The sequence below is a fragment of the Muscardinus avellanarius genome, assembly GCF_963383645.1.
Source record: "Muscardinus avellanarius genome assembly, chromosome: 7".
NCBI classification, from domain to species: Eukaryota; Metazoa; Chordata; class Mammalia; order Rodentia; family Gliridae; genus Muscardinus; species Muscardinus avellanarius.
Window position 1 is genome coordinate 66,138,173 of NC_137793.1, and position 288,358 is coordinate 66,426,530.

Below are 288,358 nucleotides of genomic sequence, written 5' to 3' on the forward strand. Positions count from 1 at the left end.
CAACTAAGATCTGTCTTTATATAGAGACAGGCCTAGTTCTCCCCTCCTATTGACTGGTTAATTGCTTTGAGCTAGGTTAATTTACATTGGAATAGCTGCCTGTTTTAGGCAGAAATCAAGTCCTTTCTTTACCCATGTCTGCCGCCATTTTGACACAACTATTTTGAAATATACCAATTATTTTCTTTTGAAATATATTAATAATCAGAGCTTTCCCAAATCTTCCTAGGCCATCCCAATACTGGTACATTTATTATTAATTTATTTATTTTTGCGGTACTGGGGATGGGACCCAGGGACATTCTACCTCTGAACTACACTCTCAGCCCGATTTTTTATTTTTTACTTTGAAACAGGGCCTCACTGAGTTGTAGAGGGCCACCCTAAGTAGCTGAGGCTGTCTACAAACTGTGATCCTCCTGTCTCAGCCTCCCAAAAACTGGAATTACAAGCATGCGCCACCACATCCTGCTCAAATGTGTGCTTTTCAAGTTCTTGGAGAAATGAACTATATCTTGATAAGGTGCTTTCAGGCACCTCCCTGTAATAGGTCTGGAGGAAGGAAAACCTTTTAGTGTCCTCCAGAGGCTCACTTACCTACTAAGATTTAGGGCTGATAAAATGAGGCAGGCTTCAAAGGTGAGGGGTCAGCTGGGCGTGGTGGTGCAGGCTTGTAATCCCTGTGCTTGGGAGGTGGAGGCAGGAGGATCGCGCAGGTTCAAAGCCAGCTATGCTGGTTTAGGAGACCTTGTTTCCAAATTAAAAAGTATAAAAACAGGTCTGGGAGTGTTGCCCAGAGGTAAAAGGGGTTCCAGGAAACCCAGTACCACAAAAAAAAAAAAAAAAAAAAAAAAAGGTGAGGGCCATAATTTCATATACACAAAAAGAACAGAGTTCAAAAAGGAATTTTTAGGACTTCCTTGATTTCTTCTTTTAACCTGTAAGAAATTAAACAGTGGCTTCATTTCAGAGTCTTCCATTGGTCTTCTCTGAAAAGTAATGTACTATAGGGGTTGGACACCTGGCTATGAAGCCTGGGCATATAATTCTGCCACAAACCAGCTGTGTGACCTTAAATTTTCTGTGCTTTGGTTTATCACCTGTAAAGTGGGGCTAATAATAGTTCAGACTTCATAAGGTAGAAAAGTTAAAATATTACAATATGGGTAAAGCCTTTATAGCACTGCTTGGCGTATAGTAACTGTTAGCTCTTAATATTCTCCATGATTATGGAAGCCCTGCTGCAGACATCTGTCATTACAGGAAAGAAAGGATAAGAATGGGATGAGTGAGCTAGGCATGGTGGCACATGCTGGTAATCCTAGAACTTAGGAGGCTGAGAAGAAACTTACTGAGGCTCTCAGCAACTTAGCAAGAGAGAGACCTGTTTCCAAATAAGGAGAAAAAAAAAAAGGGCTGGAGGTGTAGCTCAGAGGTAGAAGAGCCCTGGATTCAATCTCTGTGTGTGTGTGTGTGTGTGTGTGTGTGTGTGTGTGTGTCTTTGCACACACACACACACACACACACACACACACACACTGGAATGAGTGATGAATGGCCATTCAGAAATAAAACAAGAATACTGTTGAAACTTTGTGGCTAGACCTATGAACACATCTATTTCTATGCCACAGGACTTGATAATTTGAGATAGAGAAAATAATATCTTGGGATAAGGGGCCAAAAGTGTAATAGGAAAATGGGCATCTTTAGCTGGGCGCGGTGGCACACATTTGTAAACCCAGTATTTGGGAGACTGAGACAGGAGGATCATGGTTCACAGATAGCCTCAGCTACTTAGAGGCCCTTTGCAACTCAGTGAGACCCTATTTCAAAAGAAAGAATAAAAATAGGGCTGGAGATGTAGTTTGGAAGAAGAATACCCCTGGGTTCAATCCCCAATACTACAAAAAAAAAAAAAAGGCACCTTTGTCTTTTTTATTTTTGGTGGTACTGGGGTTTCTGGAAGCCCTTCTACCTCTGGGCTACACTCCCAGATCTACTTATTTTATACTTTTTATTTTTGGAAACAGAGTCTCTTAAGCCACAGCGGCTGGCTTCGAACCTGTGCCATCCTCCTGTCTCCGCCTCCCAAGCAAAGGGATTACAATCCTGCGCCACCACATCCGGCAGCATCTTTGTCTTTTAAAACAGATAAAGCTTGCTCTCATGTGTGAAGAAGCAAAATGCATTAGTGTTAAGGCAGAATCAGCAAGTCTCTAAAATTCCATCAGTTTGATTTAGCCAAGCACTGTCCACTAGACTCAAGAAGCACAGAACTATTGTTTTACTCTTTTGTTGTTAATACTGACATTCACAGCCTTTCATTCAACATTTAAAAAAAAAGCCTAGGCTATTTATTATATTTCACTATATACTGAGTAATACTTAAAAGAACAACAATTTACTTTTTTAGGTTTTGGGGATTAAACTCAGGGCCTCATAAATGCTAACCATGTGTTCTACCACTGAAGTACAACTCCAACAATTTTAAAATAAAAATAATTGAAGAAATCCAGGTATCTTTTCAATAAATTTTTATTTTTATTGTGTGTGTGTGTGTGTGTGTGTGTGTGTGTGGTATACTGGGGATTGAACTAAGGATCATTCTACCTCTGAGCTATACCTCCAGCCCTTTTTATTTTATTTATTTGAAAACAGGTCTCACTAAGTTACTGACAGCCTCACTAAGTTACTGACAGCCTCACTAGGTTACTGAGGCTGGCTTCCAACCTGTGATCTTCCTGTCTCAGCCACTCAAGTACTGGGATTACAAGCATATGCCACCACGCCTAGCTTCAATTTTTTTTCAGTACTGGGTATTGAACCCAGGGACGTTCTACCTCTGAGTTATACACCTGACCTATTTTTATTCTTTATCTTAAAACAGTCTCACTAAGTTGCAGAGGGGCTAAGTAGCTGAGGTGGGTTGTGAACCTGCAATCCTCCAGTCTCAGCCTCCCAAGTACTGGGATTATAAGCAGGTGCTACAATGCCTTGTGACTTCAATACATTTGACCTTCAAGCTACACCTTCTGCCCTATTTTTATTCTTTTTGTTTGAAACAGGGTCTCACTAAGTTGTGGATGGCCTCACTAAGTAGCTGAGGCTGTCTGTGAACCAAGATCCTCCTGTCTCAGCCTCCCAAATGCTGGGATTACAAGCATGCACCAGCATGCCCGGTCTTCAATAAGTTTTTAAACCTTATAAATAACTACCTACTACAGTTTTTAAATTTTTTCAGTATGAAATGTCAAATCATTGGTCTGTCAATCTCTTTGAGCTCTGTATGCATATTTTCTTTTTCTTTCTCTCTCTCTCTTTTTTTTTTTTTTTTGGTGGTATTGGGGTTCCTGGAAGCCCTTCTACCCTCAGGCTACACTCCCAGACTTATTTTATATTTTTTATTTGGAAACAGGGTCTCTTAAGCCAGCGAAGCTGGCTCCGAACCAGTGCGATCCTCCTGTCTTCGACTCGCAAGTGTGGGGATTACAAGGATGTGCCACCACGCCCCGCAAATATTTTTTCTTTTCTTTTCTTTTCTTTTTTTTGCGGTACTGTGGTTGGAACTCAACGGCATTCTACTTCAGAGCTACACCCCCTGCCCTATTTTTCATTCTTTATTTTGAAACCGGGTCTCACTGAGTTGCATAGGGCCTCACTAAGTACCTGGGACTGTCCGTGAACCATCATCCTCAGGTCTCAGCCTCCTGAATGCTGCGATTACAAGCGTGCGCCACCCCGCCCGGCTACATATTTTCTCATATGAATCAAAATTTGCTGCTAAAGCCATGTGGGGTGGCAAACGCTTGTAATCCCAGAATTTGGTAGGCTGAGACAGGAGGATCTGGGTTTGCGGACAGCCTCAGCTACTGAGACCTTCTGCAACTCAGTGAGACTCTGTTTCAAAATAAAGAATAAAAAACAGGGCTGGGGTTTAGCTCAAAGACAGAATGGCCTTGGGTTTCATCCCCATTACTGCAAAAAAAAAAAAAAATTGCTGTTAACAAACATAATTTTTTTTGTTGTTGTTGTTGTTGTTTGTTTGGTGGTACTGGGGTTCCTAGAAACCCTTCTACCTCCCGGCTACACTCCCAGACCTATTCTATATATAATTTTGGAAACAGGGTCTCTTAAGCCAGCGCAATCCTCCTGTCTCCACCTCCCAAGCACAGGGATTACAAGCTTGAACACCAGGCCCAGCCAGTCATAATTGTTTTCTTACCATTGATTATTATTTATGATTGTCATAATGCCAGAGGTATAAACAGTACATCTGAAGCTGAAAATAAAAGAGACTGCCCAAAGGGCCTGTTGTCCAGAGTCTATGCAGGGACTCCTGGGGCTATTAATTATTTATCTACTTTTCAAAGTTAATAAGAACGTCATGCTGGGCGTGGTATTGCACTCTGTAATCAAGCATTTGGGAGGCTTAGACAGGAGGATCGCAGTTTGCGGACAGTCTCAGCTACTTAGTAACGCCCTTTGCAACTCAGTAAGACCCTGTTTCAAAATAAAGGATAAAAAAAATAGGGTTGAGGATGTCGCCCAGAGGTAGAATGCCCCTGAGTTCCATCCCCAGTACTACGAAAGAAAGAAAAGAAAGAAAGAAAGAAGGAAGGAAGGAAGGAAGGAAGGAAAGAAAGAAAGAAAGAAAGAAAGAAAGAAAGAAAGAAAAAGAAAATAGGGCTAGAGGTGTAGCTTGGAGGTAGAATGCCCCTTGGTTCCATCCTCAGTACCACAATAAATAAATTAAAGAATTTTTTTGCCCTTTACTCCCCAGATGAATTTAACCAGATGAGAGATTGGAGGAGGTGGTGTCTGTATAAAGATAGCAGTCTGAGAATATGTATAAGCGGTACCAGAAAAGGAAATTTTTTTTTTTTTTTTTGCGGGTTGGGGATGGAACCCAGGGGCATTTGACCTCTGAGCTACACCCCCTGCCCTATTTTTTATTCTTTATTTTGAAACCGAGTCTCACTGAGTTGCAGAGGGCCTCACTAAGTAGCTGAGGCTGTCTGCGAACCGTGATCCTCCAGGTCTCAGCCTCCCGAATGCTGGGATTACAAGCGTGTGTGCCACCACGCCCAGCTCGGAAATTTTCTTTTTGTACTGGAGATTGAACCCAGGCATTCTACCTCCAGGATACAATCCCAGCTCCCCCCCTACCCTTTTTAAAAAAATTTGCAACAAGGTCTCACTAAATTGTTGAGGCTGACCTGGAACCTGTGATCTTGAGATTTTGTGTGTGGCACTGGGGATTGAACCCAGAGGCATTCTATCTCCAAGCTACAACCCCATCCCTATTTTATTTTTATTTGGAAACAATCTTGTTAGGTTGATGAGTCTCACTACTTGCTGAAGCTGTTCTCAAACCTGTCTCAGCCTCTCAAGTACTGGATTACAAGCATGAGCCATCACACCTGGCTTGAAAAAGACTTTTTTTTTTTTTTGGAATGAGGATGGAATCCAGGGGCAATTCTACCTCTGAGCTACATCCGGGTTTTTTTTGGGGGGAGCACGGGGGGGGGGGTAGGTCTGGGGATAGAGCCCAGTGGCATTCTATCTCCAAGCTACATTCCCCTCCCCTATTTTTCATTCTTTATTTTGAAACAGGGTCTCATTGAGTTTTAAAGGACCTAAATTGTTGAGGCTGTCCACTAACCATGATCCTCCGGTCTCAGCCTCCTGAATGCTGGGATTATAAACATGAGCCACCACGCCCGGCTCCTGATTTATTTTCTTTCTTTCTTTCATTTCTTTTCTTTTCTTTTTCTTTTTCTTTTCTTTTCTTTTCTTTCTTTTTTTTTTTTTTGTAGTACTGGGGTTCCTGGAAGCCCTTCTACCTCCGGGCTACACTCCCAGACCTATTTTTTTAAAATATATTTTATTTGGAAACAGGGTCTCTTAAGCCAGCGGGGCTGGCTTCGAACCTGCGCGATCCTCCTGTCTCCGCCTCCCAAGTGTGGGGATTACAAGTGTGTGCCACCACTCCCGGCTTATTCTTTATTTTGAAACATGGTCTCACTGAGTTGCAAAGGGTCTAAGTAGCTAAAGCTGTCTGTTAACCAGGATCCTCCTGTTTCAGCCTCCCAAATCCTGGGATTGCAAGGCTGTGCTACCCAGCCCAGTAAAAATTTTTTAATTTGGAAACAGGGTCTCTTAAGCCAGCGAGGCTGGCTCCGAACCTGCGTGATCCTCCTGTCTCCACCTCCCAAGCGCGGGGATTACAAGCGTGCGCAACCACGCCTGGCTGAAACAGATTAAAAAAAAAAACAAATGTACTCAGTGTCTAGGAAACATGCACAACATTGCTTTACTTGGCACGTTTTTACTAAGTTCTCATGAATATTTTTATGGTTTTTGAGCATTCTTTTAAAAAGTTGAGTGCTGGAAAGCATAACATTAATATAGAAAAGAAAGCAAAATTACTTATAATTTTCAAACACAAACTCTGTTGGCACCTTTTCAAAATATTTAAATGTAGTAGAAATACAAATATTGAGCAAAAGTATAAAATGAAGAAAATAACAAACTTTGCTATCCCAGTCTCTCCACCCAAAGATGTTTATGCTTTTCTGTCCTACCATAAATAAATATTGTAGGCACATATCCATTCATTTACTAAAATGAATCATATTATACATGATGTTTGTAATGTAACATTTTTCACTTAACATAGCTGGCCACTATGTACTTATCTGCACATGGTGATTACCACTTTCTTTTTATTCTTATGAACAATGCTTCAGTGAGTATCTTTGCACCCTTAGGTTAGTGTTACATGAGGGTTTTTTTTTTTAATGTGACCCTACCACAAAGTTCGTGCAGCAATTACAAACTACTCTGAGCAGTCTATCCCAGCTATGTAGTACGAAAAGAATAATCTTATTTCTGAGGTTCATTTCAGTTCCTTCAGAAAATTTCCTCAGACATTTTATTTATACCAACTGGGTTTCAGGAACAGCCTGAGATAGCTACCGAGAAAAGGACCATTTCAGCCGAGAGAGGCAAATACCTGTTCACTTCTGTATGGAGCAGTAGTCCTGTCTTTGCACTGAGATGCACCCTAGCTCCTGTTTACAGAAGGAGTATTGAATGTTTAGGTATACACAGGATGTTTACAGATGGAGATGGAGGGGTTAGAAAGTGCTGGAGAATGGGGTATGTGTGAAACAGTGGGTACAATTACCAGGTTACTGTGCCCTTCACTCCACTTGTGAAACACCAATATGAAGCCTAAGATTCAGAGCTGTCTGCCTAGAGTTACACAGGAACACAGCTCTATGGCAGAGTTGGGTAGCAAAGTGACTAGAGTCTAAAGCTCAGAAATAACAGTAATAAAACCATCTTATATCTTTGCATTTACCTCTCAAATCACTTTTACATGATAGAGGAGTTAAATTTACTTGAAACTTTTTTTTTTTTTTTTTTTTGGTGTTGCTGGAGATGAACCCAGGGGCATGTCTACCTCCGTGCTTCACCTCCAGCCCTATTTTTTATTATTTTGAAACCGGGTCTCACTGAGTTGCAAAAGGCCTCACTAAGTAGCTGAGGCTGTCCTTGAACCATGATTCTCCAGTCTCAGCCTCCCAAATGCTGGGATTACAAGTGTGCACCACCATGCCTGGCTCAATTATTTTTTTTAGAATGATCTGCAGTAGAATATTTTACCTTCCAAAGCATATATTCATAGAATGTATCTGTCCTTGAAACAAGTTTTCCAAAACCAATAGTCACCTCTCCTATGGGTGATTTTCTTGGCTAGAATATTTTCTATGCTTTTGTACTTTTCCACTTATTTTTCAAAAGCTAATTATGGCCCATAAATTGATTTAATGGCTCACAAATAGGTCTGAAGGACACTAGCTTAGATGAGTACACAGATCCTGCACTCAGGGAATTTATACACTACTCGGGAATTTCATACATACATAGTTCACAGGTATTTCTAAGAACTGGAAAGTCCTGAGTGGTTAATTGGTTCAACAACCTATACAAAACTGATTCTATAGCATCCCTGACAAAGTAACAAGGGATCCCTGGCACCGTACAGCCTTTGCTTAAATATTCCTAGCATAAGAAGTTCCTCTTATTTAGAACCTAGCACAGAGCTGATCAAATAGACCAAATATCTAACTATATCCTAAATTTTTCTAAAAAAAAAACTTGGACTTTTATTTCTAAACTCATCTTTATCTTTTCTAGGATAGTGAAAAGAGGAAATAAGACAGGGGGGACAGAAGTCTCCAAAGGCTTTTCTCTGATGGCTTGAAGGAGTCTGAGCAAGTTATAAGCAGTCTTCCTGATTGAGGGTTCTAATAGATAGTACTTACAGTAAGAGATGAGAATCTGGAAGTTAGGAAAAGCTCCCCCAAGGTTAAAAAATGAGATGATTTTTTTTTCCTTGGCGGTACTAGAGATTGAATCCAGAGACATTCTACCTCTGAGCCACACCACCTGCCCTATTTTTTATTCTTTATTTTGAAACAGGGTCTCACTAAGTAGCCAAGGCTGGCCATAAACCTGAATCCTCTGGTTATTAGCTTCCTAAGTATTGGGATTACAAGTACGTGCCACTACACCTGGTTTGAGACAAGATTTAAAAGATTAACTGAAATAAAACTAGTGGAGCGGGGCGTGGTGGCGCATACTTGTAATCCCCGCGCTTGGGAGGCAGAGACAGGAGGATCGCGCAGGTTCGAAGCCAGCTGTGTGCGCTGGCTTAGGAGACTCTGTTTCCAAATAAAAATGTAAAAATAGGTCTGGGAGTGTAGCCCGGAGGTAGAAGGCTTCCAGGAACCCCAGTAACCCCCCCCTACACACACACAATAAATAAAATAAGAAAAATAAAACTCATGGAAACAAGATGAGAAAGTGTGGTTAAAGACTCAGAAGAAACAAATACAGCACATTTGGCACACATTAGGGAAGGTTCATAAAGAGGACCATAAGAGATAGAGCCTCTTTATGAATATGTACAGTTATTAGGAGTTAATGAAAAGAAAAAGTAACAAAAACAACAACAGCAAAACCTTAAAGAGAGAAAGCCAAAGCTGGGCAGAGTGGCACACATTTGTAATCCCAGCATTTGGGAAGCTGAGATGGGAGGATCGTGGTTCAAAGACAGCCTCAGCTACTTAGTGAGGCCCATTGCAATTCAGTGAGACCCTGTTTCAAAATAAAGAATAAGCCGGGCGTGGTGGCGCACGCTTGTAATCCCTGCGCTTGGGAGGCGGAGACAGGAGGATCGCGCAGGTTCAAAGCCAGCCGCGAGCGCAGGCTTAGGAGACCCTGTTTCCACATAAAAATGTAAAAATAGGTCTGGGAGTGTAGCCCGGAGGTAGAAGGGCTCCCAGGAACCCCAGTACCACCAAAAAATAAAGAAAGAAAGAATAAAAAATAGGGCAGAGGGTGTAACTCAGAGGTTGAATGCCCCTGGGTGGGTTCTGTCCCCAGTAACAAAAAAAAAAAAAAAAGAAAAGAAAGAGAGAGAGAGAGAAAGAGAGAGAGAGAGAAAGAGAGAAAGAGGGGGGGGGGAGGAACCAAAAAGATGACTGAGACCAACCTATGGAGAGCAAGACAGAATTTGAATTTTATCCTGCAGGTGATTCAGTGTTACTCAAGGTTTCTGAATTTGTAGAATGGAATTTCAAAATTATCCACCTGGAAATGGACTTGAAAACTGGCTTTAAATAGATCCAGAGTTCAAACAAGTTGTCAATCTGTGTTTTAGTTATAGAGAAAAATGTGTACTCTCATGGACTTCAGAAATTCAGAATTCTAATAAAAGTAGTACTACCTAAAAGGTTGAAAATCTGGGATATAAATACTGAGTTTAGAAAGCAGTGGAATCCAATTTTCTCCTTTCATCCTTCTTCTTTGTTAATGAAATATGAGCCTGCTCTGTTGCTAAGTGATTATTTCCTTTATAAAAGCTATGGACTTTATTCAAAATAAATCTACAAACTTTATTCATACTCAATGTTTAGAGGCCTAATAAATTACTATAAACCATTTGGCAAAAAGTAAATTCTGCCAGAACAATAACAACCATTTTAATAATAAGGTTTCTAAGGTTAATGTACAGAGATCTCTGAAGGTGTTAACTATCTAGTAATTCTGGCTCTGCTGGATACAGTGACTGCTCTATGAACCTCAGCTACAACACAGGTCTGTCTCAGGTGAATACAAACATTGTATGTGAGTCACCTTGCAATTTTAGTTGCCACCTGGAAGCATATTTAAGAGATGAGAAGTACAAAGCTAATCTCTGTGAGATCCTGCCTTGGTCTTCCTCTGCCTTCTTCCAATGTAAGGATCAGTAGAACTCAGGATTCTTTTTTTTTTTTTTTTTTTTTTTGGTGATTCTGGGGGTGGAACCCAGGGGCCCTTCTATCTCCGGGCTACACTCCCAGACCTATTTTATTTAATTTTATTTATTTATTTTTTGCGGTACTGGGGATCGAACCCAAGGACATTCTACCTCTGAGCTAACTCCCAGCCCTATTTTTTAATTCTTTATTTTGAAACAAGGTATCACTGAGTTGCAGAGGGCCTCACTAAGTAGCTGAGGCTGTCCATGAATCAGGATCCTTCTGTCTCAGCTTCCCAAATGCTGGGATTACAAGCGTGTGCCACCCCACCTGGCTTCCAAGACCTATTTTATACTTTGTTTGGAAACAGGGTCTCACTAAGTTGCTGAGAGCCTCACAAAATAGCTGAGGCTGGCTTTGAACTTCCTTCTCAGCCTCCCCAGCAGTGGGATTACAAGGGTGAGCCACCACGCTTGGCTTCTATTATACTTCTAAATGTAATAGGAACGTCTCCCAAGGCCTCAAAATTACTTTTGAGTTATTTAATAATTGTACACTTTAAAGATGTAGGATGCACTACTTGAGACTATGTTTTTTTCCACATGGAAATTAAGCAATATTTTTTAAACTTCTGAGAAAATGTTGTACATATCATATATATATATATATATATATATATATATATATATATACACTATCAACGAAACATGTAAATAATTGGGAATAATGTAGACCATTCACCAATGATTCAAACCCAGTTCTTTGTGGCTGAATTTGTACATTCACAGAAGTCAAGGGTCAGAGAAGCCTCATAGTTCACTTGAAAATTCAAGGCCGGATCTGAAATGGAATCGGAATTCTCCCCTAGGAAGCATATTTTGGAGGTATCTGCTACGTCTATGTTGCTGCTTCATAAACTGAACAAGGGGCTCAACGGATCGTTGGAAGGGAGGAGGAGGTGCTGGGGCAGATGCTGAAAAGAGCCGGGTCCCCAGCGAAGTCCCTGCCCTACTGAGCAGGCCCCGGGCCCTTTAGTGACTTGTGACTTTTTATCCCCTGCGTTTCGCTCTTCCAGAAGATTTCACCTTCCCGGGGGGCGGGGAGGAGGCACAGTCTCAAACCTGCTGGGATGGCCCGGGGTGCAGCAGCTGCGCGGGGCAGCCCTCGGCGGTGGCAGTTCCAGCGTCTCCGTCCTAAGAGGAGGAGGCGGCGGCTCGTCCCGGCCCCGGCCCCGGCCCCGCGGCCTCCGCCCGCGCCGGGCACCTGCAGTCCCTCCGCACACCTTCCGTTTCTAGGTCACACTGGGGCTCACACGCAGGCGCGCGCACGGCTCCCGCGCGCCGGGCTCGGGGGCGCCGCGACCGCTGCGGGCCGGCCGGGCCGGGGTCGGGGCCGGGGGCGCGGACCGCTCGCCTCCCGCGGGCCGCCCGGCCGCACACGTGCCGGGTGACAGGCCCCCTATAGGTTCCATACCTGCCACCGGAAGTGAGTGAGGAGGGCAGTATAGGCATTTCCTGTGACGCGAGCGCCTGGACTCCATTAGGCAGCAGCTGGGGGAAGAATCAACACACCAGGGAGCGAGCGCAGCGCAGCCGAGGACAGAGGCGGCAGCCTCCTCCTCCTCCGCCGCCGCCGCCGCCGCCGCCGCCGCCGCCGCCACCCGGGCGCAGCCCCGCGGCGGCCCCAGCCCGCGGGCCCGGCGCGACCCCCGGGCCGCCAGCGAGCCGCCCCGGGAGGGGGGGGGGAAAGGGCCCGGATCCTCCTTCTCCCCCTCCTCCTCGCCGCCCGCCGCCGCCGGCGACCCCCGGCCGCGCCCGCCCGCCCGGCCTCCCACCACGGCCTCTCTCGGCGAGGAAACTCTGGCCTCCGCTTCCTCCTCCTCCGACTCGGACGCCGGCGGAGCCTCCCCGCCCCCGCGGAAGAAACCCCGAGCCTCGGCGGCGGAGGGAGCAGGAGAGCCCGGGGCTTCGGCCGGCCGAGCAGGCCTCTCCCCTCCGTCCGCGTCGTCCTCCTCCTCCTCCTCCTCCTCCTCCGTGGTGGTGGTGGTGGGACTCCCCCCGGCTGCCGCCCCTCCCGCCGCCGCCGCCCCCCACCGAAGTAGCTGCCACAGCCTGGTCAGCGGCAGCATCATGCAGGCCAACGGGGCAGGAGGAGGAGGAGGCGGCGGCGGCGGCGGGGGCGGCGGGGGCCAGGGACAGACCCAGGAACTCGCCTGCTTGTCGGCCCAGAACGGGGAGTCGTCGCCCTCGTCGTCGTCGTCCGCGGGGGACCTGGCGCACGCCAACGGGCTCCTGCCGGCCGCCCCCTCCGCCGCCAGCAACAATAGCAACAGCCTGAATGTCAATAACGGGGTTCCCGGCGGGGCGGCCGCCGCAGCCTCCGCCGCCGCCACCGCCGCCGCCGCCGCGTCCCTGGCCGCCCCAGACCTGGGCAGCAGCCTCAAGAAGAAGAAGCGGCTCTCCCAGTCCGACGAGGATGTCATTAGGCTCATAGGACAGCACTTGAATGGCTTAGGGCTCAAGTAAGTATCCCTCGCCCGCAGCTGGCGGGCCGAGCGGGGGCCAGGCCGCCGCGGACAGACAGGGGGAGACGGGGGCTGCGAGGAGCCGGCCCGGGATGGCGGCGGGACGCGCGGCCCCCCGGGAGGAGCGCGACCCCCGAGGGAGTCGGGGAGATCGGGACCGTCGTACACCTGGAGGCCGGCCCGCCGACTGGGGAAAGGTGGGGGGGGTCCCAGAAACCAAAAGAATGAGCCCTCCCCGCGCACCTTCAGAGCTTAATTGTCTGTCAATAAGGACAGATGCGGGAGGGTGTCTCTGTTGGGGGAGGGGTGGACGGGAGCTGGTGGAAATAATGAACCTTGGAGGATTTGTTTTTCAAGTGTATCTCAGAGGCATCTTTGTGGGACACCTCCCCACCCCCAACCCTGACAGACAACAACCCAGGCAAACCACCAATCAGGAAAGACAATCACCTACAAGTGTTTATGGGAACTGAGGGGCCGGAATAATTTGGAAAGAGGTTGACTAAATCTGATGGGAATAACGAAGTGAGATACCCTGTTGATGTCATTTGAAGGCCCACATGTGTACAAGAGGCCTGGCACTAACTTGTCTGAAATTTCAGTCTAAACCAAGATGATTGCCTCAGAAAAAAGGACGTCTGATCTGGTGAATCATTTGTTTCCAAGTACAATTTTTTTTTTTTTTAAAGTGGCCTTGTGTATCTGACATCGGGTGAAGGTAGACAACGGCCTTGGCCAAAGACCGCCGTTCTGTATATACACAAAGAAAAATTAAGGGGGTGGAAGGTAGGATTTGTGGGAGTGCCCAGGAGGCCAATGGAGGAGCCAGAAACAGAATGAGATGAAGGGGGAAACGCGCAACAGTTTCCTAGCTCCCAAGCATAGATTAAAATAAACTCAGGCTGGCCAATATGTAGTTTGTATTTATGGATTTGTTGGGGAGCCAGGAGGACAGCATTTTCTAAAAGTGACAAATACTTTGATTCTCTGGCAGATCGTTGCAGTGTTTAGCGGAAAAATAAGTAGAGCTGAAGAAAATGTTGCATTGAAACGAATACAAATATAAACCTGATAAATGAAGGTTCTTAGATATCAAAATAGCTGGTGGAGGAGACTATATTTGACGAACCTTTTCAAACGCTCTCAAAGAGAAACATAGGTTTCACCCTGTTTTCTAAGAAAGAGGATTAATATAAAAAAGGTTTTATAAACGCTAACAACATATTACTGAGTCAAGAAGCAAGCTGACAGCAGCAGGAGGAAATAACTCGTGACTGTTTGGAACCTACACCATAGTAAATTTGCTATTTTTAGTATAGAGGGAAAGGGAATGGTTTTTGATACTGGATTTATTTTAATTTTAAGGAATGACATAGTAGAATTTCTTTGTGAGCATAATAGATAGATGGAAGGCTCTACTTCACACAGGTCATCTGTTACCTTGTGTGGAGTTAAAGATTTTATCTTTCAAAATGTTATGCCATGGGTAGTATTTAGATCCTGGGGGCTTTTTTCTTTTTTCTTTTTTTTCTTTCATTTATTTGACCAGTCAGAACACATTTTTAGAAACTTTGTAGTTGATTAAACGTCTGAAACATTAAATAGCAAAAGTAGGAAGAACCTGATTCCGGTTTCATTAAAGTAAACTTGACTAGGTGGCGTTTAAAATTAAGTTTGTTCAACCAACCACATCAAAGTTATTTGTGTTTTTTTTTTTTTTCATGAGGTTAGATTAAAAACTTTGCAACTGTTTTCATAGACATTAGTTATTTGGAAGAGTAAAACCCTAAAGTTGGTCAGGTCTTTTTTACACTGTATCTCTCCTGCAGCCAGACTGTTGATCTCCTCATGCAAGAGTCAGGATGTCGTTTAGAACATCCTTCTGCTACCAAATTCCGAAATCATGTCATGGAAGGAGACTGGGATAAGGTAAAGTAGGGCATATAGAACTGTGTGACTGCTGCTAAAATTATATATTTGGTGTGCATTTTGTGACATTTCTTTTTTTTTTTTTATACCAATTTTTGCAGGCAGAAAATGACCTGAATGAACTAAAGCCTTTAGTGCATTCTCCTCATGCTATTGTGGTAAGAGGCGCACTTGAAATCTCTCAAACGTTGTTGGGAATAATTGTGGTAAATACACTTTTGTTCTTAGTTTCACATTTATACTTATTTTAGTAGGCTATTGATAATTCTAGGCATCTGCCTTTTATAAAAGACAAGACTTGAAAGTAAATTTTATATAACTAAATCTATATAGGAAGAGTTGTTTATGGTGTTTTAAAGTATGAATTATATTTTTAAATCATATTTAGTAAATGCGATTTTAGCTTTGTTTATAAGTGCTACAAAAATTACATTGAAAGATCCTTCTGCTTTCATACTATTAATAGAAGTTCTGTGTATATAGACTCAAGGATAAATTATGTTTTATATTACTCAAAATGCTGAATGTGCTGGCTAAACAGAAAATGTGTTTGGGTATGTGTACATCCTTAACAGCCTTATGCTGATACATTAATATATCCTTCTTTAATCTTTGGGAATTATAATTCAAACCAACACCCTTGGTGGGCTCTCCATTTTCCACTCTCATATTGTCAAAGTTTATATAATATGTATCACTGTGGGAGAGGGTTTACATGCAGATTTGACCATTGGGCCTGACAAGATCAGTTTATTAGTTTAACCTGTGAGCCTCTTTCATAAGCCTTAAGGAATCTTTTATACTGATGGGCTTTAATTCTTCGGTAGTTATTGTTTAGGGAGAGGTGGGAGAAGTTTTTTTCTAAGTGCTGGTGATTAGAAACCGTGAAGAATCAGCTGCTGGCTGCTGGCTGCTGGCTTTTTAACTTCTAGCTGATTCATTTGTTGTCAAAAGCAGTTTCCTGTCTGGTGGGGGAGGGAACAAAAGTGAATAGGAAGTGAAGTAGGGAAACCAGCTGTTTGTTAAATATTAGTAAGTGACCGTTAACATTTTTTTTTAATTGGGTCAAACATTAATCTTTTCTACCTTTGTAAACTTCATAGAGCCTTGTGGTTCATTTCTTTAAAAAAAATTTTTTTTTTTTTTTACAGAAGAGTTTTCAAATTTTCAGTGTACTTTTATATAATATCTTAGAAAATGGACTTTAGGTTAATTAAAGATGTAAACAAATATAAACAAATGTATTCATTTAAATTCATGATCAAGTACATTAGTTCTATACAGTTATTAAATACTTGAAATATTTAAAAAATTAAACCATTGTCAAGTCAGATGATTGATAATAAAACTAATTTATAGATCAATTACATAGTAAAATATAAAAATGAAAACAAGTTCAAATGGTTCAATATCTATTTTCAAGGGGATTACAAGTTTTTAGTAACTGAACTAATTTTTCCAATTAGTGTATTTGGAGTTTACAGCCTGATATTTTAACTGAGCAGTTTTTCATAAATTTTTTGGCCATTGCCTGAATTATTTAAAATAAAAACAATAAAATGTCCAAAATAAGAAATGGGGTTCCTTTCCCATTGGACACATTAGCAGTGTTTATATAGCGCCCATAAAGAGCTTGGCTGTGGAATAACTATGTGATTTCTTAGAGGTTGTTTTTCTTTTTTAAGCTTCATCCAAATTATATTTGTAATTTAGTAGTAAAAATTTGAATGGGCTCACTTCCTGTTTTTTTAATTTGTCTATAGTAATTTGAGACTTCTGTATTAGATTTAGATTATGACTCATTAGAAGCCTTCATTAAAAGCAGCATGTAAACTGAGGAAAGGTAGTAGTAGATAATAAGGAGGCGTCCTTTCTTTTTACAGCCTGTTCAGTCTGTAGAACATTCTAGGATCTAATAAAAGATGAAGATTAAATCTCTGGCTGAGCCTCACACCATCAAACTGTTTAGGTATTTATACAAAGAAAGGGGTTCCAACTTTTATCTCACTTTAAGCATTGATGAACCAATTACTTTTAAAAATTTAGTTCAGCATTTTTTGAAATTGCTCTTCACCTTTCTAATTGTCTTTACATTTACTCCTCTCTCCTACCTCATCTCCAGAAAAAGATAATCTAATGTAAGTGTAGAAGGCAACTATTTGGGTATTTAAAATCATAATTATTTTAATTGTATACCCAGACACATTTGATGACTTAGTCTAGACTAAGCTTGTACTTTACTTTTATAAACCTAAATGTTCTTATTGACCCAGTTTGCTCCCCTCATCGTGTTCCCCCCACCCCCATTTTAAAATGGTTTCCAGTCAGATGATAGCAGGAATAGCAGAAGTTATACTCTGAATGTTCTGGAAGCTAAAATAATCAAGTATTTAGTTTGGGTTCAGAAATGCCTAGCCATGTCTGAAGAATTGGGTCAGGTTTTTGAGACCAGTAACATAGAAAACTTCTATATGTTTGAATATAATAGAAATATGCTTAACAAAAACATTCAAATAGTGACTTGACATAGAATTAGCCAATATATTTTAAAGTCAAATAAGGAGGAGTTTTGAGAGCCATGGCCTAAATGTTTATTTCCACTTTCTTCCGAGTCATGATTTAATTGATATAATTTGCTTATAACCTTATTCCAAAGTTGGAACTACTAAAAAGTGAGTTAAGCTGCTCTCAGTAACTTGACTCTCTGTGTATCATAGTTTCTGAGTTTTTCTTCCACAGTAAAATTCAATCTGATAATATAAGATAAAAAAATAAAGCAACCAAATATTATGTGAAGTGGGGGAACAACAGCAGAGTTTGCAGTGTGAAGCTGTTGTTCATTATATTTTAGTCATTTATCAATTTCAGACTTTTTATTAGATGTTAAGAGAGAAGGAAATATTGTTGGGCCCCCCAAGTCATCAGAGAACAGCATCTTTTGAGAGAAATAACCTTTTTCTGATTGAGGGTTGGAAAAGATGTGAAGACTTTTTTCCCCCCTGGTTACTGGAAATTAAACCTAAGCTGAAGCCCCAGCCCTATTTCAATTTTTTATTTTGAAACAGTCTCTCTTGAGTTGCCAAGGCTGGCCTCAAACCTGATATCCTCCTATCTCAGCCTCCCAAGTACTGGGATTACAGGTGTGCAATGCCACACCTGGCTAAGAGTTTTTTCCTCGCCTTCCTTTTCTCTTTTGTTGATTCATCCGTCTTTCATTAAGAACATCATGATCTTTAAAAAAAAAAAAAACCGGGGGGTGGGTGGTGGAACCCTTTCTCCATCTAAGGAAGCTTCAATTTTGCCTGATTTTCAAAACTTTCAGTAAGTAATTAACAATCTATTAAATTAGTAGATTATGTTAATTCTTTACTGAAAAGGTCTTCGTTTTCTTGAAATTATATCTACATTTTTATGCTTTAAATTTTGGGAGATAAAAGACAGCTTTATTCCCTATTCATATCCTGTTGTCAAATACTTGAGTTGAACTGATTTAGGAAAAAACTATTCTCTCTCTTGACCAACTCTCTTACTGCATTTGGCTAGCAGCACTTTAGTTACACAGTACCGAGATTTGATATCTATTTGAGGATATTCTTTGTCTTACTCTGGATAAATGACTCAGAAATACTCTTGCATTTCTGCTTTTATAGCATTTCCTGTATATATAGAAATGTGTTAATACTGGCTTCTCTCAAAGTTTTAGTCTGCCTTTCTCTTCTCTCCTGCCCAGCCTGTGCCCCAAAGAGTAAAAATAACATTGTCAAGATGTATGTGGGAAGCCGGGCGTGGTGGCGCACGTTTGTAATCCCCATGCTTGGGAGGCTGAGACAGGAGGATCGCACAGGTTCGAAGCCAGCCTCAGCTACTTAGTGAGGCTCTCAGCAACTTAGTGAGACCCTGTTTCCAAATAAAATATAAAATGGGTCTGGGAGTATAGCCCGGAGGTAGGAAGCATCTGGGTTCCACCCTCAGTACCACCAAAAAAAAAAAAAAAAAAAAAAAGATGTTTGTTGGGAAATATCACTTAGGATGCTGTTCACATACTGGAATGGGGGACATGTATGACCTTATGATTGATAAATAAGTTAATAAAAGACTTGTCTCAAAATTTTTTGCAGGATCGAGGATTAGACTCAGCACTACTTCTGCTACTAAGCTATATCCCTAATCCTTCTGTCTTTTATTTTGAGAAAAGGTCTTGCTAAATTGTCAAAGCTATTCTCAAACTTAATGTCCTCCTACTTCAGTCTCCCAAGTAGCTGGAATTACAGATGTGCACGCCAACCAACTAAATTAAACTTTTGGCAGTGTATTGACAAATGTAAATAAATGAGTTTTTCATTTTACAACAACAATGAATTTAAAAAATTTTTTTGTGTGTGGTGGCGCACACTTGTAATCCCAGCATTTGGGAGGCTGAGACAGGAGGATCATGGTTCACAGACAGCCTCAGCTACTTAGGCCCTTTTCAACTCAGTGAGACTCTGTTTCAAAATAGTTTAAAAATAGGGCTGGAGGTATAACTTGGAGGTAGTATGCCCCTGGGTTCCATCCCGGGACTGCAAAAAAAAAAAGTTTTTTTTTTTTTTTTTTTTCACAGTAAGACATGGTGGTACATGTATGTAATCCCAGTACTTGGGATGCTGAGACAGGAGAATTGTAGATTTGAGACCCTCAGCAACTTAGGGAGACTGTGTTTCAAAATAAAAAGGGCTGGAGATATAGCTCAGAGGTAGAATGCCCCTGAGTTCAATCTTTACTACCACCAAAAAAAAAAATGTATTGGTGTATTATAATTGTACATAAAATACTGACAGTGATATATTCATATGTGCACATCACATACAAATTTTTTTAGATGACAAAATGGTGGAAATATATAGAATAACTTAAAATCCTTTAATTTTTTTTTTTAGACTTTTTGTTTTGTTTAGTTTTTAGCTTTTGTTACCTGATGAACTTCAAGGTATTTTCTGTTTGGCCTAGTGTGGTGGTACTTAGGAGGCTGAGATAGGAAGATCACAGATTCGATACCAGCCTCAGCAGCTAAGCAAGGCCCTCAGTAATTTAGACCCTATTTCAAAATAAAATAGAAAATAGGGCTTGGTATGTAGCTCAGAGGTAGATCCTAGCTGGGTTTAATCCCCAGTATTGGGGAGAGGAATACACACACACACACACACACACACACACACACACACACACACACACCTGTGTATGTGTATTACATTTTTTTTCTATTTAACATAGAAAGGTTAACTTCAGGGTTCGGCATATACATCGTCATACTTTTGAAGGCATCTCAGTAATTAGCCTATTTCTGAAATAGTCATTAATGTAGTTTTATGTGTAAAATTTGCTAAGTGTAATTTTCCTAGAGTTATAAGAACTTATCTCAGTTTGAATTTTTGTCTTAGCTGTAGAGTGAAGATTAGATCATTATCATAACCTAAGCAACGTGTTATAAAGGATGTATTTAAATGTTTGACTAACTTACAAAGGAGGATTCATTTTTGTTTATTTTCTCTAGAAACGATTTGTATATGCTTTTAGCTTATGCCTTTCTAATATTATAAATACTCTAATAGAAAATCTTGTAGAGCAGTTCATTATTATACTCAATTTTGTAATATATAGTAATTTTTCTAAACCACTTGTGACAGCATATTTTTTAATGGTTTTAAAGTAAGCATCTTGAGAAAAGGCTGTAATTTAGGTTTTTAAATGGATTTGAGATATTCACCACCATATCCCTTGGAGTCTCCAGATGTTATGCTCTTTACCTATTAAGTTTCCTACCTAGCCGGGCGTGGTAGTGCCCGCTTGTAATCCCCAAGTTTGGGAGGCTGAGAGAGGAGGATTGCACGGGTTCGAAGCCAGCCTCAGCTACTTAGTGAGGCTCTCAGCAACTTAGTGAGATCCTGTTTCCAAATAAAATATAAAAAAAGGTCTGGGAGTATAACCCAGAGGTAGAAAGCCTCTGGAATCCACCCCCAGTACCACCAAAAAAAAAAAAAAAAAAGGCTTGCTTAAGCACCACAAGTAGCAAGTGAAAGGGTCGTGGTCCTTAATTAGGTTTAAAGTTTAAAAGAAAGTCTAGATATGTTGTTAAAATATGTTGCTTTAGTAAAAAGGTTGTAATGATGATCACAAGTTAAAAGTTAAATAATAAAGTAACATTAAAATAGTAAAAACAAGTTGGGCGTGGTGGCACACATTTGTGATCCCAGTATTTGGGAGGTTGAGACAGAAGAATCACAGTTCACGGTCAGTCTCAGCTACTCAGTGTGAGGCCCTTTGCAACTCAGTGAGACTGTTTCAAAATAAAGAATAAAAAGTAGGGCTGGGGTGTAGCTTGGAGATAGAATGCCTCTGGGTTCCATCACCAGTACTGGGAAGAAAAAAGTAGTAAAACAAAAAATAGAGATGAGACTAGTTCTAAGGGAAAGGGGAAAAAAAGTATTAAAACTAAACACAGTTAAAAAAAAAAAAAGAAATGTGAAAATGCTTCATAATAAGCTGAAAGTTAGCTTATCCTTTTGGAGGCAAAGAGCTGATAATATTTGAGCTTCAAAGTTAAATATACCAGAGATCAGATTTTTGCAAATACACAAGTATCACAAATATTTAAGCAATCTTTAAGTTCAGCCCTGTAATGTAGATGTCCCTTTCTAGCCACCCAGAAGAGAGCAACCTTTTATGCTGCCCATGTTAGTCATTGGAAACCCAGTACTTTGCACACCAAACCTGTAGTCCATTTTTTAGACAGCTTTTCTTTTCTTTTCTTTTTTTTTTTTTTTTTTTTTTAATATTGGGGATAGAACCCAGGGGTATTCTACCTCTGAGATATACCTCCAGCTCTATTTTTTATTCTTTGTTTTGAAACAGGGTCTCACTAATTAGCCGAGGCTGGCTGCGGACCACGATCCTCTTGTCTCAGCCTGCAGAATGCTGGGATTACAAGCATGTGCTACCATGCCCAGCTAGACAGCTATTCTTAATTTTTATCTTATTTTATTTTTGCAGTACTGGGGGTAGAACCCAGGGGCATTGAACCTCTGAGCTATCCTCCAGCCCTATTTTTTATTCTTTAGTTTGAAACAGGTCTCGCTAGGTTGCAGAGGGCCTCACTAAGTAACTGGTTCTCACCAAGAAACATTATCCTCCTGTCTCAGACTCCTAAGTACTGGGATTATAAGAGTGTGCGACAAGGCCTGGCTAGCTATTCTAGATTTTTTTTTTTTTTTTTTTTTTTTTTTTTTTTTGGTGGTACTGGGGTTTCTGGAAGCCCTTCTACCTCTGGGCTACACTCCCAGACCTATTTTTACATTTTTATTTGGAAACAGGGTCTCCTAAGCCAGTGCACACAGCTGGCTTCGAACCTGCGCGATCCTCCTGTCTCTACCTCCCAAGCGCGGGGATTACAAGCGCGCTCCACCACGCCCGGCGTTATTCTTAATTTTGATAAACCAAAATCTGATATGTTGTGTTTCTACCCAGTGGCTCTTCTTCTATTTTATAGTCTATTTAGTTCCTCTAAATAGACTAAAAAAATGTGGTTTTTTTGTTTTGTTTGGTGGTTTTGTTTTTTTTTGTGTGTGTGATGCTGGGGATCAGACTCAGGGCCTCCAGCCATGCTATGCAAGTGCTCTACCACTAAGCTACATCCCTTGCCACATCATGGCTTTTAAATAATTCTTCCTTTAACTGTTTTAGTAGTTGTGGGCATTGTACCTCTGAGCTACACCCCTACCCTATTTTATTTATTTTGAAACAGGATCTCACTATCCTAATATGTATAGAGGTTGTAGAGGGCCTCATTTAGTTGCTGAAGCTGTCTGTGAACCTGCAATTCTCCTGTCTCAAGCTCCCAAGTACTGGGATTATGGGAGTGTACCACCACGCCCAGCTCTCTCCAGTCTTTTAAAACGTTATCGCATAAAAACATTTGATGCCCTAATGTAAAAGACTTTTTTTCTTTTTCTTTTGTGGTGTTGGGATTGAACCCAGGGGCATTCTACCTCTTAGCTATACTTCCAGGACTGTTTGTTTGTTTTTTTGTTTATTTATTTATTTATTTATTTTGGTGGTACTGGGGTTCCTGGAAACCCTTCTACCTCTGGGCTACACTCTCAGACCTATTTTATATATATAAGTATTTATATATATGCTTATTTGGAAACAGGGTCTCTTAAACCAGCGAGGCTGGCTTTGAACCTGCGCGATCCTCTTGTCTCCGCCTCCCAAGCGCGGGGATTACAAGCATGTGCCACCACGCCCGGCCCAGCCCTATTTTTTATTCTTTATTTTGAAGCAGGATCTCACTAAATTGTGGAGGGCCTCACTAAAGAGCTGAGGATGGCTGTGAACCTGTGATCCTCCTGTTTCAGCCTCCCAAGTACTGGGATTACAAGTGTGTGCCACTTTGTGCAGCTCAAAGCATACTTGGAATACTTGTAATAGTTCTAAATTTTCATACAAGAAGTAAAATTCCAGAGAAATGTGTTAAGATAATTCACTTTTTTTATGTTGATGATGCCTCTGCTGCTAATGGTCCTGTCTTGATATTATTCAAAGTTGAGTTTTAATAAGATGTAGAATTGTGCAAAGTCACATTTAATCTCTTATGGCTCTATTAAACCAAAATATTTTGAGTCATCTTGAAACTCCTAACTTTCAAAGGACATAGTAGAATGGTTTCTACTGTTCTGTTTAGGCACAAACATTTTCTGAAACTTCCATCAACTTTTTTCCCCTGACTGCTGCTTTCTGTCATGTCAGAGGATGAAGTTTTTGCTGCTGCAGCAGAAGTACCTGGAATACCTGGAGGATGGCAAGGTCCTGGAGGCACTTCAAGTTCTGCGCTGTGAATTGACGCCACTGAAATACAATACTGAGCGCATTCATGTACTTAGTGGGTAAGAAAGCGGATTCTTAGACACTCAGTTGATAAAAGAGCTGTTATTTTTACAAAGGTTGACACTGGCCGAAGTTACGTTTTCTGAGATATGAATACCTGGGTATTGCTGAATTGTTAGATAATACTGGTTGGGTAAATTTACTGTATTTGAAAAACTTTTTTTGCCATCCTAGGAAACTATCCATATTAGGATAGGAAGATATTTAAGTGGGTGAAAGGGAGAAGAAATATGTATTGCTATTTCAACATCTTTTAAAACCCTGTGACTTGGGTTGCAGTGAGCAGTGAAATGCATAATTTTTCTTTAATGAATGAACACAATGACTACATTTTGCTAGGCATTTCACCTATACAGTCTCATTTTATTCTTAGAACACTCATTAAATGGTAGAGTATCAAGCTGGGTGTGGTGGCACACATTTGTAATCCCAGCATTGCTTGTAATCCCAGCATTTGGGAGGCTGAGACGGGAGGATCGCGGTATATGGGCGACCTCAGCTACTTAGTGAGGCCCTCTGTAACTTAGTGAGACCCTGTTTCCAAATAAAGAATAAAAAATAGGGCAGAGTTGTAGCTTGGAGTTAGAATGTTGTGGGTTCCATCCCCAAGCCTGCTCCCCCCAAAAAAAATTGGTAGAGTATCTAAAGGCTTGTTCCTGAGCCCCTCTGATCTATATTTCTTAAGTAATCTTCTTTTATACCATGCTTTCACCTACTGTCTATATGCCAGTGGCTTTTATAATAACCCTCTCCTCTGAACTCTTAACAGCCTACTTGATAATCTCCACTTGATTTTCTAATATGTGTCTATAAAGTTGTATGTTCAAATAAAAAATTTTAATTGCATTTGTATCTGCCCCCACTTTCCTACAGACCTGGGCTACCTTTAGTAAATGGCAAGACCTTCTACACAGTTGCTCAAACAGAAACCTTAAGCCTCATCCTTGCTTTTTCCTCGTCTTTGAACTTTGATATATATGGCCTAATTCCAAATTTGTTCATTTCGCTCTACTTTCACAATTTCTATCCTGGTTAATCCATAGACTCTTTCCTAGAATATTATAGTAACTTCTTACCTTGTTGCACTTCGTTTACTTTTGTTCCTTAACAATGCATTTTTCACACAACAGCCAGAAAAATACGTAATAAAGTGTAAGTTAAGTCATTTTGTTCCTTCAAAATTTCCCACTGACTTTCTAGTACACTTAAAAGCCAAAACCTAGCCAGGTGTGGTGGTGCACGCTTGTAATCCCAGCATTCGGGAGGCTGGGATGGGAGGATCTGGGTTCGCAGACAGTGTCAGCTACTTATTGAGGCCCTTTGGAACCCAGTGAGACCCTGTTTCAAAAAAAGAATAAAAAATAGGGCTGGGGGTATAGCTTGGAGGTAGAATGCCCCTGGGTTCCATCCCCAGTATTGCAAAACAAAAAACAAAAACCCAAAACCTCCACTCAAGCCCTCAAGATCCCCAATCCTTTCCTGTTGTCTTTCCTTTAGTCATTACTCTCTAGTGACACTAATTATTTTTATTCCCTAACTTGCCAAGTCTTAAGGCATTTGGAGGCCTTGTTCCTCTATCTTAAAGGGGTTCCCCCCACTCTTTGGCTATTGGTTGCTCAGGTCCCAGCCCAAATGTCCTTTCTTGAAACTATCTACTAGGAATTCTCCATCATATCACTGTTTTTTCCCCTCCTCCTCTTCCTTCTTTCTTTGGTTCTGGTGATTAAGCTACCAGTGAGCTACGCTCCTGGCTCTAAGACCATAATAAATTGCTGAGGCTGGCCTCTAACCTGTGATTCTCCTGCCTCTGCCTGTCAAGTAGCTGGGATTATAGGTGTATACTATACCAAATTTTTGCTTCATAGCATTTTTCTCTATATGATATGGCACCAACATCTAGAACAATCTAACACATAATGAGTTTTCAGATACAAAATGATGGCAAAAGAATGGGCCAAAGAGGTGAAGGGTTCAATTTTCAAATAAAGGAAGCTGAGCCTTAAGTAACCAGCCCAAGATAAAGGTAAAATCAGAGGGCCTGGTTTGACTGATTCCAAAGTCACAGGTCTCTCTCTCTCTCTCTCTCCCTCTCCCTCTCCCTCTCCCTCCCCCCCTCTCCTCTCCTTTCTCTCTCTCTCTCTCCTCTCTCTCTCCTCTCTCTCTCTCTCTCTTTTTGTGTGTGTGGGTGTGTGTGTTACTGGGGGTTCAACTGCTATACCCCCAGCCCTGTTTTATACTTTATAAATAAAACAGGGTCTCATTAAGTTGCAGAAGACCACACAAGATGCTGAGGTTGGCTGTGAACCTGCAATCCTCCCATTCAGCCTCCCAAATACTGGGATAACAAGTATGTGTCAACACACCCGGCTAGTCATAGGTCTTTAAAACAGTAAATTCTACTAGCTGACAAATTACTTTGTTCTAATACATTTTTCAGAAGGCATCTGATTTCCTATCACTTAAATAATCATTACCATGAAAAAGTTTTTTTTCTGTTCTGGTAACAGAAAATGTACTTAATAGTTTGTATTTTGAAGTGAATTTCAGTGTATTCCTTAAATTTTTCACAGAAGGAAATGACCTAGAGGTGACAAGATGTGTAGAGCTGGAGCCAGGCATGGTGGCACATGCCTGTATCTTAGTACATGAGAGGCTCAGGCTGGAGGATCACAGGTTCAGGGTCAGCCTCAGCAATGTAGCAAGACTGTTAGCAACCTAGCAAGACCCTGTTTAAAAACGTATAACAGCACTAGCGTGGCTGGGGATATAGCTCAGAGGTAGAATGCTCCAGTATTTAATCCCCAGCGGCCCCCAACCCCACTACACACACACAAAATGATGGGGAGCAGTCATCAGAACCCATGGTGTCCGTCCCCCTCAGTACTGGGGATAGAACCCAGGAACATTGTACCTCTAAGCTACACCCCCAGTCCTACTTTTTTTTTTTTTCCCAGAGAAAAGACAGGTTTTATTTAGGAAAGTGAGGGGTTCAAGGACATAGGCAGGCCATCTTAAAAGGTAGAGAATGTCAGAGGAAGCCCCAGCACTACTTGTTATTCTTTATTTTGAAACAGGGACTCACTGAGATGCAAAGGGCCTCACTACATAGCTGCAATTATACTGTGTGACTTTACATAAACAGGCATTCATTTCAAACCTAAAGCTTAATGCGTGTTTTCCAAAGGGCACAGAAGCAACCCTATGTCACTTTTGCAAAATTTAAAAACTGAGTATTTCTTCCTGTACAATTGATGTTGAATTCTCCTAGAAAGTTACTTGAGAAAAAGTTTTGCACAATTTTCAACTTCCATTATGACTTATTTATTTATTTATTTATTTATTTATTTTTGCGGGTCTGGGGATGGAACCCCAGGGACATTCAACCTCCGAGCTACACCCCCTGACCTATTTTTTTATTCTTTATTTTGAAACAGGGTCTCACTAAGTTGCAGAGGGCCTCACTAAGTAGCTGAGGCTGTCCACAAACCACGATCCTCTGGTCTCAGCCTCCCAAATGCTGGGATTACAAGCGTGCGCCACCATGCCAGGCAGGACTTTTAATTATAACTATTTACACTTTCATTGGGAGATTAGGAAACTAGGGATTGAACTCGGGAGCATTCTACCTTCAACCTACATCCCCAGCTTTATTTATTTTTTCTTATTTTGAAACAAGACCTTACTACGTACCTGAGGCTGGCTGTGAACCTGCGATTTTCCTATCCCAAGTACTGGGATTACAGGCGTGCATTGCTGTGCCTAGTGTGTGTGTGTGTGTGTGTGTGTGTGTGTGTGTGTGTGTTAGTTACTGGGGATTGAACCCAGGGGTATTCTTCCTCTGACCTACACTCTGAGCCAATTCTATTTTTATTTTATATCCAAACAGGGTCTCGCTAAGCGCTAAGGGTGGCCTGAAACCTGCAGACCTTATGTCTCAGCCTCCCAAGTACTGGGGTTACAGATGTGGGCCACCCTGGTTTTTTTTTTTTTTTCCAAGTATTTTCATCAACTAAAGCAACAACTTTACTAAGCATCAACTTATACTAAGTAGCAAGTGAACAAAGAGAAGAGGCTATCATATCATTGGACTCTAAATGAAAATGCTTTTGCAGTTAAGGCAAAGAAGGTGCAAGCCCGATGTGGTAGCTCATGTCTGTCATCCCAGCAACTCAGAAGACTGAAGCAAGGTGTAGTGGTAGAGCACTTGCCTAGCATGTGTGAGGCCTTCAGTTAGATTCCCCAGTACAGCAAAAATATGAAAAATAAAGAAGGCTATGTTGTACAAGCCTGTAATCCTATCACATGGGAGACTGAGAGAAGAGGAACCCAGGGGTATTCTACCACAGGATCAAGGCTAGCTTTGGCAACTAACAAAACAGATGGTGTCAAAATAAAAAGGGTTGGGGTGTAGCTCAGAGGTAGAGTGCTCCTGGGTTCAGTCACTAGTACTAAAAAACAAAAAGGCCAGGTGTGCTGGTACATGCTTGAGGATAATAGGTTTGCTGCCAGCCTCAGCAACTTAGGCCTGTTTCAAAATAAAAAATAAAATAGGACTAGGGGTGTAGCTCGGAAGTAGAGTGCTCCTGGGTTCAATCCCCAGCTCTACCCAAAAATAATAAGTAATAAATTTAAAAGGCTGAGAATATCTGGGCATGGTGGCACATGATTTTGATCCTAGTACGTGGGAGATTAAAAGAGGAGGATCACAGGTTCACAGCCAGCCTTATCGAGGTCCTCCTCAACTTAGTGAGACCATGCTTCAAATAAATAAAGTCTAGGTTGGGTGGTTCAATCCCCAGTAGCACACACACACAAAGAAGGCTGAGGATGTAGGTCAGTGTTAGAGCACTTTTGGGTTCAACTCTTAGTATGGGGAGAGGTAGGGAGAAAAGGGACCAATTTTCTTATCAACTGAGAGGTTTCTGGTACTTGTTCATTTGCTGAGCTTTACCCGTATGGTAGGTAATAGAGCAAGTACACATATACTTCATCTCATTTAACCTCATTATCCTGTTGAATATCTTTTTTATTTTTGTGGTACTGAGGGTTGAACCCAGGGGCTTTTCTACCTCTGGGCTATACTCCCAGACCTATTTTATGTTTTATTTGGAAACAGGGTCTCACTAAGTTGTTGAGAGCCTCACTAAGTAGCTGAGTCTAACTTAGAACCTGTGCGATCCTCCTGTCTTAGCCTCCCAAGCGCTGGGATTACAAGCGTGCGCCACCACACCTGGCTCTATTTAATATCTTTTTTATAAGTCAGAGGGACAAAATTGTTTGGCACAAGACAGCAGGGGAATTACTTGCCAGGTCTAATCTCCTGAATCAAATGGCTTTACTGCTTTTACTCTTTATTCCTATTCTTCTGAGAAGAGCTAGAACTCCGTTAGAGTCAAACATCAGGGGCCCTTATTTGTTCTCCAGAACCCATGAACATTAGTGTTTATGCCACCTTCTGTACACACAGTAAATAAGAAAACAGTTTTGAAGCTGGGTGAGATGGTTTTCACCTGTAATCTCAGTGCTTAGGAGGCTGAGACAGGAGGATAACAGATTCAGAGCCAGCCTCAGCAACCTAGTGAGTCCCTCTACAACTTAAACCCTGTTACAAAATAAAAAGAATGAAATAGGGCTGAGGGTATATCTTGGAGGTAGAATGCCCATGGGTTCCATCCTTGGTACCATGAAAAAATTAAAGCAGTTTTCAGAATTTATGTTCTGAGATCATATTACCTCTCACAGGATGACACAAGGATATTGTCTGTTTGTATCATTTTTTATTTTCATTTATTTATTTATTTATTTATTTATTTATTTATTTATTTATTTATGTGTCTGTGATACAGGGGATTAAACCCAGGAGCATTTCACCAGGGGCACCTACCACCAAGCTACAACCCCAAGCCAATTTTTATTTATTTGGAGACAGGATCTTGATAAGTTTCTGAGAGCCTCACTGAGTTGTTGAGGCTGGCTTTGAATCTATGATCCTCCTGTTTCAGCCTCCTAAATATTGGGATTATAGGTGTGTGCCACTGTGCCCAACCGTTTATACCATTTCTTAAATGATGTTTGTGATATACCCTTTTGTGTGTGTGTGTGTGTGTGTGTGTGTGTGTGTGTGTGTGTGTGTGTGTGGTACTGGGGATTGAACCCAGGGGCATTCTACCATTGAGCTACATCCCCAGTCCCATTTTTTTTATATATACTTTTTTTTTTTTTGGTGGTATTGGGGGTGGAACCCAGAGGCTTTCTACCTCCAGGCTATACTCCCAGACCTTTTTTATATTTTATTGGAAACAGGATCTCACTAAGTTGCTGAAATCCTCACTAAGTAGCTAAGGCTGGCTTTGAACCCGTGCAATCCTCCTGTTTCAGCCTCCCAAGCATGGGGATTACAAGCATGCGCCACCACGCCCGGCTTTTTTATACTTTATTTGGAAACAGGGTCTCACTAAGTTGCAGAGGGCCTCACTCTGCGAACCTACGATCTTCCAGTCTCAGCCTCCCAAGTACTGGGATTACAAGCATGCACCACTATACGTGTGTGTGTGTGTGTGTGTGTGTGTGTGTGTGTGTGTGTGTGTGTGTGTAACTGAGGGTAGGGCTTTCTACCCCCGGGCTATACTCCCAGACCTATTTTTTTATATTTTATTTGGAAACAGGTCTCACTAAGTTGCTGAGAGCCTCATTAAGTAGCTGAGGTTTGCCTCCCAAGTGCAGGGATTCCAAGTGTGCGCCACCATGCCTGGCATTGTAATACACTCTTAAAAGATGTGTTTTAAGCTGGGTGTGGTGGCACACACTTGTAATCCTCCCAGTATTGGGGAGGCTGAGACTGGAGGATCGTGGTTCACAGACAGCCTCAGTTACTTAGCGAGGCACTCATACCTCAGTGGGACCCTGTTTCAAAATAAAGAATAAAAAGTAGGGCAGGGCTGAGGATGGTGGCGCATGCTTGTAATTTCTGCATTTGGAGGCTGAGACAGTAGGATCGCACAGGTTCAAAGTCAGCCTCAACTACTTAGGCTCTCAGCAACTTAGTGAGACCCTGTTTCCAAATAAAGTATAATATAGGTCTGGGAGTATAGCCCAGAGGTAGAAAGCCCCTGGGTTCTACCCCCAGTACCACCCCCCCAAAAAAAAAGGGTAGGGGGTGTAGCTAGGAGGTTGAATGCCCCTGGGTTTCATCCTCAGACCCGTAAAAAAACCCCCAAAAAACAAAAAAAGAAATGTGTTGTTTTTGCTTAATTAACTTAGTATAGATATCTTTTTAAAGTTTTTTATTTTTGTTTTTAGTTTGATTTATTTTTCAGAAACCATGAAGTTACCACAGTAGTTAAGAGCAAGGTCTGTAGCTAGAATGTCTTGAGTTTTTAATATTCCTATTTTTCCTCTTTACTCACTACACCTTGGCTAGTTACATAGGATTTTTGGTGCCCGGATTTCCTCATTTATAGAAAGAATAATATTAGTGCTTTTTTTCGTACATGATTGTTAGGAACATTCTGTGAAGTAATGTTGAGGACTTAGAACGAGCTACATATATATCATATGGCAATATAAGAATATATCCTACAAGAGGTAATTGTTCTGATTGTTCTTATATTTTAATGATAATCTTGCAGGTACCAAGTATCAGTGATTTGGGTCCACTGTAGAAATATCTTCTTGATGTGTATAATAAGAACTAGATGGCCAAAATAAAGCCATTATTTTTCAGTTATATTCCAAAAAAGGGGGTTGATATTTTGTTGCTCTCTTTTGTATTTTTAGGTATCTGATGTGTAGCCATGCAGAAGACCTACGAGCAAAAGCAGAATGGGAAGGCAAAGGGACAGCTTCCCGGTCCAAACTATTAGACAAACTTCAGAGTAAGAGTCTTAGTTTTTGTTGTTTCTTTGTTTTCTTAAGATTAAAAATAGATATAATAGCTCAGTTAGGAAGACTCATATCTAGACATACTTTTTACTGAGTAGTTATGGAAGAGTAGAATCCATTAAATAAAGCCCTTTAAAGATTTCCAAACTCTGCTGTGACCAATCTCAGGAGTCAGTGAGAGGGCATTGGCCCCAGAGCACTTGTCCTTTATTTTGTATTGTATAGTAATGCTCTCTCAAGATTTTCTTTGAAGGAAAAGTACTGTATTTAGAGAAAAAAGAATGTAAGCCACAAGCATTTTACAGATTTTGTTGACTTCAATAGTAAGGCTAGGTTTCTTTGGGTAAATTGTTTTACTTGTCACCCCACTGTTTTATATAACTTCCAAATTATCGTAAGGATTTCATTTTTGCCATATCTTTATGTAAATCTTAAATCACATTATTATAGCCGGGCGTGGTGGCGTACGCTTGTAATCCCGACGCTTGGGAGGCTGAGACAGGAGGATCGCACAGGTTTGAAGCCAGCCTCAGCTACTTAGTGAGGCTCTCAGCAACTCAGTGAGACCCTGTTTCCAAATAAAATATAAAATGGGTCTGAGAGTATAGCCCGGAGGTAGAAAGGTTATGGGTTCCACCCCCAGTACCAAAAAAAAAAAATTAATTAAATCACATTATTATATAATTTTCATATTGAAGAAAGAGTCAAAATTCTTGCCAGGCGAGGTGGATCACACTTGTAATCTCAGTACTTGAGAGGCTGAGACGGGAGAATTGTAGGTTTTCAGCAACCTTAGCAACACAAGGCCCTCTGCAACTTAGTGAGACCCAGTTTCAAAAATAATAAAATAGGATTAATAAAATAATAAAAAAGCACTAATAAAATAGCCCAGAGGTAGAGTGCCCTATCCCTAGTACCACCAAAAAAAAAAAAAAAAAAAAAAAAAAAAATCATAATCCTAAGAATGAGAAATTCTGATGTCAGAGAGGTGTATGGTACTGAGGGATTGGAATATGTAGGTGTTTGTAACAAAATAACAGTTACTTAAATTGGGCGTGGTGACACACCCTTGTAATCCCAGCATTTGGGAGGTTGAGACCAGAGGATTGCAGTTCAAGGACAGCCTCAGCTACTTAGTGAGGCCCTTTGTAACACAGTGAGACCCTGTTTCGAAATAAAGAATAAAAAATAGGGCTGAAAGTGTAGCTCAGAGGTAGAATGCCCCTGGGTTTTGCCCCTAGTACTGGGAAAAAAAAAAAAAAATATATATATATATATATATATATATATATATATAGCAGTTATTTAGCTGGGCACAGGGACACTTTAAACAGAGTGCCTCAGAATGCTAAGGCAAGAGGAACACAAGTTTGAGGCCAGTTTAGGCAACTTCGTGAGACCTTGTCTCAAAAAGGGCTGGAGATGTAGCTTACTGATAAAGCACTCCTATGGAACCCCCCATCCCACCCCCACACAGAAGTCTACCAGTTATTCTCTGCACTTCCACAGTATCCTTAGCATTAGAACCCACATGATGGGAACTACATGACCTGTTACAGCTTGCTCTTCATTTTGTAGACCTTTTTTATATCTGATCTCCCACTGATAAAGAGTCATCATTTGATTTCCTTTTTGGGGGGGGTGCGCACACTTCTGTGATTTTTACTCGGGATTGGGACCCAGTGGCATTCTACTTCCAAGTTATACCCCCAGGCTATTTTATTTTATTGAAATAGGAACTCGCTAGCCGGTTGTGGTGGCTCACGCTTGTAATCCCAGCACTTGGGAGGCTGAGACAGGAGGATCACACAGATTCAAAGCCAGCCTCAGCTACATAGTGAGGCTCTCGGCAACTTAGTGAGACCCTGTTTCCAAATAAAGTATAAAATAGGTCTGAGAGTATAGCCTGGTAGAAAAGTCCTTGGGTTCCAACCCCAGTACCACCAAAAGAAAAAAGAAATAGGGACTCGCTTAGTTGCTGAGGTTGATCTTCCTGTCTTGGCTTCCCAATTACTGACATTTCAAATGTGTACCACCAGCTATTTTTTCTTCTTTTTGTTTTGATTTTTTTCGAGTTTGCTTTAATTTTTCCAGAAAATCCACCTACAAATTACCCACCTACCAAAGTATACCCCTTTCTAATGGCAACATTACTGTAACTTATGGCAAATATTCACAGGACATCCCTCAGAGTTTATTTATTTAAGGGACACATCTTTGAGATAAGTACAAGTACAGCAGAAGATGAGCAAATGTCTGAAATAAAAGTTTACAGTTTATTATTTTTTATTTCTCTTTTTTAAAATATCTTTTATTAAAGCCTATTTACCACCATCAGTGATGCTTCCCCCACGGCGTTTACAGACTCTCCTGCGACAGGCGGTGGAACTACAAAGGGATCGGTGCCTATATCACAATACAAAACTTGATAATAATCTAGATTCTGTGTCTCTACTTATAGATCATGTTTGTAGTAGGTAAGAGGAAAACTTCTTATATTCTGAAAAATGCTAACATTTTACAGATACAATTATAAGCTTTATTAGAATGTTTTCTTAAGAGTTTTATTATGTAGCTGTATAATAACTCATGTACGATTTATCATTGGTTCTCACAAGTAAAGCTGGAACTTCTAGAGTTAAAAATGAAGAGAAATTGTATGTGTGTATATGTAAGCCATCCTCAAGAACGGTAGCTAGAAGGCCAGTTTTTCCTTTTCTTGTTTATGGAGTTTGGCTAGTCATTTTCTGTGTCTGACAGTTTAAGTATGGCTCCTATTTTCTGCCCATAAAGATCATAGAAACAATTTTTAATTTTTTTTTCTCTTAATGAAAGTTAAAAATTTTAATAGAAGCGGGACTAAGTAAAATTGGTTAGAATAATAGGTATTAGCTTTCAACTTGAGTTGGGCGTGGTGACCCATGCTTATAATCCCAGCGCTTGGGAGGCTGAGGCAGGAGGATTGCACAGGTTCGAAGACAGCCTCAGCTACTTAGTGAGGCTCTCAGCAACTTAGTGAGACCCTGTTTCCAAATAAAGTATAAAATAGGTCTGGGAATATAGCCTGGAGGTAGAAAAGCCCCTGGGTTCCACCCTCAGTACCACCAAAAAAAAAAAAAAAAAAAAAGAAAAGAAAAGAAAAAAGAAATACTAACCTTCAGCTTGTTGTATATGGGTATTATATCTTTATCCACTCATACATAATTTGAACTGGGAAGAATTCAGGCTTGTCTTTGGATGTGGTATTTTGAGTAAAAGTCTCCCTTCTACTTAATAATGATTTCCAAAATTAATACATGAAAAGCAAATTTGAAGTCTTTCAAACTCCAGGAAGAAAATGATCCATTTCTGGTGAAGCAGATACAAAGAGGCACAGTTGCAGTGCATGTGTTCCATTACTTTTGCTAAAACTCACTGGAGTACTATAGATAAAAAGTAAAAAGGTGTGTGTGTGCTGGTGTGTGCTGTACACGTTACTCCAGCTATTCAGGGGGCTGAAGCAGGAAGATTGAAAGTTTGTGGCCAGCCTCTGCAACCTAGTTAGATCCTGTTTCAAAATAAAAAATGAGCCAGGCATGGTGGCGCACACTTGTAATCTCAGAGCTTGAGAGGCTGAGATAGGAGGATCACACAGGTTCGAGGCCAGCCTAACCCTGTTTCCAAATAAAGTATAAAATCAGTCTGGGAGTATAGCTGGGAAATAGAAAAAAATCCCTGGGTTCCATACTCAGTAACACACACACACACACACACACACACACACACACACTAAAAATAAAAATGAAAAGGGCTGGAGATGTGGCTTCTGGAGGAGAGTCTCTGAATCCCCAGTACTGCCTCCCCCCCCCCCCAAAAAAAAAAGACAGCTTTGGATAAACAAGGGACTTCTGAATAACCATAAAAATTAGGTGTATTTGCCAGGCGTGGTGGCGCACACTTGTAATCCCCACGCTTCGGAGGCTGAGACAGGAGGATCGCACAGTTTTCGAAGCCAACCTCAGCTACTTAGTGAGGCTCTTTGCAACTTAGTGAGACCCTGTTTCCCAAATAAAATTATAAAGTAGGTCTGGGAGTATAGCACGGAGATAGAAAGCCCATGGGCTCCACCCCAGTACCACACAAAAAAAATTAAAAATAAAATGAAAAATTATGTATATTTATATATACATACTTTGATTTAAAATAATTTTTCTGGGCATGGTGGCACATGCTTGTAATCCTAGTACTTGGGAGGCTGAGACAGGAAGATTGCGTAGGTTCAAAGCCAGCCTCGGCTACTTAGTGTGAGACTCTAAGCAACTTAGTGAGACTGTTTCCAAATAAAATATAAATTTGGTCTGGGAGTTTAGCCCAGACGTAGAAAGCACCTGGGTTTCATGCCCAGTACCACTAACATAATAATTTTTAGGTGTGCATAAATCACTTTTGGGGGGAGATGTGATAGAGGGAGAACTCCAGGGCTTCATGAATGCTAGGCAAGAATGTTCCCACTGAATTACACCCCGCCACATACACTACTTTTTTTAAGGGGGGGTCCTGGGGATGGAACCCAGGGGCATTCAGCCTCTGAGCGTGTACACCCCTTGCTCTGTTTTTTATTCTTTATTTTGAAACAGGGTCTAAGTTGCAGAGGGCCTGACTAAGTCTCTGAGGCTGTCCGCGAACCATGATCCTCTGGTCCTGAATGCTGGGATTATAAGTGTGCTCCACCACACCCAGCTCATAAATTACTTTTATATGTTGTTTTCGCCTCACTGTGTCCCCACACATGGAATGAAAAAGTAATTATTTGAACTATTGGCCTTAAACAACTTAAAAGTGATACTCATTTTAAAATGTATTATTACCTGGTACATGTCTAAACTGTTGTACTAGAAAGTGATTAGAGGTCCTTTAATCCCTTTTCATTCTTTTTCGTTGGTGCTAGGGATTGAACGCAGGGACATTTTACCTCTGAGTTACATCTTAAGCCCCATTTTATTTTATCTTTTTCCCCATTTTATTTTTTATTTTGAAATAGGGTCTCACTAGGTTGCCGATAGTCTCACTGAGTTGCTGAGACTGGTTTCGAACCTGTGATCCTTCTGTCTTAGCCTCCCAAGTACTGGAATTACAGGCTTGTTGTCACCATGCCCAGCTTCTTTTTATTCTTTGGCACTATTTTTTGACATGTTTCTAAGAATTTTTAAATCTTTAAATTGATAAGAGGCGATGATTAATTTAAAGGTTACTTGATTTTATGTGTTAGAGCTCCTTTAGGGGATTAGAGAACAAAATAAAATTGAGGCAGTGTGAACCCAGGTTTTTTTTTTGGCTCATAAATTTACTGCTTTTGGAATACTCTGGAAGGCCATGACTAGACTTTACAGTTCAAGGGATATAAGAAATTAAGAGCTCGATGTCGGGTGTGGTGGCGCACGCTTGTATCCAGCATTCGGGAGGCTGAGACGGAGGATAGTGGTTTACAGATAATCTCAGCCACTTAGGCCCTCTGCAACTCAGCAAAACCCTGTTTCAAAATAAAAAATAGGCCAGGGGATGGCTCGGAGGTTGAATGCCCTGGGTTCCATCCCTAGACCCACAAATAAAGAAAGAAGGAAGGAAGGAAGGAAGGAAGGAAGGAAGGAAGGAAGGAAAGAAGCTGGGCGTGGTGGCGCATGCTTATAATCCCCGCACTTGGGAGGGGGAGACAGGAGGATTGCGGAGGTTCGAAGCCAGCCATGCTGGCTTAAGAGACCCTGTTTGCAAATTAAAAAAAAAAAAAAGTATAGAAATAGGTCTGGGAGTATAGCCCGGAGGTAGAAGGGTTTCCAGGAACCCCAGTACCACAAAAAAAAAAAAAAAAAGAAGAAGAAGAAGAAGAAGAAGAAGAGCTTGTCTTCCTGTCTGGAAACTGATATCTGTGAGAAAGCACCCTCAGTGCTTTAACTTCTCTGAATCTCTTAACCTTCTGTGAAGCAAGATGATGGCAAATGTTCAGTCTAACTTTTTCCATCCTTCAGATCAGGGGCCAGGCTCTCTCAAAAATTATTTTGGAAAACTTATGAGGTTTTACATAGGTCTGAAAGACTTCTTATTTTGAAGCAACCATTGATTGGAAGGTTTTCTTTGTAAACTTAAAAAACAAAACAACAAAAAAACCTTGTGTTCCTTCACACCCCCATTAGATCTAGTTTCTTCTTTTTTTTTTAGATACTGGGGGTGGAACCCAGGGGCATTCTACCTTCGAGCTACACCTCCAGCCCTATTTTTTTATTCTTTATTTTGAAACAGGGTCTCACTGAGTTGCAGAGGGCCTCACTGAGTAGCTGGGGTTTTCATTGAACCGCGATCCTTAGGTCTCAGCCTCCCAAATGCTGGGATTACAAGCATGTGCCACCACGCTCAGCAGCTAGTTTCTTGGAGCCAATGTCTATCATACATTAACAGGGTCTGCATGCTTGATTTTCCTTCAGTTTGCAAATCTCTGTAGTATTAGGACCTGTGCAGCTAACAAAGCATCAGAGCAGTTGTGATGTTGGTAAGTAAGAAACAACCTACTCATCAAATTCAGTAGATTCTTTCCATCTGTGTCTTGAGCTTTCTCTAGGATTTGTCCACTCTGCTTTGAAACTTTAACTTTGACCAAAAAAAAAACCACTTTGTCTCTTGGTTGTATTCTTGGCTCCTTCTTAGACTCCTCCTCTTCACCTGTCTTTTTAGGAAGTCTGTGCTCCAGAATTGTTTATTTCCTCATCTTTCCTATATAGGTTATGTCTGTGGATCTAATGACCTACAGAAATAGGCTAGAGCTACATGAATATATCTCCTGAGCCTTAGACCTCAAAATTGGGGTGTTTCTCAGGTACCTTAAACACAGCATGTCAAAAATAGAACTTTCTCACTTATCCCTGCAATGTCTGTTTTCCACTTGAACTCTGTCTCAGTGAGGATCTACCTAGTTTCTTCAAACCAGAAAACCAGGAGTTGGCCTCAACTATGTACTCTCAAGTCAGATTTTAAAGGCCTATGGGGAGCCCAGGCATGGTGGTGTAATCCCAGTACCTGGGAGGTTGAGATAAGGGGATCCAGGTTCGTGGTCAGCCTCAGCTACTTAGGCCCTCTGCAACTCAGTGAGACCTTGTTTCAAAATAAAGAATAAAAAATAGGGCAGGGGTGTAGCTTGGAGGTAGAACACCGCTGGGTTTCATCCCCAGTACATTAAAAAAATACAATATCTTTATAGTTGGAAAAATCGAGATTGAGTGACTAAATATCTCCTATGTGCAGCTAATAACTAGCTGAACCTTGAACCTAAATCTGTTACTCTGTACTTAACCCCCGTCTTAAGGCTTTACTCTAGTCTATATAGCAGCCTTTACATATATTGCATTTTCCTATGCTCTCCCCTCAATGAAATAACATTAATCACATTTGCATATGCATTGTATTCTAGGAATTACAGATGCTTCTCTAATCCTTGCAAGAATCCAAAGAACCTTGTTAAAACCGGGTGTGGTGGCGCATGCTTGTAATCCCAGCATTCTGGAGGCTGAGACCTGGAGGATCGCGGTTCGCAGACAGCCTCAGCTACTTAGTGAGGCCCTCTGCAACTCAGTGAGACCCGGTTTCAAAATAAAGAATAAAAAATAGGGAAGGGGGTGTAGCTCAGAGGTCAAATGCCCCTGGGTTCCATCCCCAGACCCGCAAAAAAACAAACAAACAAACAAAAAAAACAAAGAACCTTGTTAGATATTAATCTCCTTTTACAGATGAGGGAACTGAGACCCAGGAAAGGAGTTAAATGATTTGCCAAAGACATAAAAGCTTGTGACTAATAAAGGACCCAAATTCGTTGTTAGACTACAATACCTGTTCTTTTTATTAAACCAAGTTTTTGTAATAAAAATTAACTAGAACCTGACATGGTAGTGCATGCCTATAATCACAGTACTTGAGAAGCTAAAGCAAAAAGATTGCAGGTTCGAGGACAGCGACAGCCTTAGTAAATTGTGAGACTCTCATTAACCTACTGAGACCCTGTTTCAAAACAAAAATAAAATAGGGTTGGGGGTATAGCTTGAAGGTAGTAGAATGCTCCTGGGTCTAATCCCCAGTGGTATGCGCTCGTGTGTGTATACACACGTGTTAACCATATTCTATATGATTGAAAATGTGTTTTTATTCTTTTGAGAACAACCAGCTAGTGCATTCCAACTTATAAGTAAAGATAAATATCCCTGACTATTTATTCATATTAAATAATTTAATCAGACAGAATAATCTTCAGGAAGGGGGAAAAGTAAATTTTAAGTTGAAGCAGATTTTAGGTTACTGGCTTCTAATGTTGCAATCACTTAAAAGTATCTAATGTTACGTACGGTGTTTTATTTTTCAGCATACCAATATAAACTTGATTCTCAAGATTAGAAATGCATTTATATTTTATTTTTAAAGTTTGTGATGTGATCTAAGAAATTTTATCAGTTGCTGAACTTTTTTTGTTAGGCCTCTAATCTGTTTTGAAAGAATAATTATATGTGGACTCTTTTGTTTTAGGAGGCAGTTCCCCTGTTATACTCAGCAGATACTTACGGAGCATTGTAATGAAGTATGGTTCTGTAAATTTTCTAATGATGGCACTAAACTAGCAACAGGATCAAAAGACACAACGGTGATCATATGGCAAGTTGATCCGGTATGTATTCCAATGTGAATGTTTATATTGCAAAAGAAGATAGTTTTGAATCTAACTCATTGATTATTCATTTAAAAAGTATACATGAGCTAGGCTTTTGGCGCAAGCTTGTAATATCAGCATTTGGAAGGCTGAGACAGGAGGATTGTGGTTTGCGGACAGCCTTACCAACTTAGTGAGACTCTGTTTCAAAATAAAGACTTAAAAAATAGGGCAGGGGGTAGCCGGGCGTGGTGGCGCACACTTGTAATTACAGCATTTGAGAGGCTGAGATAGGAGGGCCTTAACTACTTAGTGAGGTCCTTTGCAACTCAGTGAGACACTGTTTCAAAATAAAGAATAAAATAGGGCTGGGGGTGTAGCTTAGAGGTAGAATGTCCCTGGGTTCCATCCCAGTACTATAAAAAAAAAATTGTTAGTTTGACTCAACCAAAAGGATATTTTGATTCTGAAACCACTGCTATTTTATGAGGGATTAGAAGAACTAGGAATTGAAACCTGAGGCATTCTACCTCTGAGCTACATCCCCAGACTGATTTTATTTCTTATTTGGAAACAGGATCTCAGTGAGAACCTCATTAAATTTCCTAGGCTATCCTTGAACCTGCAATCCTCCCAGGTCAGCCTCCCAAGTACTAGGATTACAAATGTATGCCACCACGGCCTGGTTGAAACTGCTGCTGTTAACATCTCTGCCAGTTTGTATGTTTGAGTACTTAATTTGCAGGTTAATAGTGTCCATTCTGTCATAATCTAGAAGAGATCTATTACCATTTTTCTTTTTTTTTTTGTGGTACATTACACCTCTGGTCCCAGTACCACTTATTTTTTGTTTTGAAATAAGGTCTCATTAAGTTGCCGAGTCTCCCTATGTTGCTGAGGCTGTCCTCAAACCTGTGCTTCTCCTACCTTAGCCTCCACTGGGATTACAATATGCACCACAACATCCAGTTAACACTTTACTTTTTACGTGTATGTGTGGTACTGGGGGTAGAACCCAGGGGCCATCTACCTCTGGAATGTACCCCCAAGCCCTATTTTATTTCTTATTTGGAAAGAGAGTCGCTAAATTACTGAGACTGACTTTATTTTTTTGTTTTCTGTTTTGTTTTTTTGTGGTACTGGGGGTGGAACCCAGGGGTTTTTCTATCTCTGGCCTGTACTCCCAGATCTATTTTATACTTTACTTGGAAACAGGGTCTCACTAAGTTGATGAGAGCCTCACTAAGTATCTGAGGCTGGCTTTGAACCTGTGCGATCCTCCTGTCTCAGCCTCCCAAGTACTGGGATTACAAGCGTGCGCCACCACGCCCAGTCTGAGACCAACTTTAAACCTGTGTGGTCTTCCTGTGTAAACTTCTTGTGTACTGGGATTATAAGCCTGCGCCACCACCTCTGACTTCTGTTTGCTATTTGAAATCTTTAACATGCATAATTTGTAGATTTTATTGTAGAAAACCTTCCTCCATTTTTCTCAGTGACATATGTGAAAATAATGCATTCTGAATTTATAATTCTTAGTTCTTTCTACAATCAGATTTATCTTTATTACCAGATCACCAACCCATAGATTTGTAGAAATAAGTATTTTTATTTAGTTCAACCAATTGAGCATTTATAAAGTAGTCAGAAGTACATGGCTGCAGAAAGATTGAGGAGCTATACGTGGTTTAGGAGCCATAAACCTACAGGCATGAAGTAAATAAAGTTTAAAATTAAAAAATAACATTAGGTTAGGCTAAAGTTTTGAATTCTCATGGCAAAAAATATAAAGAACATCATAGAAATAATTTTAAAAAGAAACAAATTTGAAAACATACAGTTTCTACAATATTTATACCTACAGTATAATCTGAATGCCTATAATAAGCTATGAATGGTGAGAAATAAATATGATAGTTTTTGCTGTAAAGTAGCCCACCTCATTTGGAACAGCTTTATTAACACATTATTAAATAAGATCTAATAACAGCCGGGCGTGGTGGCGCACGCTTGTAATACCCGTGCTTGGGAGGCAGAGACAGGAGGACCGTGTAGGTTTGAAGCCAGCCGCGCTGGTTTAAGAGACCCTGTTTCCAAAAATAAAAAAGCATAAAAGAGGTCTGGGAGTGTAGCCCAGAGGTAGAAGGGCTTCCAGGAACCCCAGTACCACCAAAAAAAAAAAAAAAAAAAAAGTCTAATAACTGACAAAATTTTGAGTTAGTGTTATATATAAATAATGTAAGGTATCTGTAACAAATATATGACAGTTTTTGAATTTTTGATTATTATTGAGTCCTGTTGTACATCTAATTAACTTTTTTATTAACTAATATGTTACCTAATACTACCTCTGCTACCTAATATAAATATACTAAATTTTTTTTTTTTTTTTTTTATGGTACCAGGGATGGAACCAAGGGGCATTCTATTGCTAGCTTTTTTTTTTTTTTTTTTTTTTTTTTTTGTGATACTAGGGATGGAAACCAGGGGCATTCTATCTCTGAGCTGCACCCCACCCCTCTTTTTATTCTTTATTCTGAAACAGGGTCTCACCAAGTTGCAAAGGACCTCACTAAGTAGCTGAGACTGTCTACAAACCACAATCCTCCTGTCTCAGCCTACCAAATGCTGGGATTACAAGTGTGTGTCACCACGCCTGGCTCTATAATATACTAAGATACCTAATATTACCTTGTTAATTGCCTGTATTCAACACAGAAGGAAATAAACCAGGTGATGCCACAGCTCATGCCTGTAATCCCGGTATTTGGGATGATTGCAGATTTGAAGTCAGCATCCACAGTTTAGCAAGAACTTGTTTTAGAATAATAAAAGAGTGTTGGGGTATATCTTGGAGTGAAGATATACGTAGATTTAATCCCCAGGTTCAAAAAGAGAGAGAACCCATATTAAAGAATGATAACAGTTTTAAAAACTGAAATAAAAATAGTTGAGCATGGTGGTACATGTTTGTAATTTCAGTACTTGGGAGGCTTAGACAGGAGGATCACAGGTTTGTGGACAGCCTCAGCTACTTAGTGAGGCCTTCTGAAACTTAGGGAGACCTTGTTTTAAAATAAAGAATAAAAGGGGTGGGGTGTAGCTCAGTGGTAGAGTGCCCCTGGGTTCAATCCTCAGTACCACAAGAAAAAATATTTTAATAAGGAAAGGGGATAACTGGGCATGGTGGTGCACTCTTGTAATCTCTGCTCTTGGGAGGCTGAGACAGGAGGATTGCACAGGTTTGAAGCCAGCCTCAGCTACATAGTGAGGATCTCAGCAACTTAGTGAGACCCTGTTTCCAAATAAAATAGAAAATAGGTCTGGGAATATAGCCCGGAGATAGAAGTCTCTGGGTTCCACCCACAGTACCACCACCACCCACCCCCCAAAGAAAAAGGGGGGGGGGAAGGGGATAAAATTCATCATACTATGTTCATAGAATGTATTACGAAAGCACAAAGGAACTTCACAGGGGAGCATCTCATTAGAGCTCTACAACTGTCACACAGGAGAAGACAGGGAAGGCATTCTGAGAGGAGACATCTCTTATAAGAATAAGAGAATAGGGTTGGGTGTGTGGCACACACTTGGAATCCTAGTACTTGGGAGGCTGAGACAGGAGGATCGCAGGTTCATAGTCAGCCTCAACTGGCTTAGTGAGGCCCTCCACAATGTAGTGAGACCCTGTTTCAAAATATCAAAATAAAGAATAAAAAATAGGGCTGGGTATTGCTTGGAAGTATACAGGCCCTGAGTTCAATCCCTCATAGTGTAAAAAAAAAAAAAAATAGGTAATGGGAAATAAGACTAGAAAAGAATTTGGGATCAAATCATGGCCTTTGAATTCTATGCCAGTAATGCCCATCGTTTTTGTCAGAATACTGGTATTCACAATATAATAATGGCTATTAAAGTACTTTTGTGGCCATGTTATCTTGAGAAAGGCAAAGTTAATGCTCACATTTCAGTCTGAAATATAGAAGGTTTTAGACATAATTTTTAGATTGGTGTACTACAGTAGGTCTTTTAAGACTAGTTAACATTTTTGGTATGATATTTTTATTAAACTAAACACAATTTGGAAATTTTGAATGTTCATTTTGGATATGTATTTTGTGTTCATGATTAATTAATTTATTTATTTATTGGGGTACTAGAGATGGAACCCAGGGGCATTTTACCTCTGAATTTTTCCCCCCAGTACTTTTTTTTTTCCCCCCTTTGATGATACTGGATATTGAACCCAGGGCATTTTACCTCAGCCCTATTTTTTTACTCTTTATTTTTAAACAGGGTCTCACTAAGTTGGAAAGGGCCTCAGTAGCTGAGGCTCGCCGCAAATCCAGAATCCTCCAGTCTCAGCCTCCCAAGTACTGGAATTACAAGTGTGTGCCACCACACCCAGCTTCCAGCCCTATTTTTTATTCTTTATTTTTTGAAACAGGGTCTCACTAAGTTGCAGGGCCTCACTAATAACTGAGGCTGGTTGCAAACCTGTAATCCTCTTGTCCCAGCCTCCCTCGTGTGTGTGTGTGTGTGTGTGTGTGTGTGTGTGTGTGTGTGTGTGTGTGTGTCTGTGTCTGTGTTTGTTTGTTTTGTGGTACTGGGGATGGAACCCAGGGGCATTCTACCTCTGAGCTACACCCCCAGCCCTATTTTTTATTATTTATTTTGAAACAAGGTCTCACTGAGTTACCAAGGGCCTCACTAAGTAGCTGAGGCTGTCTGTGAACTGCTATTCTCCTGTCTCAGACTCCTACATGCTGGGATTACTGGAGACCCTGTTTCCCAATAAAATATAAATAGGTCTGGGAGTATAGCCCAGAGTTAGAAAGCCTCTGGGTTCCACCCCCAGTACCACACACACACACAGACAAAAAAATAATAATAATTTTCTCTATTAATCCCTCAAATCTAAGCAAAGTCATATGGACTTCATTTGGATTGGTACAAAGGTACTATACTTCTGATGATATGATATTAATTTTCTTTTTTATTTTCAACTTCATTTGTAGGATTTTTTTTTTTTTTTTTTTTTTTTTTTTTTTTTTACTAAGGTACCTAAAAATTAGCTTTGGGTGAAATATTTCTAAAGGAGTTTGTTGACTTAGGCCTCAGATTCCTAGGGTTGGAGATGCTGCTCCCCAGGGGTGGGAGGGACTCTGGAGGGGTGAGTAGCCTTGGATGCAATTGGAAAGGTATCAAATAAAGTTAAGGGGCTGTGGAAGCACAAGAGAGAGGTCCAGTGAATGTGGGAATCTATGCCCTACACTAGTAGTACTATGACTAAAGGAGATGATAATGAAAGATTTGTTTTTATTTTTGTTTTGTATTTGTAGTACTAAGGATTGAACCAGGGACATTCCACCTCTGAATTACAACCCAGCCCTATTTTATTTATCTTTTTATTTTCAAACAGAATCTCACTATCTCACTGAGTGCCTCACTGTGTGCTGAAACTGGCCTAAACCTCTGATCCTACGGGTGTGCGCCATCACACCTAGCTTCCCCGAAGATGTTACACTAGTTAGAAAGATTGACTTGCAACCTGGGCGTCGTGATGCACTCTTATAATCCCAGCATTAAGGAGGCTGAGACCCGAGGATCACAGTTCGCTGACAGCCTCACTTAGTGAGGCCCTCTGCAACTTAATGAGACCCTTTTCAAAATAAAAATACAAATAGGGCAAGGGGGCTAGCTTGCAGGTCAAATCCCCCTGGGTTTCATCTCCAGACGCACCAAAAAAAAAAAAAAGGAAAGATTGACTTGCTCAGTAAATTATACAAACCCCTTTACAAATTCTGCAGATCGAATACAAATTAATAAAATACCTCATGCATGTTACCTCCTTCACAAAAAAGAATCAAAAGTAGTTGCATTGGCCAGGCATGGTGGCATATGCTAATAGTCCCTATAGTTTGGAAGGCCGAGGCAAGAGGATTACAGGTTCACAGCTAGCCTCAGCAACTTAGTGAGATGCTGTTTCAAAATAAAAGGATAAAATGGGGTTGGGGTGTAGCTTGGAGCTAGAAAGCCCCCAGGTTATACGCGCTCATGCATGTGCTCACACACACGTGCACACACACTAATAGTAGTTGTATTGTTAACAATTTGAATTTGTCAAAACAATCTAGATTGGGGCTGGATAATTGTATGAATGGTAAACTGGTCAAATGAAGAAACTGCTTATTTTTCTCTTTTTGCATATAGTACTGGAGATTGAACCAAGGATTCTCTGAGCTACACCCCCAGCCCAGTTTTGTTTATTCATTTATTCATTCATTTATTTATTATGGTACTGAGAAATTAACCCAGGGGCATTCTAACTCCAAGCTACACCCCCCAGCTGTATTTTATTTATTTATTTATTTATTTATTTATTTATTTATTTATTTATTGCAGGTCTGGGGATGGAACCCAGGGGCATTCGACCTCTGAGCTACACCCCCTGCCCTATTTTTTATTCTTTATTTTGAAACAGGGTCTTGCTACTTGCTGTCCACGAACCACAATCCTCCAGTCTCAGCCTCCCTAATGCTGGGATTACAATCGTACGCCACCACGCCCGGCTTTATTCTTTATTTTGAAACAGGGCCTCACTAAGTACTTAAGGCTGGCCTCGAACCTGGATCTTTCCATTTCAGCCTCCCAAGTACTGGGATTACAAGCATGCACTAACACACTTGGCTTATTTTTTATTTTGGAAACAGCATTTTGCTAAGTTGATGAGGCCTCACTAAATTGCTGAAGCAGTTCTCGAACCTGCAATCCTCCTGTCTTAGTCTCCCAAGTTGAGATTACAAGTGTGCACCACCATGCCTCAGTGCCATGTCTGAGGTCAATGACCCAAACCTACTTTTATCACAGTAATTCCAAACCCATTTCTAACTGCTTGTTGTTTACTGCTATCATGCACTCTTCCTTGCCCCCAGCCTCATTAAGTCTATTGACGAAGTCTAGAACAAGACTATTTGTTTTTTCCCACCTTTAGTATCCTCTCTTCCTGTCCACATCCATCTACATCCCCTTAATCAGACATTAGCAGATCATTTTTGAACTTTCTAGTTATATTCTGTAGTGCTATTTTTATCACCAAAGTATCTTCATCTGACTTCTTGTAGTCCTGTTCATTTTAGTTTATAGTCTTATTTTTTATGGACTATGACTATAGAATTAGCTTGTTCCTGGTTTTTTATCTTATGCCTCCCTCCTGATTCATCTTTTGCATTGTCCCAGTCCTTTCCCTGAAGCCCAATATATATCTTATTTGTTTGAAATGAGGATTAAACTCAGGTGTGTTCTATCTCCAAGCTATACATTCATTCTATCTTATTTATTTAGTGGTACAGGGGATAGAACCCAGGGACTTTCTACCTCTGGGCTATACTTCCAGATTTATTTTATATTTTATTTGGAAACAGGGTTTCACTAAGTTGCTAAGAGTCTCAATAAGTTGCTGAGGCTGGCATCGAACCTGTATGATCCTCCTGTTTCAGCCTCCCAGGTGCTGGGATTACAAGTGTGTACTACCACGCCCAGCTTTTTCTTACTTTAAAACAAGGTCTTGTTAAATTGCTGAAGGTCTTGCTAAATTGGTGGAGCTGATCTTGAACCTTCGATCCTCCTATTTCAGCCTCCCAAGTACTGGTATTATACAGGTGTGCACCACTGTTCCTGGCCCAATAACCTTTTTTTTTTTTTTTTTTGCGGTACTGGGGATGGAACCCAGGAGCATTGTACCTCTGAGCCACACCCCCAGCCCTATTTTGTAGTCCTTATTTTATTTTTGAAACAGGGTCTCACTGTTTTGCCAGGGGACTCACTAAGTTGCTGATACTGACCTCAAACCTGTGATCCTCCCGTCTCAGCCTCTTAAGAACTAGGATTACAGGCATGTACCAACATGCTGGGCATTGCTTGACATTTTTAAGTGGCTTTTTACATGCTGATTAAAATTGAACTCCTTATTAAAATAAACATACCAACTAGATGTAGGATTCTCCTGCCATGTATTTAGTCAAAAGAAATTTTTAAAAATCCAGACAAAACTCATACATATTTATACTTGGATTATGTATAATGGTTAAAAGTAGAAACTGAATGTTCAACAACTGATGAATCCATAAAATTGGATATATATATATATAAAATGGAATGTTATTCAGCAGTCAATATGATATTCTCCAACATGGATGAAACCTCAAAACAAAACATAATAGTGAAAGAAGCCAAGAGACTGTGTTATAATTGCATACCTATTAAGTGTCCAGAAATAGCTAGTAATGATTTCCAGGAGCTTTAGAGACGGAAATGAGTGATTTGCTAATGGGTATGGGATTTCTCTTTGGCTGGATTAAAATTTATAAAGTTAGATAGTAGGGATGATTGCACATTTCTGAATATATTCAGACCACTTTATTATTGTATGTTTCAAATAGATTAATTTTGTTGTGTATAGTGATACACGTCTGTAATCCCAGTACTTGGGAGGCTAAAGTGGGAGGATCCCAACTTTGTGGCCAGCCTGAACTGAACAACTGAACAACTTAGCCATACCCTCTATCTTTCTTTCTTTCTTTCTTTCTTTCTTTCTTTCTTTCTTTCTTTCTTTCTTTCTTTCTTCTCTTTTCTTTCTTTCTTTCTTTCTTTCTTTCTTTCTTTTTTTTTTTTTTTTTTGTGGCACTGAGGGTGGAAACCAGGGACCTTCTATCTCTGGGATATCTCCAGCCATTAGAAATATATCTTACTAAGTTGCTCATGCTGACTTCAAACCTGCAGTCTTCCTGTCTCAGCCTCAAAAGTACTGGGATTATAGACATGCGCCACCACATCTTGCCAGACCCTGTTTCTAAATAAAAATATAACAAATATATAATATAGAAGGCCGGGTATGGTGGCACACGCTTATAATCCCCGCGCTTGGGAGGCAGAGACAGGAGGATCGTGCAGGTTCGAAGCCAGCCGCGTGTGCTGGTTTAGGAGACCCTGTTTCCAAATAAAATGTAAAAATAGGTCTGGGAGTGTAGCCCGGAGGTAGAAGGGCTTCCAGGAGCCCCAGTACCACCAAAAATAAATAAATAAATATGTAGATATCTATTTATACATATAGATATATATAGATATATATAACAAATATATAATAAAGATATAACAGTGATAGAGCACCCCTGGGTTTAATTCTCAGAACCATAAATAAATATAACTAAATAAATATGACTAATTTTATGCTGTTATATCTCAGTGAAGCTATTAAAAATAAGAGGTATGCATGTGTGAATGTATCACTTTCAATCTTACTATGATATAAAATTAAACCAATAAAATTATTAAAAGTAGCCATGCATGGTGGCACATCCTTGTAATCCTAACATTTGTGGGAGGTGGAGACAGGAGGATCGCAGTTTGCGGACAGCCTCAGCTACTTAGGCCATATGCAACTCAGTGAGATCTGTTTCAAAATAAAGAATAAAAAAACAGGGCTGGGGCCTGGCGCGGTAGCACATGTTTGTAATCCCAGCATTTGGGAGGCTGAGACAGGAGGACTTCAGTTCTCAAACAGCCTCGGCTACTAAGTAGTGAACTCTCCTTGCAACTCAGTGAGACCCTGTTTTCAAAATAAAGAATAAAAAATAGGGCTAGGAGTATAGCTCGAAAGTAGAATGCCCCTGGGTTCCATCCCCAGTACCGGGAAGAAGAAAAAAAAAAAAGGAAAAAAAACCAGGGCTGGGGGGTGTAACTCAGAGGTAGAAAATGCCCCTGAGTTCCATCCCCAGTACCGCAAAATAAATAAATAAATAAATAGCCGGGTGTGGTGGCGCACACTTGTAATCCCCGCGCTTGGGAGGCAGAGACAGGAGGATCATGCAGGTTCGAAGCCAGCCGCGTGCGCTGGCTTAGGAGACCCTGTTTCCAAATAAAAATGTAAAAATAGGTCTGGGAGTGTAGCCTGGAGGTAGAAGGGCTTCCAGGAACCCCAGTACCACCACCATCAAAAAAAAAGCTAATAAATAAATAAATAAATGGAAATAGGGCTGAGGGTATAGCTCGGAGGTAGAAATCCCCTGTGTATCACCCCCAGTACCACAAAAAAAAAGTATTAAAAATAAAAGGTAGCTCCTGTTGTTTTCAGTTCCTCTGAAAGTTCCCTAAGGACAGATTCTGAGTGGTTTTTTTCCCCTCAGTACTGGGGGTGGAACCCAGAGACATTTGACCTCCGAAGTACACCCCCTGCACTATTTTTTATTCTTTATTTTGGAACAGGGTCTCACGTAGTTACAGAAGGCTTCACTAAGTAGCTGAAGCTGTCCTCAATCGGCAATCCTCTGGTTTCAGCCTCCCGAATGCTGGGATTACAAGCATATGCCACCACGCCTGGCTCTGTGTCATCTTTATATGACCATCTACATACAATGTAGATATAGTATATAGTTAAGAGATATGAAAATATGAATGAGTCTTGAGGAAGCAAGATTTTTAAACTTTAGTCTGGGTTCATGGTTACAGTCAAAACTTCTCAAATCAAATTATATTATCAAAGTTTATCTTTATTGGTGTTTAAGTTCATATACTAGAAAACAATGACTCTTAGACATGGGAGTTAATTGAATTGTCTCTTTGCCTTTTTAGGATACACACCTGCTAAAACTGCTTAAGACATTAGAAGGACATGCTTATGGTGTTTCTTACATTGCGTGGAGTCCAGATGACAACTATCTTGTTGCCTGTGGCCCAGATGACTGCTCTGAGCTTTGGCTTTGGAATGTACAAGTGAGCAAGCTCGATCCTTGGTTTATTTAGTATAGCATACTCATGCACATAGGCATTATAATGTTACTTTTTGATTTATAGAACACAGCCATTCAACCTAAATTAATATAAAGTATTTCTTACAAAGGGTAGTTCTTTAACAAATTTATATATTATGCTGAATATAGAGTTTTTGAAAATCATCAGTAAGTATTTTCAGGATATTTTGCTTTGTCCAGTAGAAGCTATACTATCTACTGTGGTACCTCAGGAAAAGATTTTATGGTTGTTTCATAGTATGACAGTTATACAAACTTAACTTTCAAGTATAAAATATCACCATTAAATAATTTTTTTATTCTAATGGCAGTTACACCATCTTCTTACCTATATTTAATATTCTGAGTAAGCCGGGCGTGGTGGCGCACGCTTGTAATCCCCGCGCTTGGGAGGCTGAGACAGGAGGATCGCACAGGTTTGAAGCCAGCCTCAGCTACTTAGTGAGGCTCTCAGCAACTTAGTGAGACCCTGTTTCCAAATAAAATAGAAAATAGGTCTGGGAGTATAGCCTGGAGGTAGAAAGCCTCTGGGTTCCACCCCTGGTACCACCAAAAAAAAAAAATAATAATAATAATAATAATATTCTGAGTAGTGGGGATGGTGAGGCACACCTGTTTTGGGGAGGCTGAGACAGGAGAATCACAGGTTCAAAGCTAGCTTCAGGAACATAACAAGGCCCCTCTGCAACTTAATGAAATTCTGTTTCAAAATAAAAAATAATAGCCAGGCATGGTGGTACACGCTTGTAATCCTTGCGCTTGGGAGGCTGAGACAGGAGGATCGCGCAGGTTCGAAGCCAGCCTCAGCTACTTAGTGAGGCTCTCAGCAACTTAGTGAGACCCTGTTTCCAAATAAAGTATAAAATAGGGCTGGGAGTATATCCTGGAGGTAGAAAGCCTCTGGGTTCCACCCCCAGTACCACCAAAAAAAAAAAAATAATAATAATAATAATAATATAGGGCTGGGAGCATAGGTAGATTCCCATTACCATTCAAAAAAAAAAATCTGAGATAGTTTAGTGAATCTAAATGATGTTTTCAGTGCCTATTTGTGATATGGAGGATTAAACTCAGAGGTATTCTAAGTTGCATTCCAAAGCCCCTATTTTATTTCTTCATTCTTTTTTTTTTTTTTTTTTTTTTGCAGCACTGGGGATTGAACTCAGGGGCTTTCTACCTCTGAGCTACACCCCCAACCCTATTTTTTTTTTCTTTATTCAGGCTGGCTGCGAACCATAGTACTACTCAGACTCCATGCCACCATGCCTGGCAAATTTAAGGTTTTTTTTGTTTGTTTGTTTGGTTGGTTTTTGTGGTACTGGAGTTCCTGGAAGCCCTTCTACCTCCGGGCTACACTCCCAGACCTATTTTATATTTTTTTATTAGGAAACAGGGCCTCTTAAGACAGCGAGGCTGGCTCCGAACCAGGGCGATTCTCCTTTCTCCGCCTCCCAGGTGCGGGGATTACAAGCGTGCGCCACCAAGCCTGCTTATTCTTTATTTTGAAACAGGGTCTCACTGAGTTGCAAAGGGCCTCACTAAGTAGTAGCTGAGGCTGACAAGTGTGTGCCACCATGGCCGGCCTTTTTTTTTTTTTTTTAATTCTTTGTCTTATCTGATGCATTTTTTAGCAAAGGAATGCTCCAGACTGTGGTTTTAGTATAAACATATAACTTGATGGGATAGGATTTTGAGTTCAGAGCTTTTAATAGAGTGAAAATAAAACTCCCCAGAGATGACTCAAATAACAAAGGTGAAATAGAGAACAGAATGAACAATAAGGTACACCTGCAGATGAAATGATATAATTCTTATTATAGGATTATAATAGTAAGATATATATAATACCAGTACTTGGGAGGCGAGACAGGAGGATCTGGGTTTGAGACCAGCCTTAGCTACTTAGTGAGGTCCTCCACAACTTAGTGAGACCCTGTTTCAAAATAAAGAATGAAAAGGCTGGGGATATAGCTCAGAGGTAGACTGCCCATGGGTTCAATTCCCAGCACCACAAAACAAATAATAATAATAAATATAGTAAGACTTAGCTGGGTGTGGTGGTGCACGCTTGTAATCCCAGCATTTGGCAGCTGAGGCAAAGGGCCTCAGCTACCTAGTGAGGCCCTTTGCAACTCAGTAAGACCTGGTTTCAAAATAAAGAATAAAAAATAGGGCAGGGGGTGTAGCTCGGAGATTGAATGCCCCTGGCTTCCATCCCCAGACCCCGCAAAAAAAAAAAAAAAAAAAAAAAAATTTCAAATATCAGAAAAGTGAAAGAATAGTATTATGATAGCCTGTATGTCCACCACCCTAGATTTGATGGTTGCTATTAATTTTTTATGATTGTATATGTATGTGTGCACACACATACAATTATGTATTTGTTTACATAAATATTCATATCTAAAATATTTGAAAATAACATAGGTATATTTTACCCTAAATAGTGAAGCATGTGTACCTTCTAAAAACATTATATTAGAGCTGGTCGTGGTGACGCACACTTGTAATCCCAGCATTTGGGAGGCTGAGACAGGAGGATCATGGTTTGCAGACCGCCTCAGCCACTTAGTGAGGCCCTTTGAAACTCAGTGAGACCCTGTTTCAAAATACAGAATAAAAAATAGGGCTGGGGATGTTGCTCGGAAGTAGAATGCCCCTGGGTTCCATCCCCAGTACTGTAAAAAATAATAATAATAATAATTCTACACAACAGAATACTCATATCTAAGAACATTAATAACTATAATGCTTTAATATCCAATGTTCATTCAAAATTCCTAAATGTTCCTTAAATGTCTTATGGTAGCTAGCAGTTAATCAGTGTTGAATTCCCAGTCAGGTTCAGGGAGGTGACAAAACATGGGATTAAAATAGATGGTTTTCAGCTGGGTCTGGTGCACACTTGTAATCCATTTACTTGAAGGCCTTGAGACAGGAGGATTGCAGATTCAAAACCACCCTCAGCAATTTAGCAAGCCTCTATGCAGCCTAGCAAAACTCCGTTTCCAAATAAGAAATAAGCCAGGTGTGGTAGCCTTCGCTTGTAATCCCAGCAGCCTCAGCTATTTAGTGAGGTCCTCTGTAACCTAGTGAGACCCTGTTTCAAAATAAAGAATAAATCGGGCATGGTGGCACGCACTTATAATCCCCGCACTTGGGAGGCTGAGACAGGAGGATCGCACAGGCTCAAAGCCAGCCTCGGCTACTTGGTGAGGCTCTTGGCAACTTAGTGAGACCCGGTTTCCAAATAAAATAGAAAATAGGTCTAGGAGTATATCCTGGACCACCTCCAGTACCATAAAAAACAAAGAAAAGAAAGAGAGGGAGAAAAAAAAAAAATAGTGCTGGGAGTGTAGCTGGGAGGTAGAATGCTCCTGGGTTCTGTCCCCAGTACTGGGGGGGGTGGGAAGATGAATAAGAAATAAAATCAGGCTGGGGTAGTAGCTTGGAGGTCAAGTACCTCTTGGTTCAATCTAGTACCATAAGGGGAAAAAAAGATAGTTTTCACAATATAACGTAAAAGACAAATCAATTTATTTTCATTAAAGCTTTTTATTTTCTCATCCTCTTCAAAGGGAGATAGTATATAGACTTAATCCTTTAATTGGGTCATATATACCACCTCTGTATAGTCTTCCTTTGAAGTGATTTTGAATTTTCAGACAATTTAACAATGTTATAGCATAATTTATACTCTACTGTATTTATATATTTAGATGTTTTCAAAAAGGGTGATTTTTTAATAAAAGTTTTTCAGTTCCTTTAATTATTTTAGGTAAGCTTCTGTAAATATATTAACCCTAAATACAGTTTTGAATGTAATAGAAGAAGAAAACATTTTTGTCCTCAGAATTTAGTGTGTTAATGTGCTTATAAATGAAAAATTGGAAGGATTTATCTGTTGGTTGCATATTTGTGTTTCTAAACTTTTATTTTAATTGTTTATATCAAATAACCAAACAAAGTGATTAGTTAACAGTTGGGGGGAGGATTTTAAATTGCCAAACTTTTTTTTTTCTCCAGTGTAAGGGAGGCATCTGGTTTTCTGTTTTGCGCCCTCTGTGCCTTTATTACTTGGCCCCAGTTTCTAATCTTACTATTTGTTTTCACTCTTTTATTTTTACTTTTGATTACCCATTTCTCACAGGAAAATTATGCCCATGTACTTTTTATTATACCAAGGGCAGCTATTATCTCTCAGATCCTGTTTCTAATCTCTGAACAAAATGGAACCAAGACTAGATTAAATGGTATGTGTATACCTCCTAAGTAATTTAGAAAATGTAACAGGAAGATATCTGAGGTTGTAACAGTAAAAATGCTTGCTTAATGGGAACCTTGTGTAGCATGATGATGCCAGAGTCCAGAGATTTAGCCTGGAGTGGTCTCACGGATTGTCATCCCAGTACTTGGGCTGAGACAGCAGGATGGCAGCTTTGAACATAACCTCAGCAATGTAGGAAGACTGTAGGCAACTTAGTGAGACCCTGTTTCAAAAACAAAAGACTAGGGGACAGCTGGGCGTGGTGACCCACACTTGTAATCCCAGCATTTGGGAGGCTGAGACAGGAGGATCACAGTTCTCAGAGAGCCTCAGCTACTTAGTGAGGCCCTTTGCAACTCAGTGAGACCCTGTTTCAAAATAAAGAAAACAATAGGACTGGGAATGTAGCTTGGAGGTAGAATGCTCTGGGTTTAACACCCAGCACCACAATTACTTCTTTATTTTTTTATTTTTGGTGGTACTGGGGTTCCTGGAAGCCCTTCTACCTTAGGGCTACACTCCCAGACCTATTTTATATTTTTATTTGGAAACAGGGTCTCTTAAAGCCAGCGTGGCTGGCTTCGAACCTGCGCGATCCTCCTTTCTCCGCCTCCCAAGCACGGGGATTATAAGCGTGCGCCACCACGCCTGGCCCAGCACCACAATTAATTAAATAAGTAACTAACTAAATAAATAAAAAGACTAGGAGTGTAGCTCAAAGGTAGTATTCCCCTGGATTTGGAATGCAGAGATTTCTCTGCTATTTTTATTTGAAAGTAGTTTACATATCAGAAAAACAGTTGTCAATTTTCTCTTTTCATCTTGCCTAATACATTGTAAACATTTAAATATGAGCTATAGCTGAGCTTGGTGGCTCACGCTTGTAATTCCAGTACTTGGGAGGCTGAGACAGGAAGATCCCAGGTTCCAGGCCAGCTTCAGCCACCCCTGCCTTCTACAACTTAATGAGACCATTTCAAAAGTAAAGAATAGCCGGACGTGGTGGCACAAGCTTGTTATCCCAGCATTTGGGAGGCTGAGACAGGAGGGAGGGAGGGAGAAAGGGAGGAAACTAGGGCTAAGTCTGGGCAGGGTGGTGCATGCTTGTAATTCCAGCACCAGAGAGGCTGAGACAGGAAGTTTGCTGGTTCCCAGACAGCCTCAGCTACTTAGTGAGGCCCTCCACAACTTTTTTTTGTGAGTGTGTGGGTCTGGGGATGGAACCCAGGGGCATTTGACCTCTGAGCTATACCCCCTGCCCAATTTTTTATTCTTTATTTTGAAACTGGGCCTCACTGAGTTGCGGGGGACCTCACTAAGTAGCTGGGGCTCTCTGAGAACTATGATCCTCCTGTCTCAGCCTCCCAAGTACTGGAATTACAAGCGTGCACCACCACTCCAGGCCCTCCGCAACTTAATGAAACTCTGTTTCAAAATAAAGAATAGCTGGGCATGGTGGCACACGCTTGTAATTCCAGCATTTGGGAAGCTGAGACAGGAGGATCGCGGTTTCGCGGACAGCCTCAGCTACTTAGTGGTTCGCGGACAGCCTCAGCTACTTAGTGAGGCCCTTTGCAACTTAGTGAGACCCTGTTTCAAAATAAAGAATAAAAAAATAGGGCAGGGGGTATAGCTTGGAGGTTGAATGCCTCTAGGTTTCATCCCCATACCTGTAATAAATAAATAAAATATAGGACTAGGAGTGGCATTTGGAGGTAGAATGTTCTTGGGTTCATTCTCCAGTACTGGGGGGTTGGGGAGAACAAGGGTTAGGGGTGTAGCTCAGGTAGAATACCCCTTGGTTTAATCCCCAGTAGTGCCAAAAATAAATATGAAGTATAGCATAATTTAGACTGCCCTTGGCTTAGTTTAAGGGCATAGTTTTACTACCCATGAAACATATTCTTAAGGAATTGCTAATTGCATTAAGTGCAATTTTAGAATAAAACTCATCATAAATTTTGAATGGAAGCTCAGAAGAATTAGGTATGTAGCTTTGAGCTTTTATTATCTTGCTTGGAAAAATATTACATGTTATTTTTTAGTTTATGAATATGATTTAAGCTAAGAAATTAATTGAAGTCTATTTCATCATATCTATTTCACCATATCTACCCTTAATTTCTCTTCTGATTGCTATAGTCTTGTGTGTGTGTGTGTGTGTGTGTGTGTGTGTGTGTGTGTGTGTATGTGTGTGTGTGAAACCAGTTAATTTCTCTGGTAAGGAATACCAAACTAACCAGGTAGTATGTTAGTTACTATTCTTTTTTGTTGTTGTTTGCCTCTTTTAACATATTATTTTTCTCCCTTTACATATTCCCTTCACAGGGTTATCTCAAAAGTCTTACCCACAGTTTTATTTTCTTGTAGACGGGAGAACTAAGGACAAAAATGAGCCAGTCTCATGAAGACAGTTTAACAAGTGTGGCTTGGAATCCAGATGGAAAACGCTTTGTGACAGGAGGTCAGCGTGGGCAGTTCTACCAGTGTGTGAGTACCCAGTTCTCATTCCCAGCATCTACTTGCTTACAGGCAAATTTAGCTCTGTTAAAATAATTTACCTGACCCAGTGTCTTTGATGAAATATACCAAATGAAGGTATAGTTTGCCATCCTCTTAAGTAATATAGAATTTTGTTGTTTTCTTTCATTTTTTATTGTTTAAATCATTTCAAGTATGTTACTAATTTATAAGAATAAAAATTAGTATTTAATATTTTTGAGGGTTTTAGTTCTTCAGATTTTTGTAACAAAAAATGCTGAATTTCATGAGAAGACTTGTGTTAGCCAACTTTTTTTTTTTTTTTTTTTCTGGGACAAACAACCTAAGAGAAACTACTTAAGGGCCTTTGACCTCCGAGCTACACCCCCCTGCCCTATTATTTATTTATTTATTTATTTATTTATTTATTTTTAATTTATTTGGTGGTATTGGAGATGGAATCCTTCTACCTCCGGGCTACACTCCCAGACCCATTTTATATTTTTTATTTGGAAAAAGGGTCTCGAGCGAGCCTCCTGTCTCTGCCTCCCAAGCGCAGGGATTACAAGTGTGCACCACAACACCCAGCTAAATGTATTTTTTATTCTTTTTAATTTGAAACAAGGTCTCACCAAGGGCTTTTTTTTCCCTTTTGTGTGTGTGTTTGTGTGTGTGTTACTGGGGATTGGACCCAGCGGCATTCTACCTTCCGGCTACACATTGAGCCGGATTGTATTTATTTGGAAACAGGACCTCACTAGATTGATGCAAGTCTCACTACTTGCTGAGGCTTTCCTTAAACCTGGGTCCTCCTGTCTCAGCCTTCCAAGTACAGGTATTATAGATGTGTGCTGCTGCACCCAGCCCTGGGTTAGTTTAATCCCTGGGTGCAGAACCTACGGACCGGGAAAACTGACTTATGTAGTGAATGTTAAAGAAATGTTTAAATTCTTTTCTAAAATAAAATTGAGACTACATTGAACTCTTAGACATTGTTTCTTTGTTCATTTTTTATTTTCTTTGTGAATATTTTTTGGGGATGGAATCCAGGGGGCATTCTACCTCTGACCTATATCCCCAGCCCAATTTTTTATTATTTATTTTGAAACAGGGTCTCACTAGGTTGCTGAGGGCCTCACTAAGTAGCTGAAGCTGGCTGTGAACCTGCGATCCGCTTGTCTCAGCCTCTCAAGTGCTCGAATTACAAGCGTGCGCTACCACGCCCAGCCCCACCCAATTTATTTTTTATTTTGAAACAGGGTCTCACTAAGTTGCAGAGGCTTTACTAAGTAGCTGAGGCTGGCTGGAAACCTGGGATTCTCCTGTCTCAGCCTCCCAAGAATTGGGATTACAAGTATGAGCCACTATGCCCAGCAAGCAAGCCTATTTCTAAGAGATGCTGCCAGGAGATTCTTTGGGATCTGAGTGCTCTTCAGGCATGGAACTCACCCTGGTTTTCTCCTGTTCAGGACTTGGATGGTAATCTCCTTGACTCCTGGGAAGGGGTGAGAGTGCAATGCCTTTGGTGCTTGAGTGACGGGAAGACTGTTCTGGCATCAGATACGCACCAGCGAATTCGGGGATATAACTTCGAGGATCTTACAGATAGGAACATGTAACTATTTTTTATTTTCATTAACAAATAAGCTAGAACATATTATATTCTGAAAACTTGAATATCTGGACTGTTAATTTGTTGCTTCTGACAAATTATTTTCTGATTACAGAGTACAAGAGGATCATCCTATTATGTCTTTTACTATTTCAAAAAATGGCCGATTAGCTTTGTTAAATGTAGCAACTCAGGTATGTTTATTGAAATTTTCTGAACAAACTAGCTTAGTGTAAATTTTAATTATGGTTTTTAGTATATATGTTAACAAATATTTCAACTTATCCTTAGGTTTTATTGCATGTTTGATTTTGTGTGTGTGTGTGTGTGTGTGTGTGTGTGTGTGTGTGTGTGTGTGTGTGTTACTGGGGATGGAACCTTGGGCATTCTACCTCTGAGCTACACTCCTATTCCTATTTTTTAGTCTTTTCATTTTTTGAAACAAGGTCTTACAAAGTTGTGAAGGGCCTCCCTAAAGTAGCTGAGGCTGTCCACAAACCATGATCCTCCGGTCTCAGCCTCCAGAATGCTGGGATTACAAGCAAATGCTGGGATTAGAAGCGTACGCCACCACACCTACCTCTTTTTATATTTTGAAACAGGGTCTCACTGAATTGCAAAGGGCCTTGCTAAGTAGCTGAGGCTGCCCACAAATTGTGATCCTCTGGTCTCCACCTCCCGAATGCTGGGATTACAAGCGTGTGCCACCATGCACAGCTTGTTTTATCCTTAAGTGTATAGACTTAACCATAAATTTATCAGAATGTTGGCATTCTACATATGTAGAAAATGAAAGTGTTCAATAAGCAAAAAATAACTTTTAAAAATATTTTTGACCTGAAGTCGAATAAATTTTCTTTTGCCTACAGGGAGTTCATTTATGGGACTTGCAAGACAGAGTTTTAGTAAGAAAATATCAAGGTGTTACACAAGGGTTTTATACAATTCACTCATGTTTCGGAGGCCATAATGAAGACTTCATAGCTAGTGGCAGTGAGGGTAAGTTCTTTGCATCACTATTCGTTTGCCTATATCGATGAATCTAGCATTCTGTGATTCTCTTACCTTTGATGATAGTCATGTTTTAAAGCAAATTTAGGATATTTATCCCCCCCCTTTTATTAAAAGACTTGAGCCCGTGTGTGTGTGTGTGTGTGTGTAGTGCTAGCACATATTAAGTGCTATGCCACTAGGGTTTATCCATAGGTCAGAAGTGTTATATACAGTCAATCATTTTTAAGATTTTAACATCAAGTATATGAATTTAACTCTTCTTTCCCCCAAAAAGAAAAATAGTGTCAGATAAGATTGGTTTTTTAGGTAACAATTTTGATTTTTTTTTTTTGTGTGTGTGTGGTGCTAAGGATTGAACCCAGAGGAATTCTACCTCTGAGCTACACCCCTGGCCCCATTTTCCTTTTTTTTTTTTTTTTTTTTTTGCGGGTCTGGGGATGGAACCTGGGGGGCATTCGACCTCTGAGCTACACCTTCTCTGCCCTATTTTTTATTCTTTATTTTGAAACGGGGTCTCACTAAGTTGCTGAGGGCCTCTCTAAGTAGCTGAGGCTCTCTGCAAACCTCGATCCTCCCGTCTCAGCCTCCCAAATGCTGGGATTACAAGCATGTGCCACCAAGCCCAGCTTCGTTTTCTTTATTTTGAAACAGTCTCATTAAGTATCTGAGGCTGACTGAGAACCTGTGATCCTCCTGTCTTAGGCTCTTAAGTATTAGGATTACAAGCATGTTCCACCAGCCCAAATTAACTTCTAAGTCTAATTTTTTCTTATCTGTTGTTATGGTCTTCCAGACATACACACACACCTACCTCTCTCTCTCTCTCTCCCCCCCCCCTCTGTGTATGTATGTATGTGTGTGTGTATATATATATATATATAATGTTTCGTTTACCACCAAGCTTCACCCTAGCTCTTTTAAATTTTATTTTGAAACACAATCTAGATTGCTAAGTCTCACTAAGTTGCTGAGGCTGATCTTAAACCCACAATCCTCCTGTCTCAGCCTCCCAAGTACTGGGATTACAGTCATGGCCTGTGGCACCATACATGACTGCAGGGAGTTCATTTATGGGACCTGAAAGACAGTTTTAGTAAGCAAATATCAAGATGTTAACCGGGCGTGGTGGCGCATGCTTGTAATCTCAGTGCTTGGGAGGCTGAGACAGGAGATTGCACAAGTTCAAAGCCAGCCTCAGCTACTTAGTGAGGCTCTCAGCAACTTAGTGAGACCCTGTTTCCAAATAAAATATAAAAAATAGGTCTGGGAGTATAGCCTGGAGGTAGAAAGCCTCTGGGTTCCACCTGTAGTACCCCCAAAAAACCAAAAATACAAAAATATCAAGATGTTACACAAGGGGTTTCATACAGGTTTTTTTTTTTTCTTTTCTTTTTTTTCTTTTTTTTTTTGCGGGTCTGGGGATGGAACCCAGGGGGCATTCGACCTCTGAGCTACACCCCCTGCTCTATTTTTTATTCTTTATTTTGAAATCGCGTCTCACTCAGTTGCAGAGAGCCTCACTAAGTAGCTGAGGCTGTCCCCGAACCGCAATCCTCCGGTCTCAGCCTCCTGAATGCTGGTATTACAAGCGTGCGCCACCACGCCCAGCTATAGAGTTTATTTTTTAAGTCCAAGATAAGAACTAAGCCTGATGAATATATATTTAAACCACAGTACATTCTCTTTAGTGCTAAAAATGAGACAACTGAAGTAAAGACTAATTTTCTTATTACTCAAGTGATGGAGGAGGTTCTAAAAATGTTTTGAACACCATTTGAATATAGTGAGTATAGTATTTCTTATGATAACCACAGTAAATCATTTGCCATTTAGTTGCTAGGAATATATTTCAGAGAACCACGAAATCCCCAAATAATGTACATATAAGTATAAAATAGAGCAATTAGCTTATAATTGCATCTATTCAGGAGCCTGAGGCAGGAGGACTGCAAATTGAAGACTAACAAGGGCAATTTTGTGATGTTCTGCATCAAAGGATAAAAAGGGTGGAAGTGTATATCAGTTAGCTCCCCTGGATTCTATCCTTGTACTGCAAAATAAGATAAAAATAACTCAGGAAACCCTTTTTCCCAAAAGTTTAAATTTTTTTTGAAACAATCACTAGCAATATATAGAAAAACTAGACTGATTTTTTAAAATCTTTGCATAGCATTAGATTTATTATTTTTTATTTTTTTTATTGTACTAAGGATGGAACCCAGAGGCATTCTATCATCGAGCTACACAATCAGCCCTAATTTCTATTCTTTAGTTTGAAACTGGTCTCCCTGAATTGCAAAGGGCCTCACTAAGTAGCCCAGACCGCCAACCTCAATCCTCCTATCTGATCCTCCTATCTCAGCCTCCCAATACTGGAATTACAAGTGTGCATCACCATGCCCGGCAGCAATAGTTTTATTTCTGACCTTTACTACTTCCTGTTTTTGCTGATGCTTGAACAAATTTCCTTCTTGTATATGTGTTCACAAAAGCATTTTCATCCACGTCTAGGAATATTTCACTTGCGTTCATACTTTCCAAGCCTATACTCACCTTATTTTGTAGGCTTTTTTAGTTCAGGAAAAAACAGCCAACTTTTTTTTTTTTCTTCCCCTTGGTTCTAATTTCATTTCACACAGAATACTATTTTCAAAAAGTACTGAAACTGGGCCTGGTGCCACATGCCTATAAGCCCAGTACTTGGGAGGCTGAGACAGGAGGATCACAGACTAGAGACCAGCCTCAGCTACTTAGCTGAGTAGTAGTATCCTGCAATATCCTGTTCCAAAACAAAAAATAAGCTGAGTGTGGTGTCTCGTGCCTGTGATCCTACTACTTGGGAGGCTGAGTTAAGAGGATATCACAAAGGGACAGCCTTATCAAGTAGCAAGACTCTCATCAATCTAGTGATACCCTATCAAGATAGTGCTGGGCATATAGTTTGGAGGTATGGTGCCCCTAAGTTCAATTCCCAGTACCATTAAAGAAATCAAATAGGATTGGGAGTGTAACTCAGGGGAAAAATGCCCCTGGGTCCAATCTCTAGTACCACCAAAAAAAAAAAAAAAACAACCGGAAAAAAGAGTATTGAACAACACATTTATTTTAAGGAAAATAAATTTAATTCTTTAATTAGTACCTTTTAGCTTTTGCTTTGCAAAAAAAAAAAAAAAAAAAAAAGATAAGGAACAGTGTAAAATGCTGGCTTCTTTTTTTTTTTTTTTTTTTTTTTGTGGTACTGGGGTTCCTGGAAGCCCTTCTACCTCCGGGCTACACTCCCAGACCTATTTTTACATTTTTATTTGGAAACAGGGTCTCCTAAGCCAGCGCGCGCGGCTGGCTTCGAACCTGCGCGATCCTCCTGTCTCTGCCTCCCAAGTGCGGGGATTACAAGCATGCACCACCACACCCGGCTACCGGGCCCTACTTTTTATTTATTATTTTGAAACAGGCTCACTGAGTTGTGAAGGGCCTCACTAAGTAGCTGAGGCTGACTGCGATCCTTCTGTCTCAGTCTCCTGAATGCTGGGATTACAAGTGTACACCACTATGCCCAGCTACTGGCTTCTTATCTTTACGTCAGAAGTAGATTTTTTTTTATACTGACCCCAGAGGTTTTTCAGTTCTGAGCTATATCCACTTTTTTATGTATGGTTGTGATGTGGTTCTACTTCCATATTACACTAGACTTTTAAAACATTTTTTATTTGAAGCCAGGTGTGGTGGCACATGCTTATATTCCCAGTACTTGAGACACTGAGACAAGAGGATTGTACAGGTTCAAAACCAGCGTCAGCTATTTAGGCTTTCAGCAACTTAGTGTGAGACCTTTTTTCCAAATAAAGTATAAAATAGGTCTGGGATTGTAGCCCAAAGATAGTAGGCCCTTGGGTTCCATACTCCATACCACAAAATTAAAAAAAAATTCTTTGGAAACAGGGTCTCACTGAGTTCCTGACGCTGGCCTCAAACCTGCAATCCTCCTGTCTCAGCCTCCGAAGCACTGGGATTATAAGCATGTGCCACCAAACATAGTGTGTCAGAAGTTTTGAAACCAAGGTACATTCTCCTAGTGTTCTCAGTTGTCAGCAGGCCCACTGGGAATTTCCACATAGTTGACCAATATATTATCAAGTTAAACATCTTTCTCATTTACCCTGGGATTCTGCTTTCTGTTTCAAACCATCACCTAAGCCAGGAGTGGTGGCACATGTTTGTAATTTTAGTACTTGGGAAGCTGAGACAGGAGGTTAGCAGTTTCAAGGACAGCTTCAGAAACTTAGACCCAGTTTCCAAATAAAAAAATAGATCTGAGGGTGTGGCCTGAGGTAGAAGGCCTTTAGGTTTCATACACATACACACACACACAAATACATTGTGGTTTTTTTGTCACCTCACATTTTCATATAATTTATCATCTCTATACTAGACTTGTTTATGTTCAAAAACATTCGTTGTAATTATTCGTTAATCATGTATTGACAAGATATTGCAAACTGGGCAGTACTGGGGATGGAACTCAGGGACTCTGAGCTACACCTCAGCCCTATATTTTATTCTTCATTTTGAAACCACGTCTCACTGAGTGGCAAAGGGCCTCAGTAAGTAGTAGCTGAGGCTGTCTGTGAACCATGATCCTCCTGTCTCAGCCTCCCAAATGCTGGGATAACAAGCATGTGCCACCACACCAGGTTCAGCCCTATTTTTTTATTCCTTTTTATTTTGAAACAAGGTCTCACTAAGTTGCAGAGGGTCTCAGTAAGTAGCTGAGGCTGGCTGCAAACCACAATCCTCTTGTCTCAGCCTCCCAAGTACTGGGATTACGAGCCTCTGCCACCACACACAGTGCAGATTTTTTTCACTTGGCTTTTCATAAGGTGATTTGTTAAACAATTCATATTATATTTGTTCTCCCTTTTAAATTCTAACAATGAGGTCAGGCATGGTGGTGCAAGCTTGTAATCCCAGCATTTGGAAGGTTGAGACAGGAGGATCCAGACTCGCGACGGTCTCAGCTACTTAGTGAGGCCCTTTGCAACTCAGTGAGACCCTGTTTCAAAATAAAGAATAAAAAAGATAGGGCTAGGGGTATAGCTCAGAGGTAGAATGCTTCTGAGTTCCTTCCCCTAACACTGTAAAAATAAATAAATAAATTCTAGCAATGAAAATTTATGTTCTATTAGTTGAGTAATTAAAGATCAGTGGTTTTATTAATATAAAACAACTCCCTGACTTTTCTTTGAATTGCTGTACATGCAGATCACAAGGTTTACATCTGGCACAAACGTAGTGAACTGCCAATTGCGGAGCTGACAGGGCACACGCGAACAGTGAACTGTGTGAGCTGGAACCCACAGATCCCATCCATGATGGCCAGCGCCTCAGATGATGGCACTGTTAGAATATGGGGACCAGCACCTTTTATAGACCACCAGAATATTGAAGGTAATGCCATTGTACAATGTTTCTATCTTTTCTCCAAAGAAATGCTATTCTGCTTAACTGTGAAGATGCAGCACTTTTAAGCAGTAATTTACTTTTAATAGTGGAATATAATTTCTGTCTATGTGTGATGCTCTGGGTTCAATCCTCGATACTACAAACTGTGCCAACATGCCCGGCTAATCCCTAGTGTGTATATGTATATATACATACATATATATATTAGTAATTTTTTTTTTTTTTTTTTTTTTTTTTTTTTTTTTTTTTGGTGGTACTGGGGATGGAACCCAGAGGCCTTCTACCTCTGGGCTACACTGCCAGACCTATTTTTTATATTTTATTTGGAAACAGGGTCTCTTAAACCAGCTGAGGGTGGCTTCAAACCTGCACGATCCTCCTGTCTCAGCTTCCCAAGCATGGGGATTACAAGTGTGTACCACTACACCTAGCTTCCCTAGTTCTTAAAAAAAAAAAAAAAAAAAAAAAAAAAAAAGCTGGGCGTGGAGGTGTGGTGCCACTCTTGTAATCCCAGTACTTGGGAGGCTGAGACAGGAGGATCACACAGGTTAAAAGCCAGCCTCAGCTACTTAGGCTCTCATCAACTTAGTGAGACTCTGTTTCCAAGAAATATATAAAATAAGTCTGGGAGTGTAGCCCAGAGGTAGAAAGTCCCTGGGTTCCATCCCCAGTACTACACACACAAAGCAAAAAACTTTATTGAACAGCCGGGCATGGTGGTGCATGCTTGTAATCCCAGCATTCGAGAAGCTGAGACAGAAGGATCTAGTTTTGAGGACAGCCTCAGGTATTTACTGAGCCTCTCTGCAACTCAGACCCTGTTTCAAAATAAAAAATTAAAAATAGGGATAGGGGGTATAACTCGGAGATCACATGCCTCTGGGTTCCATCCCTAGTATCCCCCCCCAAAAAACGCACTTTATCGATAGTCTTGCTTCATTATACTATCTAAATATAATGTTGCACGAAGCATTTTTTTTTAATTGGTGCACTGTATTCATACATCATAATGGGATTAAAAAAAAAAAACTTTTGTAGACATACATGCACACATTGCCCAGTTAGCCCCTACCCGATCCACACTCCATTCCCTCCCCATCCCTCCTTCCCATGCTTGGCTTAGTGGTTGACATCTAGTATTATAGCAACTTATCCAAAATTAACAATGATAATCTCATATAACAGTTTCATTTGTCTGATACCAAGCTTTTGATGATTTAAAGATAACATTTCAATATTTCTTTTTGCTTTCTTTCTTACCAGAGGATATATTTTTCTTTTTTTAAGGTGAAACTATCATACATTTATTTATTTTTCAGAAAAAATCTATCCTAATATGGAATATGGACTCTAGATACCCAAAGTGATCTCAAAAAAGAACAAAGCTAGAAGATGTATATATTTTCTGATTTCAAACCTTATAAAGCTACAATAATTGAAACAGTGTAGTACTGTTCTAAAGGCAGATATATAAACCATTGGAGTTAAATAAAAGCCTAGAGATAAATTCTTCCATATATTGTCAAGTTATTTTTGACAAGGTTTCCACGAACATTTGGTGAAGGAAATAATAATCCTTTAACTAAATATTGTTGAAAAATAATAATTACATGAAAAAGAATAAAATTGGACCCTTACCTAACACCATATACAAATATGAACTCAAAATAGATAAAAGACCTAAATATAAATCTTAAGACTATAAACTTTTAGAAGAAAATATGGGTCATAAAACCTCACAACATTGAAATTGGTAGTAATTTCTTGGATATGATTTCAATGGCACAGGCAACAGAAGGGTAAACAAACTCCCTAAAAAATAAAAAATATTGTATATCCAAAGACATTGTAAACAGAGTTAAAGGTTACTGATAGAATGGGATAAAATATTTCCAAATGCTATATCTGAAAGTACATTAATATTCCAACTAGAAATCCTAAAAATTAGCAACAATAAAAACAGACATTATAATTTAGAAATAGGTAAAAGACTAACATAAATAATGAATCTCCAAAGATAACCAATCTTAGTTGTCTGTTGGCTGGAAAATCTTGTTTCTCTGGTTCTGGTGTGTGTTACCTATTTCTTCTTTGTAGTTAATCTCTTTGAGTATTTTCTCTGGCACTGGTTTTTAAGACATAAATTCCTTCAGTTTCTGTTTGTCATGGAAGCTTCTTATTTCCCCATCTAATTTGATAGAAAGTTTTGCTGGGTAGGAAATTTTTGGCTGGAAGTTGTTTACTTTCAGAGCTACTGCTGCGTCCTCGGCCATGAGGCCAGCGTATCTCCTCTCTGGTTCTGAGCTCCATTCTGAGTCCCCTTCCTCTCTGGGGCCTGGTGCTGCAAGGGAAAAGGGTGCCTGCGCCGCGGCTCCGGCCGCAGCACTACGGTCTGGTTTCTTTCTGGTGTCTCGTTTTTCCAGCCCTCTTTTTCTCTGTCCCTTGTATTTACATTTTTTGTTTCTCTGCTGATGGTGTTTTCTGGCTATGAAAGGCGCTGATTTTGTGGTAAAAGAGATTGGTTGTTAGCGTGGCTCGTAAGTGCCGCTTTTCTCCGTCGCCATCTTGCCATCTTCTGCAGAAAGCATTTTAATTTTTTTTTTTTTTTGATGGTACTGGGGTTGGAACCCAGAGGCTTTCTACCTCCAGGCTATACTCCCAGACCCATTTTATATTTTATTTGGAAACAGGGTCTCACTAAGTTGCTGAGAGCCTCACTAAGTAGCTGAGGCTGGCTTTGAGCCTGTGCAATCCTCCTGTCTCAGCCTCCCAAGCGCAGGGATTACAAGCATGCGCCACCACACCTGGCTTGCACAAAGTATTGTATACATTCAATAACTAGTCAGTATAAAACTTGAAAAATTTTAAATGGTTTTAATGATCTTGATTATGGATTTTACTAGTAAAAACAAACAGGTTAGGAGGCTGAACAGGAGATTGCAGATTTGTGGCAGGCCTCATCTACTTATTAAGACCCTCCACAATTTAGTGTGAGACCCTGTTTCAAATTAAAGAATAAAAAATAGGGCTGAGGGTGTAGCTGGGACTTTTAAGTTTTTTTTGGAGGGGTGCTACTGGAGATTGAACCTAGGAGTACTCATGAGCTACATCCCAGCCCTAGAGTGTGTGTGTGTGTGTGTTTTGCTGGGACAAGACGACTTAGAAATTTTGAAAATACAGATTAGGCTGAAGATGACATTCAGAAAACATAGCACATTAGGATATCTTAAGCTATATAAATATTCACTTGAGAATCCTATTTCAAAAGGGAATTGGCTGCCAGGCGTGGTGACGCACGCTTGTAATCCCTGTGCTTTGGGAGGTACAGGATGATCGCGCAGGTTTGAAACCAGCCTTCCTGGCTTAAGAGACCCTGTGGGGGTTTTTTTTGTGTGTGTGTGTTACTGGTGGAACCCAGGAGCTTTCTACCTCCGGGCTATAATCCCAGACCTATTTTCTATTTTATTTGGAAACAGGGTCTCTCTAAGTTGCCCAGAGCCTCACTAAGTAGCTGAGTCTGGCTTTGAAACTGCGTGATCCTCCTGTCTCAGCCTCCCAAGCACAGGGATTACAAGCGTGCGCCACTATACCCGGCTGACCCTATTTCCAAATAAAATATAAAATAGGTCTGAGAGTGGAGCCCAGGGCCCAGAGGTAGAAGGGTTCTATCCCGAGTACCACCAAGAAAAGGGAGGGGGGTGGCTTTTTATAACAAGAAAGTGACAAGACTCTATGATTTGGTTTGTATATTGAAGAATGTATAAAATGGAGTAGCACACACCTGCAGTCCCAGTACTTGGGAGGCTGAAACCTAAGGATCACCGGTTTGAGGACAATCTCAAATAATGTGGCTCTCATCAACCTAGCAAGACTCTGTTTTAGAATAAAAATAAAATAAGTCTGGGGTATAGCTCAGAGGTAGCCCCTGGGTATTTTATACTTTTTTATTTTTGGAAACAGGGTCTCTTAAGCCAGTGTGACTGACTTTGAATCTGCGCAATCTTCCTGTCTCCACCTCCCAAGCGCGGGAATTACAAGCATGTGCCACCACGCCTGGCCAATTCCCAGTTTAAAAAAAAAAAAAATCGCCGGACTGGTTAGCGCAAGCTATTTTTGGGGGTGGGGGTCTGGAGATGGAACCCAGGGGCATTCGACCTCCGAGCGATACCCCCTTCCCTATTTTTTATTTATTTTGAAACAGAGTCTCACTAAGTTATGGAAGGCCTCACTAAATAGCTGAGACTGGTTTCAGTCTCTGGAATGCTAGGATTACAAGCATGCACCACCACGCCTGGCTTTGGCGCAAGCTTTTAATCTGAGCATTTGGGAAGCTGAGACAGGAGGATTGTGGTTCCTGGACATCCTCAGCTACTTATTGAGGTCTCTGTGCAACTCAGTGAGACCCTGTTTCAAAATAAAGAATAAAAAATAGGGCTGGGGGTGCAGCTTGGAGGTAGAGTGCTTCTGGGTTCAATTCCCAGTAACACACACATACACACATACAGAAAGAAACCACTTATCTACTTTTTGTCCGTGGGCTGGCCTATAGACGTGTGTGTGTGTGTGTGTGTGTTTCTAAGGATTGAACCCATGGGCTTTTGTGTGTGTGTGTGTGTTACTACTTATGGAACCCCAGGGGAATTCTACCTCTGAGCTACACCCCCAGCCCTATTTCTTTTTTTTTTTTTTTTTTTTTTTTTATTCTTTATTTTGAAACAGTATCTCACTAAGTAGATGAGGCTAGCCAAGAGTAGGTTCTCCTGTCTCCCAAGTACTACAAATGTACACCACCACACCCAGCTTCCCATGGGCATTCTGTTTTGTTTTGAAACAGGATTTTGCTAGACTGTTGAATGGCTCACTGAGTTGTCGAGGCTGTCCTCCAACCTACAATCCTGTTGCAGCCTCCCTAGGATTGGGAGTATAGGCATGGGCCACCACACCCATCTAGATTACTGGTTTCTTAGGACTAAAGCAGGGATCTGTGTAACTGCTGAGTGGTGATGAAAATATTCTAATGTTGTGTTGATAGTTGTACATCCTTTTAATATACTAAAAACCATTGAATTCTACACTTTAAATATATGTCTACATTGTATGGTATGTGAACTAAATCTAAATAAAGCTGATACACACATATCTTCAAAACTGGAGTGAAGTGATATGCAGAATTTCACACTAAGCAACAGAAAGAAGCATTACTCTGTATAACTACTTGAAGGTTAATTTTAAAAGAATGAAATTCTGGCATAGTTATTCATTCAAATGTCTTAAAATAATGAGTTAACTCTATAGCATAAGAACTGAGGCAGATCTCTTGTTTTAATGATTATAATCACAAAGTTATCAGGGATTTTTTTATTATTACTATATTTTTAATGTCATATGCTAATACTTGAAACTTTCTAACCAGTAACTTTTTTTCTCTCTCTCCCTTCTTGTCCCCGCCCTTTGTACATTTCATCTTGTCTTCATTCAGAGGAATGCAGTAGCATGGATAGTTGATGGCGAATTGAAGCAGACGACTTCTGTTTAACTTAAAATTAGTCGTATTTTAATGGCTTGGGATTTGGTGCAAACAAACATGATTGATAGCTGGACAGACATGCTCGTCATGAAAAAAGAACCATTTCTGAAGCCCGATTGGGGCCAAACATTTACACCTTGCTTCATAGTAACCAGTTGAGATGAAGCACGTCGTTAGAACGTTGTTGGACACCATGTTGAATTATCCCCCCATCGGTCGTGAAGAACTGTGCTACATTCAGGCTTACCCATTGAACTCAGTATATATATTTTTTTCCCTCCTGCCTTTTGTCTGGCAGGATACCATTCTTGTTGCTCTTCTGTGTAATGAAGTTTAAATGCTTGTTTGGAAAACTTTATTTAACAGTTTAGAAGGCTTGATAGAAAGAGTGCATTAGTCTGAAGAGTATACATTGGATAGGAAAGAATTTCCTTCTTTTGTTTCTCCAAATCTTTCCGCCTTATTTAGCTTGAGATCTTTGCAGCTTGGTTCATGGATTCTAGCCTTGCCCATTGCGCAGTATATACTGATCCAGATGATAAACCAGTGAACTATGTCAAAAGCACTCTCAATATTACATTTGACAAAAAGTTTTGTACTTTTCACATAGCTTGTTGCCCCGTAAAAGGGTTAACAGCACAATTTTTTAAAAATAAATTAAGAAGTATTTATAGGATTAAAGTGACTTCATTTGTATACATTTGGAATCTAAACCAGCTTAAACACAGTTTCCTCTATGACTTAGCTACACAGTATAACTGATGCTCTTCTGGGGTGCCACATGAGACATGGTCAGAAGCAGTGCTTGGAAGGACATTACACAGGAAATTCAGAGTAATTTTTAAAGGTCCCCTCTTTTGTTTTATTCCTGAAAAAACATCAGTACCTAATGTTGGAGAAATTCAAGATTCAAAAAGAAGTTTAAATGTAACAACATGAGATCAGTAGTCTGGCTAGGCTTTCAACAAAGCATGTTCCAAGTTGTCCTCAATTTGGAAAGTCATTTTGGTGTGATCTAACCAGGAGCCTAGATATGAGCAAATAAAACCACTTTGGAAGTTTATAGGGTAATTGTTAAGTGAGACTGTTAGAAGAATTCAGCAGGTTACAGACATGCTTAAACTGGGATTAAAACCTCATAGTTGTTTCCCTTATCTCCCTTAATATTTTGACCTATAGGAGTACGTAAATTTAAAGAATATTCCTTCACAATTTTTCAGATATTGCCATACCGAACCTCATTCTAAACTGGTGCTGTGGATAGTCTTTCCCTTTCCCTCCCCTTTTAGTTTAAGGAATGATTTCCTTCATGGAAAAGGACTTTTGATTTTGAGCTTTTATGTTTAAAATAAGCCAAAAGCCTGATGTTCACATTGTGTTTTTAAAACCCATAACAGCTGAATACAACACAGTCTCCCTTAAACTTCCCTCTGTTTTTCACTGGAGGATAAAGAGGGTGACATGCTGTTATGCTGTGAAGAGAAGTGGGGATAGTCCCAAAATAAGATTCTGGTGAAGAAAAAAGCTTGTACCAAGTTCCTCTTCAGTCCTAGCCAAGTCTCTAAGATATTACCATGACTGTACTCCTTCAGGACCCACAAAGAAGAGAAAGGCTTGGATTCAGGACTTCTTCCATTGTGGGGTGGCAGGGAGGGGATGGCAGCAGGGAAAAGGGGAAAGTCAGGGAAAGGGAGAAGAAGGAAAAACACATTTGGCCTTAAAATAGCATGCTTTCTCCCAAAAGCCCATAGTAAGAGGAAATGACAGATCGTGGTCAATAGATTATTTTATCAAATTGGTATATAAAAGATTTCTTTAAGCTCCATTTTGCAGCAACCACCACTTAGAAATTATCAAAGAATTCCTGTTTTGATACTTCTAAGTTAAAATAACTATATGTTACCGTCTATCTGGTACTTCATTTTTCTTGACTAAAATTACTTTTTACTTTAAGCTTGAATAAAAATCTTCATTGGTAACTGTATATAATTAAGTGGTAACTTCTCTTTACCTCAGTACAGTTAAGACCATTCACATTTAAGTGATTCTTGTATACCCTGAAGCCGTTAATATACCCCAGTCTCTACAGTAACATCACTAAAAATGTGAGCATAGAAACTCCACAGCTGTTTACAAGTTTGGTTACAGTGTGCTGTGGCACATCTGTAACGGTCGACTGGATTTTTGCCCATTCAGGGGCAATTTGGCACTCAGATTCTACAACCACACCCAGCCACCCCTAGATCTGAGTTTTCCAAGTGCTTCTGAAGTGCTTAAAAACACATTTAAAAAGTGGAGTAAAAGTGAGGCACATTTTACAAGAACATAACTCCTATTAAAATGGAGTAACAACTATGCAAAGGTTTCTCTAGCAGCTAGGTGAGCTTGTTTTCCAGGTCTGTCTTAATTGGCAGCTTCCTATATGTACTGGTACTTTGTTGTGCCAATTGGCTGTGAACACGTTTCATACATTTGCCATGCAGTGACTGTGCTAGAAAGGTGAAAAAAAGAAATGGTGAAGAAACCTAGGATCTTATGCTCTAAGAACCAGATGACAGGATTTTCTAATCCATATCTATTAACTGAAAACTTCTGATACTGCTATAGACTCTGGTAGACTTAAGAATGAATACTATCACGCCAGCCACAGGATATTAACAAATGTAGAAATTGAAAAGTACCAATACTTTTTGCACATAGATCAAAATAGAATGGAGAATTTTTTGGCTCTTAAAATCAGGTTAGTAGGTTCATTTATTTCCATGTGCTTAAAAATGTTTTTGCTATCATTGCATTGATTAAGGGCTAGAGCAAGAATGAAATTAAATGTCTTTTTCCTCCAAATAATGAGCTATTAATGGTAAAATGTTGGATTTGAAGATTACTGAAATTGGTGTGTGGGTGGTGATTAAGAATTATGGTGGAAGCCGGTTGTGGTGGCACACACCTGTAATCCCAGTATTTGGGAGGCTAAGACAGGAGGATCTTGAGTTTTCGGCCAGCCTTAGCAATTTAGCAAGGCCCTCCAGAACTCCTGTTTCCAAATTAAAGAAAAAATAGGGCTGGGGTGTAGCTCAGAGGTAGAAAGCCCTTGGGTTCAATCCACAATACCACCAAAAAAAAAAAAAAAAAAAAAAAAAGTGGGAATTAGTTGGGAGGGATGACAAAGTTTCAGTTTGGTTTTTGTATTTCACTAATATTCATGCCAGCTACATTTCTGTTGCTTTTATTGGCCAGATAAATGTATTAATCCAGGTAAGTAGTTGAAATAGAGAAAACTTTATTTGCAAATTTCCCCACAAATTGGCCCCTCTTAATGGGTGGGAGAACATTAAAGGGATTCCCAACTCCAAGTAATTAAAATAACCTGCTGGGTGAAAGGGGGAATTTTTTTTCCCTTGGCTCATATTTTCTTAATCTGAAAAGACAAATAGTAACAATGCTGAGTTTTATTATTAGGAGTGTTCTGCCTTTAGCGTGGCATTCCATGACATTAATAGAAAATCCTTTTTTCCCACCCCTCCCCATCTTGAAATTCTCTTTTTTAGGATGTTGGTTCCTGCAAACAAGAACTGACCCTATCACCTCTGCCTCACAGTGGGTAAATATATCGCACAGCTCTTGAGAGGGAGAATGTCCATGTCAGTTTCTTTCACAGCAGAAGAATGGCTGCTTTTGAATGGGGAGGAAAGAAGACATTTGTCTTAATATCCTTTTTGTCCCATCTCTAAAATGTATAAACATTTTGGCTTTTACTTTAATTTCTTATTTAGACTTTAGCAACTCTCCTGTGGGGTTGCTGTCCGAAACATTACTTCTGTTTCAGAAACCATGTCTGATTTAATATAAACTGCTAATTTTAAATAAAGAGGCGAATTTGCATTTACACTTAGACACTTTCTAAAAACAGGGTGAACTTAAATTTAAAATTTTCAGTATTAAGCTATTGTTATAGTAGCTGCCCTATAGTTGAGAAAACACAAACTATAAAAACCTATCCCCTTATTTACTTAATCCAGATAGCCTGGATTTAACAGAGCTAATAGTATAAAAATGGGTGTGTTTGTCTTGTACGTATGTGTGGGAGAGAGCGTGTAATTCATAAAAAGTCCTGGAAACAGTTGTTCTCGGTTCCTTTTAGTTTTATTATTAAAAGCCTCATTCATGCACATGTGAAGTGCCCTCTCTTGAGTTTAAAGTTTAGTTAATACTGGTATATTTTTATAAGATTAAAATTCTGCCCCCATCTTTAAACATTTTTATTATCAGGGTCAGTATGTTAGAACTAATCACAACATTTTTAGGCACAGATGGAAAAAAAAATGTTATTGGCTCCTTGAAAATGTGTGTGTGTGGTGAAGGGAATAGATAGATCCACAAAGCATGTGTGTACTTACAAACCAAGCTGTAGAGATCAAGGAAAGAGCTGAAGTATTGATCTCGGATTTCTAAATTGTCAAGACTTACATGGCGTTGTGGTGGAACTAGTTAACACTTAGAGCTTTTGGTATGTAATAACTATTTGCTATGGACTGATTAAATGTTTAAAAGATTGTGTTCTTAAATTTAGGGGGGGTATTTTTTTAATTGCCTCTCAGATTATATTTAGTAGTTTAAATTTCATTGCTTTATTATTTCATTAAAGTATAAAAATTTCAGGTCTCTGATATTTATTTTCACTTGTTCTACTAATTATTTACAAAACACTTTTTGTTGACTTTTATTTTGTAAATGTGTGTTATATTAAACAACTCAACATTTTTGTTAAATTGAATCTACATTAACTTTGATTTACTTTACCAAGATTTTTTTTAATACACCTTTTCCATGTCAGTGCACAGCACTTAACCAGACATTTGTATTCTTTTCTTTCAATCCAATAAACAGAATGAGTAACCAAGTAATTCTTGGTGTATTACATCTCCTAATATCCATTAATCTGATTTTAGAATTGTTTACTAAAATAACTGGTGTGCTAAAGTTGACTTCTATATATGTAGGGTTTGTGGATGGATTTTAAAGAAGTATTTTCTAAGTATCTGGCCTGCTGGTGTGTGTGTGTGTGTGTGTGTGTGTGTGTGTGTGTGTGTGTGTTTTCACAAGGGCATTCTACTTTTAAATCTAGCCCCAGTTCTGTTTCCAAACTACACTCTCCGTGTGTGTGTATGTGTGTGTTCGCTCACAGGGGCATTCTACTTCTAAATCTAGCCCCAGTTCTATTTCCAAACTACACCCTCCCAGTCCTTTTTTGTTTGTTTTTGTTTTGAAACTGTCTTGCTAAGTTGCTGAGAGTCTCACTAGGTTGCTGAGGCTGTTCTTGAACCTATAATCCTCCTGTTTCAGCCTCTCAAGTACTGGGGTTAGAGTATGCACCATCACACAAGCCTGGAGTTTTTTGTTTTGTTTTTTGTGGTTTTTTTCCCCCCCAATACTGAGGACCACACCCAAGCTAGGGAAGCACTCTACCACTGAGTCATGTCCCCAGCCCTTGGGACATCTTTTGAAAGACCATTGTGTAGTCGTTAAGTTTAGAAAAAATTCAGGAAAGTAGACAATGGTGGCACATGCTTGTAAGCCCGCTATTTGGGAGGCTGAGACTGGAGGATTGCAGGTTTGTAGCCAGCCTCAGCAATTTAGCAAGGCCCTCCTAGGAAAACATTCAGTGTATACAAACCTATGATAGGTTTGTATTTATGGAAAAGGGAAAAGACAACCAATTTATCCATAAGATTGAATTATTACAGAAGAGAGCTTTTAAGATTTTTATAAAAGCCGGGCGTGGTGACGTATGCTTGTAATCCCAGCATTTGGAAGGCTGAAACCGGAGGATCGTGGTTCAAGGACAGCCTCAGCTACTTAGTGAGTCCCTCTGCAACTCAGTGAGACCCTGTTTCAAAATAAAGAATAAAAAACTGGGCAGGGGGTGTAGGTTGGAGGTCAAATGCCCCTGGGTTTCATCCCAAGATCCATTTAAATTTTATACAATAAAAGTCCAAATATGAAAGTCTCCTAGTGCTAGGTGCTAGAGGCGTAGCTAAAGGTAGAATGTTTCTTGGTTCAGTCCTCTACCACAAACAGAACAGATACACTTCCTTTTAGTATGTGATATGGGGATTGAACCAAGGGGCATTCTACCTCTGAGCTACCCCGCCAGCCTGTTTTTATGTTTTGTTTTGCAACGGCCTAGCAAGGTTGCTGCGAGTCTCACTATGTTGCTGAAGCCAGCTGTGGTCATGCAGTCCTCCTGTCTTAGCCTTCCAAGTACTGAGGTTACAGATGTGTATCATGACACCTGGCTATTTTTTATTATGTATTTTGTAGTACTGAAATGGGGTTTCATGAGAAGAAACACGGTGTTTCCTTAAAATGAAACGGGGTTTCTTGAGAAGAAACTCAGCATTTCCTTACCAGATTCTAGTCTGCGGTGAGCGAAGAGTGACACCCGCAGACGGTAGGAAGGGAGTAAAAGGTTTATTGGAAGCATCAGCGAATAGGGAAAAGTGGCAGAACACCCTTAAGGGCTGTCGGAACTCGAGTCCAGCAGCTGCCTTCAGGACAATACTTGAGGGTAGCCCAAGCCAAATGCCTTCAGTTGCAAGCTGCTTTCTCCCAGAGTCCATGCGATCTGCCAGAAAAGAAGTGCAGGTCATCCTTAGGGGCCCTGGTCGGCCTGGATGTCCAGCGGAGGCCTTCAGGTCACTACGTGAGTGTAGCCCGGGCCAAGTGCCTTCAATTGCGCCCCACTTCTCTCAAAGCTAATGTGATCTGCGAGAGAGAGAAAAGCTTCCCAATGGGGAGGGGTTCCCAGAGTGGGTAACCTTCCTGGTGAGATATATATATATATATATATATCTCTGCATGTCTTCTATTATGTTTATATATATGTTTATATATAAACATGTATATGTTTATATATATATATGTCTTCTTCATGTTTATATATATCTGCATGTCTTCTATTACTTGGAGTCAGTTCTTAAAATTTGCATAGGGTATTTGCAAGTCCTTTGAGAGGTCTCCTTTTAGTTGAGGTGTCAGACTTGCTCCAGTGATGTCTCCTGGTTTGTTGATTAGTAAATAGATGGTTTTGTGAAGCTTTGGTCATTCTTATCTCTGAATCTTGAAAGAGCTGGTCTCTTTTAGGAGCCTTGGAAGTTAATTAGTATTCGTCGCCCCTCAGGAAATTAAGTTTTTCTACCAAGGCCTCTTCCCTATCTGCCTACTTCCTTTCTACCTCCTCAGTACTAGGGTTGAAACTCAGCCTTACTCATGCTTAGCAAGTGTTCACTACTGAGCCACATCCCCAGCCCTCCTTTTTCTTCTTTTCTCTACTTCCCTATAGATTGTTAGTGCACCTGTTCACATAGATTAACAAAATTAACATAGTTAATTCACATAGTAACAAAATTACTACTTTGGGTGTGTGTGTGTGTGTGTGTACATACACACCCATATATATATATACATATATATATGGGTGTGTATATATGTTTTTCCAGTACTGAGGGTGGAACTCAGGGGCAGTCTACCTCCAAGCTACCCCCCGTAATCTTATTTTATTTACTCATTTATTTTTGGGGGGTCTGAAGATGGAACCCAGAGGCATTCTACCTCCGAGCTATACCCCCTGCCCTATTTTTTATTCTTTATTTGAAACAGGGTCTCACTAAGTTGCAAAGTGCCTCACTAATAGCTCCGGCTGTCCTCGAACCACGAGCCTCCCGTCTCAGCCTCCTGAGTGCTGAGATTACAAGCATGCACCACCACGCCTGGCTCTATTTTTTATTTATTTTGAAGCAGGGTCTCAGTGAGTTGCAAAGGGCTTTACTAAGTAGCTGAGGCTGTCCTCGAACTGTGATCCTCCTGTCTCAGCCTCTCAAATGTTGGGATTACAAGAGTGCCCCACCATGCCCAGCTGAGTATAACACTCTCTCTCTCCTCTCTCCTCCCTCCATACATATATATATATATATATATATATATATATATATATATATATATATATATATATATATATATGGTTTTGTGCATGTATGGTACTAGGGATGGAACCCAGGGGCATTCTACCTCCAAGCTACACCCCAGCCCTATTTTTTAAGTCTTTTTATTTTTGAAACGGTCTCACAGAGTTGTGAGGAGCCTCACTAAGTAGCTGAGGCTGTCTGTAAACTGCAATCCTCTGGTCTCTGCCTCCCGAATGCTGGGATTACAAATGTGTGCCACTACTCTGGGCCTCTGGGTATATTATTTTTAAAACCTTTATTTTAGCCAGGTTTGGGCATGGCAGTACACATATTGAACCTCAGATTTAGGAGACTGAGACAGAAGGATCACAGGTTTGAGGCCAGTTTCACTAAGTTGGTGAAGGTTTTAAAATCTGAAAGGCAAATAGGAGCCAGGGATCATGGTAATCCATGTACTTGTAATCCCAGTATTTGGGAGGCTGAGACAGGATCACAGGTTCAGATGAAGCCAGCAACATGGTAAGGCCCTCAGCAACTCAGCAAAACTCTTCCCAAATAACAGAATAGGTATAGGTATTTTATATCTATACCTATTATATCTTCTATCTCTAGGTATAGAAATAAAATATCTATACCTAGAGATAGAAGGTCCCTGGCTGAGTTCCATCCCAAGTACCACAAAAAAATAAACCGTGAGTTGTAATCCCAGCATTTGGGAGGCTGAGATGGGAGGATCATGGTTCCTATACAGCCTCAGCTACTTAGGCCATTTGCAACTTATTGAGACCCTGTTTCAAAATAAAGAATAAAGCCGGGCGTGGTGGTGCATGTTTGTAATCCCAGCGCTTGGGAGGCTGACACAGGAGGATGGCACAGGTTTGAAGCCAGCCTCAGCTACTTAGTGAGGCCCTCTGGAACTTAGTGAGGCCCTGTTTCCAAATAAAGTAAAAAATAGGTCTGAAAATATAGCCCAGAGGTAGAAAAGCCCCTGTGTCCCACCCCCAGTACCACACACACATAAGAATAAAAAAATAGGGAAGGGGGTGTGGCTTGGCGGTCGAATGCCCCTGGGTTCTATCCCCAGTACTGCAAAAATAAATAAATAAATAAATAAATAAATAAATAAATAAATAAATAATAGTGGGTGGGAGATCCTTAGCATAATGCTTAGAGGTAACATTCCCCTATGTTCAAGCCCCATTACCAAAAGATTAAAAAATCTATTATCTTTCAGAGATTTACATTAAATACTACAAATGTACTGGTGTCTGGAATTTGCTTCAAAACTTGGTGAGACAGGGAGGGTATGGATAGAACGACTATTGCAGCTGGTAAATAGAAAGTTACCAACTAGAGCTCTTCCAGAGAATTATCTTTGCCCCAGGGTGTCTCTGATGGAACAGGTAATCTTGACAGCCTCACATGCTGCCTTCCATTGTGCTCAGGCCCAGCTCTCAGATTGCATCTAGTCTCTGATCTGAGAAAGGCTACTGATGAAATTGTGACAGTGCGCTCTAAGGGAAGCTCATTTCTCTCCAAACATGATTCCATGTTATAACCTCTTCAAGATGACCAATTTAAGTGAACCAATCTTTTGGGGATAGACAAAAGAAAGATTCAAGTGCCTTGTTTGTTCTTATCCCCAAAGTATGTGTTTTTTGTCTGGGGATGGAACCCAGAGGCATTTGACTTCCGAGCTACACCCCCTGCCCAATTTTTTATTCTTTATTTTGAAACAGGGTCTCACTCAATTGCAGAGGGCCTCACTAAGTAGCTGAGGCTGTCCGTGAACTGCAATCCTCCGCTCTCAGCCTCCCGAATGCTGGGATTACAAGCGTGTGCCCACCATACCCGGCAAAGTATGTGGTTCTTAAAGCAGCAGATGTTAGAAGAGATTGAGTCCACTGAATCAACAAACAACAAAGTAGGGATTTTGAGCCACAGGGCCAGAGACATGAACCAGGAATAAAAGATGGCTGGAACCCAGGCATGTAAACACAACCTATAATCTCAGTACTTGGGAGGCTGAGACAACAGAATCACAATTTCAGGCCCAGTCTCAGTAACTTAGACCGTTTTTGAAAAATAAGGTTGATCAGGTAGAATGCCCCTCGGTTCAATCCCCAGCACACACACACACACACACACACACACACACACACACACACACACACACTAGCTGGAGAGTGATGGTGTACCAGGCTGTGGCTCAGAATCCTATTGTGCCACGGTGCTAGGGGTGCAGCTCAGTGGTAGGACTTGCCTAGTATGTTTGAGACCCTAGGATCTATCCCCAGAAACAAAAAACAAAAACCTTCCAGCCAGGCGAGGTGGCACACGCTTGTAATCCTAGCATTCAGGAGGCTGAGACTGGACGATTGCAGTTTGCAGATAGCCTCAGCTACTTAGGCCCTCTACAACTTAGTGAGACCCTGTTTCAAAATAAAGAATAAAAAATAGGTCAGGGGGTGTAGCTTGGAGGTCAAATGCCTCAGGGTTCCATCCCCAAACCTGCAAAAAGAAAAGAAAAGAAAAGCATGCATTAAATTCAAAGCCTTTGTTGCCAGTCTTTTAGAAAAAAATAGATATTCTTTTGTTTTTGGTGGTGATTTGTTTGGGGAGAGGTTTGATTTTGTTTTTGGTACTGGAGATTGAACACAAAGGCATTTTAACCTCTGAGCTATATCCGCTATCATCTTTTGTTTTTGTAGCATTAGGGATTGAATGTAGGGGCATTCTACCTCTGAGCTATATCCCCAGCCCTATATTATTTATTTTGAAACAGGATCACTCGAGGTTACTGAAAATTTGCTCACTTGCTGAGGATGGTCTCAAACCTGCAATCCTATGTCAGCCACCCAAATAACTGGGGTCACATGCATGTGCCATCCCACTTGGCTTATTGAATAGACATTTTTCCAATAGCCTTGTCACCTGAAGTTTCACTGTACCCAAAATGTTCAATCCGTTACATTATATACCAAAATGGTATATATAGCCAGGCATGGTTGGGCACACTGTAATCCCAGCATTTGGGAGGCTGAGATAGGAGGATCACAGTTATCAGCCAGCCTCCGCCACTTAGGCCCTTTGCAACTCAATGAGACCCTGTTTCAAAATAAAGAATAAAAAATAGGACTGGGGTGTAGCTCGGAGGTAGAATGCCCCTGGGTTCCATCCCCAGTACCGCAAAATAAATAAATAATAAAATGTATGTATCTTGCTGCCTTTTGTGTATGTGTGTGTGTGGGGAGGATACTGGGAGTAGAAACACCCAGGGGCATTCTACCTCCCAGCAACACCACAGTCTTTTTTTTTTTTTTTTTTTTTGGTGGTACTGGGGGTAGAACCCAGGGACTTTTCTACCTCCAGGCTATACTCCCAGACCTATTCTATATACTTTATTTGGAAACAGGGTCTCACTAAGTTGCTGAGAGCTTCACTAAGTAGCTGAGGCTGGCTTTGAACCTGTGTGATCCTCCTGTCTTAGCCTCCCAAGCACTGGGATTATAAGCGTGCACCACCACGCCTGGCTTTCAGCCCTTATTCTTTAATTTGAAATAGGGTCTCACTGAATTGCAAAGGGCCTCACTAAGTAGCTGAGGCTGTCCAAGAACCTGGATCCTCCCGTCTAAGCCACCCAAGTACTGGAATTACAAGCATGTGCCACAAGCCTGGCTCTATTATTCTTTATTTTGAAACAGTCTCACTGAGTTGCAAATGCCTCACTAAGTAGCTGAGGCTGTCCATGAACCGCGATCCTCCTGTCTCAGCTTTCCAAATGCTGGGATTATAAGCGAGAGCCACCACTTCCAGCTTCTTGCTACCTAATTCTATACACTTAAATGTTTATCTGAATTTTGGGGGCAAGTAATTGCACCTAGATAGGCTTGATTTTTTACTACTTCTGACAAAATACTACTGTGATCAAAGCTGATTTCAGCAGTCTCAAGTGGACCCAACACAGCAGCAGCTTATAGTCTAGCAGAGCTAGAATATTTCATAAAGTGACAGCTTTGAAAATACAGATAGCCCCGGGCTTTATGTTGCTCCATTGATGCTTCTCTGATCTAAAAGATATAGGGTAGACTTCCTGCTGAAAGAGCAATTGAAAAACATGATCTGTTACTTGTTATTCAACAATCATTTATTGTTTCTGTGTACTAGGTACTGTTGGGTGCCAGGAGAGAAGGTCCAACCATCAGTAAGAGTACACTCTGCCCTCCAGGAGTGTCAAATCTAGTAGAAGAGGCTAATTGCATACAAATTACTAATGCTGAATAGTGCAACAGGAGATTAAGTTCTGCAGCACTTTCTTGTCTCTACTTCAAAATAAGATTGGGTCAGGGAAAGCTGATTTAGACTGTTACTACATTGTCACCTGTGTGGCAGGCATGAAATTGCAGCCGAGGGGCTTGTTGGGCTTTGATGAACTGAGCTGCTGCTTGGATCTTGTTTCCTCAGGTTCTGCAGCACCTGAGTTCACTGGAAAGGTGGGAAGAAAAAGCATGGGAACCAACCCTGAACATGCACGGGTGCGCCCCATATAGTCTGCACCGATAGCCCTGCATACTGCCTCTGTAGAGAGGGATAGGGTAGACCAGGGGGTAAGGGACAAAGAGCACCAAATCAAAGGAGTCCACACACTCTCATGCTGAGACCTCAGGCAAGCTCTAGGCTTCACTTACCTAGCTTTTATTTATTTTTATTTGCCCTAATTTTTATTCTTTATTTTGAAATAGGGTCTTGCTGAGTTGCAAGGAGCCTCACTTAAGTAGTATAAGGTTTGCGAGTTCCACAGACACGCAAGATCATCCATGCAGGTGCCATAAGTCTTTATTAGTCCAGCCCACTTGTCCCGGGCAGCTCCCTCCCCCACCCCTGTGTCACGGGTGCGGGGTGGGGGTGGGGGAGATGTGTGGAAGAGAGCCTTCCACGAGTGTAGGAATCTCTCTGTCCCACAAGCTTCTTTTTTGTGGATCGCTCCGTCCCCCTTTTTATCAAAGGGTGTGGCTTTCCGTGGGAAAATCCTGGACCTTGCAGGGTAAGGAGGCGGGTCAGCCCCACCCCTGCCCCGTATGGGGAGGTCCAGAACCTAACAAGTAGTACCTGAGATTGTCTGCGAACCCGCAATCCTCCAGTCTTAGCCTCCCAAATGCTGGGATTACAAATGTGTGCCACCACACCCAGTTTCTCTCCTGGTTTTTTTTTTTTTTTTTTCAGGTCTGGGGATGGAACCCAGGGGCGTTTGACCTCTGAACTACACCCCGTGCCCATTTTTTTATTCTTTTATTTTGAAACAGGGTCTAAGTGCAGAGGGCCTAAGTAGCTGAGGCTGGCTGAGAACCATGATTCTCTGGTCTCAGCCTCCCGAATGCAGGGATTACAAGTGTGTGGCACCACACCCGGCTTCTCCAGCTTTAAAAGATGAAGTTTGGACTGGGGGTGAAGCTTGCCTAACATGTACACAGCCCTGAGTCTGAGTTCACCCCTAGCCCTATTTTTTATTCTTTATCTTGAAACATGGTGTAAGTTATAGAGAACCTCACTAAAAGTAGCTAAGGCTAGCTATAAACCTGTGATCCTGTTTCAGCTCCCAAATACTGAGATAACAAGCATGTGCCATCACACCTGGCTCAGGTTTTTGTTTTTAAGCATATTAATACTTTAATATTAGTAAGTAAAAAAGTCCTTTGTTAACGAACAAGGACACCTTTCTGATTTGCTCAGCCAGCCTCAGGAACTCATGCCTGAAAACGTAAACAGCCCAAAGGTTTCCAAATCAAGGGTTTCAGTTTCTTTTTTCTCTCAGTACTGGGGATGGAACCCAGGGGCATCCTACCTCTGAGCTACACATCCCAGCCAGCCCTATTTTTTATTTTGAAACAGGGTCTCACTGAGTTGCAAGGGGGCCTAAGTATTTGCTGAGGCTGTCCACAAATGGTGATCCTCCCGTCTCAGCCTCCCAAATGCTGGGATTACAAGCGTGTGCCACCACACCTGGGAGGGTTTCAATTTTGATTATTACTAGTACTTGAGTTCTCATCAACGTTGAGACCCTGTTTCAAAATAAGAAATAAAATAGAGATGTAGGTATAGTTCAGAAGTAGAATGTCCCTGGGTTCAATCCCTATTACAAAAAATAAAAAAGGACGGGGTGAGTCAGGCATGGTGGCACACACTTGTAATCCCAGCATTCAGGAGGCTGAGACAGGAGGATTGTGGTTCGCAGACAGCCTCAGCTATTTAGGCCCTTTGCAACTCAGTGAGACCCTGTTTAAAAAAAAAAACAAAAAAAACCCCAACAGGGTTGGGGGTATAGCGCAGAGGTAATGCCCCTGGGTTCCATCCCCAGTACTGCAAAAACATCAACAACAAAACAAAACAAAACAAAACAAAAACGGATGGGGTGTAGCTTGGAAGAATGCCTCTGGATTCAATCCCCAGTACCAGAAAGGGGCAGGGAATGTATGTATGTTTACATATATGGATAAATAGGGGGTAGGGATGTCGCTCAGGGGTAGAATGTCCTTGGGATCAATCCCCAGTATTGTAAAAAAGCAACTCAAGCGTAGCCTTAGGAGGCACTGGCAGGGGCGAGGGGCTGTGTTTTCAACAGAAGGTGCGGCATAGACTGAAGTGGTAAGAAAGAGATGCAAGCACATAACTTCTGTGTAACCACATGTGGCCCTTTGCCTGGCAGAAATACCAGACTACCACAGGAGAACTTATGTAACCCCAGAGGACAGCAGAGCCAAGTTTCCTTTGTTGTCAGTACTTGGCTTCATCTTTGAAGTACAGTCTGTCTATACAGGGCTCCCTTGCTTCTACCCAAACTAGATCCAATCCAGGGCTGAAACGCCATGCAACATTTAATCTTGGGGACCTTGTTTGGCCACCAAATCTGTGGGGTCAGGGCACATAATCCCTTTGGATTCTGCCATAGTGCTTAAGAAAACATTAAAGTACAAACGAGGCCAGAGGAAGAGCTGCCAGACTCACTGGACATGGCACACAGCTGGGGCAGCTGCCCTCAACAGCGGGGTTTATAAGCAGTACCAAGGAACTAGCTTCCCTTCGATACTGCCATGGCCATGAAATGGCTTGTATTGGGAGTCCCAGTTCACAAAGTGATCAGTGTGGAAGGACAGAGGGCTACAGTTCTCCTGGCACCAAGCAGAGCACTAACAGGCTCAGTTTCACTGACAACAAATGACAATTCCTGCTTCTACTATGCTGAGCATCTACTACCGAATCACCTCTCCAACCCAAGAACACACGTCAGAGATCAGAGACAGCTACATCTACTGCCATACAAAATAAGAGCCGGCAAGAGCTAGGGTACGAGTTTGGGGGTGACTGTGGAGGCAGTAGCTTTTGAAGAAAGCTCTTGATAAAATCTTGTTTCTGTTTTAATTTATTTTTCCTTTCTATAAGCAGGAATTACATTATAATTGGGCAAAGGGCTTAATCAGTTTTACAAATTCTGCGAAGAAATATAAATATTTTTGAAATGCCATTTTCTGGTAACATTCTTGATTAAAGACTCAGCTGACAGTCCCATAAATCTTTAAACCATCCTAATAACATGAAGTTGCCACAACAGAGGCAAAAAGGGTGATCAATTGTTTCTTCTTTTGTCCAGACTAACAGTATAGTTGTGTACTCTGACTTCTCAGAGGAGACTTGAAGACAGCCTAGCTCATCTACTGAGTGTACTCTAAACTTTACGGCATGTCCTTTATTTCTTTGGCATGCAAGGCTGGCATAGCAGTCCTACTTCTACACAAATAACCACCTTTGACATACAGATGATAAAAGACACCAGGTGTAAGGGGTTCAGGCTAAAGTTTAGAACCAGAAATCTACAAAAACTCAATTCATGTTTTTTAAATACTTTATATGGTAAAAATACAGCAAAAATAGTTTTTTTGTTCAAAGACGAAAATATATACTGCTATGGTCACGGTTCTAAAGATGATCTAAGTCGTCTCTGGCTCCTGAACTGTGCACTGTAGTGTAGGCTGACTCCAAACACAGTTTCTCCAGCTTCAGTCATTTATCAGAGCTAAAATCATACTGTGAAAGAAGAAATTAATGTTACTAACATTTCTTCAGGAATGTTCTAGAGTCTGGTTTATCCAGACTAGAATCCATACAAGTTCTGCAAGGAACACTCATTCATTTGAGAAGACAATCATACCCAAAAGAAAAAATATACTATGGCTTCCAGACTAACTAGGGGAAAGGGCTGAGGAGTTTAACCTAAAAAAATAATTTGGGAGCTGGGCATGGTGACACATGCTTGTAATACCATTGCTTGGGAGGCCAAGACAGGAGGATCGTGAGGCTCTCAGCAACTTAGTGAGACCCTGTTTTCAAATAAAATATAAAATAGGTCTGGGAGTGGAGCCTGGAGGTAGAAAGCCCCTGGATTCCATCCCTAGTACCACAAAATAATAAAATACTAATAATTATAACAATAATTATTATCATTATTATTGGGGCCAGAGTTTTTTTTATTTTGGGCACTGACAACTGGACTGAGAGGCATTCTACCACCAAGCCACACCCCCAGCCTGATGTGTGTGCATGTGTATTGGTGGTGATTGAACCCAAGGACATTCTACCTCCAAGCTACACTCTCAGCCCGATTTATTTATTTATTTATTTATTTATTTATTTATTTTTTATTGCAGTATCGGGGATAGGACCCAGGGGCATTCTACTTCCGAGCCACGCCCCCCCAGCCCTATTTTTTATTATTTTGAGACAGGGTCTCAATGAGTTGCAAAGAGCCTAAGTAGCTGAGGCTGTCCGCAAACTGTGATCCTCCAGTCTCAGCCTCCCAAATGATGGGATTACAAGTGTACACCACCATGCCCGGCTCTATTTTTTTAATTTGAAACAGGGTCTCACTAAGTTTCGGAGAGCCTCACTAAGTAGCTTTGACTGTCAGTGAACAGAATCCTCCTGTATCAACCTCCTAAGTACTGGGATTAATGTGTGCATTACTATGCCCAGCTCCTAATTTTTTTTTGAAACAGGGTCTTGCTATGTTGATTAGTCAATACTTGCTGAGGCTGTCCTTAAATATGGGATCCTCCTGTCTCAGCTTACAAAGTACTGGTATTACAGGCATGTGTCACCATGGCTGGTTCCAAAGGATATTCTACTTCTGAGCTAACCCCATTCCTTTTTTTTTTTTGCAGTACTGGGGATGGAACCCAGGGGGCATTCTATCTCGAAGGTATACCCCAACCCTATACTTTTTATTCTTTACTTTGAAACAAGGTCTCATTGAGTTGCAAAGGGCCTCACTAAGTAGTTGAGGCTGGCCATGAACTGTGATCCTCATGTCTCAACATCCCAAATGATGCTGAGATTACAAGCGGGTGTCACCATGCCTGGAACCAAATCCTCCCCCCTTTTTTTTTTACTATTTTTTTTTTTGTGTGTGTGTGTGGCACTAGGGATTGAATCTAGGGGCATTATACTTCTAAACTACCCCCTCAGCCCTGTTTTATTTTTATTTTGAAACAAAGTCTTGATAGGTTGATGAGTCTCACTACTTCCTGAGACTGTCTCAAGTCTACAATCCTCCTGTCTCAGCCTCCTTATGTACTGAGATTACAAGCATGTGCCATCACTCCCATCTTATTTTTTACTTTGAAACAGGGTCTTCACTAAATTGCGGAGGGTCTTACCAATTGCTGAGACTAGCCTCAAACATGTGATCTTTCTGTTTCACTATTCCAAGTACTATGCCTGTCTTTGAGCTATTTAAAAAAGGCTAAACGAGTTCTAATGGCACACACCTGTAATCCCAGTACTTGGGAGGCTTAAGCATGTTTGATCACAGGCTCAACAATTTCATGAGACCCTCAGCAACTTAGACCCTATTTCAAAATAAAAAATAAGCTGGGCGTGGTGGCGCACGCTTGTAATCCCTGCGCTTGAGAGGCTGAGACAGGAGGATCACACGGGTTCGAAGCCAACCTCAGCTACTTAGTGAGGCTTTCAGCAACTTAGTAAGACCCTGTTTCCAAATAAAATATAAAAAAGGTCTGGGAGTATAGCTCAGAGGTAAGAAAGCCTCAGGGTTCCACCCCCAGTACCACCAAAATAAATAAATAAATAAAAAATAAGAGGCATGGTGGTGCATGCCTCTAATCCCAGTACTTGGGAGGCTGAGCCTGGAGAATTACAGTTTCAAGGACAACATCAGCAAGACTAAGACTCTTATCAACCTAATAAGACCTTTGTTTCAAAATAAAAATAAAAATTAGGTCTGGGAGTATAGCTAAGAGGTAGAATGCCCCTGCGTTCAATCCCCAGTACTACAAAAAATAAAAAATAAAACAGGAACAGGGTTTTAGCTTAGAGGTAGAATGCTCCTGAGTCCAACTGCTAGTACCAAATTATTTACTTTTTGCAGTACTGGGGATGGAACACAGGACATTTTAGCTCCGAGCCACATCCCCAGTCCTATTATTTTATTCTTTGTTTTTTTTTTTGTTTTTGGTTTTGCCATACTGGGGATGGAACCCAGGGGCATTCTATCTTCAAGCTACACCCCCAGCCCTATTTTTTATTTTTTATTTTGAAACAGGGTCTCACTATGTTGCAAAGGGCCTCACTAAGTAGCTGAGGCTGCCCACTAACCACGACCCTTCTGTCTCAGTCTCCCAAATGCTGGGATTACAAGGGTGCAGCACCAGGCCTGGGCTGGAAAAAAAAAAAAAAAAAAAAAAAAAAAACCTTTAAATTCTCTCACCAGATCTTTGCACATGCTGTCATTATGCCTGGAATCCCCCATCCCACCCACTCTCCCAAATCAGTAAGTTTCTACTCCAGTTTCCCAACTGTGCTCTAAAGCACCTCCTGTGGAAAGCAGCCTCTCAGGCCAGCCCAGCTGCACACCCCCTTCCATAGTTCACTGTGACCACAACTCTGGTTGGTTAGCATCTCTAGGGCAGAATCCAAGCACTTCCACTTTCATGCCCTACATAATACCTGAGGAATGCAATCATGAAGCTCCAAGATTTCATTGCAGTGACTCCATACTGCTCCTCTGTGTCCTGTGCAGTGCCTTAAAGTGTCTGATACACAGCTATCACCCGATATACACTATGAAAGCCACCTCAGCCAGGAGTGGTGGTGCATGCTTGCAATCCCAGTATGTGGGAGGCTGAGATAGGAGAATCACAGGTTCAAGACCAACCTCCCCAAGTAGTGAGACTCATCAACCTAGTAAGACCCTGTTTCAAAATTTACAAAATTAAGAGTAGGCATGGTGGCGCATGCTTATAATCCCAGCATTTGAGAGGCTGAGACAGGAGGATCACGGTTCGCCAACAGCCTCAGCTACTTAGTGAGGCCCTTTGCAACTCAGACCCTGTTTCAAAATAAAGAATAAAAAATAGAGCTAGGGGTGTAGTTCAGAGGTAGAATGTTCCTGAGTTCCATCCCAGAACCATTAAAAAAAAAAAAAAATTTTTTTAAATTAAGAGGACTGGGGGTGTACCTTGGAGACTGAATGCCCTGGATTCAATTTCCAGTTAAAAAAAAAAAGGAAATACTGCATAAGGCTTCCAGCATTTGACAGTCACTTCTTCATATTAATACTTCCAATGTAGACCAGTAGAATTTTATCAGAACTAAGCCACTTAGAATGCTTAAGAATCAGCATCACATCTAAATTCCTTTCTGTTAGAAAGGTTGGCCCAGCTGGGAGTGGTGGTGCATGCTTGTAATCCCAGCATTCGGAAAGCTAAGACCAGAGGATCATGGTTCGCAGACAGCCTCAGCTACTTAGTGAGGCCCTCCACAACTTAGTGAGACCCTGTTTCAAAATAAAGAATAAAAAATAGGGCAGGGTAGCTTGGAGGTCGAATGCCCCTGGGTTCTATCCCCAGACCTGAAAAAAAAAAAAAGAAAAAAGAAAGGTTCGAGGCCCTCAGTAATTCAGTGAGACCCTGTTTCAAAATAAAAAGTAAAATAGGGCTGGGAATATAGCTCAGAGGTAAAATTCCCTGGGTTCAATCAAAACCACCACTAAAAAAAAAAAAAAATCTACACAGTCACATAAGAAATTCACATAAACCCCATAAGTTCTGCAATGTCAACACAAAATCCTACATTATAACAACTCACCCATCAAAAGCAGCCATGGCATCTAAGAAGATGCCAAGAGAACTTTAAACTCACCTATAAAGATACATGAAGAAACACAGCAAGTGGAAGCCAAGTTTGATCATGGCTTCTTTCATGTGTGACTTCAGTTGCCCTCGATTGTGTATTTCTGTTGGATCAAACACTCCCATGTTACCACTCGGAACCATAATGAACCTGACAATTTAAAAGATACACATATTAGAGTGAAAATCAAATTATCAGAATACTGAAAAATAACAGTATGGAATTTTACTCAGCCATAAAGAACAAAATTACACTGGACATGGTGGCACACACCTGCAATCCCAGTACTTGGGAAGCCAAGACAGGAGGATTGTAAGCTAAATACTAGCCTCAGAAACTTGTAAGCCTTTCAGGAACCTACTGAGACCCTATAAATAAAAAGGAGTTGGGCGTGGTGGCACATACCTATAATCCCAGTACTTGGGAGGCTTGAGACAGGAGAATCACAAGTTTAAGGACAGCTTCAGTAAATAATGATACTCTCATGAAATTAGTAAGGAGACTCCATTTCAAAATAAAAACTAGCCCAGTGTGGTGGCACATGCTTATAATCCCCGTGCTTGGGAGGCAGAGAAAGGAGGATCGTGCAGGTTCGAAGCCAGCCAAGCTGGCTTAAGAGACCCTGTTTCCAAATAAAAAAGTATAAAAATAGGTCTGGGAGTGTAGCCCAGAGGTAGAAGGGTTTCCAGGAACCCCAGTACCACCAAAAAAAAAAAGAAAAATAAAAACTAAAAAGTACTGGGAAGACAGGTGTGTGGTGGCACACGCTTGTAATCTCAGTACAGTACCTGGGAGGCTGAGATAGGAGGATCACAGGTTCACAGCCAGCCTCAGCAATTTAGTGAGACCTTCTGCAACTTAGTGAGATCCTGTTTCAAAACGTAGAATGAAAAAATAGGGCTGAGGGTGTAGCTCAAAGGTAGACTGCCCCTGGGTTCAATCCCCAGTACTGGGGAGAAAAATAGATAATGTGCCAGGTTTCAATCCCCAGTACCACAAAAAGTAAATAAATACCTTTATTTATTTATTTTTTGCGATACCGGCGATTGAACCCAGAGGCATTCTACCTCTGACCAGCCCTACTTTTTTTTTTTTTTCACCTTGTAGCCAAGACATTTATTGGTGGAGCTGGTATGAAAGGAAGAAAGAGACAGACAGACAGACAGACAGACAGACAGACAGGAGAGAGAGAAAGAAGAATCCAGGAAGAGCCAGCCCTACTTTTTAACTTATTTTTCGTGGTACTGGAGATGGAACCCAGGGGCATTCTACCTCCGAGCTATACCCTCAGCCCTTTTTATTCTTATACAGAGTCTTGCTATACTGCTCACTAACCTGCCAAAGCTATCTTTGAACCATTGATCCTCCTGTCTCAGCATCCCCAGGAGCCTTTTAGCACAAACTTGGGTGTCCTCCTTCTGGGCATACTGTTTCTTTTCCTTCCTTCCTTTCTTTTTTTTTTGCAATACTGAAGATGGAACCCAGGGTCATCCTACCTCCAAGAGTCAGGGTCTCACTGAGTTGTAGAGGGCCTCACTAAGTAGCTGAGGCTGCCTTTGAACCGTGATCCTCCTGTCTCAGCCTCCCAAATGCTGGGATTACAAGCATGCGCCACCATGCCTGGCCTTATTCTTTTATTTAGAAACAGGGTCTCACTAAGTTGCAGAGGGCTTCATTAAGCAGCTGAGGCTGATCAAGAACCTGCAATACTCCTGTCTCAGCCTCCCACATACTGGAATTACTAGTGTGCGTCACCATACCCGACTTAAATAAATATATTTTAAAAAGAGTCTGGCGGGTGTAGCTCTTGGTTGAAACCCCAGTAACAAAAAACAAACAAAAAGGAATAAAAGAACAAAATTATGTCATTTGCAGAAAAATATATAAAACTAGAGAATAATATGCTAAGTTAAATCAGCCAGCCTCAGAAAGTCAAGGGTTGAGCCAGGCGTGGTGGCGCACGCTTGTAATAGCAGCATTTGGGAGGCTGAGACAGGAGGATCATGGTTCATGGCCAGCCTCAGCTACTTAGTGAGGCCCTCTGCAAGTCAGTGAGACCCTGTTTCAAAATAAAGAATAGCTGGGCGTGGTGGTGCACGCTTGTAATCCCGGCACTTGGGAGGCTGAGACAGGAGGATTGCACAGGTTCGAAGCCAGCCTCAGCTACTTAGTGAGGCTCTCAGCAACTTAAATGAGACCCTGTTTCCAAATAAAATATAAAATAGGTCTGGGAATATAGCCCAGAGGTAGAAAGCCTCTGGGTTCCACCCCCAGTATCACAAAATAAAAAATAAAAAAATTAAAAATAGGGCAGAGGGTGTAGCCCAGAAGTCGAATCCCCTGGGTTCCACCCCCAGACCCACAAAAACAAACAAACAAAAAAGAATTCAAGGATTGTATATTTTTTTCTCCTACATGGAAGCTAGAACAAAAATATTAAACAAAAGGAACTTTAAGCCAGGTGTGGTGGTATGCATGCTTGTAATCCCAATACATGTGAGGCTGAGAGAGGAAGAGTGCAGGTTCATGGCCAGCCTCAGGTACTAAATGAGGCCCGCCACAACTTAGTGAGACTCTGTTCAAAATAAAGAATAAAAAATAGGGCTGGGTTGTAGCTCAGAGGTAGAATACTCCTGGGTTCAATCCCCAGTACCACATACACACACATTAAAAAAAAAGAAACTTCAGTCAAATGAGAGAAATCAGTAGAACAGTAGAAGGAGATTGGGAAGAAAGAATTCAAATAAGGTTATGTCCATACATGAAGGTATCAATACCAAATTCACTACCATGTAATGGAGAGGGCGGAAGGGGGACTGGGGTGGGATGTGAGGGGAAATACACCAAGAAATCGCATGTACATTTATATCGCTTTGAAGTTTAATATGATGTACAATTAAAATCCACCAATAAAACTATTAAAAATAAATAATAGTAGCGCATGCCTGTAATCCCAGATAGGAGGATTGCTGGATTAAAGACAGCTTCAGCAAGTAGGGAGGCTCTTAGCAACCTAGTGAGACCATTTCAAAATGAAAAAAAAGAGCTAGCTGGTGGCGTAGCAGAGAATATCCCTGTGTACAGTCCCAACTACTTCACCCCACACACATACACACACACTAAGCCAGGCGCAGTGGCACACACGTGTAATTCCAGTACCTAGAAGGCTGAGATAGGACTGCAGGTATGCAGCAAGGCTTAGCAATTTAGTGAGTCCCTCTTCAGCAACTTAGTGAGATCCTGTTTCAAAATAAATAAAATAAGAGCCAGTGTGGTGGCAAACGCTTGTAATCCCAACATTCAGGAGGCTGAGACTGGAGGATCGCAGTTCATGGACAGCCTCAGATACTTAGTGAGGCCCTCTGCAACTTAGACCCTGTTTCAAAATAAAGAATAAAAATATCAGGCTGAGGGTGTAGGTCTGAGGTAGAATGCCCCTTGGGTACCATCTCCAGTACTGCACACACACACACATACACAAATAGGGCTGGGAGAGCTGGGCGTGGTGGCGCACGCTTGTAATCCCCGCGCTTGGGAGGCGGAGACAGGAGGATCCGGAGACAGGAGGATCCCGCAGGTTCGAAGCCAGCAGTGCTGGCTTAAGAGACCCTGTTTCCAAATAGAAAAGTATAAAATAGGTCTGGGAGTGTAGCCTGGAGTTAGAAGGGCTTCCAGGAACGCCAGTACCACTAAAAAAAAAAAAAAAAAAAAAAAAAAAAAAAAAAAATTGTATTGCCTGGAGAGAATCTGTAAGTGCTTGGATTTCAACATTCAGACTGTGCCATTTGTATAACATACATGTCCTAGCCCATCATGGTTCATGACTTCTTCCTGCCCTCATGTCCAAAATGCTGCTGCTGGGAGTAAGGGAGCATGCTAGAGATTGAGCCCAGGGGCATTCTACCTCTGAGATACACCACCAGTTTTATTTTTTATTTGGAAACAGAGTCTTGCTATACTGCTCACTAACCTGCCAAAGCTGTCTTTGAACCATTGATCCTCCTGTCTCAGCATCCCCAGGAGCCTTTTAGCACAAACTTGGTGTCCTCCTTCTGGGCATACTGTTTCTTTTCCTTCCTTCCTTCCTTCCTTCCTTCCTTCCTTCCTTCCTTCCTTCCTTCCTTCTTCTTTTTTTTTTTTTTTTTTTGCAATACTGAAGATGGAACCCAGGGTCATCCTACCTCCAAGCTACATTTCCAGCCCTCTATTTTTTATTCCTTATTTTGAAACAAGGTCTCACTGAGTTGAAAAGAGCCTCACTAAGTAGCTGAGGCTGTCTGGGAACTGTGGTCCTCCTGTCTCAGCCTCCTGAATGCTGGAATTACAAGCAGGCACCACCACGCCTGGCTCATACTCAGTTTCTTAATTAATAGGTCTGTGATATGCAAATTTGCTGTGAAGTCCATATTTTTTTTTTCCTTCTGGTACTAGGGATTACACACAGGGCATTCCACCTGAGAGTTACAACCCCAACCCTTTTAATATTTTATTTCAAAGTCTCAAGCCCAGTGTGGTGGCACACATTTGTAATCCTACTACTTGGGAGGCTGAGGCAGGAGAATCACAGGAGAGCAGCCAGCCTCAGGTACTTAATGAGGTCCTCTGCAACTTACTGAAACTGTTTCAAAATAAATAATAAAAAATTGGGCTGGGGATGTAGCTCAGAGCACAGAATGCCCTTGGGTTCCATCTCCGGAACTACAAAAAATAATAAATAAACCAGGCGTGGTGGTGCACACTTGTAATCCCAGTGCTTGGGAGGCTGAGACAAGAGGATTGCACAGGTTCAAGCCAGCCTCATCTACTTAGTGAGGCTCTCAGAAACTTAGTGAGACCCTGTTTCCAAATAAAGTATAAAATAGGTCTGGGATTATAGCCTGGAGGCAGAAAAGCCCCTGGGTTCCACCCCCAATACCACCAAAAAAAAAAAAAAAAAAAATGCCAGGCGTTGTGGCACACATTTGTAATCCCAGTACTTGGGAGGCTGAGACAGGAGGATCCGGGTTCATAGCCAGCGTCAGCTACTTAGTGAGGCCCTCTACAACTTAGTGAGTGGAGATTCTGTTTCAAAATAAAGAATAAAAAATAGGGCTGGGGGTGTAGCTCTGGAGGTCAAATGCCTCTGGGTTCCTTCCCCAGTACCAAAATAAATAAATAAAAAGGTTAAAGCAGAGTTGTAACTGAATCAGCAGTTCTACCAGGTAAGGCTCAAGAAATAAAAATATACCCACATAAAAATTTGCATATAAATATTCATAGTAAGACCAGGCTTGGTTGCTCACACCTGTAATCCCAATATTTAGGAGGCTGACACAGGAGAATCACAGGTTCAAGACCAGCCTTGGCAGTGTAGCAAAACCCTCAGCAACCTAGTGAGACCTTGTTTCAAAACAAAAAATTTGCCACACACTTGTAATCCCAGTACTTGGGAGGCTGAGACAGGAGGATTGCAGGTTCGTGGCCAGCCTCAGCTATTTAGTAAGGCCTTCTCAACTTAGTGAGAGTCAGTTTCAAAATAAAGAATAGAAAATAGCACTAGGGATATAGCTCAGTGGTAGAATGCCCTGGGTTCAATCCCCAGTATGGCCAAAAAGAACAGTCTATAGTGGACTGGCCCTGAACACGGTGCAAAGGGCCTCTGTTCCCAGAATGGGAACATGTGTTGAGCGATGGAACTAATCATGAGAGAGCAATGACAAAAGGAAAAATAAAATTCATCACAGGTTCAAGGCCAGCCTCAGCAACTTAGCAAGACTGTTTCAAAAAAAAAAAAAAAAAAAGGCGGGGGCTGGCATGATGGCACACACCTGGAATCATAGTACTGGCAGGTAAAGACAGGAGGATTGCAGGTTGGAGGTCAGCCTCAGCAATTTAAGTGAGATCCTCTTTCAAAATAAGAAATAAAGTTGGCCGTAGTGGCACACGCTTGTAATCCCAGCATTTGGGAGGCTGAGACCGAAGGATTGCGGTTTGCAGACAGCCTCACCTACTTAGTGAGGCCCTCCACAACTTAGTAAGACCCTCCCTGTTTCAAAATAAAGAATAAAACATAGGGCAGAGGGGCAGGTCAAATGCCCCTGGGTTCCATCCCCAGACCCGCAAAAAGAAAGAAACAAAAAAGAAAGAAATAATAACAGGCTAGAGGTGAGTTTGGGATAGAATGCTCTTAGGTTCAATCCCCAGTACAATAAAACTAATTGATTAATCAATTAAAAATAAAAAGAGCTGCTGGGTGTGGTGGTGCACGCTTGTAATCCCAGCATTCAGGAGGCTGAGACCAGAGGATCGCGGTTCACAGTTAGCCTCAGCTACTTAGTGAGACCCTTTGAAACTCAGTGAGACCCTGTTTCAAAATAAAGAATAAAAAACTGGGCAGGGAGTGTAGCTCAGAGGTCAAATGCCTCTGGGTTTCATCCCTAGACCCACCAAAGAAAAAAAAAAGAGCTAAACTGATTGTGGTGGTGCACACTTGTAATCCCAGTATTTGGGAGGCAGAAACTGGAGGATCATGATTCATGGACAGCCTCAGCTACTTAATGAGGCCCTTTGTAACTCAGTGAGACCCTGTTTCAAAAATAAAGAATGAAAAATTAGGGCTGGGGGCGTCACTCAGAGGTAGAATGCCTCTGGGTTCCATAAATAAAATAAGAATAAAAAAAGAGCCAGGCATTGTGATACATGCTTGTAATCCCAGTACTTGGAAGGCTGAGACATGAAGATTGCAGGTTCGTGGCCAGCCTCAGCTACTTAGTGAGGCCCTCCACAACTTAATGAGAACTTGTTTCAAAATAAAGAATAAAAAGAGCTCAGTGTGGTGGTGCATGCTTGTAATTCCAGCATTTGGGAGGCTGAGACAGGAGGATCCGGGTTTGCAGACAGCCTCAGCTACTTAGTAAGCCCCTGTTTCAAAATAAAGAAAAAAACCCAAAAAAAACCAAAAACATAGGGCTGGGGGTGTAGCTTGGAGGCTGAATGTCTCTGGGTTCCATCCCCAGTACCTCAAAACAAAACAAAAACAAGAATAAACAGTAGGGCTGGGGCTCTTTCCCTGCTGCCACTGGGTCTTGCAAAGGCAGAGACGCAGGCGCAGGTGCAGTCAAGATTCAGCCTCACCTGTAACCCACCACCGTGGCTGAGGAAGGCATTGCTGCCGGAGCTGTAATGGAGGTTAATACTGCTTGCTCTACAAGAGGTGCTTAAGACCACCCTCATCCATGATGGCCAAGCATGTGGAATTCATGAAGCTGCCCAAAGCCTTAGACAAGTGCCAAGTCCATCTTTGTGTGCTTACATCCAACTGTGATGAGCCTATGTATATCAAATTTAATGGAGGCACTTTGTGCTGAGCAACAAATGAACATAATTAAGGCTGAGGACAAGAAATTGGGGGAAGCCGGGCGTGGTGGCGCACGCTTATAATCCCAGCATTTGGGAGGCTGAGACCAGAGGATCGTGGTTCGCGGACAGCCTCAGCTACTTAGTGAGGCCCTCCGCAACATAGTGAGACCCTGTTTCAAAGTAAAGAATAAAAAATTGGGCAGAGGGTGTAGCTCGGAGGTCAAATGCCCCTGGGTTCCATCCCCAGACCCGCAAAAAAAAAAAAAAGAAAAAGAAAAGAAAAGAAATTGGGGGAATGAGTAGGACTCTGCAAAACTGACTGGGAGGGAAAACCTCATAAAGTGGTTGGCTGCAATTGTGTAGTCATTATGGGCTATGACAAAGGATCTCAGGCTAAAGATGTCACTGAGGAGTACTTCAAATGCAAGAAATGAGCAAACAAAAATTTTGCTTTGCAAAAAAAAAGTAGGGCTGGTGTGTAGCTTGAAGATAGAATGCTCCTGGGTTCAATCTCCAGAACCACAAAAATAAATAAATAAATAAATAAATAAATAAATAAATAAATAAGTAAATAAGCAAGCAAGCAAGCTGGGTGTGGTGGCTCACATTTGTAATCCAAGTACTTGGGAGGCTGAGATATGAGGATCACAGGTTTGCAGCCAGTCTCAGAAACTTGTGAGGACCTTTGCAATTTAGTGAGACCCTCTTTCAAAATAAATAAAATAGGGCTGGGGTTGTAGCTCAGAGATAGGATGCCTCTGGGTTCAATCCCCAGCACCCCAAAAAATAAATTAATTAATTAAATAAATTTTTAAAATGCTGAGAGCCGGGCATGGTAGTGCACACTTGTAATCCCAGCATTCTGGAGGCTGAGACAGGAGGACTGTGGTTTGCAGACAACCTCAGCTACTTAGTGAGGCCCTCCACAACTTAGTGAGACCCTGTTTCAAAATAAAGAATAAAAAAAGTAGGGTAGGGGGTGTAGCTCGGAAGTTGAATGCCCCTGGGTTCCATCCCCAATCCCACACACACACACACACACAAAAAAAAAAAAAAAAAAAAAAGGCTCGGCATGATGTAACACACCTCTAACCCAGTACTTGGGAGGCTGAGACAAGAATATCACAGATTCATGACCAGCCTTGCCAACTTAGTGAAACCCTATTTTCAAATTAAAAAAGCTGTAGCTCAGAGGTAGAATAACTCTGGGTTTAAGCCTCAGCCCCACAACAAACAAACAAACAAAACAAAACTACCTCAGAGCATCTACCCTACAGAAAAGAAGTACAGAAGCTGACAACGGCTCCTTTGCTGAGGTAAGCTCACTCCTCACACCCACTCCTTCCCTGCCTCCATTATCCTTCCACTATCTTTTCATGTGTCTCTTATCCTCCAAGCCTTCCTTCATTCTTTTCTATGTCCTTTTTATTCTAATTGCACTTTACAACATGCTGAATCAGGGGGACTTATACTCTCAGGTTTTTTAACATTCTTAAAGGAAAATTATATTCAAGGAAATGAAAAACAATTCACGAGTCTTTAGATATCACAACTAAACATCACATATTTTATGTTTATACACATAAATTTACTTATTTATTTATTTTTATTTTTTATTTTTATTTTTTGCAGGTCTGGGGATGAAAGCCAGGGGTATTTGATCTCCGAGCTACACCTCCTGCCCTATTTTTTATTCTTTGTTTTTTTTTTTTGGTGGTGGTACTGGGGATGGAACCCTTCTACCTCTGGGCTACACTCCCAGACCTATTTTATATTTTTATTTGGAAACAGGGTCTCTTAAGCCAGTGCGGCTGGCTTCGAACCTGCGTGATCCTCCTGTCTCCGCCTCCCAAGTGCGGGGATTTAAAAGCATGCGCCACCACACCTGGCTTATTCTTTATTTTGAAACAGCGTCTCACTAAGTTGCAGAGGGCCTCACTAAGTAGCTGAGGCTGTCCGCAAACCCTGATCCTCCGGTCTCAGCCTCCCGAATGCTGGGATTACAAGCATGCGGCACCACGCCTGGCTTATACACATAAATTTATACTTTTACTACAAGAATGTCATGCAAGCTGCTCTCCACCTACTATTACAAGGTGAACAAAAATTTATTCTGAGCCAGGCATGGTGGCGAAAACTTGTAATCATGTGAGACTGAGGATCACGGTTCATGGACAGCCTCAGGTACTTAGGCCCTTTGCAACTCAGTGAGACCCTGTTTCTTTTTTTTTTTTTTTGGGGGGGGGGTGTTCCTGGGAGCCCTTCTACCTCGAGGCTACACTCCCAGACCTACTTTTTATATATTTTTTTAATTTGGAAACAGGGTCTCTTAAGCCAGCACGGCTGGCTTTGAACCTGCGCAATCCTCCTGTCTCTGCCTCCCAAGCGCAGGGATTATAAGTGTGTGCCACCACGCCCAGCTCGAAGTGAGACCCTGTTTCAAAATAAAAAATAGGGCTGGGGGTATAGCTCCGAGGTAGAATTCCCCTGGGTTCCATCCCCAGTACCTAAAAAAAAAAAAAAAAAACTAATAAAGCATTTCTCTGTTCTTCATTACTGATAGATATTTTTGTAGAAGAAGGTTGCTTTTTAAAAATTTTTTAACTGCCCTGATACAAAATAGTAAGCAAACTATACTCACCGATATATATTCCAAGTGGCAACAGGTACGTTGAGAAGGAAGATGAACCAGTGCAATGAAATGAGCATTAATACAGTGACCAAGGTATGGCCGATCAATTCTGGAATGACCCACTGCAAGGGAAGAACATCGTATGATATCTCACTGCTATGTTTTCCCTTACTGTACATGTTATTTGATGCAAAATCAATAAAAAGATAGAGTTCACAAGCTATTGCTTAAAGATTATTTTTAGAGTAACTGTCCCAGATTTGCATAGTGCTTACCCCCATGCAAATGCATCAGGGAATGGCTTAAAAAATAAAGCAGTAGCCAGGCATGATGGCACATGCCTGTAATTCTAGTCCTTGGGAGGCTGAGACAAGATTGCAGGTTCTCTGCCAACCCTCCACAATTTAGTGAGACCCTGTTTCAAAAGAAAAAATAAAAAGGGCTGGGAATGTAGCTTGGAGATAGAATGTGGTGGTGCATGCCTGTAATGCCAGTAATTGGTAGGCTAAGACAAGAAGGATAACAAACTTGAGTACACACTTGACAACTTAGTGAGACCCTGCTGCAAACTAAAAACTGAAAGGGCTGAGGTATAGCTCAGTGGTAGAGTGCCCTAGTACCACGAACAAAAATATTTTCTTACATCTAGAATCTTGAGAAAATCATTTCATATTCAGAAAAAAAAAAAGGCAAAAACAAGTAGGGCAGCTGGGAGCAGTGGTACACCTATAATCCTAGTACTTAGAAGGCTGAGACAGGAGGACCCTAGGTTCAAGGCCAGCTTCAGCAACTCAGCAAGGCCCTGGACAACTTAGCAAATTTGTTTCAACATAAAAAAAAGGTACATCATGGATAGAATGTACCTGGGCTCAACTTCCTAGTACCAAAAAAATAAAATAAAATAAATAGGGCTTTAAAAACATTACCAAAGCCAGGTATATTGGTGCAAGCTTGTAATCCCAGTACTTGGGAGGCTGAGATAGGAGGATCACACAGATTCAAGGCCAGCCTCAGCTACTTAGTGAGGCTCTCAGCAACTTAGTGAGACCTGTTTCTATCCCCCACCCCCATACTGAAGATGGATCCCAGGGTCATTCAACCTCCGAGCTACACTTCCATCTCTGTTTTATTATTCTTTTTTTTTCAGTACTGGTAATGGAACCCAGGAGCACTCTACCTCCAAGCTACACCCCCAGCCCTATTTTTTATTCTTTATTTTGAAACGGGGTCTCACTGAGTTGCAAAGAGCCTAAGTAGCTGAAGATGTCTTCGAACATTGGTCCTCCTGTCTCAGCATCTTGAATGCTGAGATTACAAGCATGTGCCACCATGCCTGACTCTATTATATTTGAAGCAGAGTCTCGCTGAGTTGCAAAGGGCCTCATTAAGTAGTAGCTGAGGCTGTCTGTGAACCAAATCCTCCTGTCTCAGCCTTCCAAATGCTGGGATTACAAGTGTGCGCCACTACACCTGGCTCATTAGCCTTTATTTTTATTTTTTGTGATAATGGGGATGGAAACCAGCGGCATTCTACCTCTGAGCTACACCCCCAGCCCTATTTTTTTTATTCTTTATTTTGAAAGAGGGTCTCACTGAGTTACAAACAACCTAAGTAGTAGCTGAGGCTGTCTGTGGACCTCAATCCTCCTGTCTCAGCCTTCCAAATGCTGGGATTATAAGCATGCGCCACCACGACTGGCTTTAGCCTTTATTTTGAGACAAGACCTCACCAAGTTGTGCAGGCTGCCCTAGAACTTCTAACCCTCTTCTCTCAGCCTCCCAAGTACTAGATTTAGTCACCTGTGCCAGGCTTATACTCTGTTCACTATGTGTCTTTTTTTTTTTTGGTGGTAGGGTGTGTGTGTGTGTGTGTGTGTGTGTGTGTGTGTGTGTGTGTGTGTATGTGTTTTACTAGGGACTAAACCCAGGGATATTCTACCTCTGAACTATATATATTTTTGTTTTGAAATAGGTTCTGGCAGCTGGGCGTGGTGGTGGTGGCCCATGTTTGTAATCGCAGTGCTTGGGAGGCTGAGACTGAAGGATCAAACAGGTTCGAAGCCAGCCTCAAGTACTTAGTGAGGGTCTCAGTAATTTAGTGAGACCCTGTATCCAAATAAAGTATAAAATAGGTCTGGGAGTATAGCCTGGAGGTAGAAAGCCCCTGGGCTCCACCCCCAGTAACACACACACACACACACACACACACACACACACACACACACACTCACACTCACACACACAGAAATAGGTTCAGGCTACATTGCTCAGTCTCACTAAACTGCCGAGGTAGTCCTTGAACCTGCAATCCTCCTGTCTCAGCTCCCAAATACTGGGACTATAGTTGTGCTCCACCACACCTGGCTAAATACAGGTAATCTGTAGGAGAAGGTAAACACAATCAATATACAAAACATGCATGTACAGAAATGTCTGCATGAAATCCATTAATCTGGACAATTAATACATGTTACTTAAAAAAGAATACAGATGCCAAGCATAGTGGCACATTCCTATAATACAAGTATAAGCTGGGCATGGTGGTGCACGCTTTGTAATCCCAGCATTTGGGGGGCTGAGACAAGAGGACTGTGGTATGGGGACAGCCTCAGCTACTTACTGAGGCCCTTTGCAACTTAGTGAGACCCTGTTTCAAAATAAAAAATAAAGCCAGGCGTGGTGGTGCTCGCTTGTAATCCCCACCCTTGGGAGGCTGAGACAGGAGGATCGCACAGGTCAAAGCCAGCCTCAGCTACTTAGTGAGGCTCTCAGAAACTTAGTGAGACCCTGTTTCCAAATAAAGTATAAAATAGGTCTGGGAGTATAGCCTGGAGGTAGAAAGCCCCTGGGTTCCACTCCCAGTACCACCAAAAATAAATAAATTAATTAATAGAATAAAAAATAGGGCTGGTGGGGGGCTGGCTCGGAGGGAGAATGCCCCTGGGTTCCACCCCCAGGAACACAAAAACAAAAACAAGTACGTGGGAGGCTGAGACAGGAGGGTCACAGGTTTGAGGAAAGCATCAGCAAGTAGTGAGACTCAACAACCTAGTGAGACCTCTTTCAAAAATAAAAATAAAATCAGGCAGCCGGGCTGGTGGTGCACGCTTGTAATCTCATTATTTGGAAGGCTGAGACAGGAGGATTGCATGGGTTTGAAGCCAGCCTCAGCTTATCTCATGGGCAAGGAAAACTCAAGTAGACTGAAAATATGAAGACATGTGAGGCTCTCAGCAACTTAGTGAGACCCTGTTTCCAAATATAATATAAAAAATAGGCCTGGGAGTATAGCCCAGAGGTAGAAAGCCCCTGGGTTCCACCCCCAGTACCACCACCACCAAAAAAAATAAAAATAAAATAATAATAATAATAATAATAATAATAATAATAAATAAATAAATAAATAAGTCAGGCTTGATGGCACATGCTTGTAATCCCAGTACTTGGGAAGCTGAAAAAGGAGGGTAATAGGTCCTCTGCCAGCCTCAGCAACTTTGTGAGGCCCTCCCCAACTTAGTGAGACTCTGTTTCAAAATAAAAAATAAGAAATAGGGCTAAGGGTGTAGCTTAGAGGTAGAATGCCCCTGGGTTCAATCCCCAGAACCACAAAAATAATCTTTTCATGTAGATTCTATTTTTACAAAAGAAAACCCACAAAGCACCTAAAATATTAAATAAACAAAAATGCTGAGTAGCCCATCTGATAAAAATGTCAGACTTCTGAAAAGGAATATACTAGAAATTTTAACTTTTCACAGTTATACTTTTCCAAATAAAACTTTGTTTTCCTCATGGGCAAGAAAACTCAAGTAGACTGAAAATATGAAGACATGTGAGAATCTTTTAGCCCAAGCCAAAGGAAATCTCTTAAGTATCACATTTTTGTATGAACTGCAATCCAGAAAGTTCTGTTCATTTCAAAAAACGAATTAGGAACTACAGGTTGCTCTGTATCTAGACAAACACAGCAATTCAGGGTATTAGGGCCAGTATAAAGTTCTGAGTATACCAAAAGTAAAATGGCCTTACACAAATCAAATACTGAAGTCCATTTCTCCCGAAGTCACACAAGGAAAATCTTTCATTCAACAGAAGACTGAGCATTTTTTCCATGAGTGGGGGCAGGAGGTTTGGACACAGAAAACAAAAATAAGCCGGGCATGGTGGCGCACGCTTGTAATCCCCGCGCTTGGGAGGCGGAGACAGGAGGATCGCGCAGGTTCGAAGCCAGCCGCGCGCGCTGGCTTAGGAGACCCTGTTTCCAAAATGAAAATGTAACAATAGGTCTGGGAGTGTAGCCCAGAGGTAGAAGGGCTTCCAGGAACCCCAGTACCACCAAAAAAAATAATAATAATAAATAATAATAATAATAATAATAATTAGGCTCATAATGAACCTTTGCCTAGTATGAATAATGATGCTGTTCATTACAGACAAGGGACATGAAGAGTAAGGAAAACACAATTAGCTATAATAATCTTTATTTTACTTTTTTTTTGTGTGTGTGTGTGACTAGGGATGAAACCCAGGGGCATTCTACTTCTGAACTATACCCCCAGCCTGTATTTTTATTCTTTATTTTTGAAAGAGTTTCACTGAGTTGTAAAGGGCCTAAGTAGCAGAGGTTGGCCTTGAACCAAGATCCTCCTGTCTCAGCTTCCAAATGCTGGGATTACAAAAGTGAGCCACCATGCCAGGCTTTTTATTTTGCTTTTTTTGTAGTACTGAGGATTGACCCAGGGCATTTTATCTCTTAGCTATATCTCCAACTCTATTTTATCTTTATTGTTTTTTGTTTTTTCTACCTCCAAGCTATACCCCTGACTGTATTTTTATTCTTTCTTTTTTTTTTTTCGGGTCTGGGGGTGGAACCCAGGGTCATTCGACCTTTGAGCTACACCTCTTGCCCTATTTTTTATTCTTTATTTTGAAACCGCGTCTCACTGAGTTGCAGAGGGCCTCAAAAGTAGCTGAGGCTGTCCTCAAACGCGATCCTCCTCGTCTCAGCCTCCCGAATGCTGGGATTACAAGTGTGCTCCACCACGCCCAGCTTTATTCTTTATTTGAAACGGGGTCTAAGTTGTGAGGAACCTAAGTGGCTGAGGCTGGCTGTGAACCTGGGATCCGCCTGTCTCAGCCTCCCAAGTACTAGGATTACTGGTACTTGTATATCTTCAATACCTGTATTTATTTATTTATTTATTTATATATTTATTTATTCATTTATTTATTTTTGCCCAACTGGGGTTAGAACCTAGGGAATTGTACCTCTGAGCTATATCTCCAGCCCTATTTTTTATTCTTTATTTTGAAACAGGGTCTGAGTTGTGGAGGGCCTAAGTAGCTGAGACTATCTGCAAACCGTGATCCTCCTGTCTCAGCCTCCCAAGTACTGGAAATATAGGCATGTGCCACCATGTAAGGCTCTGTAATAACCTTTAATATGGAAAATGAGGAACTGACTTCAGTGCTAGAAAATAAGCAAAATAAAAAAGACTTACCTTGTTTAATTTCGAGCAACATGATCTAGCATTAATGTAATCACATTCTAAATCAGACAATGTAATTATCTGATGATCAAGATAAGGAATTATTATATCTCTCTTATAACCAAGTATTTAAGTTTCAAAAAACAATCCCAGATACAAGGCAGAATTCAATTTCACTTGAAAATTTAAAAATTTAGTTATTTCCTTAAAGTTTGTTCTGTCAGACAACTCATTTTTTTTTTTTTTTGCAGTATTGGGGATTAAACCCAGGGAAATTCTACCTCTGAGCTACACCCCTAGCCCTATTTTTTATTCTTTTATTTTTAAATAAATTTTTATTGATGCATTGTAGTCATACATCTTAATGGGATAAAAAACTTGTGGAGATATACACGCACACATCACCCAATCAGCCCCTAGCCCTTCCCTCCCCCTCCCTATTTTTTATTCTTTATTTTAAAACAGGGTATTTTTGGCCGGGTGTGGTGATGCACACCTGTAATCCCAGCATTCGGGAGGCAGAGACCAGAGGATCACAGTTCGCAGAAGGCTTCAGCTACTTAGTGAGCCCCTTGCAATTCAGTGAGACCCTGTTTCAAAAATAAAAAATAAAAAATTAGGGCTGGGGGTGGAACTTAGAGGTAGAGTATTCCTGGGTTCCATCCCCAGTACTGCAAAATAAATGAATAAATAAACAGGGTGGGTTTTTGGGTACTGGGGATAGAAACCAGGGGCATTTTACCTCTGAGCTATACCCCCAGCCCTATTTTTTATTTTGAAATATGTTCTCACTGAGTTGCAAAGGGCCTAAGTAGCTGAGGCTGTCTGCAAACTGACATTCTTCTTTCTCAAACTCCCAAATGCTGGGATTATAAGTATGCGCCACCACGCCTGGCTAAAACAGGGTCTTATTTAAAACAGTTGTGGAGGACCTAAGTAGCTGAGGTTGGCTGCAAACCTCCCGTACTGCCATACCTGGCTTTTTTATTTGGTAACAGGGTCTTGCTAGGTTGCTGAGAGTTTCACTAAATTGTTGAAAGCTGGTCTTGAACCTGGGATTTTCCTGTCTCAGCCTCCTAAGTACTGGAATTATAAGTATGCACTACCACACCTGGCTATGAAAACTTTTTTTTTTTTTTTTTTTGCGGGTCTTGGGATGGAACCCAGGGGCATTCTACTTCTGAGCTACACCCCCTGCCCTATTTTTTATTCTTTATTTTGAAACAGGGTCTCACTGAGTTGCAAAGGGCCTTTCTAAGTAGCTTAGGCTTTTCACGAACCCCGATCTTCCTGTCTCAGCCTCCCAAATGCTGGGATTCATGTGTGCGCCTCACACCTGCTATATAAAAACATTTTATTTATTTATTTACCTATTTTATTTTTTTTGTACGTGTGTTGACCTGGGGGTGGAACCCAGGGGCACTCTATCTCTGAGCTATACCCCCAGACCTATTTTTTATTCATTTTGAAACAGGTTCTTACTGAGTTGCAAAGGGCCTAAGTAGCTGAGGCCATCCTTGAACAATGATCCTCCTGTCTCAACCTCCCAAATGCTGGGATTACAAGCGTGTGCCACCATGCATGGATCTATAAAAACATTTTAAAAGTTAAAAATCTAGCCAAATATGGTGGCACACGCTTGTAATTCCAAGACTTGGATTACAATATAGGATTTCAGGTTCCCTTCCAGCCTCAGGTACTTGGGCCCTCAACAATTTACTGAGACCCTGTTTCAAAATACAGAATAAAAATCAGGGCTGGAGGTGTAGTCTGGACGTAGAATGCTTCTGGGTTTAATCCCCAGTACCACAAAAAAAAAAAAAAAAAAAAAAAATCTAGGGACTGAGCACAAGCTTTGAGTTTGATTCTTAGCAATGCCAAAAAAAGGGGTGGAGGGGGGGAGAAATAACATTTACTTATACATATCCATAAAATTTCTTTGAAGGCTTAAAATATGACTAAAGAAGCCGGGCGTGGTGGTGTACTCTTGTAATCCCCGCGCTTGGCGCGCTTGGGAGGCTGAGACAGGAGGCTTGCTCAGGTTCGAAGCCAGCCTCAGCTACTTAGTGAGGCTCTCAGCAACTTAGTGAGACCCTGTTTCCAAATAAAATATAAAAAAGGTCTGGGAGTATAGCCCAGAGGTAGAAAGTCTCTGGGTTCCACCCCTAGTAACACAAAAAAAAAAAAAAAAAAAAAAGACTATAGAAAACAAGATACAGCTGGGCGTGGTGGCACACACTTGTAATCCCATTCCCTGGGAGGCTGAGACAGGAGGACCACACAGGTTTGAAGTCAGCCTCAGTTACTTAGTGAGGCTCTTGGCAACTCAGTGAGACCCTGTTTCCAAATAAAGTATAAAATAGGGCTGGGAGTATAGCTTGGAGGTTAAAAAAAAAAAAAGTCCATGGGTTCCACCTTCTTCCCCCCAACACACACAAAAATAAAGGAAAAAAGAAAAAAAAAAAAGAAAGAAAACAAGATACAGCCTGGCATGGTAGCACATGCTTTTTCTTTTTCTTTTTTTTTTTTTTGGTACTAAGACTAGGATTGAATCCAAGGGCAATTCTACCTCCAAGATACACCCTTAGCCCTATTTTTTATTCTTTATTTTTTATTTATATTATTTCTTCTTTTTTTTGTGGTACTGGGATGGAACCCAGGGGCTTTCTACCTCAAAGCTACAATCCCAGATCTATTTTATATTTCATTTAGAAACAGGGTCTCACTAAGTAGCTGAGGCTGGCTTCAAACCTGTGCAACCCTCCTGTCTCAGCCTCCCAATTACTGGGATTACAAGCGTGCACCACCACGCCTGGCTATTTTTATTTTTTTGTAGTACTAGGGATTGAACCCAGGGGCATTCTACCTCTGAACTACACTCCCAGCCCTATTTTTTATTCTTTATTTTGAAACAGGGTCTCACTAAGTTGCCCGGAGGACCTACGTAGCTGAGGCTGGCTGCAAACCTGCGATCCTCCAGTCTCGGCCTCCCAAGTACTGAGATTACAAGTGTGTGCCACCATGCCCCACTTATTCTTTATTTTGAAAAACTAAATTGCCTGGAGGGCCTAAGTAGCTGAGGCTGACTGCTAACCTGTGATTGTCTCAGCCTCCCAAGTTCTGGGATTAAGAGCCCCTGCTACCATACCCGGCTTTTATTTATTTTGAAAAAGGGTCTAAGTTGCTTAGAGCCTCACTAATTAGATGAGGCTGGCCAGAATTCACAATCTTCTAGTCTCCACCTTCCAAATTCTGAGATTGCAAGGGTGTGCCACCAAGGTCAGGTCCCAGGTATCATTAAAAAAAAAAAATCTCTTGAATTTATTCCCAACTGAAATTTTGTATCTTTGCCGTGTGTGTGTGTGTGTGTGTGTGTGTGTGTGTGTGTGTGTGTGTGAGAGAGAGAGATACTGGGGATTGAATATTCTACCTCTGAGCTACATATACCCCTAGCCCTTTTTTGTTCTTTTTTTTTTTTTTGCGGGTCTGGGGATGGAACTCAGGGGCATTCTACCTCCAAGCTACACCCCCTGCCCTATTTTTTATTCTTTATTTTGAAACCGGGACTCACTGAGTTGCAGAGGGCCTCACTACGTAGCTGAGGCTGTCCGCGAACCGCGATCCTCCGGTCTCAGCCTCCCGAATGCTGGGATTACAAGCATGAGCCACCACGCCCAGCTCCTTTTTTGTTCTTTATTTTTGGTACTGGGGTTTGAACTTTGGGTCACTGTACCTCCAAGATACATCCTCAACCCGCATTTGTTTATTTATTTATTCATTTATTATTTATTTTTGCAGTACTGGGGATGGAACCCAGGGGCTTTCTACCTCCGAGCTCCACCTCCAGCCCTATTTTTCATTCTTTATTTGCAGGTCTCACTAAGCTGCAGAGTGCAGAGTAAGTAGCAGAGAACCTGTGATCCTACTATCTTAGCCTCCCAAGTACTGTGATTACAAGCATGTGCCACAAAGCCTGGGTTAATATGCTGAATTTAATCAAATAAACCATGCCAGGCATGGCGGCACATGCCTGTAATTCCAATTCTTGGGAGGCTGTAGCAGTAGGCTGGAGTAGGTTCCAGACCAGTACCAGTAGTGTGTGGTAACTTAGGAATCTTGTTTAAAAATAAATAAATAAACTGCTGGGCGTGGTGGTGCACCTTGTAATCCCAGTGCTTGGGAGGCTGAGACAGGAGGATCGCATAGGTTTGAAGCCAGCCTCAGCTACTTAGTGAGGCTCTCAGCAACTTAGTGAGACTCTGTTTCTAAATAAAATATAAAATAGGTCTGGGAGTATAGCCCAGAGGTAGAAAGCCTCTGGGTTCCACCTTCGGTACCACCAAATAAATAAATAAATAAATAAATAAATATAAATAGATAAACAGGTCAATCCCCAGTCCAAAAAAAGATACCACAAAAATTGAAGGTACCTTAAGACTTGTCAATGTCAAATATTATACTTAATATTTTCCTATAAAATCAGTGTAAACCAAGGCTACTTTTATTTTTTGTGGGTCTAGGGATGGAACCCAGGGGCACTCTACTTCCAAGCTACACCCCCTTCCCTATTTTTTATTCTGTATTTTGAAACCGGGTCTAACTAAGTTGTGGAGGGACTCACTAAATAGCTGAGGATGTCTGCGAACCCAGATCCTTCTGTATCAGCCTCCTAAATTCCGGGATTGCAAGTGTGTGCCACCATGCCTGGCCCCCACGTCTATTTTATTGTTTTAATTTATTGGTACAGAGGACTGGACCCAGGGGGCATTTTACCTCTAAGCTACACCACCAGTCCTTTTTATTTTCTATTTTGAAATAAGGTTTCAAGCCAGGTGTGGTGGCACACACTTGTAATCCCAGAATTTTGGAGGCTGAGACTGGAGGATTGAAGTTCTCTGCCAGCCTCGTTATATAGTAAGGAACTCTGCAACTTAGTGATACCCTGTTTCAAAATAAAGAAAAATAGGGCTAGGGGTATAGCTCAGAGGTAGAATGCCCCTGGGTCTGATCCCCAGTACCACACACACACACAAAAAAAATAGCACCTGGTGTGGTGGCCACCATGCTTGTAATTGCAGTACTTGGGAGGCTGAGACAGGAGAATGGCAGGTTCAAAGATAGCCTCAGCAAGTAGTGAAACTTATTAACCTAGCAAGACCCTGTTTCAAAAGTAAAAATAAAATAGGGCAAGGTGTGGTGGTGCATGCTTGTAATCCCAGCATTCCAGAGGCTGAGACTGGAGGATCACGGTTTGCAGACAGCCTCAGCTACTTAGTGAGGCCCTCTGCAACTTAGTGAGACCCTGTTTCAAAATAAAGAATAAAAAATAGGGCAGGGGCTGTAGCCTGGTGGTCAAATGCCTCTGGGTTCCACCTCCAGACCCACAAAAATTAAATAAAATAAAATAGGGCTGGAGGGTATAGCTGAGGGGTAGAATGGGTTCAATACCCAGCACCATAAAAATAAAAAAAAAAAGAAGCAAGCAAGCAAGAAAGAAAGATAGATAGATAGAGGATCTTACTAGATTGTTGAGTCTTGCTAAGTTGGTGAGATAGCTGGCTTTGAACCTGACCTAAAATCTTCCTACCACAGCCTCCCAAGTACTGGGATTACAGGTATGCACCACTACATCCAGCTCCAAGGCTATTTTAAATGACCAAACTCAGAAAATTGAAAAAAAAATTTAGTTTCATTTCTAAGTGCAACATAGCTTTAGTTCCTTATATCACATGGGCCAGAGGTCACCAGAACTTAGGCAAGAGGAAGTGGTGTGGTATTGGTGATGACACACACTTAGGCAAGCAATGATGCCCTTTCAGACTGCTCTTCACACCTGATAAAACTAAGTCTCTTCTCTTTGGAAATAATCAAAGGAAAACTGCTTGATTGATGAGATGGGACAGGGAAGAGCAATATTTACTGGGCATTCGCTATGATGAAGTAGGCACTGCACTATGTACATAACATACATTCTTACTGAACATACCTACTTACAGAATAAACATTTCCTATTTATTTGTTTTGTGGTACTGAGGATTGAACCCTGGACATTTTTTTTTTTTTTTGAGGTACTGGAGATGGAACCCAGGGTCATTCTAACTCCAAGCTACCCCTCAGCCCTATTTTTTATTCTTTATCTTGAAACAGGGTCTCAATGAGTTGCAAAAGGCCTCACTACATAGCTGAGGCTGTCTGTGAACTGAAATCCTTCCATTTCAGCCTCCCAAATGCTGGGATTACAAGTGTGCACCACCATGCCTTGCTTGGACATTCTTTTTTTTTTTTGCGGGTCTGGGGGTGGAACCCAGGGGCATTCGACCTCCGAGCTACACCCCCTACCCTATTTTTTATTCCTTATTTTGAAACCTGGTCTCACTGAGTTGCAGAGGGTCTCACTAAGTAACTGAGGCTGTCCGCGAACCTTATAAGCGTGCGCCACCACACCCGGCTGGACATTCTATTTCTGAGCCATACATCTAGCCCTATTTTTTCTTTAGTTTAATTTTATTTACTTTGGTGGTATTGGGGATTCAACTTGGGCTATTCTAACTCTGAGCTATACCCTCAGCCCTATCTTATTTTTATTTTGGAACAGGGTCTCGCTAGGTTGATGAGTCTCATTACTTGCTTAGGCTGTTCTTGAATCTGAAATCCTCCAGTCTCAGCCTTCCAAGTACTAGGATTACAGGCATGTACCACCACGCCCAGCTTATTCTTTATTTTGAAACAGGGTCTCACTAAGTTGCTGAGGGCCTTGCTAAGTTGGTGAAGCTGTACTGAACCTGCAACCCTCCTGTCTCAGCCTCCCAAATCCTGGGATTACAAGCATGCACCACATCTAAATAATATTTTCCATTTTAATGATAAGAAAACAGGCTTAGACAAGTGAAGTACTATGCATAGTAAATAACTACCTGAGCAGGAATTCCTTACTCCAAGCTTTTCCCTTTGCATTAAAATAGGCTGCATGTCCCTCAAATATTAAGCCACACTGAAGACATGCTGTGCACAACTATCCTAAAGGTAGCATACTCTGTTCAATTGGATCAGAAAGGGAGACATTCAGTTAGCCCAACCTGGTAGTGCACACTTGTAATCCCAGCATTTGAGAGGCTGAGACAAGAGGATCGCGGTTTGAACACATCCACAGCTACTTAGTGAGGCCCTTCACAACTCAGTCAGACTCTCTTTCAAAATAAAGACTAGAAAATAGGGCTGGGGTGTATAGCTTGGAGGTGGAATGCCCCTGGGTTCCACCCCCCCTGTACTGCAAAAAAAGCGGGGGGACACATTCAATTTCCAAGAAAAGATAAAATTCAGAGTTCCTCATGCACATTTCCTATTTTATATTTAATAACTTAAAATAGGATTGTGAGCCTGGCATGGTGGTGCACACTTAAAATTCCAGTACTTGGGGGGGCTGAGACAGGAGAATCACAGGTTTGAGGTTCAAGCCCAGCTTCAGCAACTTAGCAAAACTCTCAGCAAGGTAGCAGAACCCTGTTTCAAAACAAAAACATGCCAGGAGTGGTGGTACACATTTGTAATCCCAGTACTTGGGAAGCTGAGACAGAAGGATCTCAGAAAACATTTCAAGGCCAACCTCAGCAAATTAGTGAGCCCCTCCCCAACTTAGTGAGACTCTGCTTCAAAATAAAAAAAATAAAATAGGGCTGGGGGTATAGATAAGAGGTAGTAGAATGCCTCTGGGTTCAATCTCCAGTACCACAAAAAATAAGATGAAATAAAATAAAATAGACCTGGAGATAGAGTTCAGAGTAAATGCCTCTGGGTTCAATCCCCAACACCGCACAGTGTATGTTACACAGACTAAATCGGTAACATGAACAACTACATTAAATATTTTAGTCAGGCTGGGAGTGGTGGCACACGTTTGTAATCCCAGCATATCGGAGGCCTGAGACCGGAGAATGGCAGTTCTCTAACAGCCTCTAGCTACTTAGTGAGGCCCTCCGCAACTTAGTGAGACCCTGTTTCAAAATAGAGAATAAAAACAGGGCAGGGGGCGTGGCTCAGAGGTCAAATGCTCCTGGGTTCCGTCCCTAGACCCGCAAAAAAAAAAAAAAAAAAACTTAGGGATAGAACCTAAGGCCACACTAGTCAACCACTCTACCACTGACCAACATTCTCAAACCTTTTTATTTTGAGACAGGGTCTCTCTAAGTTGCCCAGGCTGCCCTGAACTTGGGATCCTTCGTCTCAGCCTCCATAGTCACTGAGACCACAGATGTGAGCTACCGCACTCAGCTAAAATACTGGAGATTTTAACCTGGACTGACAGAAAAATTTACAAGTTGAAAAACGACGGGGAATTAAATCAGGTGTAGTTACTGAGTTTACAGATCTTCAACTGCCAGGGCGTACAAGTGCGGATGGCTTTAAAAAAAAAAAAAAATCACTGCTTCCCAGCACTCACTACAACCTGACCAGGTGTAGGAAGCAAGAACCTCGCCCCTTTGGGAATGAGTCAACTCCTGGAGGTGCAAGATCCCCTTCAGCACCCGCACCGCGAGAACAAAGGGGCGGCGGCGGGGTGCTGCCCCGGGATGCGCAGGGGCGGTGGGTCGCCTCCGCTCGGCAGGCGACGGCCCCGGGGCCTTGGGCATCCCGCGAGGGGCACGGCGAGGGGAGCTCCGAGGAAGAGCGCCTCCGTGCCGAGGACCCCGGGGGACCCAGCGCCCGCCGCCGCCGCGGGCAGAGCGGGGTCGCGCGGGGGCACGGCCGCTCCGACCGCGGGGGGCAGCCGCGGCTCTCCCCCAGGTCCCGCCGGGCCAGCCCCGGAGCCCGCGCCCGCCGCCTCCCTCGCACCTGCCCCGGCCACCGGCCCACCCTCGGCCCGGCCCTCGGCGGCGTCCCAGGCCAGCCCCCGCCCAGGTAAGGATACGAAGTAGACCGAGAGGAAGATGAGCGCGCAACAGTCGAGGAGCGAGAAGACGAACACCACCGCCTCCATCCTCCAGCTCCGCCGCCGCCGCCGCGCTCCTTCCGCCAAACCGGCCCCGGCGCCCCACCCGCCCCTATCGGTCCCGGATCGGTCCCGCTCCCTCGGCTGGGGCGAGAAGTCCTCGTCGCCCGCGTGGCATGCCGGGAGTTGTAGTCCACTGTGGGTGCTGCTGCATGCTGGGAAAGAAGGTTCTCTGGAAGGAATACACCCTGAAGAGGTGGATAGAGCCTCTGCCATCAATGTGATTATTTCCAGAAATGGGGCCAAGCAATTAGTCAAAAAGTATTTACTTACGCTCGCAATCTGTTGGATACTCAGTAGAAATGATTTGCCATGTGTGAAATTTTATTTTTTTCCCCGGTACTGGAGATGGAAATGAGGGGCATTCTATCTCCGAGCTGCACCCCCCAGCCCTATTATTAATTGGTGGGTGGCAGGGGATAGGAGAATAGAGGAAGGAGAAGTTAAACTCCAATAAGACAAAAGACAGTGAAGTAGAAAATGAAGCTGGAGCCAAGTGGACTAGTATGTGAAATAACAAAGTGGGAAATCTATACTTATTTCAGTGTACAGCTAAGACCCATTGAAAGAGCAGTGGATCTGAGCCCCTTTGAGGAATGAGCCATGGGGGACCCAAGTAAAAAGAAAAGTTGTCAGCCCACCTGGCAATACAGGCCTGTAATCCCAGTACTTGGGAGGCTAAACTAGGAGGATTGGAGAATAGAAGAAAACCTCTAAAACTTAGTGAGACCTTGTTTCAAAAAAATAAAGGCCTGGGAGGGGGTAGCTGGTGTTACAGTCTTGTAGTTCCCATGGGTCCTTTTCTTAGCTCAGTGTAGAAATAAAAAGCCAGAAAAACCAGGATAAGAGCCAGGCATAGTGGCGCACATGTGTAATCCCAGTACTTGGGAGTCTGAGACAGGAGGATTGCAGGTTTGAGGACAGTCTCAGCAAGTACCAAGACCCTCATTAATCAAGCAAGTCTCTGTTTCCTCAATCCCCAATACAAAAACAAAACAAAACCTGAATACACTGCTGTTATACCCAAAGTCCAGGATCTCAGGGGGAGAGAGACCACCAACACATAATAATGCAAAGGCAGGAAGGGGGGGGTATTGGGGAACCAGCTCAAGCTAGGGTCCAAGTCCTCCAACGCAGTGGAGTTTTGACAAGGACCTCGAGTCTTTGTTTCAAGGTAGTTTTATACATTTCAGTCATTTGGGTGGGCTATGATTTATATTTCAGTCACTCGGGTTGTGATTTACAAAGGTGTTATCTTTAAACCAAAAGGAATCTTTGCTGCTGTCATCACAAGCAACTGGATAGGATACTTGGTGCCTCCCATTTGGTTTGTGCCTCTTGAGGTTGGTTGGGAGATTTTCATCCTGACCCAGGTGCCAAAACTGGCACTTAACTGTTAGTTGTATTCCTGGGAAACTGAAACTTAGGCCTAGCATGTTTGCTGTATGGTTTGCTATATGGATGAAGCCTGTCATGGCCCCGCTTTGGTCCTACACTGCTAAAGTAGAATTTATTCCAGCGACCTCACACATAGAGAAGAGTGAGATGGAGTGCTGAGTGTTCCAGCCATACACTCCTATCTCATGGACCTTGGACCTCCAGCCTTATATTAGGATTTTGCCTCCCGTATCTTGTGGGAACCGAATGTCAACAAATTTGTCTGTCACTACACGTTGGATATACAAATAAGCTGCCATGTTACAACAGGATATGTCTTTATTAGCCATTCAAATGAATGGTCACAGGGTCTTTTTCTGAGTCCTGATCTCCTGATGCCAGAGCAGCCGGGAGGCACAATATGCTTGAGTTCAGTACCCAGCACTAAAATAATGAGAGAAATAAAGTTACTTATTAAAATCTTCTTAAACTGCCAGGTGTGGTGGGGCATGCTTGTAATCCCAGCATTTGGGAGGCTGAGAGAGGAGGATCATGGTTTGAGGCCAGCCTCAGCTACTACTTAGTGAGGTCCTTTGAAACTCAGTGAGACCCTGTTTCAAAATGAAGAATTAAAAAATGGGCTTGGGTGTAGCTCGGAGGTAGAAATCCCCTGGGTTCCATCCCCAGTACCAAAAACAAATAAAAAATTAAAAAAGTAAAATCTTCTTAAGCTGGTTGTGGTGGTGCACATTTGTAATCCCCGCACTTGGGAGGCTAAGACAGGAAAATTGCACAGGTTCAAAGCCAGCCTCAGCAACTTAGTGAGACCCTGTTTCCAAATAAAGTATAAAATAGGTCTGGGAGTGTAGCTCGGAGGTACAAAAGCTCCTGGGTTTTACTCCCAGTACCACAAAAATAAATAAATAAATAAATGAATAAAAAATAAATAAAATCTTCGTATACCCTTCTCTTTATTCACTCTTCTATTTTTCTTTCTTCTTTTCTTTCTTTTTTTTCTGAGCCACTCCTCCCTATTTTAGTCTTTGTTTGGAAGTAAGGGCTCACTGTGTTGCTAAGGCTTGCTTTGAACCTCTATTCCTGCCTCTCTGCCTTCCAAGTATTGGGATTACAGGAGTGCACCAACACACCCTAAATTCATTCTATATCTTTTAATACCCCAGATAGGCAGCACTTAATACTGTCATAAACCAAATACAACTGGAAGTAAGAATATTGAGGGGAAAAAAAGCAGAAACTGAAACCTAAAAATGAGTTGTTTTTTTTTTTTTTCAATACTGGGGATGGAACTCAAGGCATTGTACCTCCGACCACCACCCCCAGCCCTATTTTTTATTATTTTGAAACAGGGTCTCACTGAGTTGCAAATGGCCTCACTAAGTAGCTGAGACTGTCCTTGAACTGCGATATTCCTTTCTCAGCCTCCCAAATACTGAAAATGTGTTTAAATGAATGACAGCAACCCCTTTATTTGTGCATGTCCTTAATCATAGGATTTTTTTTTTTTTTTTCGGTACTGGTGATGGAACCCAGGGACATTCTACCTCTGAGCTACACCCCTATCCCTATTTTTTATTCTTTATTTTGAAACGGGGTCTCACTGAGTAGTAGCTGAGACTGTCCTTGAACTGTGATCCTCCTGCCTCAGCCTCCCAAATGCTGGGATTATAAACGTATGCCACCACACCTGGCTGGGATAAATTTCTTGCGGGCAGATATGTACATTTAGAAAAATACTGAAATGTGATCCATAAATTATTTGTTCCTAATAGTATCAGATTAAATGAATTCTACAAGTTGAAAAAAAAATTTAGCCAGGTGTGGTGGCACATGATTGTGGGAGGCTGAGACAGAAGGTTTGCAGCCACCCTCAGGAACTTAGTGAGACCCTGTTTCAAAATAAAAATTAAAAATAGGGCTGGGGTAGCCGGGCGTGGTGGTATATGCTTGTAATCCCAGCATTTGGGATGCTGAGACCAGAGGATCACGGTTCGAGGACAGCCTCAGCTACTTAGGTCCTCTGCAACTTAGTGAGACCCTGTTTCAAAATAAAGAATAAAATAATATAGGGCAGGGGATGTAGCTTGGAGGTCAAATGCCCCTGGGTTCCATCCCTAGATCCGAAAAAGAAAGAAAGGAAGGAAGGAAGAAAGAAAGAAGAACAGGGCTGGGGTGTAGTTTGGTTAATGCCTGCCAGCGTTTTTTTTTTTTTTTTTTTTTTTTTGGTTCTTTTTACACCCAGCCCCATTGATTGTCGGGCTTCAATAAGATATGTAATTAGGTGGAAAGGCAAGCAACTTGTGGCGCTGTGCTTTTATCCTGATTTAGTAATTCCTAGTTTTCTCGGTCAAGGTTCTCTGCAAGGCTAACTTTGCTTCAGGACCGTGCGTGGCCGCAGGTGTCCGGAGTGGCTGGGTTTACCGAGTGCTGGGGAACTAGTGGGGCGGGCTGGAGTCTCCCGGCAACCGCGACGCGTCCTTGTCCGCCCAGCTGGGATCAATAAAGTTGGGCGCATTCAAAAGGGGCCTCGCCGTCTAGGGCGTCTTGCACGCGCCTGAGAGGCAAGACTGCCACGCCCGCCGAGGTGTGCCGGGGTCCCGGTTCCTGGGCCGCCGTCGATCGCTCGCTCGGGCACCGGGTCGGGGGGCGCGCGGCGGGGTTCGGGCCCCGGCGGCGGTGGTGGCGCCGGCGGCAGGCGATCGCGGCGGGCAGCCCCGCGAGGCCCCACGCACGTGGGCAGGCGGCGCCCGGACGGCGGCGCGATGCGGCCCCGGCCCCGCGCGCCCGGGGACTGGCGGCTCAAGCAGCGCGTAGTGCAGGTGCGTGTCGGGCCTGGGGTCCGGCCCCCGAGGGCGTGGGGGCGCGGGGCGCGGGGTGTCGAGCCAGCTGGCTGTGCAGGACGGGAGCGAAGTCCCGACGGCCCCGGCGTTCCGAAGCCCCTGAGCTCAGACAGGGGCCAGCAGTACGTATAGGCAGACATTATGATAAGCGGCTTAGCTATGTGTCTCATTTCTCATAACCATCGGCAGAAAGAGCAGTGCGGCGAGTGGCGGAGCGTGGCGTCAACACAGTCGGAGTGAGGAGGAGGGAGAGATTGTGTCCACTCTGGGCCCTCCGTGTGTCAGCTCTACCTCCTCGGCTGCTTGCTGTGTCGCCTCCTTCTTTTATCTCGTGTGAGATGCTGGAGATCGAAGGGGGTGGTGGCTATCACGGAGCTGGAACCCCAGCCCTTTTTTGTTTTGAGACAAGGTCTCTCTGAGTTCCCCAGGCTGCCTCGAACTTAAGACCCTCTTCTCTCGGCTTCCTCTCTGGCCTTTGCCACAGCTCCCGGCTCAGAGAGATCATTTTAGAGGGTAAATTGGAGCTTGTGAGAGCGCTATTAAAAACCCTTCAATGGACTGGAAACTCCTGCAGCAAAACCCAGTCTAAACATTTTTGTCCCAGTAGTTAGTTACCTTTTGCATTCTCTCCTTTGCTTACTGTACCCTAACTACACAAACGTCTCAGACCTGCTTAAACACAAGAGCTTTGCTGTTGCTGCTCACTCACTCTGAGTTAACTCTTCCTGTAGATAATCTCACAACTTAATCTGTTACTTTCTTCGGGTCGTGGAGCAGTCACTCCTAACCATTGAATCTAGTGGTCGCTTCTCAGTCCTGTTCCCTGTTGGCTGCTCCTCAGTATTTGAAAATGTTAGTTTCCCTTTAGGTTTTCACTCTGGTTCATCCCTTGTGTGTTGCCTGTGATTGAACCCTGGGATATTCCACCTCTGAGCTACAATCTCAGCCTTATGTTTTTGTATTTTTTAATTTCCTGCAGTACTGGGGATGGGACCCTGGAACATTCTACCTCAGAACTTCATCCCCAGCTCTATTTATATTATTATTATTATTATTATTATTTACTTATTTATTTTTTTGGTGGTACTGGGGATGGAACCCTTCTCCGGGCTACACTCCCAGAGCTATTTTTTATATTTTTATTTGGAAACAGGGTCTCTTAAGCCAGCAAGGCTGGCTTTGGACCTGTGCGATCCTCCTGTCTATGCCTCCCAAGCACGGGGATTACAACCCTGTGCCACCATGCCCAGCAATTTATTTTATATTCTTGACTTTGAACCAGGGTCTCACCAAGTTGCAGAAGGCCTCATCATCAAGTAACTGAGGCTGACTCCTGTCTCAACCTCCCAAGTACTGGGATTACAGTTGTGCACTACCACACCTGGCTCACTCTGGTTCATTATAAAACGACAGGGACATTCCGGGAGTGGTGGCGCACACCTGTAATCCCAGCATTTGGGAGACTGAGACAGGAGGCCTGTGGTTCGAGGACAGCCTCAGCTACTTAGGCCCTGTTTCAAAATAAAGAATAAAAAATAGGGCTGAGGGTGTAGCTTGGAGGTAGAATGCCCCTGTGTTCCACCCCCAGTACTGCAAAAGAAAAACAAAAGCCAGGGGTGATCTTTTTTTTTTTTTTTTTGGTGGTACTTGAGATTAAACCTAGGAACATTCTCCTTCCAAGGTACACCTCAACTCCCCCCCCCTCCTTTTTTGCAGTATTGGGGATGGAACCCAGAGGCATTCTACCTCTGAGCACCACCCCCAGGCCAATTTTTTATTCTTTATTTTGAAACAGAGTCTTACTGAGTTGCAAAGGGCCTCAGTAAGTTCAGTAAGTAGCTGAGGCTGTAACCAAGATCCTGCTGTCTCAGCCTCCCAAATGCTAGGATTACAAGCATGCGCCACCATGCCTCTCCCCCCCCCCCAAACCTTTTTTTTTTTTCTGGGTTTTTTTTTTTTTTTTTTTTTTTTTGGTGGTACTGGGGATGGAACCCAGGGGCATTTTACCTCCGAGCTACACCCCCTACACCCCCAGCCCTATTTTTTATTCTTTATTTTTTATTTTATTGTTTTTGGTGGTACTGAGGATGGAACCCAGGGGCCTTCTACCTCCAGGTTACACTCCCAGGCCTATTTTATATTTTATTTGGAAACAGGGTCTATTAAGCCAGATGAGGCTGGCTTCGAACCTGCGCGATCCTCCTGTCTCAGCCTCCCAAGCGCGGGGATTACAAGCGTGCGCCACCATGCCCGGCTTTATTCTTTATTTTGAAACAGGGTCTCACTAAGTTGCAGATGGCCTCACTAAGTAGCTGAGGCTGGCCGTGAACCCAGATCCTCCTGTCTCAGCCTCCCAAATGCTGGGTTTCCTAGTGTGCGCCACCATGCCCAGCTTAATGTTTTTATTTTTTATTTATTTTTGTGTTTTTCTGGGGATTGAACCCAGAGTACTTGGCAATATTAGTTTTCCTTTAAGTTTTCACTCCAGTTCATTGTTGGTTGGTTGGTTGGTTGGTTTTTGTGGTGCTGTGGATTGAACCTTTGAGCTACACTTGAGTCCTGTTTTATTTTTTATTTGGAAACAATGTCTAGCCGGGCTCAGTCTCACTATTTGCTGAGGAGGGTGTCCTTAAACCTGCAATCCTCCTGTTTTACTTTCCCACGTAATAGGATTATAGGAGTGGACCACCACAACTGGCTGTCTCCACTAGTCTCCCAACTAGGGATTGAACCCTGAGGAAATTCTACATCTGAGCTACACTCCCATCCCTATATTTTATTATTTATTTTGAAACAAGGTCTCAGTAATTGTGGAGGGGCTAAGTACTGAAGTTCACACAGCTGAAGCTGGCTGTGAACCCTGTGATGTTCCTGTCTCAGCTTCCCAAGTATTGGGATTATCAAGTGTGCATTGCCACCATGCCCAGCTATTTTTTATTTTGAAACATGGTCTTGCTAAGTTGCTGAGGTTGTCCTAGAACCTATGATCCTTCTGTCTCAGTCTTTCACGTACTGGAATTGAAAGAGTGCCCTACCATGCTCTGTTAAAAGTGACTTATGATGCCGAGTGTGGTGGCGAATGCTTGTAATCCCAGCATTCAGGAGGCTGAGACCGGGAGGATCACGGTTTGTGGAGAATTGCGTAGAGGATTGTGGTTCACGGACAGCCTCAGCTACTTAGGCCCTCCACAACTTAGTGAGACCCTGTTTCAAAAATAAAGAATAAAAAATAGGAGTGGGGGTATAGCTCAGGAGGTCGAATGCCCCTGGGTTCCATCCCTAGCAAAAAACAAAAACAAAACAAAAAAGTGACTTAATGTTGAAACTAAATTGCTTACATTAGTAGTTCCTGCTTTATGGTATGTGGCTGTTGTCAGATATCACTGTTTCTTTATGTAAACTGATAAGAACCAATTCCTCCTTCATTTAAAATATTCCAGCTGAGCCTGGAGTGGTGGTGAATGCTTATAATCCCAGTACTTGGGAGGCTGAGACAGGAGGATCGTACAGGTTCGAAGCCAGCCTCAGCTACTTAATGTGGCTGTCAATAACCTAGTGAGGCCTTGTTTCCAAATAAAATATAAAAAATAGGTCTGAAGCGGGGCCTGGTGGCACATGCATTTGGGAGGCTGAGACTGGAGGATCGCAGTTCTCAGACAGCCACAGCTACTTAGTGAAGCCCTCTTTCAAAATGAATAAAAGCTGGGCGTGGTGGCGCACGCTTGTAATCCCCACGCTTGGGAGGCTGAGACAGGAGGATCGCACGGGTTCGAAGCCAGCCTCAGCTACTTAGTGAGGCTTTCAGCAACTTAGACCCTGTTTCCAAATAAAATGTAAAAAAGGTCTGGGAGTATAGCCTAGAGGTAAAAAGCCTCTGGGTTCCACCCCCAGTACCACCAAAAAAACCAAAAAACAAAGTGAAGAATAAAAGCCTGGTGCACGCTTGTAATCCCCACGCTTGGGAGGCTGAGACAAGAGGATCGCACAGGTTCAAAACCAGCCTCAGCTACTTAGGCTCTCAGCAACTTAGTAAGACCCTGTTTCCAAATAAAGTATAAAATAGGGTAGGATTAAAACCTAGAGGTAGAAATCCCCTGGGTTCCACCCCCAGTACTACAAAATAAATAAATAAACAAATAAATAAAAAGTTCTTAAAAAATAGAATAAAAATAGGGCGGGGTTGTAGCTCAGAGGTCGAATGCCCTGAGTTCTGTCCCCAGTACCACACACAAAAACATAAAATATTCCAGCTGGGTGCGGTGGCATACTCCTGTAATCCTAGTACTTGAGAGGCTGAGACAGGAAGAACACTAGTTCGAGGGCAGCCTCAGCAGTTTGACTCCCTGCAATTTAGTGAGTCCCTGTTTCAAAATAAAAAATAAGAGCCAGGCATGGTGGCGCATGCTTGTAATCCCAGCATTTGGGAGACTTGAGACCAGAGGATCATGGTTCACAGACAGCCTCAGGTTCTGCAATTTAGTGAGATCCTGTTTTAAAATAAAGAATAAAAAATAGGGCAGGGGGTATAGCTCAGAGGTAGAATGCCCCTGGCTGCTATCCCCAGACCTAGAAAAAAAAGTAAAATAAAAAATAAAATAGGGCTGGGAGATGTACCTTGGTGCTAGAATGCCTCTGGATTCAATCCCCAGTACCCCCCCCCCAAATGTGTATGTGTGTGTGTGTGTGTGTGTGTGTGTATATATATATATATTTTTTTTTTCTTTTCATTCATCTGGGTACAATGATATGTGCCTGTAATCTCAGTACTTAGGAGGCTAAGACAGGAGGATTGAGGTTCAGTCCAATCTCAGGCCCTCAGTAACAGACCCTGTTTCAAAATAGAAGACAAAGCCAGGCATGGTGGCACATGCGTGTACATGCTTGTAATCCCAGCATTAGGGAGTCTGAGACAGCAGGATTAGCGAGGCCTTTTGCAACTCAGTGAGACTGTTTCAAAAAATGAAAAGACTAAAAATAGGGCTGGAGGTGTATAGCTTGGAGGTACAGTGTCCCTGGATTCCATCCTCAGTACTGCAAAAAAAAAAAAAAAAAGAATAGGACTGAGCGTGTAGCTCAGAGGTAGAGGGCCCATGACACACACACACACACTCACACATACACACACACTATATTGTTTCAATAGTTCAGTCTTTCGTTGATTACATCACTGAGTTTTTTTTTTTTTTTGTGGTACTGGGGTTCCTGGAAGCCCTTCTATCTCCGGGCTACACTCCCAGACCTATTTTTACATTTTTATTTGGAAACAGGGTCTCCTAAGCCAGCACGCGGCTAGCTTCGAACCTGCGCGATCCTCCTGTCTCTGCCTCCCAAGTGCAGGGATTACAAGCGTGCGCCACCACGCCCGGCTACATCACTGAGTTTGAAATAATGTTTTGTCATTCTTTTGTTTTAGTACCTCACCAGTAATAGATGTGGCAAATATGTGGACATTGGAATCTTAGCCTCCGATTTGCAAAGAATGTACAGGTAAACAAATTTAACTCCTGGATCTGTGCCTTCTGCTACCCGTTCCATTTTTAACTTTTCTGCCCTGCTTAAGTCGAGTTCATATTAGTGACTGCTGGCATTAGCTCTCCAACCCATAAGCTTAGAACTAAACTCACTTTATACAAAGATTAATACGTACTTCTTTTATGCAGTGAGCTATCCTTTTCACTGGGTTGGGGGCTACGTTTTACTTTTCAGCATTTTGCAATCTAGTCAGGAGTTAGAGATACTACTATATGGCTTCTTTTCCTACTTCATTTGGTAATCAAAACCTTTGGGCATAGTATATCTTAGTTTTCTGACTATTTGGAAATAGGTCACTTTTTTTTCCTCACTGAAGATTAAGTTCTTCCTTTTATGTTATTAGTTCCTGCTTTTTCCTCTGTCTTGTTCATGAATTACTCCTGCTTTGTATGTTTCAATGTCTTTATTTTCTTTTTTTCCTTAGACTGCCTATTAATTTGCTGGGGTCTGCTTTACAAACTCTTAAAGTTATGGTTTAAAGAACAGAAATGTATTAGATGGCTGCTTCCTCTTTGTCTTCACATGGACTTTCCTCTGCATTCCTGTCTGCAGTCCAGTCTTATCTTATAGGCAGAGCAGTCATATTGGTTTAGCGCCTAACAGTATAACATTATTTTAACTTAATTACCTCTAAAACTCTGTCTCCAAATACAGTTACATTCTGAGGTACTGGAGCTTAGGACTTAAACATGATTTGGGACTAGAAAGAACTCAGCATATTAATAGGTAGCTCATGTCCTTCCCCAGATTCATGTCCTTTTCACAAACAGCAAGTCCTTTTTTTTTTTTTTTTTTTTTTTTTTTTTTTTTTTTTGGTGGTGGTGGTACTGGGGGTGGAACCCAGAGGCTTTCTATTTCCGGGCTATACTCCCAGACCCATTTTATATTTTATTTGGAAACAGGGTCTTACTATGTTGCTGAGAGCCTCACTAAGTAGCTGAGGCTGGCTTCGAGCCCGTGCGATCCTCCTGTCTCAGCCTCCCAAGCGCTGGGATTACAAGCGTGCGCCACCACGCCCGGCCAGCAAGTCCTTTTCACAGATATATTCACCCACTTCTACAAGCTCCAGAAATCTCAGGCCATTTTCTTTACTTAACAATTCCTTCTTCAGTTTTTCTCTTCCTTCCCAGAGTTTTCTACAAACAGCAATGACAAACCCACTTCAAGGCCACACTTCAACATTTTGTTTAGAAATCCAACCTAAACAACCAAACATTTGCAGTCCTGCTTTCTACAAAACTAAACCACAGTTCAGCCAAGTTCTCTGTCACTTCTTAAGGACATCTGTCATTCACTTTTTTTTTTTTTTGGTGGTGGTATAGGCTTGAACCTAAGGGCATTCTGCCTTTGAGTTATAACCTCAGGCTTTTTTTTTTTTTTTTTGCCTGTCTGGGGATGGAACCCCGGGCACTTGACCTCCGAGCTACACCCCTGCCCTATGTTTTATTTTTTAGGTGAGGCTGTCCAGGAACTGTGATCCTCCTGTCTCAGCCTCCCAAGCGTGTACCACCTCACCCGGTTCATCAGTCCTATTTTTTAATCTTAATTTTTTTTGTGTGTGTGCGTACTAGGGGGATGGTACCCAAGGGCATTCTACCTCTGAGCTACACCCCCAGTCCTATTTTTTAGTTTTTTTATTATTTTCGAAACAGTCTCACTGAGTTGCGAAGGGCCTCACCAAGTAGCTGAGACTGTCTGCGAACTGTGATCCTCCCGGCTCAGCTTCCCGAATGCTGGGATTGCAAGCCTACGCCACCATACCCGGCTTAATCTTAATTTTAATATTATTTATTTACATATTTATTTTGTGGTATTGGAGATGGAACCCAGGGGCATTGTACCTCCAAGTTACACCTCCTGCCCCATTTTATTTTTTTTAAAATTTAATTTAATTAATTTATTTATTCCGGTACTGGGGATGGAACTCAGGGCCATTCTACCTCTGAGCCACACCCCCAGCCCTTTTTTTAATTCTTTATTTTGAAACAGGGTCTTACTGAGTTACAAAGGGCCTCACAAACCATGATCCTTCTGTCTCAGCTTCCCAAGTGCTGGGATTACAAGTGTGCGCCACCATGCTCAGCCTATTGTTTTTTATTCTTTATTTTGAAACAGGGTCTCATTAAGTTGCGGAGGGCCTCACTAAGTAGCTGAGGCTGTTTGTGAACTGCAATCCTCCTTTCTCAGCCTCCTGAATGTTGGGATTACAAGCATGCGCCACCACGCCTGGCCCGGCCACCATTTGTTGACCACAGGGACATTCTTCTTCTTTTTTTCCTGTGGCAGTGGGGATTAAACCCAGGGTGTTCTATTCCTGAGCTACATTTTTATTATTTATTTGGAAACAGGGTCTCACTAAGTTGAAGAAGGCCTCACAGGTTGCTGAGGCTGGCTGCAACCCTGTGATCCTCTTGTCTCAGCTTCCTAATCTCTGATTACAGGCATGCACCATCACATGCGACCCCAGCGCTTTTTTGTTTAAATAAATACAAGACAGTTTCTCCCAGGTTGCTTCGACTGACCTAAAACTAGTGATCTTTCTGTTCCTGAGTCTTAGAGGAGCGGTGATTACAGGCATATTAGCCATCCTGCCTATCTGCATTGAATTTGAGGGAAAATATTGGTGGATACCACTGTACTAAAATTCTTGTTGTTTTATTCAGTATTGACTATGGTCGAAGAAAAAGAAATGCTTTTAGGATTCAGGTAGAAAAAGGTGAGTCTTTTTGTGTTAGTACTAAATTATTAATAGTTTTCAGAAAGAACTGTGTTAGCTTATGGCGTTTTTTCTTTGTTTCAGTGTTTAGTATCATCAGTAGTGAGAAAGAGCGTAAGAATCTAGCAGAATTAGAAGATGAACATCAGGCAAAAAGAGCAAGACAAGGTGAAGAGGATAATGAGTAAGTATTAAAAATGGAGGGTTTTCTTCTCTTTTTGGTACTTGGGATTAAACCCAGGAGCATTCTACCTCTGAGCTATAATACCCCCAGCCCTATTTTATTTCTTTATTTTGAAATAAGGTCTCAGCATGTTGTAGAGGGTCTCACTAAATTGCTGAGGCTGGCCCCAAACCTGTGATACTCCTATTTTAGCCTCCCAAGTTTGGGATTACAGGCATGTAACACCATGTCCCACTTACTTTCTTTCTTTCTTTTTTTTTTTTTCAGTACTGGGAATGGAACCCAGGGACATTTTACCTCCAAACTATACCCTCATCCCTATTTTTTATTCTATTTTTTTTTATTTATTTACTTTTTTCAGTACTGAGGATGGAACCCAGCTACACCCCCAGCCCAATTTTTTTTAAATTTTTTTATTGGTGCATTATATTTATACATCATAATGGGGTAAAAAACTTGTGTGGACATACATGTACATATCACCCATTTAGCCCCTACCCAATTCCCACCCCATCTCTCCTTCCCATGCTTGGCTTAGTGGTTGACTTCAATATGTTTAAGTACATTGTGTGTTTTAGAAATTTTCCTCTTCCCCCCCTCCTTTGTCCTCCTTTAGGTCGCCTTGTTTGCTCCTCTGTAGGATTTCCTTTTTCATCTAGAGTTCCTCCTATGACCCATTTCTCCTTAGCTTTCACATATTAGGGAAAGCATCTGATTTCTTATTTTTTGTGACTGACTAATCTCGCTTAGCATAATGTCCCTCCAGTTCCATCCATTTCCCTGAAAATGATGTAATTGTGGTTTTTTTTATGGCTGACCCAACCCTATTTTTTATTCTTTATTTTGAAACAGGCTCTCACTGAGTAGCTAATCCTCCTGTCTCAGCCTCTCAAATGCTGGGATTACAAGCGTGCGCCACCATGCCCAGCTTATTATTTATTTATTTATTTATTTATTTATTTATTTATTTTGGTGGTACTGGGGTTCCTGGAAACCCTTCTACCTCTGGGCTACGCTCCCACACCTATTTTATACTTTTATATTTGGCAGGGTCTCTTAAGCCAGCGTGGCTGGCTTCGAACCTGTGCAATCCTCCTGTCATCACCTTCCAAGAGTGGGGATTACAAGTGTGCACCACCATGCCTGTCTTATTTTTTATTTTTATTTATTTATTTATTTTGCGGGTCTGGGGATGGAACCCAGGGGCATTTGACCTCCGAGCTACACCCCCTGCCCTTGTTTTTATTCTTTTTTTTTTTTTCGGGTGTGGGGATGGAACCCAGGGGCAGTCCACCTCTGAGCTACACCCCCTGCCCTTGTTTTTATTCTTTATTTTGAAACCAGGTCTCACTGAGTTTCAAAGGACCTCACTAAGTAGCTGAGGCTGTCCGCGAACCGTGATCCTCCAGGTCTTAGCCTCCCGAATGCTGGGGTTACAAGCGTGCGCCACCATGCCTGGCTTTTTTATTCTTTATTTTGAAACCGGGTCTCACTGAGTTGCAGAGGGCTCACTAAGTAGCTGAGGCTGTCCGCAAACTACGATCCTCCAGGTCTCAGCCTCCTGAATGCTTGGATTACAAGCGTGCGCCACCACGCCTAGTTTATTTTTTATTTTTGAAACAAGGTCTCACAGAGTTTCAAAGGGCCTCACTAAATAGCTGAGGCTGGCCGTGAACCGTGATACTCTGGTCTCAGCCTTCCTTTGCTGGGATTACAAGTGTGTGCCACCACACCCTGCTTTATTTTTCAGTTTTGAAATCACTAAGATGATAGGTGGTCTCAATAAGTTGCAAAGGCTGACATCAAACCTGTGATCCCCTATCAGCTTCCCACTGTACTGGGATTTGAAGAGTTTTTTTCCATAATGTTTTACATTCATACTTGTAAAACTTTTAGTGGTTCTTCATTGCCAGTCAGGCCCTCTATAATACTTACCTAACCTTTCTGTACCTCTTGTTCTAATTTATTAAATGCTCAATGTTTTCCTAAGACTTTATATTTTCTCTTAGATTGTGCCTTTGTGTGAATGATAGGTAACTGAAGTATTTATTTCTTCTTCATATTTCCCCACTCAGGGTGTGTGTGTGTGTGTGTATTTTACTAGGAGTTAAGCCCAATTTTAAAACTCGTCTTCCTTGGGCGATGAGAATCTCACTACTTATGGAGAATCCTTGAAACTGTAATCCTCTGTTTCAGCCTTTCAGCCTCACAAGTACCTGGTGTGCGTAACACCATGCCAGGCTAGTTTTTTTTTTTTTTTTTTTTTTTTAACCCAGGGGCATTTGACCTCCGAGCTACACCCCTTGCCCTGTTTTTTATTCTTTTATTTTGAAACAAGGTCTCACTTAGTTGAAGAGGGCCTAACTAAAACTGAAGCAGTCCACAAACCGCGATCCTCTGGTCTCAGTCTTTCGAATGCTGGGATTACAAGCGTGTACCACCATACCTGGCTTAGTTTTTTTTTTTTTTTACTTAGTTAAATATTTAGTCTTTTTTATGATTTATGCTTATACATTTTATAAAGATGTTAAGACTCATACCTATAATCCCAGTACTTGGGAGGTTGGGTCAAGAAGAACGCAGGTTCATGGCCAGCATCTGCAACTTAAGGAGGCCCTCTGCAATAGTGAGACCCTGTTTCAAAATAAAAAATAAAATAGGGCTGGTGGTATAGTTCATAGGTGAAATACTCCTGGGTTCAATCCCTAGTACCACAAATAAATAAAAAAGGCTGGTGATATAGCTCAGAGGTAGAATGCCCCTTAGTTCTGTCCCCAGTACCCACAAAACAAGATTGTATTCTCAGTATTGATTATAAAGAGTGAAACTTTTGTTTTGCCTTATTTTGAAAAACTTCTTGTTCCTTTATTTCTTCTGAGTATATTTTAGGAAGTTGCATTGGTTTTATGGCTTGGTCTCTTGATTTTATGAATTTGTTTTTCAAAGTGATTAATTATGCCTTCCTAAAATAGTCTAGTAAATGCCTAATAAATGATTATTTGGCATTTATTATTTATTTTGTACTAAGGACTTTTCAATAATTTTATTCTTTTTTTTTTTTTTTTTTTTTTTCTGGGCCTGGGGATGGTAACCAGCGGCATTCGACCTCCAAGCTATACATACCCCCTGCCCTATTTTTTTTTAATCTTTATTTTGAAACAGGATCTCATTAAGTTGCAGACGGCTTCACTAAGTAGCTGAGGCTGTCCGCAAACTGCGATCCTCTGGTATGAGCCTCCCGAATGCTGGGATTACAAGCATGAGCCACCACGCCCAGCTACAATAATTTTATTCTTAAGTAACACTATGAGATTAGAGGGGTTTTTTTTGTGTGTGTGTGGTGCTAAGGATTGAACCCAGGGCTAGGGGCATTCTACCTCCGAGCTACAACCCCAGCCCAATTTTTTGTTCTTTATTTTGAGACAAGATCTCATTAAGTTGTAGAGGGCCTCACTAAGAAGCTGAGGGCTTCCCATGAACGCAGATTCTCCCATCTCAGACTCCCAAGTACTGAGATTACAAGCATGTGCCACCGTGTCCAGCTTGGAATTTTTTTTTTTAAGAAATTATTTTTTTTCGGGGGAGGGCACCAAGCACTGTCTGAATGTATGTCATTTTCAATATGATCCACATTAAAAAAAAAAAAAAGGAATTGTTTATTTTTTTGTGTGGTACTGGGAATTGAACCCAGGGCATTCTACCTCCAAGCTACACCTTCAGCCAGAATTTTTTTTGTGTGTGTGGATCTGGGGATGGAACTAAGGGGCAGTCTACCTCCGAGCTACAACCCCTGTCCTATTTTTTATTTTTTATTTTGAAACAGGGTCTCACTGAATTGCAGAGGGCCTCACTAAGTAACTGAGGCTGTCTGCGAACCGCGATCCTCTGGTTTTAGCCTCCCGAATGCTGGGATTACAAGCATGTGCCATCACATCCGGCTCAGAATTTTTATTCTTTACTTTGAAACAGGTTCTCACTAAGTTGCAGAAGGCCTCACTAAGTAGCTGAGGCTGGCTGCAAACCTGCAATTCTCCTGTCTCATCCTCCCAAGTACTGGGAATACAATTGTGCATCACTATGCCCGGTTTAAACTGGAATTTTTAATCCAGTTTCTCTGATTTCAATGCTTGGACTCTAATCACCATTGTATTTTGTCTTAGTCTATTTACTTGTTTTGGGTAGTAATTTTTTAGAATCTAGGAGAAAAGCCTTTAACACTTTCCTTGATTTTTTTTTTTTTTTAATTGAGGTATACTGAAAGCTATTCTGATGACGATTCGCATATGGAAGATGACCCAGATCCACAGGTAAGTCAAATGGGCCCGTGATCCATATAGGCCCACTCTACTTTAAAAAAAAAATTATTATCTTGAGCCGGGCGTGGTGGCGCACGCTTATAATCCCCGCGCTTGGGAGGCAGAGACAGGAGGATCGCGCAGGTTCAAAGCCAGCCGCGCTGGCTTAGGAGACCCTGTTTCCAAAAATAAAATAGGTCTGGGAGTGTAGCCTGGAGATAGACAGGCTTCTAGGAACCCCAGTACCACCAAAAAAAAAAAAAAAAAAAAAAAAAAAAAAAAAATTATCTCTTTTTAATAAAAAATTAGTAAAGAATAGAAAAAGAAACTTTTGACATGTTTTTAAAAAATAACCTAATACTTCCTTATATTACACTGTTGATGAATATAGCCATTCTTCAGTATAAGAGTTTATAGTCATTTATACAAAGAAGAAGGGAATGGACTAGTCAGAAATATGTGCATACACTAATAGAAAGGTTATTAAAACTGGAGGAAAGAATGATCATTTTCTCTCAAGGAGCTGTCATTACTGCTGAATAGATTTGACTAAGTAAATATGGTGATAATATGTCAAGTTATTAATAGTGCTCTTTCCCTTTTTCTTGATAAATCAGTGTTTAAATTTTTATTTTATTTTTTATTTTTTGGTGGTACTGTGGTTCCTGGAAACCCTTCTACCTCCGGGCTACACTCCAAGACCTATTTTATATTTTTATTTGGAAACAGGGTCTCTTAAGCCAGCGAGGCTGGCTTCGAACTTGCTCGATCCTCCTGTCTCTGTCTCCCAAGCGTGGGGATTACAAGAGTGCGCCACCATCCCAGGTAAGTTTTTATTTTTGTGTGTGTGGCACTAAGGATTGAACCCAGAAGCATTCTATCTCCAAACTATACCTCCAGCCCTTTTTTTTCCCCCCTGTAACTGGGATTGAACCCAGGGACACACAACCAGCCAAATTTTTAATTAATTAATTAATTTATTTATTTATTTTTGTGGTTCTGGGGGTGTAACCCAGGGGCTTTTCTACCTCTGGCCTATACTCCAAGACCTATTTTTTACTTTATTTGAAAACAAGGTCTCACTAAGTTGCTGAGAGGTTCACTCAGTAGCTGAGGCTAGCTTTGAACCTGTGTGATCCTCCTGTCTCAACCTCCCAAGCACTGGGATTACAAGCGTGCACCACTACGCTTGGCTTTTAATCTTTTATTTTGGAACAGAGTCTCACTAAGTTTCAGAGGACCTTACTAAGCAGCTGAGGCTAACCACGAACCTTTGACTCGTCTGTCTCAGCCTCCCAAGTACTGAGATTATAGGTGTTTGCCACCACTCCTGGCTTCAGTGTTTGAATTTCTTAAGTGAAACAGGGTTTCATTAAGTTGCAGAGGGCCTCACTAAGTAGCTGAGGCTGTCACGCACTGTGGAATTTCTTAAGAAGGTAATGATGGCCATGAGTGGTCACACAGGCTTGTAATCCCAGCATTTGGGAGGCTAAGAAAGGCAGATCACAGTTCAAGGATAGTCTCTGCTACTTAGTGAGGCCCTTTGCAACTTAGTGAGACCCTGTTTCAAAATTAAAAAAAAAAAAATAGGGGTGGGAATATACTGGTAGAATGTTCCTGGGTTCCATTTTAGTATTGGCAAAAAAAAAAAAAAAAGAAGGTAATAATAGTACTTCATTATGTTTGATCCGGTTTTGAATTTCCGGGATAGTATTGATGTCACTGATATTCAGTTAATTTTCATACTTAGTCCTGTTATTTCTTATTCTTTATTTTGAAACAAGGTCTTACTAAGTTACTGAGACAGACTGGTCTTAACCCTTCCCTCTTCTCATCTGAGCCTCCCTAATACTATGTTGATAGGCATGGGCTACCACTTCTGGTTTATTTTGTTTTTAAGTTGTCAAGGTTGACTGGGAACCTGCAACCTTCCTGTCTTAGCCTCCCAAGTACGGGGATTACAAGTGTGCAGCACCATGCCTGACTTGTTTTTATTTATTTATTTGTGGTACTGGGGATGGAACCTAGGGGTGTTCTGCCTCTGAGCTATGCCCCCAGCCCTAATTCTTTTATTTTGAAACAGGGTCTCACTGAGTTGCAAAGGGTCTCACTAAGTATCTGAAGCTGGCTGCGAACTGCGATCTTCCTGTCTCAACCTCCCAAGTGCTGGGATTGCAAGGGTTGTGCCACAACACCTGGCTCTTGTTGTTTTTAAGATCAAGCATTCTTGAGGCTGAGACAGGAGGATCGCACAGGTTCAAAGCCAGCCTCAGCTACTTAGTGAGGCTCTCAGCAACTTAGACCCTGTTTCCAAATAAAGTATAAAATAGGTCTGGAAGTATAGCGTGGAGGTAGAAAAGTCCCTGGGTTCCACCTCCAGCACCACAAAACAAAAACAAAAACAAAAACAAAAAACAAAAAACAAAAAAAACAAGCATTCTGTCAGGCATGGTGTGATGTATGCCTGTAATCCCAGTACTTGGGAGGTTAAGACAGGAGTATCATAGGTTTGAGGTCGGCCTCCATAATTTAGCAAGACAATGTATCAAAATGTAAAAAGGCTGGGAATATAGCTCAGAGGTAGAATGCCCCTGGGTTCAATCTGCATTAACATATATACTCAATATGCATACACACACACCACACACACCAACCAGGTTTGACTATTTAATCACCAATTTTTAAATTTTTATTTATTTATTTTATTTGCAATACTGGGGATGGAACCCAGGGGCATTCCACCTCTGAGCTACACCCCCAGCCCTATTTTTTATTCTTTATTTCGAAACAGGGTCGAGCGCGGCCCGGGCCGGCGGAGGGCTCGCAGCTCGGGGCGTGAGTGTGAGCGCGGGCGGGCGTGGGTGTGAGCGCGGGCGGGCGTGGGTGTGAGCGTGAGCGTGTGCGCGGGTCGCGGCCGCCGGCTCGGGCCTCCCGCCTGCGCCGCCTGCGCCCCGTCGCCACCATTTTCTCCAGCGGGAAGCGTCCACTCTCCTTCCACCAGTATGGCGACATCTTCCCAGTACCGCCAGCTACTGAGTGACTATGGGCCGCCATCGCTGGGCTACACCCAGGGGACTGGGAGCAGCCAGGTGCCCCAGAGCAAATACGCCGAGCTCCTGGCCATCATTGAGGAGCTGGGGAAAGAGATCAGACCCACCTACGCCGGCAGCAAGAGCGCCATGGAGAGACTGAAACGAGGTATCATCCACGCACGAGGACTGGTTCGGGAATGCTTGGCCGAAACGGAACGGAACGCCAGGTCCTAGCGGCCGGAAGCTGGAGCGCTATCATCTTCCGACAGGATGAGATAACAGCTCCTCTCCCCAGTTCAGATGAAAGTCTTGTTTTCAAACTGGTAACAGTTTAGTTGTTTTCTCCCATGGTTCCCTAGGCTCTGAACCTCCAGCGTCAGAGACCGAGAAAAGCTTTCGAAGATAATTAGATTTGCATTTTAAGTAGTTAGGAACCACCCAGGTTTCCTCCTCCTTCTGTTTTTTTTTTTTTAAGCATTGACTTAAAAGACGCAGTGAAGTTGTTTTACAGCAAGCTGCTGTCTGCCTCCAAGATGCTGGTGTCTCCCTTCGGCCTCGTCCTCTGGATACACTCACGGCACCCATTCGACCTTTGTTCTTAAGCGCATCCGACTCCGGGGATTTGTGTTGACGCAGCCGGGCTGGCTCAGTAGCTGGTCCCATTTGCCACACGGCGTAGATTCTGCTTAATGGGATTTTCTTTTTTGCTTAAGCATTTGCATGACTCTTAGTGCTTTGAAATCAATTTCTAAAAATGCACAAGTTATAAATACAGAAGAAAGAGCAACCCACCCAACCTAACAAGGACCCCGAGAATTTTCATACTAAGACTGTATGTAGATTTCCGTTCTGCGTTTATTGTAAGTTGATCAAAACATCGGGAAGAAAATGACTAAAACTGTTTGCATCTTTATATGTATTTATTACTTGATGTAATAAAGCTTATTTTCATTAACAATTTGTATTAAAAAAAAAAAAAAAAAAAAAAAAAAAAAAAAAAAAAAAAAAAAAAAAAAAAAAAAAAAAGAAACAGGGTCTCACTAAGTAAGTGAGGCTGTGTACCACAGTCCTCCTGTCTCAGCCTCCTCAGTGCTGGGATTGGAAGCGCCTCGCTTGCCTAATCGCCGATTGCTAATTGGCCCTCTGTTGACTTGGAGCGGTAGGTTCATCTTTTGAATTGTAAATGTTTGTTTTCAATCATCCTTATTGTGAATATCTGTATATTGGGACTGAAAATGTGAAAGAAATTATTGAAAGCAAACTGTAGAAAGCTGATTAGTTTCATGAGTACCTGTTGAGTAATTTTGCTAAAATCATGTTTCTGCCAGTCAGCAAATCACATGAACAGTTCCCTGCTCTCTTTATATCGGAAAGGAAATCCTGATTCTGTTTCCAATACTTCGGAGGTGCAACAAAGAGAAACTGCTGCTTCAACACCACGACTGGCTTCTAAAACAGGTTTCATTCCTTTGAAGACCCCTGGCAGAGATTTAGAGCAAGGTTGGTTTATTGACAAAACCCCAGATGGAAAGAAAGACGGTTTTCTCTTGGACCGATCACATGGGACGAGTGATCCTGAGAAGCCAGTATCTGAGATACAGGTATTTTTATAATGAACTTTTAGCCCTTTGTAATTAAGAGTGCATTGCAGTCTTTTCATTGAATAATCGCAAGGCAATGCTTATATTTCGTAAGCCATAGGAACTTTGAAATACACGAGACTTGCATCACTTGCAGTAATGTTGTCAATGCCCTTCCAGTCCAAGCCTGTCTTCTTTCTTGCTTTAACTATTGAAATGGATTTCTAGCTGGAATTCGTCCATTTTCTTTTTCCCGGTACTGAGGCTATAACACAGGGACATTCAACCTCCGAGCTACACCCCCAGCCCTATTTTTTATTTTGCAACAGGGTCTCACTGAGTTGCAAATGGCCTCACTAAGTAGCTGACGCTGTCCTCAAATCTTGATCCTCTTGTCTCCGCCTCCCAAATGCTGGAATTAGAAGTGTGCGCACCATGCCTGGCTGAATTCGTTCATTCTTGATACCCTGGTTATTCTTCACCTAGAAAAACCTTTTTTATGAGTTAAGTCAGGTCATTGCCAGTTTTTCTTTTGTAACCAAACAGTGGCTTCATTCAGTCCCAACTCCAAAAGCTATAAAGCTCTATAATTTGGCTGCTCTATCATTTATTATTTACTTTTATTTATTTTTTGGTACTGGGCCTGAGCTACACACCTAGCCCTTTATATGTTTATCGTTCATTGTTCCTTTATTTGGTTCAGTTTTTGCATGGTAGTAGGTTTTTTTTTTTTTTGTTTTTGCAGTACTGGGATGGAACCCAGGGGCATTCTACCTCCGAGCTACACCCCCAGCACTATTTTTTATTCTTTATTTTGAAACATGGTCTCACTGAGTTGCAAAGGGCCTCACTAAGTAGTAGCTGAAGCTGTCCTCGAACTACGATCCTCCTGTCTCAGCCTCCCAAATGCTGGGATTATAAGCATGTGCCACCACGCCCGGCTGGTAGTAGGTGTTTTTTAATAAATAATAGGACTGCAGATGCACCCCAGAGGTAGAATGCCCCTGGGTTGAAATTTTTTTAATACAAATTAAGTATTCTTGAAAATTACTGTCCAAAACTAAGATATTTTGTAAAATAAGAGTGTGCATTAAACATAAAGATTTGCTAGAAAACCTAGACTGTAAAACATTAAAAAATTATTTTAAAATGAGAATGTTTTGACTATACTGAGTTAAATAAAATAGGCTGTTGGCTGGGGGTGCAGCTCAGTTGGAGAGCAAGTGATTAGTATATTCAAAGCAGTGGGTCCAATCCCCAGTACCAAAAACGATTATGAGCCGGGCGTGATAGCGCATGCTTGTAATCCCTGCGCTTGGGAGGCTGAGACAGGAGGATCACACAGGTTCAAATCCAGCCTCAGCTACTTAGTGAGGCTCTCAGCAACTTAGTGAGACCCTGTTTCCAAATAAAGTATAAAATGGGTCTGGGAGTATAGCCCGGAAGTAGAACGCCTCTGGGTTCCACCCCAGTACCACCACCACCAAAAAAAAAAACCAACCAAAAAACAAAGAAAAAACCCATTATGAAATAAATTCGATAGGGTTCTACTTGCCATTTTTACTTATTTATTGTTTTTTGAGTGGGTAGGTACTGTGGATGAAACCTAGGGGCATTTTACCTCTCAGCTACACTCTAGCCCTGTTTTATTCCTTTATTTTCAAACAGGGTTTCATTAAGTTGCTAAAGCTCGCAGCAAATCTGCAAACCTCTTGTCTTAGCCTCCCAAGTACTAGAATTACAAGCATGCACCACCATGCCAGGCCTCAGATATATCAACTGTTGAGACACCAACTGTGAGAAGACTCAGAATAACAGATGACATTAGTGTCCTAAATCAAGTCTCTCACACGTCAGGAAAGAGAGCTTAACAAAGGAATCTACTCAAATAGAAAACAGTTAATATTAGCCTATAATGTAGTTCAAAATGTAGTGTTCTGGGAGCGTGAGGAAGAAGTAGCTCTAAATGGAACAAACTGGAAAGAAAGTTTTCAAATATTAGGATTTAAATCAAGCTTTAAGGCTTTAGGAAAGAAGGAAGGACACCCACCGCAAACAGCATCCTTGTGCAAATAATTTGGTAATAGTTAACGTGTGGAACTTCTGTGGCAAAGCACAGGTGCAGTGGTGCATGCCTGTAACTCCAGTATTTGGGAGGCTGAGACATGAGGATTGTGGCTTTGAGGCTAGTCTCAGCAGCTTAGTGAGACTGTTTCAAAAACTTGAAGGTAGAATGGCCCTGGATTCAGTCCCCACTCCAAAAGCAAAAAAGTGTAAGCCAGGCTTGGTGATGCACGCTTGTAATCTCAGCATTCAGAAGGCTGAGACAGGAAGATCGTGGTTCGCAGGCAGCCTCAGCTACTTAATGAGGCCCTTTGCAACTCAATAAGACCCTGTTTCAAAATAAAGAATTAAAAAATAGGGAGTAGAATGCCTGTAGGTTCTATCCCCATTACTACAAAAACAAAACCCCCCCAAAAAAGTATAATGGTGTAGGCATGGAAATTCCCCTTGGGATGCGGTGGAGTGAACACACAGCCGTGGATACACTAAGTTCATGTTCTGCCACAGAGCTACATCCCCAGACTTTTTGCACAATTTAGAAAAATATTTATTGGCATTGTATTTTTTTTTTTTTTTTGCGGGTCTGGGGATGGAACCCAGAGGCATTTGACCTCCAAGTTATACCCCCTGCCCAATTTTTTATTCTTTATTTTGTTTTTTGTTTCGTTTTGTTTTTGGTTTTTTTTTTTTTTTGGTGGTACTGGGGTTCCTGGAAGCCCTTCTTCCTCCGGGCTACACTCCCAGACCTATTTTATTTTTTGAAACAGGGTCTCTTACGCCAGCGCGGCTGGCTTCGAACCTGCGCGATCCTCCTGTCTCCGCCTCCCAAGCGCAGGGATTACAAGCGTGCGCCACCACGCCCGGCTTATTCTTTATTTTGAAACAGGGTCTCAATGAGTTGTGGAGGGCCTAACTAAGTAGCTGAGGCTGTCCACGAACTGTGATCCTCTGGTCTCAGCCTCCCAAATGCTGGGATTAAAAGTGTGCGCCACCACTCCTGGCTTGGCATTGTAATTTTAAGTATGACATTTAAATCTATTTTCTTTCCAGGATTCAAAAGATTCTTCTCTTCTGGAGAGTGATAAAAACAGAAAAGGTAGGCCAAGGAGCAAAGGAAACAAAAGGAAGAAAGATCTTCAGGAAGTAGATGGAGAAATAGAAGCTGTCCTGCAAAAGAACGGTGAATATAGTCTTGTGGGTCGCAGTGTTCATGTGTACTTTGATAGAGGCTTTGGTCTATTATAAGATGTTCTGCTTGGGGAACCATCTTGTGTTTCTGTATCTAGTAGACCTTTACTTATGAGTTTGTACTGCGTCACTAATCTTTTTTCTTTTTTTTTTTACCAGCTAAGGTCAGGGGACTAGACTTGCAGATCTCCAATGTGAAGTTTGAAGATGTTGGAGGCAGTGATGCTACATTAAAAGTTAGTTCAAATGGAGAAAGAGAGAGAGAGAGAGAGAGAGAGAGAGAGAGAGAGAGAGAGCGCGCGCGCACGCGTGTTTGTGTGTGTGTGTGTGTGTGTGTGTGTGTCTGTCTGTCTGTGTGGTACTGTAAGTGGAACTCAGGGGCTTTCTACCTCTGGGCTATGCTCCCAGACTTATTTTATGTTTTATTTGGAAACAAGGTCTCACTATGTTTCTGAGAGCTTCACTAAGTAGCTGAGGCTGGCTTCGAACCTGTGCGATCCGCCTCTCTCAGCCTCCCAAGCACTGGGATTATAAGCATGCGCCACCATGCCCAGCTCAAATGGAGAATTTTACATCAAATGGTTATATTGCTAATTAGTTAAAAAAAAAAAGGTCTACCTCTATTTCTTATATGACCTGGGTGTAGAAAAGGAGTCTGGGACAGCGACTAAATCAAACCTGATCTGTACCATTCAGAATACTGAGAAGTAGCCAGGCGTTGTGGCACATGCTTGAAATCCCAGAATTTGGGAGGGGAGACAGGAGGATCACAGTTCCTGAACAGCCTCAGATACTTAGTGAGGCCTTCCGCAAGTTAGTGAGATTGTTTCAAAATAAAGAATAAAAAATAGGGCAGGGGGTGTAGCTCAGAAGTCAGATGCTCCTGGGTTCCATCCCTAGAACCGCAAAAAAAAAAAAAAAAAAAAAAAAAAGAATACTTTGTAAAAGAACCATATTATCCTTAATTTTTTTTAACTTTTCAGTTGCAGCATACATGTTGTGTCAGTAATTTTTTTTTTTTTTTCAGTACTGGAGATTAAACCCCGGGCATCCTAATATTGGCCTATACCTCCAATTCTATTTGTATATTCATTTTTCTTTGAGGTACTATGGATGGAACCCAGGGGAAATCTACCTCCAAGCTACACCTCCAGCCCTATTTTTTATTCTTTGTGTTGGGGTTCCTGGAAGCCCTTCTATCTCCAGGCTACACTCCCAAACCTATTTTATAGTTTTTATTTTATTTTATTTTTATTAATTTATTTGGTGGTACTGGTGTTCCTGGAAGCCCATCTGCTTCTGGGCTACACTCCCACGGGCTATACTCCCAGACCTAGTTTTTACTTTTTTATGTGGAAACAGGGTCTCTTGAGCTAGCGTGGCTGGCTTCGAACGTGTGCGATCCTCCTGTCTCTGCCTCCCAAGCGCGGGGATTACAAGCGTGTGCCACCATGCCCGGCTTTATTCTTTATTTTAAAACAGGGTCTCACTGAGTTGCAAAGGGCCTCACTAAGTAGCTGAGGCTCTCATTAAACCTCATTCCTCAGACTCCTAAATGCTGGGATTATAGGCGTGCACCATTATATCTGGCTCTAAATTCTTCATTTTTTAATTATTTTATTTATTTATTTATTTATTTATTTATTTATTTATTTATTTGGTACTGGGGGTGAAACCCAGGGGCATTCTAGCTTCAGGCTATACTCCCAGACCTATTTTATCTTTTATTTGGAAACAGGGTCTCACTACATTGCTGAGAACTTCACTAAGTAGCCGAGGTTGGCTTCGAACCTGTGTGACCCTCCTGTCTCAGCCTCCCAAGTACTGGGATTAGGAGCATGCTCCAGTACGCCTGGCTATATTCTTTATTTTGAAATAGGGTCTCATTAAGTTGCAGAGTGCCTAAGTATCTGAGGCAGGCCTTGAACCAGCAATCCTCCTGTCTCAGCCTCCTAAGTACCAGTATTACAAGCATGCCCACACCCAGCTCCAGCTCTTTTTTTTTTTTTTTTTTGGTAGTAATGGATCAAACTGGGGATGGAGCCAGGGGCATTCTATCTCCGAGCTACACCCCCAGCCCTATTTTTTATTCTTTATTTTGAAACAGGGTATCACTGAGTTGCAGAGGGCCTCACTCAGTAGCTGAGGCTGTCTGTGAAGTGCTATTCTCCTCTCTCAGCCTCCCGAATGCTGGGATTGTAAGTGTGCGCCATCACGCTTGGCTCTTTACTTTTTATTTTGAAACAGGGTCTCACTAATTAGCTGAGGCTGGCCGTGAACCTGTGATTCTTATCACAGGTACTGGAATATAAGTGATCACTGCCAAGCCTGGCTTCCTTATATCTTTAAGGAAGATATTTTTACAGTTTAGAAAATCGAAGATTAGGGAGGTTTTTGCTAAAGTCACTCAGGTTTCTCAGCCAGTATTCAAACTCCTCTCAGCTTAAGGCCTTCACTCTTACCTACTCTATTTTTGTTTTTTCCTGGGTTTGGGGATAGAACCCAGGGGCATTTGACCTCCGAGCTACCCCCCCTTGCCCCATTTTTTTATTCTTTTATTTTGTAACAGGGTCTCACTATATTGCGGAGGGCTCACTAAGTAGCTGAGGCTGTCCGCGAACCACGATCCTCTGGTCTCAGCCTCCCGAATGCTGGGATTACAAATGTTTGCCACCATGCCCGGCTTTTACCTACTCTAATTTTCTGTTCAAAAGAATAGAACATTTCATTCCACATTGATTCTGTCTTTGGCCAAAGAAGACACCTTTTGTGCTTATTTTCTGCTAGGAAGTCTGCAAGATGCTGATTCACATGCGCCACCCTGAGGTGTATCACCACCTGGGCATTGTGCCCCCTTGTGGAGTTCTCCTTCATGGGCCACCAGGCTGTGGGAAGACATTACTTGCACATGCAATTGCTGGGGTGAGTCTTGGTAACACTTGTTTGTTTCTGCTGTTTGTTTATTTATTTATTGGCACTGGGGATGGAACCCAGGGGTATTCTACCTCCAAGCTCTACCCCTTACTCCATTTTCTTATTTTGAAACAGGGTCTAAGTTGCATAGGGCCTCACTAAATTACCAAGGTTGACTTTGAACCTGTTATTCTCCTGTCTCAGCCTCCCAAGTACTTGTGATTACTAGAATGCACCACCACACCCAGCTTTTCTTTTTTCTTTTTTTTTTTTTTGGTGGTACTGGGGGTGGAACGCAGGGGCTTTTCTACCTTCAAGCTATACTCCCAGACCTATTTTATACTTTGGAAACAGGGTCTCACTACGTTGCTGAGAGCCTCACTAAGTAGCCAGCGCTGGCTTTGAACCTGTGTGATCCTCTTGTTTCAGCCTCCCAAGTGCTAGGATTAGAAGCGTGCGTCACCACGCCGTGCTCACACCCGGCTTTTCTGCTGGCTTTGTTATTATTTGTTTTCTTTTGTTTTTCCTCTTTGGTCAACATCAGCCAGACCTGGTTATCACCAGGAAGAAAGTATAGTCTGAAATGTGATTCCATTCCTGTTCTGCGGATTGAATCTCGGGTAATCTACCACGAAGTCACATCTCCAGCCCTTTTACCATTTTTAATTTATTTTGTAATACATTCTCACTAAGTTGCCTAGGACTTAGACTTGCAGTCCTCCTGAGAAGCTGGGACTTGAGGTGTGTGCCACTGCATTTAGCTGATCCTTTTTTTTTTTTTTTTTTTTTTTTTTTTTTTCTGGTGGTACTGGGGGTGGAACCCAGAGGCTTTCTACCTCCGGGCTATACTCAAGACCTATTTTATATTTTATTTGGAAACAGGGTCTCAATAGTTGCTGAGAGCCTCACTAAGTAGCTGAGGCTGGCTTTGATCCTCTTGTCTCAGCCTCCCAAGTACGGGGATTACAAGTGTGCGCCACCACGCCCAGCAGCTGATCCCTTTATTTACCTCTTTCGTGCTGGTATTTGTGTGGTTTTTTTTTAATTTTCCTTTTTCTTCACTTTGTACTGGAGATTGAACCCATGGGGCATTCTATCTCAACTCTTCACCCCAAGCCTCCTTTTTTGTGGTACTGGGGATTGAACCCTGGAGTATTCTATACCCCAGCCCTATTTTGTTGTTGTTGTTCTTTATTTTGAAATAGGGTCTCACTAAGTTGTTCACGTCCTCACTAAGTAGCTGAGGCTAGCCTTGAACCTGTGATCCTCCTTTCTCAGCTTCCCAAGTACTGGCATTATAAGCATGTGCCACCACACCCAGCTCCCTTTTATTTAATTAATTTTTTTTTTCTTGGACTAAGGACTTGCTAAATTTCTGAGGCTCGTCTAAAACCTGAGATGCTCTTTTCTGAGGTTCCCAAATACTGGGATTATAAGCATATGTAACCCTGCATATTTGTGGGCTTTTAAAAAAAAGTGGATATAATTATTGTTTACATGACACAATAATTGAAATTAGTTGAAAATAGTTGAAATAATTGAAAATAGTTGAAAATAAAAATAAATATAATTGTAAACAAGCCTTTCTAATATACATAGTTGATGTTTCATTTACCTCTCTTTTCCTGTATTTATTTATTTATTTTGTGGTACTGGGGATTGAACCCAAGTTAAATGTAATCTTAACCTAGTTACACTTCAACCCTGTTTTTTATTCTTTTATTTTTTTAAAAATTTGTTGTTGTTTTGTTGTTGTTGTTGTTGTTATTTTTATTATATTATTATTATTATTATTATTATTATTATTATTATTATTATTTTGGTGGTACTGGGGTTCCTGGAAACCCTTCAACCTCTGGGCTATACCCCCAGACATCTATTTTTTATATTTGTATTTGGAAACAGGGTCTCTTAAGCCATCGATGTTGGCTTCTAACCTGCGAGATCCTCCTGTTTCCCCCTCCCAAGCCAGGGATTACAAGCATGCGCCACCACGCCAGGTGTCTGTTTTTTATTCTTTATTTTGAAACAGGATCTCACTAAGTTGGGAGGGCCTCACTAAGTAGCTGAGGATGGCTGCGAACTCGTGACCCTCCTTTCTTACCCTTCCAAATACTGGGATTACAAGTGTCTGCCACCACACCTGGCCCTCCTTTCCCTTTATCCCATTATTTCCTAAGAACCACAAAATAAGAAAAGCTAATATTGATTTTTGTTTTGTTTTGTTTTTTTCTTTTTCATGGTACTGGGGACGGAACCCTTCTACCTCCAGGCTACACTCCCACACCTATTTTTATATTTTTTAATTTGGAAACAAGGTCTCGCTAAGTTGCAGAGGGCCTTACTAAGAACCTAAGGCTATCTGTGAACTGCGATCCACTGGTCTCAGTCCTGAATGCTGGGATTACAAGCATGCACCACTACGCCCAGCTTGTTTTTTTTTTGTTTTTTTTTTTTTTTAAATAGGGTCTTGCTAGGTTGATGTAAAGCCTCACTACTTGCTGAGGTTGTACTTGAACCTGCAATCCTCCTGTCTCAGCCTCCCAAGTACAGGGATTACAGGTATGTGCCACAAGACCTGGCCTTATATTCTTGATAGTGTTAAAATATCCTCTTTAAGTGTTGTGGTTTTTGTTTTGTTTGTTTTGTTTTGTTTTTGCGGTACTGGGGATGGAACCCAGAGGCATTGTACCTCCAAGACACACCCCCGGCACTTTTTTTTTTAGTCTTTGTTTTGAAACAGGGTCTCACTGAGTTGCAAAGGGCCTCACTCAGTAGCTGAGGCTGTCTGAGAACCATGATCCTTTCAGCCTCCTGAATGCTGGGATTACAAGAATGCTGGATTTACAAGTGTGCTCCACCATACCCGACTTCTTTTAAGTGGTAACTAAAGACATTTGCTTTGCAAAATAAAAAGTTAGCAATCTAAATATATATATGTATATGTATATATAAAATATATGCACACATATATAATATATATACATATATACATATGTATGTATATATATATGTGTGTGTGTATGTATGTGTGTGTATGTGTGTGTGTGTGTATATATATATAACTGTATTGGAGCTGGTGATGGTGGTGCAGACCTGTCATCTCAGTACTTGGGAGGCTGAGGCAAGTGAATCACAGGTTTGAGGACAGCCTCAGCAGTGTAGCAAGGCTCTCAGCAACTTCAAGACCCTGTTTGAAAGTCAAAAGGGCTGGGGGTAAAGCTTGGAGGTAGAATGCCTCTGTGTTCAATCCCTAGTATGAAGAAAAAGAGGAACTATATTGGTGGGAAATTAGGATAGTGTATTATTTGCTAACTGATTAATACTCTGTAAAGAAAATCCTTTTTAAAGTGAAGCTTGATTACCTCATTTTTGTTAACTAAGTCTATTGCGTGACTGCTGTATGGTGCACATTGGAATATAGTGATAAGTACCAAAATCTGATTTTAGTCTGAGAGATGTTAATGCCATTTATAGGAGGAAATGCTGTACATGATAGTACTTTATTTTTTTATTTTTACTTTTTTTGGTGGTACTGGGGGTGGAACCCAGAGGCTTTCTACTTCTGGGCTATACTCCCAGACCCGTTTTATATTTTATTTGGAAACAGGGTCTCACTAAGTTGCTGAGAGCCTCACTAAGTAGCTGAGGCTGGCTTGGAACCTGTGCGATCCTCCTGTCTCAGCCTCCCAAGCGCGGGGATTACAAGTGTGCCACCATGCCTGGCATGATAGTACTTTAAAAAGTGGAAGAAAGCTCAGCTTGGTGGCACATGCCTGTAAACCCAATACTTGGGAGGCTTAGAAGGATCATAGCTTGCCTTAGAAATTTACTGACACTTTCAAAATGAGAAATAAGCTGGGCTGGGGGCACATGCTTGCAATCCCAGTACTTGGAAGACTGAGGTGAAGATTGTGGGTTCTCAGCCAGTCTCAGCTATTTAGTAAGGCCCTCCATAACTTAGTGGGACCCTATTTCAAAATAAAGAATAAAAAAATAGGGCTGGGAGTATAGCTCAGAGGTAGAATTCTCTGGGTTCAATACTCGGTAGCACAATAAATAATTTTTTTGTGCGTGTGTGATACTGGGAATGGAACCCTTCTAACTCCGGGCTACATTCCCAGACCTATTTTTTATATTTTTATTTGGAAACAGGGTCTCTTAAGCCAGTGAGGCTGGCTTCGAACCTGTGTGGTCCTCCTGTCTCCACCTCCTGAGCGGGGATTATAAGCGTGCGCCACCATGCCGGGCATGAATAAATTATTTTGAAAGAGGGTTTCATGAAGTTATGGAGGGTCTCACTAAGTCACTAAGGCTGGTCTCAAACCTCCAAATCTTTTAGCCTTAGTCTCTCAAGTACTGGGATTACAGGTATGTACTACCACATACATCTAAAAATATTTTTTTGATGTGGTGCCAGCAATTGAACACATTGTTTCACATGCTATGCAATACTCTACTATGAGCTACATCCTTAGGCATAAAAATATATATATATGGGCCAGGCGTGGTGGTGCAAGCTTGTAATCCCCGCACCTGGGAGGCAGAGACAGGAGGATCGCGCATGTTTGACGCCAGCCGCGTTGGCTTAAGAGGCCCTGTTTCTTTTTCTTTTTTTCCATAAAAGGAAGAAATGATAAATTGAACTTTATTAAATCAAGCACTTCTACTACTGAAAAATGAAAATTTAAGCCATAGTCTGGGAGAAAATATTGGACAAAATATTTTTTATATAGTACTTGCATCTGGATCTTGTAAAGGATTCTCAGAATTTAGCAATAAAATCAAAAATTGTTAGAAGATAAAGATGATATATAAATGACAAGCACAAGAAAAGATGTTCAACATCATTTTTGGATAAAGAAATAAAAATTATAACTGCAGTCAGATACCTCTGTGCACCTACTAGAATACCTAAAAATTTTTTTTTAATTTTTTAAAATTTTATTTATTTATTTATTTTTATTTTTTGTAATCATACATCACTTTGGAATACAAGACTTGAGAGGATATACAAGCACATATCATCCAATAAGCCCTCATCCAGTCCTCATCCCATTTCCTCCCCCTCCCTCGATCCCATGCTTAATTGGTGATTATCTTTGATACAATTGTTTATGCACCTCATGAGTTTTAAAGAGATTCCATCCTCCCCCATCCTCTCCCCTCTGATTGGTCACCTTAATTGCTTCTCAATAGGGCCCTTTCTATTACTCCGCCTTCTCCTGTTACCTCTTTCCTCCTAGTTCTTGCTAATTAGGGGAAGCATCTGGATTTTATTTTCGGTGCTGTTTCTCTGTTCATGCTGCATTGCAAGTTCCGATCCCACTCTTGACGGCCCCATTAGTGGCCTGGCCACCCAGAGGACTCTGATCCCGACCTCGCTGGCTCCAGCACCGGCCTTGCCTCGTGGGAGGCCCTGATCTTGGCCTCGCTGGCCCCCGCACTGAACTAACCCCTCGGCTGGCTCCTCTCCTGGCCTCAGAGGCCCCAGCACCGGCCTAGCCTCACAACAGGCTCCGATCCCAGCCTTGCTGACCCTGTCACCGGCCTAACCCCTCGGCAGGCTCCTATCCTGGTCTTGCAAGTCCCAGCTCTGTCCTTGCCTCATAGCAGGCTCCGATCCCAGCCTCACTGGCCCTGGCACCAGCCTAACCCTTCAGCTGGCGCCAATCCCTGCCTTGGAGGCCTTAGTAGTAGCCATGCCTCACGGCAGGCTCCAATCCTGACCTCATTGGCCCCAGCACTGACCTCACCCCTCGGCAGGCTCCGATCCCGGCCTTGGAGGCTCCAGCACCGGCCATACCTCAAGGCAGGCTCTGATCCCGGCCTTGCTGGCTCTGGCTCTGGCCCTGGCCTAATGCATCAGCTGGCTCCGATCCCGACCTCGGAGGCCCCAACACCAGCCTTGCCTCATGGCTGGCTCCGATCCCGGTCTCACTGACCCCGGCACCAGCCTGACCCCTCGGCAGGCTCTGATTCCGGCCTTGGAGGCCCCAGCACCGGTCTTGCCTCACAGCAGGCTCCCATCCCGGCCTCGGCCCCGGCACTGGCCTAACCCCTCGGCAGGCTCCAGTCCCGGCCTTGGAGGCCCCAGCACCGGCCTAAACCCTCGGCAGGCTCCAGTCTCAGCCTTGGAGGCCCCAGCAACAGCCTTGCCTCATGGCAGGCTCCGATCCTGGCCTCGGAGGCCTCAGTAGTGGCCTTGTCTCACAGCAGGCTCTGTTCCCAGCCTCGCTGGCCCCGGCACCAGCCTCACCCCTCGGCAGGCTCCAATCCGAGCACCCTCTTCACCCAGCAGGTTTTCCCACATTCCCAAGGGTGCATGGTGGTAGTATTCTGCTTCTGAGGTAATTTCTTAAAAAATTCCAGGTGTATTAACGTCAGATCTCTGCCTCCCCTGAGTACTTGCCACTGCCAATGCGACTGCCTCCACCATTTCAAATCTTTCCCAAGCTCTTTTCCCATACCGCATAATGTCCAGTGTTCCTAAGCATGTACTACAGTAGCATTCATCCTTTGCGGTAATTTCTTCAGAGGATCAGGGTGGGTTGGATCAGATGTCTGCCTCTCCCAAATCCAAGTCTCCACCGCCATCTCGGCCACTGCTGCCGCCACCGCCTTCCTCCTAGGTCTCCACCAGACTCTCCTTACAGGTGATGTCCAGGATTCTTAACGATGTAGAGAAGCAACAGACCTCCTTCACGGGGAATTTTTCCAAAAGTTCCAGTTCAGATGGATATGTTTTGTCTGCATCTCCAATATTCTAGCTGCTGCCAGGCTCATCTTAACCCCTCTCAAATATTTTTTGTTTCCCTTTTTTTTAAAATTTATTTTGTTTATTTTTTATTTTTTATTTTGGTGGTACTGGGTTATGGAACCCAGGGGCCTTCTACTTCTGGGCTACACTCCCAGACCTATTTTATATTTTATTCGGAAACAGGGTCTCTTAAGCCAGCTGTGGCTTGCTTTGAACCTGCGCGATCATCCTGTCTTAGCCTCCCAAGCACGGGGATTACAAGTGTGCACCACCACGCCCGGCTCCTTTTTTTTTTTAAATAAGAGAAGAGAGTATGTGTGGTTTGGGGTGGATGTGGGATCAAGCACTTGGTGGTGATGAAAAATTTTTTTCCTTCCCGGGTGGGAGGAGGGAGGTCTCCTAAGGGTGCCCCGCCCATTCCCACCCGCCCTGGTCAGTGCTTATCGGCTGTCCTCCCCGTGCCTTCCGGGTGGGGGGGCTCGCCTAAGGGTGCCTCACCTGCGCCAGCCCACCAGCCTGGGGCTGGGGGCCATGCAGCCCTCTGGGGCCTTCCGGGTGGGTGGGGTCGCCTAAGGGTACCCGTGCCTGCCCACCGGCCCAGGGTCAGTGCTTATTGGCCCGGACCTCGGGGCCTTCTGGGTGTGTGTGTGGGGTCGCCTAAGGGTGCCCCGCCCATGCCTGCCCACCCTCCCGGGGTCAGGGCCATGCGGCCTGGACCTCCTTGGGGGCCTTCAGGTGTGGGGGGTCACCTAAGGGAGCCCAGCTCGCTCCTGCCCACCCTCCCGGGATCCTGGCTCCAGGCCATGCGGACCTCTGCGGACAGACCCTGTTTCTAAATAAAAAGTATAAAATAGGTCTGGGAGTGTAGCCCCGGGGTAGAAGGGCTTCCAGGAACCCACGTACCACCAAAAAATTTATATGGAAAATAGAGTTGGAAAGCCAAACATGCTAGTGCATGCCCTTTAGTCTCAGTACTTGGGAGACTGAGATTGGGCAATTGCAGATTCAAGTACAGCGTCACTGACACAGCAAGACTCTTGGCAACCTAACTGAGACCCTGTTTCAAAACAAAAAAATGGTTGGGAGTGTGGCTTGGATGTACAATGCCCCTGGGCTCAATTTATAGTAACTTTCAGAATAGTAACATGAATAAGTAACAATAAAAACTTGGAGAAAGAAGTTTAGAATACTATGCAGAATGTTGAGATACTCAGAGTTGGGGCCAAAGAAAGTGTAATTGAGAAAGTGAAAGTTCAGATTAGCCAGAAGAATGAGTAGAGGTTAGCCAGGCTCGTTGCCATTGCATTGCTGGGGCCAGCAGTACTTGAATCAACTGGCTGTCTGGGTGGAGGTAGTGCATTGCTAGTTGGGTGTGTGAAAAACACTCACAACAATTGCTACTTCCTGTCTAGTAAACAGATGAGAGTTGTTTCTGCTCAGCCCCGATTCGGCTCAGCCCAAAGTAGGGGAAATCATCTTGTAAGAGCCCAAAGAGAAAAGTTTTATGATATCTAAACCTAAAACAATTATAAAGTATCTGCTTGATATGTTTGAATAAATTCATGGATTTATGTGTGTTGGGGGGGTTCTGGGGATTCTACCTCTGAGCTACACCCAAAGCCAATTTTTTTTTTTTAAATTTGACATAGGGTCTCACCAAGTTGGAAAGGGCCACACTAAGTTGTTGAGGGTGGCCGTGAACTTGCAATCTTCAACCTCTTAAGTAGTGGGATTATAGGTGTGTGCCACCACACTAGGCTTATCGTAGAATTTTTGTTGTGGTGTGGATATGTTTTATTTTTTTAAAAAATTCTTTTATTAGTGAATTGTAACCCCATAAGGGTGTGTGTGTATATGTATGAAAGAGATACTGAGAAGCCCAGAGGCATTCTACCTTGAACCTGTGATTCTCTCCTCAGCATTCCAAGTACTGAGATCACAGCCGGGCGTGGTGGCGCACGCTTGTAATCCCAGCATTCGGGAGGCTGAGACCTGGGGGATCGCAGTTCGTGGACAGCCTCAGCTGCTTAGTGAGGCCCTCTACAACTCAGTGAGACCCGGTTTCAAAATAAAGAATAAAAAATAGGGCAGGGGGTGTAGCTCGGAGGTCAAATGCCCCTGAGTTCCATCCCCAGACCCGCAGGAAAAAAAAAAAAAAAAAGTACTGAGATCACAGTCAGGCACCACCAAGCCCAGCTGGCCCATTGATGGTTGCCTAGTGTTTTTCATTAGGGCTGTGCACAGAAATGAAGTTTCTCTGGAAAATAATCACTTTAAAATGTGATTTTGGCCAGAAATGGTGGCATATATTCGTATTCCCAATTTGGGAGGCTGAGACTGGAGCAACACAGGTTTAAGACCAGCCTCAGCGGCTGGGATCGGAGCCTGCCAAGGGGTTAGGCCAATGCCGGGGCCAGCGGCCAGCATCGGAGCCTGCTGTGAGGCAAGGCCGGTGATGGGGCCTCCGAGGCTGGGATCGGAGGCTGCCGAGGGGTTAGGCTGGTGCTGGGGCCAGTAAGGCTGGGATTGGAGCTCACCATGAGGCAAGGCGGGTGCTGGGGCCTCCGAGGCCGGGATTGGAGCCTGCCGAGGGGTTAGGCCGATGCCGGGGCCAAGGGCCGGCATCGGAGCCTGACAGGAGGCAAGGCTGATACTGGGGCCTCCGAAGCTGGGGTCAGAGCCTGCCGAGGGGTTAGGCTGGTGCCGGGGCCAGCGAGGCCGGGATCGGAGCATGCCGAGGGGTTAGTCCGGTGCCGGGGCCAATGGCCAGCATCGGAGCTTGCCGTGAGGCAAGGCCGCTACTGGGGCTTCCAAGGCCGGGATCGGAGCCAGCTGAGGGGTTAGGCCGGTGTCGGGGCCAGCAAGACCAGAATCGGGGCCTCCCATGAGGCAGGGCCGCTGCTTGAGCCAGTGAGGTCTGGATCAGTCCACCGGGTAGCCAGTCCACTACTGGGGCCGTCAAGAGTGGGATCGGTACTTGCAACGCGGCATGCACAGAGAAATATTGCAGAAAATAAAAATCAGATGCTTTCCCTAATCAGCAATAACTAGGAAGAAAGGGGCAACAGGAAGAGGTCGAGCTATAGAAAGGGCCCTATAGTGAAGCAACTAAGGTGACCAATCAGAGGGTATGGAATAGGGGAGGATGGAGCCTCTTTAAAAAGCAGGAGGTACATAAACAAATGTATCAAAGTTAATCACCAAACAAGCATGGGATCGAGGGAGGGGGAGGGAATGGGATGGGGGCTGGATGAGGGCTAATTGGATGATGTGTGCTTGTATATCCTTTCAAGTCTTGTACTCCAGTGTGATATATGACTACAAAGCACCAATTAAAAAAAAAAAAGACCAGCCTCAGCAACTTAGTGAGGCTCTTAGACACCTTACCAGACCCAGTTTCAAAACAAAAAAAATATATATATATAAAGGTATGAGTATACCTTGGAGGTAAAATGTCTCTGGGTTTAATCTCTTTTACCACAAAAATTTAAAGGAAAAGAAAAAGAATGTGATTTTGGGAGAGGGGAGAGGATAAGAAAAAAGTAAGAGCTGGGCATGGTGACACACACTGTAATCCCAGTACTTGGGAGACTGAGACAGGAGAATCCAGGTTCACGGCCAGCCTTAACTACTTAGTGAGGCCTCTGCAACTCAGTGAGACCCTGTTTCTAAATGAATAAAAAATCGGGCTGGACGTGTAGCTTGGAGGTAGAGTGCTCAGGGTTCAATCCTCAGTATTACATAAAAAGAAAAAAGTAGGGAAGGAAAATTTGACTATTTGGTTATTTTATGTATTCATCACAGGAACTTGACCTGCCAATTCTGAAAGTAGCTGCTCCAGAGATTGTGTCGGGAGTTTCTGGGGAGTCTGAGCAGAAGCTCAGAGATTTATTTGAGCAAGCTGTGGTGAGTAAACTAATGGCTAATGTCAGGTTGCCAGTTGTTATTAGCTTGGATTAAAGAGCCTGCTTTCTCTTTTTCTTTTCTTTCTTTTTTCTTTTCTTTTTTTTTTTTTTTTTTTTTGGTGGTACTGGGGATGGAACCCAGGGGCTTTTCTACCTCTGGGTCATATTCCCAGACCTATTTTAGTGGTACTGGGGGTGGAACCCGTGGGCTTTTCTACCTCTGGATTATACTTCCAGACCTATTATTTTTTTTTATATACTTTATTTGGAAACAGGGTCTCACTGAGTTGCTGAGAGCCTCACGAAGTAGCTGAGGCTGGCTTCAAACCTGTGCGATCCTCCTGTCTCAGCCTCCCAAGCGCTGGGATTATAAATGTGCACCATCATGCCCAGCTAAGAGCCTGGTTTTTCTGATGCTAGTATTTGTTACCCCATTCGTTGTTTGTTTTTTATATAAACATGTTAGTTTGGTATGCATGATAACTGAGTATTTAAAGTAGATTTAATAATACTATTGGATAAATTATCTATTTCATTGGAAATGAAACATAAAGGTAATTGGTGGGAAGTTCTGTGAGGTTATACTCATTAGTTATATGTTGAAAATATATTATCTTTATGATATTCTTTTTTTATTTTTATTTTTTTCAGGTCTGGGGATGGAACCCAGGGGCATTTAGCCTCCTACTTTTATTCTTTATTTTTTGAAACAGTGTCTCATTAAGTTAAGGAGTGCCTCACTAAGTAGCTGAGGTTGTCTGCGAACCTTGATCCTTCTGACTTGGCCTCCCATATGCTGGGATTACAAGCATGCACCGCCACTCCAGGCTTATCTTTATGATATTCTAATTCACTTTTAATTTCCCCAATTTATGTTTGACCAAACAACATGTTAACAATATGAAGCCCAGTGTGGTGGCACAGGCTTGTAATCCTAGCATTTGGGAGGCGTAGACTGGAAGATCGCTGTGAGCGGACAGCCTCAGCCACTTAGTGAGGCCCTCTGCAACTTAGTGAAACACTGTTTCAAAATAAAGAATAAAAATTAGGGCAGGGGGTATGGCTTGGAGGTCGAATGCCCCTGGGTTCCATCCCCAGACCTACACACACAAAAAAAACCAAGATGAAATTCTTATATTTAGAATTATTTTATAAAAGCAACCATAAGAATGCCAGGAAAACGTTCTCCATATTTATATAGTTAAAGCCTTAGAAAGAAAATTCTAACCAGGAAAGAGAGATGCTTTATTTATTTTTGTGTACTGGGATTGAACCCAGGACATTTTTCGTCTGAGCTGTGCCCTTAGTCCATTTTGTTTGTTTTTGAATATGAAACAGGGTCTCACTAGGTTATTGCGACTCTTGTTAGGTGACTGAGGATGTCCTCAAACCTCTGATCCTCCTGTCTCAACTTCCCAAGCACTGAGATTATAAGAGTACACCACCACACCTGATTCAGAGTTTTAGTTTTACCTTCAGCAAAAAGTAGTAGTTAAATGTCTATTTTCAGCGGGAAATAAGTGTTCAAATTCTTTGCCATCAGATGATGAACAAGTGATTTAACTACTCTATTCAATTTTTTTTTTTTTTTTACTAGTAAGATAGGATAATACTCATCTCTTGGGGCTTTGAGAGTATTAAATGAGAGAATCCTCTGGGGGTGGTGGCATACCATTGTAATCCCAGTACTTGGGAGGCTGAGACAGGAAGATTGCAGGTTCACAGACAGTCTCAGCTACTTAGTGAGATACTCTGCACCTTAGTGAGATACTGTTTCAAAATAAAGCATTAAAAATGGGAGCAGGGATTTGGCTCTGAGGTAGAATGCCCCTGAGTTCAATCCCCAGTACTAAAAAATAAATAAATAAATAAGAGCATTTTTATGGAACCTTTAATGTGTCTTGCACAGAGCAAGAGCCGTGTAAATATTAGCCATGCCATTTTGGAAACTTGAGGAGGCACAAATCATTACCATAGTCAAAGCTAAAGTTTAATTTTATGTCTGTGTGTGTGGGGGGGGGGGGTACTGGGGATGGAACCCAGGTACATTCTGTGTCTGAGCTACACCTTCAGCCTTTTTTTTTTATTCTTCATTTTGAAACAGGGTCTCACTAAGTTGTGGAGGACCTCACTAAATAGCTGAAGTTTGCCTCAGGCCTGTGATTCTCCTATCTCAGTCTCCCAAGTATTGGGATTGCAAGTGTGTGCCACCACGCCTGGCAGAATAATTTCTTTTTTTTTTTTTTTCGGGTCTGGGGATGGAACCCAGGGGCATTTGACCTCCGAGTTACACCCCCTGCCCTATTTTTTATTCTTTATTTTGAAACAGTCTCACTAAGTTGTGGAGGGCCTCCCTGAGCAATTGAGGCTGTCTGAAAACCACCATCCTTCAGTCTCAACTTCCTGAATGCTGGGATTACAAGCGTGCGCCACCTCGCCCAGCCAGAATAATATTTTTAAATGTCAAGAATGGAGAGACCATATTGTGTAGACATAGAAGGTGTGGGCAGCACAGGGAGATGTGGAGATAGTGTGGGAAAAGCAGCATAGCAAAGCAATGTGGATTCTTTTGGGTGCCATTTACTTTCTAAAATACCCCTATTGAGTTATAAAATTGGCAAGCATGGCCAGAGTACAAGTAGTAAATTTTCTGTGCTTGGTAAGCAGAATGATGCGTAAGGATAAGAGGCTAGTGATATCTTCAGTCCTTGGTTCTATGTTTAAATCTCTCTAAACTAGTGTTGAGGCAGTCCAGTGTCAGCCAGTAGGCATTCAGTCAGTGTGTGGTTCAAATACTACCCTTTCCCTGGGTCCTTCAGTACCATTAAGTATGTGGTTCGGAGAACAGAGGGTCAAATCAAATCTACTGGTTCTCTGTGGAGAACTGTTCCATCTCTTCAAAGGCTAGATTTTGATGATCTTCACTTGTTCTTCTCTTCCCCTATCCGGTCTTCCAGGTATCTGGAAAATACTAATATATTTGTTTTCTGAGATTTTTGTTCTCTGTAACTTTACTCTTTTGTAACTGGTGATATATTCATCAGTCAAAGTGTTTTTTTACCAATACTAGAAGAGAATTGGAGAAGAGTCAGCCAATGATGGGCCTAATATTTGACTCATAGATGTGGTTTTGAGATGTAATGTCACTCCTAACCACTGAATAACTAGGAATGATTTATATTGTCAAACTAGAGATCCTTTCCTTTAATTTTTTATTTTTATTTATTTATTTATCTTTTTTTTTGCGGGTCTGGAAATGGAACCCAGGGGCATTCAACTTTTGACCTCCCCTCCCGCCCTATTTTTATTCTTTATTCTGAAACTGGGTCTCACTAAGTTGCAAAGGGCCTCACTAAGTATCTGAGGCTGTCCTCAAACTGCGATCCTCTGGTCTCAGCCTCCCAAATTCTGGGATAACAAGCATGTGCCAGCATGTTCAGCTTAATTTTTTATTTTAACTAATCCTTTGCTCTCTTTTTTTTTTTTTGTGGTAAAATACCCATAACATAAAATTTATTAGCAGTTTTGTGTGTGTGTGTTTGTGTTACTAGAAATTAACTCACGGGCATTCTACCTCTCAGCTACAGGATCTCGCTAAGTTGTAGAGGGCCTCACTAAGTAACTGAGGCTGGCTCTGAATTCACGTCCTCCTTCCTGTCTTGGGCTCCCAAGTACTGGTATTATAAGCGTGTGCCACCACACCTAACTTGAATAATTTCTTGAAATAACTTATGCTATAAGCCAGATGTGGTGGCACATGCCTTTAATTCCAGCATTTGGGAGGCTGAGACAGGAGGATCGTGGTTCACGAACATCCACAGCTACTACTTAGGCTCTTTGCAACTCAGTGAGACCCTATTTCAAAATAAAGAATAAAAAATAGGGCTGAGGGTATAGCTCGGAGGTAGAAAGCTTCTGGGTTCCATCTCTAGTACTGAAAAAAAAGTACTGAAAAAAAAGGAGAAAAGTAACTTCTGCTTTGCTTCTTTTCTTTTCCTCATTTCTTCTCCTTGCTCTTTTTTTTCTCATTTCTCCTTTCCCCCCTTCTTCCATGGATACCGAACCCAGGAACATGCTAGGCAAGTGTTCTTCCACTGAGCTACATCCCTAGCCCATTTATTTTATTTTATTTATTTGTTTGTTTATTATGTGTGGTACTGGGGATTGAACCCAGGGGTCTTTTACCTCTGAGCTACACTCCCAGCCCTATTTATTTTTTCTCTCTGAAGCAGGGTCTCACTAAGTTGTGGAGGGCCTCATTAAGTGGCTGAGGCTGGCTGTGAACCTAGCAGTTCTCCAGTCTCAGCCGTCCAAGTACCAGAATCGTAATGTGCACCACCATGCATGACTTTATTTTAATTGAATAATTTATTTATTTATTCTAGTATTGAACCCAGAGACATTCTACCTTCGAGCTACACTTGCTCCCCTATTTTTAAGGTTTTTTTTTTTTTTTTTTTTTTTTTTTTTTACATAAAACAGGGTCTTCCTTTGTTGCAGGATACCCTACTAAATTGCTGAGTCTGTCTGCAAACTTGAGATTTTCCCGTTTCAGCCACCCAAGTACTGGGATTACAAGCGGGCGCCACCATGCTAGGTTGATTTTATTTTCTGTCCAGGTTGACCTCCACCTTGTGATCATCTTGTTTCAGCTTCGCTAGTAGCTTTGATTATGGAAATGTGCCATTGTGCTTAGCTCTGGCACTTCATCAGTTCCTCTGATGGCAGATTTGAATGAAAAACTTGTACATTTCTTATGTTGGTAAAATACTTACAGCTTTTATAAAAAAATGAATTTTCTGATTTAAAGCTTTTCTTTGTGTGTGTGTGTGTATGTTTGTGTGTGTGGTACTGGGGATTGAATTCAGGGACATTCTACCTCCAAACTACACCTTCACCCCTCTTTTATTTTTTGTTTTGAAACGGTATCACTAAGTTGCATAGAGCCTCACTTAAGTTGCTGAGGCTGTCCTCAAACCTGTGATCCTCCTGTCTCAGCCTTCCAAGTACTGGAATTACAAGCATGTGCCACCATACTTTGCTAATTTAAAGCTTATAAACTTACTATATATATCCCATAGTGTAACAAATATGTCTAACTACCAAAGAATTTTAATAGCACAAATATGAACTGATATAAAGACTATAGGTCTACCTTATGTGTATTATCTTTCTGTTCTCTTTTAAACATCTTGGTTCTTTCTTTTTTTTTTTTTTTTTTTTTTTTTAGTGGTGCTGGGGGTAGAACCCAGGGGCTTTCTACCTCCAGGCTATCTTCCCAGACCTATTTTTTATATTTTATTTGGAAACAGGGTCTCACTAAGTTGCTGAGAGCCTCACTAAGTAGCTGAGGCTGGCTTCGAACATGCACGATCCTCCTGTCTCAGCCTCCCAAGCACAGGGATTACAAGCGTGCGCCACCAAGGCTTTCTCTCTCTCTTTTTTTTTTTTTTCCCCCAATATTGGGGATAGAGCGCAGGGGCATTCTACCACCAAGCAATACCCCTAGCCCTATTTTTTATTTTTTATTTTGAAACAGGGTTTCACTGCAATCTTTCTGTCTCAGCCTCCCAAATGCTGAAATTACAATCATGCGCGGCACGCCTGGCTCATCTTGGTTCTCTTTCTTTCTTTCTTTCTTTTTTCTTGATGTGGAACCCAGGGGCTTTCTACCTCCAGGCTATACTCCCAGACCTATTTTATATTTTATTTGGAAACAGGGTCTCACTAAGTTCCTGAGAGCCTCACTAAGTACCTGAGGCTGGCCTCGAACCTGTGCGATCCTCCTGTCTCAGCCTCTCATGTGTGGGGATTACAAGCATGCGCCATCATGCCTGGCCCTCATCTTGGTTCTCTTAAGACATAAAAACACACCATGAGTTGCCTTCTTTTTTATTTTTGCAGTACTGGGGATGGAACCCAGGGGCATTCTACCTCTGAGTTACAACCTCAGCCCTATTTTTTATTCTTTATTTTGAAATAGGGTCTCACTGAGTTGCAAAGGTTCTCACTAAGTAGATGAGGCTGGCCGCAGCCTAACTGCGATCCTCCTGTCTCAGCCTCCCGAATGCTGGGATTACAAGCGTGTGTCACAATGCCCACCAATGAGTTGCCTTCTTTAGAGTTATTCTTTTGGTGAATAATCTTTGAACTTTGAGATATTAGAAAGTGCTTAGGGACACCCTCAATTTAGGGGAGCGTGCAATTTAGCATGACCCTGTGTCAAAATAAAGAAATAAAAAGGGATGAGGGTGTGGCTTGGAGTTCTATCTCCAAGTCCTATTTCCAAGTTCTATCTCCAGTGCCCCAAAAAAAGAGTCTAGGAAGCTTATATAGTAGCTGGGCCAGTGGTCCACTCTTACAACTTCTGAGTTACTGGGTAGGTTAAGGTAGGAGGATGGAAAGTTTGAGCCTAGGTAGTTTAGCAAGACCCTGTTTCAAAATAAAGACTGGTGGTATAGCTGGGAAGTAGAATGCCTCTGGGTTCAACCTTCAGTATCAAAAGAAAGGAGAAAAGGATTTGAGATGTAGTTCAGTGGTAGAGCATCTCTGAGTTCAATCTTTAGTACCAGTATAAAAAAAGTATATATACTTAATTATGTGTTAATAAAAGAGATTTGAGCTGGGTGTGGTGGTGCACACTTGTAATCCCAGCATTTGGTAGGCTGAGACAGGAGGATCACAGTTCATGGACAATCTCAGCTATTTAGGCCCTTTGGAACTCAGTGAGATCCTGTTTCACAACAAAAAAAATAGGGTTGGGGTGTAGCTCGGAGGTAGAATGCCCCTGGGTTCCATCCCCAGTACTGCAATAAATAAATAAATAAATAAATAAATAAATAAATAAATAAATAAATAAATGGATTTGTTTATGACTGTCTCTCATTTATTTTAAATAATTTTTGTTTCTAGTCAAATGCACCCTGTATTATTTTCATTGATGAAATTGATGCTATCACTCCCAAAAGAGAAGTTGCTTCAAAAGATATGGAACGAAGAATTGTAGCCCAACTCCTAACCTGCATGGATGGTCAGTTTGAGAAAATAAAATTCTTAAATGGTTTAAGTCATACAAAAAGATAAAATATTCAAACAGCATTTCTCATAGCACAAAAGAAGATATAGTTTTTATAAAAATTATACCATTTAATTTTTTAAGTCTCCTTTGTAGTAATTTTTAATGTATTTGCATACAAATATGCTAACACTGTTTTGCTCTTTATATTCTGGGATTGCCTCATAGCATTGTTTTACTGCTTACTCTTTGTCTTTTAACAATTGTCATGGAAGCTGGATGTGGTTAACACTCATCTGCAATTCCAGTACTTGGTAGGTTAAGAAAGGTGGATCACAGATCCAAGGGCAGTGCCCAATAACTTAGACCCTGTTTCAAACTTAAAATATAAAGTAGGGCCAGGCGTGGTGGCGCACGCTAGTAATCCCTGTGCTTGGGAGGCGGAGACAGGAGGATCGCGCAGTTTCGAAGCCAGCTGCGCTGGTTTAAGAGACTCTGTTTCCAAATAAAAAAGTATAAAAATAGGTCTGGGAGTGTAGCCCAGAGGTAGAAGGGCTTCCAGGAACCCCAGTACCACCAAAAAAAAAAAGTGTGTATATTATATATATATATATATAAAGTAGGGCTGGAGAAGAACATCCCTGGGTTGAATTCCTAGTATTGCAAAACATAAATAGCATCAAACAATGCCAGGGAAATGTTCCATTTTAATGCATTTATATTGACTTCTTTTTAACTGATATATGGTATTCTTTAATATATAGGTTTACCATGTGACATTTAAACTTTGCGTCATTGATAAATATTGAAGACATTTTGAATTTTTTCTTTGCATTAAACTTCAGAGGAATATCTTAAAAAGAGCTCTGTTGGTTCGTGTATATTCCTTTTTTATAAATACTGGAAATTTAATTGATAGTTGAAAATTTACTTTTTATTTTTTGGTGATACTGAAGGGTAGAACCCAGAGTCTTTCTACCTCTGAGCTACACCCCCAGCCCTATAATTTATTTGGAAATAGGGTCGCACTGAGTTGCTGAGAGCCTTAGCTACTTACTGAGGCTGGCTTCTAACCTGTTCGATCCTCATGTCTCAGCCTCCCAAGCACTGGGATTACATGTGTGCGCCACCACGCCCAGCTGAAAATTGTACATTTTAAACCGGGTCTGTTGGTGCACATCTGTAATCTCATTATTTAGGATGCTGAGACAGAAAGATTGCAGGTTCCTGACTGACCTCAACACTTTATCAGTACTTAGGAACCTAGTGAGGCCATTTGTTTAAAAAGGGGTAGGGGTTGGGAGAATAGTTCAGAGACAGAACTTGGTTCAATCCCTAATACTACACACCAAAGAAAAAGATTATGCATTTCAGATTTTTGTGGGAAGTGGCAAATTGCTTTCCATGAAGACTTTGCAGTTTACATTTCCACCAAAACCATATGAATCTTCCTATTTGCAGATCCTTGGCAGTACTAAGTTTTTTTTTGCCAATTTGATTATTGAAAAGGGATTTTGTTTTAATTTGCATTTTCCTAATTACTAATGAGATTTGTGTATTTTTCCATATTACTTTTTTTTTTTCAGTGTCCTGTTTCAAAAAATAAAGAATAAAAAATTAAGGACAGGCATGGTGGTACACGCTTGTAATCCCAGTGCTTGGGAGGCTGAGACATGAGGATCGTGGTTCACGGCAAACCCAGGGGCATTCTACCTCTGAGCCACACTACAAGCCCTATTTTTTTATTCTTTCTTTTGAAACAGTGTCTCACTAAGTTGAAGAGAGTCTTACTAAGTACCTGAGGCTGACCACAAACCTGGGATCCTCCTCTCTCAGCCTCCCAAGTACTGAGATTACAAGCATGTGCTACTATCCCCAGTCCTATTTTTTATTCTTTTGAAACAAGGTCTAAATTTCCAAGGCTGAGGCTCACCTTGAACCTGTGATTCTTTTTTCTTAGCCTCTCAAGTACTAGGGTTATATATACATGTGGCGGAATTGTGTTTTTAAAATTGATTAGGGCCAGGCGTGGTGGCACATGCTTGTAATCCCTGCGCTTGGGAGGCGGAGACAGGAGGATGGCGCAGGTTCGAAGCCAGCCGCGCTGACCTGGTCTAAGAGACCCTGTTCCAAAAAAAAAAAAAAAAAAAAAAAGGTCTGGGAGGGTAGCCCAGAGGTAGAAGGGCTTCCAGGAACCCCAGTACCACCAAAATAAAAAAAAATAATAATAATAAATAAAGAAATAAATAAAATAAAATAAAATTGATTAGGGGTTTGGAGGTATCTTGAGTGGTAGAATGCCTGCCTAGCATGTGTGAGGCCTTGGGTCGATCCACAGCTTTTATTTTTTTATATTTTATTGGTACACTATAGATCCATATCATAATGTGGATCGTATTGACGATGGCATACATTCACACAGTACTTGGTTCCCTCCCCTTTCCTTTCACCCTCTAACAGTGAGTGTCCAGGTTGACCATGCTACATTCACATTTATACACGTATTCAGATGTAGCTCTTTTCATTAACCAACTTCAGCCTTCTTCCTCTCCTACCCTTCCTTTCTGACTTAGCTTTTATTTTTTATTTTATTTTATTTTATTTTTTGTGGTACTGGTGGTAGAACCCAGGAGGATTCTACCTCCGAGCTACACCCTAGCCCTGTTATTTATTTATTTTTTCTTTATGTTGAAACAGGCTCTCACTGAGTTGGAAAAGGCCTCACTAAGTAGCTGAGGCTGTACCAGAACTGCAATCTACCTGTCTCAGCCTCCCAAATGCTGGGATTACATGTGTGCGCCACCACGCCTGGCTTGATCCTCAGCTTTTATTTGAAGTAGTTGTATTTATCTATTCAGGTTTTATTTATTTTTTGTGTGTGGTACTGAGGATTGAGCCCAGGGACATCCTGCCTCTGAGCTATAACCTCAGCCTCATTTTTTTTTTTTTTTTTTTTGGTGGTGGTGGTACTGGGGATGGGACCCATGGGCATTCTACCTCCAAGCTACACTCCCAGCCCTATTTTTTAGTCCTTTTTATGTTTGAAACAGGGTCTCACTGAGTTGCGAAGCAGCTCGCAACTGAGTAGTAGTAGCTGAGGCTGTCCACGAATCGCGATCCTCCCATCTTTGCCTCCCAAATGCTGGGATTAAAAGTGTGGGCCATTGCGCCTGGCCCTAATTTATTTTTTACTTTGAAATAGGGTCTCATTGGGTTTGGTGGTGTGCTCCTGCAATACCAATACTCCAGAATCTGAGGTAGGAAGATCACAGGTTCAAGGACAGCCATAGCAAGTAATGGGACTTTCACCAACCTAGTCATACCTTGATTCAAATCATTTTTAAAGAGCCCAGGTGTGGTGATTCAGGCATGTAATCATAATACTTTGAGAAGTTGAGACAGGAGGATTGCAGTTGGCAACTAACCTCAGCTACTTAGGGAGGCCCTCCTCAACTTATTTCAGAATCAAGAAAAAATACAGCCCAGCGTGGTGGCGCATGTTTGTAATCCCAGTACTTGCGAGGATTAGACAAGAGAATCCAAGTTCATGGCCAGCCTCAGCTACTTAATGAGACCCTGTCTCAAAAATAAATAATAAAAAAATATGGCTGGGGGTGCAGTTTGGAGATAGAATGCCCCTGGGTTCAGTCCCCAGCAACAGAAAAAAGGAAAAAAAAAAAAAAAAGGAATAGAATAGTGCTGAGGGTGTAGCTCAGAGGTAGAATGCCCCAAGTTCAATCCCCAGTACTGTAATAAATAAATACATAAGTACATAAATAAGGAAAAGAAAGGGAATAGGATCTCAGTATATTACTGATCACTGGCGTCAAACCTCTAATCCTCATGACTCAGATTCCCAAGCACAGGGATTACAGGCATATGCCACTTTGCCTGACTTTTATTTATTATATTAAATTTTTTATTAGTTCATTGCAATTGTACATGATGAAGGAGTACCTCTAAAACCTGAAGGCTGAGACAGGAGAATCGCGGTTCATGGACAACCTCAGCTGCTACTTACTGAGACCCTTTGCAACTCAGTGAGATCCTGTTTCAAAAAATAAAGAATAAAAAATTAAGGATGGGCATGGTGGCGCACGCTTGTAATCCTAGCATTTGGAAGGCTGAGACCGGAGGATTGCGGTTCGCGGCCAGCCTCAGCTACTTAGTGAGGCCCTCTGCAACTCAGTGAGACCCTGTTTCAAAATAAAGAAAAAAAATAGGGCAGGGTGATGCTCAGAGATCAAATGCCCCTGGGTTCCATCCCCAGACCCAAACACACACAAAAAAAGTGTGTGTATAATGGGAAGAAATCCTTTGTTATTTATTTTCTCCCAGTCTGAAATTTATTTATTGTTTTGGGGTTTTTTATTTTGTTTTCAGTCCTGTGGATCAAACCCAGGGACTTGTGAATGCTAGGAAAGAGCGCTGTCACCAAGCTGTATCCTCAGCCTGTTTTTTAGTTTTGTTTTAATAGAAATATACAAATTTGAAGCCGGGCATGGTGGCGCACGCTTATAATCCCCATGCTTGGGAGGCTGAGACAGGAGGATGGCGCAGGTTCAAAGCCAGCCTCAACTACTTAGTGAGGCTCTCAGCAACTTAGCGAGACCCTGTTTCCAAATAAAATATAAAAATAGGTCTGGGAGTATAGCCCGGAGGTAGAAAGCCTCTGGGTTCCACCCCCAGTACCACCAAAAAAAAGAAAAAGAAAAGAAAAGAAATGTATAAATTTGGAAGGAATCAGCTCGAACTTTTGAAACTAGATTCTCCCTATTTAAAAATAGAGCACGTTTTGTGTACATGAGTAAAACTTGACTCAGTATTTATCTTGTGTTCTTTACAGTGTCAGGTTGCAAGTTGCTTGTTCGACTTTTGTGTGTGTGTTTTTCAGCATTGGGGATGGGACCCAGGAACATTCTACCTTTGAGTTACACTCCCAGCTTTATTTTTTATTCTTTTTTTTTGGGGGGGGGGTGGTACTGGGGTTCCTGGAAGCCCTTCTACCACCGGGCTACACTCCCAGACCTATTTTTTTTATTTGGAAATAGGGTCTTTAAGCCAGCAAGGCTGGCTCCGCCTCCCAAGCACCAGTGCTATCCTCCTGTCTCCGCCTCCCAAGCGTGGGGATTACAAGCATGTGCCACCACGCCTGGCTTATTCTCTGTTTTGAAACAAAGCCTCACTAAGTAGGGCCTAAGTAGTTGAGGCTACAGGGAACCACTCTCCTATTTCAGCCTCCCAAGTACTGGGATTGTAAGCATAGCCACACCCAGCCTACTGTTTTATTTTATATAAAAATTTCCTGCTGTGTTTTTTTGTTGTTGTTGTGTTTTTTTGTTTTTTTGTTTTTTTTTTGTTTTGTTTTGTTTTGTTTTTTTGGTGGTACTGGGAATGGAACCCAGGGGCATTTTACCGCTGAGCTATACCCCCAGCCTTAATTTTTATTCCATATTTTGAAATAAAGTCTCACTGAGTTGCAAAGGGTCTCACTAAATAGCCAAGGCTGTCCTTGAGCCACGATCCTCCTATCTCTGCCTCCCAAATACTGGGATTACAAGCATGCACCACCACGCCTGGCTTCCTGCTATGTTTTTGTGGCCCATATATTTAGAAAAACCTTTCGTGCTAGCTAAACAATACACTACATAAATTCACAATTAGCATCCTAACTTCTTACTTCCTGTGAGGGAGTATAACCAAATTCCCTGCTACTTCATTCTGATTGAGAGAAATACTTACTACTTAAAAAAGAGTAAGTGCCATATTCTGTTAATTCCTAAAGCCATCTCTAGATTCAGCAGAGTGGTTTAGACTGGTTTTTATTCCTCCATCTCAAATTGATTCCACCATTCTTCAGAGACATTAAACTCTTTCCCAGACTGCTTGCCTCTTTTAAGTTCTGTACTTTCACTCATGCTATTTCTTGTATGTAAATTTAACTAGCCTCTCTGCTTATGAATACTTCTCTGAAATAATACTTTTTCCACAGCCCCTCCCTTATTCCTTAGTTGGAATTCATAATTTTTCTCCTTGTCTTAACTTGGTGCTTTTTTTTTAACACTACTTCACTAGATTTGTTTTATACACAATCTTGTCAATTTTACACTTAATATTTCTCGGTACATAGCAAATTGCCGAGAACAAAGTTTGTATTTGTAAATTCCTTACATTTTTTTGTATTAGACATTTAATAAATGTTAATGTTAGTTAAAATGTGTAATATTTTCTCTAGCCATGAAGTGATTTGTGTAAGCATTATTGCCCTCAGTGTCAAGTTTTGTTTTTTTTTTTTTAACTGCTTTTCTGTGTCTTTTGCTAGAGCTGAATAATGTGGCAGCTACAGCTCGGGTCCTAGTCATCGGCGCTACTAACCGACCAGACTCATTAGACCCAGCTTTGAGACGCGCAGGAAGGTTTGACCGAGAAATATGCCTAGGTATCCCAGACGAAGCATCAAGGGAAAGGTATATTCTTATAGAATGATATTTTATGCTACTACGTTGTCTGCACCAAATACTTTGAAATTAAGGGTAAGAAATACTACGTAGCATGCTCAAGTGCTTGCTAGCTCGGTCTCTAGGAAATTGATTTGGAAAAGGAAAAGCACTCAGTATATTAATACTTGAAATTGATTTGGAAAAGGAAAAGCACTCAGTATATTAATACTTGAGCTGTGGATCGTGGTACGTGCTTTAACCTCAGTCCTTGGGATGCTGAGACAGGAGGATCTAGGACAACCTCACCAAGTAGCAAGACTCTCAGCAACCTAGTGAAACCTTGTTTCAAAAAAACCAAAAACTAAAAAGGGCTGGCATGCAGCTTAGAGGTAGGAAGCCCTTGGGTTCAATACTCAGTGCCACGAACAAAAAAAAGAAGATAAACAACTTCCTTGCCAGGATGCAATGGCACACACCTATAATACCAGTACTTGGGAGATCGTGACAAGAGAATCACGTGTTCCATGTCAGCATGTAGTATCTTAGTGAGGACCTGTTTCAAAATAAGAATTCAGATAAGCCAGGGGGTGACCCTCTTGTCTCAGCTTTCCAAGTACTGAGATTACAAGCATACACCACCATGCCCGGGTTTTAGTATAGTTTCTAACAAGCAGATGATTGCCATTTTCCTTTCTGGAATAAGGTTGTACGTATAATAGTGATTTAGTTCTTGTTAAGTGAATAAATTATTTCATCTTATATATTATTCATTGTTGACAAGAGTTTAATAGAATAAAATGCTTCAAATAAACATATTTAGTGACTTAGAGTATTAATTAAGAATCTGAGATTTTTTTTCCTCTGATTTTTGTACAGGATACTTCAGACTTTGTGTCGAAAATTGAGACTTTCTGAAACTTTTAGTTTTTGTCAGTTAGCACACCTAACGCCAGGCTTTGTTGGTGCTGATCTGATGGCACTTTGTCGAGAGGCAGCCGTGTTTGCAGTCAATAGGGTCTTGATGAACCTCCAGGAGCAGCAGAAAAAAGATCCTGAGAGCGAAGGTTTGCCATCTGAAGGTGTTCCAGAGAAAAGGCTGGGAACTGAGACCACTTCTGAAACACAGGTGCTTTCAAATGTTCTTTATTTTATCTTAAAGTCAAGTAAGTGTTAAGATAGTTAAGATTTAGTGCTTTATAGAAAAAGTGTGCTAACTGCTGGTAGACATTGACTTTTTTGTTTTAGTGGTACTGGGGTTTGAACCCAGGGGTGTTCTACCTCTGAGCTATACCCCAGCCCTTTTTTTGTTTTAGTGGTACTGGGGTTCCTGGAAACCCTTCTACCTCTGGGTAACAATCCCCGACATACATACATATATATATATATATATATATATATATATATATATATATTATTTGGAAACAGGATCTCTTAAGCCAGCGCGGCTGGCTTCGAACCTGTGTGATCCTCCTGTCTGTGCCTCCCAAGTGCGGGGATTACAAGTGTGCGCCACCATGCCCAGCAGAAATTATTAAAATATATAGAAGTTCACTATAATTTATGGAATATCGATGTAATTTTTTTCTCTTTTTGGTTTTGAGGATCAAACTCAGGGCCTTGTGCATTCTATGCAAGTGCTCTATTACTGAGTTAAAGCCCCAGCTCTTGAAACAATAATTTTTAAAATTACAACTTGTTATTTTCAACAGACTTTGTGATTAAAAGTGTTTTGCCCTCAATTTTTCCCTTTAAGGATGAATTACAAAGGCTGCTGCAGTTGCTGAGAGACCAAGATCCCCTCTCTGAGGAAGAAATGCAAGGGCTTTGTATTGAATTTAACGATTTTATTATGGCTCTAGCCTCCGTCCAACCCTCCGCCAAAAGAGAGGGCTTTGTCACCGTCCCTAATGTGACATGGGCAGACATTGGTGCCCTTGAAGACGTTAGAGAAGAACTTACCATGGCAATACTGGTATGTATGTTAGCTGCTGAGTGTCAGTGGGGTATGTGGCAAGTCAGTGAAAAGAGCCAAAGCTACATGTATGTTTAGTCAGTTTTTACTTTTTGTTAAGGCATGAGGTCCCACGATAGGGGACCTACCATGTACCGAGGCCCCCCTTTACCACCTTTGGAGGACTGAGGGAAAATGGGGTAGAGCAGTTCAGATTTTCCTAGGATACATACTTTCTGCCTGGTGTTATTCCCAGGTTGAGACCACAGGATCTGGGGAGAGGGACTTGTACACAGGCCATGCCAGTTACACACACCAGTCACCCCTTTTGTCTTCATTGCCTTATCACTTGCAGCAGTAGAAATCCACATAGTTTTGCAAACAGTCCCTGGTGTGGTTGTGGTTGGGGGAGCAGCTATCATGATGATCATTCTTTATTGTGTGTGTTGTACTGGGAATTGAACCCAGGAGTATTCTACCTCTGAGCTATATTCTCAACTATTATTTATTTATTTATTTATTTATTTATTTATTTATTTATTTAGCGGGTCTGGGGATGGAACCCAGGGGCATTCGACCTCCAAGCTACCCTGCCCTATTTTTTTAATTCTTTATTTTGAAACAGGGTCTCACTAAGTTGTGCAGGGCCTCACTAAGCTGAGGCTGTCTGTGAACCATAATCCTCCAATCTCAGCCTCCCGAATGCTGGGATTATAAGCGTGCACCACTGGCTTTATTATTTATTTTAAAACAGGGTCTTGCCAGGTTTGCCAGGCTGGCCTTGAGCTTGCCATCCTCCTGCCTCAGCCCCCCAAGTAGCTGGGATTATAGGCATTTGCAACTGTACCTTACATTCATACTGTCTTCTGCCATGTGCTGACTGCCTAAAGATTCCCCTGAAGTGTGCACAGATATGTCTATGTTCTCTCTTAAGTGCTGTGTCATAAACGGTTGGCTTTTATTCTTTTGAGATCTGTTTTAAACTCTTTCAGTAATGCTTGGTTTCCATAGTAGTGAGTTGAAATTTTTGGGAGGTTTTTGTTTTTGTTTTTGTTTTTACTATACCAGGATTGGAATCCAGGGGCATTCTAACCTTAGGGCTACACCTGCAGTCCTATTTTTTATTCTTTATTTTGAAACAGGGTTTCACTGAGTTGTGCAGGGCCTCACTAAGTAGTAGCTGAGGCTGTCTGCGAACTGGGGTCGTCCTGTCTCAGCCTCCCAAATGCTGGGACTACAAGTGTGCGTTACCATGCCTGGCTGTGAGTTGAATTTTTTAAAAGTTCAGGATTCAATGAAGACTAAATTTTTGTTTATTTTTTAACTTTTTATTTTTTGTATTGGGTTTCAACTCAGGGGCATTTTACCTCCAATCATATCCCTAGTCCGATTTTATTTTTTATTTTCAAGCAGAGTCTCACTAAGTTGCTGAGGCTATCTTTAAATCTGAGCTCCTTCCTTTTCAACCTCCAAAGTACTGGGATTACAGGCTTGCTTCACCACACCTGCTTCATTCATTTTATTTTTCCATTTTACTGATCATTCAGTGATTTGTAAATTGAAGTATGGTCCAGTTAATTGTATGTATTGCTGAAAGAAAAAAATAACACCAGAATTACAGAGAATAGCTATCTCTGGCTCTTGACTGTGTGAAGCCTACTGTTGCTTCTGATTTTGTAAAGGAGCTCCTTGCCTAAACTTTTTATTACCTAGAAATTTACATGGTTTTCTCAAATACCTTGGTATATTGTATCATTTTATTTTACTTATTTGCTTTGTAATAGTGGGGATTGATCCCAGGAAGTTTCTGCCTCAGAGCTATATCCTCAATCCTTTATTTTTTTATAGTGAAACGGGTCTTGTTAAATTATTGTGCACCTGTCTCAAACCTGTGGTCCTCTTATCTCAGCCTCTTGAGTACTGGGATAAGAGTCATGTGCCCTCTAGTTTGGTGGCTCTTTTTTTTTTTTTTTCCTTTTAAGGTACTGGGTCTGGGTATTGAACCTAGTGCCTTGCACATTGCTAGGCAGGTGCTCTACCACCAAACTACACCCCTAACTCATTTGTGTGTGTGTGTGTGTGTGTGTGTGTGTGTGTGTGTGTGTGTGTAGTACAGATGATTAAACTCAGGGGCATTCTACCACCAGGCTACACCCCCTAGCCCTATTTTATGTTTTATTTCGAAACAGGGCCTCACTAAGTTGCTGAGGATGGCCATTAACCTCTGGTCTTCCTGTCTCAGCCTCCCAAGTACTGGCATTACGTGCATGCATCACCATACCTGGCTCTCCAGCCCTTTTTTATTTTGAGATAGTCTTGCTAAATTGCCCCTGGTGACCTTGAACTTTTGGCCTCCTGCCTCAGCCTCTGAAATAGCTGGGATTACAGGTATGTGCCACTGTGCTGTGCAAAATATTGTATCTTTACGTCTAAAATGTTCTTATTACTTAGGTATACATTCCTCAAGAGCAGAAACTTTACTGTTTATTGTCCTATACCTCATGCTTCGGACTGAAATAAGCCAGGCACTATCTATTTCTTTGGGCTTTAGTGTTGAGAATGTGTTCTGGAAATAAATTTGAACGTACAACAGGACATGGATGCATGTAATAGGTCACTGATGTTACTATTCTACCCAGGCTCCCGTACGTAACCCAGACCAGTTTAAAGCTCTTGGATTGGTGACTCCAGCTGGAGTCCTCCTTGCTGGTCCTCCTGGCTGTGGGAAGACTCTGCTTGCAAAGGTAGGGTGTAAGTTCAGCTACATGTATTTTATTTATTACTCTCAGGGTACTATGAATTTAACTTTTAATGTTACAGTGAGATAAGTCTTTTGTATAATTTCCTTTAGAAATTCATTTTATCAGCCGGCTGTGGTGGCGCTGTAGGATCACGGTTTGCTGACAGCCTCAGCTACTTAGTGAGGCCCTTTTCACCCTAGTGAGACCCTGTTTCAAAATAAAGAATAAAAAATAGGGCAGCGGGTATAGCTTGGAGGTCAAATGCCTCTGGGTTCCATCCCCAGACCCCCCCCCAAAAAAAAAAAAGAAATTCATTTTATCATCTAGGCATGCTGGTGATGCCTATAATCCCAGTACTTTGGAGTGTGAGACAGGAGGATGACAGGTTCCAGGACAATCTCAGCAAAATAGAAAGACTCAGCAACCTAGGGTAATACTCTTTCCAAGCAACCTAGGGTAATACTCTTTCCAAACAAATAATAGAAAGGGCTGAGGTGTTGTAGCTCAGAGGTAGAATGTTCCTAGCTTCAATCCCCTGTACCACAGGAAACTGACAGCTTCAAGAAGTTTTCCCGTGTGTGTGTGTGTGTGTGTGTGTTATGTACTGGGAATGGAACCCATTGAGCTATACCCCCAGCCCTATTCTTTTTTTTTCCTTAATTTTTCTTTTTTTTTCAGGTCGGGGGATGGAACCCAGGGGCATTCTACCTCTGAGCTACACCCCCTGCCCTATTTTTTTTTATTCTTTATTTTGAAACCGGGTCTCACTGAGTTGCAAAGGGCCTCAATAAGTAGCTGAGGCTGTCTGCGAACTGCGATCCTCCAGGTCTCAGCCTCCTGAATGCTGGGATTACAAGCATGCGCCACCATGCCCGGCCCCCAGCCCTATTTGTAATCATTATTTTGAAATAAGATCTCACCGAGTGCAAAGGGCCTAAGTAGCTGAGGCTGTCTGTGAACCACGATCCTCCTGTCTTAGCCTCCTGAATGCTGGGATTACAAGTGTGCACCTCCATGCCTGGCTTCCACTTTTTAAATTATTTATTTTTTGTGGTACTGGGGATTGAACCCAAGGGTATTCTATCACTGAGCTACACCCCCAGCCCTTTTTACTTTTTATTTTTGAAGCAAGGTCTTACTAAATTACCACATGCTGATCTTGCAACTGTAATCCTCCTGTTTTAGTATACCAACTACTGGGATTGAACCACTGTGTTCAACTACAGGCATGAACCACTGTGTTCAGCTTAATGTATATTTGTTTGTGTGTTTTGCGGTACTGGGCATGGAACCCAGGGGCATTCTACCTCCAGGCTATACCCCCAGCCCTATTTTTTATTCTTTATTCTTTATTTATTTATTTATTTTGGTGGTGCCGGGGTTCCTGGAAACCTTTCTACCTATGGGCTACACTCGCAGACCTATTTTATAATTTTTTATTTGGAAACCGGGTCTCTTAAGCCAGCAAAGCTGGCTTTGAACCTGCGCGATCCTCCTGTCTTCGCCTTCCAAGCGTGGACATTATAAGTGTGCACCACCACGCCCAGCTTATTATTATTATTATTATTTTTTTTTTCCGGGTCTGGGGATGGAACCCAGGGCATTTGACCTCCAAGCTATACCCCCTGCCCTATTTTTTATTCTTTATTTTGAAACTGGGTCTCACTGAGTTGCAAAGGGCCTCACTAAGCAGTTGAGGATGTCGGTGAACTGTGATCCTCCGGTCTCAGCCTCCCGAATGCTGGGATTACAAGCATGCGCCACCACGCCCAGCTTTATTCTTTATTTTGAAACAGGGTCTTACTGAGTTACAAAGGGCCTTACTAAGTAGTAGCTGAGGCTGTCCTCAAACCGCAATTCTCCTGTCTCAGCCTCCCATTTAATTTTTGTTTTTGTTTATTTATTTATTTGTTGGTACTGGGGATGGGACCCCAGGGGCATTCTACCCCTGAGCTACACTCCCCAGCCCTATGTTTTATTTTTTATTATTTTTTATTTTATTTTTTGGTTTTTGGTGGTACTAGGGGTGGAACCCAGAGGCTTTCTACCTCCGGGCTATACTCCCAAGCCTTTGTTATATTTTATTTGGAAACAGGGTCTCACTAAGTTGCTGAGAGCCTCACTTAAGTAGCTGAGGCTGGCTTCGAACCCGTGCAATCCTCCTGTCTCAGCCTCCCAAGCGCGGGGATTACAAGCGTGCACCACCACGCCCGACTATTTTTTATTTTGAAACAGGGTTTCACTGAGTTGCAGAGGGCCTCACTAAGTACTACCTGAGGCTGTTCGTGAACCATAATCCTCCTGTCTCAGTCTCCCAAATGCTGGGTTTACAAGCTTTTGCCACCATGCCCGGCTTAATATTTAAATTAGCTACGTCTGAGCTGGGTGTGATGGTACACTCTTGTAATCCCAGTATTTAGGAGGCTGCTACAGAGAGTTGCAGATCTGAGGCCAGCCTCAGCAACGTAGCAAGATCCCGTTTCAAAATAGAAAGTAAAATAGAGCCAGGTGTGGTGGCGCACACTTGTAATCCTAGTACTCCGGAGACTGAGACAGGAAGATTACTGGTTGTGGCCAGCCTTGGCTATGGATCTCTCTGCACTTAGTGAGGCCTTGTTTCAAAATAAAGAATAAAAAATTGGGATGGGCTTGTAGCTTGGAGGTAGAATGCCCCAGGTTCAATCCCCAGCACCACAAAAAAAAGAAGGAAGGAAGGAAGGAAAGGGGTAGGGTATAGCTCAGAAGTATAATGCCCCTGGGCTCAATTCATTATTCATACATACATATATACATACACATGTATGTATGTACATAAATTAGTACATCTGTCTTTAGTCTTGTTTATAGCAAAAAGGAGATGTTTTTTTTTTTTTTTTTTTTTTGCGGGTCTGGGGATGGAACCTGGGGGCATTCGACCTCCGAGATACACCCCCTGCACTATTTTTCTTTATTTTGAAACCAGGTCTCACTGAGTTGCAGAGGGCCTCACTAAGTAGTTGAGGCTGTCTGCGAACCGCCTCCAGAATGCTGGGATTACAAATTACAAGCGTGCACCACCACGCCCAGCTTAAAGGAGATGATTTGAATAATTGGAGATCTGCAGATAAAGGGAACTAGAAACTCCAGTTTTCTCTTTTCTTTCCCACACTAAGTTGCCAACAGTTTGGAACCACTCTGTTTAGTCAGATTTCTGGTTGGAACAGGAACCAATACATTGGACTTCATGGATGAGCTTCCTTGGATCCATGGGCTTAGATAACATACTGTGTGTACTCAAATGGTAGAGGCAGGCAAAATATTACCTAATGTAAAATCATGGGACCATCTGTAAATCATTACCTGCTGAGCTATATCATGTTGTATAAAATTAGATTTTTGGCTGATTTTTAATTTTATTTAATTAATTAATTAATTAATTTGGTGGTACTGGGGTTCCTGGAAACCCTTCTACCTCCAGGCTACATTCTCAGACCTGTTTTTATACTTTTTTATTTGGAAACAGGATCTCTTAAGCCAGTGTGGCTGGCTTCAAACCTTCACGATTCTCCTGTCTCTGCCTCCCAAGCGTGGGGATTACAAGCGTGCGCCACCACGCCTGGCTTGTTTTGTTTAGTTATAGCAATAAAATATTTTTTTTTCTCAGTGCCAGCATATACTGAGTAAATGGCATAAAGAAAGGGCATGTGATTACTGGAGCCAACACCCTGTAAATTGTTAGATTAAAAGGAAACTGAAAGAGAATAGTGAACCTTTAGTTGTCGGTAAGCACATAGTATAGAAGCAAAAAAACTGCTGACACAGTACAAAGTTCATGATGATATCCACCAGTCATAGTGGAAAAATTAAATTTTTTCGCCAGGCCTGGTGGCGCACACTTGTAATCCCTGTACTTGGGAGGCGGAGATAGGAGGATCACGCAGGTTTGAAGCCAGCCTTGCTGGCTTAAGAGACCCTGTTTCCAAAAAGAAAAAAAAAAAAGTGCATACTGGAGGTAGAAGAGTTTCCAGGAACCCCAGTACCACCAAATATATATATATATATAGATAGATAGATATAGATACATAGATATATAGATATATATTAATTTTTTTCAATATTTTCTTCTAGAAGACAAAGTTTCCACCAATTTCTGAGCTGTTTAGGGTTTCAGGGGGATAATTCCTAGTTATCTGGCATGTAGATGCTGAAAACCTAATGTGGATGAATTTCTAGGTGTTTATCCTGTCTCTCCTTAAGAAAGTAGATGGGTGTGGTGGTGCACACTTATAATCTCAGCATTTGAGAGGTCTGAGACAGGAGGATCACAGTTCACAGACAGCCTCAGTTACTTAGTGAGGCCCTTTGCAACTCAGTGAGACCCGGTTTCAAAATAAAGAATAAAAAATAGGGTGGGGAGCCAGGCATGGTGGCACATGTTTGTAATCCCAGCATTTGGGAGGCTGAGACTTGAGGATCGTGGTTCGTGGACAGCGTCAGCTACTTAGTGAGGCACTCTAACTTAGTGAGACCCTGTTTCAAAACTGAAGAATAAAAAACAGGGCAGGGGGTGTAGCTCAGAGGTTGAATGCCCCTGGGTTTCAGCCCCAGTACCACAAAAAAAAAAAAAAAAGAAAAGAAAAGTTATAAAACTGGCAGCAGAAAGAAGATTGAGAGATATGGATAATCTACATACTGCATAGTTTTTGCATGAGAAAATGTGTATATGTGTCATTCTTTCACCAAACATTTATTTATTTATTTATTTATTTACTTATTTACTTATTTACTTATTTATTTATTTTTGTGGTGCTGGGGATGGAACCCATGGGTATTCTACCTCTGAGCTACACCCCCAGCCCTAATTTTTATCTTTTATATTTGAAACAGGGTCTCACTGAGTTCCAAGGAGTCTCACTAAATAGTAGCTGAGGCTGTTTGCAAACCGTGATCCTCCTGTCTCAGCCTCCCAAATGCTAGAGTGCTACTTTAGATTGTAGTGTTTAAGAAATGGTGACACTTTACTAGCATGAAGAGGCATGGTAAGAAGGAAAATGGATTTTGAAATGGAAGGGAAAGCACTTACAGCTTGTGTGGGTGTAAGATGACTTGTGTTGGTGAGTTTGAGAACCAGAGAAAAAACGATGGTTTGCTAAGGAGAAGCTTTCATGGCCCATGATGTGGGCTCATGAGCCAAGATAAATTATTTCAGTTTGTACTTGAAGATAAAAACCAGACAAGAAGTAAAATCCAGGCGCTTGGATGACAGTGCATTTGTCTTATTTGTATATTTCTGTTTCATCTTGCTAGGCTGTGGCAAATGAGTCTGGACTAAATTTTATATCTGTCAAGGGCCCTGAGTTACTAAATATGGTAAGTTGTTGTGGCATTAGCCATTTAAATTAGAAAAAATAGTGATAATTAAAATTATAGTATACAATGCTCTCAGATATTTGAAGTTTTCACAAGTTGGTAAAGTTGCTGTTAGGAATGAGGAGGCTGAGCCTTTCTGCATTCCTATTGGAAATAGATGCTTTTTTTTTTTTTTTTTTTTTTTTTTGTAGTACTGGGGACTGAAGCCCAGGGGCATTCTACCTCTGAGCTACACCCCCAGCCCTGTTTTTTTTTTCTTTATTTTGAAACCATCTTACTGAGTTGCAGAGGGCCTCACTAAGTAGCTGAGGCTGGCCATGATTGCTATTCTATCTCAGCCTCCCAAATGCTGGATTTATAAGCATACACCACCATGCCCAGCTTTATTTTTATTTATTTATTTGTTTATTTATTTTGGTGGCATTGGGGATGGAACCCAGGGGCTTCTCTACTTCTGGGCTATACTCTCAGACCTATTTTATCCTTTTTTGGAAACAGGGTCTCACTAAGTTACTAAGAGCCTCACTAAGTAGCTGAGGCTGGCTTCGAACCTGTGCGATCCTCCTGTCTCAGCCTCCCAAGCGCTGGGATTACAAGTGTACGCCACCACACCCGGCATAGTCATACATCTTAATGGGATACAAGATGGTAGAGGCATACATCACTCATTTAACCCTTCCCCATTTCAACCCCCTCCCTTCTCCTCCTCTTTCCATGTTTGACTTAGTGATTGACTTTGATGTGTTTGTGAATGTACATTAGATAATTTTTCTCTTTTATTCTTTATTTTGAAAAGGTCTCACTGAGTTGTAGAGGGCCTTGCTACGTAGCTGAGGCTCATCATGAACCTGTGATTCTCCTATCTCAGCCTCCCAAGTCCTGGGATTACCAGCATGTGCCACCATACCCAGGTATAAATGCTTTTTTGATTAAATCTGTTAACCTCTGATAACCTCTGAACCCGAGTTTTCATGCCTGCCATTGGAAATAATTTGTTTAAATTGTTAAGATTTGTTTTAGATTTATTTTAAAATTTTTGCTGTACTGGGAAAGGAACTTGGGGCATTGTACCTCCAAGCTACACTCCCAGCCCAATTTTTTTTATTTTTTATTTTGAAACAGGGTCATACTGAGTTTCAAAAGACCTCACTAAGTAGCCAAGGCTAGTGCTAACCATGATTCTCCTGTCTCAGCTTCTCAAATGCTGGGATTACAAGTCTGTGCCACTACACCCAGCTTTGTTAAGTTTGTAATATATTTACTTTGTGCCAAGTGTTTGTTAAACACTTTACATAGATTATCCTTCAACAGCCCGGTAAGGGATGAATTATTTTTCCCTCTACTACACAGATAGGAACCTGACAGGCTAGAAGTGCTATAATAGAGTTAAGATTTGAACCCAGGTTGTCTAACTCCTGATCTCTGTTCCCCTGTCCTGCTTCATCTCTCAAATTAGTAACTACTAATAAATAAAAAATACTTTAGAGGAAAGAAGAAGTCACTAAAATACTCTTTTTCTGTACTTAAACAGTTTGTAGCTCAAAGACTTTGAATTTTTATGTATTTATGTATGCATTTGTTTAGTGGTCCCGGGAATTGAGCCCTGGGTATGCCCTGAGCTATGACCTTTTATATTTTTATTTTTATTTTATTTTCAGTACTGGGGATTAAACTCAGGGGCATTTTACCTCCAAGCCTTGTTTTTTATTGTTCATTTTGAAACAGGATCTTGCTAAGTTGTTGAGGTGGCCACCAACCTGTGATCCTCCTGTCTCAGCTTCCCAAGTACTGAAATTAAAAGCCTGCACCACCACGCCCAGCTCACCTCTTTTTACTTTGAAGCAGGGTCTCACTATGTTGCTGAGATAGATCATGAATTTGCAGGCCTCCTCTGCTTCTTAAGTACTGGAATTACAGGCATGTGCCACTGTGCTCTGCTTTATTTTTTTTTTTGTTTCTTGTTCATCCCTATGTAAAATATGTAAGGAAAGAAATAAATGATTGTCTTATATGGAGTGTGTGTGTGTGTGTGTGTGTGTGTGTGTGTGTGTGTGTTATTGGGCATGTAACCTAGGGGAATTCTATCTCTGATCTATACCCCCAGCCCTATTTTGTTTTTACTTTGAAACGGTCTAGTTAGTTTGAGAGTCTCACTACTTGAAATTGTGATCCTTTATTTTTTTTTTAATTTTTCAGTACTGGGGATGGAACCCAGGGGTATTCTACCTCAAAACCACACACATTCCCCGCCCTATTTTTTTTATTTTGAAACAGGGTCTCACTGAGTTCTAAAGAGCCTCACTAAGTAGCTGAGGCAGGCCGTGAACTGCGATCCTCCTGTCTCAGCCTCTCAAATGCTGGGATTACAAATGTGCGCTACCACACTTGTGTCTGGTTTGTTTTTGTTTGTTTGTTTTGTTTTATTTTGTTTGAGGTATTGATGATGGAACTCAGGGCTTTGAGCTCAATGTTATAGTGCCCTGGGTTTAATCCCCAGGACCGCAAACCAAACCAATAGAATGCAGAGGATTTTTTTTGAGCTTGAAAAGGTGCTTGTATTCTACTTAGGTTTTATTTTATCAATAAGGAATTAATTAAAATAAGTTTAAATAGGAACTACTTCTATTAAATTGAACCATATGCAGTTGACTATTCTTATAGGTCAATAGTAGTTTAATATCAACAATTGCATATGGTTTAGTTTAATACTTGTTGGACTCCTGGCATCTAAATGTTATTTAAGCCTGGCATGATGGCAGATGCTTATAATCCCAGTACTTGGGAGGCTGAGACAGGAGGATTGCAGGTTTGCAGATAGCCTCAGATACATAATGAGGCCCTCTGCAACTTAGTGAGACCCTGTTTCAAACTAAAGAATAAAAAAACATTGCTGGGGGTATAGTTTGGAGGTAGAGTGCTGCTGGGTTAAATCCCTAGTACTAAACACTAAACAAAAGTCATTTAAAGTTGGATGGGCGGGTTGGCGCACTTGTGAGTTCACTGCTTGAAAGGCTGAGACAGGAGGATCGCAGGTTCGCCACCAACCTCAGGTACTTAATGAGGCCCTCTGCAACTTAATGAGACCTTGTTTCAAAAGAATAAAAAATGGGGCTGGGGTGTAGCTCGGAGGTAGAAGTCACCTGGGTTCAATACCCAGTACCGCAAATACAAAAACAATAAACATGGTGGTGTACACCTGTAATCCCAGTTCTTGGGAGGCGGAGAGAGGAGGATTGCAGGCCCAGTGATAGCCTCCGCAAGTAGTGAGTCTAATCAACCTAGTGAGACCCTGTTTCCAAATAAGAAATTAGGCCAGGGACGTTGCTTGAAGGTAGAATGAATGCCTTAGGGTTCAGTATCTAGTACCACACACAAAAAAAAACTAGTTTTATTAATTTGGCCGAAGTCCCCAGGTTGAACTATCTGCGTTTTATTTCTTTTCTGTGTATGTTTAGTATGTTGGTGAGAGTGAACGTGCCGTACGACAGGTCTTCCAGCGAGCCAAGAACTCAGCACCTTGTGTGATATTCTTTGATGAAGTGGATGCTTTATGTCCTCGAAGATCAGACCGAGAGGTAAGTATCACAGACTGGTGGTTTAAAGATTTTTTTCTGCCGGGCACGGTGGCGCACGCTTGTAATCCCCGTGCTTGGAAGGCGGAGACAGGAGGATCGCGCAGGTTTGAAGCCAGCCCCACTGGCTTAATAGACCCTGTTTCCAAATAAAAAAGTATAAAAATAGGTCTGGGAGTTGTAGCCCGTGGGAGTGTAGCCGGAGGTAGAAGGGCTTCCAGGAACCCCATTACCACCAAAAAAATAATAATAATAAAAAATAAATAAAGATTTTTTTCTCTCTTTCTTTCTGGGTTTTTTTTTTTTTTTTTTTTTTTTCAGTACTGAGGATGGAACTCAGGGTTATTGTACCTCTGAGGTATACCCCCAACCCTTTTTTTAATTTCTTATTTGGAAACAAGGTCTCACTGAGTTGCAAAGTACCTCATAAGTAGGCTATCCGCAAACTGTGATCCTCCTGTCTCAGCCTCCCAAATGCTGGGATTACAAGCGTGCGCCACCATGCCCGGTTTATTTTTTATTTGGAGACAGGGTCTCACTAAGTTGTCGAGGCTGGCTGCGAACATGTGGTCATCCTGTCTCAGCCTCCCAAGGACTTGGGTTATAAACATGCATGACTATACCCAGCTACTGAGATCCTTTTCAGAATAAAATAGGGCTGGGGGTGTAGCTCAGAGGTAGAATTCCCCTTGAGTTCAATACCCAGTACCAAAAGAAACAGAAAAGAAAGAGGAAAGAAAAAGAAACAGGGTCTCATTGTTTTGCTCAAGCTAGCTCTAAATCCTGGGCTGAAGTGATGCTCCTGCCTCAGTCTCCCAAGTACGTGGGAAAATGGGCACATCTCACTGTGCCCAGACATTGTTATCTCCTTTGAAAAAAGGCAATTCAAGTTAACAAATTTATTATTATGTATGGAAAAGAAAAGTTTGTGTTTTTTTTTTTCCCCTCTCCTTTGTTGAAGGCTGATGGAACTAGTGTTTTTCTTTTTAGACGGGTGCAAGCGTCCGGGTAGTGAATCAGCTACTTACAGAGATGGATGGTCTAGAAACACGCCAACAGGTTTTCATTATGGCAGCCACTAACAGGCCAGGTAAGAAAGAAGAATATCACATAGACAGATCTAAAAACCTGTATCATTTGTAAGCAGTATAATATCTATTCATCCTAGTAATGGAGGATTTAAATTTGGGCAATCCCGCCGGGCGTGGTGGCGCACGCTTGTAATCCCCACGCTTGGGAGGCTGAGACAGGAGAATCACGCAGGTTCAAAGCCAGCCTCAGCTACTTAGTGAGGCTCTCAGCAACTTAAATGAGACCCTGTTTCCAAATAAAATATAAAATGGGTCTGGGAATATAGCCCGGAGGTAGAAAGCCTCTGGGTTCCACGACTCCAGTACCACCAAAAAAAACAAAAAACAAAAAACAAAAAAACTTGGGCAATCCCTTTTTGTTCTTAATTTACAATAAAGCCTTAAAATGTTTTTGTGCAAGCTTTGGTAAAAAGCATATATTATCGCTATTATTACCTGAATACCATGAGATTTCTTTATCTTTATTTTTGCAGTACTGGAGATTGAACACAGGAGCAGCCCTATTTTTTATTCTTTATTTTAAAATGGGGTCTCACTAAGTAGCTGAGGCTGGCCGCAATCTATGATCTTCCTGTGTTAGCTTCCCCAAGTAGTGGGAGTATAAGCATGCGCCACCATGCAGGGCTATGAAATTGCTTCTGTGTGTTGATACTCAAAAATGTGTCTGTTTCAGGAGGATCGCGCAGGTTCGAAGCCAGCCGCGCGCAGGTTTGAAGCCAGCCGCGCGCAGGCTTAGGAGACCCTGTTTCCAAAATGAAAATGTAAAAATAGGTCTGGGAGTGTAGCCCCGAGGTAGAAGGGCTTCCAGGAACCCCAGTACCACCAAAAAAAAAAAAAAAATGTGTCTGTTTTTACTTTATTTTATTTATTGCAGAACTGAGGGGTTGAACACCCAGGGCATTCTACCTCCGAGGGATAACCCCAGCCCTATTTTTTCTTTTTCTTTCTTTTTTTTTTTTTTTTAATGTGGTACTTGGGATGGAACTCAGGGGCATTGTACCTCTCAACTACACCCCCAACCCTATTTTTTATTCTTTATTTTGAAAAAGGTCTCACTTACTTGCAAAGAGGCTGTCCACAAACTGCAATCCTCCTGTCTCAGCCTCCCAAATACTGGGATCACAAGCGTGCAGCACCACACCCAGCTGCCCAGCCCTTCAGCCCTATTTTTTATCTTTTTATTTTTTGTGGTGCTGGGGATGAAATTCAGGAAATTCAGGGGCATTCTACCTCCAAGTTATAATTTATTTTGCAACAAGGTCTCACTGAGTCTCAAAGGGCCTCACTTAAGTAGCTGAGGCTGTCCTCGAACCACGATCCTCCTGTGTCAGCCTCCCAAATGCCGGGATTACAAGCGTATGCCACCATGCATGGCCATTTTTTAATTTGAAGCAGGGTCTCACTAAGTTGTGGAGGGCCTCACTAAGTTACTGAGGCTGACCGTGAACCTGTGATCCTCCTGTCTCAACCTCCCAAGAACTGGGTTTATAAGTGTGTGCCACCATACCAGATATCTTTTCCTTTTTTCTTTCTTTTTTTTTTGAAGTACTGGGTATTGATCTCGGGATTCTACCTCTGAGCTACACCCCAACCCTACTTTTTATTTTGAAACAGGGTCTCACTAAGTAGCTGAGGTGGACTGTGAACCTGTGATCCTCCTTTCTCAGCTTCCCAAGTACTGGGTTTACAAGCATGTGTCACCTTGCTAGTTGTGTTATTTTTATTTTTATTTTTATTTATTTATTTTTTTTTTGGTGGTACTGGGGTTCCTGGAAGCCCTTCTACCTCTGGGCTACACTCCCAGACCTATTTTTACATTTTTTTTTTTTTTTTAATTTGGAAACAGGGTCTCCTAAGCCAGCGCGCGCGGCTGGCTTCGAACCTGCGCGATCCTCCTGTCTCTGCCTCCCAAGCCGCGGGGATTACAAGCGTGCGCCACCACGCCCGGCTAGTTGTGTTATTTTTAGAGAACAGTTGCTACACATATTTTTGGCCCTGGATATATTCTCAGAATTAGTGTCCACTGTTTCTCTCAAGCTTATAAGAAACAAGAACCAGAGTCTCACTGTATCTGAAGTTGAAGGTAGATTTTTTTTAAGATTTTTATATTGGGGCCATATTTCTGTACCTTTTTTAACTATTATTTAAAATTGTATCCAAGGTTAATCATTTTGTCAGGAATTTAGAAAAGGACGTCAGATAGCTTTATTTTGGATCCTAAATTCTCTTCATAATATTTAATACTTTGTCTTCTGAGCCACTATGTTCCTGCTATATTTGTGGTAACTGTGTCTGCTAGCAATAATAAAGTACTTTAAGTTGCTTAAATGATTTTGTCAGGCCCAATGTGGTGGTGTACACTTATAATCCCAGTACTTGGAGGCTGAGACAGGAGGATCACAGGTTCTTAGGTAGCCTCAGCTACTTCCTGAGGCCCTCTGCAACTTAGTGAGACTCTGTTTCAAAATAAAGATTAAAAGATATGGCTGGTGATGTAGCTCAGAAGTAAAATGTCCCTGGGTTCAATTCCCAATACCACCACAAAAAAAAAAAAAGATTTTTTTCAGTTGTCAATCTGGTATAATTTTTCCTTGTAAGTGACCATGAAAAACCAAACCACCATGAATTATCTACCATTTTATTTTATATTGAAAAACTGAAAGTTGGTATGGCAAATAAATAAACTAAAATGCAGTTCTGAGATGAAATGAATGATGTCAGAGCTCACTAGTTAATGAGCCAGTTCTCCAGAGTATCACATACACTCCACACTCCACAGGTGGTGATCTTAGGACATCTGCACTTGAAAAACCTGCTTCACACTGGGGGATTTCCAAGACATCTCTGTCTCAGTAGTTTGCTTGAGTAATTCACAGACTTGAGGAAAGCGCTTTACTAATAGAGTTTTATTAGGAAGGATACACATAGGGTTGGATGTAGGAGGAACAAAGAATTTCCTTGTCTTCCACTGTGCAGTTGGAGCCCACTACCCTCCCAGCACATCAGTGTGTTCACCTAGTAGGAAATTTCATCAAGCTTTGGCATCCAGAATTTTTTTTATTAACTTATTGGCCTTTAATCACATATGTGACCAGTCTTCATTTTGAAGCTAGATTATCTAGGAATCCATCATGAGTCATCTCATTAGCACAATAGAGACATTTCTTTCAGAAAATTTCAAGAATTTTTTGAAGCTCTGTGCCAGGAACTAGTGGCAAAGACCAGAAGTATTCTTTTGTTTTTTTCTTTTTTAAGATTTAAAGAAGTTTATTAGAAAGATAGAAATACAGAAAATAGAAATACAGCCCCATGCCAACATGGCATGGGGGGGGGTGACTCGAAATGAATACACCCGACCAGAAGTATTCTTTATTATACTCCTGTAGCCCTGGGCATGTATTACTTAATCTTCATGATAATGATAATATCTAATTGGCAGGATTGTCACAAAGGTTAAGTGATGTTGGTAATTTATCAGCCACAGTGATGGTAGATAGCAGGTTTTATTATTAATTATTATCACAGTCATGAGTAGTTTTGTTAATAATAGTGGAAAAAGTCATTAGGTTAAAAGATCAGAATCATCCTAGAAGAAATCTTGAGAGTCCCTTAAATTTAGACAAGAGTTGCCATGTATGGTGGCGCATGACTATAATCCCAGTACTTGGGAGACAGAGACAGGAAGATTGCAGGTTGGAGGCCAGCCTCAGCAAATTATCAAGACCCTGTCCAAAAATTAAAAAATTAAAATTAAAATTTGGACAGACTCACATTCTACTTTTCCTAAATAGACGTAGATATTTTCTAACATATTTCAAGAAGAAAGTCTGGCCTCCTGTAATTGCCTATTGTGTTTTTAGTAGTGCTTACCATTTTTCATGTTTATTGTAAACAATATTGTCTTTACTATTTTTGTGTGTGGTACAGGGGATTCAACCCAGGGACATTCTACCTCTGAGTGACACCCCCAGCCCTAACTGCCCAATTTTTTTTTTTCTTTTCATTACCAGTGATGGAACCCAGGGGCATGCTACCTCTGAACTACACCACCAGTCCTATTTTTTAGTCTTTTTAGGTTTTTTTTTTTTTTTTTTTTTGGTGGTACTGGGGTTCCTGGAAACCCTTCTGCCTCCGGGCTACACTCCCAGATGCCGGGCATGGTGGCGCAGGCTTGTAAGCCCCGTGCTTGGGAGGCGGAGACAAGAGGATCGCGCAGGTTTGAAGCCAGTAGCGCTGGCTTAACAGACCCTGTTTACAAATAAATATATTTAAAAAATAGGTCTTTTTAGTTTTTTGAAACAGGGTCTCACTGAGTTGCAAAGGGCCTAAGTAGCTGAGGCTGTCCATGAACCACAATCCTCCAGTCTCCACCACCCGAATGCTGGGATTACATTCTACCTCCGGGCTATACTCCCAGACCTATTTTATATTTTATTTTGAAACAGGGTCTCACTAAGTAGCTGAGGCTGGCTTTGAATCTGTGATCCTCCTGTCTCAGCCTCCCAAGCTCAGGGATTACAGGCATGCACCACCACACCCGGCCTTTGTTCTTTATTTTGAAAAAGGGTCTCACTGAGTTGCAATGGGCCTCAGTAAGTAGCTAAAGCTGTCCGCAAACTGCAGTCCTCCTACCTCAACCTCCCAAATGTTGGGATTACCAGTGTGCACCACCACGCCTGGCTAATTAAATTTTTTACAAAACTATTCTGTTTCATTTCTTTAAGAACTTTCCCTCCCTTCTTTAGATATCATTGACCCTGCCATTCTGCGGCCAGGCCGTTTGGACAAGACTCTTTTTGTAGGTTTGCCACCACCAGCAGACCGCCTTGCAATCTTAAAAACTATCACAAAGGTGAGTAAAGAAAATGGTATATTTTTGTATAGCTTTATGGTTAACTATAGTTACAACAAACAGTAATTTAGGGTAGCCAATTACTTTGTCTATTGTAACTTTCAATATATGTTTAGCCTGTATTTGGATTTTTGAAGACACTGTCCATTTTCATTTTCATTTGCTTTAAATAAAGGCAAACTAATTGAGGGATAATTGGAGTTAAATATTCAACTAATACATCAGAAATATATTCATAATTTCTATTCCATTATATTTTTTTGCTTTGGGAGAATTATCATCAGATAGTATTTGAAGTGGAACAGAAACATTTGGAGCTATAAAGTACATAGACGTAGGCTCATCAAAATCATCCAGAGAATACTTGAGTTTTGCAGCTATCCTGTTCAGTTCTACTCTTTATGTTGGTTTATGCCAACTCTGAATATACCTATATGGTATTGACTTTGCTGGGAGTTTTTGTTTTGTTTTTGGTAGAGGTAGAATGCCTCTGAGCCATATTTCCAACCCTTATTATTTTTTCTTTTGAAATAGGGTCTTGCTCAGTTGTTGAGGCTGTCATTGAATCTCTGATCCTCCCACCTCAGCCTCCAGGTACTGGGGATTACGGGCTTGCACCACTGCAGATTTTCAACAGGCCCCGCTAGGGGCCCCAGGCAGTTATGAGTGTGGGCGGAGTGACCAGTGATTGCAGAAGGGGCAGCTCCAAACCTCATGCCTGGCATTGTGACAGCATCCCACACTGAGCAAACCCTTCAGGGCTGATGTTTCACACAAATGTAAGCTTAATGGTATGTGTATCTGCTTGTATGTATGCTTCTGAAAATAGTTACTTCATAATTAATATATCCTGCTGGACATGGTGGTGCATGCCTGTAAATCCCAGCATTTGGGAGGCTGAGTCAGGAGGATCTGGGTTCGCGGACAGCCTCAGCTACTTAGTAAGGTCTTCTACAACTCAGACCCTGTCTCAAAATAAAGAATACAGCCGGGCCTGGTGGCACAGGCTTGTAATCCCAGTATTTGGGAGGCTGAGACAGGAGGATTGCAGTTCGCAGACAGCCTCAATGAGAGCCTGTTTCAAACATAAAAAGGACTAAAAAATAGGGGTAGGGGTGTAGCTCAAAGATCAAATACCCCTGGGTTCTATCCCCAGTATCGCTAAAATAAAATAAAATAAAAATAAAGAATACAAAATGTGGGTGGGAGTGTAGCTCATAGGTAGAATGCCAGTACCGCAAAAAAAAAAAAAAAAAAAAAAAACCAACAATCTATTTGTTAGTTGTGAAGCAAAACCATTAATAAACCACTCGTGAACTGACCATTTGACTGTTGTAAAGGTATGGGGTTTGTTGTTGTTTTTATTTTTGTGGTACTGAGGATGGAACTCGGGCATTCAGCCTCCAAGCTATACCTCCAGCCTATTTTATTTTATTTTGGAACAAGGTATCACTGAGTTGTGGAGGACTTCAACTAAATTGCTGGGGCTGGCTGTGAACCTGAGATCCTCCCATCTCAGCTTTCCAAGTACTGGGATTACAAGCATGTGCTGTCACTCCTGGCTTGTGTCACAATACATTCATTCATTCATTCATTCATTCATTCATTCATTCATTCATATTTAGTACTAAAGTTGAACACAGGGGAGTTCTATCTCTGAGCCACACTCCCAGCCCTACTTTATTTTTTAGTTTGAAACAGGGTCTCACTAGTTTTCTGAGAGTCAATACATTACATTTTCAAATCTGTCCTCCAACCTGGGATCTTCCTTTCTCAGCCTCTCAAGTACTGGGATTATAAGTATGTGCTACCACACTCAGCTGTCACATGTTTTAAATTGTTTACCTCTGTCATGTAAGTTAATTGGATTTTTTTTTTTTTTTTTTTGTACTGGTGGTGGAACCCAGTGGCTTTCTACTTCTGGGCTATACTTCTAGACCTATTTTATATTTTATTTAGAAACAGGGTCTCACTAAGTTGCTGAGAGCCTCACTAAGTAGCTGAGGCTGGCTTTGAACTTGTGCGATCCTCCTGTCTCAGCCTCCCAACTGCGGGGATTACAAGCATGCACCACCACACCCAGCTCGGAAATATTTTTTAATATTTGCTGTTGAATGCATGGCACTTTGCTAAGTGTTGAAATTCTGAGACTTTTCAAATTCCTATCATTTCTAATATCTCTGTTTTTTTTTTTTTTTTTTTTTTTTTTGTGTGTGTGTGTGTGTGTGGTCCGGGGATGGAACCCTTCTACCTCGGCTACACTCCCAGACCTATTTATATATATTTTATTTGGAAACTGGGTCTCTTAAGCCAACGAGGCTGGCTTCGAACCAGCGTAATCCGCCTGTCTCTACCTCCCAAGCTTGGGGATTATAAGCATGTGCTACCACACCCGGCTCTAAATATCTCTTTTTATGAGCTGAGGGAGAATTAATACCAAGGTCGGGTACATTTTTGTTTTTGTTTTTGTGTCTGTTTTTGGTAGAACCCAAAGGCATTCTACCTCCAAGGTATACCCTCAGCCCAATGCTGTGTATGTATGTATGTGGAATAGGGTTTTGTGTGTGTGTGTATTACTAGGGATTGAACCTCTCAGGGGAATACAGTTCTTTGAAAAATCCTAAGGAATTCCAGGTTTGAAATGGGAACGCACCTCAGGGCCCTGAAGAGTCCTTGGCTTCCGTGGTAAGAAGAATTTCAGCATGTACTAGTCAAAAACAGAGATGTTATCAGGAAAAGCGGGGATACGTGTTCAAGGGACAACATGGGCAGCCTCGAGAGAGAGCCAGTCTGCCCAGGGATGCATTTTATTTATTTATTTTGCTGTACCGGGGATTGAACCCAGGGGTGTTCTATCTCCAAGCTTTATCCCTAGCTGGTTTTTTTTTTTTTTTTTTTTTTTATTCTTTATTTTAAAACAGGTCTCACTAAGTTGCAGAGGCCTCACTAAGTAGTTGAGGCTGGCTGCAAACTAATGTAATCTTCATGTCTCCGCCTTCCAAGTGCTGGGATTTCGAGCGTTCACCACCACACTTGGCTTCAAGGGTGCATTTTAGATAAAGGATTAAAAGAGAACATACTAGATCCAGAGGCCTTGGGCTTTCAGTGAATAGAAAGTTCTCCTGGATTCTGCTGGGGTTCAATATTTTTCTCCCTCTCCAGCCAACATTGTGTGTGTGTGTGTGTGTGTGTGTGTGTGTGTGTGTGTGTGTGTGTGTGTTACTGGGGATAGAACTCAGGGACAAGGACTGTCTACCTCCAGGCTACACCCTAAGCCCTATTTTTTATTCTTTTTTATTTTAATTAATTAATTTATTTATTTTTTGCAGGTCTGGGGATGGAACCCAGGGGCATTCCGAACTACACCCCCTGCCCTATTTTTTTTATTCTTTATTTTGAAACCAGGTCTTACTGAGTTGCAGAGGGCCTCACTAAGTAGCTGAGGCTGTCCGTGAACCGCAATCCTCTGGTCTCAGCTCCCGAATGCTGAGATTATAAGTGTGCGCTACCACACCTGGCTCCCTATTTTATTCTTTATTTTGAAACAAGGTCTCACTAAATAGCTGAGGCTGGCTGTGAACTTGTGATCCTCTTGTCTCAGCCTCCCAAGTACTGGGTTACAAGTGTGCCAACACACTCGGCCCAGCCTTACATTAAAACCCAGCACTGTGTAAGTACTTGCAATATTTAATCAGAGAATAGAAATGTGTTTTTTCACTTGTGGAAAGATTGGTGTGTTGATTTTTTTTTCTCATGGTGAATTTTGTTTTGTTGCTACTACACAAAAAATTTTGAAACTTGATGAACATAAGATCTTTGCCTTTATTTCCAAGTTTGGAGTCTGCTTCCTACATTTCTGAAAATTGAAATTTGGTCACTCATGACACTGGTCTGATCTATCAGTTCTGACTCAGTTTACTGAATCAGCACCCAGTCCTCTTCATTAAGAGCCTGTAATGTGGATATATATGTGAGTCTGTAGAACTCCAATGCAGTAATCCCAGTATTTGGGAGGCTATCAAGGTCCTGTTTCAAAACAAAGAAAAATTAAGTAAAATTGTGAGCCAGATGTTGTAGTACAAGCCATAGTTCTCTGCAAATACATATATACACAAACAGATACACACTTGTAATCCCAATTCATGGGAGGCTGAGACCGGAGGACTGCAGGTTCACAACCAAAGTCAGCAACTTAATGAGGCCCTGTTTCAAAATAAAGACTAAAATATGGCCAGGGGTGTAGCTCAGAGGTAGAATGCCCCTGAGTTCAACCCCAGCACCAAAATTAAAATAAGTAAATAAGTAAAAATAAGATAAAACGGGGCTGAGAGGAGCTCGGGGGTAGAATACCCATGGGTTCAGTCCTTGTTACCAGTAAATGAGTGAATGAATAAGAAAGCATGCAAGCCCCAAGGCAAAGTCACATTTCTCTCTTCTTTAGAATGGCACCAAACCTCCCCTGGATGCAGATGTAAATTTGGAAGCCGTTGCCAGTGATCTTCGCTGTGACTGTTTTACGTAAGTATTTACACCTCAGGTCAGTTTCTCCAGGGCTCAATTTCTTCATCTGCAGAAGGAGGGGAAATGATGCTCCTCTCCGGGATGGTTGGGAAGGATAAACAATGTGTCCTGTAAAGCTTCTAGTGTAGGACCTGGCTGCTCCTTGGGTCTTCCCTCATAGATTCCAGAGAATCAGGACTGGGGTTGCCACTTGGCACTCAAGCTTCCCTAGTCACATTGCTGGCTTCACTAGCCATTTGTGCTTTCAGAATGTTTGAGCAGGTGTGTCCGGACTGCTGCCAAGTTACACAGGTGTATTTAGAAGTGAGTTAGTGTTCAAGTGCCACGTTTCCAGCCTCAGAATGTATTCTGCCAGCACCGTATCCCAACCCCAGAGCTCACAGTAACACAAGGAAGCCTCATATTTCTGCCCTCATGTTTGTAGTGGTTGTGGTTTTCAGTTTTTTCACTTTTTTTTTTTTTTTTTTTTTTTGGTGGTACTAGGGATTGAAATTAGGGGCATTCTACTGTGTGTGTGTGTGTTGGGGGGTTGGGGATGGAACCCAGAGGCATTCTGCCTCTAAGCTACACTCTCAGCCCTAATTTTTTATTTTTTATTCTTTTTTATATTTTATTTATTTATTTTTTGTTTTTTTGCTAGTCTGGGGATGGAACCCAGGGGCATTCGACCTCCGAGCTACACCCCCTGCTCTACTTTTTTGGTGGTACTGGGGTTCCTGGAAGCCCTTCTACCTCCGGGCTATACTCCCAGACCTTTTCTATTTTTTTTATTTGGAAACAGGGTCTCTTAAGCCAGCACGGCTGGCTTCGAACCTGCACGATCCTCCTGTCTCCACCTCCCAAGTGCGGGGATTACACACCTGGCTTAAAACTTCAAACTCTTTCTAAAAAATCTTTGTGATTTTTTTTTTTTTTTGTGTGTGTGTGTGTGTGGCACTGGGGCTAGAACCCAGGGGCATTCTACCTCTGAGCTACACTCTCAGCCCTACTTTTTAGTCTTTATTTTGAAACAGGGTCTTTATTTTTGAAACGGTTTCACTGAGTTGCAAAGGGCCTCACTAAGTAGCTGAGGCTATCTGAGAACTACAGTCCTCCTGTCTCAGCCTCCCGAATGCTGGGATTACAAGTGTGCACAACCACGCCCAGCTAGCATAGACCTTCTAAGTGAAAATACTACTAGATGTTTCATATTAACAATTTTCAGCTCTTAGTACAAGAATATTTATTTTTCATTACATTTTCTTGACCATAGTTTCTTTTCTTCTGAGTGTTAGAAACATTTTAAGTAAAAATTAATAGCTCTTGCCGGGCGTGGTGGCGCACGCTTGTAATCCCCGCGCTTGGGAGGCAGAGACAGGAGGATCGCGCAGGTTCGAAGCCAGCCGCGCGCGCTGGTTTAGGAGACCCTGTTTCCAAAATGAAAATGTAAAAAATAGGTCTGGGAGTGTAGCCCGGAGGTAGAAGGGCTTCCAGGAACCCCAGTACCACCAAAAAAAAAAAAAAAAATTAATAGCTCTTTCCTGTTATTTCTAATCAGTTTTTCCTCTCTTACTGTCAGTCTCTTGACTATTTAACCTAGCTAATAGGCAACAAGAGTCATCTGGCTTCTTTCTAGGTACTTCTTAGATACTTCTTACAGTATTTAAGAAGAAATAAGAACATTTCCTTTATTACAGTGGTGCAGACCTCTCTGCTTTGGTTCGAGAAGCTTCTCTCTGTGCCCTGAGACAGGAAATGACAAGACAGAAGAGTGGACATGGAAAAGGTACTGTTCTCTACAGAATATCTTGATTTTAATTTATCACTCTGAGTACTTGAAATCATTGTTGCCCTGGAAAATAACCATTTTCTAGCATCTAGTTTCTGTGATAATAAATTTGACTTTATTTTACCAAGTTTGGGATTGAACCCAAAGCATTCTATCTCCAAGCTACACCCCAGCCATATTTTTTATTCTTAATTTTGAACCAGAGTCCCACTGAGTTGGGAGAGGCCTCACTGGTTTTCAGCTAGCCTCAGCTACTTTGTGACGTTTTCTACAACTTAATGAGACCCTGTTTCAAAATAAAATACAATAGTGCTGGGGACGTAGCTTAGAGACAGAATGAATGTCCCTTGACTTAATCCCTAGTACTACACACATACACACAAAAAAATGCCACTTAAGAGCCAGATGTGGTGGTACACATCTGTAATCCCATTACATGGGAGGCTGAGGCAGGAAAATCACAGGTTCGGTGACAGCCTCAGCAAGTAGTGAGACTCTCATCAACCTAGTGAGACCTTGTTTTAATAAATTAAACAGCCGGGCATGGTGGCGCATGCTTGTAATCCCTGCGCTTGGGAGGCTGAGACAGGAGGATCACACGGGTTCAAAGCCAGCCTCAGCTACTTAGTGAGGCTCTCAGCAACTTAGACCCTGTTTCCAAATAAAATATTAAAAAGGTCTGGGAGTATAGCCCAGAGGTAGAAAGCCTCTGGGTTCCACCCCCAGTACCACCAAAAAATAAATAAATTAATTAATTAATTAAACAGAAGCCACATGTGGTGGCACCTACTTGTAATCCCAGTAGTTTTAGGAGTCTGAGATGGGAGGATCACAGGTTCAAGGACAGCCTGGACAATGTGGCAAGATTGTCAGTAATCTAGCAAGACCCTGTTTCAAATTAAAAAATAAAATAGAGCCGGGCGTGGTGGTGCATGCTTGTAATCCCTGCACTTTGGGAGGCAGAGACAGGAGGATCACGCAGGTTTGAAGCCAGCCACGCTGGCTTACGAGACCCTGTTTTCACATAAAAAAGTAAAAAATAGGTCTGGGAGTGTAGCCTGTGGGAGTGTATCTCGGAGGTAGAAGGGCTTCCAGGAACCCCAGTACCACCAAAAAATAAATAAATAAAATAAAAAATAAAATAGAGCTGTGGGTGTGGCCCAAAGGTAGAATTCCTCTGGGGTTGATCCCCAGTACCACACACTAAAAAAAAGAGAAAAGTATGAGGAGGTAGCTCAATAGTAGAGCGTCTCTAGGTTCATTTCATAATACCTCAAAAAAATTCAATTTCTTTTGGAAATTTTGTGTGTGTGCAGGTGTGCATGCGTGACCCTTCATGTATTAAAAAGTATATACACTGTTTTTGCATATGTGGTATTTAAAGTCTGATGAGCACAATGTATCTCCTTCGTAGACTGCCTGGGAGAAAAGTGGAGTCTGTCTGATCACTCATCTCCATTTTCTCTTTGAAAGCTTAGACAGCTTTCAAGAGAAACTACCTTAGAACTCACAGTTAGTGTCCTTATATCGAGATGTTCATATTCATGCATTTGCTTCACAGGTGTGCTCAAGATAAGCCATATGCATTTTGAAGAAGCTTTCAAGAAAGTGAAACCATCTGTATCAGTACAGGTAAGAAACATTTTCCGTGTCTAAAAAAATTAGAAGCGATAGAAGTAGATAAGAACTCATGAATTATGAAACTTTTATAGACTGTCTTCAGTACTATTTCTGCTTAAATCGCATGTTACATTTTGACCTGGAAACCAGCCAAATAATGGTCTTTGTAGAAGTGTTTTTGAGAGATTGGATTTTTTTTACTGTTGTACAGTTCTCCTCAGTGGAGTTTGCAACCACTGTTTATTCAAAGAGAATAACCATTCATGTCTCTTCACAATCTCAGAATTCTTATTCATTAGCTGGGCATGGTGGCGCACGCTTGTAATCCCAGCACTTGGGAGGCTTGACAGGAGGATTGTGCAGGTTTGAAGCCAGGCTCAGCTACTTAGTGAGATCCTGTTTCCAAATGAAATATAACATGGGTCTGGGAGTGTAGCCTGGGGGTAGAAAGCTCTCCTGGGTTTCATCTTCTGTACCACACACCAAAAAAAGAATTCTTATTCATTGTCATTCAAATATTATTTGACCTACTTTGTGTGTGTGTGTGTGTGTGTGTGTGTGTGTGTGTGTGTGTGTGTTACTGAGGATTAAACCCAAGCACATTCTACCTCTAAGATACACCCCCAACAATTTTTATAAGTTTTGATATTAAGTCAGGGTCTTACTTTATTGCTGAAAGTTTTACTGAGTTGTCAAGGATCATCTCAAACATGAGATTCTCCTTTTATATCTCAGCCTCCAAAATCCTGGAATTACAGGCGTGCACCACCACACTAGGTCTTATTCCAACCATACCTGGCTCAGCCGCCACCGTGCCTGGCTCAGTTTATTTATTTATTTATTTATTTATTTATTTATTTATTTATTTATTTATTTATTTATTGTGGCACTGGGGATTGAACCTAGAGGCATTCTACCTCTGAGCTACAACCCCAACCCTATTTTTTACTTTTTATTTTGAAACAGAGTCTCACTAAGTTGCAGAGGGCCTCACTAAGTACCTAAAGCTAGCCTCGAACCTGGGATCCTCTTGTCTCAGCCTCCCAAATCCTGGGATTACAGACATGCGCCACCACACATGACTGTTTTGCTCTTTTTAAGAAATTTAAATTGTTCCTCTTCATATTATTGAGTTGTACAAATTATTAATTTTTTTTCTGGCTAGAAATCTATTGATGTATCTTTTTCTTTTCTTTCTTTTTTTTTTTTTGGTGGTACTGGGGATGGAACCCTTCTACCTCCAGGCTATACTCCCAGACCTATTTTATATTTTATTTGGAAACAGAGTCTCTTAAGCCAGTGAGGATGGATTTGAACCTGCGCGATCCTCCTGTCTCCGCCTCCCAAGTGCGGGGATTACAAGCATGCGCCACCATACCCGGCTGTCTTTTTCTATTTTAAAGCACCTTTGAAGCCAGGTGTGATGGCGCACATTTGTAATCTCAGTACTTGGGAGGCTGAGATGGAGGATCATAGTTTCATGGCCAGCTTAGCTAATGAGTGAGACCTCTGCAACTTAGTGAGACCCTGTTTCAAAATAAAGAATAAAAATAGGGCTGGAGGTGTAGCTCAGAGGTTGAATGCTCCTGGGTTCAATTTCCAATACAAACAAATAAATAAAGCAAGCACTTTTTGAAGAACGAGAGGATTTTTTGTGTGTGTGTGTGTGTGTGTGTGTGTGTGTGTGTGTGTGTACGTGTGTGTGTGTGTGTACACTGGAGATAGATCCCAGGGGCATTCTACCTAGGTTACCAAGAGCCTCACTGAGTTGCTGAGGCTGGCTTCAAATCAGTAGTCCTTCTGTCTCAGCTTTCTCAGTACTGGTATGCACCACCAAGAAGTTGCCTGACTCACAGGCCACTTCTTATGTGAAGATTTAAGCTTGTTGGAGTAGATATGGTACTAGAAATAAAGTCCCCCTTTTCTAAAGCTCTTTTAAGTCCCCAAGGCCATCATTTAAAAAATAAATACTATATCTCTTCTGTTTCTCACTAGTCTAAAGTTATTAATATGTTGTACAAAGAGGACAACTTTTAGTACCAGGTGATCACATAAGCAAGGAAGAAGCCTGCCGGAGGAGCGCTTCATCAGCCAAGTCTGCATTGTGCAGGCTGGTCTCTGTTGTGCTCATGGTCCAGTGAGCTTGGAGTTGCTTGGCAGCATCAGCATCTTGGCTGTTGCCTGGATTAGGTTGCATTTTTTTTTTTTTTATTGGTACACTGTATTCATACATCATAGTGGGATACAAAAAAACTTTTGTAGACATACATGCACATATCGCTGGGTCAGCCCCCACCTGATCCGCACCCCATTCCCTCCCCATCCCTCCTTCCCATGCTTGGCTTAGTGGTTGACATCTAGTATTATAGCAATTTATCCAAAATTAAAAATGATAATCTCACATAACAGTTTCATTTGTCTGATACCAAGCTTTTGATAACTTAAAGATAACATTTCAATATTTCTTTTAGCTTTCTTTCATACCAGAGAATATTATTTTTCTTTTTTTTTGGTGAAATTATCATATTTATATATTTATTTTTCAGAAAAAATCTATCCTAATATGGAATATGGACTCTAGATACCCAAAACGATCTCGAAAAAGAACAAAGCTAGAAGATATATAATTTCTGATTTCAAACCATATAAAGCTACAATAATTGAAACAGTGTAGTACTGTTCTAAAGGCAGATATATAAACCATTAGAGTTAAATAAAAGCCTAGAGATACATTCTTCCATATATTGTCAAGTTACTTTTGACAAGGTTTCCACGAACATTTGGTGGAGGAAATAATAATCTTTTAACTAAATATTGCTGAAAAATAATAATTACATGAAAAAGAATAAAATTGGACCCTTACCTATTCCCATATACAAATATTAACTCAAAATACATAAAAGACCTAAATATAAATCTTAAGACTATAAACTTTTAGAAGAAAATATGGGTCATAAAACCTCACAACATTGAAATTGGCAGTGATTTCTTGGATATGATTTCAATGGCACAGGCAACAGAAGGGTATACAAACTCCCTAAAAAATAAAATATTGTATATCCAAAGACAATGTAAACAGAGTTAAAAGTTACTGATAGAATGGGATAAAATATTTCCAAATGCTATATCTGAAGCTATATTAATATTCCAACTAGAAATCCTAAAAAATTAACAACAATAAAGGCAAACAATACAATTTAGAGATAGGTATAAGACTAACATAAATAATGAATCTCCACAGATAACTAATCTTAGTTGTCTGTTGGATGGGAAATCTTGTTTCTCTGGTTCTGGTGTGTGTTACCTATTTCTTCTTTGTAGTTAATCTCTTTGAGTATTTTCTCTAGTGCTGGTTTTGAAGACATAAATTCCATCAGTTTCTGTTTGTCATGGAAGCTTCTTATTTCCCCATCTAATTTGATAGAAAATTTTGATGGGTAGGAAATTTTTGGCTGGAAGTTGTTTTTTTCAGAGTTTGGAATATGTTACTCCAGGCCCTCCTGGCTCTCATGACTTGGTTTGGGAAGTCTGGAGTGATTCTAATTGGTTTGCCTCTGAATGTCACTTGGCCCTTTGTTTTTGTTGCCTTTAAGATTCTCTGCCTGGCTTCCACATTGGTCATTTTGACAATTATGTGGCGTGGGGATCCTCTTCTCCTATCCTGTCTAAAGGGAGTTCTATAAGTTTCCTGGACCTGTGTATGGACCTCTTGCTCTATGTTTGGAAAATTTTCTGCTATTACTTCCTTGAAGAGATTATTGATCCATTTGGTTTCACCTTCTTTTCCCTCTTCTATTCCAATTATTCTTAGGTTAGCTCTCTTAAAATGGGCCCATATTTCTTCAATGTCAGATTCCTGCTGTCGGATATTTTTTTCTAGATTAGAAACTATGCGTTCATTTTTGGATTGCTCATCTTCTAAGAGCAAGATTCTATTCTCCATGTGGTCTAATCGGTTGTTCATGCTTTGAATTGAGGCCTTTACTTCATTAATTGCATCCTTTATCTCTTTTTGCCTCTCTCTGAATGCTTTTTGAAACACCTCTATTATTTCTACAGTTATTTTCCTGATTTGATCTTCTAGAAATCTCTGAATTTCTGTTTTATCGGATTCTGATGATGTGGGGTTGTGGGCATTCATTGCTCCATTGTTATTTCTCTTTCCCATGATTTCGGAAGTTTGTGCCTTCTCTGGGTTCTTCCCTTGGGTCACTATGACTTCACTTAAGGTGCTCTGGATCTCGAGTCTGTGATATCTCAAACCCCACTACTCCTTTACTGGGTTGTATCACAAAGTCTCAGACCCAGGGAGTCAATAGAGGCTGCTTTAGACCATGGGGGGTGCCAGGTTGGGCGTTCTCCTATGGTGTCATATCTCTGCCACCGCCACTCCTCCACTGGGTCAAGTCCCTGGGAGTCAGTATTGGGATTTCTCCTCTGGGGCCCGCAATTTGACTCACTGTTGTTAAATACACAGATGTAGCTGTAGTGGACTTGGTGAATTCGCTGCTTCTGCCGCCGGTGGCAATATGGCACCGCTGACACGCCCTCGGCCGTGAGGCTGGTGTATTTCTTCTCTGGTTTTGAGCTCTGCTCTGAGTCCCTGCAGCGTGTGCTGAGCCCAGTCACTTTATTTTTATTTATTTATTTATTTTTGGTGGTACTGGGGTTCCTGGAAGCCCTTCTACCTCCGGGCTACACTCCCAGACCTATTTTTACATTTTCATTTTTGGAAACAGGGTCTCCTAAGCCAGCGCACGCGGCTGGCTTCGAACCTGCGCGATCCTCCTGTCTCTGCCTCCCAAGCGCGGGGATTACAAGCGTGCGCCACCACGCCCGGCAGAGCCCAGTCACTTTAGATGCTCCCTGCGCCGAAAACTCTGCCGCATCCCGCTGGGCTGTTCCACAGCGGCTCACCTCGGCTCGCTGTCCGCCGCTCCTCTCTGGAGCCTGGTGGGCTGTTGAGTGCGTTGGTCTTTAGCCGTAGCCGTCCGGTGAACTCGCCGCTGCCGCCGGCAGTAAGGCGCTGCTGCCTCGTCCTCGGGCATGAGGCCGGCGTATCTTCTCTGTGGCTCTAAGCTCCGTTCTGAGACCCCCTCCTCTCTGGGGCTGGTGATTTTTTTGTTTCTCTGGTGATGGTGTTTTCTGGCTATGAAAGGCGCTGATTTTGTGGTAATAGAGATTGGTTGTTAGCGGGGCTCTTAAGCCCCGCTTTTCTCGGTCGCCATCTTCCCGGAAGTCCCTAGGTTGCATTTTTTTTTTTGGCATTTTGCTCTTGAACCTAAAGTTTAAGTGTGGAAACCAGGATTGAAGTCTCTCCTCTGCTGGAGCCAGGATGCCCCCAGTTCAGCCAGAAGTTAGTTTGAGGGTGGAGTGGCCCAGCATTCCAGGCGTGGCACATGTCAGTAGGAGCTGTGCCAGTGCTGTGTCCCAACCACAGAGCTGGCTGGCTGCACATCCCTTTCTCCATAATATACCGGATTTCTGGGTGACGGGGCAGAGACACTTATCTGCACCTTGATCCTGGACTTATATTCTCCAGCACTGTGAGAATGGTCTGTTTTTAGACCACCCAGTCTGGTATTTGTTATGGTAGCCCAAATTAAGACAGACACCTATGTCCCATCTTCTGGGTCTAGGAAGGGCTGTGCTCCTGTCAAGAACCTTTTTCTTAGGACAGGAAGATTAAATAGATCTTCCTTGGCTGATCTGCATCTCTTCTGCAGTATATCAATCTATAGAAATAATTGTTATACTCTGTTAGGGAATAATGATAAAGGAAAAAATGTCTATACATGTTCAGTAAAGTTGGAGGGTGTTTTTTCCAAAATATTTTTGATCTGTAGTTGGTTAAACCCACGGATGAGAAATCCAAGGAAAGGTGGAAGGGCCTGTAATTTTCATCTTGATGTGATGATGAGGTTTTAATTAGTGTGTGTGTGTGTGTGTGTGTGTGTGTGTGTGTGTGTGTGTGAGATTGGAGAATGAATCTCTGAGGTACAGCCCCAGTCCTATTGTATTTTTGGGGGGGAACAGGGTCTTACTGAGTTGCTGAGGACCTTGCTAAATCCTGAGGCTGGCTGCAAACCTGTGATCCTCCTGTGTTAGCTTCCCAAGTACTATGATTATAGGCATGTGCCACCACACCTGGCTTTGAGTTTTAGTTTCTTTTTTCATGTGACTACCTATTCTGGCTCTGTTGAATAGACTTTTCCATGCTCAGTAAACTACCATATTCTCTATTGAAAACCAATTGATCAGCCAGTTATGGTGGCGCGCACCTATAATCCCAGTACTTGGGAGGCTGAGATAGGAGGATCACATGTTCGTGGCCAGCCTTAGCAACTTAGCCAAGACCTGCCGCAGACTTGTTCAGTCCAAATGGGACACGAGTCCACTCACGATCGAATCGATCTCAGAAAAAGATGGGCGTGGATAGGGTGCCGTTCTGCAGCCACTTATCTGCAGCGATTCTTTCCCCTCTAGGAAATAAATTTCTTTAAGATCCTATTTACGGCGCTTCTGGAAAGAATCTGACATGGATCAATGCTTCTTGTGCAATCGAACACTTTATTCTAGACACAAGATTTTTTATATTTCCCATTTCCCCGTGATTCCCTAGTAGAAAAGTGCAAACACCCAAAATACAATAGAGAGATACACATGCAAATTACCAACCCTGAACAAGACAAAAGTAAGGCCTGTGACATCACAGGTCCTTGTGATTGAAATCAGTCCCATGACCCTACAGGTGGGTCTTGTGCTTGAGTCAGCCCCTTTGGCCTTGCAGCTGCAGAGGCTTTTAGTGGGCAAATTCCAGAAGAACAAAAGTCACACCCAAAATCACTTGAAGAATCCAGTTTTTAAGAGTTTTCTTTAACCCTTTCGAAACTTTTATTCCTAGGGCTTAGTCCAATGTCCTTTTCTATCTAGCAACCTCCTTTGAGCTGAATGGGGGACGAAGTCCGAGATTCCAGCTTTCATACATGTAGTTGGCGTAGGGAAATCCGTGTACATTTATGATGATTTAGAGGATTTCAATGAATGTCTGCTGGATTTTGTCTGCAATACCATCTGCTGTCTGAAAGCTTAAGCAAGCTCATAACACAGTTTAGCAGGTAAACACCAAGAAATAACATGAAGTTTTTAGATTTAGTTGTCAGATGTACTTCTCTAGCAGCTGAGCACTTTTCCTCAAACGATAGGCTTATTAGAAGCCTATTCCTCTTTTAATAATCCATTTCCACACCACAATCCTTCTGTAACCTGCTTTTAATCTTTTAATTCCTTTCTTTCCCATTTGGGACAGTCTTAGGATAAGCTCCTCTTCATACAAAAATGCTTTCTTATTCTCACCATATTTTCTTTCTTTCACATTTACACATCTATTTTATCTGTCCTTTGTTCTGACATAGCTATTTTAACCAGGTGGTGTCACCCTGTCTCCAGGCAGCGCTATCACTAGGTGCAAAGGTCAAGATTCTTTCTAGCCCTTGGCTCTATTGTAATGGTAAGAATGAAGGTCAGAGATAGTGAGGAGTTCTGCATTTGTAATTGCGGTAGCAGGACTGCCTCCACAGTATCTGAATTTTGACTAGATTTACATCTTTGAGCAAAGCCGAGGGTGTTTAGAGGCTTAGACAAATTACTAGAAAGTTTATTTTCCACGGACTCAGTTTCTCTCACAGTCCTGATCTTATACCACCGGAGCAATTCATGTGGAGAGTTAAAAGAATCATTACCAAAAGAATAATAGTTATGAAAGAATATCTAAAAGTGGAGGAGTATTTTGGCCGGAGATGACACTGTTTCTCAGGGCTAATTGCCTATTAGCTACGTGGGGGGTTGTCACACACGCAGATGCCGAGAGGAAGTAGGTGGTCTCGGCAAAGACCATCTGTAATTTAGTGAGATCCTGTTTCAAAATTAAAAAAAACAACAAAAACAGGCCGGAAGTGGTGGCACACGCTTGTAATCCTAGCATTTGGGATGCTGAGACAGGAGGATCGCAGTTCACGGCCAGCCTCACCTACTTAGGCCCTTTCCAACTTGGTGAGACCCTGAAAGAGAAGGGACATATGTTTTCTCTAATATGCCCAAACTAGGGAGCATTGGGGATTCCAGAGGGACTACAGATAATGGAGGGGAAACCTCAGCAAAGCTAGAAAGGAAGGATAGGAGAGAAAGAAGACTGAGGTAGATTAATGGAGGAGCTACATCCGAATATGTGTAATAGTATGAATATAGCATGGTTAACCTGGACACTCATTGTTGGAAAAGGGAAGGGGAATAGGGGGGAGGGGGCACCAAACAGTCTAAATGTATACCATTTTCAATATGTTCCACTTATAAATAAAAGTAAAAAAAAAAAGAATAAAAAATAGGGCAGGGGGTGTAGTTCAGAGGTAGAATACCCTTGGGTTCCATCCCTAGGACCACACACACACACAAAAAAATAATAATAATAAATAAAAAATAAAACAGGTTTGGGGCATAGCTTAGAGGTAGAATGTCCCTGGGTTCAATCTCCAGTGCCACTACAAAAAAAAGGGGGGGGGGAGAGAAGAAGGGAGGATGGAAGGACCAACTGATGTGGGTATTTATTTCAGTGTTTTTTTTTAATGTGTTCTACCTCCCAGGGGGATTCTACCTCTCAGCTACCCCCCCCCAGCCCTATTTTTTATTCTTTATTTTGAAACAGGGTCTCACTGAGTTGCAGGTGGTCTCGACAAGTAGTTGAGGCTGGCTGCAAACCTGTGATCCTCCTGTTTTAGCCTCCCAAGTACTGGGATTACAAGCATACACCAGCATGCCCAGCTATTTCAGCATTCTTTATTCTGTTCATTAATCTTTATATCTTTATGCCACAGTTGTATTACAGATTTTTTATGTCTTTTTTATTATTATTATTATTATTATTTTATTTTTTTTGGAAGTACTGGGGGTTGAACCAAGGGGCTTTTCTACCTCTGGGCTATACTCCCAGACCTATTTTATATTTTATTTGGAAACAGGGTCTCACTAAGTTGCTGAGAGCCCCACTAAGTTGGCTTCAAACCCGTGCGATCCTCCTGTCTCAGCCTCCCAAGCGCGGGGATTACAAGTGTGCACCACCACGCCCAGCGTTATGATGTCTTGAACTCAGGTTTTTGTTTGTTTGTTTGTTTGTTTGTTTTGTTTTGTTTTGTTTTTTAATGATACTGGAGATGGAAACCAGGGCATTCTACCTCTGACCTACACTCCCAGACCTAAATATTTTTTTATATTTTTATTTATTTTTTGGCCCTGGGAATGGAACCCAGGAACATTCTACCTCCAAGCTATAACCTCAGCCCTATTTTTTATTCTTTTTATTTTTTACTTTTTGTTGTACTAGGGGTGGAACCCAGGGGCATTCTACCTCCCAGCCATACCCTCTGCCCTATTTTTATTCTTTATTTTGAAACAGGGTCTCACTAAGTTGCAGAGGGCTTCACTAAGTAGCTGAGGCTGGTCTTGCTGGGATTACAAACTCCCTAATGCTGGGATTACAAACTCCTGGCTGCCTATTCTTTATTTTGAAACAAAGTCTCAGTAAATTGCAGCTGAGGCTGACTAGGAAGGCCTCACTAAGTAGCTGAGGCTGACTGGGAACCATGATGCCACCATGCCCAAGTTGTGTTTAAATGTAAAATATATCTGGGTTTTAATCCTCAGTACCCAAAAAATAAATATATAAATAAAACTAGAATCTCTTTAAATTGCTGAGGCTGGTCTCTAATCTGTTTCAGCCTCTCAAATACCAGCCTCCCCCCCCCCCCCAGGTGCATTCTACCTCTGAGCTACACTCCCAGCCCTGATTTTTTTTCTTTTTTTTTTCTTTTTTTTTTAAGCTACTGGGGATGAAACCTAGGGGGATTCTACCTCAGAACTACACACCCAGCTGTATTTTCATTGTTTATTTTGAGACAGTCTCACTGAGTTGCAAAGGGCCTCACTAAGTAGCTGAGGCTGTTTGAGAACCAACGGTCCACCAGTCTCAGCCTCTCAAATGCTGAGATTACAAGCGTGCGCCACTATACCCGGCCCAGCTCTGAGTTTTATTCTTTATTTTGAAACAAGAGTCTCACTGAGTTGCAAAGGGCCTCACTAAGTAGCTGAGGCTGGCTGCAAAGCGCAGTCCTCCTGTCTCGGCCTCCCCAAAGCTGGGATTACAAGCGTGCGCCACCATGCCTGGCACTTCATTCTAACTTAATCACCCCCTTAAAACACTCCCTCTCCAAAGATAGCCACATTCTGAATTCCTGGGTGCACTTCAACCTATGAAATTGTGGGTGCAGGGCGTACCACACAGCATATCATCCACAGTGTTGAGCTGTATATTCTGTTTTCTCCCCTCCTTGCAGGATCAAATGATGTATGAAGTTCTACGTAAGTCCCTCAGCCAGTGACATCTCCAGGAGCCGACATGGAGGAGTCTAGAGGATCATCCCAAAGGAGAAGCTTTAAGGTGTCTACAGAAAAATCGACAGATACAGTTCTGTGTAAATATTTTATTTTCAAATTAATGAGGCCAAGCTGCAGCTGAAGATTTCTTCCCATTTGGCCAGACTGTTGTTGGAAGACCCTACTTCCCCTCTAAGAAAAAGAAATATTTGAGAACTGCTAAAATAAAAAATTGTTCAAATAAAATTTTTATTTCGAGCCATATTTACTATATATAAAAATTACAATGAACTTTTTTTTCCTGAATCCACTGAAATCAGGTGAACAACCTGATACTCTTATCTGCAAATATGTTCCTATAGAACCAATTATTAAAAACAGAAAATAAACATTGATACCTTGCTACTCTATAATCCTCAGGCCCCATTCACATTTCTAAAGCTGTCCTAATGAATTCCAGTATAGCAAAAGAACCTAGTGGGAGCCAGGTGTGGTGGCACACGCTTGTAATCCCAGCATTTGGGAGGCTGAGACAGGAGGATCACAGTTCGAAGATAGCCTCAGTTACTACTTAGGCCCTTTGCAACCCAGTGAGACCCTGTTTCAAAATAAAGAATAAAACAATGGGCTGAGTGAGTAACTCAGAGGTAGAATGCCCCTGGGTTCCAACCCCAGTACTGCAAAAAGTAAACTAGTGTTTGTTTATTTGTTTGTTTGTTTGTTTTGTGGTACTGGGGATGGAAACCAGGGGCATTCTACCTCTGAGCTACACCTTCAGCTCATTTTTTTATTCTTTATTTTAAAACAGGGTCTCACCAAGTTGCTGAGGGCCTCACTAAGTAGCTGAGGTTGACCGTGAACCCAGATCCTCCTGTCTCAGCCTCTCAAATGCTGGGATTACAAGCCTGCGCTACCATGTCCTCCTGGAACTTAGTTTAAAATTAGCCATTCTAATGATTTGATTGAGTCTCTTTGGTCTCCTTGCAGTGCAGTAGAATAGTTTCTCTGGCTTGACTTGTTCTCTTTTTTATTTTTTATGGGTTTTTTTTGGTCCTGAGGATTGAAACTAGGGCTGTGTGCATCTTAGAATACTCTTATATCTGACCTAGAAGTGTTACTAAAAAGTCTTTTTTAAGTCATATTCATTCAACCTTCCAAGATCAAATATCATAGAATGGAAAAACCTCTGGAATTCAAGAGCTCCCCCACACCTCTCTGGACAGTTCTTCTGTGTTTCTGGTTGGTCATCAGCCACTTAATATTTAGAAATGTTTCTGAAGCCAGTTGTGGTGGCGCACACTTGTAATCCCAGTACTTGGGAGGCTGAGACAGGAGGATCACAGGTTCAAAGCCAACCTCAGCTACTTAATGAGGCCCTCTGCAACTTAGTGTGACCCTGTTTCAAAATAAAGAATAAAAAAATAGAGATGGGGAGGGGGTGTCATTCAAAGGTAGAATGCCCCTGGGTTCAACCCCCAGTATGGCAAAAGAAATGTTTCTGAAATCTGTCCTTTTTTTTTTTGCAGGTCTGGGAATGGAACCCAGGGGCATTTGACCTCCTAGCTACGCCCCCTGCCCTATTTTTTATTCTTTATTTTTGAAACAGGGTCTCACTAAGTAGCAGATGCTATCATCCACGAACTGCGATCCTCCTGTCTCAGCCTCCCGAATGCTAGGATGACAAGCGTGCGTCACCATGCCTGGCTGTCCCCTTTTTTCTTAGAGAACTGCCCTAGTATTGGCTGTCATTGCCTTTCGTGACCATCACTGTGGCTTCCCAGTTCATCTCTATGTTGAGACCAGGGCTGCCTTTCCTAAACACAAACTGATTTTGTCACTTTCTGCTGAGCTTCCCTCAGTGGCCTGAAGTTGATTGCACACAGACTTTGTCATCTGTCATCGCCCGTCTTTGAATGCTGTCCTCTCCTTGACTGCCATTCCTTTTAACAGTGTTTTCTTTTCCCAGAATGCCTCCTCCCTGCCATGCACCAGGCTGGCTTTCACTGAAATACCATCTCCTGGGAACCCTTGCTGCCTATAGCTCCAATTGCATTTTATGCCGACCTTTGGGACTCAAGCTGTGTCAGCTTTTTAAGCACTAGATGGAAATTTTCAGGAGCCGGGCGTGGTGGCGCACGCTTGTAATCCCAGCGTTCGGGAGGCTGAGACCTGGAGGATCACGGTTCGGGGACAGCTTCAGCTACTTAGTGAGGCCCTCTGCAACTCAGTGAGACCCGGTTTCAAAATAAAGAATAAAAAAATAGGGCAGGGGGTGTAGCTAAGAGGTCAAATGCCCCTGGGTTCCACCCCCAGACCCGCAAAAAAAAAAAAAAAAAAAAAAAAGAAAGAAAGAAATTTTCAGGGTTTGGGCCCCTGCTCATCTAGAGCATTTGACACACAGTGAGGAAAGAACCAACCTACCTGCCTGCCTTTTCTTTCTTTTCTTTCTTTCTTCCTTTCTCTCTCTCTCTTTCTTTCTCCTTTCTCTTTCTTTCTTTCTTTCTTTCTTTCTTTCTTTCTTTCTTTCTTTCTTTCTTTCTTTCTTTCTTTCTTTCTCTTCTTTCTTTCTTTCTTGAGGTATTGAGGATTGAACCCAGAACCCAGAGATATTCTACCTCTGAGCTTACCTCAGCCCTGTTTTTTTTTTTTTTTTTTTTTTTGGAAACAGGGCCTCACTAATTAGCTGGGCTGGCCTTGAACCTATAATCCTCCTGTCTCAGCCTCCCAAGTAATGTTTTAATTGGACTCCTGAATCAGTTAATTCTGTGGCACGGGGCAGTTAATATTGGGGGGCCGTTTGATGAAACGGGGGCCTCAAGGCTGTCTGCAGGGAAGCTGGCTAGGCTCTGGAGGTAGCTAGTCATTGCTTCTCAGAGCCGTGTTACCAACACTCCTGGGCCAAGAAGCCTGTCGACCTGAGTATGGTCAAGGCATTCAGAAGAAACTGTTTCCAAGAGCCTGACCTACGTGAGCATTCTGTAAAACAAAGCTTGAAAGAAGAGATTATAGGTATTTATTACAACTGAAGTCCTAATGACTTCTTTTACACAGACAGCAAAACCCGTTCTCCCTCTTTGGCTAATTTTGTGAGCCTGGTAAGGGGAAGTTGGGGCTTCTTTTCAGGCTGCATGAGGTCTTGCTAGCTCAATCACTTTCAAGACTAATATTGCAGAAAACTAAATGAGTTTATAAGAACTGAGGAGATGCTGGGAAGGAAGATTGCTGAGTTCATGGATGTGTAGAAATGCTGCTCCACAGTGTGGAAGTCAGTCAGTTTTTCAAATTAAAAAAAAAAAAAAAAAAAAAAAGCCCTACTTTGTAGCCAGGCACAGTGGCCCACATCTGTAATCCCAGCACTTGGGAGGCTGAAATAAGAGGATCACAGGTTCAGGGCCAGCATCAGCAATTTACTGGACCCTGTTTCAAAGTAAAAAATAAGATAGGAGCTGGGCATGGTGGCGCAGGCTTGTAATCCCAGCATTCAGGAGGCTGAGACCAGAGGATGGTGGTTTGCAGACAGCCTACACTACGTAGGCCCTCCGCAACTTAATGAGACCCTGTTTCAAAATAATAAAATAGGGCAGGGGGTATAACTGGGAGGTCAAATGTTCCTGGGTTTCATCCCCAGACCTGCAGAAAATAAAGAATTAAAAAAAATAGGGCAGGGTCTGTAGGTCAGAGGTCAAATGTCCCTGTGTACCATTCCTAGGCCCGCAAAAATAATAAATAAATAAATAAATTTAAAAAATAGCGCTTGGGGTAGAGCTTGGAGATAGAATGCCCCTGGGTTCCATTCCCAGTACTGCAAATAAATAAATAAATAATAAAATAAAATAGGGCTGTGGTATACCTTAGACATAAAATACTTCTGATTTCAATCCCCTAAGAATGAGTGCTTGGGTCTGGGGTCATTCAGCAGGGTGTTTGTTTTCAGTACTAGGGATAAAACCTAGAGGCATTCTACCTTCGAGCTATATCCTCAGCCCTATTTTTTATTCTTTACTTTTTTTTTTTTTTTTTGGTGGTACTAGGGGTGGAACCCAGAGGCCTTCTACCTCTGGGCTATACTCCCAGACCTATTTTATACTTTATTTGGAAACAGGGTATCACTAAGTTGCTGAGAGCCTCACTAAGTAGCTGAGGCTGGCTTCGAACCTGTGTGATCCTCCTGTCTCAGCCTCCCAAGCGCGGGGATTACAAGTGTGCGCCACCACGCCCAGCGACTTATTCTTTACTTTGAAACACATTTTGAAACAGGGTCTCATTGAGTCACAAAGGGCTTCTCACCAAGTAGTAGCTGAGGCTATTTGCGAACCATGATCTTCCTGTCTCAGCCTCCCAAATGCTGGGATTACAAGTGTGCGCCATGATGCCCGGCTTAGCAGTGTTTTTATTTGGATTTTATTTTGCAAAACATTACCCACCTTTTAGTTATCTTACCCAAATGATTGGATGTAGTGCCACAAAAGGCCTTCAGCCATCTTGCCAGTGTTTCTCAACTAGAGGACAGAATGAGCTGAGGGGTTTAGCACTACACTCCTTGGTCTTCCCCACAGACTCACATCATCAGTCTCCTGGTGGGGCCTCAACTATTTGTCTCCTGAGGAGATGCTGATGTCCCAGCACAGGCAGGGCTCTGAGGCCCCACCCGTCCAGCTGAGGACCCCTCACCCCCAGTCAGATCATGATCTGCCCAGGAGCTCCGGCAGGGAGAGTGAGGTGGTGATGGTGACTTGGTCTCCATTTCAGACGGGTTTGCTTTGCTGCCTTCCACATGGGCAAGTGAACAGTGCCCACGATGAAGCCAGAGGCCCGCATGTCACCCGATGCCTGCCTCAAATCTCAGAGACAGTGTGTTGTCAGTCTGTGGACGGAGAGGCCTGTGGGTGGGGAGCTGCAGTGGAGTCCCTGCTGCTTGTGCCCAGCTTCCTCAGCACTCAGAAACAACTTACGGTATGCTGAGAGCTCTGAGGCCAGGCTGCCGTCCAGATTCTAAGCTTAGAAACTCTTGCTACCAGCCCTAGGCAGGACCCTTTATCTCTGCCTGCACTGAGGCACCCAGAGTGTCTCCTGGGGGCATCCCAAGGGAGGCCAGTGCTGACCTAAGTTCCTCCAAGCTCAGTCGTGTGTGTGTGTGTGTGTGTGTGTGTGTGTGTGTGTGTGTGTGTGTTACTGGGGATTGAACTCAGAGGCATTCTACCTCCAAGCTGCACCTCCAGCCCTTTTTTAATTTTTTGTTTTGAAACAGTCTCACTAAGGTGCTGAGAGTCTCACTGAGATGCTGAGGCTGATCTCAAATCTCTGATCTTCCTGTCAGAGCATCACAAGTCTCACCATGCCCCTTCCCCAGGCTCAATTCTTGACACTCCTGATTTTCTGGGACTTCATCCACTTTGATGGTTTCTGTCTTAGGCAGCTGGAGCCCCCAGCTGGTGGCCTCTAGGCAGGCTAGGTGCTCTCACTGCACCAGTTTTTAAGAAACTATGGGAGGATATGCCCCACTAGAACGAGAAAGTCAACTAAGGGAAAAGGGAGGCATCTCCCGAGAGGAGTGAGGGGAGCTCCAGCGAGGAGCTGACTCAGGAGACAGACATGGCTCAAGTTGTGGACACAGAGCAACCTGCTGCCCACAGTGTAGTGGTGCGCCTGCTCACCACGCATCCTGCCCCTCAGAACACCTGGGGCACTGACGGCCCTCCCAGGCATGTAGCTCCCCCAAAAGGCCGCCTTTCTGGACAGGCTGGTCCCAGGAGACAGACTTGTTCGGGGCTATGATCAGGAGCGACCCGCTGCTCTTGCATGTCAGGACACACTGTCTCAGTGTGCGCTCCTACCACCCACCCTGCATAGAGCACCTGAGGACACGGATGGCCCTTCAGGCATGTCAGCTTCTCCCGGAGGTAGCAGGGGGGTCTGGAGGCCAAAATTGCTAGGCATTTCCCCTCCATGAGCAGCACCTAGCTCCCACCACCCCCTGCTGCCCTCCCCGGAGGGGCTCAGGGGAGTGAAAGTCCCCACCTCTGCTCAGTTTATTGGCTGGGAGCTTGCACACAGGGCGCCTACATGTCTTCCCCTTACCAAGCTAGGTCTCTGCTTTCTGCTCAGCTTTTCAAAACTCTGCAGTATGGTTTTTAGAGATTCACACATAGGAAAATAATTAAAGAGAAATGCAAGGGTGTGATTAACACCAAGGTCAGGATAATGGTCACCTCTGGGGGAAGAGGCATGTGATAAACGTGTGCCCAAGCCGGGCGTGGTGGCGCACGCTTGTAATCCCAGCGCTTGGGAGGCTGAGACAGGAGGATCGCATAGGTTTGAAGCCAGCCTTAGCTACTTAGTGAGGCTCTGAGCAACTTAGTAAGACCCTGTTTCCAATTAAAATATAAAATAGGTCTGGGGCTGGGTGTGGTGGCTCACGCTTGTAATCCCCGCGCTTGGGAGGCTGAGACAGGAGGATCCTGCAGGTTTGAAGCCAGCCTCAGCTACTTGGTGAGGCTCTCAGCAATTTAGTGAGACCCTGTTTCCAAATAAAATATAAAAAAGCTCTGGGAGTATAGCCCGGAGGTAGAAAGCCTCTGGGTTCCACCCCCAGTACCACCATAAATAAATAAATAAATAAATAAATAAATAAATAAATAAATAAAAATAGGTCTGGGAGTATATCCTGGAGGTAGAAAGCCTCAGAGTTCCACCCCCAATACCATGAAAAAAAAAAAAAAGTGTGCCCAGAGTCTTTGTTCTGTTTCTTAGCCCACAGTGGACACTGTGGAGTCCACTGCATTATTACCCTTTAATTTGTACATATTCATTTAGTCCTTTTTTTCTGTGTATATATTTTACATAAAAGCTATTTTAAAGATTTGAGGTTTGGTTTTGGAAGGACAAACATTTATGCCTACCTTAGTTGCATACGAAATACATTTTGAGAATTGTTTGAGGTATAAGAAATAAAAAAGATGGCTTTTTTTGTGGTATGGGGGATAGAACCCAGGGTCATTCTATCTCTGAGCTACACCCCCAGCCTTATTTTTTAGTCTTTATTTTGAAACATGGTCTCACTGAGTTGTGCAAAGGGCCTCACTAAGTAGCTGAGGCTTTCTGTAAATCATGATCCTCGTGTCTCAGCCTCCCAAATGCTGGGATTACAAGAGTGCACCACCACGTACCATGCCTGGCTCGGCTTTTTTTTTTTTTTTTTTTTAATTTACCCTTTTCACCTTTTTTCCCTCCTTTTCTTTTTTCCTTTTCCTGCAGCCAAGCCCAGTCAAACTGACTATTTGAGGCCAACACATTTAAATCAAAATGTCCAGCCTCTCTCACTTTTGGGGTGGCCCATACACTGCCTTGAATGTATATTTCCATCTTTCCATGCGTAAATCTCTATGTGTCTGAAAAAGTAAACAAAAATAAGTTAGAATTTCCTCCGGGGTGCTGGTTTTGGCAGCATGGGTACCAAAATTGGAATGCAGAGAAAATGAGCGCGGCCTTGTGCAAGTTCATGCTTGTTCTGTTTCCAGCACAAGCCACACTTTACCAGCAAGAGGCCAAACAACCTCTAGGCGCAGCCCCATGTCCAGCTCAGCACACATTAACTCCTTGGGAGTGCCCTGGTTACAAAACAAGGCAAAACAAATTCTTCCTATGTTCTTCACAAGTAAAACTGGAGAGAAACATTTTGACATCAGAAAGTGATGTAGATTGCTTGAATAGGGAATAACGTGTGAAAGGAACATAAAGGAACAAACTCCAGGAAATGTCATGCTTCTGCTTAGCTAGTGGGAGAGTGACAAGACTGGAATCTCTTTAGGCCTCAACTCTTGAAGATGTGTGTGTGTGTGTGTGTGTGTGTGTGTGTGTGTGTGTGTGTGTGGTTACTGGGGGTGGAACCCAGGGTTTTTTCTACCTCCAGGCTATACTCCCAGACCTATTTTATATTTTATTTTGGAAACTGGCTCTCACTATATTGCTGAGAGCCTCACTAAGTAGCTGAGGCTGGCTTTGAACCTGTGCGATCCTCCTGTCTCAACCTCACAAACGTGGGGATTACAAGCGTGTGCCACCATGCCTGGCTGAATTCTATATCTTTTCCTCTGAAACCTGGTACATGTATGGCTGACAGATTAAAATCAAGCTGTATTCATTCCAGTTCATTCTAATAATTTTTAAGTTAGCATCAGGGCACATTATGGCAATTTGCAGTTTGAAGTCCCTCTGTAACTTCATACTAGAAAGTGGAAGGATGCCAGGCGTGTTGATGCGCACTTGTAATCCGAGTACTTGTGAGGCTGAGACAGGAGGATCGCAGGTTCAAGGACAGCCACATTAATTTGGTGAGGCTCTCATAACCTGGTAAGACCCTGTTTGTAAATAAGAAATAAAATTGGTCTGGGGTGTAGCTCAGAGGAAGAATGCCTCTGGGTTCAATTTCCAGTACCACACACACACACACACACACACACACACACACACACGAAGCTGGAAGGACATTATTTTAAGAGAACAGATTTTATTTGTTTATTTATTTTTTGGTGGTACTGGGGTTCCTGGAAGCCCTTCTACCTCCGGGCTACACTCCCAGACCTATTTTTACATTTTTATTTGGAAACAGGGTCTCCTAAGCCAGAGGGCACGGTCGGCTTCGAACCTGCGCGATCCTCCTGTCTCTGCTTCCCAAGCGTGGGTATTACAAGCATGCGTCACCACGCCGGGCAGAACAGATTTAATTTATTCCACAAGTATTTATTGAGTGGCAACAGTGCTAGTTGGTAGCTGCATAGGACTGCACCAAACCAAAGCCCAGAAAAGGGTATACTTAATAAATCCAAGTGTATATACATATATAAGTAGACACCCACATTTTTTTTGGTGGTACTGGAGTTCCTGGAAACCCTTTTCCATGCTACACTCCCAGACCTATTTTACATATATATATATTTTTATTTGGAAACAGGGTCTCTTAAGCCAGTGAGGATGATTTAGAACCTGCGCAATCCTCCTGTCTCCATCTCCCAAGCATGGGGATTACAAGTGTGCGCCACCACGCCCGGCTAGACAACCACATTTTATTTAATTAATTAATTAATTAATTTACTTATTTATTTTTGGTGGTACTGGGGTTCCTGGAAGCCCTTCTACCTCCGAGATACACTCCCATGGGCTACACTCCCAGACCTATTTTTTAACATTTTTATGTGGAAACAGAGTCTCTTAAGCCAGTGAGGCTGGCTCCGAACCAGCGCGATCCTCCTGTCTCTGCCTCCCAAGCGCGGGGATTACAAGCGTATGCCACCACGCCCGGCCACACCCACATTTTAAACATGACAAGTGATATGTGCCATGACAAACAAGTTGGGAAAGGCTGTAGAACGTGCACTGAGCAGCGGTGCTTGTTTTGTAGGGTTGGTCAGGACAGGCCTCTGGTGAGCCGACACCCGCAGAGGGTGAGAGTAAGGCAGGGAGTGCCTGGTCCTGAGCATGTGCAGGGCAGAGGGAGCACCTTTTGACCTCCCACAAGGTGGGCCACAGACATGGGGTGGTGCCACAGTTTACATCTGAGATGTTCCCCAAAGGGGCGTGTGTAAGGCTTGGTCCCCAGCCTGTGGTGCTGTTGGGAGTGGTGGAGCCTTCAGGATGTGGAGTGTAGCTTGTAATCCCAGCACTTGGGAAGCTGAGACAGGAGGATCACAGGTGCATGGCCAGCCTCTGCTACTTAGTGAGGCCAACTTAGTGAGATCCTGTTTTCAAAATAAAGAATAAAAAATAGGGCTGGGAGTATTGCTCAGAGATAAATCCCCATGGGTTCAATCCCCAGTATTGAAAAAAATAGAGCTGAGGGTATAGCTTAGAGGTTGAATGCCTGTGGGCACCATAGTACCATATACACACACACATACACAATAACACACACACACACACACACACACACACACACACACCCCTCAGGCAAAATAAACTTTTCCTATATTCAAGTTGATGTATCAAATGTATTTCTTACACTCTTTCTGAATGGGATCCTAGTGTTCAGTATGCTATATACCAAAACAACAATTTTGTGTAAGATGACAGCCAAACTGAGGGGATGGGAACCCCAAGTCTGAAGTCCACCTATGTGAGGACAGGGTTAGGATTACTTTCAGGTCAAGAAGCAGGGGGTCTAGGTGGGGCTTAGGTCTTCCTAGAACACCAGCCCAGAAGCCGGCGCTGTCAGTTGGTGTGAGGGCGGAGTGCTGGCCCTGGGACAGCCACAGGAAACCCTCTGGCACCGGCCAGGCCGAGTGAAGGGTGGGTGGATTCCAGGGTTCTCAGAACAGCTTGGGTGCCATCCCTCCCTGACCAGAGCGTCAGCGTTTCCACGGCCAGGTTCGGTACAGCAACAAGCAGGCGAGGCTCGGGGTCTTCTCAGGTGCCCTGGTGCCAGCACGCACAGCTGACTACTATGTGGGCTCATCCCTCATGGATTTTGTTGCCTATGACCCGCAGGAGCCAAGAACATTAAGTGCCTGCAGGTCACGGGCAATGTCCTGCCCCACAGGTGCCCCCAGTGGAGGAGGAGGCCAGGGCTGTGGTTAGGGCTACGCAGCCAGCAGTCACAAGGCAGGAAAAGTGCCATCGCCTGTGGTTGGAGGCTGCCATGAAGCTACTGACTGGAACGTTAAGGGTTCCCTGTGTGGGGTCTGATGGGGTCCCTAAGGGTATACACCTCTTGAGGGACGTTTGTAGGGGTGAAGGTGGACACCTGGGCTGGACAGGAGAAGGAGGCAGAAGGCCTACCTCACAGGCACCTTGGCTAACGCACAAACCCCAACTAGCCCAGCACGGTGAGTGGGGCACAACTGTGACCCCAGTACTCAGGAGGCTGAGGCAGGAGGATGGCCTGAACCCAGGATTCAGGGCTGGACTGGGCAACATTATGAGGCCCCATGTTAAAAAATAAGTAGGAGAGCCTGGTGTGGTGGTGGTGGATGTAAACGTTTGTAATCCCAGTAATTGAAAGGCTGAGATAGGAGGATCACAGGATTGCAGTCACCCTCAGCAACAGGAGGCCTTTTGCAACTTCGTGAGACCCTGTGTTTTATTTTTTTAAATTTAATCAATTAATTTATTATTATTTATTTTTAATTTATTGCTGCATTGTATTTATACATAATAATGGGGTAAAAAACTTGTGTAGATCTAAATGCACACATCACCCAGCCAGCCCCCACCCAGTCCCCACCCTGCTCCCTCCCCATCCCTCCCTCTCATGCTTGGCTTAGTGGTTGACTATGATATGAATAAGTACATCGTGTGCTTTAAAGAGTTTCCTTCTCCCCCTCCCATCCCCACAGTTAGGTTGCCTTATTTGCTCCTCTATAGGATCTTCTTTTTAACCTGGAGTTCCTCAAATGACCCATTTCACCTTAGCTTTCACATACTAGGGAAAGCATCCAATTTCTAACTTTTTGTGACTGACTAATCTCACTTAGCATAATGTCCTCCAGTTCCATCCATTTCCCTGTGGATGCTGCAGTTGTGGGGTTTTTTTTATGGCTGAGTAAAATTCCATTGTGTACATATCCCACAGTTTTGTAATCCATTCATCTGTTGTTGGACATCTTGGCTGGTTCCATAGTTTGGCAATGGTAAATCGTGCAGCTATGAACAGAAATACACATGCATTAGTTTGGTAGTTTGGTTTGCTTTCTTTTGGGTGGATACCCAGAAGTGGTATTGCTGGATTGAATGGTAAATTTGTTCCCATTCTTCTGAGAATTCTCCATACTGTTTTCCAAAGTGGTTGCACTAATTTGCAATCCCACCAACAATTTTTTAGAGTTCCCACTTCTCCACATCCTCGCCAGCATCTGTTGTTGTTTGTGTTTTGAATGGTTGCCATTCTAGTTGGAGTAAGGTGAAATCTCAGGGTAGTATTGATTTACAACTTTTTGATTGCCAATGATGTTGAACATTTTTTCATGCATTTATTGGCATTTGAGTTTCTTCTTTTGTGAAGTGTCTATTCAGTTTGCTTGCCGATTTTTTGATTGGATTATTTGTTTCTTTAGTGTTGAGTTTCTTGAGTTATCTGTATATTCTAGATATTAATCCTCTATTGGAGTAAGTGGCAAAAATCTTCTCCCATTCTGTTGACTCTCGATTGAGGTTCTTGACAGTTTCCTTTGCTGTACAGAAGCTCTTCAGTTTCATGCAATCCCACGTATTGCCTTTTAATTTGTTGTGCCTTTGGGGTCTTGTTGAGAAAGTGTATATCTGTGCCTATGTGTTGCAGTGTTGGACCTATGCCCTCTTCAAGGAGCCTCAAGGTCTCTGGTCTAATTTCCAAGTCTTTGATCCATCTTGAATTAACTCTTGTGCAGCGTGAGAAGGTAGAATTAATTTCCAATTTTCTGCATATGGTTAACCAGTTTTTCCAACACCATTTGTTGAACGGCTATCTTTTTTTTAAAATTAATTTATTTTTTAAATTGGTGCATTGTAGTCATATATCAATCACATTAGAGTACAAGACTTGAGAGGATATACAAGCACACATCATCCAATTAGCCCTCCTCCAACCCCCATCCCATTCCCTCCCCCTCCCTCCATCCCAAGCTTCTTTGGTGATTTACTTTGATACATTTGTTTATGTACCTCCTGCGTTTTAAAGAGGCTCTGTCCTCCAGTATTACATACCCTCTGATTGGTCACATTAGTTGCTTCACTATAGGGCCCTTTCTATAGCTCAACCTCTTCCTGTTGCCCTTTTCCTCCTAGTTATTGCTGATTAAGAGAAGCGTCTGATTTATATTTTCTGCGATATTTCTCTGTGCATGCTGCGTTGCAAGTACCGATCCCACTCTTAATGGTCCCAGTAGTGGCCTGGCTACTCAGTGGACTGATCCAGACCTCGCTGGCTCAAGCAGCGGCCTTGCCTCATGGGAGGCCCCAGTTCTGGTCTCGCTGGCCCCTGCACCAGTCTAACCCCTAAGCTGGCTTTGGTCCCGGCCTTGGAGGCCGCAGGAGTGAACTTGCCTCACGCCAGGCTCCGATGCTGGCCATTGGCCCCTGCACCGGCCTAACCCCTTGGCAGGATTCCAATCCCGGCCTCGGAGGCCCCAGCACCGGCCTAGCCTAACAGCAGGCTCCAATGCCAGCCTCATTGGCCCCAGCACTGGCCTAACCCCTCAGCAGGTTCCGTTCCCGGGTTAGGAGGCTCCAGCACTGGCCATGTCTCACGGCAGGCTCCGATGCTGGCCTCGCCTCACGGCAGGCTCCGATGCCGGCCTCGCTGGCCCCAGCACCAGTCTAGCCCTTCAGCAGGTTGTTATCCTGGCCTCGGAGGCCCCAGTACAGGCCTTGCCTCACGGCAGGCTCCGATGCCGGCCTCGCTGGCCCCAGAACCGGCCTAACCCCTCGGCAGGCTCTTATCCTGGCCTCGGAGGCCCTAGTACCGGCCTTGCCTCAAGGCAGGCTCCAATCCCGGCCTCGGAGGCCTCAGCACCGGCCTTGCCTCACGGCAGGCTCCAATGCCGGCCTCGCTGGCCCCAGCACTGGCCTAACCCCTCGGCAGGCTCTTATCCCGGCCTCGGAGGCCCCAGCACCGGCCTTGCCTCACGGCAGGCTCCGATGCCGGCCTCGCTGGCCCCAGTACTGGCCTAACCCTCGGCAGGCTCTTATCCTGACCTCAGAGGCCCCAGTACCGGCCTTGCCTCATGGCAGGCTCTGATGCCAGCCTCGCTGGCCCCAGCACCGGCCTAACCCCTCAGCAGGCTCCGGCCCCATCATCGGAGGCCCCAGCACTGGCCTTGCCTCACGGCAGGCTCCGATGCCAGCCTTGCTGACCCCAGCACTGGCCTAACCCCTCGGCAGGCTATTATCCTGGCCTCGGAGGCCCCAGTACCGGCCTTGCCTCACGGCAGGCTCTGATGCCGGCCTCGCTGGCCCCAGCATCGGCCTAACCCCTCAGCAGTTTCCAGACCCAACCTCGGAGGCCCCAGCACAAGCCTTGCCTCATGGCAGATTCCAATGCCGGCCTCGCTGGCCCCAGCATCGGTCTAACCCCTCAGCAGGTTCCAATCCCGGCCACGGAGGCCTCAGTAGTGGCCTTGCCTCACAGCAAGCTCCGATGTCGGCCACAGGCCCTGGTGCCCGCCTAACCCCTCAGCAGGTTCCGATCACTGTCTCTGTGGTTATTACTTCAAAGGTTCCAGTTGTAATGTATCAGATCTCTGCCTCCCCTGAGTATTGGCCACTGGCATTGCCACTGCCTCCACCGTTTCAAATCCTTCCCAGGCTCTTTTTCCACTCTGAATGTTGTCCAGTGTTCCTAAGCATGCGTGATGGTAGCATTCGACATTTGGTGTAATTTCTCCAAAAAAATAAAGTTGGTAAGATCCGGTTTCTGCTTCTCCTGAATACAAGTCTCCACCACCATCGCGGAGGACTCTTTCAACACCGCATTTCTCCTTGGTCTCCGCTAAACTTTCTCCTTACAGGTGCTGTCTGAGATTCTTAACAATATAGAGAAATAGCAGTCCTCTTTCACGGCGAATTTTTCCATAAGTTCCAGTGCATTTAGATAAGTTTTGTCTGCATCTCCAGTGTCCTGGCATCCATAACGGCTTTCTTACCTCCTCTCCGATATTTTTCTTTATCTTTTTCTGTTCTGGGCCCGGTTTCTCCAGGGGTCTGGCGTGCTACTCGCAGTTCGGCCAGGGCCCAGAGTCCCGCGACCCGGACCCCATCTGGCGTGCCCGCGCGCAACCCCTGCCCAGAACCCAGCGTCTTACTGGGCCCGGTTTCTCGAGGGGTCTGGCGTGCTACGCGCAGTTCGGCCTTGGGCCCAGGGTCCCGCGACCCGGGCCCCGGTTGGTGTGCGCCGCGTGCGACCCCCGCCCAGAACCCAGCGTCTTACTGGGCCCAGTTTCTCCAGGGGTCTGGCGTGCTATGCGCAGTTCGGCCCAGGGCCCAGCAATGGCTATCTTTTTTCCAGTGTATGTTTTTGGCCCCTTTGTCAAAGATCTATTGGCTGTAAGTGTGTGAACTTGTTTGTGGGTCTTCTGTTCTGTTCTATTGGTCTATGTATCTGTTTCTGTGCCAGTACCAGGCTGTTTTTATTACAATGGCTTTGTAGTAGAGTTAAAGTCAGGTAATGTGATTCCTCCTGCATGGTTTTTGTTGTTGAGAACTACTTTGGATATTCTGGGCTTTTTCTTGTTCCAAATAAATTTAAGGACTGATTTTTCTATGTGAGGAATGATATTGGTAATTTAATGTGTATTGCATTGAATCTGTAGATCACTTTTGGAAGAATGGCCATTTTGATGATATTTATTCTGCCTACCCATGAACATGGCAGATCTTTTCATCTTCTAAGATCTTCTTTGATTTCCTTTTTCAAAGTTTTATAATTTACTTTGTAGAGATCTTTTACCTCCTTGGTTAACTTTATTCCTAAGTATTTTTTTTTGTGGGAGATCCTGAGTGGAAATGTTTTCTAAATTTCTTTTTCAGTGGATTTATGGTTGGTGTCAGAAAAGCTTCTGATTTTTTAAAGATTGATTTTGTATCCAGACACTTTGCTGAATTTGTTGATCAGTTCTATAAGCCTTTTGGTTGAGTTTGTTGGGTTTTCTAAATATAGTATTATGTCATCTGCAAATAGTGAAAATTTGAGTTCTTTTTTCCCTATTTGTAATCCTCTGATTTCCTTTTCTTGCCTTATTGCTCTGCCTAGAGTCTCAAGTACTATATTGAAGAGAAGTGGTAATAATGGACATCCTTGTCTTGTTTCTGTTTTTAGGGGGAATTCTTGAAATTTTTCTCATTTAATATGATGTTGTCTATTTGCTTATTGTAGATGCCTTTATGATGTTGAGATATGTTCCTTCTATCCCAATTCTCTATAGGACTTTTATCATAAATGGATGTTGGATTTTATCAGATGCTTTTTCAGTGTCTGTTGAAATGATCATGTGATTTTTGTCATTGGTTCTGTTTATATGATGAATTACATGGATTGATTTTCGTATGTTGAACCAGCCTTGCATCCCTGAGATGAACCTTACCTGGTCATGATTATGATTTTCTTTTTGTGGTTTTGAATGTGTGTTGCTAGTATTTTGTTTAGCAGTTTGCATCCAAATTCATCAAAGTTATAGGTCTGTAGTTCTCCTTTCTTGAACTTTCTTGAATTATCTTTATTTGGTTTTGGTATTAATGTGATATTGGCTTCATAGAAAGTATTTGGGAGAGTCCTGCTTTTTTCTATTTCATGAAATAGATTGAGTAGTACTGGTATTAGCTCTTCTATGAAGGTTTTATAGAATTCACTTGGAAAACCATCTGGTCCTGGTTTTTTTTTTGATGATAGGATCTTTATTGATGTTTCAATCTCTTTGCTATTGGTTGGTTTAAATTTTCTATATCTTCTTGACTCAGTTTAGGAAGGTTGTATTTATCTAGAAAGTTGTCAATTTCCTCCAGATTTTCCATTTTGTTGGAGTATAGTTTTCAAAGTAGTTTCTGATAATCCTTTGGATTTCTACACTGTCAGTAGTAATATCTCCTTTTTCATCTCTTATCTTCATAATTTGGGTTGATTCTCTCTTCTTTTTAGTTTGGTTGGCTAGTGGTTTATCTATCTTGTTAATTTTTTTAAAAAAACCAGCTTTTGGTTTTGTTGATTTTCTGTATTGGTTTTTTATTCTCTACTTCATTGATTTCTGCTCTGATTTAATAAGTTTCTGTCTTCTACTGGCTTTGGGGTTAGATTGTTCCTGTTTCTCAAGGGCTTTGAGGTGTGTCCTTAGGTTATTTATTTGGTGATTTTGTTTTTTTTAATTTAATTTAATTTAATTTAATTTTTGGTGGCACTGGGGTTCCTGGAAGCCCTTCTACTTCTGGGCTACACTCCCAGACCTATTTTTTTATATATATTTTTATGTGGAAACAGGGTCTCTTAAGCCAGTGCAGCGGGCTTCGAACCTGCACGATCCTCCAGTCTCTGCCTCCCAAGCACTGGGATTACAAGCGTGCACCACAACGCCCGGCTAAGTTTGCCTTATTCTGTCTATCAAATTATTCTTGTCAGGCCTAAGCTTTGCCATGTCTAAATTCTTCTAATATTGAATCTGTGGTGTAAAAATATATGATGTCCTAGGAAATTTACGTATAATAAACTAAGTTATAGCCTATTGTAAAACAATTCTTGTAAATTACATAATTTATTCTTCCATTTATGTACAGTTTCTTATGTAAGTTTAAAAATATTTGTTGTGGCCTGTTCAGTAAACATTCCCATACTCTTTTCTTTAAAGCTTCTTTGTATGAAAGAAACTTGGATTTTAATTTTTTATATTGCATAACCATTAAGCCAACTTCAGTGTCTCTGCCTTTTCTATGGCTTAACTTTCTAATTTTGTTAATATTCTAAACAAATGTTAGAACCATGCTTTTTATTTCTTATTTTCAAAATAAATTATCTAAGTTGTTTTAAAAAAAAGAAAAAAAAATCCACCAGTGTTGCCGGGCGTGGTGGCGCATGCATGGTTGTAATCCCCGCGCTTGGGAGGCAGAGATAGGAGGATCATGCAGGTTCGAAGCCAGCCGCACTGGCTTAAAAGACTCTGTTTCCACATAAAAATATATATTAAAAAATAGGTCTGGGAGTGTAGCCCGGAGGTGGAAGAGGTTCCAGGAACCCCAGTACCACAAAAAAAAGAAAAAAAAAATCCACCGGTGTCTAATTTTGGTCTCATGTTAAAAAATAAATTCAGCTCACAGTAAATGATATTTCCATCCCAACTTTTTCTACTGTACCATGGCAACTTGGCCTTTTATTTTTATACTTTTATTGGCACATCATAGTGATATTCCAGTTCTACATACACGCGCACAGCACCTGGTGCATCACCTCTGCTCCTCCTTCCTCCCTCCCCACACATTAGTGAGCTTGGTGGTGAAATGGTCTGTATGGACATAAACGTATTGAACTGTTCCCTTCCTCAGTCCTCATTTTCGCCTCACCACCTCCTTCCCCCAGTCTTCTTCTACTACTCTGTTTTCTCTCCTCATTTGACTGAACTACCTTTTGCTTTCTATTTTTGTTCTAGCTTCCACATATGAGAGAATATGTATGATTTTTTTTTTTTTTTGGTGCTACTGGGGGTGGAACCCCGGGACTTTCTACCTCTGGGCTTTACTTCCAGATCTTCTTTTATACTTTATTTGGAAACAGGGTCTCACTAAGTAGCTGAGGCTGGCTTTGAACCTATGCGATCCTCCTGTCTCAGCCTCTGAAGCGCTGAGATTACAAGCGTGCACCACCATGCCCAGCTTATGACCCTTGGTTTTCTGAAATTGGCTGAACTCACTTGGCAAAATATTCTTGAGTTCCGTCCATTTTTCTGCCAATAATATAACTTGTTCTCCTTTGTGGCTGAATAAAACTCCATTGTGCTTATATGCCACATTTTTGTTATCCATTTGTCTATTGGCTACTGTAAATTATAGTGATAAAAACATGAGTTTGCATCTATCACTCTAGTATTCTAATTTCAATTCAATCCTCCTTTTATTTTTTTTTTTTGGTTCTGTAGATCAAACCCAGGGGCATTTTCCCTTTGTGCTACCAGCCTATTTTATTTTTTTAATTTTTAAGCAGGGTTTAACTGAGTTGCTGAGGCAAACCCTGAAACTGCAATCCCTCTTGTCTCATTCTCCCAAGCACTAGAATTACAGGCATGTACCACCATGTCCTGATTACCCCCAGCCCATTTTTTTTCCTTGACCCTATAATTTTTTATTAAACTGACATTTTATGATGTTGCATGATCTTTGAGTTATTTTTAAATTTATTTTTAATGGTGCATTGCTTTATACATCATAATGGGGTAAAAAACTTGTGTAGACATAAATGCACACATCATCCAGCCAGCCCCCAACAAATCTCCACCCCACTCCCTCCCCATCACTCCCTCCCATGCTTGACTACGATATGAATCAGTACATTGTGTGCTTTAAAGAGTTTCCTTCCCCCCCCTCCCATCCCCACAGTTAGGTTGCCTTATTTGCTCCTCTATAGGATCTCCTTTTTAACCTGGAGTTCCTCAAATGACCCATTTCACCTTAGCTTTCACATACTAGGGAAAGCATCTGATTTCTAACATTTTGTGACTGACTAATCTTGCTTAGCATAATGTCCTCCAGTTCCATCCATTTCCCTGTGGATGCTGCAATTATGTTTTTTTTTATGGCTGAGTAAATTTCCATTGTGTACATATCCCACAGTTTTGTAATCCATTCATCTGTTGATGGACATCTTGGCTGGTTCCATAGTTTGGCTATGGTGAATTGTGCAGCTATGAACATAGTTGCACATGCATTAGTTTGGTAGTTTGGTTTCCTATCTTTTGGGTAGATACCCAGAAGTGCTATTACTGGATCAAATGGTAGATTTGTTTCCATTCTTCTGAGGATTCTCCATACTGCTTTCCAAAGTGGTTGCAATCCCACCAACAATGTTATAGAGTTCCCACTTCTCCACATCCTTGCCACTATTTGTTGTTTGTGTTTTGAATGATTGCCATTCTAGTTAGGGTAAGATGAAATCTCAGGATAGTTTTGATTTGCATCTCTCTGATTGCCAATAATGTTGATCATTTTTTTCATGCATTTATTGGCCATTTGAGTTTCTTCTTTTGTGAAGTGTCTATTTAGTTTGCTTGCCCATATTTTTTATTGAATTATTTGTTTCTTTAGTGTTGAGTTTCTTGAGTTCTCTGTATATTCTAGATATTAGTCCTCTATCGGAGGTGTAGGTGGCAAAAATCTTCTCCCATTCTGCTGGTTCTCGATTGAGGTTCTTGACAGTTTCCTTTGCTGAACAGAAGCTCTTCAGTTTCATGCAATCCCATGTATTGATTCGCCTTTTAATTTGTTGTGCCTTTGGGGTCTTGTTGAGAAAGTATTTATCTGTGCCTATGTGTTGCAGTGTTGGACCTATGCCTTCTTCAAGGAGCTTCAAGGTCTCTGGTTTGATTTCCAAGTCTTTGATCCATCTTGAATTGACTCTTGTACAGGGTGAGAAAGTGGGATTAATTTCCAATTTTCTGCATATGCTTAACCAGTTTTGCCAACACTATTTGTTGACCAGGCTATCTTTTTTCCAGTGTATGTTTTTGGCCCCTCTGTCAAAAATCAATGGGCTGAAAGTGTGTGGTCTTGTTTCTGGGTCTTCTAATTCTGCTCCATTGGTCTATGTATCCATTTTTGTGCCAGTACCATGCTGTTTTTATTACAATGGCTTTGTAGTAGAGTTTAAAGGCAGGTATTGTAATTCCTCCTGCATGTTTTTTGTTGTTGAGAACTACTTTGGATATTATGGGCTTTTTGTTATTCCAAATAAATTTAAGAACTGATTTTTCTATGTCTGTGAGGAATGATCTTGGTAGTTTAATGGGCATTATATTAAATCTGTATATCACTTTTGGAAGGATGACCATCTTAATGATATTTATTCTGCCAATCCATGAACATGAAAGATCGTTCCATCTTCTAAGATCTTCTTTGATTTCTTTTTTCAGTGTTTTATAATTTTCCTTGTAGAGATCTTTTACCTCCTTGGTTAAGTTTATTCCTAGGTATTTTATTTTCTTGTGGGAGATCCTGAGTGGAAGAATTTTCTGAATTTCTTTTTCAGTGGATTTATGGTTGGTGTACAGGAAAGCTTCTGATTTTTTAAAATTGATTTTGTATCCAGATACCTTGCTGAATTTGTTGATCAGTTCTATATGCCTTTTGGTTGAGTTTGTTGGGTTTTCTAAATATAGTATCATGTCATCTGCAAATAGTGAAAGTTCGAGTTCTTCTTTACCTATTTGTACTCCTTTGATTTCCTTTTATTGCCTTATTGGTCTGGCTAGAGTCTCAAGTACTATATTGAAGAGAAGTGGTGATAATGGACATCCTTGTCTTGTTCCTGTTTTTAGGGTGAATTCTTGAAATGTTTCCCCATTTTATATGATGTTGGCAGTAGGCATATTGTAGATTGCCTTAATGATGTTGAGATATGTTCCTTCTATTCCAATTCTCTGCAGTGTTTTTTATCATAAATGCTTGTTGAATTTTATCAAATGCTTTTTTTAGCATCTATTGAAATGATCATGTGATTTTTGTCTTTGATTCTGTTTATATGGTGAATTACATGGATTGATTTTCTTATGTTGAACCAGCCTTGCATTCCTGGGATGAACCCTACCTGGTCATGGTGTATGATTTTCTTTATGTGGTTTTGAATGCGTGTTGCTAGTATTTTGTTTAATAGTTTTGCATCCAAGTTCACCAGAGATATAGGCCTGTAGTTTTCCTTCCTTGAACTGTCTTTATTCGATTTGGGTATTAGTATGATGTTGGCTTCAAAGAATACATTTGGGAGAGTCTTGGTTTTTTCTATTTCACAAAATAGTTTGAGGAGTATTGAGGTTAGCTCTTCTATAAAGGTTTTATAGAATTCACTTGGGAAGCCAGGCGTGGTGGCACACACTTGTAATCCCTGCGCTTGGGAGGCGGAGCAGGAGGATCGCGCAGGTTCGCAGTCAGCCTCGCTGGCTTAAGAGACCCTGTTTCCAAATAATATAAAATAGGTCTGGGAGTGTAGCCCGGAGATAGAAGGGCTTCCAGGAACCCCAGTACCACCAAAAAACCAAAACAGAAACAAAACAAAAACAAAAACAAAAAAAGAATTCACTTGGGAAGCCATCTGGTCCTGGGCTTTTCTTTGATGGTAAGCTCTTTATTGCTGTTTCAATCTCTTTGGCTGTTATTGGTTGGTTTAAGTGTTCTATATCTTCTTGATTCAGTTTAGGAAGGTTGTATTTATCTGGGAAGTTGTCAATTTCCTCCAGATTTTCCATTTTGTTGGAGTATAGTTTTTCAAAGTAGTTTCTGATAATCCTCTGAATTTCTACACTGTCAGTAGTATTGTCTCCTTTTTCATCTCTTATCTTCATAATTTGGGTTGATTCTCTCTTTTTTTTAGTTAGATTGGCTAGTGGTTTCTCTATCTTGTTAATTTTTTCAGGAAACCAGCTTTTGGTTTTGTTGATTTTCTGTATTGTTTTTTTTTCTCTATTTCATTAATTTCTACTCTAATTTTAATAATTTCCTGTCTTCTACTGGCTTTGGGGTTCAATTGTTCCTGCTTTTCAAAGGCTTTGAGGTGTGTCGTAGGTTATTTGAAGATTTTCTGTTTTTCTTATGTGAGCACTCAGTGCTATAAATTTTCCTCTTAATACTGCCTTCAAAGTGTCCCTGAGGTTTTGATATGTTGTATCTTTATTTTCATTTGTTTCTAGAAATTTCTTGATTTCACCTCTTACATCTTCTATGACCCATTCTTCATTCAGAAGTGTGGTGTTCAGTCTTCACATGTTTATGTTGTTTCTCTGGGTCTTCTTATAGTTGATTTCTAGTTTCATTCCATTATGGTCTGAAAAGACACAGGGATGTATGTAACATTTTTTAAATTTGCTAGTGCTCATTTTGTGTCCCAGGATGTGATCTATTTTGGAGAAGGTTCCATGAGCAGCTGAGAAAAATATAAACTCTGCTGTTGTTGGGTGAAATATTCTGTATGTGTCCAACAGGTCCATTTGATTAATGATGTTCTTTAGTTCTGAGGCATCTTTACTGACCCTTTGTCTGGAAGATCGGACTAATGTTGTGAGAGGTGTGTTGAAATCTCCCAGTATTATTGTATTGGGATTTATGTGTTACTTCATGTCACAAAGAGTTTGATTTATGAAGGTAGCTGTACCTATGTTTGGGGCATAGATGTTGATTATTGTTATTTCCTCTTGCTGGATTATTCCTTTTACCAGTAAAACATGACCTTCTTTGTCTCTTCTAATAAGTTTGGGTTTGAAGTCTAACTTGTCTGATATAATAGTTGCTACTCCTGCTTGCCTTCGAGTTCCATTAGCATGGATTACCTTGCTCCAACCCTTTACCTTGAGTTTGTTCCTATCTTTACTTGTAAAGAGTGTTTCTTGTAAGCAGCAGATGGATGGATTCTGGTTTTTAATCCATTTTGCCACTTTATGTCTTTCTATTGGGAAGTTGAGGCCATTTTCATTCAGTGTGACTATTGAGAGATGATTTTTAAATCCTAACATGTTAAGATTTTATTCCTGTTTGAGATACTGTTTATTCTTCTTTGCTTAGTTGTCATGCTGGATGGAAAATTTTGTTTCTTTGGTTCTGGCGTGTATTACCTATTTCTTCTTTGTAGTTAATATCTTTGAGTATTTTCTCTAGTGCTGGTTTTGTAGACATAAATTCCTTCGGTTTCTGTTTGTCATGGAAGCTTCTTATTTCCCCATCTAATTTGATAGATAGTTTTGCTGGGTAGGAAATTTTTGGCTGGAAGTTGTTTTCTTTCAGAGTTTGGAATATGTTACTCCAAGCCCTTCTGGCTTTCATGACTTGGTTTGGGAAGTCTGGAGTGATTCTAATTGGTTTGCCTCTGAATGTCACTTGGCCCTTTGTTTTTGTTGCCTTTAAGATTCTCTGCTTGGATTCCACATTAGTCATTTTGACAATTATGTCACGTGGGGATCCTCTTCTCTGATCCTGTCTAAAGGGAGTTCTATAAGTTTCCTGGACCTGTGTATGGACCTCTTGCTGTGTGTTTGGAAATTTTTCTGCTATTACTTCCTTGAAGAGATTATTGATCCCTTTGGTTTCAACTTCTTTTCCTTCCTCTATTCCAATTATTCTTAGGTTAGCTCTCTTAAAATGGGCCCATATTTCTTCAATGTCAAGTGCCTGCTGTCAGATTTTTTTTTCTAAATTATAAAATATGGGTTCATTTTTTGAGTGATCATCTCCTAGGAGTGAGAGTTAATTCTCCATGTGGTCTAATTGATTGTTTATACTTTGAATTGAGGCCTTTACTTTAATGATTGCATCCTTTATCTCTTTTAGACTCTCTCTGAATTCTTTTCGAAGATCCTATATTATTTCTACAGTTATTTTCCTGATTTGATCTTCTAGAGATCTCTGAATTTCTGTGTTATCAGGTTCTGATGTTATGGGGTTGTGAGCATTCATTGCTCCATTGTTATTTCTCTTTCCCATGATTTCAGAAGTTTGTGCCTTCTCTGGGTTCTTCCCTGGGTCGCTATGACTTCACTTAAGTTGCTCTGGATCTTGAGTCTGTGGTACTCTCAGTCACCACTACTCCTTTACTGGGTTGTATCACAAAGTGTCAGATCCAGGGAGTCGATTGAGGCTGCTTGAGACCATGGGGGTACCAGGATGAGCGTTCTCCCACAGGGAGCTGCGACTAGGGTGTGATATCTCTGCCATCAACACTCCCCCACTGGGTTGTACTGCAAATCCCCGACCCAGGGAGACTATCAAAGCTACGCAGTACTGGGATTTCTCCCGTAGGGGCCGCAATTTCACTCACAGTTGTAGAGTGTGCTGATCTGTAGCTGTTGCAGACTTGGTGAACTCGCTGTTGCCGCTGCTGGCAATATGGCACTGCTGCCACGCCCCCAGCCATGAGGCTGGTGTATTTCTTTTCTTGTTTTTAGCTCCACTCTGCGTCCCTGGAGTGTGTGCTGAGCCTGGCCCTTGGGAGCTTTAGATTCTCCTTGTGCTGAGAAAACTGCTGAATTACATTGGGCTGTTCTGCAGCTGCTCACCTCAGCTCTCTGTCCACCCCTCCTCTCTGGAGCCTGGTGGGTTGTTCAGTGCACTGATCTGGAGCTGTCCGGTGAATTCGCCGCTGCCGCCAGCAGTATGGCACTTCTGTTGTGCCCTTGGCCATTAGGCCGGTGTGTCTCCTCTCTGGTTTTGAGCTCTGTTCTGAGTCCCCCTCCTATCTGGAGCCTGGTGCTGTGAGGGAAGATGGCGCCAGCGCAGCTCCACCGCAGCAATGGGGGCTGGTTTCTTTTCTGGTGTCTGGTTGTTCTTCTAGCCCTCTTTTACTCTGTCCCTTGTATTTACAGTATTTCTCTGCTGATGGTGTTTTCTGGCTATGAAAAGCACTGATTTTGTGGTAATAGAGATCGATTGTTAGCAGGACTCTTAAATGCCACTTTTCTTCGTCGCCATTTTCCCAGAAGTCTCTTATTCTTTATTTTGAAACAGCGTCTCACTGAGTTGCAAAGGGCCTCACTAAGTAGATGAGACTGTCCGCGAACTGTGATCCTCTGGGCTTAGCCTCCCGAATGCTGGGATTACAAGTGTGTGCCACCATGCCCGGCTCTAAGAATCTTTTAAGTTAGAAGAATATATTACATGGAGAAGTTGAAGGGGTGGATGTTTAAAGATAAAGGACAATATTCACAAACCAAAGCTGGCTGTTGTGGTGCACACTTGTAATCCCAGCACTTGGTAGGATGAGATAGGAGGATCGTGGTTCAAGGACAGCTTCAGCTACTTAGTGAGCCCCTTTGCAACTCAGTGAGACTCTGTTTCAATAAAGAATAAAAAGCAGGGCCAGGGGTGTAGCTTGGATGTAGAATGCCCCTGCAGTACCACACACATACATACACATGCACACACACCCATACACACACATTTACAAGCATATATATATATTACTGGGGATTGAACCCAGGGTCATTCTACCTCTGAGCTCTGCCCCAGCCCTATTTTTATTCTATTTATTTATTTATTTATTTATTTATTTATTTATTTATTTTTGTGGTACTGGGGGTGGAACCAGGGCTTTCTCCCTCCGGGCTATACTCCCAGGCCTATTTTATACTTTATTTGGAAGCAGGGTCTCACTAAGTTGCTCAGAGCCTCACTCAATAGCTGAGGCTGGCTTTGAACCTGTGTGATCCTCCTGTCTCAGCCTCCCAAGCCCTGGGATTACAAGTGTGTGTCACTATGCCCAGGTCTTAGTCTTTATTTTGAAATAGAGTCTCACTAAATTCTGGAGGGTCTCACTAAGTAGCTGAGGCTGGCTACCAACCTGTGATCTTTCTGTCTTAGCCTTCTAAGTGCTGGGACTACAAGCATGCACCACCATAACTGGCACGAATATGTATTTTCCTCTGGGGATGCAGCTCAGTGATAGAGTGTTTGCTTAGCATGCAGGAGGACCTGGGTTCAATCCCCAGCAGCACACACACATAAAAAGTAGGGAGGAGAAATAGAAGAAAATGAACAAAGCAAAGGATTTAAGAGAATAGTTGGCACTAATAGTGTCTCAGTGGAGGTCTAACCAGGAAAACAGATCCCATTCTAAGTGTTTGCAACAGAAGGCATTGATTACAGGGCATGGGTGACACAGGGACAGAAGAGTTGAGATGCACGTAAGGACTAGAGGAAGCCAAAACATGTGAAGCCAACTCCGCAGCTGGGGCCTCTCCCTCAGGTGGGAAGACATGTAGGATGGCAAGAGCAGATGTCACCCAGTGAAAATAGGACGTGGTGGCAGGTGTGTCCAGCAGGAGCTGGAGCCAAGGTAGGTAGAGGAAGGGAGAGGCCCAGCTTCCCCTCCTCTCCTCTGGCGTCTCCCATTAGCCAAACCATCCAGAATGAGCTCCATCCAGATGGAGCCTGGGAAACAGGACCTGCAAGGTCCAGGCCCTCTGCAGCATGGGGAGGAGAACACAGAGGAGGGGCCAGAGGCCAGGGACAGGGACTGGTGCAAATGGCCCTGATGATCAGAGGCTGCCCACTGTATTGCTTATCAAGGACTCAGGAATAATGATATCACATAGGATACCATTTCAGAAACTCTCACTTCCAAAATGGAGGGGTGAGTAGCTCTGTGCGTCCCTTGTGCAGTGAAGCAATGGTAACTGATGAAGACCTCATAAAACTAACCATGACAACTACTTATAGTCTCTAAAATAGCCCCACGGTTGTTGTTCCAGTTCCTTTGTCCTGGAGAGATCACCAAGGAGCCGATCCATATGTAAAAAGCAAAGCCTTTATTCAAGCTTAAGCTTGGGTGCCCGGCATAAACGGACACAGTGGGTCAGTACGGAAAGCCTGAGCACACTTTGGTTTTCATTTTTATACTCTTTTAGACAAAGAGCCTCTATTGATTGGACAGTACTCATGACCTTTGCCGTTATTGTCTTAGAAGACCTACAATTTTAGCTGTGAAGAGGGGATTGGTTACCATCACTCCCAGAGAGATGTCCCTGTATGGGGCCCTAATTTGGTCATATTTCTCCTCTTTGTTATTTCCTATAATGTTTCAACAACCAATGTTTTAACAACTGTTAGCCCTCAGAATGTCATCTTGACTTCTGTGCCGGTCAGGGGGTCACTTGGGCAAGGACATCCTGTTTTCCAGTTAGTACCAGTCCCTTCAGCATTCTTTTTGCTTATCCATTTAATTGCCATCTCACGGTCATAGAGCAAATGAAATAGTTCTCCAAGAAAATCTAAATGTTGGTAAGAAGAGCAGGCATCTGTAGCGACAGTGCCTCCCTGGAGGGGCAGGGAGCCAGCTCTTCTCCTCCTCCACCTGCTCACATGGCAGAGGCTGCCCTCCAGGAAAGTGAAGCCAAGTGGTCAAGAGCTCTATCCATCTCCCTTGCCTGAGTCGCTGCGGCAGGCTGAGCAAGCTGGGATCCCATCACTTGGCCCTGTCACTTGCAGGGGAGCAGAGGCAGCCAGCCTGGCCTCGGCCTGCAGCCTGCGGGAAACAAGGATGTCAGGCAGAGCGAGGAGAGCCACAGCCATAGGAACAGAGAGCTCAAAGCTCTCCCCAAACAACTGATCCTCTTTAGGACTGCGTGAGGGGGGCGGGATTCCAGCCTAAGAGTGCACACAAACATTCTGGAGGTAAGCAAACAAGAGGAGGCTGTAGCTCTGTGAGGGCAACCAACTAAAACCACGTACCAACCAGGTTAGCAGAGAGAAAACCAGGGCAAGACACAGCTTAGAAGAACCCCTGGGGTCAGAACAAATCACAAAGACTGGCCTCAAAATATGCCCCTTGTAAAAAGCTGGGTGTGGTGTCTCACGCTTGTAATACCAGAATTCAGGAGGCTGAGACCAGAGGATCATGTTTCATGGACAGCCTCAGCTACTTAGGGAGGCTCTTCACAATTCAGTGAGACCCTATTTCAAAATAAAAATACTAAAAAAATAGGGGTTCCATCCCAGTACTGAAAAAAAAAAAAAACCCAAAAAACTCTACCCCTATGGGCTGGGACTGTAGCTCAGTGGTAGCAGGCATGGCCATTGGATACCTGGTTTCAATCTTCAGCTACAATGCCAACAGAAAGTCAGGAATTTGGAAGTCCCCTAATGGGTGGACATTGTCAAGGTGGCCAACCATAAAGAGTTTGCTCCTTACATTAAGAACTGGTGGCTGGGTGTGGTGGCACACACTTGTAATCCCAGCATTCAAGAGGCTGAGACTGGAGGATCGTGGTTCTTGGACAGCTTCAGCTACTTAGTGAAGCCCTCTGTAACTCAGTGAGACCCTGTTTCAAAATAAAGAATAAAAAATAGGGCAGGGGGTGTAGCTCTAAGGTCAAATGCTCCTGGGTTCCATCCCCAGACCTGAAGGGGTGGGGGAGAACTTGTTTGCTGGGCATGGTGGCACACACTTGTAATCCCATTACTTGGGAGGCAGAGACAGGAGGATCACGCAGGTTTGAAACCAGCCTTAGCTACTTAGTGAGGCTCTCAGCAGCTTGGTGAGACCCTGTTTCCAAAAAATATATAAAATAGGTCTGGGAGTGTAGCTGGGGGTAGAAAGCCTCTGGGTTCCATCCCCAGTATGACCCCCCCGCAAAAAAATAGAACCAGTTCTCTCTACAAATTGCCCCCACAGCTCAGCCCTTGTTCCTCCCAGGTGGTGCTGAGATTGACATAAGAAAAATGGTGTCATGGCCAGTCACCTCAGGAGAGCTGCCAAGACTGTGACCCAGCAGTTTCCTCCTGCGTTGTCTTATGATACTGGAAAGCGACCTAGATGATGGCTGTGAACTGACAGCACAGGGCGAGAGATGTGGACAGACTGGCCCAGTCGATGGTGGCTGACAATGGCAAGTATGATGAATAAATTGCCTCATTAAAGGCCTGGCAAGATTCAGTGTTTGTTGATCAGAATATAGAATAACTGGAGTGCTCATGCATACTTTAGGGGATTATGAAATGTTACAATCATGTTTGAGAACACTTTGGTGCTTCTTCTGAAGTTAAGCATACACTTGCCACATGACCAACCATGCCATTCCACTTTGAAGTATGTTCCCTAGAGAAATAAAAGGACTTTCTGGATGTGGTGGTGCACACTTGTAATCGCAGTGCTTGGGAGACAGCGACAAGGCCTGCCTTAGTCACTTGTTGAGGCCCTTAGCCTCACCTGACGAGACTGTTTCAAAATAAAAAAAAATAAGGCCAGGCATGGTGGTAGTTTGGGGGGCTGAATTTTGTAAGCAAGCACAAATGACAGAAGTGAAATGTATATATATATAAAATTATTATTTTTTCGGTACTGGGGACGGAACCCAGGGGCATTCTACCTCCGAGCTATACCCCAGCCCTATTTTTTAGTCTTTAAAAAATTTTTTTTGAAACAGGGTCTCACTGAGTTGTGAAGGGCCTCGCTAAGTAGCTGAGGCTTTCCCTGACCCCAGTCCTATTTTTTAGTCTTTAAAAAAAAATTTTAAAAACAGGGTCTGAGTTGCAAAGGGCCTTGTTAAGTAGCTGAGGCTGTCCCTGAACCAGGATCCTCCGGTCTCCACCTCCCAAATGCTGGGATTACAAGTATAATCCACCACGCCCAGCCTAGTCTTTTGTCTGGGCTATACTTCCAGACCTATTTTATACTTTATTTGGAAACAGGGTCTCACTAACTAGCTGAGGCTGGCTTTGTACCTGTGCGATCATCCTGTCTCAGCTTCCCAAGCGCTGGGATTACAAGTGTGAACCACCATTCCCAGCTAAGCAACCCTTTTTGAGGAACCAACTCTTGGTAGCCTTTTAAGCTGCTGTTTGCCATTTTGGACCTTGTTCTTGACATTTGTCCAGGATCCCCCTGGCTGTATCTGTGTAGTGAATCAGGGATTTCTAAAAGTGGAGAGGAGAGCTAGGCATGGTGGCACATACCTATAATCCCAGCATTTGGGAGGTTGAGACAGGAGGATTTCAGTTTGCAGACAGCTTCAGCTACTTAGTGAGACCCTGTTTCAAAATAAAGAATAAAAATTAGGCTGTGGGTATGACTCAAAGGTAGAATACCCCTGAGTTCCATTCCCAGTACTGCAAAACAAAACAAAACAAAACAAAAAACCCCCAAAATGATTTGGGGGTGTGTGATCAGAGGTAGAATGTCTCTGGGTTGTTCAATCCTCAGTCCTTTTTTAAATCATTCTAAGGTTTGTACACGATTCTTCATTACGTATTTATTTACCTACATATGGGATACTACTTAGCAATAAGAAGCACACACATTACATATTCTCAAAAGGATTATGTTGAATGAGAGGCGACTTATTCAAAGAACACAGGCTATGTGACTCCTTTTACATAAAAGTGTAGAAAAGCAAGTCTAATGTATAGTGCTAGAAAGCAGGTCACTGGTTGTCTGACTGGTTGTCAGTGATAGGCCTGGGGATCAACTAGGAAGGATAGAACTTTTGGGTGATGTAAAAACTCCATATCCTGATTGTGGAATGAGTATATACACTTGTCAAATTTAAAGAACTGTACACTAAGAATGGGTGCATTTCATTTTAATAATGTCTTTCTCAATGACAGTAGTAGAGATGATGTTAACACGGTCACCAGCTCTCTACAGGGCTTTATTTTCTTGTACCTGTTTCTTCATCTTTAATGACATCTCAGGTGCCAAGATTTAGTTATAAAAATGCATACTTATTTTCAAAAGAAATACAATTTGTACGTTTTTAATTTTTGCTAATGTCTTAGTCCATTTGGGTTGCTCTAACAAATTACCATAGTCTAAGTGGCTTATAAACAACAGAATGCATTTCTTACCGTTTTGGGGACCAGAAAGCCCAGGATCAAGACAAAGACAGATTGGTGTCTGGTGAGGGCTGCTTACCGCCCATAGACTGTGACCTCATGGGGGTAGAAGGGCCATGGAGCTTTCTGAGGCTTCTTTGATAAGGACACTCATCTCTAGCACCCCTCACAGTTTTTACTTTCTAATATCTCATCTGGGCAATTAGGCCTCATCACAGAAATTTTGTGGGGACCCAAACATTTAGTCTACAGCCATTAGTTTAATTATTTAATAGGTAATAATTTCCATGGTTCAGAAATTAAAAAAAAGATTTAAGGGTGGGGTGACAGTCAATGGTATATGGCTTGCCTGGAATGTGTGTGGCTCAAGATAGGTATGGTGGCACATGCCTGTAATCCTAGTACTTGGGAAGCTGACGCAGGAGGGTTGCAAGTTCGAGGCCAGCCTCAGCAACCCTGTGAGGCCTTCCACAAATAAATAAAACATAAAAATAGGGCTGGGGGTGTAGCTCAGAGGTAGTATGCCTCTGAATTCAATCCTCAGTACCAAAAAAGAATGCATGTATATGGCCCTGGGTTCAACCCTCAGCAACACACACACACACACACACACACACACACACACACACGCAAGCAAGAGTGTAGTGATAAACCAGTATGTACTTAGCCATTCCTCTCCTAACTGTTCTCCCTAGAGAACTGAAAGCTTGTTCACACAAGGATTTCTACATAACTATTTATGGTAGACTTATTTATAATGACACCCAGATCTAGAAACAATGCACTTATCTCTCAGTGGGTGACAGGATAAATATATCCTAAAACAGGATCTCACTAGGTTGCTGAGAATTTCGCTGCATTGCCAAGGCTGGTCTTGGCTCTGTGATCCTCTTGTCTCAACCTCCCAAGTACTGGGATTACAGGCACACATTACCATGCCCTGCTGATAAATACATTCCAGCGTAAGGTACCAATGCACTAGAAAACTGCTCAGCAATAGCATACACATGACTCTAATGCCTGATAGCATCCATTTGCTGAGGCAGAGTCTTGGCACGCTGGATGTCAGCAATGCTGATGGAAAGAGGTGAGCAAACACAGAGAGGTCCAAGGGATTGGTGGTGGTGGTGTCTTTCTATTTTATTTTTATTTTTATTTTTATTTTTATTTATTTATTTTTTTGTGGTGATGGGATGGAACCTAGGGCCATTCTACCTCTGAACTATACCCCAAGTCCTATTTTTTATTCTTTATTTTGAAACAGGGTCTCATTAAGTTGCGGAGGGCCTCACTAAGTAGCTGAGGCTGGCCACGAACCTGCAATCCTCCTGTTTCAGCCTCCCAAGTACTGAGATTACAAGCATGCGCCACCATGCCTGGCTGGTGTTCTTTTATAAACATCAAAGGCCACTCTTTTCTAGTGTACAGTTCTTTAAAAAAAATTTTTTGGAGCCGGGTGTGGTGGCACACGCTTGTAATCCCAGCATTTGGGAGGCTGAGACCAGAGGATCGCGGTTCGCAGACAGCCTCAGCTACTTAGTGAGGCCCTCTGCAACTCAGTGAGACCCAGTTTCAAAATAAAGAATAAAAAATAGGGCAGGGGGTGTAGCTCGGAGGTCGAATGCCCCTGGGTTCCATCTCCAGACCTGCACACACACAAAAAAATTTGTTGGTGCTGGAAATTGAATCTGGACCTCCCTTATACTAGGTACACACACCTTCTACCACTGAGCTACATCCCAGGCCCTAATATTCAGTTCTTTAATTCTTTTTGTGGCCCTGGGGATTGAACTCAGGGGCATTCTTCCACTGAGCTACATCCCCAGCCCTAATAAAATAGGGCTTTATTTTGAAATAGGGTCTTACTAGGTTGATCAAAGCCTCACTACTTGCTGAGGCTATTCTAGAACCTGGGATTCTCCTGTCTCAGCCTTCCAAGTACTGAGATTACAAGTGTATGTCACCAAGCCAGGCCAGTTCTTTAAATCTGACAACTGTAATATACCCATGTCACCACCACCACAAATATAGACTGTTCTCATCACTCCAAAAGATTAACTTGGAGATCCCATGCCTCTTTATTGTTGCCCAATCTCAAAATATAACTACTGTTATTAATTCTTGTGTATTTTCCAGAATTTCTTTGTGCATGCACATGTCACATGTAACTAGATAGCAATATTTTCTTTCTTCCCTCTTCCCCTCCTCTCCCTCTCCTCCCCTCTTCTCTTCCCTCTCATCCTCCTTCTTCTTTCTGATAAGTTGGGTTCCTTCCCTCCCCAACGTGATCTTGCAGCAGAAAAAGGAGGTGGAATCCCAGGAGCCAAAATGGAAATATCGGAAGACTCTAGGTGCCTCGAGACTCCAAACATCGCGAGATAGACTCCAGAGGTCGGGAGACTACAGATGTCGCAAGAGAATCAGCATGCCTATAAAACATCAGTGCCTCCGATCCACCACGTGACTCAGCTGGCTGATCAGGACTATGCACAAATTTCCAGACCCGTGGCCCATTGGTCCCTTCCCTCACAGCTGGCTGACTCCCCGGAGGGTGCTGGGTCCAAATATAGCAGTGGTCTCTCAAACCCCGTTGGTGTTTTTACCTCCCTCCTAAACTCCCTAACTCTATTTTCAACCTTTCACTCCCCCCCTCTTTCTCCCACACACACTTTTTGATAGAGCCCAAGGACCTACCTCTAAGCTACACCACAAGCCCTATTTTATTTGTATACATATATGTGTAAATATAGATATAGATATATAGAGTTCGCCATTACTAATTACTAAAAACTCATATTTTTTTTTAAACTTAGTGTGGATTGGTGGTGTAATGGCAAAAGTAAAAAGGAGGCAAACTGGAAAGAAAGGGGAAAAATATAGTTTTAAAATTTAGAAACTAAATTATCTATACCCTGCAAGTTCTGTCCTTTCTTAGATAAAAGGCCCTTAATAAAACTATCAATAACCTAAAGAGGAAGCCTACAGAATGGGAAAGGATCTTTGCCAGCCGCCATTCTGATAGGGGGCTAATATCCAGAATATACAAAGAGCTCAAAAGGCTCTACACTAGCAAAACAAACAACCCAATCAAGAAATGGGCAAATGAACTAAATAGACACTTCACAAAAGAAGAGATACAAAGGGCTAATAGATACATGAAAAGATGTTCTTCATCACTGGCCATCAGGGAGATGCAAATCAAAACTACACTGAGATTCCATCTAACCCCAGTCAGAGTAGCAAGCATAAAGAAATCAAACAACAACAAATGCTGGCGAGGATGTGGGGAAAGAGGAACTCTTTTACACTGTTGGTGGGAGTGCAAACTAGTTCAGCCACTATGGAGATCTGTGTGGAGATTCCTAAGAAAGGTGGGAATAGGTCCACCATATGATCCAGCTATACCACTCCTGGGTATCTTTCCAAAGGGGTTGAATTCAGAGAAATACAGCAACATATGCATACCTATGTTCATAGCAGCACAATTTGTAATAGCCAAAATATGGAACCAACCCAGATCACCATCAACAGATGAATGGATAGCAAAACTGTGGGAAATACACACAATGGAATTCTATTCAGCCATAAAGAAGAACAAAATTATATCATTTGCAAGAAGATGGAAAGCCCTGGAGAACATCATGTTAAGTGAGATCAGCCAAGCACAGAAGGAGAAGAAACACATGTTTCCTCTAATATGCCCAAACTAGAAAACACAAAGGATACCAGTGGGATTCCAGATATTAGAGGGGAAATACTAGCTAAGTTTTAATGGGAAGATAGGAGAGGAGAAAGGCTGATCTTGATTAATGAGGGTCTACACCTGAACATGTGTAAAATTATGAATAAGACATGGTTAACCTGGACAACCATTGGTGAGAGGGGGGGAGAGAAAACGGGGGCGGGGGGGGAGAGGGCACCAAATATAGTGTAAATGTATACTATTTATGTTCAATAAAAAAATTGTTAAAAAAATAAAAAATAAAATTGTAAAAAAAAAAGGCCCTTAATAGGCCACACTTATAATCACAATAGCCTATCTCCCCACCTGAAATTCCTGTGATTTGTGGTAAACTAATACCAAAGTCTGACCTTGGGTGAAGCCCAGGCCTCACCCACACCTGACCTGAACAGCTGGACCTTGCATACCAGATAAGCTAACTGTCAATTTCTGCTTATGTAAACCTGCTTGCTTAATAGATGATTCACCCCCTTGTGATTTTCTCCCTTATAATCCTCTACTCCTTCTGGGCATAGTGGCGCACTCTTGTAATCCCAGCATTCAGGAGGCTGAGACCAGAGGATCGCGGTTCCTGGACAGCCTCAGCTACTTAGTGAGGCCCTCTGCAACTTAGTGAGACCCTGTTTCAAAAATAAAGAATATAAAAAATAGGGCAGGGGGTGTAGCTTGGAAGTCAAATACCCTTGGGTTTCATCCCCAAACCCACAAAACAAAACAACAAAACCAAAAAGCCCCTACTCCTGGCCAGTCAGCGCTCCCCTCCAGTCAGCTTTCTGGACTGATGGTACCACCACTGGCCAGCTAATAAAGGCTTCAATTGGCACATTCCATTGGACTCTCGAGTCTCTCATTTCTCTCTAAACCTGCATACAACAGTGGTATTGAGGAGATAGAAAGGAAATAGGCAGATAGGAAAAAGGCCTTGTAGAAAAAAGTCCTGAGAGGTGAGGAATACTAACTTCCAAGGCTTTTGAGATCAGTTATTCCAAGGTTCAGAGATAAGAAGGACCAAAGCTTCACTAAGTCATCTGTTTACTAATCAACAAACAAACCCAGGAGCCATCACCGGAGCAAGTCTGACACTCCTACTGAATGAAGGAGACTCTTCAAAGGACTTGCAAATACCCTATGCAAATTATGAGAGCTGCTTCCCAGAATTCCCAGGATCCCAAACTCACCACAACCAACAGAGGACACGCAGACATTGGCAAAACCTCAGACCGGCCACCAAAACGAGTTTTTCCCTCTCGGAGAACCCCTCCCCTTTGGGGAGCTTTTCTCTCTCTCGCAGGTCATGTTAGCCTTGAGAGAAGGCGGAGTGCAAAGAAGGCATTTGGCCCGGGATGCTCTCGGGTAGTGACCTGAAGGCCTCTGCTGGACATCAAGGCCGACCAGGACTCTTAGGGGTGACCTGCACTTTTTCAGCAGATCGCGAGGACCCTGGGAGAAAGTAGTTTGTAACTGATGTCACTTGGCTTGGGCTACACTCAGGTAGTGACCTGAAGACAGCTACTGGACACCAGAGCCCTGACAGCCCCTTTGGGGTGTTCTGCCACTTTATTCCTTTCTGGCAGATTGCGTGAACTCTGGAAGAAAGCAGCTTGCAATTGAAGGCATTAGTCTTGGGCTACTCTCAAGTATTGTCCTGAGGCAGCTGCTGGACTCCAGAGTTCCGACAGCCCCTTTGGGGTGTTCGGCCACTTTTCCCTATTCCCTGGTGCTTCCAATAAACCATTTACTCCCCTTCCTGCGGTCTGTGGGTGTCATTCTTCGCTCACCGCAGACAAGAACCCGGTAAGGAAATGTCGAGTTTCTTCTCAAGAAACTCCGTTTCATCTTTGATGAAACGCGGGGTTTCTTCTCAAGAAACCCCCCGTTTCATCTTGGGGGCTCAGAAGAAACTCCCATTTCAGTATTTGTATCAAGGGATTCCTTAAGAAAAATTCTAGTTATACATTTGTAATCTTTAAAGGCTAGAAGAGATAACTGCTTAAAAAAATTCATGCAGTTGAATATATCTTGCTTAAAAAAGGGAAGCCTTTAACTGGGCGTGGTGGTGCACGCTTGTAATCCCTGCACTTGGGAGGCGGAGACAGGAGGATCACGCAGATTTGAAGCCACTTAGGAGACCCTGTTTCCAAATAAAAATATAAAAAAATAGGTCTGGGAGTGTAGCCCGGAGGTAGAAGGGCTTCCAGGAACCCCAGTACAAAAAAAAAAAAAAAAAAAAAGGGAAGCCTTTATTTGTAAATTGGGGGATATGTTTCCACTCTATCTCCTACTAACCCCTTCAAGAATGTCAGAGGGTGCCTGGGGCCCGGTGGGTTTTACAAGCACAGCTGCACCATGATAGCACATGGCAATCTGACCCAGTCAGAGGAGCAGTTACCAAAAACAATCACAGGGGGAAATGTTTCAACCCTGACCACCAAGTTCAGCCCCCACCACCCATGAGCAACCAAGTTTGTCTGTTCCTGGGAGAGGCACTGCCCCTCCTTTCTCCCCCTGATATAAATTGTTTTTTTTTTTGGCTTCCCCTTCATGCTGTTACTCTCTTGCGCAAAACCTTGCCTGAAATAAATTTTTTTCTAATTGGACCAGCCTCTGGGGTCTCTAGTCTCCTGAGTTGTACTGACCACTTTACCGTTGTAACATTTTTGTTGTTGTTTTGTTTTTTGGTGGTACTGGGATTCCTGGAAACCCTTCTACCTCCGGGCTACACTCCCAGACCTATTTTTATACTTTTTTAAATTTGGAAACAGGGTCTCTTAAGCCAGTGCATGCACGGCTGTCTTCAAACTTGCGCGATCTTCCTGTCTCAGCCTCCCAAACGTGGGGATTACAAGCGTGTGCCACCATGTCCGGCAACAGTTGTAATTTTAAAAAGTAAAATGATATCTGGGCATGGTGGCGCATACCTGTAATCCTAAGTCCTTGGGAGACAGAGACAGGAGGATCAGAGGTTCAGCAAGTAGTAGGACTCTCATCAACCTACCCAGACTGTTTTAAAAAAATGGGCTGGGGGTGTAGAATGGCCCTGAGTTCAATCCCCAGCACCACACACACACACACACACACACACACACACACACACACAGTAAAATGACTGACAAACAGAAAACCCATAAAACATTAATAAAATATGACTATGAACATTCTAAACTTTTCAAGGCCATTAAGTATGTAAGGCATAGGTTGACTGATTTCATTTTGCCATTCAACAATGTATACATCCTTTTTTTTTTGGTACTGGGGATGGAACCAGGAGCATTCTACCTCTGAGCTACACCCCAAGCCCTATTTTTTATTTTGAAACAGGGTCTCACTGAGTTGCAAAGAGCCTCACTAAGTAGCTGAGGCTGGCCTGGAACCATGATTCTCCTGTCTTAGCCTCTCAAATGTTGGGATTACAAGTGTGTGCCACCACACCTGGCTCTGTATATATACTTAAAACATGTTGTACATCACAAATGAATATAGTTCTAATTTATAAATTTAAAAATAAATTAATTTTTCAAATATAAAATGGCTGGGGATGGTGGTGGTACATGCCTGTAATTCCAGCACTTTGGGAGGCTGAGACCGGAGGATCCAGGTCCAGGTTTGAGGATACCCTCATCAATAAGTGAGACTCTCATCAATCTAGTGAGATGAGAGGGCTGGGGTTGCAACTTGGAGGTAGAATGTCCCTGGGTTCAAACCCCAGTAATTAACACATACAAACTCACACACACACACACACACACACACACACACACACACACACACACACCTTTTAAGCTCTTATCTTTTTTATTATTTGTACAGACACCTCACCATAAAAGATACACAAATGGCAGATAAAGACATGAAAGTGTGCTCAACATCATCAGCCAGTAGGGAAATGAAAATTAAAACAGCAATAAAAAATTAGAAAAGTCAGAACACAAAGGAAGTCGTAATTTTTTCTTTTTTTTTTATGTGGTACTGGAGATGGAACCCAGGGACATTCTACCTCCAAGCTACACTCCCAGCCTTATTTTTTATTCTTTATTTTGAAACAGGGTCTCACCGAGTTGCAAAAGGCCTCACTAAATAGGTGAGGCTGTCCTCAAACTGCGATCCTCCTGTCTCAGCCTCCCAAATGCTGGGATTACAAGCGTGCACCACCATGCCCAGCTTCATATATTTTTTGTCTAATTTTATCACATTTATATTATATTCTACAGTCATAATCTTATTTTCATGTTTATTTATTTATTTATTTATTGGTGGTACTGGGGTTCCTGGAAGCCCTTCTTCCTCCGGGCTACACTCCCAGACCTATTTTATATTTTTTTGAAACAGGGTCTCTTACGCCAGCACGGCTGGCTTCGAACCTGCGCGATCCTCCTGTCTCCGCCTCCCAAGCGTGGGGATTACAAGCGTGCGCCACCACGCCCGGCTCTTATTTTCATGTTTAAATAGATGCAATACAGCATACTTTTTTTGGTGTGTGTGTGGTGCTGGGGATCCATCCCAGGGTCATTCTACCTCTGAGCTATACCCCCATCCATATTTTATTTATTTATTTATTTATTTATTTATTTATTTATTTATTTATTTATTTATTTATTGTGGTACTGGGGCTGGAACCCTGGAGCGTTCTAACTCTGAGTTATATCCCCAGCCCTATTTTTTTTATTCTTTATTTTGAAAGGGTCTTACTGAGTTGCAAAGGGCCTCACTAAGTAGCTGAGGCTCTCCACAAACTCGGATCTTCCTGTCTCAGCCTATCAAATGTTGGGATTATAAGTGTGTACCACCACACCTGGCATTTTATTTTATTTTGAAAGTGGGTCTCACTGAGTTGCAGAGGGCCTCAGTACGTAGTTGAGGCTGGCCTCGAACCTGTGATCCTCCTGTCTCAGCCTTCCAAATGCTGGGATTACAAGCATTCCCCACCATGCCTGGCGGAGCATAATTTTGTGTACATTTTCTAGTTTATTTTTATTTACCTTCTGGCTATATTTCATCAGCAGGCTTATTTTATTTATTAATAGTCTAATCTTATTCCTTGAATTATTTTTATGATTAAGAATACCTGTCTCGGCTGGGCGTGGTGGTGCACGCTTGTAATCCCTGCGTTTGGGAGGCGGAGACAGGAGGATCGCACAGGTTCGGAGCCAGCCACGCTGGCTTAAGAGACCCTGTTTCCAAATAAAAAGTTAAAAAATAGGTCTGGGAGTGTAGCCCGTGGGAGTGTATTCCAGAGGTAGAAGGGCTTCCAGGAACCCCAGTACCACCAAAAAAAAAAAAAAAAAGAATACCTGTCTCAACCAGGCATAGTTGCATGCTTGCAATCTCAGTACTTGGGAGGCTGAGACAGGAGGATCACAGATTTGTGGCCAGCCTCAGTTACTTAGTGAGCCCCCCTGAAACATAGTGAGACTCTGTTTTAAAAGAAAAGAATAAAAAATAGGGCTGGCAGGTGTAACTCGTAGGTAGAATGCCTCTGGGTTCAAACACCAGTTTAAAAAAAAAAATCCCACAATAAAAAAAAAGAAAAAAATATGGCTCTCTTGTGTTTATACTGAGTAACTAGTTATCTGGGAATGACTTTTGCTCGGCCGCAGTCTTTCTTGTAGGTGCTGTAGATACTGTGATGTGATTCGTGGACTGCGTCTGTGAAGTGTCTGAAGCCAGTCTGATCTCTCTCTTCCTGTTGATCATTGACTTGCTCCCCCTGCTTGGACCTCTGAAAAATTCTTTAACTTTGCAGCTAATGACTGAAACAAGACACGTCACCATCAGGTGCTTTTTGTTGTTCTTGTGGTGGAGTTTTATTTAGTTAACAGATAGCTAGAATCTGATGTTTCTTTTTATCCTGTAGATTTTTTTTTTTTTTTTTTTTTGGTGGTACTGGGGGTGGAACCCAGAGGCTTTCTACCTCCGGGCTATACTCCCAGACCTTTTTTTATATTTTATTTGGAAACAGGGTCTCACTAAGTAGCTGAGGCTGGCTTCGAACCCGTGCAATCCTCCTGTCTCAGCCTCCCAAGCGCGGGGATTACAAGCGTGCGCCACCACACCCGGCTTCTGTAGATTTATCTGTTCCTTCTTTCTGGGGCAATTATTCTGCGTGGTATGTCTGACTGCTTTTCTTATTCATTTATTGAATTATTTCTCCAAGGTTTCCAATTTTTCTTGTATTAGATTCTGCAGACATTTTCTTTTGTCTAAATACCTTTAGTTTCTCTCTCTCTCTCTCTCTCTCTCTCTCTCTCTCTCTCTCTCTCTCTCTCTCATTTTTCGGTATTGGGGATGGAACCCAGGGACATCCTACCTCTGCCCTATTTTTTTGTTGTTGTTGTTGCGATTTGAGAATTGAACACAGAGGCATTCTACCTTCAAGCTACACACCCAGCCCTATTTTATGTTTGTGTGTGTGATACTGGGAATTCAACTCAGAGGCATTCTACCTCCAAACTACGCACCCAGACCGATTTAATTTTTTATTTGGAAACAGAGTCTCACTAGATTGCTGAGAGCCTCACTAAATTGCTGAGGCTGTCCTCAAACCTGGGATCTCCCGTCTCAGCCTCCCAAGTACTAGGATTATTACAACTGTGTGCCACCATGCCTGGCCTCCCAGCCCTATTTTTTCTTTTCTTTCTTTTTTTTTTTTTTTTGTGGTACTGGGGTTCCTGGAATCCCTTCTACCTCCGGGCTACGCTCCCAGACCTATTTTATACTTTTATATTTGGAAACAGGGTCTCTTAGGCCAGCGCGGCTGGCTTCGAACCTGCGCGATCCTCCTGTCTCTGCGCAGGGATTACAAGCGTGCACCACCACGCCCGGCCCTATTTTTTCATTTTAAAACAGGGTCTCAAGCCAAGCGTGGTGGCGCACGCTTGTAATCCCCGCGCTGGGAGGCTGAGACAGGAGGATCACACAGGTTCAAAGCCAGCCTCAGCTACTTAGTGAGGCTCTCAGCAACTTAGTGAGACCCTGTTTCAAAATAAAATAGAAAATAGGTCTGGGAGTATAGCCAGGAGGTAGAAAGCCTCTGGGTTCCACCCCAAGTACCACCAAAAAATAAAAATAAAAAAATAAAACAGGGTCTCACTAAGTTGTGGAGGGCCTCACTACGTAGCTGAGGCTGGCCACAAACCTACAATCCTCCTATCTCAGCCTCCCAAGCTTAATTTTTGCCTTTTTCCATTGTACTGTGTACAACTTTCTTCTTTCTTTACTTTATTCTCCCTTGCTTTCTTTTTTTTTTTACCATGCGTTTTTCTTTTCATGTTTTATGTGTTTTTTTCCTCCTGCCTTCTTATCTTCTTGCTTTGGTAGTTACTCCATCCAGGCCTCCTCCTTGTTCTCATAAATGAGCTTTCCCACTCCACTCTTCGCTGTGCCAGGAGCTAGTTTCCCACCACTCACACATTGCATTTTGAGTCCTAGCTTACTGCTTTGTCTCCCATCTTTATAGTCATGAGATAGGAACCGGAACTCAGCTGCTGAGTTAACCCTTGTGAGGGGCCCTGAGCTTGTTCTTTTCTGAAAGAAACTTCATGAGTGAGGCATGGTGGCCCTTGCAGGTAGTCATCTCCTCTTCCTCCTCTGACAGCTTTTCTTCCTTCTCCTCCTCTTTCTTCTCCTCCTCCTCCTTCTTCTTTTGGGAATTAAACCCATGGGCAGTCTATCTCAGAGCTATACCCCCAGCCCTATTTTTTAAATTTTTATTGGCAACAGATTGAGGTTAATGTGAGTCTCACTACTTGTTGAGGTTGTCCTTGAACCTACGATCCTCCTGTTGCAGCTTCCCAACTACTGGGATTATAGTCGTGGCCACCAGGCCTGGCTTTGGGGCTTCTTTAGCATTGTTTAGGGGTAGGCTCTCCTTGGCTGCTTCTCTCCATGTTTGAGTATGAATGGCCATTCAGCAGACTTGTCAACTTATCTTCTTTCTTCAGTGCTTTTCCCAGAAATGGAAGCTAGATTACCAGCCTGCCACCTCAGAATTCTGTCTTCCTTGCACTCATTTTTGACATTTGAAACATGCAGGTTTGACCCTCTCTTTATTTAGTTGCTAACTACAAAAAAATTTTTTTTGGTGTGGTACTGGATATTGAACCCAGGGCATTCAACCTCTGGGCTACATCCCCAGTCCTACTTTTTATTCTTTATTTTTGAAACAGAGTCTAAGTTATAGAGGGCTTCACTAAGTAGCAAAGGCTGGCCTAGAACCTGTGATCCTCCTGTCTCAGCCTTCCAAGTACTAGGATTATAAGTGTGTGCCACCATGCCATGATAAATTTTTCTTTAATAAATTTTTATTGGTGCATTGTATTAATACATCTTAATGGGATAAAAAAAAAACTTGTGGATATATGCATGCACATATGACCCAATCAGCCCTTACCCAATCCCTAACCTCTTCTCTCTCCCTCCCTCCTATCCATGCTTGGTTTCCTGACTGACTTTGATATGTTTAAGTACATCATGTGCTTTGAAAAGTTTCCCTCTTCCTGCCTCCCATCCTCTCAGATAGGTCACCTTATTTGCTCCTCTATAGGATTCCTTCTTCATCCAGAGTTCCTTCTGTTACCCATTTCTCCCTAGTTTTTGCACATTAGGAAAAGCATCTGATTTCTTATTTTTTGTGACGTTTCACTGTAAATGTCATAATTTTGTTCTCCCTTATGGCTGGGCAAAATTCCATTGTGTACACATTCCATAGTTTTGTAATCTGCTCATCCGTTGAGGGACACCTTGGCTGGTTCCACAGTTTGGCAATGGTGAACTGTGCAGCTATGAACATGGCTGTTCATGCATTAGTTTGGTATTTTGATTTTCATTCTTTCTGATAGATACCCAGAGGTGGTATTGCTGGACCATATGGTAAGTTCATTTTCCTTCTTCTGAGGATCTTCTATACTGTTCTCCAAAGTGGTTGCATCAACTTGCAATTCCACCAACAATGTATTAGAACTTCTATTTCTCCATGCCTGATCAATTATAGTTTCTTTCTTCCTTGGAAGTCCTTCTTTTAATTTCCACACTGATTCCCACTTACTGAAACCCTTAAAGCCAGAGGTGAGTAACTTTGATAAGATGATCCACTCACAATCATTTTTTTAAATAGAAATCACTTGGATCTGGGAATCTGCTGAGAGATGAGGTGAGGCAGCGGCAGCTTCTAGTGCTTCCTGGCCACCCTGTTGCAGGGACCCGCTGGGCCTTTGCTGTGGAGCAAGCCCCAGTCCCGGGCCTCCCGCATGACCAGCTCCAGACCTGGCCTCACCTCGTGATGGGCTCCAGGCCCGGCCTTGCCGATTCCAGACCCAGCCTTGCCCCACAGTGGCCTCCAGGCCTGGCCTCTCTGGCTCCAGACCCAGCCTTGCCACGTGGCAGGCTCCAGGTCTGGCCTCGCTGGCTTCAGACTCAGCTTGTCTCAAGGCAGGTTCTGGTTCCCATCACCATGGGCAGGACATCTACAGAAGTTCCCATTTTTTCTTCCATTTTTTTTTAAGTAGGAGAAAATAGCATGTGTCATTTGCAGAAGCTGGAAGCCCGATTCCCTAGCAGCAATGGATTTTATCTCCCCCTGATAACGGAGGCCCACAGCCTCACCTTAGAGAGTGGGATCCACTGCTCCAAGTACACTCTGGCCAACATTGCAGTGCAGAGGAGTGTGGTGGCCATGAGCGCTGAGGTCTCCTGGGATGCCCGGTGCAGTAAGCCGGCCTGGCCATATGGGCGGGGCTCCCTCCGACTCGCCCCAGACATTTTTCTTAAGTAGTATGTTGTCCAGAATTCCTGTGCATGTGTGGCAGGAGCAGTATACTTTCTGATCTCTTCTGGGATGTCCCTCCAAAATCACTTTTCTTGCAGGGTGGGCACCATGCTGCCATCTTGCCTCTAATTCTGCCATTTTCCACTCTCCTATATTTCAGATAGGAAGTAATGACTGGAAATGTCTCCGTATGTTGTCCCAATCAGCTATTAAACCAAAATCTGTTGTCCAGGGTTTCTCAGAGGGATGCATGTCCTATTCGGCCACTGTCAACTGTCACCGTTGTGGCTGTGGTCACTGCTGTAGCCACAGCCATCAGCATCTTCCTCCCTCTTCAATATTTTTTAACAAAAGAAAACTGTACATGTCTTTTGTAGAAGTTAGGGGCCCAAGTACTTAGCAGAGATGGGTTCTATCTTCCCACCACGAGCAGGGGCCCAGAGCTTCACCATTGAGAGTGAGTTCTGCTGCTCCGAGGGCATCCCAGCCTCCTTCAAGGCACAGAGGAGCACAGCTGCTAGGAGCACCTTTGTCTCCCAGGATGTGAGGCACGCTGGCCAACCCAGCTACGTGGGGATCCCTCTGACATGACCCAAACCTTTTTTTTACATAGCATGTTGTCCAGAGTTCCTGAGAATTGTGGTGCAGGTGCAGTCTACTTTTGGGGAGATTTCCTCAAAAGGTCAGGGTGGATTAAATTGAATCTGTCTGCCTCTCCCAAATACTGGTCGCCGCTGCTGCCACCACCACCACCGCCGCTGCCACCACCATCTTAGTTCTCCTCCTGAGCATTTTTCTTACATAGTATGTTGTCCAGAATTCCTGAGCATGTGGGGCAGGAGCAGTCTATTTTTGCGGAGATTTCCCCAACAGTTCAAGGCAAATTGGATTGGATCTGTCTGCCTCTCTCAAATATTGGCCGTTGTTCCCGCCATCTTGGTCCATCTCTTCTCTCTCATATTTTAGGTAGGAAGTCATGACTGGAAATGTCTCTGTATGTTGTCCCAATCAGATATTAAACCAAAATCTGTTGTTTGGGGTTTCTCAGAGGAATACATGTCCTATTTGGCCGCTGCCAGCTGTTGTTCTATTCAGACTGAGTCAGTGACCAGAATAACCTATTTCCTTCAGGCAAATATTGATTTTGTGAGAGTTTTACTCTTCTCAGTATACGTATAGCTTTAGTGTGGGACTAGCACCATGAATCCCGGTCTTAGTGACCCACCAGAATCTCCAAGCTTTACAAGGTTACTTCACAGCGGTGAGCCTGTGCCTTTGCATGGTGTCTGTCAAATGCACTTCAGACCATACACATAGACTCTACTTGTTTTGATTTGAACAGGATAGTAACAGTAACCAAATAATTTTAGTTGAGAGAACTTAAGACTTCAGGGTTCACTCCAAATCCAGGACTTTTGAGAGTAATTGCCTGACAGCTACTCACTTACACTAGCCGAGCTGGCATTCAGCCTCTGCAGTCCAATGTACTTGAGATTCCCTTATTCTGTCCCTTCAATCTGTCTCAACTGAGTACTAAATTTAGAATTTAATTTGGGGCCATCCACCACTTTTTCTATTCCTAGAACCAGCAGGAAATGCCAAGAAAAAAGAAACAAGAATATAGCAAACAGAAAGTACCCATGACCAGTCTCGTGGACTAGCAGAACTCAAACCAATAAAAAAAAAAAAGAGACTCAAAGAAATATAGAGACCTAAAATCTAATGGTTTGAGCACCATCCAAAGGAAGCCAAAGTGGGAGCCATGAACTACCGAAGGCTGAAAGTGACAGTGCCTTTACATCAAACAGAACTACTGTACAAACAATATAAACCAACTGCAAAAAGGACAGACACTAACACAGATATTAACACAAACAATGTCATAGACAACAGATTTTGCCACGTGGCTGCCTGACAGAACCAGATCCAGATTCCTCCTTGGCAATTCCGAAGGGGGGCAGAGAGAATTAAGGGCGTCCCCCTGAATCCTCTAACTCGGAGATTAACACTGCATCCAGCCTCTCACGAGTGACCAGATGTGCGCACAACCAGAGCCTTACCTCTGGAGGTTAGTTCCACCCATCCATTCCATGGGGACACCCAAAAGAGTCAGACTCTTAGACTGAAAATATACAGATGGCTGAGACCAATATCCGTCATCGGGGTACCCGGGGTTGGGGGTCTTGTGATGGTGACATCCTGGACGAGCCCCCAAATGTTTTGGGGTTCAAATATCACACAAAATAGACCACCGACTCGGAAGATGTACAGTCACAGATTTTATTCCATGGGGAGGAACTCTGGTGCACCAGGGCTACACTTAAGGTCTGAACCTTCCGAATGTAGCCCTGAGCTACCAGGGAGTACAGGTTTTATAACCCCAAATGACAGATCATTGGGAATGTTTACAAAGATTTGTTGGCTCCAGTGGGGCTTTGCATAAAACTTATAAAAAACAATTTGTTTCAGCATGACAGGATGCAGACCCAGATAAGGTTGTCTTCCCCCAAATCCTATAATCATTAACTCATGCCTTCTTGGTCCAGGAAGCAGATGCAGTTATCTTATGATTTTAATCTGGGCTGCGTGAAGGGGGGAGGGGAGAAAAATTGCCACTATATCTCTTTTTAATGTATAGACTTGAGCCGTTTCTGTGCCCTGTATCACCCAGATCCTCTGCCCAGACTCAATACTTAGTGAACAAAAACACTGGATTTGGTTAGTAACGTAAACTCTTATCAGTCTTCAGTTTAATGTTATGTGGATTGTAGCAATAGATATGTATAGTGTATACTGAGGATTGTAATTCCAAAATTCAAACTCTTTCTCAAATAACCTTTATGATTTTTTTGTGTGGTACTGGGGATGGAACCCAGGGGCATTCTACCTCTGAGCTACACCCCAACCCCATTTTTATTCTTTATTTTGAAACAGGGTTTTACTGAGTTGCAAAGGGCCTCACTAAGTAGCTGAGGCTGTCCTCCTGGACATGATCCTCCTGTCTCAGCCTCCCAAATGCTGGAATTAAAGTGTGTGCCACCACGCCCAACTCTATGAATTGTTTTAAAGCTGTAATGTAGCAAAACCCTGTCAACTCCAGTGTCTTTTGTTGTCCTCACAGATCTGTGGTGGCTGAGGCTGTATCATATGAAATAATTTCATAAATGAAAGTAGGTTATGATGTCTCCACGCAGCTCAAATCAAGTACATCAAAGCCTTTCTGGGCTTTGTATGTTCCCTTTTCAATTTGGGACCATAAATGACTTTGTGTGTGTGGTGTGTGTGTGTGTGTGTGTGTGTGTGTGTGTGTGTGTGGTACTGGGGATTGAACTCAGGAGCAGTCATTCAAGCTATACCCTCAGCCCTATTTTATTTTTTTAAATTTTGAAATAGGGTTTTGCTAGGTTGAAAAGAGTATCACTATTTGCTGATGCTGTCCTAGAACCTGTGACCTTCCTGTCTTAGCTTCCCAAGTATTGGAATTAAAGGTGCATACCACCATACCAAGCTTAGAAACATTTTAAGTAAAAGCTAATTATTTCTGTTAGAAGCAGATTTTAGGGAAGTCACACACACACACACACACACACACACACACACACACACACGTGCGTGTGCGTGAAATCAAAAGTAACTGGCCAAGGCAATTGACTTTTGCACAGAAAGGTGCAAGGCAGTCTGCTCAGCCTTTTATCTCCTAATGAAAAGGCCACTGAGCTGTTCCCTACTGGCTGGGGTATGACTTTTAAAATGTAATCAGGTTGGCTAGTTTTCACTGAGCTGACTTTACAAAAGGAGAAACAAGAAACCAGTACATCCAGGAGTGAAACATGTAGACAAAAGTTAGAAAATGTACAAAAATATGCCGGGCATGGTGGTGCACGCTTGTAATCCCAGCATTTGGGAGGCTGAGACAGGAGGATCTTGGTTCACAGCCAGCTTCAGCAACATAGTGAGGCCCTTTGGAACTCAGTGAGACCCTGTTTCAAAATAAAGAATTAAAAATAGGGCTGAGGTTGTACTTCAGAGGTAAAATGCCCCTAGGTTCCATCTCCAAGCTGAAAAAAAAATCATTCCAAAAATGAACGCATAGTTTCTAATTTAGAAACAAAACAAAACAAAACAAAACAAAACAAAAAAAAAACAAAAAACAAAAAAACAAAACCCGACAGCAGGAATCTGACATTGAAGAAATATGGGACCATTTTAAGAGAGCTAACCTAAGAATAATTGGAATAGAGAAAGGAAAAGAAGGTGAAACCAAAGGGATCAATAATCTCTTCAAGGAAGTAATAGCAGAAAATTTTCCAAACATAGAGCAAGATGTTGATACACAGGTCCAGGAAACTTATAGAACTCCCTTTAGACAGGATCAGAGAAGAGGATCCCCACACCACATAATAGTCAAAATGACCAATGTAGAAGTCAAGCAGAGAATCTTAAAGGCAAAAAAAACAAAAGGCCACGTGACATTCAGAGGCAAACCAATTAGAATCACTCCAGACTTCCCAAACCAAGTTATGAAAGCCAGAAGGGCCTGGAGTAGCATATTCCAAACTCTGAAAGAAAACAACTTCCAGGCAAAAATTTCCTACTCAGCAAAACTATCCATCAAATTAGATGGGGAGGACTTCCGGGAAGATGGCGACCGAGAAAAGCGGGGCTTAAGAGCCCCACTAACAACCAATCTCCTATTACCACAAAATCAATGCCTTTCATAGCCAGAAAACACCATCACCAGAGAAACAAAAAAAATCACCAGGCTCTAGAGAGAAAGCGGACTGAGAACAGAGCTCAGAGCCACAGAGGAGATACACCGGCCTCACGCCCGAGGACGAGGCAGCAGCGCCATACTGCCGGCGGCAGCGGCGAATTCACTGGACGGCTACAGCAAGCCGAGGTGAGCCACTGCGGAACAGCCAGGCGGGATTTCTAGGCGCAGGGAGCATCTAAAGCTCCCAGTGGCTGAGCTCAGCACACGCTGCAGGGACTCAGAGTGGAACTCAAAACCAAGAAGAAATACGCCAGCCTCACGGCCGAGGGCATAGCAGCGGCGCCATATTGCCACCCGGCGGCAGCAGCAGCGAATTCACCGAGTCCAGTACAGCTACATCTGCGTACTCAAGAACAGTGAGTCAAATTGCGGGCCACAGAGGAGAAATCCCAGTACTGTACTCCCTGGGACTTGACCCAGTGGGGGAGTGGCGGTGGCAGAGATATCACACCATAGGAGAACGTGCAACCTGGCACCCCCCAAAGTCTAAAGCAGCCTCTATCGACTCTCTGGGTCGGAGACTCTGTGATACAACCCAGTAAAGGAGTAGTGGGGTCTGAGATACTACTGACCCGAGATCCAGAACACCTTAAGTGAAGTCATAGTGACCCAAGAGAAGAACCCAGAGAAGGCACAAACTTCCGAAATCATGGGAAGAGGAATAATACTGGAGCAATGAATGCCCACAACCCCACAACATCAGAACCCAATAAAACAGAATATCAGAGATTTCTAGAAGATCAAATCAGGAAAATAACTGTAGTAATAAGAGAGGTGCTTCGAAAAGAACTCAGAGAAAGCCAAAAAGAGATAAAGGATGCAAATAATGAAGTAAAGGCCTCAATTCAAAGCACAAACAACCAATTAGATCACATGGAGAACAGAATCTCGTTCTTAGAAGATGATCATTCCAAAAATGAACGCATAGTTTCTAATCTAGAAAAAAATATCTGACAGCAGGAATCTGACGTTGAAGAAATATGGGCCCATTTTAAGAGAGCTAACCTAAGAATAATTGGAATAGAGGAGGGAAAAGAAAGTGAAACCAAAGGGATCAACAATCTCTTCAAGGAAGTAATAGCAGAAAAATTTCCAGACATCGAGCAAGAGGCCGATACACAGGTCCAGGAAACTTATAGAACTCCCTTTAGACAGGATGGGAGAAGAGGATCCCCACGCCACATAATTGTCAAAATGACCAATGTGGAAGCCAAGCAGAGAATCTTAAAGGCAACAAAAACAAAGGGCCAAGTGACATTCAGAGGCAAACCAATTAGAATCACTCCAGACTTCCCAAACCAAGTCATGAGAGCCAGAAGAGCTTGGAGTAACATATTCCAAACTCTGAAAGAAAACAACTTCCAGCCAAAAATTTCCTACCCAGCTAAACTTTCTATCAAATTAGATGGAGAAATAAGAAGCTTCTATGACAAACAGAAACTGAAGGAATTTATGTCTTCAAAACCAGCACTAGAGAAAATACTCAAAGAGATTAACTACAAAGAAGAAATAGGTAACACACCAGAACCAGAGAAACAAGATTTTCCATCCAACAGACAACTAAGATTGGTTATCTGTGGAGATTCATTATTTATGTTAGTCTTTTACCTATCTCTAAATGGTATTGTTTGCCTTTATTGTTGTTAATTTTTAGGATTTTTAGTTGGAATATTAATATACCTTCAGATATAGCATTTGGAAATATTTTATCCCATTCTATTAGTAACTTTTAACTCTGTTTACATTGTCTTTGGATATACAATATTTTTTTTTAATTTTTTAGGGAGTTTGTATACTCTTCTGTTACCTGTGCCACTGAAATCATATCCAAGAAATCACTGTCAATTTCAATGTTGTGAGGTTTTATGACCCAGATTTTCTCCTAAAAGTTTATAGTCTTAAGATTTATATTTAGGTCTTTTATCTATTTTGAGTTAATATTTGTATATGGGATTAGGTAAGGGTCCAATTTTATTCTTTTTCATGTAATTATTATTTTTCAACAATATTTATTAAAAGATTTATTTCCACCACCAAATGTTCGTGGAAACCTTGTCAAAAATAACTTGACAATATAGGGAAGAATTTAGCTCTAGGCTTTTATTTAACTCCAATGGTTTATATATCTGCCTTTAGAACAGTACTACACTGTTTCAATTATTGTAGCTTTATATGGTTTGAAATCAGAAAATATATATCTTCTAGCTTTGTTCTTTTTCAAGATCGTTTTGGGTATCTAGAGTCCATATTCCATATTAGGATAGATTTTCTTTTCTGAAAAATAAATATATAAATATATGATAATTTCACCTAAAAAATAGAAAAAAAATACTCTCTGGTAAGAAAGAAAGTAAAAAGAAATATTGAAATGTTATCTTTAAGTCATCAAAAGCTTGGTATCAGACAAATGAAACTGTTATGTGATATTATCATTTTTAATTTTGTATAAATTGCTATAATACTAGATGTCAACCACTAAGCCAAGCATTGGAGGGAGGGATGGGGAGAGAATGGGGTGGGGATCGGGTGGGGGCTGACTGGGTGATGTGTGCATGTATGTCTACAAAAGTTTGTATCCCACTATGATGTATGAATACAGTGCACCAATTAAAAAAAATTCTGAGAAAAAAAATTAGATGGGAAAATAAGAAGCTTCCATGACAAATAGCAACTGAAGGAATTTATGTCTTCAAAACCAGCGCTAGAGAAAATACTCAAGGAGATTAACTGCAAAGAGGAAATGGATAATACACGCCAGAACCAAAGAAACAAGAATTCCCATCCAGCAGACAACTAAGCAAAGAAGAATAAACAGTATTTCAAACAGAAATAAGATCTTAACATGTTGGGAATTAAAAATTATCTCCCTATAATCACACTGAATGTAAACAGCCTCAACTCCCCAATAAAAAGACATAAAGTGGCAAAATGGATTAAAAACCAGAATCCATCCATCTGCTGCTTACAAGAAACACACCTTACAAGTAAAGATAGGAACAAACTCAAGGTAAAGGGTTGGAGCAAGGTAATCCATGCTAAAGGTACTCGAAGACAAGCAGGAGTAGCAACTATTATATCAGACAAGTTAGACTTCAAACCCAAACTTATTAGAAGAGACAACGAAGGTCACATTTTACTGGTAAAAGGAATAGTCCAGCAAGAGGAAATAACAATAATTAACATCTATGCCCCAAACATAGGTGTAGCTACTTTCATAAATCAAACTCTTTGTGACATGAAGACACACATAAACCCCAACACAATAATAAGGGAGACTTCAACACACCTCTCACAATACTAGACTGATCTTCCAGACAAAGGGTCAGTAAAAATGTCTCAGAACTAAAGAACACCATTAACCAAATGGACCTGTTGGACACATCTAGAATATTTCACCCAACTACAGCAGAGTTTACATTTTTCTCAGCTGCTCACGGAAGCTTCTCCAAAATAGATCACATCCTGGGACACAAAATGAGCACTAGCAAATTTAAAAAGTGTTACATACTTCCCTGTGTCATTTCAGACCATAATGGAATGAAACTAGAAATCAGCTATAAGAAGACCCAGAGAAACAACATAAACATGTGAAGACTGAACACCACACTTCTGAATGAAGAATGTATCATAGAAGATGTAAGAGGTGAAATCAAGAAATTTCTAGAAACAAATGAAAATAAAGAAACCACGTATCAAAACCTCTGGGACACTTTGAAGGCAGTATTAAGAGGAAAATTTATAGCACTGAGTGCTCACATAAGAAAAACAGAAAATCTTCAAATAAATAGCTTTACGATACACCTCAAAGCCCTTGAAAAGCAGGAATAATTGAACCCCAAAGCCAGCAGAAGATGGGAAATTATTAAAATTAGAGCAGAAATTAACGAAATAGAGAATAAAAAAACAATACAGAAAATCAACAAAACCAAAAGCTGGTTTCTTGAAAAAATTAACAAGATTGATAAACCACTAGCCTACCTAACTAAAAAAAAAGAGAATCAACCCAAATTATGAAGATAAGGGATGATAATGGAGACATTACTACTGACAGCGTAGAAATCCAGAGGATTATCAGAAACTACTTTGAAAAACTATACTCCAACAAAATGGAAAATCTGGAGGAAATCGACAACTTCCTAGATAAATACAACCTTCCTAAACTGAGTCAAGAAGATATAGAACACTTAAACCAACCAATAACAATCAAAGAGATTGAAACAGCAATAAAGAGTTTACCATCAAAGAAAAGCCCAGGACCAGATGGTTTCCCAAGTGAATTCTATAAAACCTTTATAGAAGAGCTAACCCCAATACTCCTTAAACTATTTTGTGAAATAGAAAAAAGCAGAATCACCCAAATACTTTCTATGAAGCCAACATCACACTAATACCCAATCCGAATAAAGACAGTTCAAGGAAGGAAAACTACAGGCCTATATCTCTGATGACCTTGGATGCAAAACTTCTAAACAAAATATTAGCAACATGCATTCAAAACCACATAAAGAAAACCATACACCATGACCAGGTAGAGTTCATCCCAGGGATGCAAAGCTGGTTTAACATACAAAATTCAATCCATGTAATTCATCATAAACAAAATCAAAGACAAAAATCACATGATCATTTCAATAGATGCTGAAAAAGCATTTGATAAAATCCAACATCTATTTATGATAAAAAGCACTGCAGAGAATTGAAATAGAAGGAACATCTCAACATTATAAAGACAATCTACAATAAACACACAGCCAACATCATATATATATATATATATATATATATATATATATATATATATATATATATATATTTTTTTTTTTGGTGGTACTGGGGTTTCTGGAAGCCCTTCTACCTCCGGGCTACACTCCCAGACCTATTTTTTATACTTTTTTATTTGGAAACAGGGTCTTATAAGCCAGCGCGCGCGGCTGGCTTCGAACCTGCGCGATCCTCCTGTCTCTGCCTCCCAAGCGCGGGGATTACAAGCGTGCACCACCACGCCCGGCCAGCCAACATCATATTAAATGGGGGAAAACTTTGAGAATTCCCCGTAAAAACAGGAATAAGACAAGGATGTCCACTATCACCACTTCTCTTCAATATAGTACTAGAGACTCTAGCCAGAGCAATAAATCAAGAAAAGGAAATCAAAGGAGTACAAATAGGAAATGAAGAGCTGGGCGTGTTGGTGCACACCCAACATTTGGGAGGCTGACCGGAAAATCACTGTTCGTGGACAGCCTCAGCCACTTAGTGAGGCTCTTCGCAACTTAGTGAGACCCTGTTTCAAAATATAGAATAAAAAATAGGGCGGGAATGTAGCTTGGTGGTCAGATGCCCCTGGGTTACATCCCCAGACATGGGGGGTGGGGGGAGGAAAAGGAAAAGAAGAACTCGAATTTTCACTATTTGCAGATGACATGAAATTATATTTAGAAAACCCAACAAACTCAACTAAAAGGCTTAGAGAACTGATCAACAAATTCAGTAAAGTGTCTGGATACAAAATAAGTCTCAAAAAATTAGAAGCTTTTCTGTACACAAACTATAAATCCACTGAAAAAAATTTCAGAAAACACTTCCACTCAGGATTTCACACAAAGAATAAAATACTTAGGAATAAACTTAACCAAGGAGGTAAAAGACCTCTACAAAAAAAAATTATAAAACATTGAAAAAAGAAATCGAAGAAGATCTTAGAAGATGGAAAAATCTGCCATGTTCATGGATAGGCAGAATAAATATCATTAAAATGGCCATACTTCTAAAAGTGATCTATAGATTCAACACAATGCTCATTAAATTACCAAGATCATTCCTCACAGAGATAGAAAAATTAGTCCTTAAATTTATTTGGAACAACAACAAAAAAACCAGAATAGCCAAAGTAGTTCTCAGCAACAAAAACCATGCAGGAGGAATCACAATATCTGACTTTAAACTCTACTACAAAGCCATTGTAATAAAAACAGCATAGCACAAAAACAGATACATAGACCAATGGAGCAGAATTAGAAGACCTAGAAACATATCTACACACTTACAGCCAATTGATTTTTTACAAAGGGGCCAAAAAATACAGTGGAAAAAAGATAGCCTGTTCAACAAATGGTGTTGGCAAAACTGGTTAACCATATGCAGAAAATTGGAAATGAATCCCACTTTCTCACCCTGCACAAGAGTCAATTCAAGATGGATCAAAGACTTGGACATTAGACCAGAGAACTTGAGGCTCCTTGAAGAGGGCAAAGGTCCAACACTGCAACACATAGGCACAGATAAACACTTTCTCAACAAGACCCCAAAGGCACAACAAATTAAAAGGAGAATCAATACATGGGATTGCATGAAACTGAAGAGCTTTTGTACAGCAAAGGAAACTGTCAAGAACCTCAATCGAGAGCCAACAGAATGGGAGAAGATTTTTGCCACCTACTCCTCTGATAGAGGACTAATATCTAGAATATACAGAGAACTCAAGAAACTCAACACTAAAAACACAAATAATCCAATCAAAAAATGAGTAAACGAACTAAATAGACACTTTATGAAAGAAGAAATTCAAATGGCCAATAAATGCATGAAAAAATGACCAACATTATTGGCAATCAGAGAGATGCATTTTAAAACTACCCTGAGATTTCATCTAACCCCAACCAAAATGGCTTTCATTCAAAACACAAACAACAAATGCTGGTGAGGATACGGAGAAGTGGGAACTCTAAAACATTGTTGTTGGGATTGCAAATTAGTGCAACAACTTTGGAAAACAGTATGGAGAATCCTTAGAAGAATGGGAACAAATCTACCATTCGCTCCAGCAATACCACTTCTGGGTATCTACCCAAAAGAAAGCAAACCAAACTACCAAACTAATGCATGTGTATCTATGTTCATAGCTGCACAATTCACCATAGCCAAACTATGGAACCAGCCAAGATGTCCATCAACAGATGAATGGATTACAAAACTGTGGGATATGTACACAATGGAATTCTACTCAGCCATAAAAACTGCAGCATTCACAGGGAAATGGATGGAACTGGAGGACATTATGCTAAGTGAGATTAGTCAGTCATAAAAAATAAGAAATTGGATGCTTTCCCTAATATGTGAAAGCTAAGTTGAAATGAGTCATAGGAAGAACTATAGATGAAAAAGGGAATCCTATAGAGGAGCAAACAAGACAACCTAAATAAGGTGATTGGAGTGGAGAAGAAGGAAATTCTCTAAAGCACACAATGCACTTAAGCATATCGAAGTCAACCACTAATCCAAGCATGGAAAAGAGGGATGGGGAGGGAATGGGGTGGGAGTTGGGTAGAGGCTAAATAGGCGATGTATACATATATGTCTACATAAGTCTTTACCCCATTTTTTTTCTTTTTTTCTTTTCTTTTCTTCTTTCTTTCTTTCTTTTTTTTTTTTTTTTAGGTTTGGGGATGGACCCAGGGGCATTCGACCTCTAAGCTACACCCCCTGCCCTATTTTTTATTCTTTATTTTGAAACGGGGTCTCACTAAGTAGCTGAGGCTGTCTGCAAACCATGATACTCTGGTCTCAGCCTCCCAAATGTTTTACCTCATTATGATGTATGAACATAATGCACCAATAAAAAATTAAAAAGAAAATTTAAAAAGCAGATATACTACCTCTCTAGTAAAGCACTCTAATGGACTGCATTTGGTCATTAACAGCCTCCTGAACATGTACTGAGGCTGCTATTGAGAGTTTGGATATTGTTTGGATGTCATACATTTTGGGGGGGTACTTGAGATTGATCCCAGGGACATTCTACCTCCAAGATACACCCCCATCCTTATTTTATTTTTTATTTTCAAATAGGGTTTTCCTAAGTTGCTGATGTCCTCGTTAAGTTGCTGAGGCTGGTCTTGAACCTGCTATCCTTCTGTCTCAGCCTCCCAAGTACTGAGATTACCCTTGTGCACCACCACACCCAGCTCTCATCCTTCTTTCTTTCTTTCTTTCTTTCTTTCTTTCTTTCTTTCTTTCTTTCTTTCTTTCTTTCTTCTTTCTTCCTTCCTTCCTTTCTTTCTTTCTTTCCATTCTTTCTCTCCCTCCCTCTTTCTTTCTTTCTTTCTTTCTTTCTTTCTTTCTTTCTTTCTTTCTTCTTTCTTCCTTCCTTTCTTTCTTTCTTTCTTTCTTTCTTTCTTTCTTTCTTTCTTTCTTTCTTTCTTTCTCTCCCTCCCTCTTTCTTTCTTTCTTTCTTTCTTTCTTTCTTTCTTTCTTTCTTTCTTTCTTTCTTTCTTTCTTTCTTTCGTGGTACTGGGGTTCCTGGAAACCCTTCTACCTCTGGGCTACACTCCCAGACCCATTTTTACATTTTTTATTTGGAAACAGGGTCTCTCAAACTAGCGAGACTGGCTTCGAACCTGTGCGATCCTCCTGTCTCTGCCTCCCAAGTGCGGGGATTACAAGCCTGCACCTCTACATCTACATTTAAAACAACGTCTGATATTCTTGCTCTGCTATAGCTTTCATTTGTAGCTATGTGGCCTTTAAGGATTTTGCGCTGGTATCTTACTGAAACCAAAATCAATAATGCCATCCAACTTCACTCAGTACGTTCAACAACACATTTTATTTTACTTCTATGTAAATTTGTTTGAGGTGCTGGGGATTGAACTCAGGAGCATATTACCTCCGAGCTACACTCCTAGCCCTGTTTTATTTTTATTTTTGAAACAGGGTCTGACTAGGTTAATGAGAGTCTCATTACTTGCTGGGGCTGTCCTCATATCTGTAATCCTCTGTCTCAGCCTCCCAAGTACTGGGGTTATAAGCATGTGCCATCATGCCCAGGTTAACTTCTATGTAAATATGCTATGATAGTATTTGTGTGGAAAGTTTTTGATTTTAAGTATAAATTTTCATCGTTTAAGTTGTCATATTAACATTATATACCAAGCCATATTTATGATTTAGCTATTTTATTTTAATTACTTATGTAATGGCCTAATTCAGTGTTAGGAATATTTTATAGGCATATAAAATATACCATAATAGTATAACTCCTTAATATCTAATATTGTGGTACTGTATCCCATTTAACAAAGATCTTTTTCCTTCTGTGTTAAACCTCTGTAACCTCTGCATAGTTCCTTTGTTCAAAAAGCCCAAGAAACCGAAAAGCCTGTCCACTCTTTCCCCTGCTTCCAAAAAATGAAGCATTCTCTGTAACTGGCTAAGTTTAAGATTACTCTGCAAATTCTTGTTCCTGTACCTGGGGTTACTTTATATAGAGGGTCTGTGAGCTAATGGGGGCTGCCATCATCCTCTGCCTAGCTGGGAGGATGGCAATCCTGAGCAGAAAAATTTAAAAACCGTTGGCCTTTACTGAGTGGCAGTCCCGATTTTTTTGTTTTGCACTTGTGGTATAACAATATATGTTATGTACTCTTAAATATAATTATCTGAATTATCTTAAAAAAACAATTCAGATTCTTCTTCATAAATATCACTACTGAGTTAAGCAGTATGAGGAGGTGCCTAAAAAGGGTTAACTGCTTATGAGTGATAAGTGTCCCTGGCTGGCACTGGATTAAAGTCCGGTGAGCACAGCTGGGTGCAGCTCAGTGGTGGAGCACTTGCCTGTCATGTTCCAGGCCCTGTGTTCCATCCCCAGGACTACAGTCATGAAAATAATAAAATGATAATCTGATAAGCAGATACATTGTGTATGTGGCTTGATTATGCTTCTGAAAATAGCCAGTCTTCAGCACTCATCCTCAGTTTTCCCTTGAAGGCTTGAAATTCCTTCAAGAGAAACTAAGTTATAACTCACAGTTATACTTATGCATTTCCATAGATAAGACCATTAGTCATATGTACTTTGAAGAAGATTTAAATGAGGTGAAACTATATCAGTATATATAGTACTGTTTCTGTAACAGTAAGGAACATTGTTTGGGATGTGTTTGTGTGTGTGCAGACTTGCACATGCATGCCTATGTGTACAAAAGGCAATGGTAATAGAACCCAGGGCATCTACCTCCCCGCTACACCCCCAGCCATATTTTACTTTTAATCTTCAACTTAGCAGGCCTTGAACCTGCTATTCTTCTGCCTCAAACTCCCAAGTACAGAGATGACAGGTGTGCACCACCACGTTTGGCTAGGAACACTTTATTTATTTATTTATTTATTTATTTATTTATTTATTTATTTGGTGTTGGGGATTGAACCCAGTAGTGTTCCACCTCCAAGCTACACCCCAGCTCTATTTATTATTATTTATTTTGAAACAGGGTCTCACTAAGTTGTGGAGGGCCTCACTAAGTGGCTGAGGCTGGCTGTGAACCCAGATCCTCCTGTTTCAGCCTCCCAAGTACTGGGATTACAATCATGAGCCACAACGCCTAGGTAAGGAACTCCCCCCCTTGTTTTTTTTTTTTTTTTTTTTTTTTGCAGTACTGGGGATTCAATCCAGGGGCATTCTACCTCTGAGCTATACCTTCAGTGCTACTTTTTATTCTTTATTTTGAAACAGGTTCTCACTAAGTTGCAAAGAGCCTCACAAATCGTTGAGGCTGGTCAAAACCTGCGATTCTCCTGTCTCAGCCTCCCAAGTACCAGGATTCTAAGAGTGCGTCACCACGCCTGGCAAATGGGTGTCAATTCTGATATTTTTCTTTGCAATTTCCAAGAAATGCTAATTTTACAAAAGAATGTGAATGCATACAAGGTTACAAAATGTAGCTTAAGTCAAGCTATTCCTTTGATTTAAAAAAGTCTAATTATAGTCTCACATGCCTTAGCCATGAGAACCTGTTGACTGTTAAATTTTTAATCATTAGCCATTTTTTACCCCAAGTTCAGCAGTCTCATTATGACTTTTGATCAAAAACTCTTAAGTCAGAGTCCAAAGCAGCTGTGTGAATTGAGGTGTGATGTTTCAGAGCCCCTGTTCACATGTTGTGTTAGTTCCCCATCTTAACACTTTTAACTGAAACAAATATCCACTCCAGGGTAGGGTCTGGTGTGGTATCATGTGGGTATCTTGTGACTTTTCTGTTTGAGTAAATTAAGAGTCAGCTTTAGAGTAAGAGTCTTTTACCATGTTTGGAAAACAACAGTTGGTCAAACCATCAGTTTAACCTCTCGGGCACTTCTGTGTACTCGGGGAAATGTTTTTATTCTAATGAAAATCCTTGAGTAAAGTGTACTTTTACCAATAAAAATCAGAAACAGTTAATAGTGTTGATCCTTTTCACTGAGATCAACAAGTGACTGGGGATATAAGTATCTTCCCAAAGGCTCAATCATTTAATTTTTTTAAATAAAATTATTTCTAACCTACAATCTGAGTTAAAGGAGTTGCTTTTTGTTGTTTTGTTTTCTTTGCCATATTGGCGACACCAAGTTTCTTACTGGATCTTTGTCTTGTGAGGGGAAGAATGAAGTTCACAACACCAAGAAAGTGCAAGTTGGGTTTATTTCGAAAGAGCAAGCAAGCAGAGTGGCAGCTCACCCCCAGGGGCCACACGGACCCTCTGGAGTCTAGCTGGGCCTTCTGGCTCTACCCAAGTGTAGCCCAGGCCAAGTACCATCAACTGCACAGCACCTTTCCCCCAGTCCACACAACCGCCAGAGTAGTGAAGGCTCAAAGCTCCCATGCAGAGGAGGGAGCCCCAGAGGTTGCTAGTATTGAAGCTGGGGTGGAGGTCACATGCTTAAAGCCCCGTTGTCTAGACATTAACCAATGAAAATGGGTTCCTGTTTTTCATACTGTTCCTTGACTCAGTTAACTTAGCATCTGATGACCACTAACTCCTGGGGTCATCAGACTCTTGTGCATGTTACTTCGCTTGTCTACACATGGCGGCAGCCTGTGGGTCTGTGGTTAGTGCACATAGATCTTCAGTTCTTGACTGCTTGACTCCACTTGTCTGTGTTCAGGTCTAATGAATGACTCATAGGGTAATACTGAAATTGAGTTGGGGGGGTCACAAAGGAGGCAAAATCCAGCAAAGGAGTGTGAGACCAGGTGTAACATTGAAATTGAGTCGGGGGTCACAAAGGAGATAAATCCAGCAAAGGAGCGTGGGATTAGGCCTCTTTATTAAAAGGAAATGTCATTCCCACTTGAAGTCTGGAGACCAATATTGCGATCGGCCTGCAGAGTCGTGAGGCAGACAGGAAGTAAGGATATTTATAGCGGGGGTCTTGGGGTGGAGCTAGCAGAGTGGAAATGCCGATCCTCTCCCAACATCTGGAGTCTGCCTCGCAATGTTGGGAGTCTCCAGCATCTCCACTGGAGTCTCGCGGCATCTCAGTTCTGACCTCTGGGGTTCTGCTCCTGTCTCCGGTGCAGGGTCCTGTGGGGGAAGGGAGAGACCCAACCTATTATCCCAACCTTTTGGTGATATTGGGCGATGACCGAGTCCATAACCACATCGTAGGGAGCCCCTTGGCCAGGAGAGGTCGGGTCATTCAGAAGTAGGCAGGTGGGAGTATGGCTTTAGCAGCAGTTGATTGGAGGGGACCCTGGACCACTCAGTAATGCATGTTTGAATGAATGTTAGCAGACAAGGGGCTATTAAAAGAAAAGGCAAATCGTGAGAACGAGTCCCAGGAAAGGAAGGAGCCCAGCAGCTACTGGCCCTTGGAATCCTTCCAGATATGAGGTAGATTGTCAATATTGTGCTTTTAGATTCTTGCTTAGCCTGGTCAGAGTTTAGACATTTTCCTCCACTAGAACAGATTTATTAATGTAATAGCAATTTTTCCTGAAAAAGAGACACACACCACCCTTTTCAGCAGTGAGTAAACAGAAAGCCTTTCTATTTAGGAGGGCTACCCTAGAAATGGAGGTAATTTGTCACTAAAGGGAGGCCAAAGAGGAGGTTGCAGGTTTAAGAGCCACTTGAAGTCACCTCTTCTTGAGTTAGGCAATATGGGTCAGTCTAGTCAAATAGAAAACGTGCTATTGGGTCAGAAGTATCAGTAACAGATTTTAGAGAGTTTAATACTTATGGCTGTCTGGCATCCAGAGAGGGAGAGCACTGTACTGATCCCACCTTGTGATTGATCCAACTTTTTATGGAGGGGAGGCAAATAGGTCACTTGCACAGTGAATTTCCAGACATAAACAAGTGGGCCTGCTGAAATAAAAGCATTAAACAAAATTATGCTGAGAAAAACAGAGCTTAGTGGGCCCCAACACTGTACAAGAGAAATTGTCATGGGGCTGTTGTAACAGAGCCCTTTTTAGCGGAGTAAGGTGATGCCAGTTGGGGCCCCCAGCAGTTTGGCTGCAGTAGGTGTGGTGAGGATCACTGTGAAGGGCCCAGTCCACCATGGTTGGAGATGTTTTGGTTGAAGTGACTTGAGGAGGACTTGGTCTCTTGGCTTAAGGGCCTTGGCTGCCAGGTGTAGAGATGCTTCTTTAGTCCCAGGTTGGGGAAGATATTGATCAGCATGTTCCCTAAGGAGGTGCCTGAGAAAAGACAAGTAAGAGAGATAGGAAGACAAAGGAGGGGGATCTGAAGGGAGAGTGTGATTAAACAAAAAAAGGGCGACCATACAGCAATTCAAAGGGGCTCATGAAGGTGGGAGCTTTGAGGGGTGGCCCATATGTGGGCCAGAGCCATAGGCAGTTCAGGTCATAATAACTGCAGTTCCAGGAAAAATTTTTGAGATGGTTTTTAAGAATACCATTTATTTTTCCTACCTTTCCTGATGACTGCAGTTGATATGGAATGTGGAGCTTCCAAGAAATGCCAGAGGCTTGTGCTACTTGTTGAGTAACCTTAGAAATAAAAGCTAAGAGGGAGAGAGAGAGAGAGAGAGAGAGAGAGAGAGAGAGAGAGAGGAGAAGAGGGAGAGAGAGAGAGAGAAAAAAAGAAGAAGAAGAAGAAGAAGAAGAAGAAGAAGAAGAAGAAGAAGAAGAAGAAGAAGAAGAAGAAGAAGGAGAAGAAGGAGAAGAAGAAGAAGAAGAGAGGAGAGAGAGAGAGAGAGAGAGAGAGAGAGAGAGAGAGAGAGAGGGAGACTTCTGGCCAAGATGACGGCAGCCAGATAGGACATGTATTCTTCTGAGAAACCCTGGACAACAGATTTAGGTTTAATATCTGATTGGGACAACATACAGAGACATTTCCAGTCATGACTTCCTATCTAAAATATAAGAGAGAGAGAGTGGAAAACGGCAGAATTAGAGGCAAGATGGCAGCATGGTGCCCACCACAAGAAAAGTGATTTTTGGAAGAATATCCCAGAAGAGATCAGAAAGTAGACTGCTCCTGCCGCACATGTTCAGAAATTCTTTTTTTTTTTTTTTTTTTTTTTTTTTTTTGTGGGTCTGGAGATGGAAACCGGGGACATTTGACCTCTGAGCTACACCACCTGCTCTATTTTTTTTCTTTATTTTGAAACAGAGTCTCACTAAATTACAGAGGGCCTCACTAAGTAGCTGAGGCTGTCTGCAAGCCGCGATCCTCTGGTCCTCCCGAATAATGGGATTACAAGTGTGCGTCACCACACCTGGCTTCAGGAATTCTTAACAATGTACTCTGTAAGAAAAATGTTCCAGGTGCATTGGATGGATCCCCAAATGGCCAGGCTGGGATGCCAAGCCACACATCCTGGGGGCCTTGGCGCTCCTGGCTGCTGCACTCCTCTACGCCACACTTGGGGCCATGGTGCGCTCGGAGCAGCAGATCCTGCTCTCTGTGGTGAAGCTGTGGGCCTTTGCTCTTGGTGGGGAGATAAAATTCATTGCTGCTAAGTACTTGGGCTCCCAACTTCTGCAAAGACACAGACTGTTTTCTCTTATTTAAAAATATTGAAGAGGAGAGACCCAGATGGCAGCGGCAGCCAGTATTCATGAGAGGCAGACAGATCCAATCCAATCCACCTTGAATTTTTGAAGAAATCTCCCAAAAGTAGACTGCTCCTGCCGCACATGCTCAGGAATTCTGAACAACATATTATGTAAGAAAAATGTTTGAGAGAGAAACAAGATGGCGGCAGCAGCCAGTATTTGGGAAAGGCAGACAGATCCAATCCAATCCACCTTGAACTTTTGAAGAAATCTCCTTGAAAGTAGTCTGCTCCTGCCCCACATGCTCAGGAACTCTGGACAACATACTATGTAAAAAAAATGTTTGGGGCGCATCAGAGGGAGTCCCACATAGCTGGGCTGGGCCTGCCGTGCCACATGTCCCAGGAGAGAATGGTGCTCATGGCCACCGCACTCCTCTGTGCAGCACTGGGGGCTGGGGAGCACTTGGCGCAGTAGAACCCACTCTCCGTGGTGAAGCTGTGGACCGCTGCCTTTGGAGGGGAGACAAAATTCATTGCTACTAGGTATTCGGGCTCCTAGCTTCTGCAAAAGACATGTTTTCTCCTACTTAAAAAAAATATGGAAGAAAAAAAGGAGAACCTCTGTAGACAACCTGCCCATAGTAATGGAGACCAGAGCATGCCACACAGCAAGGCCAGTCCCGGGGCCAGTGAAGCTGGAGTCGGGGCCTACAGAGCAGCAAAGCCGGTGCTGGGGCCTGCGAGTCCGGGATCGAAGCCTGTCATGTGGCGAGGCCGGTGCTGGGGCCTGCCGAGTGGCGAAGCCAGTGCCATGGTCACGAGGCTAGGATAGGAGCCTGCAAGGTGACGAGGCTGGGACCAGGGCCTGCTGCACAGCAAAGGGCCAGCGGATCCCTGCAGTTGTGCGGTCAGAAAGCATTTGAAGCTGCTGCTGCCTCACCCCATCTCTTAGCAAATCTCCAGATCCAAGTGACCTCCATTAAAAAATTGGGTGTGGATGGATTATCTCGTCAAAATCACTCACCTTCTGGCTGTCATGATTTTAGCAAATGGGAAATAGTGTGGAAAATAAAAGTAGGACTTCCAAGGAAGACATAAACTGTAATAGATAGGGTGTGGAGAAGTAGAAACTCTAATACATTATTGGTGGGATTGCAAATTAGTGCAACCACTTTGAAAAACAAGATCCTCAAAAGAATGAAAATGAACTTACTATATGACCCAACAATACCACCTATGGGTATCTACCAAAAAAAGAAAGAAAACCAAACTACCAAACCACTGCAGAGTATCTGTTCATAGATGCACAATTCATCATTCCCAAACTATGGAACCAGCCAAGATGTCCATTAACAGATGAGTGGATTACAAAACTATGGGATATGTACACAATGGAATTTTACCCAGCCATAAAGAAGAACAAAATTGTGGCATCTACAGGGAAATGTCACAAAAAATAAGAAATTAGATGCTTTCCCTAATATGTGCAAACTAGGGAGAAATGGGTAATAGGAGGAACTCCAGTTGAAGAAGGGGCCCTATAGAGGAGCAATTAAGGTGACTATCTGAGGGGATGGGAGGCATGAAGCTGGAAACTCTTTAAAGCACATGATGTACTTAAACATATCAAAGTCAATCACAAAATCAAGCATGGGATGCCGGGCGTGGTGGCGCACGCTTGTAATCCCCGCGCTTGGGAGACAGAGACAGGAGGATGGCGCAGGTTCGAAGCCAGCCGCGCGCGCTGGCTTAGGAGACCCTGTTTCCAAATATAAAAAAATGTAAAAAGAGGTCTGGGAGTGTAGCCCAGAGGTAGAAGGGCTTCCAGGAACCCCAGTACCACCAAAAAAAAAAAAAAAAAAATCAAGAATCATGCCGGGCGTGGTGGCGCACGCTTGTAATCCCCGCTCTTGGGAGGCGGAGACAGGAGGATTGCGCAGGTTCGAAGCCAGCCACGCGCTGGCTTAAGAGACCCTGTTTCCAAATAAAAATGTAAAAATAGGTCTGGGAGTGTAGCCCGGAGGTAGAAAGGCTTCCAGAAACCCCAGGACCACCAAAAAAAAAAAAAAAAAAAAAAAAAAAAAAAAAAATCAAGCATGGGGATGAGGGAGGGGGAGGGAATGGGATAGAAATTGGATAAAGGCTAATGGGGTGCTATGTACATGTGTATCTCCACAAGTTTTTATTCCATTAAGATGTTTGACTACAATGCACCAATAAGAATATATATTTTTTTAAAAAAAGAGCCAGGCGTGGTGGTGCACACTTGTAATCCTAGTACTTGGAAGGCTGAGACAGGAGGATCACACAGGTTCAAAGCCAGCCTCAGCTACTTAGTGAGGCTCTCAGCAACTTAGTGAGACCCTGTTTCCAAATAAAACATAAAATAGGTCTGGGAGTGTAGCCCAGAGGTAGAAGGATTTCATCTCCAGCACCACAAAGAGAGAGAGAGAGAGAGAGAGAGAGAGAGAGAAATAAAAAAGGAAAAAAGAAAAGAAAAAAGAAATTAAAGCTGGTCCATTATCAGACTGTAAAGAATTTGGGAGTCCAAACCAAGGGATAATGTCCAAGCATAGAACATTGAGCACCGTGCTGGCTGCCTTGCCCTTTGAGGGAAAAGCCTCTACCCAACCTGTTAGGGTGTCGACCATGGTAATAAAATATTTTAGTTTTTTGTGAGAAGGCATATGGATGAGTTAATTTGCCAGTCCTGTCTTGGCAAATGTTCTCTAATTTGATGGGTAGGAAAAGAGGGGGAAAGGCCCTCCTGGGGAGAAACAGCAGAGCAAGTAGAACAGAAGGCACTGACTTTACTACTCAGCTGTTGCAGGAGAGGGGAATAAAACAAGGAAAGCTTTAAGCGCTGTAGGCCCCATGCGTAGGAAATGTATTAGGTTAATGAACTCTTTGGCCTGAGCTTCAGGCAGGGCAATTTTGTCTTGTATCATGAGACATCCATCCCCTGTGCTAGATGCCCCAAGTTTTGTCAGGTGTTTTTGTTCAGCCAGGCTGTAATTGGGCATCATTGAAGGAAGAGTTAAAAATAATACAGGGGGCTAGGCATGGTGGTGCACGCTTGTGATCCCCGTGCTTGGAGGCAGAGACAGGAGGATCACACAGGTTTGAAGCCAGCCTTGCTGGCTTAAGAGACCCTGTTTCCAAATAAAAAATATAAAATAGGTCTGCGAGTATATCCCAGAGGTAGAAGGGTTTCCAGGAACTCCAGTACCATATATATATATATATATATATATATATATATATATATATATATATATGCTGGTAGGCTTGGTTGGGGTTATGACAGTCTTGCTGTATAATCAGCTTTATTGTTTCCTTTGTTCACTAAGGAGGAGCCTGCTTGGTGGCCCTGACAGTGGATGATGGCCAGCTCAGATGGTAAAGAGAGGGAGTCTAGGAGCTTCTTAATTAAGGTGGCATTAATTAATTGAGGCATGGCAGTGTGCTATTAAAAAAGAATATTTAGAATCAGTATATATGTTTGCCCACTTGTTTTTTGCTAGGCGTAGAGCTCAAGTTAGGGCAATCAGTTCAGCCTTTTGGGAGGTAGTGCCATCCGGCAACCTGCCAACCTCAATGACTTGAATTAAGGTGAACACTGCATAAGCTGCTCTTCTCTTACCTCTGGTGCCAGTAACAGAGCTGCCATCAACAAAATTAGTAACATCTGGATTAAGAAGGGGGGTGTCCTGAAGCTAACCCCAGGGTTTAGCTAAGGACTCAATAATATTTACACAAGAGTGAAAATCATTAGGTGAATAAGAATAAGGGCCTAAATTCTGGCCTGGTGGTAGAAGAGTGGTTGTGTTAAGAGCTGGGAAGTGAGACCATTTAATGTCCAGATTTTCCATGAACAACAAATAAAGTTCCTGAATGTGAGAAGGGAACAGAAGAGGGAGTGCTCGAGGAGAGAGCAAATCCTGGAGTCTATGTGGCTATGTGGGAAAGAAACCTGCAGTGGCAGCTGTAGACAAATTTTGAGAGTCTCTTTTGTGAGCGTGGCAGCTGCCCTAAGGCAGGTTGGCCACCCACAAGTACTGGGGTTGAGTTATTTGGATAAGTAGGCCACTGGTGCCTGGGTTCATCCCAAGGGTTGAGTAAGCACTCCTGTGGCTATCCCTTGCTTCTCATCAGTGTATAACAAGAAGGCCTTAGTGGGATTGGGGAGTGCCAGGGGAGGGGATTTTAAAAAGGCTTCCTGGAGAGCCAGGAAGGCTTGGCAAATAGCCAAGGGTGAAGTGGGGGGAGCAATCAGGGTTTCCTTGGTTGCCTCATGTAGTGGCTTAGCTAAAATAGCAAAGTTGAAGCCAGGCGTGGTGGCACATTCTTGTAATCCCTGCACTTGAAAGGCTGAGACAGGAAGATCTCACAGGTTTGAAGCCAGCCTCAGTTACGTAGTGAGGCTCTCCACAACTTAGTGAGATCCTGTTTCCAAATAAAATATAAAATAGGTCTGGGAGTGTAGACCAGAGGTAGAAAGCCCCTGGGTTCTACCCCCAGTACTACACACAAAAAAATGCAAAGTTGGGGATCCAATGCTGGAAAAATCTCACAAAGCCCAAGAAAGATTGGATGTGATCAGCTAAGGTGGGTAGCTGCAAGTCTTGTAAGGCCTTGACCCAGTCAACAGCGAGTCCCCAGTTGTTTTCAGGTGAGATGTAGGCCTAGATACCGCACCTCTGGCACTGATAACTGGGCTTTATGTGGGGCCACCCTGTAATCCCTGCTTCCAAGAAAATTAAGAAGGGCAGTATGCCGTTTGGACACTTCAAGGGAGGGCCTACAAAGTAGGAGATTATCTACATATTGCAAAAGGGAACTAGGGTCCAAGGGGCACTGGAGGAGGTCCTGTGCTAGAGCCTGGCCAAAGAGGTGTGGGCTATCTCAAAAACCCTGGGGAAGAACGGTCCAGGTTAATTGTTGAGCAACCTGCATGTCAGGGTCCTCCCATGTAAAGGCAAAAAGGGGATACAACTCAGGATGCAGAGGGATAGTATAGAAGACATCCTTGAGATCAATAATGGAAAAACAAAATTAGTAGAGAGAATCTTAGATAAGAGGGTATAGGGATTAGGGACAACTGGGTGGATTAGGACCACTGCATCATTAATTAAGTGGAAATCTTGGACTAAATGATAAGTCCCATTAGGCTTTTTAACTGGGAGAATGGGGGGGGTGTTATTGTAAGGGGAATTGATGGGGATGAGTAATCCCTGGGCCATAAGATGAGAAATGATGGGTTTAAGCCCATGTCAGTGAAGGAGGGATATGGGTAACTGGGCATGGACAGGAAAAATATTAGGGTCATGAACTGGGGTGTGGTGGGTTGCCACAACCTGAGTAGTGGTGTCCCATACTATAGGGTCAATCAAACCTAAAGGGAGGGGATGTTTGGCCACCTGGTCATCATCTGTTAAAAACAGCCATTAAAAGTATATTGGGGAAAATGGAAGTGGTGGGGAAACAAAATGAAAGTTTGGCCCCAATTTTGATTAAAAGGTCTCTACCTAAAAGGGGGGTAGAACATGAAGGGATAATCAGGAATGGATGGGCAACCATGAGGTTTTCCAAATGGCAAAAAAGGGGACCTATAGTACGTGGGCAAGAGGGCTTGCTGTCAATCCCCTGTACTGAGGTTGGAGAAGGAAAACTAGGACCTGAAAAGGAAAGAAGGGCTGAAAAGTAACTCCTGTACCAATTAAAAAGGAGGTTGGCTTCTGCTACCTTGAGAGTTACCCTGGGATTGGCTAGAGTAATAGAGATGGTCAAGTCTGGGAGCCATCAGTCTTCAGCCAGGCCGATCAGGGCCAGTGGCGGGGCCTAGTCTGGAAGGGTGGTCCCCCTGTGTTGAGGCACCTGGGGCTCACAACTTTTCCAAGGGCAATCACTTTTTCAGTGTCCCTTCTGACCACACACCAGGTATGGTCTAGTTGGTGGACATGGCTGAGGGCAGTGCTTCACCCAATACCTTGGTGACCACATTTAAAACAGGCTCCTGGAGGTAATTGTCATTGCTTTCCACCACCCCTAAGTGGTGCTCATAGTCCTGAGGGCTGAGCCTCCACTGCTAGCTGCAGAGCAGCTACCAGGGCTCGAGCTTGCAGATATGCCTTTTGGTGAAGTCAGAGTGTACACCCCATCTCCGCCTGTTCCTCTCAGGAATTAATGACTTTAAATGCCATGTTCAGGAAATCTCGGATAGGGGTTTAAGGGCCGTCCTCAGCCTTTCTTAATTTTTTCTGAATATCAGGGGCTGATTGCCCAATGAAATGGGTTACCAACACCACAGATCCTGTCTCAGTAGATGTATCTAAGTGGATATAGAGGGTAAAAGTCTCCTGAAGCCAATTAAGAAAAACGGCTGGGTTTTCATCTGGACCTTAGGTGATTTCTTTAAGTTTATCATAATTAACCACTTTATGGGAAGCAGACCACATGCCATCAAGAAGGCATAATATCATATGGTCTCTTATTTTTAATCCCTCACCCCCACCATTTGGGGCTGGCTGATAATTCCAGTGGGATCCTCCGAAGGTACTGCAGCTACTCCCGTAGGGAGCACTGGGTGGGTTAAATGAGCCTGGTCAGCCTGTTCTTGGGCAGCTTTTACAATACAATCCTGTTCATCCAGAGTTAAGGCAGAGGTTAAAATAACATGAAGATTCTGCCATGTGAGATTGTATACTTGCACAATGTGTTGGAATTCTTTAATAAAATTGGATGGATTGGCAGAAAAAAGAAACCAGTTTTCTTTCAATTTGAGCAAGGTCAGGAAGGGAGAAAGGGACATGGATGCGGACTATGCCTTCTGCATTGGCCACCTTGTGGAGCGGGGCCAAGAGAGAAGGGGGGTCCTTGGAGCAGGTATGGTAACCTTCAGGAGAAGGTGAGGGGAAGGAACGATTAGTCCCTTAAGGGAGGATGGTGGGGAGGAAAGAAGCGGGTTAGAGTGGGAGGCTGTCTAGGGTAGGTTGGTGGTCAGGGTGGTAAGGAGAAATCCTGGGGATCAGGGTCCTCAGAAAGCAGTGCTTACCACCCAGTAAGGTCAGAAGATGGCGACTGCATGTCATCACAAAACAGCAACTGTGCCTGTTGTGCCAGTATTAGAAAATTGCTTTGGTATTAATTTCCAAAATGTAAAAAGTAGTCAGGGCCTGGGTGCTGTGCAGACACTCAGGGAGGGAGGGGGCTACAGCTGTTACAACGCAGAGTTCCCCTCTGTCTTTGTTCTAATGATTAAACTATAGTAAAAACCTCAGAGTCGATTGAAACCTTTAGTCCTAAAACTATATAGAAGCAATCAGTGCCTCTGTTTACCTCCTTTCCTCTGTGACCTGGCCTGGGTATAGGAAGGTCAACTGTGTGTGTCTTCAAAGCACCCTAGTTGATGAGCAACCAATATTGCCCAATACAATGGAGGCAAGGGCTAGGCAGATTCTTGATCCCTGCACTTAGTAAGTGTACTCTGGAGACAAAGAGGCACCACCTGACTAAGGAATAAATAACTAACCCATTGCCTTGATAACGCTGATAAGAAAGATCCCAATACAAAATCTACTTAAAGGTTGGGGTCCTGAAAAGGGGTTAGAGTTCCATTTTCAGGCTCTCCACCATGCAGGTCAGCATGCTGCTTTTTCCTTCTCTTCTCTATTTCCTACTGATTTTGTAATAAAGATCTGTTAAAGCTGCACCAAGCTGCCTATTAGTTTTAATTTTTCTATTCAACAAACTTTAGTGGAATAAGAAAAAGAACTCCCTACCATTTAAACCGTAACACCTGTGACTCAGCAAAATCACAAGATGGAGCCTGCACGCAGCCATGAGGCGATCAAGATGGCGACTGACAGTTAGAAATTGGCAGCTGCCAGGAAGATGGCAGCTGGCAGGAATCCCTGGCCAGCAGACCTTGGAGTGGAGCAGGGGGTGTGGAGAAGGGAAAGGCGGGAATGCATAAAAAAGAAGGCCTGGATATAAAGAACTTCTGACCATTTACCAGACCGCTTACAAAAGTTGCTGAGATTGGTCAGGATATTGAAATCCAAAGTATCGTTTTCAGGCCACCATGACCCATTATCCAAATCACACTGAGGCCATACCCGTTTGCAGTAGAAACATATGCGCTCAAGGCACAAGTCTTCTGCTAGACCCAGAATCTGGAATTAGTGAGGAGATGACCTAGCGTGGACTGGAAATCTATTTTGGAGTTTTGGCTTCCCATAATTAGTTCTCGGGCCAAAACGAAGTAAAGCAAACAGGCGTCCTTATTTTTCCTGATCAACGTTCAGAAATGAGGGCCAAGAGGGCAGAGGGATGTCTCACTCTCTTCTCAAGACTGGAAGATGACCTGGTCATCTGGAGACAACTCTGACACACCCACGCGTTTCAATAACAGAGAAGCTGGAGGCGAGAAGCTGGAAGGGAGAATGCTGGAACCCACTGACCAAGGGAAGGGGAGGGAGCTTACCCTGTCTGAAAGAAAGAGGTCAATCCAAGTAAGGGTCAGGTCGGAGAGTCTGGGGCTCAGGGAGGAGTACAGCAACAAAAAAATTGAGAAAAAAAAAATCCTTCCGGGTTTTGTGCACCAGATATAATGTTGAAATTGAGTTGCAAGTTGCAAAGGAGATAAATCCAGCAAAGGAGTTTGTGATCAGGCCTCTTTATTAAAAGGAAATGTCATTCTTGGTCAAAGTTTGGAGATTGATATTGCGATCAGTCTGCAGAGTCACCAGGAAGAGAGGAAGTAAGGGTATTTATAGCGAGGGTCTTGGGGTGGAGCTAGCAGCATGGGAATGCCAATCCTCTCGTGACATCTGGAGTCTCGCAACCTCTGGAGTCTGCCCCACCATATCAAAGGCCCCTGGCATCTCCACTGGAATCTCTCAGCATCTTCTGAGGTCCCGACTCCTGTCCCCACTGCGGGGTCCCGTGGGGTTGAGAGGGACCCGACCTACCAATTTCAAAAATAAAAAGACTAAAAAAATAGGGCTTGGGATGTAGCTTGGAGGTACAACGCCCCTGGGATCCATCCCTGGTACTGCAAAAAAAAAAAAAAAAAAAAAAAAAAAGTTAAAAACAAGCTGGGAATGATGGTGGTGCACACTTGTAATCCTGGCATTCAGGAGGCTAAAACCGGAGGATCACGGTTCGTGGACAGCCTCAGCTACTTAGTGAGGCCCTTTGCAACTCAGTGAAACCCTGTTTCAAAATAAAGAATAAAAAATAGGGCAGAGGGTGTAGCTTAGAGGTCGAATGCCCCTATGTTCCATCCCCAGACTCCCCCCCCCAAAAAAAGTCCACATTGTCATAGACATTCAATCTTCCAAGACCAAATAGCATAGCCAAATGGAAAAACAGATTGAAATTCAAGAGCTCTCCCACCTCTCTCTGCATAGCTGCTCTCTCCTAGACACTTTACACTCATGGAAATTGTCAGTGCTCCCAATTGGTCATCAGTCACTTGCTATTTAGAAATGTTCCTGAAATGTGTCCCCTTTGTTCTTAGATAACTACCCTAGTGTAGGCTGTTATCACTTTTCATGACCAGTTTATCTTTTCTATGTTTAAACCAGGGCTCCCTTTCCTAAACACAAACTGATTTTGTCACTTCCTGCTGAATTTCCCTCAGTGGCCTAGTCACCAGTCTAATGCACACAGACTTGTCAACTGATGTCGCCATCTTTGGATCCTGTCCCTCTCTTCTTGACTGAGCTCATTGCTATTCCTTTAAACACCATGTTCTTTCTCATCTGAGCCTTTGCTCAGGATGTGTTCTCTTCCCAGAATCCCTCTTCCCTGCCACACACAGGGCTGGCTTTCACTGAAATACCATCTCCTGCGAAGCTTCACCCCATCCCACTGCTTATGCCTCCAAATGCATTTTGTGCTGACCTGTTAGTCTCAAACAAAAGTGACCCTATCAAGATGTGTCTTTTTGCAGTTCACTTTGCTGGCTAGAAACTTCTAACTCTTGCTAAAATACACCTTCCCCCCTGCTCACCAAAAGGTTGTTTTGCTTCAGATTTGCCTGACCAGCTCCTTGCTTATTTGATAATTCCCCATTGTCCTGCTTAATCCAGCTCTAACAACCTAACTCACTGCCTTGGAAACCCCCTAGAGAGACTAACCAGCACTCTCCCTTGCCGTGTAGAAGTTCCCCTTAAACGACTTCTATAAGCTTCTGATCTAAGCAGACTTAGGCTCCATTATTTCCTGGAGACCTCCTTAAAAAAAAATTTTTTTTTTCCCCAGTACTGGGGATAAAACCGAGGGGCATTTTTTTCTCCGAGCTACACTCCCAGCTCTATTTTTTATTCTTTATTTTTAAACAGGGTCTCATTGACTTGCAAAAGGCCTCATTAAGTAGCTGAAGCTGATCTCGAACCTGGATCCTCCTGTCTCAGCCTCCCAAATGGGGTTACAAGTGTGCACCACCAAGCCTGGCTTTATTCTTTTTTTTTTTTTTTACTATTTATTTATTTATTTATTTATTTATTTATTTATTTATTTGCAGTACTGGGGATGGAACCCAGGGGCATTCTACCTCTAAGTGACACCCAGAGCCATAAACTTTTTATTCTTCTTTCTTTCTTTCCTCCTGTCTCATCCTCCCAAGAGCAGGGATTACAAGCATGCGCCATCACACCCAGCCTTTATTCTTTATTTTGAAACAGGGTTTCACTAAGTTGTGGAGGTCCTCACTAAGTAGCTGAGGCCCTCTGCAAACCTGTGATCCTCCTGTCCCAGCCTCCCAAATACTGGGACTACAAGTATGTGCCACCACTCCTGGCTACCTGATACCTGATACTTTTTTTTTTTTTTTTAGTCCTCTATTGGAGGTCTAGGTGGCAAAAATCTTCTCCCATTCTGTTGGCTCTCAAGTGAGGTTCTTGGCAGTTTTCTTTACTGTACAGAAGCTCTTTAGTTTCATGCAATCCCACGTATTGATTGACCTTTTAGTTTGTTGTGCCTTTGGGATCTTGTTGAGAAAGTGTTTATCTGTGCCTATGTGTTACAGTGTTGGACCTATGCCCTCTTCAAGGAGCTTCAAGGTCTCTGGTTTGATTTCCAAGTCTTTGATCCATCTTGAATTGATTTTTGTACAGGGTGCAAAAGTGGGATTAATTTCCAATTTTCTGCATATGGTTAACCAGTTTTGCAAACACCATTTGTTGAACAGGCTATCTTTTTTCCACTGTATTTTTTGGCCCCTTTGTCAAAAATCAATTGGCTGTAAGTGTGTAGATTTGTTTCTGGGTCTTCTAATTCTGCTCCATTGGTCTATGTATCTGTTTTTGTGCCAGTACCATGCTGTTTTTATTACAATGGCTTTGTAGTAGAGTTTAAAGTCAGACATTGTGATTCCTCCTGCATGGTTTTTGTTGCTGAGAACTACTTTGGCTATTCTGGTTTTTTTTTTTGTTGCTCCAAATAAATTTAAGGACTAATTTTTCTATCTCTGTGAGAAATGATCTTAGTAGTTTAATGAGCATTGTGTTGAATCTGTAGATCACTTTTAGAAGTATGGCCATTTTAATGATATTTATTCTGCCTATCCATGAACATGGCAGATTTTTCCATCTTCTAAGATCTTCGATTTCTTTTTTCAATGTTTTATAATTTTCTCTATATTTTTTGCAGCACTGGGGGTGGAACCCAGTGGCATTCTAGCTCCTAGGAGCTACACCCCATCCCTAATTTTTATTCTTTATTTTGAAACAAGGTCTCACCACATTGCAAAAGGCCTCATTAAGTAGCTGAGACTGTCCTTGAACCATGATCCTCCTCTCTCAGCCTCTCAAGTCCTGGGATTACAAGTGTATGCCACCATGCCTAGCTACCGATATATCTTAAAGGCCAATCTTTTAACTCTAAAATTTTTGTTATAAATTTGAAGTGTCTCATGTTTTATTCTCTAGAAAAACCATCTAGTCAGTTCTGTTCAGTTAATACCAGCTAGGGAGCATTTTTGGAACTTTGCCTTAACTAAAATGTTGATTCACATGTTTATTTTTTATTACTTGTACTTTATATTTGGGGGAAATGTGAGTTCAATCTTGTTACTTTATATTATTATTATTATTTTTATTTTTTATTTTTTGGTGGTACTGGGGGTGGAACCCAGGGGCTTTTCTACCTCAAGGCCATACTTTATTTGGAAACAGGCTCTCACTAAGTTGCTGAGAGCCTCACTAAGTACCTGAGGCTGGTTTTGAACCTGTGCGATTCTCCTGTCTCTGCCTCCCAAGCACTGGGATTACAAGTGTGCGCCACCACGCCCGGCCAATCTTGTCACTTTAAATAGAGCCTCCTTGAGATAAAACCTACTGATGTTAAGGGAAAGAAAATGACTTCCCCTTTGTGGAACAGCAACTGCTGTACTTAATATGCTTTTTGTTATCTACCTAATGTTGTTTTATCTAGGAATGTCCTCAGATCATCTTAAGATTCTTCAGGAGGTTTTGTAAATAAATTATTTTGAAGCAGAGGACTTAGAAAAAAAATGGAAGGAAAATGGGCAAAGATATGAGTATTGAGGGTTTTCCCCCTAAAAAATAAGCAGTGATGCTGTTGGATGTGGAATCTTCCACTTCATTCATTTGACTCCGTGTCAGCTGTGACTGGTGAACCCTGCTTTTGACTTCTGAAACTTTTAACCTGTCACTATTAAACTCAGATCCTCTTACCTTGAACTCAGATCCTCTTACCTCAACCTCCCAAATGCTGAGATTACAAGTGTGCATGGCTTAACAAGTCAAATTTAAATTGAGATTTATTTATTTATTTATTTATTTATTTATTGTGGGGCTGGGGATTGAAACCAGGGGCATTCTACCTCTGAGCTACACTCCAGCCCTATTTTTTTATTCTTTATTTTGAAACAGGGTCTCACTAAGTTGGGGAGGGCCTCACTAAATAGCTGAGGCTGGCCTCAAACCTTCGTTCCTCCTGTCTCAGTCTTCCAGGTACTGGGATTACAAGCGTGTGCCACCAAACCGGTTTGGGATTTATTTTTATCATCAGATACTGTCAGAGCTATTATACAAATTGTATTTGTCTTGTTCCTAGTAATTTTACTTTGTATTTTCCTTGTAAATCTTTGTAACTGTTGTCTGTTAACATTTTGCAGAATGTTATTCTAGTATAATAACCTAAATAGTATTTTGAGATGATAGCAATGGCAAGACAGATAGGCTATAGTACTGACCTTATTAATTAGAAAGGATTGGTGAAACTGACCTTCTGGGTGTTCAACAACCGAGAAGACTTCGGAGAGCAATCAGGAAATGACAGAGCTAAGGAGAGAACAGCCGATATTTTGGTCTTTGCCCTCCAAAGTCAAATAGGAACCAGGAATGATGTGACTCCTAAGGATTCTGCAATTTTGGTAAGCCACTCCACTCCTTGAACAGAGAGATTGTGAAGATCCCAGAGAGTAAGAGCCACATTCTAAGAAAAAGGAGAATGACTGCAGAGGGGGATATCCCCAGTGTTTCCAGGGAAGCCATGTGGTCAGCAGGACCATCACTCATCCTGGCAGATGGCACACCTGGTAGGGGAAAGCCTCACAAAGTCCCTAAGAATAATCCTGAGGATCCCTGACTGACCTTAACAGCAAAATAATTTTATAAAAGGTTATGTTGGCTCTACATAGAGCTGCTTACTTGGTCTTGAAAACCCAGCAGAGCCCTGCTTCCTGACAATCAAACTGTCCCTGTTCCCTTGTTCAGGCTAGCGATACGCCTCATCCCCATCATTGCTGGCACAGGCATCACCACTGCACCAGAAACTGGCACCGCTGGAGTCTCCATTGTGGTCACATACTTTCAACAATGACCTAAAGCCTTTACAGACACCCTGGATGAAATGACCCACTCAAGCACGATCCTCCCAAACCAGACTGACTCACTGGCAGGGTCATGCTCCAAAATAGGCAAGGATTAGATCTCACTGCCTTAGAGGGAGGCCTCTGCTTATTTCTGCAGGAGGAGTGCTGTTTCTATATCAACCAATCTGGGATAGTTTGGGATGCCACCGAAAATTAAGAGGACACTGGCCAAACCTCCTGAACTGGACACCTGGAATTGCTCCCATCATGACCGTTCTCCTCCTTCTTTTCATCTTCATAAACTTTGCCCCTTGCCTTTTATTTATTTATTTATTTTTTGGTGGTACTGGGGGTGGAACCCAGAGGATTTCTACCTCCGGGCTATACTCCCAGACCCATTTTATATTTTATTTGGAAACAGGGTCTCACTAAGTAGCTGAGGCTGGCTTCGAACCTGTGCGATCTTCCTGTCTCAGCCTTCCAAGCGCGGGGATTACAAGCGTGCGCCACCACGCCCGGCTTTGCCCCTTGCATTTTAAATTTACTCTTTTGTTTTATCTCATGAAAGCTCAATTCTGTCATCTAAGCTGCACCCAAACACATGTAAACACTGTTCTCCTCAGGTGGTTTAAAAACCAAATGCTGTCCAACTCTCTTGACCTCAACAACCCTCTTCAAGAGAAAGAGTGTAAAATGTTAGAATCTTAAACAAAAATGAACCTATCTGTGAAGACATGTCATTTTTCAGGCCTCTTTGCTGACCAGAAATTCTCAAGTCTTATTCAAATATACCCTTCCCCCGGCTCACCCAAATGTCTCCACTGTCCTGCTTCAGATGTGCCTGACAAGCCCCTTGCTCATTCCCTCCCTCTGCTTACAGAAAATCCCATGGTCCTGCTTAACCTGCTTTAACAACCCAACTAACTCCCCTTAATAGCCCCTTAGCAATGGCTATCCACTGCTCTCCCTTGCTCCATAGAATTTCTCCTTAAACAACCTATATAAGCTTCTAATCTGTGTTGAACCTGCAGTATTCCTGTCTCAGCCTCCTGAGTACTGGGATACATTAGTGAACCACCACGCTGGCTTGGAGTAATGTTTTAATTGGACTACTGAATCAGTTAATCCTGTGGCACAAGGCAGTTGATATTGGGGGGCCATTTGATGAAGTGGGGGCCTCAAGGCTGTCTGCAGGGAAGCTGGCTAGGCTCTGGAGGTGGCTAGTCATTGCTTGTCAGCCCGGGCTGAGAAGCCTGTCGACCTGAATATGGTCAAGGCATTCAGAAGAAACTGTTTCCAAGAGCCTGACCTACATTCTGTAAAACAGAAAGCTTGAAAGAAGAGATTATAGATATTTATTACAACTGAAGTCTTAATGACTTCTTTTACAGACAACAAAACCTGTTCTCCCTCTCTGGCTAATTGTGAGCCTGGTAAGGGGAAGATGGGGCTTCTTTTCAGCCTTTGTTGTTTCTTAGTCCACAGTGGACAAATGGGTTCAACTGGATTATTGCCCTTTAATTTGTACATATGTATTTAGTATTTTTATTTTGATTTTTTACATTTATTTTTGGTTTGGGTACTGGGGATTAAACCCAGGGGCAGTCTACCTACAAGTTACACCCCAGTTCTATTTTATTTTTATTTTGAAACAGGTTCTTATTAGGTCAGTGAGAATCTCACTACTTGCTGAGGCTGTCTTTGAACCTGCAATTCTCCTGTCTCGGCCTCCCAAGTACTGGGATTACAAGTATGTGCCACCATATTTGGCTTATTTTTTATTTTGAAATAGTATCACACTAAGTTGCTGAGGGCCTAAGTTCCTGAGGCTGATCTTGAACCTATAATCCTCCTGTCTTGGCCTCCCAAGTACTGGGATTCCAGGCATGCACTGCCATGCCCAGCTGCAGTAAAAGCATTGGGGATTGAGCCAGGTGTGGTGGTGCATGTTTGAAATGCCAATACTTGAAAGCTGAGATAGGAGGACCGCAGGTTTGCTGCCAGCCTCCATGACTTAGTGAGACCCTGTTTCAGTAATAAATAAACAACAACAACAAAAAGGCTTGGGGATAAACACAAAACTTTCTCCTGAAATAATTGGTTGAGGCAGAAGAGAATTGTCTGAATAGAGTATGCGTGCGTGTGTGTGTGTGTGTGTGTGTGTGTGTTACTGGGGAATTTAACCCAGGGTTATTTACCTCTGAACAACACCCCCAGCTTTATTTTATTTTATTTTTTATTTTGAAACAGGGTCTATGTTGCTGAGGGCCTGACTAGGTTGTTGAGGCTAAGGCCAGGCATGGTGGCACATGCTTGTAATCCCAGTACTTGGGAGGCTGAGATAGGAGGATTGCGCGGGTTTGAAGCCAACCTCAGATACTTAGTGAAACTCTCAGCAACTTAGTGAGACCCTGTTTCCAACTAAAATATAAAATAGGTTTGGTGGTTTAGGCTGGAGGTAGAAGGTCCCTGGGTTCCACCTCCAGTACCAAACACACACAAAGTTACTGAGGCTGGCCTCAAACCTGTGATCCTTATGTCTCAGCCTTCCAAGTATTGTATTGGGATTACTGGCATATGCCTCCACAACTCGCTGTCCAGATAGTTTTATGTGACTGGCTAAAGCCTGATCAGAAAACAAACTCTGGGCTTGTAAACCTTGTTTTCCTGCCAACCTTGACTCACTGAGCAAATGAATCCACTTTGGAGAATATATGCAATTCAGACAAGCATTTGTGCCTACCTCAATCTCAATATGAAAAATGTTTTAAGATTTATTTGATGTACAAAAAACCCCACAAAGTATAGCTTTTTGTTCATATTTATCACCTTTCCTGCCTTTTTCTTTTCTTTCCCTGTAGGCAAATCCAATCTGTTGGTTGGTTGTTTGGTGAGTTAGCAAATTAAAATCAAAATTCCTTCCTATGTTGGTCGCAGGGTCTATTTTTCCCTGCAGGAGGACAGAGGATAGACATGTTGAAGTTCATTCAATATGTGGAGTGGCCGGATCAGCGAACACTATGATTATGATTCAGAGGGATGAGGTAAGAGTTCCAGGAAATCTCCTCTCTGCTGTTTAGCTCGTAACAAAGCCAGAAGAATGATTGCTTAGGAATTACTTCAAGTCTCAATCTGTTCTTGTTTTCCTCTGGAGCCTGGTAGATGCTTGGACGGCAGAACAAAGTCAAGCTATTTTATTTTATTTTTTTTCGGATATGGGGATGGAACCCAGGGGGCATTCAACCTCCGAGCTACAGCCCCTGCCCTATTTTATTCTTTATTTTGAAACAGGGTCTCACTAATTTGCAGAGGGCCTCACTAAGTAGCTGAGGCTGTCCGCGAACCGTGATCCTCTGGTCTCAGTCTCCTAGTCTCCTGAATGCTGGGATTACAAGTGTGCGCCACCATGCCCCGCTCAAACTATTTTTATTTCAGGTGATTCTAATGAGTTATGAGGTTTTGTTTCTTTGTTTGTTTGTTTGTACTGGGGCTGGAACCTTGGGGCATTCTACCTCTGTGCTACACCTCCAGCCCTATTTTTTATTTTGAAACAGGGTCTCACTGTGTTGCAATGGGCCTCACTAAGTAGCTGAGGCTGTCTACTAACCGCGATCCCCCTGTCTCAGCCTCCCAAATGCTGGGATTACAAGCATGAGTCACCACACCTGGCTCTCTAATGAGTTTTAAATTAGCATGTAGCCAGGTGTGCTGGTTGAGGAAGAAGGATCCCAGCTTCCAAAGCCAGCCTCAACAATATAGAGAGACCCTGTTTCAAAATAAAAAGTAAAAAGGGTTGGGGATATAGCTCAGAGGTAGAATGCCCTGAAAGTTCCAGTCCTAGTACTAAAAATAAAATAAAGTAAAATTAGCACCAGGGTACAATATGTTATCTGCAGTTCATAGTTCACCTGTAACTTGAAATTAGAAACTGAAAGGAGAGTATTGTAAGAGGGAGGAGAGATTTTATTAATTTGTCCAACAAATATTTATCAACTGGCAATTGAGCTGGTTGGTAGTAACTGAGCTATGTGGGCAGAGAAGGGAAAGTCAATAAATTTGTTTATAGATATGCACACACACATATAACAGAACAAGTGGTAGATGTCATGAAGAAAAGGTAGAGTAAAGCTCTGGAGCGGGCCAAGTGTGAGTGACCTCTGGGACGATGGTGTCAGAGAGTGGGAGTAAAGTGTGCTGGGCAGAGAGGACAGCAAGGGCCCCCTCCTGACATTCCACAAGGTCAGAGATATCAGGAACTGGAGCTTAGATCTGAGCATCTCTCCCAAATCCCCATCTATTAGAGAGTTCTTCCCTATCCCCTGGCACTCTTCGGGTATGGTGGACCCTTTAGGATATAGTGCCTAGTGGGAAAGAGTTCCTCAAGGAAGTCCACATAGAGAATCGCAGAGCTGTGTCCTTTCCTTTCTTGCCCTTCCCACAGGTCCCTAGGAGTCTGTGAGCAGAGTGAGCACCTGCGGCTGCAACCCCACCAACCACCAATGTAGTCCTTGCAGCCACAGGCCCAAAGAAATGGGGCAAACAGGGCCTGGACTGAAATCTCCAAGACTGTGAGCAAAACAAACCTTTCTGCTTTATAGTTGATCCACCTCTGGTGTTTGTTACAATGTTCTGACTAAAGAGGCCCATTTTGCCTGTTATGGAGGACTCTATATACTCAAAGAAATAGTTCTGCAAGAAAAAGGGTTTATGCAACAGGTGGCCAAACTGAGGGG

The 288,358-nt window shown here is 42.2% G+C and overlaps 4 protein-coding genes and 1 pseudogene across 11 annotated transcripts; 4 read left to right on the top strand and 1 right to left on the bottom strand.

Annotated features, from left to right (window-relative positions):
• Positions 1-12,160: 12,160 nt before the first annotated feature.
• Positions 12,161-71,375, top strand: WDR26 (WD repeat domain 26; the record flags this gene model as incomplete). 6 transcript variants are annotated; one of them, XM_080698562.1, is made up of 14 exons in its annotated part: positions 12,161-12,837; positions 14,670-14,769; positions 14,871-14,975; positions 23,551-23,687; positions 31,465-31,562; positions 33,890-34,046; positions 40,108-40,246; positions 50,858-50,998; positions 57,674-57,793; positions 59,254-59,399; positions 59,512-59,590; positions 60,266-60,395; positions 65,670-65,855; positions 71,350-71,375. In XM_080698562.1, 14 exons carry the CDS (start codon positions 12,446-12,448, stop codon positions 71,373-71,375), a joined length of 1,956 nt encoding a protein of 651 aa, XP_080554688.1. The 6 variants fall into 6 exon arrangements, with proteins under 6 accessions (XP_080554688.1, XP_080554684.1, XP_080554683.1 ...); XM_080698558.1 differs by having other exon boundaries at positions 12,446-12,837; positions 40,111-40,246; XM_080698557.1 differs by having other exon boundaries at positions 12,446-12,837; positions 14,871-14,972.
• A 15,998-nt stretch (positions 71,376-87,373) lies between these two features.
• On the bottom strand, positions 87,374-115,995 carry CNIH4 (cornichon family member 4; the record flags this gene model as incomplete). Of its 2 annotated transcripts, XM_080699462.1 has the most annotated exons (5): positions 87,374-87,440; positions 91,572-91,712; positions 101,542-101,654; positions 107,034-107,102; positions 115,927-115,995. In XM_080699462.1, 5 exons carry the CDS (start codon positions 115,993-115,995, stop codon positions 87,413-87,415), a joined length of 420 nt encoding a protein of 139 aa, XP_080555588.1. In that variant the 3' UTR covers positions 87,374-87,412. The 2 variants fall into 2 exon arrangements, with proteins under 2 accessions (XP_080555588.1, XP_080555589.1); XM_080699463.1 differs by lacking the exon at positions 87,374-87,440 and having other exon boundaries at positions 91,261-91,665.
• Positions 95,402-99,334, top strand: LOC308265552 (small ribosomal subunit protein eS12-like; annotated as a pseudogene). Its single transcript has 3 exons — positions 95,402-95,425; positions 98,700-98,961; positions 99,204-99,334. The product of its transcript is annotated as a small ribosomal subunit protein eS12-like (transcript).
• Positions 115,996-132,942: 16,947 nt separating the features above from the next.
• Positions 132,943-205,761, top strand: NVL (nuclear VCP like; the record flags this gene model as incomplete). The annotated part of the gene is made up of 19 exons (XM_080698563.1): positions 132,943-132,981; positions 137,330-137,602; positions 140,696-140,825; positions 140,993-141,069; positions 143,621-143,755; positions 154,311-154,412; positions 161,324-161,441; positions 167,749-167,893; positions 168,743-168,992; positions 169,620-169,838; positions 172,457-172,561; positions 177,845-177,907; positions 181,363-181,482; positions 182,470-182,569; positions 187,316-187,422; positions 191,864-191,940; positions 193,620-193,708; positions 195,273-195,343; positions 205,717-205,761. Exons 1-19 carry the CDS (start codon positions 132,958-132,960, stop codon positions 205,759-205,761), a joined length of 2,250 nt encoding a protein of 749 aa, XP_080554689.1. The 5' UTR covers positions 132,943-132,957.
• Positions 135,783-136,256, top strand: LOC308264957 (cyclin-dependent kinase 2-associated protein 1). The gene has a single exon (XM_080698564.1). It carries the CDS (start codon positions 135,972-135,974, stop codon positions 136,233-136,235), a length of 264 nt encoding a protein of 87 aa, XP_080554690.1. The 5' UTR covers positions 135,783-135,971; the 3' UTR covers positions 136,236-136,256.
• Positions 205,762-288,358: the final 82,597 nt, after the last annotated feature.

Coding starts and splice junctions, on each gene's coding strand:
- LOC308264957 (XM_080698564.1), top strand. CDS start 135,972: ATGGCGACATCTTCCCAGTACCGCCAGCTACTGAGTGACTATGGGCCG.